We start from the raw sequence: 288,358 nt of genomic DNA, 5'->3' as shown, positions 1-288,358 counted from the left end.
CATCCCATCGACAGGCATCCGGAACCAGTACAACACGACACATGCACGTTTGTTTGCTGGCGTTCCACATTCTGGTGGCTAAACCGGTTACTGAAATGAAATGAAATGTCGTGTGACGAGGGGCTCCCGTCGGGTAGACCGTTCGCCTGGTGCAAGTCTTTCGATTTGACGCCACTTCGGCGACCTGCGCGTCGATGGGGATGAAATGATGATTAGGACAACACAACACCCAGTCCCTGAGTGGAGAAAATCTCCGACCCAGCCGGGAATCGAACCCGGGCCCTTTGGATTGACAGTCTGTCGCGCTGACTACTCAGCTACCGGGGCGGATTAATGAACAAGCATTTCACATTTTCGGTGGCTTATCTCGCGTTTACATTAACCTGTGATTTTGGAATGTTAATCACTTGAAAATATTTCCTGGACAAATGTTTTCCATATATTTCATTTCTCTATATTAATTATTTTTTTGCTCCTGAGATTTTTCCCCGCCAGTGTATGTGCACAAGCTGTACGTACGTGTAACATTTGTGTATCTATGGCAGGCTTTCATGTATATAGAAGAATAAATTCGCTACTCTGTTTGAACGTCCGATTGTATGATGCTGAGAAATACACTTACTTACAGAAATTGCGCAAGAGTCCGCTGCTGTATCACCTACTCTTTACACTGTCTTTATTGCGTAACACTGTGTAACCATTGCTGCTCGTCCTACGCTCTGGAATATGTCGTGTCTAGTTAACGTGAAGTTACATCTCTCTACTCCTGTAATGCTCGTATGGTTGGAGAGACCACTGAGGTAAAATTAGTTCATTCATATTTACCGATGGAACGAAGTAGCTCCTGCACGCCAAGGCACGGGGCGGAGCAGAGCCGGTTAATTCCGCGCGCTGCGCCTCGCCCCGGCCGGGAGGGAAACGGGCTGCCGACACGCACGGCGGTGTGTCCGGCCGCCCGCCACTGGGTACACCGCGTCCTGGTCTCCGCTACTGACGTTCGGGCTGTGCGGCTGTCACGTTACTGGTAACGGATGTGCCTTGCAGCTGGCTGCCGTTTAAATAAGCTAACTGAGGAACCTTCTTAACCAAATTTCTTCTGTGTCATTGTAGATTTTAACGTTCACTTGTTTCGCACTACCGCCATTACAGCTTTGTAGCCATTGTGAAGTGCAAGGGCGAAATATCACAATATGTCCGGTGAATGACGTGACATTGTCGAAATTTTACTAGACATATGTGGGCTTATAAACAAGTAGACGCACTACAAAATATGAGATCAAACATACATAGTATGGGTGGCATCAATATTGTATTGTACTGTATGTTAACCGGGGACCTAGAAACGACGGAGACGCTCCGTCTCCGCCGCAATGGCCACAACCGCACGAAGACTATCGCAGTCCACTTCACACCTCCGCTGCCCCACACCGAACCCCGGGTTACTGTGCAGTTCGGCCCCCGGTGGACACCCCCCCTCCCCCCTCCCCCAAGGGAACGTCTCACACCAGACGAGTGTAGCCCCTACGTTTGCGTGGTACAGTAATGGTGGTGTACGCGTACGTGGAGAACTTGTTTTGCACAGCAACCGCCGACATAGTGTAACTGAGGCGGAATAAGGGGAACCAGCCCGCATTCGCCGAGGCAGATGGAAAACCGCCTAAAAACCATCCACAGACTGGCCGGTTCACCGAACCTCGACACAAATCCGCCGGGCGGATTCGTGCCGGGGACCAGGCGCTCCTTCCCGCTCGGAAGGCATTTATATTACTAAGCGACCATCTCGGTATGTCGAACCGAGCCACTGTTGCAGTTTGCCTATTTAGTGGATTCCAGGGGAATCAAAAATTTTCTTTTCTGTCTCATATGAAGGATTTTGCAGCTGTCCCTGCCCAAGGCAACCCGAAATGCTTTCGAACACCAAGCGCACGATTTTCATATTCTCTCGCTCGCTAGTACTACGTAAAAAACTTGCAAAATCTTTTTGTAGGAACTTTAATGTAGTTCAGTTTTGTACTGGGATATGTTTCCGCTAGAGGCCGCAGTTTTCGAATTGTTGAAGAAAAACACAAAAATGTGTGATTCAAACTGATTTTTCTTGAATAACTTGAGAACGTTAGCTTGCCCCAAAAATGTATCCCAGTACAAAAGTTAACTACATTAAATTTCCTACAAAAAAAATCATATTCACTGTTTCTGTAGGACTAATATTTTGAATGTAGCGGGCGGTAGAATATGAAAATATTGCGCATACTTTTCGAAGGTATTGTACGTTGCATGAAACGTATCGGAAGGGGCAGCTGAATCGAAGTATATGATAAATAGTGAAAAATTTAAAAATTGACGGTGCTGACATACTCTTCTGATTAATATGTATAATATAATGTAGAAAGTACAACACAACAAGATAAATATAACTGTTATAAACTATACATATGCCATAGGCAGTATTACTTACCATGTGCAAATATCGAAACCATATTCGTCCAGAATTTGAAAATGAGAGAACTTACTGACTTGCAACAGACTTTGTCCGTAATTTAAACCTTTTAGAAACCTTTTCTCCCTAACTTCACCCACAAAATGATGAAAGTAGAAAATTTAGCAATTACTACATTTTCATTATTCATGCAGTCAAACTATATGCGCGACGTTTTGATTTATGTTTTCTTTACTACTAACTGCATACGAATCAAATTTTGCAGACTGCATCTACATCTTCCTCTGACGTAGCTGCCTAACTATGTCACTGTGTGACACAGAGTTCAGGAGATACGGCGACGTAAACAGTGAGATGAGTGAAAAACTAGCTTTCGCTTAAAACAGAGCTCAGATTAACCAAAATATACTCAACCATTGTTTGATAATCACAGCGCTCAGTGACATCCAACAAACGTTAATCATAACTGCAAACCTTTTCTGAAAACGTCTTCTCAGTTACACACTTAACCTCAAATATTTAACACGTTAACTCATTTGTAATTCTAGGCTGTTTTATAGATGGAAGTTCAATCCTTTAATGGATCGCTGGTTAATTGGTACTACATGACACATGTACACAATTATATATTTTTGATCTGTACTCATATCCTGTTATGCTATGCCTGGTTTATAAGACTAAATGTACCTAATAATATTTCGATGGTGTCATGTCTTTGAGGTATGTCAGACGTTTTGGGATATTTCTCTTTTTCACGTGATGTTGGTCACAAAGCTAAAATCTCGATAGTGTGAAATAAATGAATATTAATATATACTGTCAAACGGCGAAATTTCATTCAAAAATTTTTCCATACTTGTGGTCCGCAACGAACATAAATTCAAAATTAAGGAATGTTCCACCTAATATTGTTGAAGTAGCGAAGAGCACAGTTTTTAAAGAGGACTGCAGAATTCGTCATCATCGTGACCCTGTTACTCCTTGAATGGCTGTCCTCCCACCTAATGAGGATCTTCGACTTATTGGGCTATACTTCGAAAAAATCTTTGGAATTGCGTTGTTTTCCATCTAGATAATTTTTCCTTTTTTTGTTTTGTTATGGTTTTATGGCGCAAAACTGCTACGGTCATTAGCGCCCGATCTGTGACTTAGGAAAAGGTAAAAAAAAAAAAAAACGAAACTGGAAACCAGCAGCAATGGCAACAAAACTCTTACAGTCCAGAGCAGTGGGGACAGAGCGGGGGAGGATCGCCACTTAAAAGGTGTCGATGGCTAAAAAGACAGTGCCCTATCCGGAGTCTAGTTAAAATTACCACCTCCCGACGACGCGTTCGGGAGGAAGAGGTGCAAGCACAGGGAAGAGCTTTCACGTCCCGCAATTTATTATTGGGAAGTGTCGACCAATGTGCGTGCCATAAAAGAACAACACGACCACATAAAACACTCCGTAGATCGGCGAATAGCTGGCCGAAGAAAAGAGACTTCAGCCTTGGCCGCTATATCGGCCGCCTAATTTCCACAGATACCAACGTGTCCTGGGATCCAGAGGAACGCCACAGAGACGCCCCCCCTCCCCCCTCCCCCCCTCCCTCCCCCCCCCCCCCAGTGGAGCAAGCGTAGGCAGTTCTGAATCCGGTGGACCAAAGGGTGGACAGGGTAGAGAGCTTGGAGACTGAGGAGAGAGCTGAGATAATCTGAACAGATAACATACTGTATCCGCTGATGGCGACGGATGTATTGGACAGCCTGGAGAACAGCGTAAAGCTCCGCAGTATAAACCGAACATTGGTGGGGAGCCGACATCTATTTGGGGTGTCGCCAACAGTATAGCCACTCCCTACACCAAACGATGTTTTTAGCCATCAGTGTAAATAAATGTGGCTTCCTTCATTTGTGCAGCTGTACCAACATTCATTCTCTACAAACCGTTCTAATGCGCCTGGCAGTGGGTACTTGGTATGGTAGCAGATGTTAGGGTTCCTTGCCGTTCAAGTCGTTGGAAGAATGATTGTTTAAATGCTTCTCTGCGTGTGTCTAATCTCGTCTTCACATTCCTTTTGGGAGCGATACACAGAGGAACGGACCATATCTCTACATACTTAGTACTAAGTACTTAATACTAAGTACTAAGTACTTATTACTTAGTACTATTTGCTACGGGCCCTAAAAGCTACAGGAGACTTAAGATGAACGCACTACCAGTCTGTGGACTGTATGAATTTCCGCAATATCCTGTCAAAAGACCGAAATGTTCCACCTGCCATACTTACACTATGTGATCAAAACTAACCGGACACCTGGCTGAAAATGACAAGTTCATGGCGCCCTCCATCGGTAATGCTGGAACTCAGTATTGTGTTGTCCCACCCTCAGGCTTTATGACAGCTTCCACTCTCGCAGCCATACGTTCAGTCAGGTGCTGGAAGGTTTCTTGGGCAATGGCAGCCCATTCTTCACGGAGAGCTGCAGTCAGGAGAGGTATCGATATCGGTCGGCGAGGCTCGGCACTAGTTCGTCGTTCCAAACATCCAAAAGGTGTTCTATAGGATTCAGGTCAGGACTCTATGCAGGTCAGTTCATTACAGAGATGTTATTGTCGTGTAACCACTCAGCCACAGGACGTGCATTATGAACAGGTGCTGGATCGTTTTGAAAGATGCAATCGCCAACCAGAATTGCTCTTCAACAGGGGGAAGCAAGGTGCTTAAAACATCAATGTAGGCCCGTGCTATGACAGTGCCACGAGAAACAACCAGCGGTGCAAGCCCTCTCCATGAAAAACACGACCGCATCATAACACCACCGCCTCCGAATTTTACTGTTGGCACTACACACGCTGGCAGATGATGTTCTCTGGGCATTTGCCATACTCACACCCTGCTATCCGATCGCCACACTGTGCACCGTGAACGTCACTCGACACAACGTTTTTGCACTGTCCAATCGTCCAATGTTCACACTCCTTACACCAAGCGAGGCGTCGTTTGGTATTTACCGGCGTGACGTGTGGCTCATAAGCAGCCGCTCGACCATGACATGCATGTTTCCTGACCTCCCGCGAAACGGCCATAGCACTTGCAGTGGATGATGACGCAGTCTGGAATTCCTGTGTGATGATCTGGATAACTGTCTGCCTATTACATATTACGACCGTCTTGAACTATCGGCAGTGTCTGTCAGTCAACAGATGAGTTCGGACTGTACGCTTTTATGCTGTATGTGTCCCTTCACGTTTCAACATGACTATCACATCGGAAACAGTGGAGCTAGGGATATTTAGAAGTATGGAAATCTCGCGTACAGACGTATGACACAAGTGACACCGAATCAGCTGACCACATTCCAAGGCCGTGAGTTCCACGGAACGTCCCATTCTGCTCTCTCACGATGTCTACTGAGTACTGAGGTCACTGATATGGAAAACCTGGCAGTAGGTGGCAGCACAATGCACCTAATGTGAAAAACGTATGTTTTGGGGGGTGACCGTATACTTTTGTACGATCAAAATCCTAAATCATCACTCCAGTTCGTATTCTTGCAAAGAGCTACATGCAGGCATTTGGAATGAGCTGCATGATTACAATTGTGTGAATTGTGTGATTACAATTTTAGTCAGAGTTTTGTGACGGCCACAGTTTCACGGTTTCGAACGTATGACACAAATACAATTTCTCAGTTAGTACTGTAATGTAGACAACTGCGTTTGGCCAAACACAAAAATTCTGAGGTTACCATTAATGATGTCTGACGGATCGCTAGCATAGGATGTTTCACAATTCCTATGATAGGATTTTACATGCTGTAAACGGGACTTGGTAGATGAAGTTTTAATAAGGACCCTTGTCCTGAAATCTACCGTTTAGACGTGAAAGTAATTTGAAGGTGGAATTACTTTCAAATCTGCCGCTTCACGGCGCTCACACAGAGCAAGCAGTGGCCTCTGACTTTTGCTGCCCACGGGGCCCCGTGAAGTGGGCAGTATTCCGAGTGCTGGTCGTGGGGTTCTCTTCCACGTGGTGAAGGACGCGGGGGGCGCGTCGACGGCGTCGACGGCCGCCTGCGAGCCGAGCTCACCGGCCGTCGTCGTAGTCGGACGAAAGTTGTATGTGACTTCATAATTACAACAGGGTGTGGCGACGGTGCCCTCGTCTCAGTTTGTGTGCGTGCTGTGGAACGGGAAATTTGAAAGTGATCCCACCTTCAAACTTATTTTACATCCAAATGGCACGTGGGCAATGGTTACTAGTCAATATTTTTAACTACTAAGTCACCTCTGCAACACGTAAAAGTCTGTAACATGAATTGTGAAACAAAGTGTGTGCAACGTGAATAAGCATTAGAGTGGTTCCATGTCATACGCTTTTCGGAAGTCAGGATATTGTGTATCCCCCCCTGATTGCTTTGATCAATGCTTCGAAATGTCATTCGAGGAAAGTGTCATTTGGGATTCGCATGAACGATATTTTCTGAAACCACGCTGTTTGGCATGTATGAGGTAATTCTATTAGAGATAAATCATTTCGTTTCAGCTCACAGTTGTCCACTGCTTCATTGTGATCTTCTCATTTTACTTTTTGGTCCTGCTGTGTATTATTGTCATCCAAAATCTCCAATTTTTCTTCACTTTTTAAATCAAGGATATGGGCGCAAGTCTTAAAAATCTCGTCTCCGTAGCTTCTAATTCCCTTTAGTCTCCTTTCTTTCGTTGTACAGTTCTCGCGGCCTTAATTAACAGGGACGGCTACTTTCAGCTTATAGAGCTGTGTTGATTTGTGTGTTTTTCCCATTAACTCCGCGTTAGTTGCTCAAATTTGCATATTTGTTCATTTTATTTGTAATCTCCATTCTCTCCACGTACCATAGTAAGTACGCTAAGTAATTTAAACTGCGTACGTTTTCCACGAATTTATCATTTACACCTAATTTCGTCCTCAACATTCTCGCTGCTAGCTTGTACGGTGTGAAAATTTTACTAGCATATTATCCGTAGATTTTGAATTACTTTAATAAGAAGCTTTGAATATCATTTATTTTAAATGATTTTCTATAGTTTTCCCTTGAACATACAATAACGTATTTCCTCACAATCTTTACACAAGAAAATAGTTGACAGTATAGCGCATCTGAGCTTAATGTTCTGCGACAACAAAATTGGTTGTTGTGGGAGCCTGCACCTAAAATGTAATTTAAAACTGTCAACCAAAATGAGGCTACTTCCTGCATGTACAATAGTTTTCGCACAGTCGTCTTCCGAAACCTCAGAATATTCTGGTACAAAATATTTCATCAAAATTGACAGATAAGCGTTTATTGGGTGTTTATATTGCAATCAACTTCCATGTAGAACAACTGCATCTCTATCGATGAAGCAATGTCTTGGAAATGTACGCTGGAGAAGTATTAAATACGCTACTGGAAAGACATCAAACTGATTTTACTATCGAGTTTTCCATCTATTGCACCGTCAGTGATCTGTCAAGTATTGCCACTATGGTTACCATATAATTTGTATGGAGGCCGCTTGAATGTTCAAGGTGAATACGAAACATACAGTGGTCCTAAACTGACGTAATAAACATGGCATCAGCCTTCGCAGCGGACAACCTAGGCAAAAGAATTCAGAGTGAGAAGCTTCTTTGCAGCAAATGAAGTACCGATGCGTACGACCAAGGGCCGTTCTTGCGGCTGCCCTTCTTATGGCAACGTGGAGATGCGAGCCGTCTGTGTAGCATACAACGGCAACACTACGCACAAGAGTGGCATCACATCATATTTTAAAAAGAATCCCAATTCTGCGTACGGCAACACAATGGGCGTAACAATGAGTGGAGCCTCCAAGGACAACGAGTATTTCCAGACAGCGATTTCTCATCGTCACATTGGCGCAGCACCTAGCGTCATGGCATGAGGTTCTATGGGGTACGTAACACAGTCACTTGCGGTCCGTTTAACGTGGTAGCCGGTAATTTCAACAACATGCGCTCCATTTTATACTGTTTAGTCTGATGACTGAACCCTATTTTCAATGCCTTCGTGCTGTTATATTTAAAAAGATAATGCAAGACCGTACGATGCTCGTACTGATCTGACCTACTTCGATACAGAGCGTGCTAGACTGCTAGCCTAGTCGGTGAGCCCTTCAGATCTCGCCCTCTCAAATCATATGATCGTGGCCTTCCGAATGCTGACAGACCAACACTCGCCAGCACGTACGACTGGTCAACTCTTGCATAATGTTGAAGCAGCATGGAATGACGTACCCGTGTCCGTCATCCGAGTTCATTTCGACTATGTGCAGCAGATTTAGAGCCTTTCTCGCTCTCAGAGATGCCATTATGTCTACTAACCCTCACCGTCTGTATACCTCCAAAATCACCTACAAATTTAATCATGTGTTGCTCCTACTGCACTGGCTCGCTGGACAAGATATTAACTCCTTCTCAGAAGAGTACTCTGGTCGCTTCACAGCGCTGTAGAGCAGGTACCCGACGGTCGTGTAAGCTGTCACTACTGACGTCTCATTGCAGTGAAATGGTGTGCATATGCCTATCGTATTTGGCGTGTTCATAGCTAAAAAGTGAGTAAAATTGCCCGATTTGTTGGTGCATCAACGCAGAATGTCTAATGAGTCTACAAAGTAGTGAACGACTCGCATTCGCGCAACACAGGTTAAGAGCAGTGATGGTAGAAAGATCCAAACCACCAGGAAATGGGGACGTGTGTCAAGACTTGTCAACGAAAATCTGTTTCAAGTAAGACAGGAACCCTCTCTGATGATGCAGGCACGTCAATTTCAACCATTTTCCGAGTGAACACTGGGCATAAAACTCAATCCAAAGGCCATCTGGTGCCAGGTACTTGACGGAAGGCTATTCCTCACACCGTTACACAAATGTGTAAGCCTTCAATGGCCCACACAACACATATAATTGACAGTAGTTGTCTTATTCGAGATTTTGTCAGTTTTCACTTCGTACACGGCGACGAGTGCAAAAGCGTCCAATGAGGTTTTTACTTCTCAGTGTGTGAAGAGTATGATTGCGGCTTTAGGTGAAATTTATCGTTGCTGCTGTGGGTCCACTCATTCAGGTTACCGTGAACACGGATCAGAACGTGTACTTCACAATCTCGGTGCTCCAGTGTTGCCGATTCTTCTGCCGTCTCTTTTGCAACAGCATTAAACTAAAATTATAGCTGTTCAGAAAGCCTCAATGGTGAACATTGGTTTGGCGTGCGTAAATAACGCTCAATACATTATATCTTACATTGGATGCTGACGATGCCTCGCTGTCACTATACTGTGTCGCTATTTCAACAACTCTCTATGTTATTTGGACGTCTGATGTTACAATTACAGAATATATTGCCAACTCTTATGCCGAACAATGTCTCTAAATTTTGGTCTTATGTCAAAGCGGTAGGTGGATCAAAACAAAATGTCCAGACTCTCTGTGACCAAAATGGTACTGAAACAGAGGGTGACAGACTAAAGGCCGAAATACTAAATGTCTTCTTCCAGAGCTCTTTCACAGAGGAAGACTGCACTGTAGTTCCTTCTCTAGATTGTCGCACAGATGAAAAAATGGTAGGCATCGAAATAGACGACAGTGGGACATAGAAACAATTAAAACGCTCAAAAGAGAAAAGGCCGCTGGACCTGATGGGATACTAGTTCGATTTTACACAGTGTACGCGAAGGAACTTGCCACAGGTCACAGGGCACAGGTCATCCCCGTTTTTAAGAAGGGACGTCGAACAGATGTGCAGAACTATAGACCTATATCTCTAACGTCAATCAGTTGTAGAATTTTGGAAAACGTATTATGTTCGAGTATAATGACTTTTCTGGAGGCTGGAAATCTACTCTGTCGGAATCAGCATGGGTTTCGAAAAAGACGATCGTGTGAAACCCAGCTCGCGCTATTCGTCCACGAGACTCAGTGGGCCATAGACACGGGTTCCCAGGTAAATGCCGTGTTTCTTGACTTCCGCAAGGCGTTCGATACAGTTCCCCACAGTCGTTTAATGAACAAAGTAAGACTATATGGACTATCAGACCAATTGTATGATTGGATTGAAGAGTTCCTAGATAACAGAACGCAGCATGTCATTCTCAATGGAGAGAAGTCTTCCGAAGTAAGAGTGATTTCAGGTGTGCCGCAGGGGAGTGTCGTAGGACCGTTGCCATTCACAATATACATAAATGGCCTTGTGGATAACATCGGAAGATCACTGAGGCTTTTTGAGGATGATGCTGTGGTATATCGAGAGGTTGTAACAATGGAAAATAGTACTGAAATGCAGGAGGATCTGCAACGAATTGAAGCATGGTGCAGGGAATGGCAATTGAATCGCAATGTAGACAAGCGTAATGTGCTGTGAATACATAGAAAGAAAGATCCTTTATCATTTGGCTATAATATAGCAGATCAGCAACTGGAAGCAGTTAATTCCATAAATTATCTGGGAGTACGCATTAGGAGTGATTTAAAATGGAATGATCATATAAAGTTGATCGTTTGTAAAGGTGATGACAGACTGAGATTAATTGGAAGAATCCTAAGGAAATGCAATCCGAAAACAAAGGATTCGCCCACTGCTTAAACATTGCTCACCGGTGTGGGATCCGTACCAGATAGGGTTGATAGGAGAGATAGAGAAGATCCAACGGAGAGCAGCGCGCTTCGTTACAGGATCATTTAGTAATCGCGAAAGCGTTACGGAGATGATAGACAAACTCCAGTGGAAGACTCTGCAGGGTAGACAGTCAGTAGCTAGGTACGGGCTTTTGTTGAAGTTACGAGAACATGACTTCACCGAGGAGTCAAGCAGTATATTGCTCCCACTTACGTATATCTCGCGAAGAGACCATGAGGATAAAATCAGAGAGATTAGAGTCCACACAGAGGCATACCGACAATATTTCTTTCCACGAACATTACGAGACTGGAATAGAAGGGAGAACCGATAGAGGTACTCAAGGTATCTGCAGCTGAAACGTCAGTTGAAGACCTGGTAAAGCAAAGATTGCAGGAAACAAGAAACCAGGAGAGAAGCCATGAAGGGAAATATTACCCTGAGTACAAATTTGGAGCCTTCTGAATAGATGACATAAGAAAAAAACGTTGAACTTCAAACTGTATTTCCTGAAAATAATTTTTTTATGTTTTGTAGTTTTCAGTCCGAATCTATGGAGGCTATAATTATGAAATTTAGTATATTTACTTCTATAAATGTAATAAATGTTCTATCGAGGGTAAATTTTGAGATTGTGAGTGTAGCTGAGATATATAGTAAAGTGCATGGAATTTTGCATGAAATTTTAATGATACCTACATAATTATAATTTAAAAAATTTAAATTCCCTTATTCGGTATATTCAATAACCTCATGAGAGAAGCTTACTACATACAAAGAGAAAATTTTGTAGAATTCGCTTGAATATATTTTGAGATAAAGGTACATACATTATTTTTTGAAAGTAAAGTTGTAAATTTCATAGAAAGCTAAGTATGCATAGTCCAAGGAACTTAACAGTAAATGTGTTAATTTCATTTACATACACACATCATGGTAAAAGGACATCGCGTAGAGCTGTATAATAATCTTCAGTGGGACACTAGAAGTTTCGTGGCCTGTAACCACATCCTCTGGTGTACAGCTAAAAATAAAAATACTGAATGATTACCCATATGTTCCAGCCGATCAACGTCGTAATAGTACAATCACAAAATTTTTATAATAACAATCACCAAACATAAAATATGAAATTTCCTGGCAGATTAATATCAGCGGACACTCTGCTGCAGAGTGAAAATCTCATACTGGAAACATAAAATACTTCGTCACTAAAGGCAGCCCACTGGATAGCCTGTGAAAAACTGAAAACAGGTCAAGCTTTGAAACAGGAAGAATGTGTGCTGAACTATGAAAGAAGAAGTAAAATAGAAACAGTGAACGGTCGGAGCTCAAAATATTTTATGTCAAGGTAATTGGAAGAGCCAAGGAATCGTAGGCATCGTGGTTATGTGGTCACCGTGTTGGACTGGAAATCGGGGAAGCTTTGTTCCAACCTCCGTCATGCCGACTTTTTTTCAGAAAATTATGAACTGTGCGCCTAGTCATTGATATGTCTGTTGGCAGTATTCTCATTTGTATCTGTGCCCAATTCCCAGACGGACAGTTAATAATTTTGTGGAAAAATATTGGCACGGGAGAGATTAGAACACGGATACCCCCGTTTCGCCGTCCAACACCGTGACCACATAACCACAACTCCTTATTTCTGCCGTCTCGCTTGATGTTGCATGTCTTGAGCGTGGACCGTTCACTATTTTGCTTATTTTTTCACAATTCGGCACACCTTCTTCCTGTTTTCGTGTTTGATCAGTATTCAGTTTTTGACGGGCTTTCCATTGGACCAGCTTACCATTAAATGTGACGGGCGTGCAATGGGGAGTTTCCCTTGTGAGGTTACATCCAGCGGTTAGTCCGCGTTCGAAGTCGCTGAGGTGTTCGGACTGAACCTTTCTGCTGTCACAGCATCCCCCACCTCCTTCTACACTGGCAGGTGCGCCTCTCGTGACGTCTAGTGATCAACTCCACGTTCCCGACACTTTTAATCAGCTAGCGTTGGTGACTTTCTTGGCCACTGTCCGTTCGCACAGCATGGCAGCTAGTTGATATTTAGAAACCTGACTGTGAAAGCTGCCTGCACCTATCGAGTGCTGTGTGTTGCAACGCAAACAGAGGTCGTGGCGGGGGCTCGTTCTTCTGCAGGACGAGGTCTTCGAGGTGCAGACGATGACGGCCGCTCCTGGATAAACTGATAGCCAACTGGCCGCTCACGTTAGCGGCGCCTGCCGCGCTCTCAAAGTTTGCTCATTTACCGCAGCGCCGGTAACTGTGGTCGCTCCTCCCCTGTCCCTCCCCCCCCCCCCCCCCCCCCACTACACTATCCCCTCCCTCACCCTCCAGCCCAGCAACCAGCACGGTCAAGTCCGCCTCGCGCAACTCCCTTCGCAGCCCTAACCTCCGCTCTGATTAATTCGCCACGTCCGCAACTCCGTCTCCACATTGTAACGGACGCGGTGTGCGCCGTAACGAGCTGCACATTGTCATACTATCCGCTGTTGCGCTTTCCAAACCAAATACTGTCGTTCGACGTTCCCGCACACGATTAGTGGCATCAAACGTCTACAAATATGTTTTGCACCATCTTCAAACTTGCATACTTAATTAAGACACAAAGGAATTAATGTAATTTGCGGGTCATCGGGCACTGATTTCAATCAACAGAGAAAGATGAAAAATCTGTGTCGGCCCGGGTCTCCTGCTGAGTACGCAAATGCGCCGATGACTGCGCCATCCGGGCACAGTGGTCATCGCAGCTGTGCGGACTGCCCTGGCACGCCTACCGTCAGACTCTAATCCACACACTACTGATTTAGTGCCCCTTGCCCATAACACTCATTACTCGCGGTATTTCGACAAATCCCGTAAGAGTTCGCGTTCGATATGCATCCTAGGTACTGGAGGTATCTTTGCCCGTCCTCGCCTTAATTGTGTATAAGTATGTCTCTACTCTGGGACAGGCCTGAAATAACAGAGACCACAAACACACGGAACAGCGCAGGACACTGGTACACCTGCCTAATATCGTCTAGGGTTCCGCGCGCACGTAGAAGTGCTGCAACACGACGTGGCATGGACTAGACTACTGTCTGAAGTGGTGTTGTAGCGAATTGACAACATAAATCATCCAGGCCTGTCCATAAATACGCAAGAGTATGCGGGAGGAGATATCTCTTCTGAACAGTAAGTTTCAAGGCATCCCAGATATTATCATTAATTTTCATGGTTCAAAAATGGTTCAAATGGCTCTGAGCACTATGGGACTTAACATCTGTGGTCATCAGTCCACTAGAACTTAGAGCTACTTAAACCTAACTAACCTAAGGACATCACACACGTCCATGCCCGAGGCAGGTTTCGAACCTGCGACCGTAGCAGTCCCGCGGTTCCGGACTGACCGCCTATAACCGCGAGACCACCGCGGCCGGCTAATGTTCATGTCTGGGGAGTTTGGTGCCCAGTGGAAGTGCTTAATCTCAGAAGAGTGTTCCTGGAGCCATTCTGCAGCAATTATCGACTTCTGGGGTGTCGCATTGTCCTGCTGAAATTGCCCCAGTCCGTTGGAATGCATGACGGACGTGAATGGATGAAGGTGATCAGACACAATGCTTACGTACGTGTCACTTGTCAGAGTCGTATCTAGACGTATCAGGGGTCCCATATAACAACAACTACACACGCCCCACACCATTACAGAGCCTCCACCAGCTTCAACAGTACTATGCTGAGACACAGGGTCCACGGATTCGCGAGGTTGCCTCCGGACCCGTAGACATCCATCCGCTCGATACAATTTGAAACGAGACTCGCACAACCAGGTAACATGTTTCCAGTCATTAACACTCCAGTGACGGTGTTTATGTGCCCAGGAGAGGCATACAGGCTTGTTTCGGGCGGTCATCACCAAGCCTACACGAGTGGGCCTTCGCCTCCAAAAGCCAATGTCGATGATGTTTATCTAACGGTTCGCACGCTGGCACACGTTGATAGCCCAGCCTTGATATCTGCAGCAATTTGAGGAAGGGTTGCACTACTGTCACACTGAGCGATTCTCTTTAGTCGTTGTTAATCCGTTCTTACAGGATCTTTTTCCGGCCGCACCGAAGTGGGAAATTTGATGTTTTACCGGAGACCTGATATTCACGGTACACTCGTCAAATTGTCGTACGAGAAAATTCCCACTTCATCGCTATCTCGAAGATGCTGTGTCACATGGCTCGTGCGCCGATAGTAACTCCACATTCAAACTCACTTAAATCTTGATAACCTGCCATTGTAAGTGCAGTAACCGATCTAACAACAGCGGCAGACACTTCTTGTGTCATATAGGCTTGCCGACCGTAGCGTCGTGTTCTGCCTGTTTACATATCTCTGTATTTGAATACGCACGCTTATACCAGTTTCTTTGGCGCTTCAATGTATAATTTTTATGTTGTTGTTTTATGATGTTTTGTGCTATTCGGCCCACTGATTTGTTTGGGGCAGCTCTATACGCTAGTCTACTGTGTGGAAGCATCTTCATGTGTGTATCGTATTGACCGAAAATAAACCTCTCTTTTTATCCAGATTTGTCCCACGAAAAGTTATGGTGATGCCTATATCCGTCACTTTGTCTTTTTACAAACAATTCCTGTACAAAAATTAAACTCACTTGTAACAATACTGTAATACAGCTAATGTCTGTAAACGGGCCACAAGGCATTTCACTACGGAACAACGCAAACTTTTACCAGTGTTTTCTATTGGCTTGCCGGCCGGGGTGGCCGAGCGGTTGTAGGCGCTACAGTCTGGAACCGTGTGATCCCTACGGTCGCAGGTTCGAATCCTGCCTCGGGCATAGATGTGTGTGATGTCCTTAGGTTAGTTAGGTTTAAGTAGTTCTAAGTCTATGGGACTGTTGGCCTCAGATGTTTACCATGTTATTGGCGTTAACATTGTGTAAGTCTACCAGCACTGTACCGTGTGTTTATAATTCAGTTTCAGTTGGATACTGGTAATAAGCCGATCGGTCTAAGGCGCTGCAGTCAAGGACTGTGCGGCTGATCTCGGTGGAGGTTCGAGCCCTCCCTCCGGCATGGGTGTGTGTGTTTGGCCTTAGGATAATTTAAGTTAAGTGGTGTGTAAGCTTAGGGACGTATGACCTTAGCAATTACGTCCCATAAGATTTGACACGCATATGAACATTTGAACTGCTAATAAAGCCTGATTTATGACGATATGAACGACCATTTACAGGGAAAAGCGTCATCAGGCTAAGGAATTCCGAGCATTTACAATGCAAGCTGCAAACCTGTGATTTCAGAGTCAATGCAAAATCATAACCAACAGAGAGGAAGGAAGGAAGTATGGACTGAACGAATCTACTGAGCTTCTGTAGAAAGTGAAAGGAGGCAGTTTCAACCAGAAAATCGTTCAGGTGCAGACATGTGGCAAATATTTGTAATTTGAAGCTAAGATTCTTTTCTATGTACAAGATTGGAAGAAAGATGGCATGCCTGTGTTACGTGCATCCCACTGCACGACTTCAAAATCGTAAAACTCTCACTCGTGCCACAACGAGAATGTCGTCAGAATATTGGTTACTGTCGTCGGTTTACGCAAAGAAATGGCCTTGTTCTCCAGCGGACAACTACACTAGTACAGAAAACGCCACCAGACTGCGGGAAGCAGTTAAGCTCCCAGCATTACGTCAGTCAGTTGGAAGTCTCACGCATACCTTTTCCATCAGACTGACAATGCCGAGATATAGGACAATAGTCATGAAAGGCGCAAAAAGTATCTCGGTTAGAGGAACTTGGAATGGAAAAAAAAACTGAAGATGTTAGCTGTTACTGCTGATGGTGGAAAGTTATCCAGTTACATCGTTCTAAAGAGAAAAACCTTGCCTAAAGGAAACTTCCTATGGATTTAGTGATTCGCTGTCAAGGAAAGGGCTGGATGACAACGCAACTGATAGTTGACAGGCTGTCTACGGTTTGGAATTGCAGACCTGAGGCAGTGATTGCTACGAAAGCCATTCTAGTTTTGGATGCTTTTAAGGGACGTCTAACTGCTGACTAACTTGCTGCTCAAAAGACAGATTTTGTAGTAATACCTGTAGGAATGACTTCAAAACTACAGGTATTAGATGGAGCCATGAATAATTTGTTCAAGAACAACTCCCGGAAAATGAATTCAGCTTGGCCTGTGGAAGAAGACCAAGTGCTTGCACCATGTGGTAAGATTGAGAGGCAACCATAGTCAGCCTGTGTTTGCTTTATGGCCATCAGTATCATCGGAGTCCATCATCAAGGTGTCCCTGAAACGCCACATATCGAATGTTCTGGATGGCAGTGCGGATGACGAAGAGAATGAAGAAAACGACGCGAGTAAGAGTGCTTAAGTGAGCACTGGTACCCTCAGTGATGAGAGTAAGTAATACAAAGTATGCAGCAGCAAATGTTAGAACCAATGTTTACGGTACACGAATACGTCTTACACGTAAGTACAAATACATTTCTGGCAATTTTCCTCCTCTCAATCAGTATGCGGTTGTTTTCAAGCTTTCTTAAAAAAAATTCTTCGCTATTTAGGGGTCTGTCTTACATTCGGTGGCGGCTTATTTTCTGGCCAAAACAGTTTCACTCTGGAAGGTTTTCCCCGTTTGTATTGGAGACTCACTTTTTCGCGTACGTACATCGAATCACGTTCCAGTTCAAAGCAGCGTGCGTTGTTACATCACAGTGCAAGCGCGGAAAGTGATCGTGTAAAATATCTTCGTGGGAAATATCTTCGCGGAAAGCTGTGACAACTACTCGTTAAATTCATTAACACTACTGTCAATGAGAACGAGAAGGTGTTACTATGCCGACAGAGAAAGAGCCAAACGATGCAAGCAAATGTTGACAAGCAAAAATTAAGTAAATCGGTGGTGTGCAAAATACGAAATATGGGGCGTGTTGCCGAGTGGAGCAACATTCATGTGCCTGCCCAGAAGCACAGTAAGTAAAACGCGAAACAGAAATTATAGTGAACAATATGATTAAACAGAAATTATTGTGGACAATTCGAGGAAATACCATCTTTCTAAAACTTTAGAGCTTTTGCCGTACGGGATTGGACTTCAAGCATAGGAAAGAAACTCTCAGGAAATCTGTCCCATCTAGGGAATTTGATCATGTCTGCGGATTTGCATAGATAAGAGTCAGAATAAAAGCGGCCAGTGCTTATTTAGACGAAACGTGGACAACAAACACTACACTATAAACGTTGCAAAGTGACAGTTGTGTGGAAAGTGTTGTCATACAACGCTGTCAGACAACGTTTCATTCTTGTGCTTACAGAGTTTCGTTTCGTCTTGACTTCTTTTCTACGATTACAGTAAGAAAATTTTAAAATATCATGTATAAATGGACCGAAAATTTTAAAACGCGTACGAACAAATAAACAACTCTCTGCATTAATTAAGGATCATCGGCCTTCTCCTCTTTACTCAACTGACAAACTTTTGCAAGGAAATGGTTCCCTCCGTATTGTTGCGGTACCATCTACGAGAGGATGGTTCAAATGGCTCTGAGCACTATGGGACTTTACACCTGAGGTCATCAGTCCCCTGGAACTTAAAACTACTTAAACCTAACTAACCTAAGGACATCACACACATCCATGCCCGAGGCAGGATTCGAACCTGCGACCGTAGCGGTAGCTAGGTTCCAGACTGAAGCGCCTAGAACCGCTCGCCCACACTGGCCGGCTCTACGAGAGGACTTGGAAAACTTTTTTACACTTTTCTGAGGCAAGTCAAGTAATTTCTATAGATTGCTCCACAGCACATCAAAGGGATGCAATTACACGACACTACTTTTTAACATAGTCACCAAGTTCCTGTAAACAAAGATCGGGCACGTTCTGTCAATCACTGAATTACGCGACGATGGAAATCGCTCCGTGGTCACGAAACGATTCGAGAACCGCTGTGTGAACATCTTCATCATTGGAAAATCTCTTTCCCCCCAGACGTTCTTTCAGCTTGCCGAGAAACTGGAAATCACACGGTGCAAAATCTTCCTTCCTTCCTTCCTTCCCGGCCAGCATCGGCCGCGTCCGTGTGGTCTTGATCAAACTGTTGGCAGAATTTCACCACAGATGGACGTTAAACACCGTCTGGTCCAGGTGCCACCGGACGTTTACCGTGAACAGTGAGCAATGTAGGCTTCTGAGGACAAAAGTCGTATTGTCCAAACTAGGAGTACCTTTCCAGTTGCCTCGCCATTCCTCTCACACACCGTAATGCACCTTACTCGTGCACCTTATGGCAGCAGAATTGTGTCTGCGGAACTGTGTCTCTCTTGACAACCCGCCAGTCTTATTTCTCAGTGGTCTTAACATGGAACAACATGTGTAATTTACTTCCTGAATTCTATACATAAATCTAAATCCTATGGAACTGGTCTCCAGTCTTAATAAGGATAAGTTCTATAGTCGTAACATGTATAGCACCTATGTCTCAAAACCAAAAAATTAACGGCTTACCCTGCTGCTGCTGCTGCAAGTAAATAATTGTTGTGTATCAAGTAGCCTGTTTCACGCTTTTCGAGGTAACGCTGATTCGGCATCTACGTGATTACTTTGCTATTCAGAATGAAGTGCCTGGCAGAGGGTGACTTAAGCGTTAATTTCGCTGCAATTACGTTCAAGATGCATTTCAGTTGGCCACACAGATTGAGTGGACTTTCCCACAACAGAAAAATTTGAGGTCGTCACTGGCAATTAAAACTGGGGCTCGACTTTACTAACAAATAACGCTAGCCGCTAGACCACACGGTCAGTTTGGTGGTGTTGTATCAACAATTTTCACTGCCATGACATTAGGCGACTAGAAAGGCCTTGTTGTGGTGTCACCGCCAGACACCACACTTGCTAGGTGGTAGCCTTTAAATCAGCCGCGGTCCGGTAGTATACGTCGGACCCGCGTGTCGCCACTATCAGTGATTGCAGACCGAGCGCCGCCACACGAAAGGCCTAGAGAGACTTCCTAGCACTCGCTCCAGTTGTGCAGCCGACTTTGCTAGCGATGGTTCACTGACTTCTACGCTCTCATCTGCCGAGACGATAGTTAGCATAGCCTTCAGCTACGTTATTTGCTACGACCTATCAAGGCGCCAGTATCCGTACAACTGATATTGTGAATCATGTACCATAAAGAGCGATGTTCGTCATTAATCGATTAAAGTTAAGTATTCCACCAGCTCCGTCCGTTTTTCTCAATTCTAATTCCCTTGTCTTGTTTCAGACCTCACGTAGGCCTGGGTGAACTAAAACGCGTGCATTTCGGGTTTCTTTAACCATACGGTTGACTCTCCTGCCAACCACAACACTTGTATCATGCCAGAAAGGTTTTGATTATTACTGGTTGAGAAATAAATTGAAAAAGGGAATCGAAAATACTCTGGCGTGCAAATCTTATCGATGAAAGTAACTTGCGCACGATGCGTCACTACCAAGTGACTTAGCTCTATGAAACTTGGACCGTACATAGAAAGTACGACAGAAGGGAATTGAAAGAAATACCCAATGAGACGAACAGAAATTACACTTTTATTCAAAGGCAATAGTCATACTAAATTATTTTTTATTACTGGGTGTAGGTTCTTCTTCGCTTTTCTGGAGGACGATATACGCACCATTCGCCCCTTTTCTGACTGACTATCTGTATTTGGCAGTGAATGCCGTTTTTACAGTGAAGGTTAGGGCTCCCTTCTCTCTCACATCGATTCTTTGACGACAAAGTATTGTATGTTTACTGATTGTTACTATAAAGGTTTTGTAATTGTAAGGTTATCGCGTGGGTCCGCTGGATCGTGTTGGTAGTCATTCGGTATTTTTAATTTTAGCTATACACCTACGAATGTGGTTAGAGGCCACGAAAACGGTCGTGTCCCATTAAAGATTATTATGCAGCTGTGCGGAGTGACCTTTTTGCAGAATCTATGTACTAGAGCTGTGGAGTTGTTTGTAATCAGACTGCAGTCAAGGTTGGTAAGGAGGTGTTGTTCCAGGGCCTGTCGTTCCTCCACCAGCGACCATGTTCGACAACGTTCCTGCGTGCATAACTTGTTCCCGCCTCCCGCCTTGTGAAGGTACGTTCAACAGTGTTGAACATGATCGTTTTGGCGGTCTAGGTACTACGCTGTCAGGAGGCATGATTTTTGCATGGAAATAATGACTCTGAAATCTTTGCACACTGTGCTGTCACCGGCCAATGTTACTTGCCACTGTACTGCTTCCCCACGCACGTCGTTTCAGGGGTGCATTCGGGTCTGACTGCATTTTTATGGGTGCCAATGCGCGACCGCAGCGAACATCGTACGCAGAGGAGCTCTCTCAGCGAGAGCACCGAATGGATTGGGCGGCCCGTTTCCGTCGAATTCGTGCACAATGCACTGGGAAGGCATACCGCAGCACCGCCACGTGCACCAGCTACCAGGCAGCAGTTGTCAGGACTGAAAGAACTTACCACAAGATGTTCTACTTGTGATCAGCACTGTAGTAGAGAATGCATTATCATCCACGGTGATCCATCCATAAAAAGAACCACACAATACGTGAAATAAGCGCTAAATTTACAGTTTTTACGATACGGCAATAATATTTAATACCATGCTTTACATTAAATTAAGACATTTACAGTTAAGTTACTTGGATTATACATATTTAGCTTCTTGTGGAATTTGAAAGTTTATGTATAAAAAATTATATACTTTTTCCTTTCTCAGAAACTATTCAAAAGATTTCTACAAAATGTTCTCTGTTTAATCTCTTCCTATACAGTAAGCTTTTTTCATGATGTTCTTAAATACATGGAATACGAGAATTTAAAATTTTTTTAATTATAATTCTGTGGGTATTGTAAAAATTTTATGCAAAATTCCAGGCACTTTCCCCTATATCTCAGCTACACTCAATTGCATTTATAGAAATACGTATACTAAATTGCGCATTTCTACCCTTCGTAGATTCTGAATAAAAGGTACAAAGATTTAAAAGAATAAATTTCAGGAAATTTGAAGTTTAACCTAACGTGTTTTATTTTTTTTTTATGTCACATCTTAGACGGCTCAAGGTTCCTCTTTTCCTTCATGGCTTCTCTCCTGGTTTGTTGTTTCGTGCCATCTTTTTCTTTACCAGGTCTTCAACTAACTGTTCAGGTGAAGATCGGAGCTATAAATATATTTTCTCGATGCCTCGTGAGTGACATTTCCTATATAAAAACCCATTCTCTCTATCATTTTCATCCTCCCTACGTTCCCATAATTAAATCAAAGAATTGCATCATAAGTTCCAATTCTGACAAATGAAGCAGATGAAATATTTGGTTTTAGGACATCGTTTTCGCACGAGTGAATTTAGAGACATCAGTCGGCATAGGTTCGAAAGAAGAGTTGGTACTACATTCTCTAAGTGTAACATCAGACATAAAAAGAACAGCGACAATTGTTGAAATAGCGACACAGTATACTCACAGGATGGCATCGTCAGCAACCCTGTCATATACACTGTATTTAATGTTTCTGTTATTGTCGTAAAAAGGCACTTCGTTCAATGCACGTGCACAGATGTAGCGCGTAACAGCAGTCCGCTTACTGGAGTACCGGAGTCCTGGAGTGTCGAGGACCCCCTTCCTGCTTGTACAGCGTAAACACGACGGTGCTGCCACCGCAGCCAGGTAATCGGTTCGCCTTGCCGACTGATATACCTTCTGAAACGTAAAGCTACATCCAATTAATACTCCGCATGCGACTGCAAACTACATGTCGCCCGCATCTTTTGGTAGCGTTCTCGGTTCCCACGCCCGGGTTCCAGGGTTCGATTCCCGTCGGGGTCAGGCATTTTCTCTGCCTCGTGATGGCTGGGTGTTGTGTGCTGTCCTTAGGTTAGTTAGGTTTAAGTAGTTCTAAGTTCTAAGGGACTGATGACCATAGATGTTAAGTCCCATAGTGCTCAGAGCCATTTTTGAAATTACAAGTCGGAGTGTACCAATACCGAAGTATTCGGAATACTTGGAAATTGCTAAATATTTATGGGAATAGTATGTACACTCGACAGCAAAAAAAGTGGGTCACCCCTGAATTCCAACGTGTAGGCTGCACCTGAATGTATGTAATCAACATAGCATATCTATGTTGCACATAGGCGCACCCCTCCACAGTACAGTCGTTGTAAGATACACAATGGGTACCGCTAGAGACTATTAGAGAACACCGGTCTTTATGACAGTCCGTCCAGATGTAAAGTAACACCATAATAGTACAAAAGACATCAGACAATCCTTAACGTTTGTAAATTAAACTTAATTACAATAAGTGACATTTCAAATGTTTGGGACAACTAGTTTTGTCACATAAATCGTTCAGTAAACCTTAGGCACAATTAAATATTTGAGACAGTATATGGGTTTATAAAGTTGTATGGCAATTGGAAACAAGTTCTTTGCTGTCTAAAAGGTTTACCCAACACATGCTGAAGGTCGTTCAACGTTCAACGGGGAGCGGTTTCCCATGAACTTTATGTAATACTAAGCAGTTAAAAGAAAACGTGATTAACGGCGGCAACCACTCTACGAAAATCCCAACATTAACAGCGAATCACAAGTAATATAATTGTTCACATTACTCATCAACAGTTACTTGTACACGAAGTTGTACTTTAAATGACATGACCAACATCTTCGTTCTGGATCCGGATGCAAACCCAGAACGTGAAGCCATTGTTAACCAAGCAAAGCTTTGTGCCTTATTGAGATTGGATCACTAGGCAGAAAGAGACGTCAAATATTGACGTTTGCACCAGTATCAGTTATTAATTCTGAACTTGAACGTAAATGACGATAATGTTTGTACGAAACCAGGAATCCTAACATGACAATTACCTTCTTGGTAATTAACCTCGAGAGACGTTGTATAGTGCTGCATTATCAAGGAATAAAGGATGCACATGTTTAAAATGTTTAAAATTGAAATGCCATCATGTAATGCTGGGGACAAGGACGCGAACCCAGCACTTAATCGGATTGTTGAATAAGTACGTAAAATCAGAATGTAGATATCACAGTTTGTCACCAGTAGTGCAGCTGGAATCTTAAATGAGTGAAGTTGTATTGCCTGACCGGGATTCGAACCCGGCGCCTACCGCCGTCGTTGTCTAACCAGGAGCATACGAGAAATGTCCAATGTTTGTCTACCATCAGCGAGATGTGCACACGTTTAACTAGAAATAAGGTGACGAAAACGTCTATGCTGACTGAGAGTCGAACGCCGCACACATGGTTATGAAGACTCGTTAATAATCAACTTCATATTGAGTAATAGCTAGGAGTAGAATGTTTAGTTGCAAACCTTAAGGCCTTACTCATCCCTTGTAACGTGATGCCTAAGATCTGCGATATCATGATGTTAATTTACAAGTGGATTGACTGCCATAAAGAGCAATGTTCTCTAGTAGTCGTGTATCATTGAGATGTAAATGAAGTGCCTCAGCAGAAAGTAATTTCCGTCGTGCAGCACGTATTGTTTCAGAGACACTGAGTACATGTTATAAGTGCACAAAACGTGTATTATATACTAAGTATGTACTACTATTTGGAGAAGCTGCCGCCAAACCTGTTTACTTTTACATTCCGCTTAATTAAAAAAAAAATGGTTCAAATGGCTATGAGCACTATGGGACTTAACTGCTGTGGTCATCAGTCCCCTAGAACTGAGAACTACTTAAACCTAACTAACCTAAGGACATCACACACACCCATGCCCGAGGCAGGATTCGAACCTGCGACCGTAGCGGTCGCGCGGCTCCAGACTGAAGCGCCTGGAAGAGCTCGGCCACTCCGGCCGGCCGAGGTAGAGTCGTCGCTCTCATTGAGGATGTTCCGTAAGAGAAGCTGGCAGACGGTATTGCGTACCACATACAACTGCAACGAGATGGTGGAGGATCTGCTTTGAAAGAGGCACCAGCAACAGGGATCCTGGCTCTGGCAGGAAGAGAGTGATCTCACAGCAGGAAGACTGGGACTTAGTGTCTAGGAGCAGAGAAAATCCCATTCTGAATGCGAAGCAGTTGCTGCGGGAGACCAAATTCCCCGGCTCCAGTGACGCGATTCGCCGAAGGCTGAGGGACGCTGGACTGCATGGACGATGATCCGCCGTGAAACAAGAGCTCAGTGAAGACAACGTTTTATACTGGCTAGCATTTGCACAGCTCCATCTGAGGGCGTCGTGGGACAACGTCATATTCACTGATCAGAAGGTGTTTTCCACCAATAACGATGGTCCACGAATCGTTTACAGGCCGCAAGGGACTCGCCATCGACGCGAATATGTAACCACGACGAGAAGAGGTGGCCGGCTATCTGTTACCTGCTGGGGTTGAAATTCTGCGAGAGGGGCGGGAATTCTTCACAGGATAGAAGGAACTGTGGACAGCGCGCAGTATTCCCACATATTGGAAAATATGATGCTTCCGTCTGTGCGAATGCTGTACGGAGAAGGGGACGTCACATTGCAAGAAGACCATTCTCCCTTTCACAAGTCTGCAATTGTTCAGCAGCTGCTCTCCACGAATGGCGTCAACGTTATGGACTGGCCGCCACGGGCGGCTGATATGAACTCCATGGGAAACATGTGGGCTGAGAACATTAACAGAGAACTGGCCACGAAACCAACCAACTACTGCGGACGCTCTTTGGGACTGCGTCCTAGAAGCCTGGGAGGAAGTTGCTTCTTCAGGCTGTTACGTCCGATGGCTTATACATTCTATGCCAAGACGCGTGATAGAAGTACAAAATAATGAAGGATTCTGGATAAAATATTAGAGTTCTTAAAATGTTTTGTTATGTCTTCTTTTTCGTCATTTTTCCTCATTGGGAGCTAGTGGAAGATAGCGTGGCAACAGAAAAGATACAATATGAGTTAGCTTTCCTTTCGTTGCCCTTTTAATTCAAGTGGGTTTCTTTTGAATATACAGTTTGTTAAGTATTCTATTTTGATTTCATTTATACCCTGTCTACATACTTACGAACTAATCAGCGTACATGGACTCTGTCATAGTAGTTTCTGTTATGTCAGATACGCCTCTCTCTTCCCCTCCATCCGTGAATACACCCTCCGACCTCCACACAATACGCCAACGATTACAAATTATGTTTACTCGCCGTGCGGGGTTAGCCGAGCGCTCTCAGCCACTGCAATCATGGACTGTGAGGCTGGCCCCGGCGGAGGTTCGAGACCTCCCTCGGGCATGGGTGTGTATGTTTGTCCCTAGGATAATTTAGGTTAAGTAGAGTGTAAGATTAGGGACTGATGACCTTAGCAGTTAAGTCCCATAAGATTTCACACACATTTGAACATTTATGTTTAGTCGTTGTTAATATCTCTTCTACTCTCTCTCACACTCTCTCTGTCTGACACTATCGCCGCAACTGCCCTTCTATTGCACTCCCCCAAAACTTTGTAAACATCTAGCGGTTTCCCATGACGCTACATTTTCTCTTTTAATTGCTGCTGTCTTTACTCTCTGGCATTCATCTCACCACCTATGAAACCGTATTCTTTCATCTCCCCTTCCCTATAACCCAGTCTTCGTTCTGAGAACAGTCCTTCCTTATCTCTCGCTGCTAAGATAAAGCGAACTGTGGCACACATCTAAGTAAGCAATACTTTGCAAGCATTTCACGCTTATATTTTGCACTTCTGCACTTCTATTCATTCCCAGATCCCGCCTTCTTTCCTGTTACGCGTCCCTTGACATCTGAATCTACATCTAAATGAATACTCTGCAATTCATAATTATGTGCTTGGCAGGGGGTTCTGTGGTCTGGTGGATTAATCTTGTATTGATGTGTAAAACGTGTAGGTTCACATCTCACGTCAGGCGTAAATTTTTAACACACACAAGTAGCTCTCCTTCACTCGTAGTAACGCCAAGTGCAGAACGCCAGTAAGCTCCGTAGTTCAATATCCGCAGTAAAGATAACATCCCTTCGCTGCCGACTGGGCATTCGTTTGAGCTGTGGCAGATGGAAGATGGAGAAACCCCATAAGGCAGAGACTCTGTCACCAGCAAGCCGTCGTAAACTAGAAAACGTATTTCATTTAATGAACCAATGGCCATGTAAGTTCAAAAGGATCTTACTTTATTTGAAACTGAGACGTTGAAAATTGTGGTGCTGGACTGTGATAGATTTCGATTTCACTGTGTTCCCGAAGTTTGCGAACTCTTCTAGGCGTCCTCGAAAGGCACCTATCTGGTTTCGAATCCTAATCAGCACAAAATATTCAGTATTTCATTTCAAGCCCTAGCAGGTGCACACCGAACTACTGGTGAAAAATAGTTGCATTTTCAACGTCTCTTCGTGCGCTGTCAGCTATGAAGTATTCGTTTCAACTCACAGCCACATGATGAGCTTTTTATCACAACATTACAATATCAAACGTTTACTTACATCTTTTCAAGTTCAAACATTCCTCTCAATCCTACTGGTGAAAACGGATTTGGGTTTGACGTTGTTTTCGTTGTAATCAGCAACGAAGACATGTTGTATTTTCCATCACATCATTGAAAGTACAAACATGCCATTCCTAGCTATTATTGGAAAAGAATTTGATAGTTAAAGTTTCTTCATGACCACGTGTGCGGGGTTTGAATTCCATACAGCACAGAACTTTTCGTCGCCTGATGTCTAGCTAAACATGCGCCCATCTCGCTACTGGTCAACCAACAATAGTTATTTATCGTCTATTCCTGGCTAGAAAACGACGGTGCTAGATGCTGGGTTCGAATCCCAGTCAGGAAAAAACAATTCTATCGTCAATTAAGGTTCAGGCATTTCGCTATTGGTGAAAACATTTGATATTTAAATTCTGATTTTATGAACAGAAGTGCTGAAAAGTATCCGAACGACCTGAATTACATTTCACCTGATTCCCATGCGACCCACATAACGCAGCTATCTAGCAGGTCCTCTAATCGCTCCTTGGTACAGTCGTTTGACTATTGAAAATGGTTCCAACAAATCACCACTATAAAACACTGCTCTGTATCGTAATAACTCAAGATGTAAAGTAATACCACGATACTACAAATATCAGGTAACACCTCATCACAGATAAGACTGTCCTAAAGGCTTGTAAGCTCGCATTTATTGCAATAACTGTCATACCTGTAATGGTAGCACTCTCATTATTACGTCAGATAGGTAATGCACGTAGTAAGTTCGTTGTATTCATTATTTCCTCTTCAAAGTAACATACCATACTTGTTATTTAACACAAAATGTCAGTAAAAATTTACGTTATTCACGAGCAGCTAGTTGAGAATATATATGAACTTCAAATGACACGACGAACCGCCTCGTTCTGCATATGGATTCTAACCCAGGTCATGCAGGCAAGGCCGTGGTGGCAGTTGGTTCTAGGCACTTCAGTCCGAGACCGCATGACTGCTACGGTCGCAGGTTCGAATCCTGCCTCGGGCATGGATGTGTGTGATGTCCTTAGGTTAGTTAGGTTTAAGTAGTTCTAGGTTCTAGGGGACTGATGACCTCAGATTTTGAGTCCCATAGTGCTCACAGCCATTTGAACCAATCATGCAGGTTAAGATTTCGTGGATGACGGAAATTAACGGTCATTCCTGACTAGGCATGAAGAGAATGATATACCTCATTTTTGGACAGTATCAGTTAGCAAATATCAACTTTAAATTACATAACATAAAATTTTTAACGCACGCGAATTCCTACTCAGCATCTGTTGTCCCTGTTAACGAACTACTAGACATATTAAATATAGCTAATTCACAAGTAACTTACTTGAAATGCAGTGACGTAAAACTTTGTGTTGGACAGGGATTCGAACCCAGAATCTAATCTGATTGTTACCGAAGCACAATCAACTTTGACATATCGGATTTTCTCGGTAGTATCTAGATGTATTAAATGAAATGACGAGCCGAAACATTAATTTTTCCTTCCCAGGACACCAACCCGGCATGTATCGCTGTTATACTCTAAAGAAAAGGAAGGTTAAGTATGGGTTTGTTGATCAGCAGCGACATGGGATCATGTTTGAACTAGAATTAATATGACGAAGTGTTCAGTGCTGACTGAGAATCGAAAACCCCAAACATATCGTTATTGAGTACACACGAAGAGACGAAACTTACCGAATTTTTCTCCACCCGCAGGTCGGAATAACATCCTTGAACTTACAGTGATCTCGCAAATAGTTCTGTCTCTCACTGGGAGTCGAAATCGTCAGATATCGTTAGTGTTGGCAACGAATGAAAATGCATTAAAAATAAACATTATTATCCACCAGCAGATAGGTGTTCTCATGCTAGAGCTCGATAATACATTGTGAAAAGTTTAGTGCTGGGCCAGGATTCCAATCCATTCATGCGCAATATGAGGAGATGTTGAGGAATCTGCAGTTTTGAACAAACGACAAGTTGCAGCCGAGCTGTATTGTCACGAAGGGATCAAATTCCGCGTTCAGGGCGGTCTGAGTTGCATTCTCAGTTCATAACCAATTTTATAGACATACAGAAGCTCTGATAAAAGATGAAATAAGTGTCCTGTGACCATACACAGGGTTTGTTTCGTCACTAGAAATAAATGACTAGTATAAGAAAGGTTTCTGGTGACAGAGTTTCTACATGTCGCCATTCCTTACTTTATTCTTGTTCCACCTAACGTCTACTTGGTAGAGAAGGAATATCATGTTTAATGTGATTTTCAGGCCACAATGTCATTATACCTTCTTCACTTGGCGTATCCAGAAGAGAATAGAATCTGCCTCTCCCTATCAAAAATCATCGGCAGAAGTTGGAATCGAACCAAGACCAACATCATATGAAACTATCATGAGTCCAACAGACCACCAAAGCCTCTTTTCCCCGACTCATTTCTCTATCATAACAGCGTTGCGGCACACAAGATGAGAATTCTGACACACAGGCTCCCTGTAGTGGTTTGCAGGATGTTCAGTACATTCATTTACTTGGTTGACCGAATCGCCATGAACTTGCTGCCTTGGCTACCCAGTGCATACATCAGACTCTATTTTGTAATCACCGAAACAAAATAACGTACCTGCCACCTACACAGAACTGACAACAGTATAGGATGTAGAAATTTAAATAGGAATTGTTCCTTTCCATTTCAGCTACTCTATTGCGCTATCTGTTTGTTGAAACCATCGTGCAGTGCAAAAGAAATGCTGTAACTGTCTATCTCTCAGAAGTCTAGATCCGGCCATATACATTATCTCACAGCACTGTGGAATGCCAAAGTTCTGGAGGAACAGTTCTTCACTTCCAGTTGTGCTGCAGCTACGACACAGCTAGTAGCGTAACGGTAAGCATCGCGCACTGTTGATAAGACGTCGCGTGTTCTAATACATTCGCTACTACATTCCTTTTTTTTAAAAAAAAACAACACAGTTCTGCTGTTTGTTGAACTTGTTCTTTTCAGGTTTAATTGACGGCCAGGCAACAGATGCGTATCGAAGCTTCTGTATTATATATGGGGAGAGCGCATCGTGCCAAAATAGATATATTATTTTCTACATTAGCTGTCGTCTGGTAGCGGCATATTATTTTTCTTCAAACCTTGTTTGACAGCTTTAACTCAGAACAAGTTTCCTACATGCGTGTAATCAATAAACTGCATGTGCATTGTCAGACTGTTATAGATAACATCAGAGAATTCGCATATATCGTTGATGATTAATTTCTCTCTCATCTTTAGTATTGTTTAAACAACACTGAAAGAAACCTTACGAAAACTGTGCACTGTATTGTAACAAATGAAATAAAACTACCCACGATAACCTTACGACGAAAGGTTAGTAAAACACTACTGACTTATATTTCGATTGGGTCTGTGTTTAAATGGTATGCTGTGTCATACTCAACACGTATGGAAACGTGGCATTTCATAAATAAAGTTACGTATTCCTAGAAACCCAACATTTGCTTGTCAGCAGCGGAAATAGGCTTTACCTGTTGTGCAGCATTGTAAGTTTTTCACCACTGCACTTTGAGCTGAAAGTATTTTCTTACGATTTGCTTATCGATGTGTGATCTGACAGCTTGGAGCTCTTACACAGGAGGGTTAAACACGTTACACTCAGCGAGGCTGGAACCGCGAACCATAGCAGCCACTTTTCCACAGGTCAGCACGTCAATTCAGAGCTAGCGGATAGGTATTGTTTGCGCCTTCCTCTTACGAGACCAATTGTGGCTAGAGCTTGTAAACTGCTATTTAAAGGACGAGATAATGCATTCGGCCGGATCTAGAGTTCTGAGAGATAGACAGTTACAGCATTTCTTTTGCACTGCACGATGGTTTCAACAAACAGATAGCGCAATAGAGTAGCTCAACTGGAAAGGAACACTTCATACTTAAATTTCTGCATCCTGCACTGTTGGCAGATCTGTGTAGGTGGCAGGTACGTTATTTTATTTCGGTGATTACAAAATAGAGTCAAATGTATGCACTGGGTAGCCAAGGCAACAAGTTCATGACGATTCGGTCAACCAAGAAAATGAATGTACTGAACATGCTGCAAACCACTACAGGGAGCCTGTGTGTCAGAATTCTCATCTTGTGTGCCGCAACGCTGTTATGATAGAGAAATGAGTCGGGGAAAAGAGGCTTTGGTGGTCTGTTGGACTCATGATAGTTTCATATGATGTTGGTCTTGGTTCGATTCCAACTTCTGCCGATGATTTTTGATAGGGAGAGGCAGATTCTATTCTCTTCTGGATACGCCAAGTGAAGAAGGTATAATGACATTGTGGCCTGAAAATCACATTAAACATGATATTCCTTCTCTACCAAGTAGACGTTAGGTGGAACAAGAATAAAGTAAGGAATGGCGACATGTAGAAACTCTGTCACCAGAAACCTTTCTTATACTAGTCATTTATTTCTAGTGACGAAACAAACCCTGTGTATGGTCACAGGACACTTATTTCATCTTTTATCAGAGCTTCTGTATGTCTATAAAATTGGTTATGAACTGAGAATGCAACTCAGACCGCCCTAAACGCGGAATTTGATCCCTTCGTGACAATACAGCTCGGCTGCAACTTGTCGTTTGTTCAAAACTGCAGATTCCTCAACATCTCCACATATTGCGCATGAATGGACTGGAATCCTGGCCCAGCACTAAACTTTTCATTATGTATTATCAAGCTCTAGCATGAGAACACCTATCTGCTGGTGGATAATAATATTTGTTTTTAATGCATTTTCATTCGTTGCCAACACTAACGATATCTGACGATTTTGACTCCCAGTGAGAGACAGAACTATTTGCGAGATCACGGTAAGTTCAAGAATGTTATTCCGAGCTGGTGTTGGAGAAAAATTCGGTAAGTGTCGTCTCTTTGTGTGTAGTCAACAACGATACGTGTGGGGTTCGATTCCCAGTCAGCACTGAACTCTCCGTCATATTATTTCTAGTTCAAACATGCTCCCATGTCGCTGCTGGTGTAACAAACCCATTCTGGACGTTCCTTTTCTCTAGAATATAACAGCGATATGTGCCGGGTTGGAGTTCTAGGAAGGAAAAAACTAATGTTTCGGCTCGTCATTTCATTTAATACATCTACCTACTACCGAGAAAATCCGATATGTCAAAGTTGATTGTGCTTCGATAACAATCCGATTAGGTTCTGGGTTCGAATCCCTGTCCAACACTAAGCTTTACCTCACTGCATTTCAAGTAAGTTACTCGTGAAGAAGCAGTATTTAACATCTCTCGTAATTCTTCAACAGGGACAATAGATGTTTGGTCGGAATTCGCGACCGTTAAAAATGCTTACGTTATGTAATTTAAAGTTGACATTTGTTAACTGATACTGTCTGAAATCGAGGTATATCATTCTCTTTATGCCTAGTCAGGAATGACTGCTAATTTCCGTCTGTCACGAAATCTTAGTTTGCATAACCTGAGTTTGAATCCATATGCAGATCGAGTCGGTTCGTCGTGTCATTTGAAGTTCATACATATTCTCAACTAGCTGCTCGTGAATAACGTAAATTTTTACTGACATTTTGTGTTAAATAACAAGTATGGTATGTTACTTTGAAGAGGAAATCATGAATACGACGAACATACTACATGCATTACCTATCTGACGTAATAATGAGAGTGCTAACATTACAGGTATGTCAGTTATTGCAATAAATGCAAGCTTACAAGCCTTTAGGACAGTCTTCTCTGTGATGAGGTGTTCCCTGATAGTTTTAGTATCGTGGTATTACTTTACATCCTGAGTTACTGCGATACAGAGCAGTGTTTTCTAGTGACTTGTTGGAACGATTTTCAATAGTCGAACGACTGTATCAAGGAGCGATTAGACGACCTGCTAGACAGCTTCGTTATGTAGGATGCATAGGAATCAGGCGAAATGCAATCCAGGTCGTTCGAATACTTTTCAGCATGACTGTACTTCGTTAACAATCCGATTATGTGCTGGGTTCGCATCCCTGTCACAAGCTTTATATGATGTCATTTTAATTTTAAACATGAGCATACCTTGTTCCTTGTGAATGACACCATATTAAAGGTCGTTGGGGGTACTTTTCAGGATGGTAACTATTATGACAGGATTTCCAGTTCAGTACAAACATTTTCGTCATTTATTTTCAGGATCTGAATTGATAACTGATACTGGTGCAAACGTCTATACTTCACGTCTCTCTATGCCTAGTGATCCGGTCTCAATAAGGCACAAACAAAGCTTAGCTTAGTTAGCAATGGCTGTAGGTCCTGGGTTTGAACCCAGGTCCAGAACGACGACGACGTTGGTCATGTCATTTAAAGTTCAAATTTGTGTACATATAGCTGTTGATGTTACTGGCAAATCGCTGTTAATGTTGAGATTTCCTTAGAGTGCTTGTCGCCATTAATCGCGTTTTTCTACTTGTTCTTCCCATATCCCGTTTCCAGAGCCACTCGCCGTTGAGCGACCTTCAGCACGTGGATGGAAAACCTTTTAGGGAGCGAATAACTTTTTTCAATTGCCGTACAGCTTTGTAACTCGATATATATTGTCTGAAGTATTTAACTTTGACTAAGGATAACTGTCGATATATGTAAACTAATCCGTTTTCTCAGAACTTTTGGAATGTCACTTGTTGTAATTAGGGTTAGTTTGTAAGTGTTATGGGGTGTCTCATCGCTAAGAATGTGTTTTTAATGACGATATTAGTTGATGGACTGATAGCCATAAAGACCTTTGGTCTCTTAGTGGCCTCTTGCTGTGCCCATTGTGTGTAGTCAAACGACTGTATCCCACAGGGTTTTGGTGTTTAGAGGACCTGCAACACAGCTACGTTATGCTGGTTGTATTCGGCAGGGACCCATTTTTTTGCTGTCAAGTGTACATCCTAATCTCCTTCGCGGGAGTTTTGCTTACCTTTTCCCTTCACATATATAATACACATCTACATATTACACAGATTTAAAAAATATACAGCCAATACTGTGGGGTGTTCATTAGAGCATCGTATAAAAATTTGTAATTAACTGGTCAAGAGCTTTTAGAGGTTTCTTCTAACAATGTTTTCCCCATTATTCATTATACATATTCTTATTTACCACGTACATATTGAATCAAAAAGAATCTAGTTATTAGATATATGTGCGTGAACAACATACTGTTGGAAAGAGCAAACTCTCGAGTTTTACATGGTTCCCGCTATGCAGCAACAATCTGTGGCCACTTCAGTTATATTAAAAATGGTGGCGGGACAACAAAAAGCGTTTTGTGTTCTACGTTTCCCGCAGTGCCGGTCAGTAATAACTGTTCAGCGTGATTTTCGTACTAGGTATGGTGTGGATCCTGCTACAGCACAGAACATTAGATGATGGCATGAAAGATTCCGAGAAACAGGCTGTCTGTGTAAAGGCAAATCACTGGCCGTGCCCGAGTGTCTGACACAGACGTCGAAAGCATCCGCCACAGTTTGACAAGAAGTCAGCTGAAATCCGTTCGTCGTGCTGTTCAGCAGCTCGCCATGGCCCCGATGCCCGTCTGGCGAGTGTTGCATCTACGTTTACAAATGAAACCATACAAAATTCAGCTACTGCAAGCTCTCCGTGAAGGTGTGGAGTTCTGTAATTCCGTCCTTGGCAAGCTAGAGGATGACAGTTTACTTCCACGCTTAGTGTTTAGTGATGAAGCAACATTCCATTTAAATGGAAAGGTGAACAGTCATGATGGAGAATATGGGTTATGGAACAACCACATGAAGTTGCACACCGTGGGAGGAACTCTCCAAAATTTAATGTGTTTTGTGTAGTTTCACGGAGAAATGTGTACGGTTCATTTTTCTTTGCCGAGAACACGTTTTCAAGAAGCACATAACTCGATATGCTTGAGAACTTTCTTTTCCCGCAGTTGGAGACTGATTCGAACGATTTCATTTACAAACAGGAAGGGGCATCGCCATGCTGGCATATGTATGTGTGGGGATCTTTAAATCAAAGGAATACTGAACGATGGATTGATCTCACTGGACCAAATGATTCAGCCTTACGTTATTAGCCTCCAAGATCTCTGAGCCTGATTTTATGTGATTATTCCACGTTTATAAAAGACTGTTTATGTTTCTCCATTGTCAACAACAATGAATGAACCCAGACATCGCATATAAGCAGTTGTGGTAGCCGTAACTCAAGACATGCTCGCTGCAGTGTGGGAACAATTTGAATACAGAAGTGACATATGCCGTGCATCTCAAGGGGCGCATATTGAACACGTATGCAAAGGTATGAAACAATTTTCTTGAGATTCCTGTTAATCAAAAAACAAAATTCATTGAATATGTTTATTAGTTTTAGCAATACATACATGGAACATTGGATGATTCTTTTTGATACACCCTGTACATTTAGAAACTAAGTAGCCAATGTCTGTCCGAAAGCTTACTGTAGTAAAATTTCGAAAAAAAGGAAAACTGGGTCAATAATTTTTCGATATATTTACTAACAATGTTTCCCCATTATGTGTTACACATACATTTATGCACAATATATATTAAAATATGCAGAGTCTGTTCGCCGAAAGGTTTATTAGAGTATTGAGTAAAAATCTGAGGTAAATCGCTCAAGAACTTATGGAGAATTTAATTAAAACTTTTCCCATTTATATAATGCATATATGCTTATAAGAAATATCTCTAAAAATGAGTGTGCTCTATCCGTTCGAACATTTATTAGAGTATCTTGTAACAGTTTGAAGTAAATCACTGAATAACTTTTTTTAGATTTTTGATAGCAATGTTACACTACAAACTGTCTTTATATTGCAGTACGGAAATAGATTATCACCTTTCTTACATATTCCGTTCGCGTATTGAACAAAGGAAGTATGACTGTATGCCCCTGGATGCGCCACGATTCTCTCTTGTCTCCTTCTCACGACGCCTACTCGACATGCACGTTGGGGCCAGCACAGTTCTCACATACTTTCCTGCAAATATACCTTCTCTACATTTATCCAATGGTGACTCGCGAGTACTCTGTTGTCTTCCTCCCAAGCATGCCCATTTAAGTCTCCAGCACCTCTGTTGCAATTTCGCGTAGCCCGTACGTGCCTGTTGCGTTTCTATCAGTGCGTCTATGGGTTCAGGTGAATGACTTTTGTTATGGATGCTTGATAATCACAGAAAACACTGGAACAATGCTCAGGAGTTGATAGCACTAGTGTCTTGTATACGATTTCCTTTACAGATGCTTCCCTTCACAACTTTTACCACCGCCACTCATTGTTCATTACCAGACTGACGTTTCCTTGGTGCTTCAGAACTTATCGGATTAATCTGTCCTTTCTTTTACTTAGGTTTCTCCATATTGTATTTTCTCTCTGGTTTAATTCTGTACGTCTTCATTAACTATCCTGCTACACATTCAATTTTCACTATTCTTGTGTTTTAGCACATTTCGTATTCGTTATTGTCTTCTTGTCTGAACTATAAGTCGTGGATGTTTCTTTCCCGTTCAAGACTACTTTAGACATATACAGGGTGGTCCATTGATCGTGACCGGGCCAAATATCTCACGAAATAAGCGTCAAACGGAAAAACTACAAAGAACGAAACTTGTCTAGCTTGAAGGGGGAAACCAGATGGCGCTATGGTTGGCCCTCTTGACGGCGCTGCCATAAGTCAAACGGATATCAACTGCATTTTTTAAAAATAGTAACGCCCATTTTTATTACATATTGGTGTAGTAGAAATATGAATGTTTTGGTTGGACCACTTTTTTCGCGTTGTGATAGATGGCGCTGTAATAGTCACAAACGTATAAGTACGTGGTATCACGTAACATTCCGCCAGTGCGGACGGTATTTGCTTCGTGATACATTACCCGTGTTAAAATGGACCAATTGCGGAAAATGTCGATATCGCGTTGATGTATGGCTATTGTGATCAAAATGCCCATCGGGTGTGTGTTATGTATGCTGCCCGGTATCCTGGACATCATCATCTAAGTTTCCGGAGCGTTCGATTGCTACATAGATTGCACCCGTACCATATTTCTATGCACCAGGGATTGCGTAGAGACGACTTTTAACGTCATGTACAGCTCTGTCACTGGGCATAAGGGTTACGGGACGATTACAGACTTTTTACGCGCGTTCTATTTAGCGACGAAGCGTCATTCACCACCAGCGGCAAGGTAAACCGGCATAAGATGCACTATTGGGCAACGGAAGATCCACGATGGCTGCGACAAGTGGAACATCAGAGACCTTGGCGGGTTAATGTATGGTGCGGGATCATGAGAGGAAGCATAATTGGCCCCGATGTTATCGATGGTAATCTAAATGTTCTACCGATGTAGCTGCAAGATGGTTCACTGCATGACAGAATGGTGATGTACTTCCAACATGATGGATGTCCGGCACATGGCTTGCGTGCGGTTGAAGCAGTATTGAATAGAATATTTCATGACAGATGGATTGGTCGTCGACGCACCATACTATGGCCCGCACGTTCGCCGGATCTGACGTCCCCGGATTTCTTTCTATGGGAAAGTTGAGCGAGATTTGCTATCGTGATCCACCGACAACGCCTGACAATATGCGTCAACGCATTGTCAATGCATGTGTGGGCATTACGAAAGGCGAACTACTCGCTGTAAGTGGAATGTCGTTACACGTATTCCCAAATGCACTGAGGTTGACGGACATCATTTAGAGCATTCATTGCATTAATGTGGTATTTACAGGTAATCACACTGTAACAGCATGCGTTCTCAGAAATTATAAGTTGACATAGGTACGTGTATCACATTGGAACAACCGAAATAAAATGTTCAAACTTACCTATGTTCTGTATTTTAATTTAAAAAACCTACCTGTTAGCAGCTGTTCGTCTAAAATTGTGAACCTAATGTTTGTGACTATTACAGCACCATCTGTCACATAGTGAAAAAAGTGGTCGAACTAAAACATTCATGTTTCTTTACATACTACACGAATATGTAATAAAAAATGGGGGTTCCTGTGTTAAAAAAACGCAGTTGATATCCGTTCGACCTATGGCAGCGCCATCTAGCGGGCCACCTATAGAGCCATCTGGTTTTCCCCTTCAAGTTAGACAAGTTGCGTTATTTGCAGTTTTTTTTGGTTTGACGCTTATTTCGTGAGATATTTGGCCCGGTCACGACCAGTGGACCAATCTGTATACTTGCAGAAAAGATTTTCTAACACTTCAATTTATATTCGATCTTAGCAAATCTGTCTTTGTTAGAAATCTTTTTCTTGCTCTTCCTAACATGAAGGTGTTAGAAACGTACTGAGTAGATCGATAAGAACTCGAGTATTAATTTCCTGTTATAATCCCTGTTACAGAGAGAGTAAGTCTGGAATTATGAAATCAGTCGTTTTGTGAGATTGCTCTACCAGCAGAATACAAAAACATACCAGTTACTTGTGCAAGGACACAAGAGTGCACCACGTCGTCGTATCAGACAAGGCCAACCTCGGCGCACAGTATCCCAATGGACGTGTCCGTGTATGGAGGCTCGCAGGGTAACCAATGCTGTCACACTGATTTTAGACTTAATTTGGACAGCAGCTGTTACGTTGCTGACGTATTAAGGCCGGTGGCTGCGACCTATCCATCTTCGAGGTCACCGTGACGTTATCTTTGAACATGATAACGCAAGATCGCATGCAGTTCATATAATTACTTGTCTCAATAAAGAGGGTGTTTCATTAATACCCTCCAGGTCGGTCACCCATTGAAAATATCTGCTCGAGTTGCCAAGAGAGTTGTATGCCACCATTCACAAGCGCTTACGGCTGATAAATTATCGCATTGAGTTGAAGCAGCATGTGACAACAAATCCCTATCCGTGGTCTCAGTTCAACTCTCTTCTCGCCCGGGGTTAAAACCGTTCCAATAGGTGGCAGGCCTGCGTAATTAGTTTCGCACTCTGTGTAGCCCCCCCCCCCCTTTCCCAAACCACCTACAAATTTTGCCAAGTTTTCTTTCTGGGATAACGTATACGTACAGTAAGTAAATTTTAATAATTCTATTTGCGAAATAATTAATCTGAGCTGCCCAGTCAGATAGAAGGATCCACCCAATCCGAATTTTCAGGGCGCTAGGAGAAAAAGTCGCCCTAGTGAGTTCCTAAGAGAGCTTCCGCTACTGGGATGTGTGACGTTTGACTGCAGCCCTCAGGTCGCCGAGTGCTTCGGTCAGCGAGTCGCAGCCAGTGGACGTTAAACCATACCCAGCCTGGGGACGCCGGCCAGACTCCTGCATGCTGTTAGCCAATGCTCTCTGTGGACGCATAATCGCCTGGCAATGACAAGCACTAAAACAAGCAAGTAAACGTGCTGCCAATGTTATGACTATCTTTCTTAGAGCATTACGTAAATACCATGAAAATAACTCTGACTATAATGGATGTGCTTCAGGGACGTCACCGGTGTAATAAGGCGCCTGTCCCCCTGAAACACGCGCTATTAAACCCACCGTTATTGATTAGTGGTTTATAGAATAACAGTTTAAAATAGTTTGACCGAGTGCAACTGATAAAGGCTGATCGGTTAATATTTGCAAGGGAGTTGTTTCGTATCAAATCCAACGAAGCTAATTAAGATGTCAGGTAGCAATAACCGGGACATGCTTTGTTTTTAATGTTCTATATCTTTTGCCGAAACAGCACGAATGAGGCAGTTAGTCCCTGACTCTGACCAAGTAACAACGGTTAACTCATGACAGGTTGCCCATTAATGTCGTCACGCGCCAATATTCCCCATGTTGCACGGAATGCACAATCCTCACTGCAATCCAAATCGTGGGTGTCCGGCGCTGTTGTCGCGCAATCACGGTGGACAAACGACCACTTAAACACGTCAAACAAATCCCTCAATTAACGCCATTAACGTATTTGCCGGGGGTCAGCCCCAAGGTTGTGGGTGACTCACAGAGCCGTTAAACAACTGTAAACGCAGTCGGCCATCCTGACGAAATCCGCGCTGCTCTCTTATCAGCCAACAACGGAGTCTCAACACTCACCACTCTCTGGCGGTCTGGGCGTTCGACTGCCGATAGTACCTACTGTGACTTGCGTGAGGCAAAGATGTGTTGTTCTCAATACGTAAGGGGCGGTTAACCCCTTACACGCCCCAGACCAAAGATACGCCGCACAACAGTGAGACCGGCTGCTGTGGTTCCGAGAACTGCTGGCCGCAGTATCGGCACCAGGCAGGTGGTCTGCCAGTATCTAACACGCCGTCAACAGTCGCTAATACCCGTATCACTTACAGTGTGTGCAGCCCGCATTACCCACACACTTGCTTCTGCGATGACGGTTTTCTCTCTCGTTCGCCGCACAGTGCTGCGGTATCTGTCATCCATCTATTCACTGATGAGGCTGCCTTGGCGCCGGGCGCTGTCGTCAACCTTCACAACACCCACCTGTGGGGTATTAATAACCCCCTTCATATGGTGGCGACGAAAAATCAACAACAATCCATCGTCAGTGTATGGGCTGGGATTACTGGCAATTGCCTACTGAGCCTGGAGCTTAGGCACTAGGGTACAGCCGGCCGCGGTGGTCTCGCGGTTCTAGGCGCGCAGTCCGGAACCGTGCGACTGCTACGGTCGCAGGTTCGAATCCTGCCTCGGGCATGGATGTGTGTGATGTCCTTAGGTTAGTTAGGTTTAAGTAGTTCTAAGTTCTAGGGGACTAATGACCACAGCAGTTGAGTCCCATAGTGCTCAGAGCCATTTGAACCATTTGAACTAGGGTACAAAACGCACATTTCCACAGCTGTATTATCATTTGCACTTTCAATCATTGAAATCCTACGTCAAAGATCTTTAATCTCCACTTTCAAGTGCGTGTACATCCCTTGGAACGCATTTCCGGCCACATGCCCATGTGAAATTTTTTACTCTTTGTCTTCTCAGAGATGGTTCTCCGAACAATATCCCTGTTTAGCAAAATCCCCCTCTATACGGCTTTAGGGTCTACTTTACTACGAAGTTCACACCGATACTGCATTGAGAAAAATGTATACAGATAGTGAAGGAATTAGCACGCGCACACACGTGAGTCGAATGAAGCGACAAGCATGTGGAAAACATGAAGTGCTAAAAACTAGGTCTGCTACCAACCCCAAAGAATCACTCGTTGCTGACTGACCGCCCTCCCATCCTTTCCTGTGTCGCATCACTTGAATGCAACGCTCCTGCTTTCCCATGACACTGGCACATCCAAAGTCAGCGTTCACGCATGATGAGAAGGCTAAAAGTCGTTTGGTACACTTTAACGGAAATAATCAGCAGCAGGTAGACGACCAAACTACTAGACACAGTTCGGCTCACGGAGGGTGAACGCACTGGAAGCTGTTGCTCCTAGTCGCAACGGAAGTGTAATTGCGGCGAATGTTTAATCATCTGAAATCAAATATACATCGTCTTTCTTAATCCTCGAAGATTATTTTCACACCATTTTCACAATCATACAACAGAAAAAGAAAAATGGGAGAGGGGACGTTTACACGTAATGCAACAGACTTTTTACTGCAAGCAGTTTGATTTCCAAGACAATATATGATTCACCTGTTTCCTGACTGGGAGGGCCTCTAATGTGCGCATGTGTCACTACGCTGGCCAACCTCGGAGCTCACGCCTTGCCCCGTCAACAACCTCCCGAATCGCACTGCTTCCCGCGGAATCCATTCTTCATCGGCCTAGAGACGCGGAAATCGGAAAGTGCGAGATGTGGCCTGTAGGGGCGACGAGGAAGAACCATCGGATGAAGTATTGTGAACTCACAGATTAGAGTGAGGACTTGCCGTTGTCATGGATAACGAGAATTTCGTTTGCATTTTTGTGGCGACGTACGCGCTGAAGCCGTTCCTTCAATTTCCTAATATAGCACAATACACTTCTGGGTTGACAGTTGCACCGTTAGGAAGGACATCAAACAGAATAATCCTATCAGTGTCCCAGAAAAATGTCGCCACGACGTTACAGGGCCAGGATGCGGATTTGGACTTTTTCTTCGAAGGAGAGGCTGTGTGGCAACAGTCCATGCATTGCCGTTTTGTTTGCGGTTCGATGTGATGAACCCATGTTTCATCGTCAGTGACGATGTTCGACAAAATATTGTGACGATCAGTCTCGTAAAACGCATGCAATCCGCACATACGATCCTCCGCTGCTCCTTATGTTCTTCTGTCAGGCGGCGGAATCCACTGGTCACACACCTTCGAATACCCCAGTTCGTGGACTACAGTTGCGGTACGATGTGTTTGATTCTGATGGTCAGCCCTTAGAGGGCTCCGCCTCCGCCTCCGCCTCCTCCTCCGTGGTGTCTATTCCACGCAGCGGCTCTCGCGCAGCGAGGGCGCCACCTCTAAGCCACGTGCAGACAGCGGCCAATAGCCGCTCCCTCTGGTTTCGTATATAGGGACCCGCCTGCCCTAGTCCAGCCCCCATCCTCCATGACGACCGACCCTTTCCTGACAACCTCAGTAAGGCTAACCATTTTGCCTCCCACCTATCCAAGTTCTTCTCCATTCCTGACGATCCCCATTGTGATTACTCTCTCTTCCCCACCGTCCTTGACCGCAATGACACCTCTGTCCCCCCGCTCGCACCTAGCTTCCAGTACTTTGATCGGTTGCCCCCCTCAGACATCAACACTCCCATCACCGCACAAGACACCACACTTGTCCTCCGCTCCGAACGCACCACCACCCCTGGTCATGATGGTGTCACCCACCGTCACCTCAAAGAATCCCCTCCATCCTTCCTATCTGTCCTTGCAACCTTGTACAATGTCCTCCTTTCCACTGGATTTTACCCCGACCTGTGGAAGACTTCCCGTGTCCTGCTGTTCCCTAAACCTAACAAACCCCCCTCTGATACCTCTTCCTATCGTCCAATCTGCCTCACCTCCGTGTTCAGTAAGGTTTCGAAGCCATCCTCTCTCGCCGTATTCACCGCCATCTTAACCAGCACCGCCTCCTTCCTCTTACCCAACGTGGCTTCCGGCCTTCTTTCTCCACTCATGACCAGCTCCTTAACCTTACCAATCTTCTTTCCCTCCAACTTAACTCCCGTCGCTCCGCTATCTTTGTTTCCCTTGATCTCCAGAACGCCTATGACCATGTCTGGCATCCCGGGCTCCTCTTCAAACTTCAGGCCTATGCTCTCCCTATCAACTTCGTCCGTCTCGTTGCTTCCTTCCTCTCCAATCGTCCCTCCTATGTGACTATCCACAATTCCAACTCCTGTACTTTCTACCCTTCTGCCGGCGTGCCCCAAGGTTCTGTCCTTTCCTCTCTCCTCTGTCTCTTGTGCACTTCTGATATGCCCAAACCTCCCCCTCCTGTTCATCTTCTCCAGTTCGCTGATGACACTGCCTTCCTAGCCCTTTATCCTACCCTTCAACTGTTCCAACGTACCCTCGAAACCCACCTTGACCAATTCACCCCTTGGTGCAACCAGTGGTTCCTCTGTGTCAATTCCTCCAAGACCCAGGCGATCATCATAGGCCGCATCACCTGCTCCTTCCGCCTCCATGATTTCCACCTCAGTCCTACCCTCAAATACCTTGGCCTCACCCTCAACCGCCATCTCACCTGGACTCCCCATCTCCTTACCATACAAAACAACGCTCACAACCGCCTCCACCTCCTGAAACTCCTGTCCGGCCAGACGTGGGGTCTGCATCATTCCACCATCCTTCACACCTACAAATCCTTGATCCGCCCCATCCTCTGTTATGCCAGCGTCGCTTGGATTTCCGCCCCTCCCCGGTTCTATCAAGCCCTCCAAATCCTTGAACGCCATGCGCTCCACCTCGCCTTCTGCATCCGCCTTCCGCCCCCAACGCACATCCTCTATGACCTCATCCCCTTCCCCCACCTTCTCCTTTTCCTTGAACACATCCGCACACTCTATATTGTCCGCCGCCTTGATCCCCCTCACCCCCTGGTTTCTCCCATCCTCTCAACCCCCAACCAGTTGCTGCACCTTTACCGTTGTGTCCCACCCTCTCTCCATCTCCACACCCTCCATCTCCTTTCCCAACACATCTTCCACCATCTACCATTCCCAGATGATGAGCTTCACCCTGACATCTACCCTTCCTACCAACTATAACCCCTTCTTCCTGCCTCCTTCTCTGGGCTCCTTTTCCTCCTCCTTCCTCCTCCTGAGCTGCTTCCCCTCCTACTCCCCCTCCTACTCCCCCTCCTACTCCCCCTCCTACTCCCCCTCCTACTCCCCCTCCATCGCTTGTGCCTCCTTCCAGTGTCTCTGCGCTCCGTCCTCTTTCCCTCTTCCTCTGCCGCCCCATGTGTCTCTTGCCTCTTCGTGCACCCACTGATGCCCCTCCTCTCTTCATCCCGCCGCTTCCCCAGCTGACCCTTGCTCTCCCCTCCTTTTCCGTACTCTCTGACCTTTTCCCTCAGCATGTCCCACCTGGCAGTTTTATTGTTCGTCGTGTGTGCTCCAAGTGGCTTATACGTGTGTTTTTCTGGAGTGTTTTTACTACTGTGGCCGACTCCACACTACCTAATGTAGTCTTATTACAAGTGCCACTTCAAAGGAACGATAGGACAATAGTGCCAGTTAAATAACTTAAGGTAGTTAAGTGTTGAACTGATGACCATATTGGCAATTTCCATCTAACTTCCTTGCATGTACAATGAGGTGACAAGAGTCAAGGGACACCTCCCAGTATCATGCCGGACCTCCTCTTTCCCGACACAGTGCAGGAACTGGACGTGGCGTGCGTCCGGCAAGGCGTTAGGAGTCCGCTGTACGAATATTGAGCCATGCTGCCTCTATAGCAGTCCATAATTGCGGAAGTGTTTCCTGTGCAGGATTTTATAGACAAATCGACCTCACGATTATATCCTAGACCCGTACCCGTGGTCTAGGGGTAGCGTCTTTGATTCATAATCAAAACGTCTTCGGTCCCGGGTTCGATCCCCACCACTGCCTAAATTTTTATAAATAATCAGCATTGGCGGCCGAAGACTTCCGGCATAAGAAGTCAGCCTCATTCTGCCAACGGCCTTGTCAAAGAGGGCGGACGAGCGGATAGAGGTCCAGGACACTCTCTTGTCCTAGGGGTGGGAAATTGCCCCTAAAGGCGGAAGAATCAGCAATGATCAACGACATGAGGATGCAGAAGGCAATGGAAATCACTGCATTAAAGACACGTAACGTGTATCCACAGGACATGTGGCCTGTAGTTGAAGAAGTGTCATGATGATCCCTCCATTGGCAAAAGATTCCAGAACAGTCCCCCATTTGGATCTCTGGGAGGGGACTGCCAGGGGGGAAGTTACCATGAGAAAAAGATTGAATAATCAACGAAAGGATAATATTCTACGAGTCGGGATGTGGAATGTCAGAAGCTTGAACATGGTAGGGAAACTTGAAAGTCTGAAAAGGGATATGCAAAGGCTCAATCTAGATATAGTAGGAGTCAGTGAAGTAAAGTGGAAGAAAGACAAGGATGTCTGGTCAGATGAGTATCGGGTAATATGGTATAACAGGTGTATGATTCGTTATGAATAGGAAGGTAGGACAGAGGGTGTGTTACTGTGAACAGTTCAGTGACCGAGTTGTTCTAATCAAAATCGACAGCAGACCAACACCGACAACGATAGTTCAGGTATACATGCCGACGTCGCAAGATGAAGATGAACAGATAGAGAAAGTATATGAGGATATTGAAAGGGTAATGGAGTATGTAATGGTTGGACAAAAATCTAATAGTCATGGGCGACTGGAATGCAGTTGTAGGGGAAGGAGTAGAAGAAAAGGTTACAGGAGAATATGGGCTTGGGACAAGGAATGAAAGAGGAGAAAGACTAATTGAGTTCTGTAACAAGTTTCAGCTAGTAATAGCGAATACCCTGTTCAAGAGTCACAAGAGGAGGATGTATACTTGGAAAAGGCCGGGAGATACGGGAAGATTTCAATTAGATTACATCATGGTCAGACAGAGATTCCGCAATCAGATACTGGATTGTAAGGCGTACCCAGGAGCAGATATAGACTCAGATCACAATATAGTAGTGATGAAGAGTAGGCTGAAGTTCAAGACATTAGTCAGGAAGAATCAATACGCTAAGAAGTAGTATACGGTAGTTCTAAGGAATGACGAGATACGTTTGAAGTTCTCTAACGCTATAGATACAGCAATAAGGAATAGCGCAGTAGGCAACACAGTTGAAGAGGAATGGACGTCTTTAAAAAGTGCCATCACAGAATTTGGGAAGGAAAACATAGGTACAAAGAAGGTAGCTGCGAAGAAACCATGGGTAACAGAAGAAATACTTCAGTTGATTGATGAAAGGATGAAGAACAAACATGTTCCGGGAAAATCAGGAATACAGAAATACAAGTCGCTGAGGAATGAAATAAATAGGAAGTGCAGGGAAGCTAAGACGAAATGGCTGTGAAGACATCGAAAAAGATGATTGTCGGAAGGACAGACTCAGCACACAGGAAAGTCAAAACAACCTTTGGTGACATTAAAAGCAACAGTGACAATATTAAGAGTGCAACGGGAATTCCACTGTCAAATGCACAGGAGAGAGCAGATAGGTGGAAAGAATACATTGAAAGCCTCTATGAGGGTGAAGATTTGTCTGATGTGATAGAAGAAGAAACAGGAGTCGATTTAGAAGAGATAGGGTATCCAGTATTAGAATCGGAATTTAAAAGAGTTTTGGAGGTCAAATAAGGCAGAAGGGATAGACAACATTCCATCAGAATTTCTAAAATCTTTATGGGAAGTGGCAACAAAACGACTATTCAAATTGGTGTGTAGAATATATGAGTCTGGCGACATACCATCTGACTTTCGGAAAAACATCATCCACACAATTCCGAAGACGGCAAGAGCTGACAAGTGCGAGAATTATCGCACAAGCAGCTTCACAGCTCATACATCGAAGCTGCTTACAAGAATAATATACACAAGAATGGAAAAGAAAATTGAGAATGCGCTAGGCTACGATCAGTTTGGCTTTAGGAAAAGTAAAGGCACGAGAGAGGCAATTCTGACGTTACGGCTAATAACGGAAGCAAGGCTAAAGAAAAATCAAGACACGTTCATAGGATTTGTCGACCTGGAAAAAGCGTTCGACAATATAAAATGGTGCAAGCTGTTCAAGATTCTGAAAAAAGTAGGGTAAGCTATAGGGAGAGGCGGGTCATATACAATATGTACAACAACCAAGAGGGAATAATAAGAGTGGACGATCAAGAACAAAGTGCTCGTATTAAGAAGGGAGTAAGACAAGGCTGTAGCCTTTCGCCCCTACTCTTCAACCTGTACATCGAGGAAGCAATGATGGAAATAAAAGAAAGGTTCAGGAGTGGAATTAAAATACAAGGTGAAAGGATATCAATGATACGATTCGCTGATGACATTGCTATCCTGAGTGAAAGTGAAGAAGAATTAAATGATCTGCTGAACGGAATGAACAGTCTAATGAGTACACAGTATGGTTTGAGAGTAAATCGGAGAAAGACGAAGGCAATGAGAAGTAGTAGAAATGAGAACAGCGAGAAACTTAACATCAGGATTGATGGTCACGAAGTCAATGAAGTTAAGGCATTCTGCTACCTAGGCAGTAAAATAACCAATGACGGACGGAGCAAGGAGGACACCAAAAGCAGACTCGCTATGGCAAAAAAGGCATTTCTGGCCAAGAGAAGTCTACTAATATCAAATACCGGCCTTAATTTGAGGAAGAAATTTCTGGGGACGTACGTCTGGAGTACAGCATTGTATGGTAGTGAAACATGGACCGTGGGAAAACCGGAACAGAAGAGAATCGAAGCATTTGAGGTGTGGTGCTATAGAGGAATGTTGAAAATTAGGTGGACTGATGAGGTAAGAAATGAGGAGGTTCTACGAAGAATCGGAGAGGAAAGGAATATGTGGAAAACACTGATAAGGAGAAGGGACAGGATGATAGGACATCTGCTAAGACATGAGGGAATGACTTCCATGGCACTAGAGGGAGCTGTAGAGGGCAAAAACTGTAGAGGAAGACAGAGATTGGAATACGTCAAGCAAATAATTGAGGACGGAGGTTGCAAGTGCTACTCTGAGATGAAGAGGTTAGCGATGAGGGTGGCTCGTGAATCCTGCTTGGGTAGCGTAAATTAAAGCAGGAGTTCCATCGAACGAAGGTATAAAGACTCTAACTGGCACAAAATCTGGAAGAATATACACAACCCGCTATTACCTGCCAAAGCAAGGACAATGTGTTAATATGTTGTCAACAGAAAGTTGTACCGAAATCAACACTGCAGTCAATTTATCTATACATTCTCCACTGTTTATCACGTCAAATCCAATTGACTCAGAACAGCATCAATTTGTCTGAGGCAATGCAAACAATGTGTGGTTGTGCACCAGGAAAACATTAGGAAGTATTGGAAGAACGCCATCTAAAACAATAACAGCAACGAGCCTTCTACATCCACATGAAGAAACTTACACAAAAAAGAGAAGAAACGCCGTCAACAGACTAAAGGGACATATGGTAGTTCACACATTCTCAAAAAGGGACACAAGTGATTAGGATTTATGGTTCTATATTACTAAAAACCCCACAAACTGCAACAAATTAACTATTATTATTAGAAATATGCATTCTTCCTCAAAAGAACTAGATTCTGTTTTATCAAAGGCTGGTGTATGCATGTAAATAAATGAACGTAATTATACCTATAGCTCAAAATAATTGTTACCATGCCTCTTTGATAAACATCCTATTTGAAGAAAACCGAAGTAAACTCAAGCAACGGCCGTCACCATTATAAACGAACAAAGAAATTCCAAAATTTGTCTGTCTTCCATTCCTTGGCAAAGTGTCAAATAAACTTACAAATCTTTTCAGACCACAACATAAAAATATATTTCCACACTGACAATAAACTACAACACAAAATTTTTCAAAATAATAAATCCATTAGATATTTGCATAAAAATTCTGGCATACACGAACTCACATGCTCCTGTTCTTCCTTCTACAGAGGCCAAACAGGCATAAATTTTGCAACCCGCTACAAACAGCATAAGGATTCCCTTTGACTCAAAAACTTAAGTAAGTCCAGTTTGCATCACATGTTGCTCATAATGAACACACTGTTCATGATATCAATGAGAGTCCTTCTGTGCTACTCATTGCAGAGAAAGGACTACTGATGGACCTCCTTGAACAATTAGAAATTTTCATCCACAAACTAAATTCATCCGATGAACAGAGTGACTCAACGCAAAGACCTCCTTGAACAATTAGAAATTTTCATCCACAAACTAAATTCATCCGATGAACAGAGTGACTCAACGCAAAGACCTCCTTGAACAATTAGAAATTTTCATCCACAAACTAAATTCATCCGATGAACAGAGTGACTCAACGCAAAGACCTCCTTGAACAATTAGAAATTTTCATCCACAAACTAAATTCATCCGATGAACAGAGTGACTCAACGCAAAACCTTTTCTTCCAGAATTTCCAGGAATTCCTGGCATCAAAAAAACAACAAAAATGACAATAATTCATCTTACAGCATGAATCTTGTTCTTCTTGGTGTGTAATGAATGGTTCAAATGGCTCTGAGCACTATGTGACTTAACTGCTGAGGTCATGAGTCCCCTAGAACTTAGAACTACTTAAACCTAAGTAACCTAAGGACATCACACACACCCATGCTCAAGGCAGGATTCGAACGTGCGACCGTAGCGGTGGCGCGGTTCCAGACTGAAGCGCCAGAACCATTTGCGAACTACGGTGGCTAGGTGACATGGCGCACTGCCATTAATAAAAATTCCATAGTCGTCTGCGGACATCATGTCCAAGAATGGCCGCATATTGCCTCCAAGCACATGAAAATCCTGTGAAACCAGTCAATTCCGTGTAAACACGGAACACAGTGTTGTGGAGCCACGACTGCCTCTTTGAGAACTTGTGTCCGTGGCTGCGTGGAGTCTGCGCCACATTCGAAACCTACCGCCAGCTCTGACCAACTGGACTCGTGACTCACCTGACGTGGGCACGGTTTTGCAGTCGTCTTGGAGCCAACCGACAACTGACGTGGTGGAGTGGTCGCTAGAGACGCTGCAGGCGGCGTCGCGCTGCTGGGGAAGGCAGGGCTCGCCTCGGTCGTGTGCCGCCGCAGGCCATCGTCACCGTACCTCGCTGCACTGTCCTGACGGACACACTCGTCCTGGGTCCCACACTGATTTCATCTATAGCTACTTCTGCTACGTGGACACTCAGCAATTCACACTTCAGTACCTGGCAGAGCGTTTATCAAACTACCTTCACAATAACGCCCTATTATCCACTCTCTAACAGTTCATGGGAAAAATGAACACTTATACCTTTCCGATCGAGCTCTGATTTTCCTTAGTTTATTATGATAATGGTTTCTCGCTATGTAGGTCGGCGTCAACAAAACATTTTCGAATTCGGAGGAGAAAGTTGGTGATTGAAATTTCGTGAGAAGATTCCGCCTCAAAGAGAAACGCCTTTCTTTTACTGATCTCCACCCCAAATCCTGTCATGTCAGGATTCAGTGACCATCTCTCCCCTATTCCTCGATAACACAAAACGTGCTGTTCTTCTTTGGACTTTCTCTACGTAATCCCTTATTCCTATCTGGTAAAGATTCCACATCGCGCAGCAGTACTCCAAATGAGAACGGGCAAGCCAAGTGTAGGCAGTCTCTTTAGTAGATCTGTTCCGCCAATAAATCGTCATCTTTGATTCGCCTTCCCACAACATTTTCTATGTCGTCTTTCAGTTACAGTGCCTCGTAATAGTAATTCCTAGGTATTTAATTGAATTTGAGGGCTTTATATTTCACTGATTTAACGTGTAATCGATGTTATTTCATTCAGTGTTGCTTCTTCATTAGCACCGACAACTCTATGCATGTGCCGCTGCACTCGGTCGCTAAGTAAATGCCGTGGTGAGAGGTAGTGCCTGATATTAGGTATTCCCGGTGCACTCTTGCCATTGTGGGTCACGAAATATTTTTGCACTCTTGCCATTGTTGGTCGCGAAATATTTAGTTCCCTAACGATTCCGGAAATGGAATGTCCCATGCGTCTACCTCCAACTAACATTCCGCGTTCAAAGTCTTCATTCCCGTCGAGCGGGCAAAATCACGTCGAAAACCTTCTCATGTGAATCACTTATGTACAAATGACGGCTCCACCATTGCACTGCCCTTTCATAACTTGGGCACACCGTACTACGGTCACCTGTACATGTTATATCCTTATACTATCACTTTTGTCACCTCAGTGTAAGTGACTCATCCTATATTACCCTACCTGCTACTTCACATGGCCCTGTTACCTATTCTTCACCCGCACACCCCCGCCCTTCCCCTTATGTAACGTTTCCTCCCAGCCCATTCCAACTTAGTTTACAAATTCTCGTGCATTATGAATTTTGCAGCCAGTAAGCCACATCTGCACCAAGCAATAAGTCGCGTATGTATCAAATTTAGCTACAACTATCCACGGCGTTGACGTGTCTGAAAATTACCGAACTCTCACCCCATTAACTCATGTTTACAAAATGCTGACACAAATTATTTACCGACGACTGAAAAAATTGGTAGAAACAGATCTCGGGGAACACCACTTTCGATTCCAGAGAAATACAGGAACACAAGAGGCGGATCTAGGCGTACGTATTGTTTTAGAAGAAAGACAAAAAAAAGTCGTGACGTTTGTAGCTTTTGTGGATGCACAGAAAACTTTTTACAATGTTGATTAGAATATGGTACTTGAAATACTAGAGGGAACCCGGTACAAATTACGGTGGTGAAACCTTATTTATAGCTACTACAGAAACCTCACTGGGGTTGTAAGAGTTGAACGACTTGAAAACGAAGCAGTAGTTGAAAACAGAGTGTGGCAGGTTTCTAGACTAACCCTAATGTTATTCAATATATACATTTAACAAGAAGTAAAGGGCACCAAAAATAAATTTAGTTAATTTCAGATAAATGAAAACTTTAAGATTCGTCAAATGTGGCAAAAAACTTGTAAGAGTAGTTGAACGGATTACGTAGTGTCTTGAACTGAAATGATGAAATCAACAACAGTGAAAGTAAAATATGGTAAAAGGATGTATTTGAATTAAAAATGGCTATCCTGTGGGAATTATACTCGAAAATTACATATTAGAAGCTGTAGATGAGTTGGTCTATTTGGCCAAAAAGATAACTGGCGATGGCCGGAGTAGAGGAGATATAAAATGCAGACTGGCAATCGCAAGAAAACCGTTTCTCAGAAAGAGGAATTTGTTTACGTATAATATAAAATATACTGCTGGCAAATCTTTTGTGAAGGTATTTGTGCGGAGTGCACCCTTTTACTGGAATGAAAGGTGGACGATAAATATTTCAGACCAGAAGAGAATAGAACGTTTTGAAATGTGGAGCTACGGTAGGATGTCGAAGATTAGAAAGGTGAATCGAGTTACTGAATCGAACTGGGGAAAAATGAAATTTCTGATATAGACTGTCGAAAATAATGCCTCTATCAGTATGACACGTTCTGCAGTCGGACAGTTTAGAGTATTATGTGTGTAGTATGAGAAAACAGAGGAGTGCAGTATGGTAAAAGTATTACTATAGTTAATGGATTCCGGATAGGACTGCCAGGATTAATATACCAGCTTTCAGTAATTTTTCTGTATCTGTGCTGGAACAGATTCTCCTTCACTATGAAAACAATCAATCCTTTTTTCTTGACGTTTTCGTAGTACCGTATTTAACGTCAATACGGTTGTTGAAGTATTAAAGCTTTCAGAACATAACAGATCACAATGTTAACCGACAGTAATGGTGAGCCCAACTTCTTGCACGCCAACGGGATGCGATTCTGGCACCTGAGTTGGCTGAATGACGGCCACTGATGGAAATGGGTAATGTTACACCATGGCGCACCAGTCCGATATTTGTCAAACTTACAAGAGGGCCTGACGGTTTCAATAACCCATTTCTGGATGAGGCTTCGCATATTAGTAGCATAGACGAAAGGTGCCTAATATGAGACACACTTTTGTAAACCCATCTGAAAGACCTAAAAGTAAGTGCAATAGTATTTCTTGTGATGGTAATAATATCTTGCATTATTTAATTTTATCATACAATTATCGTATTTGCAATAATAAACAAACTTTCAGAGTAGTTATTAAATCTTCACAAACACGTGATTTCGTAGGAATGAGACCAAGGTTTCCTAATATGAAATAGTAATAATATTCTGCTTTAATTATTTTATTACATAATAATGACACATGAATAAACGATTTTTACATTCATTTCTGTCATCTTTCACTCATTTCACACTACTTAGGTTTATATTTACGTCATCTGGGGCAAACTAAATTGTCTTCTGTGACACCGCAATCTTAATGAGCCCAGCGATAACATTTCATGCACTGTGCCCATTTCTCCCCGTGTTCGTCTTCAGAAAATCGCCCAGTACAGAACAGACACTCTGCGTCATCGTCATCACGGCTGTCTGAATCCCCACTGTCACCAAGATTGACATCGGATGCGGAGTCACTAGACGATTCTTCTGCTTTAGGCCTACAATTTGAAGGTTTTCCACTCTTCTCCCCGAATAACTTTCTGGCTGTTTGCTTAGCTTCAGCCTCTGATTTCTCCTGTTTAGATTCTTGCAACTGCTTCACATAAGGAGTTGAAGGAGTTGACGTTAGTAACGCAGCAGAGCAATAACGCGATGTTTGACCTATTTGATTATTTCCAGGTGGTTTTGCGATGTGTGGGAGAGGTCTGATGCCTGCCGGGCTGACAGTTTGACCATCACCATCAGTAGTTTCAATTTCGTTTTTGGCATATCTTTCTTGAAGAACGTCAGCATGGCGATGAATTGAAAATTCATGTTCCCTAAAGATGTTTCTGTTGCATGGGATGAGACCTGTTTTTCTGAAGGCATTCACAGATGCTTCCATTGTTGCTACTCGGTTGTAATCTGTCTCAAATAACATGGATATTAATAATGAGGTGATAACAGGACCTGGGTTACTTGCCAACCACGTTTCTATCTCTTGGGGGTAGTAGGTTTTCAAATGCCCCATAAATCCGACGTCAAGTGGCTGTATTTTATGCGTTGAGTAAAATGGCAAACATGCAATATGATCATTGTTTTCACGTGTTTTATCTAACACGTCGAGATTCTTTGTTTGGGAATAATGCCCATCAAAAATCAAAATGATAGTGTCATTTGAAGATGGCTTCACATGACTCACAAAATGATCAAACCACTGAGTAAAAATGTGAGTTTGTATCCAGCCACTTGGATGACAAGCTGATATTCATCCTGCAAGTGCACCGTCCATCAGTTCCTGCTTCATATTCTTCCTCGGGAAGACGATTAGTGGTGGAACGTAAGTGCCAGCTGAGTTCACACACGTTACAATTGTGATGAGACTTCCCCTTTCTGCTGAAGCCAAGGCAGCAACTTGTCTCTTCCCTTTCGTAGCAATAATGTTACTGTGTTTGTGCTGCACAGACGTCACCCCAGTTTCGTCAACACTGAAGACTCGATGCGGGTTATGGATGACTTTCGATAGCACAGATTTGTAAATATCAAAAACTCACCCCACATTTTCTGGAGTCAAAGCTTTCACTTTTGCTGCTCCAAGACCCTGAGGAGTTCTCATTGATAAAATGTGATCTATCTTAAGGAAAGCTCGGAGCCATTTCTTTCCTGCTGAAGCATTTTCTGAATTGAAGGGATTCTTCAGCCTATTCCTGACAGCTAACTGGAATGCCATGCTTCGTATGTCCTTACATTTAAGAGCATAAGGTCGCTCTTCCTCTGCAAGGCAGTATTTCACTAGTTCCTCTTCCAGTTGAGATGAGAGAACAGGCCTTCTTCCAAGATTAACACCAACCAGCTTCTCCGGTGTACGAGTTTTATCCTTCAAATACCTTTCCAAACTACATTTTGGTACAGCAAAAACTTTTGAGGCTTGTATGCACCCCATCTCGCCATTTCTCACACATGTAGTGGCACGAACCATGGCGTATTTATCCCACGTTTTCCTTTTAGGTGCCAATGGCATCTACAAAGAACAAATACAATAATCAGACATACTTCTTGAATGACTTCAACTTCCATGATTTTTTTGTTGATTAGTTTTTATAAGTACTGTGAAGGAGTACTTTGAATTTGGAGTAATATTGATCAACTTCTGAGCAAAATACTGCCTTGAAAGAAAGTTCCAGAAAACATTCCAATCTCTGATCAAAAGACTAGTCAAAGTAAAACCTGTTTATGATAATTTAATCGAATTAAAATAAACGCAGTTGCCAAAATTTTAATACAATAAATGATAAAATATTCTTATCTCATGATAGTATTGCGTAAATTACATATAACAAATCGTGAGAGAACGAGTTCCCTCAATATGCGATATCGTAATATGCGACACTGTCGCGTATTTGGATCCCCATACTATCGCACATTAGGAATTTTGCCATCTTACACGAAGAATCACGCACTTGCTAACAACATTCGTTGGAAAATGAACCTAATTGTCAATAATTATAGATAATGCAGTCACAAATAACAACAATTAAAGAGTGCAGTAATATCCACTCACCTTTAAGCTGAAATATTCTCTTAACACCGATGTCGCAAAAACTCAAATTTTGTATCAACCTCTACGTACTGTGTCCGGCTCAGCTATGACGTCCTACTCGCTGTGTCGTCGTCTGGCACGCGTTTGAGAAACTCTCCATCAGAGTGCAACCCCTAACATGAGCACAGTTTGGGTGTCTCATATTAGGGAACTATCTCTTAATAGGTACATTTCCTCTACCTCAAGGGCGTCCACCCATAAAAGTTGTAAAGCGCAAAAGTAGAAGATACCGAGGGAAGGTACTCTAAGGTTTTACGCGTAGCTTATATACTGGCCAATTTGTGAACTACGGAAGCAGAGCGAAATTTGGCTGCGCATGTAGCGGACTCGTTTGCCGTGCAGTCGATCCAGGCCCAATCCTACCTTCCGGGAATTTTTTCTTTTTTACTTGTATAGAAATTATAATGACTTTTAAAATAAAGTTAATAACCTAAATTACTACGAGTTACCTCATAAAGAATTTTATTCTATTACTGTAATGACTATTACATCTCATTAATGTAAAATTTCGATTACAATTAGTATTTTCTTTTTAAGAATTTGAATAATTTAAAATTCATTTTTAATGAACGCACATTTTGGCTCTAATCAACATTATAACAAAATTTTGTGTAGGATTTTATTTATATAGCTTTGACAATATTGTCTTTTTCAGTTTCGTATCTTACATACAAGCACCAGAATGATAATTAACATAAACATTAATACAAAAAAATATTTTCACATCTTGCGCAATTTGTGAAGGACGATTGCTTACACGAACGACCTTGTTTGAAAGATGTGCTGGGAAACATACTGAGTTAAAATTCATGAGAACTTCACTTCATCAGAAAGCATGGAAGCACACCAAGCGTAACGGATCACTTCATCAATAACTGGCGATGACAGTTGACGATGACCTATTTTTTTTTAATTCGCATTTTATGATTATTGGCTATAACAGTCATTTCAGAAATAAATAAAATTTTGATGATGTAATTGATCATATTTTAGTTCACTGACTATATTTAGACGTTTTTATTATTATGTTCATTTAACAGTTTTATAAGTGACCTGGAGGTACGATCGAGCCTGGATCGCCCACGTCGCAAGAGAGACTGGTAGAGGAGTTGCTGCTGGTGCTGCTGTAGTGTACAAATTGGCCACTGTATTGTATTCCTTGTGGAATGGAAGAAAAGAGCCTCCAGTGTCATCTTGACCAACTCCTTGCCAAGCCTGGAACGTGTGCTGTGTTGTTTCGTGGAGATTGTTAGCTGGACACTGGTGTGAAAGCAGGAGTCTCCCCATTTCATCCCAGACACGCTGGATGGTTGACAAATAGGGGACCGAACACGTCACTCAAAGATCAAGGTGTTTGTAAAGTGCAGTATGACGCACTGCATTATCCTGTGAAACGGGTTCCAACCTTTGTGTATTTGGCGAACCGTTATTTAAAACTACATTTTATGCTCTCTACATATGTTATCACAGCATATACCCGAGTTTTGGTCGACTCCACGCTGTCCCATGGTTGTTCTGACGTCTACATTTTTTTTATTTTTTTTTATAAAGAACGAAATAACATAATTTTAATTTGAGAATATGAACAATTTATCACATCGAACGTATTATCATACATCATTCAGCGATCTTATTTATGTTTTTCTTCACGTACACCAAACATCAACCTTCCAGAGACTCCACTATTTTGATAAATTCGCAGCAAGTAATTAGCATATATCAGCTGCAAGAGTGTGTATCCAATACTAAATTGAATCCAACTGGACTCCAATTGATCCCTCGAGTTATTGCTAGTTATAATCTCTCCAGAGATCCTAATATTAACTGATGTTTTGGAATAGTCAGATAATTAACATTCCAGTTCTGGTCTCTATCTGTGCTAGTACTAATAAAATCAAATACGTTGTTGTGAAGTAACAAGGCAATAGATACTTTAAATCATGAGATGCACGTAGTTTGCTAAAATACATTCAAAGTCAATCGCTCTTTTGGTTTAATGTTTTTGTGTACACTTTGCATAATACCGAACTTAAAGAACAACGCATCGATTTAAGTGCACCAAAGAAACCGGGATAAGTATGCATATTCAAACACACAGATCTGTAAACGGACAGAAAACGGCGCTGCGGTCATCAACGCCTATAGAAGACAACAAGTATCTGGCGGTGTTGTTAGATCGGTTACTGCTGTTACAATGGCAGGTTATTATCATTTAAGTGAGTTTGAGCGTAGTGTTACAGTCGGTGCACGAGCGATGGGACACAGCATCTCCGAGGTAGCGAAGAAGTGAGGACTTTCCCATACGACCATTTCGCGTGTGTGACGTGAATATTAGGAATCCGGTAAAACATCAAATCTCCGGCATCGCTGCGGCCGGAAAAAGATCCTGAAAGAACGGGATCAACGACAACCGAAGACAATCGTTCAACGTGACAAGAACGCTACCCTTCCGCAAATTATTGCTTATTTCAAGTGTCAGTGTGCGAACCATTTAACAAAACATCATCAATGTGGACTTTTGGAGCGGAAGGCCCATTCGTATACCCATAACGAGTGCGCGACACAAAGCTTTACGCAGCGCCTGGGCCCGTCAACACCGACATTCGGCTGTTGATGACTGGAAGCATGTTGCCCAGTCGGATGAGTCTGTAATGGTGTGGGGCGTGTGCAGTTACAGTGATATGAGATCGCTGATACGTCTACATACGACTCCGACATGTGACACGTTCGTAAACATCCTGTCTGATCATCTGCTTGCATTCATGTCCATTCTGCATTCCGACGGAGTTTGGTAATTCCAGAAGGACAATTCGACACCCCACACATCCACAATTGCTACATAGTGGGTCCAGGAACACTCTTCTGAGTTTAAATACTTCCGCTGGCCACCAAACTCCCCAGACATGAACATTATTGAGCATATCTGGGATGCCTTGCAACGTGGTGTTCGGAAGAGGTCTCCACCCTGTCGTATTGTTACGGATTTACGGACAGCCCTGGATGATTCATGTTGTCAATTACCTCCAGCACTTCTTCAGACATTAGTCGAGTCCATGTCACCTCGTGTTGCGGCACTTCTGGGTGCTCGCAGGGGCCCTGCACGATATCAGGTAGGTGTACCAGTCTCTTTAGGTTTTCAATCTCTTTAGCTTTTCAGTGCACATGTCTTCTACACTGTTGTGTACATAGTTCCGCGCAGTCTGCGCGTACACAACTTTCCCACTTGAGTCCACTAAGCACAACAGCGCAGGCGCAGCGCTCGTCCGTCTCTGCTCTACGAGACGGCGCTGTCTTAGAGACGGACCAAATTCTACTTCCGCCGATCCGCGTATTAATATGTAACGCGGCCAATGAGATTGCTGCTAATGTAGAACCTTTTCTCCTCGCGGATCACACTCTCGCAGTGATACCCGAACGTTCAAGGTATTATAACGAGTTTACATACCTCCGATTAGTCAGTCTGCATTAGTCTGCATTAGTTAAGTTTCAGTCTGCGCCTAATACAGGGTGTTTCAAAAATGACCGGTATATTTGAAACGGCAACACAACACTGTGTTCTAGGCGGTGGAATTCCAACACCAAAAACATCCTCTGTTCTAAGGAATAAACCATGTTGTCCACAGCACACTTGCACGTTGTGAAGAGCACACTCTTACAGCAGAAAGTCGACGTACAGAATGGCGCACCCACAGACTGCGTTGTCTTCTATATCTTTCACATCACTTGTAGCGCCATCTGTTATTGAAAATTGTAACTACTGTAATTTCGAAAGTTTGTCTGCCTGAAAATGTACTGTTGTCCCAAGCATAATGCAACAAACGGTGTATTTCTATCGCTGCTCGTTTAGTTTTTATTGCCGTTTCAAATATACCGGTCATTTTTGAAACACCCTGTAAGATTACCATATTCCTGTACATAGCCATGAAGATAAGTGAATAGACACTATGAAAGTATCAGAGATATGTGAGAGTAAGATTAACGTACCAAGACCAAAGGAACTTCAGATTGTCGATTGAAAAAAAGTTAAGTAATGTTTATGCTTATTATTATTTTAATAAATGTGTGTGAAAATTAATCAAGTTCTGTTTAAAATTGGTCGCCGTCAATCTGCTACACTAAGCGTGCAAGTGGCATTTCTATAGTCTGACCTAACGGCAGAAGATAAACACGCCACGATAAGACCATGAGACATATTGCTGACACTCACCTACTTCGTTAGAGCGACAAGTCAAATAATCTGTTGATGTGTGTACCGAAGGTCTTACAGTACGCACACCACATATACCAACTCTACAAGTACTGTGCCTAAAACGTAGCCAGGTACGCGAGCGACTAGATGGACGGTGCATCCGGAAGTCAAGGTTAGAACCACAATGTAAAGAGTAATTCGTGAAATGTTTGTTGCGTCCCGTACTGCTCTCTCCTGTGTACCTCTATGACGATAATGTGAATTAAAAAGGCCATCTTGCCCACTGGGATCGCCTTTTCGAATCGGCTGACAAGCAAGAGGCGGTCGTCATTGCTATGGGCACCACCAGTCATTAACTGTCGGAGTGGCTGGCGCCGCTGAACAGTCAGAAGCTGTTTCTGTTCCCGTACAGGAATCGTGGAAACATCACGTCAGCAAGTCAACTTCTTCTCACACCCGTCACACACCAGCTGGGCAGTGGGTCCGTAAATGAAGAGCCAAATAGTAAGCAAAAGGTTCCGGTATTGCTTTCTGTTTGTTAAGACCAGGAATTCGTCGATCATGTATTGCCACAACTCGAGGACTTCCTTTTCGCCGTCGCGGTACATGTATTGTATCGCTACTCATTGTACCCAGTTGACCGCATTCATCCGAGTCATAGGGAAATAGACGGCGTCGGGATGAAAGAGGGCCAGGGACACAATCGAAACATAGGGGTGGCGTAGAAGGAACGCCAGTATCTGGCAGATCAGTTTCCAGCTCTGGCGTGCGGGACCACAGTTCAGCCTGTGTTCGTCCGTACCTAACGTCGCGCAACGGTCGCAGATGGGGTCGTCAGTTAGGTGAATGGCCTGAAATTCCTCGTTAGTGACCACACACCACGTTGAGAGCACTAAAGTGGACAGGAAGGGCGCGTGAATGGTTCGCCCAACACGTGTCCAGTCGACCGCTGGATGGCGTCTTACAATGTCATTAGCCGAATTCCAGCATTGGAGAACACTGTAATAAATCTTTGCTGTCGGATTCCCTGTCTCCGGTAGAACCTCCAACATACAGCTGTGCTCCACGAAAAACGTCCTAATATGTGATAGCGGGGGCGATAAATGTCCAACGGGTGGCGGTGGGCACAACGGACGTGGGGTCACCTCTGCTATCAGGACGCCAGGAAGATTGTCTGTTGGTGAAGGCCAGAGTCGCCGCACTGAGTGAAGTTACAGCGCCAACGCTCTGCGCTTGACCTGAGTGAGTCCAAAACCTCCTCTGTGGAAGGGTAAAGTAAGGGTAGCAACACGGATCTTAAAAACTGCACTAGGGTTCACCACGCGTCCGAACATTGCCTGTATCCTGGAAGCCACCGTGTCTGCCATCGGTAATACGTTAGCGTATTGGTTAAGTTGAGAGGCCATGTACACACTGACGTACTGAGCGCGTTGCAAAATGTCCAACGATCTACATTTGTTGGGACGAGCCTCTATGCGCAGTCGTCGTAAGACCTTACGATATGTAAAGGCCGCCGTACGTTGTTTTTGTCGGTGTGGAATGAAATCCCTAAACATTTGTGCATTGAGACTTCTGTCAGGGGTACATCCAGTTCTGCAGGCATCCCTCGCCCCACCTCCATGTAGCGTGATTTCCCGAGGTTGATCACAATGCATGCCACCGCCCCATACTGTTGCAGCAAGGAAAGCGCCGTTCGTATTTCGTCACCAGTCCGTCATAAGAACATCACGTCATCGACGTAGGCACCACATCGAAAGGTCACAGAGCGGAGGCCAAGATCTACCAAACGTCTCCGCAGTCCGTGAAGAGCTGATTCGAGGGCAATGGCGAATAAGACGGCAGAAAGTGGACAACCCTGTCTGGCGGACCTGTTGACACGGACGGGAGCGGACAAATAGCCGTTTACCATAATTCGCTTTACCGCCCCAAGGATCAAACGAAGCACAACGGATGTCATCATGCGTGGGATAGTGATGTGTTCCATAAATGCACGCAGAGAACCATGTTCGACGCAATTAAAAGCGTGGTCAACATCCAGCGCAACAAGAGTGCCACGGAGACGGCATGTTTGCATGAGCGCCGCCACGTCTCTATACGGGCTCAAAGTGTTGCCTCCGAGACAGGTTAGATCAGTTTAAATAGCCGGCATTATCGTAGATCTGAGCCTCTCACGGAGGATGCGTGTCAACAGTTTGTAGTCGGTGTTTATCATTTCAAAAAAATGGTTCAAATGGCTCTGAGCACTATGGGACTTAACTGCTGTGGTCATCAGTCCCCTAGAACTTAGAACTACTTAAACCTAACTAACCTAAGGACATCACACACATCCATGCCCGAGGCATGATTCGAACCTGTTTATCATTGTCAATGGTCGAAAATCAAGTGGGTGACAGCCTCCTCCGGGTTTGGGACCCGGTATCAAGATGACCTCAATGAATTCAGGTGGCACTTGAAAACCGGGATTCAGGAGTTCTCTACACATCCTGACCCACACTGGGCCCATAAGATCGAAAAACCTTTTACAGAATTCAGGAGGGAGACCGCCAGAGCCTGGCGTTTAGTTGGGAGCACCGCGCAACATAGCCTCTCGTAGTTGTTATTAAGTCACCTCCGACAAGGGCGTAGCATAATCTTGCGGGTTCTGTGAGACGCCTAGGTCGTATAGGACTTCCCTGACTCCTACATCCGTGTTTACTCTCGCTCGTAGAGAAGTGTCTATGACTGTGTGAACGCTCGAACGATGTCTGTCAGCTCGTCGGCCGTCCCCCGTCTCGCCATCCGTAATGAGCTGCCTCCTGCGTCTTCTCCTATCTCGAGTGGTGGAGGGAAGGTCGTTCTCCTCTGACGTCATCAGTTGTCCTCGCCCGGTCCCGCACCCCCGCGAGACGTACGGCGGTGATACGTAGCAACTGTGCCTTGGACGTGGAGCTCTGCCTATTGTCGCTCCGGCGATGGAGGTTGCACAGCCAGTTTGCGGAGTGTTGTGTAAAAGAAATCAGTTGTCGCAGTATACCAGCGCGCTCCACCTCGTCCATAGCTGGCTAATGTTCGGCACGAGGCGGGTTTGACACATCGTAACCACCACTGAAGTACGGAGTCGTAGGCGGGTAATCGACGGTGGCATCTGCTCCATGTGGACTCAACTTCGCGTCTGCAACTTACCTCATCGAGAAGGGCCACACTGAGGCGCCACGGACCTCTACTTCGTCGGACGCGTTGGCGGCGATGGGTGAGAGTACACACATACGCTAGGTGGTTCGTGAACGCTGCCGGCCACATCTCAACGTCGACAACTGCCGATCGCCGGCCGCGTGTGACGTAAAGTCAATCTAAACGGACCGAGCGAGGTGGCGCAGTGGTTAGACACTGGACTCGCATTCGGGAGGACGACGGTTCGATCCCGTGTCCGGCCATCCTGATTTAGGTTTTCCGTGATATCCCTAAATCGCTCCAAGCAAATGCCGTCTTCCTTCCCCGTCCTTCCCCAATCCGATGAGACCGATGACCTCGCTGTCTGGTCTCCTTCCCCAAACCAACCAACCAACCAATCTAAACGGCTCGCGGAATGACTGGTAAAGTAGGTGTATGCCTTTAGGCCGCCGTGTTGTGCTCTGTCTTCGGCAAAAGGGTGCGGCGTTCTGTCCTTCTGTTGGTGCCGGAAGGAGCAGGCATGTTGTCAGACGAACTGTACCAACCACGAGTGCGACCTCCCGGGCCGACGGTAAATAGGATACATGAGTTGCCGTAGCTGCTCCACCCACATCTGAAGGCATAGCGTAGGCGTCATATCCGAGGTGTCGATACGGAGTCCTCAGCGAACTTCTTGAACTTCTTGAAGGAAAACAACATCCAGATCCGCAGCTCGTAACGTATCGTGCAACATGCCGGCTTTGAGAGCAGAAGTAGCGCCGTTGACATTGGTCGTGGCGAGGCGCTATGCCTGTTCTATCAACTCGTGGGGGCTGTCCTCGGTACTGCAGGTCGATGGTAGTCGTCTTCAGGCGTAGAGACACGAAGTGACGGGTGTGGGTCATGCCGGCCTAGGCGTCTGTCGCCGTCAACCTAGATGCTGCCAACGTCATCGGTGTGTCGTCAGGGTCCCGAAAAACATCCTGCATCTCCATCTCCTATGCTCGGTCCCCCACGGAGTTCGATACCACTGTATCTAGAGAGACAGACGTAGTCGTGGGTGCATTCCCGGGGGCGGGGTTTCTGTGATCCCCAGGGTGCGTGTACCCACTGGTAGCAGGAGAAGACAGCGAACCACGTGATGCGTTAGTGTCGGCAGTGTCTGATCGGTTTATCGACCGACGCACCTCATCATCCATCGTTGCTTCCTCGGGCCTTTCTACTGCGTATGTCGTTATGCGCCGCTTCGTGTGGCGCTTCGGTGATTTCTGTGTACGGTGTCTCGCCTCTGTGTCCGGCGCAGGGCAGGGGGTGCACGCGCCATCCTGTTCTTCAGCTTCCTCAGCACCGTTGGCTCGTCGTAGCGGCGGTGCGCCTGGGCTCGACGACAGAGCAACGGAGGCATCGGCGCTGGGAGGCGCCGAATCCGTTGCGGGGGCCTCCAATATAGAAGAGTCGTCATAAACAGCTGGCGTCTCCCGTCTCGCCGCCAGCACAGAGACACAGGCCTACCGGCCACTGACCCTTCTTAATTTCGACTACAAGATCTACACGAGAATAGCTGCAGCACGCTTCAAACGCGTTCTACTCCAAGTGGTTTCACTCGACCAAACCCAACTAGGAGGGGATAGCAATATACAAGCGACGCTCAGCGACTACCGCGATGTTACCGCACTGGCAACCACATATCGTCTCCGGTGTGCACTGGTATCCACAGATTTCGATCGCGCCTTTGACAGGGTGCACCACGTCTATCTCGTGGAAGTGATGCCGCAAATGAACTTTCCAGAGAGTTTTGTCGCCGTCGCTATGCGACTACTCCACGGCACCTCATCGAGAGTGCTCATCAATGGACACATGGCGGGGCCCATCGTTATCTCACGATCGGTCAGACAAGGGTTCCCGCTGCGACGATACTGTATGCCACCGTTGTCGAGCCGCTGCTCTGCGGGCTCCGGAAACGACTCAAACGACTGACGATAAGGCTCAAGAAGTTTATTTGCAGGACATACGCGTATGACCTAGTGTTTCTAGCGCGTCGGGCGACGAAGCAAGAGCGGCTTTGCATTGGATTAATCAATATGGTGTAACTTCGGGAAGTCGCATGAACATGGCAAAGTCGGGAGCGATGAACATCGGAAGAGGACTCCCGACGGGAAGTGTCGTACCATTACAGCCCAAAAACAAGATGAAATGCTTGGGAATTATCTTCACTGCAGACGATCGACGCACGGCGGTACTGAGCTACAGACTGCAAACAATTCGTGCGAGTGTCCGAAGTGACAGGTAAACGGCTCTGGACATGATACAACGGGTCACCTTTGCCAACATTTATCTAGTCTCTCGCATCCTCCACGTGACCCAAGTTCTTCCTATGCCACTGGTGTTGGCGCGCCGAATCTCGGAGCATTAGGATATTTTGTGACCGCATGGTTGCTTTTTAAGGTCGGATACGAAACTCTTACCCTTTCTAGAAGCCGTGGAGGTCTTGGACTAATCCACGTCCGCGACCGACGAGTGGCTATTTACGTAAGAAAGATGATAAACATGTGGACACGACACAAGTCTGACGGGCACCTTGAGAAACGAACCGGCTCCACCTCGTCTAGCACCGGTAGCGGTGGCTCACATCTCGCCATCGCTTGCCCACATACGAATCTTTTTTGTAGAACACAGCTATGTACAAATGGAACTGCCGACTACCAGGACGGCAATGGCATGACATATATCGCCTCTTGACTCGATGACAGCCGAATAATGGCGTAGACAGGCGACGACCAACAGTGACATGGTCAGTGGTATGGTGTACTGTGCACCACGTACACACTGATACGAAGACGCGCGCCCTATGGTATCGGGTTCTAAATGGGAAATACGTGACTAGTTCCAGATTACACACAATTCATACGGCGGTTGCGCCATTGCGCCCACAGTGAAATGTTAGACACAGAGGAACATGGCCCGATATGCGCGCCTTCGGCGGACATGTGGTATTCAGTGCAAAAAATGATCGCCTTCCTCCTTTGTATGGTGCCGCAAGCAATAGAACAACGAATACTACTTCTCCCACATATGACATATTACTGCCGAACGAAGACCAACGTAGTGATTTGGATTCGGGTTCTGACTGTATTTTACCTTTCCCGAGAGGGAAGTAAGAATGTACTAGAATTTTGGGCCTTACTACAACATCAGTCAATGATAGTGAGAAAGCCGAGATGTCGAACATATTGCTCTCATTTTTAGGTTGTGCCTTGCTTTATCCCCCACTTAGTTGGGGTGTACCAGGTAGGAGAATGTAATTAATGCATGTACTTATACAAACAAGAAAGGACCAGGACAGTGGAGAGCATCGACCACCATACGTGAACACGTACCCGGCATCAACTAGAGGTACAACGGGATTAGCGAGGAACGCGTCCAAGAAGAAGGACGTGGTCCGTTATTGTTTTGTCCTCAAAGAAGCAGTTTATGTTCGTTGTTGTTACACCATTTATGTAACAAAAGTCCACTTATTTACGCTTTCCAGGAATATTTTATTGAAAAAAAAAAAAAGCGCTCAGCGCGACTGAATGCCAGTTGAGGGCACGGGGGGGGGGGGGGGGGGGTCCTATCCTTTCTTCCAGGAGTGCTAGTTCTGCAAACTTTGCATAAGAGCTACTGTGAAGTTTGGAAGGTAGGAGACAAGGTAATGGCAGAATTGAAGCTGTAAGGACGGGTTGTGTGTCGTGCTTGTGTAGTTCGGTTGGTAGAGCACTTGTCCGCGAAAGGAAAAATTCCCGAGTTCCTATCTCGGTCGCGACACAGTTTTAATCTACCAGGAAGTTTCATACCAGCGCACACTCCGCCACAGAGTGAAAATCTCATTCTGAAAACATCCCCCAGTCGGCCTTTGGCTGTAGAACGGTGCGGCACGTCGCGGCCGCTCCGTGTCATGTTTCCGGGTGTGGTGTTTACTGGGCCACCGCGCTACTGTTGAGTCTTATACAGTAGTTACGTTAATGACATCCGAGACTCTTTCGTATCGGAGAGCCACGATCAAGCTGCAGTTTGACACTACGTAGTCTAGACTCAAGAGCCACGAAGTAGAGAGATTTTTAGGCGACGTGATAGATGTTGACCTGAAAGAGGTGCTAGGTATCCACTGATCTATCATGTCCATCGGTGTCTACCTTAAATTCACTGGCGATGAGGTCTGCGACAAACTTCTCAGACGCTCGACGGAAGGTTGTAGGTGCCGCCACTCAGACAGAAGCGTGGGTGTGCGAACGCTCGAACGTGCTGGACTGGGAACACAAAATTTGCGCGTGTTTGAGCTACTATTTGAAGTTCCAGCAGATTTCGTCACCCTTGCTCTTCGACCCTATGGCACAGTCCTCGCTCATACGGCCGACAAAAGGGAATACTCTCGAAACTTCCGCTGTCCTTAACGGGCTGCGACAGGTCCGGCTGGTTGCCGAGCGATATTATTTACGACCGTCAGCCGAGGATCTGCTCCGGATGCGGACAGGTAAGACATGTTTGTACCGAATACTTGCAACGCCCTCTCGTGCTGACGCCGTCGGCCGATCAGATTCGACCGTCGGTAGCGACCTCTATGCGGATTAGGAATGGTTTGTGGATAGGGATGATCATTCCCTCCATGAAGGCAGGTGGAAGAGGCACGTCGGGAGACATTAATTCCCGGTACATGGCAGCCCACAGGGGAGTCATGAGATGTTTAAATGTACGATAAAACTCTAATGGAAGCCCGTCGGGCCCCGTCGACCTGTTCGACGCTCCCTTATCGAGCGCTTCTATTACGTCGGCGTCTGTGACTTCCGCCGTTAAGTCTCGGCCGGCCGTCGCGTCGAGGCACGCGGATAGCGTTCGCGGGACATCGTGGAAGGTTGCCTGGTTGTGTACCGCTTCTTCATAGAGACGCCCGTATTGTTCTACAAAGGCGTTGGCAATGTCTTCTGGCGTTGCCGTACGGCGACCGTCCGGCAGTACAACCGTCTGTATTGAAGTTCGGGGTCTACGTCGTTTCTCTCTGATAACATGATTCCCCACAGACTCCAGAGGGCGTCGCGTTATGGAAATTATGTGGGCCTGTGTTCGTTTTATTGCAGCGGTCCGACCTTGTGAAGGCGATCGTAAAGAAAGTTTGCTGAACATCGTGAAATAAAATTTCATCGCGTGGCGCCTCCACATCATCCGCATCCTTCCATGTGCAATTAACGGTCGGCGCAATGCAGGTTTAACGTATTCCGGCCACCATTGAAACGTCGTCGTATACGTACGTCGGGAGGTGTCGCTCACGTATGTGTCACGTGTCTCCGATTAAGCGTCTATATTCAGATTCCCTGAGGTGCACTGTATTCAAATTCCAAACACGACGACTCCTCCACATTCGTTGACGACTTAGGAAGACAGTGCATATGTATGGTATGTGATCTGAAAAGGCGACGGGCCACAATTCCGCGTCAAGTATCGCAAATTCGAGACCCCGTGTCCCGGTTCAGTTACCGCAGTTCCTCGCATGAATTATAGCGTGGGTGCTGATCCTTTAGCGCGAGCACGCATTTGAAGTCGCCTCCAAATAAGACATGTTCATACCGGCGTAAGAAAAGTGGCGCTATCTCGTCTGCGTAGAATCGGGATCGATCGCGCCTTCCGTAGGACCCAGACCGTGCGTAGATGTTAACGATCCGTGCTCCTAGCACTGTGAGCGCCAGTCCTCGCACTGACGGCAGGTACGCCACGTTCCCGGCTACTATGCCGTCACGGAGAAGTATCGCTGTTCCGCTGCCGCCGCCTGTAGTGGGTGTAATGTATGTATCGTACTCATAGAGATCGTGGAAGCTCTCTGTGGTGTCACCACCAGACACCACACTTGCTAGGTGGTAGCCTTTAAATCGGCCGCGGTCCGGTAGTATACGTCGGATCCGCGTGTCACCACTATCAGTGATTGCAGACCGAGCGCCGCCACACGGCAGGTCTAGAGAGACTTCCTAGCACTCGCCTCAGTTGTACAACCGACTTTGCTAGCGATGGTTCACTGCCTACTTACGTTCTCATTTGCCGAGACGATAGTTTAGCATAGCCTTCAGCTACGTCATTTGCTACGATCTAGCAAGGCGCCGTTATCAGTTACTACTGATATTGTGAATCATGTACCGTCAAGACCGACGTTCGTCATTAATGGATTAAAGTTAAGCATTTCAGCAGCTACGTCCGTTTTTCTGAAGTCTAATTTCCTTGTCCTGTTCCAGACCTCACGCCAGCCTGCGTGAGCTAAAACGCGTGTCTTTCGGCCTCCTCTAGTAACACGGTGCTGGCTCTCCTGCCATCCACAACGCTCTCGACACATACTTCGTGCAGAAGGACGACGACGACGTCTGACGCATGCAACATGTCTCGCAATAACTGCAATGTGACCGTCGTTCTGATGGTGTTAATGTTACTAGGGGCTGTACCTGAGTGCCTAAGGTCGCACATGAGCGCTTGTGTTTACCTGTGTGCTGCTGCTCGGCGACATGGCGTCTGTGCCACAGTCTGCATCTCCTGCGAGGTGGACGCCGCACCAGCCATTGTGGCTGCGTCGTTGATCTGCGGACCAGTATCGGATTGATCGACCCAGTTCCTGTGCTGGAGGTCCACCTCTCGTCGTGTTTCTCCCACCGTGGCGATCGAAGGTGAAGGTGATGCTGCGGTGGATGGAGGGACTCCTAGTTGGGGCTCTGCGTCCAGTGGGTCCGTGTTCAATCCCTGTCCCGTGTCATTCTCGTCGTGCTGCTGTGTGTGGAAGATAGAACCTCCCGTTGCACATCCAGCTTCACTGCATCGTCGTTACACGCAACTCCGTCTGCCGTGGAATGCGTTAAGCAGGTGTCCGACGGCGCTAGCCGTCATTTCTTGAGGCGTTCCGGAGATCGTCGTCTCCGCGTGTGCGTCTCCGTGTCCGAGTGCGGAAGTGACTCTCGGTGCCCAGGGACGAAAGCGGCTGTCGGCACAATCGTTTAATCAATTTGCATCCCACCTACCGACCCTTTCCGGTCGGTTAACGGCGCCGTCGACGCCAGAGCGGCAGATGTGTGCGTCGTTTCTTCACAGGTGGCGGTCTCTGCTGCAGTCGGTTGCCGTAAGCTGTGAGGATGTTGGAGCTGGTCATTCTTCGGGATGGAAACTGTTCAAATCGCATCCGCATACGTTAGTGTCAGCGGCGTCAGCGTGGACGTAGACACGGGTTCGCCAATTGTAACTTGCACAATCCCCCGCTGCATACATTCGGAACGGACGTGGCTCTCTTGCCCACATCCTCAGCACGTTTTGGGTTGTTCATCGTAGATGACTATTGTTCTGCATCCGCCGATGAACAAGTATGAGGGTACGTGTTGCGTCAGTTCTGTTCTGATTTGTCGCACTCCATTGAGAACGGGGTAGGTCATGAAGTGGAACATTTTTCTTCCACGTGGGCGTAAGGCGTCAATAACCAAGTCAGGCGGGACCTCCAAGGGAAGTTCGGAGATACGTATGCTTCGTAATCCTAGTCCTGCATGATCACTAGGTACCTCTCCAAAATGTCCAACAGAGTGGCGAAATTTGAGTCCATGTTTAGTATCTCGAATGATTTTGACGCACACTGCATCGTTAATCAGTTTAATGTAGACGACACTGCTCACTATGGAGAGGTGTATTCCAATAAGTTCGTTGTAGTTTAACTTCGTCCCGTAGGGACCTTTAAAATTTCATAGGATTTCAGTCTCGCATATTCATTCGAAAAACAAATCTTGAGAGTCGACTTGTGGTATGCATGTGCCATTCTACAAAGGTATTTTCGAAACTTGCGAGTACGCCGGACGCCGGATACGTAAACAACCGCGCGCGCTCCAACTGCCACGGCACGGACGTAAACACCCGAAGGCAGACTGAAATGCGCTACCCAAGCCCGACTCACGACCCGTCCTCACAGCTTCGATTCTGCCAGTACCTCGTCTCCTATCTTCCAAACTTCACAGAAGCTCTGCTGCGAACAACTAGGTTGGGAACTTGCCCTCAAAAGGAAAAGGTCCCGAGTTCGACTCGGTCAGGCACACCGTTTCTTATCAAGGCACACTTACCTCCAGAGTGAAAATCTCACTCTGGAAACATTCCACAGGCTGTGGCTGAGCCATATCTCCGGAAAACCCCTTCTTCCAGAACTGCTAGTTCACAATGTTTCGAATGGCTCTGAGCTCTATGGGCCTTAACATCCGAGGTCATCAGTCCCCTACAACTTAGAACTACTTAAACCTAAGTAGGCTAAGGACATCACACACATCCATGCCCGAGGCGGATTCGAACCTGCGACCGTAGCGGTCGCGCGGTTCCGGACTGAAGCGCCTAGAACCACTTGGCCACCGCGTCCGGCGAGTGCTAGTTCTGCAGGTTCGCAGAAGAGCTTCTGTCAAGTTTGGAAGGTAGGAGAGAGGTACTGGCGGAAGTAAAGCTGTGAGGATGGGTCGTGAGTCGTGCTTGGGTAGCTCAGTTCGTAGAACACTTGCCCACGAAAGGCAAAGGTCCTGAGCTCGAGTCTCGGTCCGGCGCACAGTTTTACTCTACCAGGAAGTTTCGTATCAGCGCACATTCCGCTGCAGAGTGAAAATGCCGGACAGTAACTTTCAATCAAATCAGTATAGTCATTTTATTTATGTTACTTTAACAGCATTTGTGACAAGTATAATGTGTAACCCATGGAACACTGCACGAATCAGGATGATGCTGATCACAGAAATAAGGTAAACTATAATTATTGTGACATAAAGCACTCCTCTGCGTCGAGTTTTGCATCCGCAAAATCTTTTTTTCAGTTTGTCTACTGCAAACAATGTGCGTTCACGTTCATCGACGGTTCTCGGTTATCACAGTATTTCGGGGTCATACCACGCGTACCTGTTGTTAGAATGAGTGCAGGTACCAGCAGCAAGAGTCGATACACAGACCTCGCGCTTATGCACTAGGAGCTTACTCTCTCAGATAGGGAATTCTCGAATGCTGGCAACCATATGCCGTATGTAAACACGTCTAAAACATCCAAACTCTATTTTCTCGAAAACGGATAAGAGCTGCGTCTTCCTATTTACATATGTTGATGTCATAGTCATGCCCTGCCAACCCTGCCAATACGAATTAAATCCATGAAGGAATGTTCATACTATATCCTTCTGTGTGTGGGGAACGGGCGAATGGTCCTGCTACACGGGTAAGAAAATATCGACTCGATAGAGCGTCGTTATGGCGTAGCGGCAGTAATGGAACCGCGCAGCGTTGGAATTGTAACTTATTTCTAGCTGTTGACTGTCCATGTTTTCTGTGGGGAATTCAACAAGTATTGCCACACAGCTGGGTACGATTATGTACAATGAGAAAAAAAGTGATAAGCGAATACTGAGTCTTATTAAAACTTACTGATTCTGTTGTGCAATCGCAAATTTACGTGAATGACTAGCTCATGAAATAACGCCCGCAGGCAGTCTGCAGCTAAAACCTCACTGGCAACGGGGCCTATTTTGGACAGAACAAATGGCAAACTGAGGAACGGGATGACTCATTATAACAGTCAACTTTTTTTATGATTAAGCAACCCGGCAATGTTCCGCAATTGCTAAGTATATACGAGCATTGTATATACACACTTATCTCCTCCTCCCCCTCTCTCTGTCCATCACCTCCTCCGCCGTCCCCCCACCATGTGTGTCCTCCTGCCGCCGCCTCTATCCATCTCATCCTTCCACTCCCTTTTGCCCACCTCGCCCCCCCTCCCCCCCCCCCCCCCAGCTTCGTTCGTTTATTATTATTGCATGTACGTACGCCATATCACTAGTATATCCATAAACTCGTAACACATACAACTTTTCTGTTTCCTGTAGAAACCGATTGTGCGTAGAAAACAAAATTACACATTATTGTGCATTCAACTTTTCAAAATTGTATATAATGAGAAAGAATGTAAATGGGAGACACAATATGTCTGACTACGAGGAAGAAAACAAAACCGCATATTTTCGCAACAGAGCACAGCACAGAATTTTCTTTCTTTGGGTCAGTTTTAACAGAAAACCTGTACATTGTTGTTTAAAATATATGTAGTCCATGTCCCTGCGATTGTCCATTAAAGTATCGAGTAAGAGATCAAAGCAAATTGGTAAAGAAGTTGTAGAGAATTATGGCAACAACGTTCCCAGGGTGATTAAGAAAAACGTTTACGAACTGACATGTCACATTGGACATATTCGAGTACCACTAATCACATAGCATCGAGGTGTCGCAAACGCCACGAAAGGGCGTTACGGTGTGTCTGTTTAACTGGGCCGTATGTTCTCCCGGACCGACGCGACGGTCGCGCGTACTTTGTATTCTGACGAGAGATTCTGCTGCACGTGCCGAACGATGTCCCCGTGCCCGTTCGTCGCCGCATTCGGTTCCAGCGAGACGCGGCGCCCGCGCATTTCGGCGGCAAAGTGAGGCAGGCGGCGCCTGCGGGCAGCTGCTCCCGGTCGCGGGCCCAGGCGCGCGGCCTCCACGGTCGCCACGTCTGTCGGCAGTCGGCTCTTTCCTGTGACGATATCTGAAGGCTCTCGTGTAAGAAATACCTGCTGTGTCACCGGGAGACCTGGTGGGCAGAATTGTGGTGGCAGCAGGATGTCTTCGAGATGTACCAGGCACCCTTGAGAGGTGCACCGCTCAACGCAGCGCTTGGCTCGATGCATCTGGACGAAACTTCGGGTATCTCCTGTAGGGAGTGTCCATTTGTAGCACGTGACTAAATAATGCCAACGTCTTTTAGTAATCGTTGATGGCCTTTGCGACCCGCGGTACCTATGCGGTTGCTGATCCTCGCATGCCCGACGTGCCGTGTCAAATTGTAAACCATTTTGTGGATCACCCTGTGATATAATGTCTGTCGGAATGTTCACTGGAGTATCGTATAAAAATTTCAAGTAAATCGGTCAAGAACTTCCCAAGATTTATGGTAACAACATTAAACTGTAAATAGTCTTTGTATAGAAGAAAAAATTACGCAAAAATCTTCATTCCAGCTGCACATTCGGCTATCGTCAGTAAATAGTGCAAAAGGCCTAACAGAAATCGTTACAGTTAATAACGTGAACTGTACTGACAGGAAAAAGGAAGGAATCGCTATGTGTAGTGGTAAGCGACGCGCATCGCACATGCGCACACTGCAGATTTGCAACCTGTGTGGGCGACACTCACTCGGCTGTGACATTAAGCGAGGCAGCATCGGCCATGTTCGACAACTTCCGTCGAGGTATGTGAAGCGTATTCACTTTCTCCCGCACACAGCTGCTGCTCGCGCACCAGTCGGATGGACCACACGCCTCACGCCTGCTCACCTCAATTGTGCTACACTTTCCACTGTCGTTGTAATTCCACATGCTTTTTCTAATTTGTATATACCATTTATCCTATTTGATATATCACTGTGATAACGTTCTCTTGATTTCGAGCCAAGGTGGATACGTCCCCGTTTTAATACCTGGAAAACGAAACCGTGCAGATGGAATGACACAGCTCTATGGCTCGCGTAATACGTACAGCAGCAGTAGACGTGAGCAATTTTGAAAGTTGCTCGGCACGGGAGGGGGGTGCGGTATCAGGGAGGGGTTAGGGGTTTGTGGGGGGGGGGGGGGGTAGGGGGGAGGTGAATGCTGGGTCTGTGGCAAGAGCCCAGGTCCGATAAGCCGGAGTCCGATAACTGTCGCGACGCGGGCCGCGGCCACGTGTGGGCCGAGCTGCGGGCGCCACAGCCGGTAGGCGAGCAGAGCGCACGGCCGGTCGGCAGTACTTTATCGGAGGAGCAGCTACTGGCGCCCCCTCCCGGAGAAGGGCAGCGAGTGCCTGAAATATGGACCGGCATCGACGCGGCGCTCGCGGATAACGGGATCAATAGCAGGCTCAGGCAGCGGCAGCGGCGGCGGCGGCCGAGGCTGTGCCGTGCCGTCTGCGAGTCGGCCCAGGGACACGTGTGCCCGAGGCCGGCAGGCGTGCGCGCACGTGCTCCACCAGAAGACACGTGCGTGTCAGTCAGCTGCTCAGTGGCTCTACGCTTATTTCGAGTGTACCCAGACGGCGACAGCGGCTAACCGGCTGTGACGGTGCGGAGCTTACGTGACACTTGGCACCTGGCCGACAGATGACGTGGAAGGGTGAACGCAGCCAGGCGGAGGCTGGGGGCTGGGGGCTGCCGGCAGCTTCCACTGTGACGGCACGCTGTCGGTGTCGTGGGGAAAAGCCGGCGCGGATAGTCAGGCAGCAGAGGGCTTCACATCTATCCGGCAACCGTCGTCAACCCGCCAACGTTTCGCTTTGGTGCTTCCGTCTGTTCTCGATAGTTCTATTGTATCGTGGCGGAAACTGATATCGAAATCCTCGTGACATAATTCAGTAAATCGCTCACAGAAAGTGGTGACATTATGGAAAAACCACTCTCTGATGACACTTTTACCCGTTTGAAAATGTCTCAGTCAAGGAAACGGATTGATTGATCACTGTAAAACAAATTTTCGAAGGTGTAACGAGGAACATCGTCCGGTTACTCCCGCTGACTGAGATCCTGGACCAGTAGGTGCGATATACACTGAAGCGCCAAAGAAACTGGTATAGGCATGCGTATTCAAATATAGAGATACGTAAACAGGCACAATACGTCGCTGCGGTCGGCAACACCTGTATGGCACAACAAGTGCCCGGCGCAGTTGTTAGATCGTTCACTGGCAGTTTATCAAGATTTAAGTGAGTCTGAACACCGTTCTATAGTCGGCGAACGAGCGCTGGGACACGGCATCTCCGACGTAGCGATGAAGTGGGGATTTCCTCGTACAACCTTCACGAGTGTACCGTCAATATCAAGAGTCCGGTAAAACATCAAATCTCCGACATCGCTGCGGCCGGGGAAAACATCCAGCAAGATCGCTACCAACGACGACTGCAGGCAATCGTTCAACGCGACAGAAGTGCAACCGTTCCGCAAATTGCTGCAGATTTTAATGCTGGGCCACAAACGGTGTCAGCGTGCGAACCATTCAACGAAACATCATCGAGATGGGCTTTCTGAGCCGAAGGGCAACTAGTGTACCCTTGGTGACAAAAAGCTTTACGCCTCGCCTGGCCCCGTCTCCACCTTCATTGGACTACTGATGACTGGAAACATGTTGCCTGGTCGGACCTTTCTCGTTTCAAATTGTATCGAGCTTATGGACGTGTACGGGTATGGAGACAACCTCATGAATCCACGGATCCTGCATGTCAGCAGTGGACTGTTCAAGCTCGTGGTCCGGGGCGTGTGCAGTTGGAGTGATGTGGGGCCCCTGATACGTCTAGATACGACTCTGACAGGTGCTCGCGGGGGTCCTACACGATATTACGCAGGTGTACTACGTTCTTTGTCTCTTCACTTTATATGCCGATAGTATATGTGGGTGTGATATACAGGGTGATTGAGAAGTCGTATTACGGACTTACAGCGATTTTAGTAGATGAAGTTTTGGTTAGAAACCCACGTCTCGAAAGGTATCATTCGGATGTATAACGTAAAATCAGGGAATGAGCTCTGACCTGCGCACTATGGAAGAACGTGGCATGGACAATGTTTCGAGTACTTGTCCTCAGGTTCTCTTGTGCATCACGAAACCACGCCCTGTTCAAAGCGGAAAATGCAGCGCGTTGGTGGTGCACCACAGCCAACTCTCCTGGTTTCCGACGTACCAGCTTCTCGGAGCCACTGTTCTGTAGACGGTCAAAGGTGTTATTTGATGTCACAGTTACAGCAGGGACTGACGACGGCGCTCTCTTCTCCGTTTATGCGCGTGCCGTGAAGATGGAAATCTGAAAGTGACCCGATCTTCAAACTTATTTTATATCCAAACGGTACATTTCTGGACATGGCTTCCGAAATATCACTTCATATACTAAGTCCTCTGTACAAGTTTTTGAAGCTTGTAATATGAATTTCTGGTCAGCATGTACACACTGGTCGTTCCGTGCCTCCACTGACCCGTGTATGGAGCGCGCTATATATCGTCCGCGGTGGTGAGGGTAGCTCGCGCTCCAGTTACTGTCCTCAGTGTGCGCTCCGCCTTCGCCGTGTTCCATGTTCCGTTTCCGCTGCATTTGCTCAATTTTTAGTGCCGGAGATTACGCCCGACTAGGTTAAAATCCATTGACCTTGTAGACGAGATACTCATGTAGTCGGACATCGGTAACCTCTTTCTGTCGCCAGCAGGGGATTCATTGTGCGCAACTTTTGTATCTTCGTATTTCGGTTTGTGGTTGCTTTCGTGGTAACGTTCAGCAATTGATGATTTTGTGTGTTGCTGGCGATCGATGTGCCGTTTGCGTTCCGTACACCTTTCTTCAATTGCGGAACGGTTTCTCCGACATAGGCATTCCCCCCCCCCCCCCCCCCCCCCTGGAATACTGAGTAATACACTCCAAATTTCTGGAGTCTCAGATCGTCCTTTATGTTCCTAAGAGGGATGGGACCTTTGCCAGCGGGCAGGAGACACATTTGATATTTTGTGGTCGTAAAATTCTACCGATTTTTCCAGATATGTTGCATGGAATGTTGGTTTCTTAATGGCGTGCTGGCTGTCGTGCGGTCTTTTGCTTCAAAGCCTGTCGAATTTCGCGATCGCTACAGCGGTTTTTCTCAAATACGTCCTTGACGTGTCCAGTTCCGGTCATATGCCTTCTTCGTCGGAGACACGATGACGTGTTTAACGCTATTCACTTTGTGACGGATGATGATAGCGAGAGTGTAAAGCTACTGATCCGTGTGGTTTTTCTTCCAAAAGACGTGTGTCTCTGTATTTCGTAACGTTTTCTCCGCACCAGAACATCTAAGAATAGTAGCTGACCGTTTTGCTCCACCTCCACGATGAATTTAATTTGCTTGTGGACAGAATTCAGATGTTGCAACAAAACGTGAAGGTCGTCTTTCCCATGAGGCGAAGTCACGAACGCATCGTTAACATATCTGTAAAACAATGTCCGTTCTAATGCTGCTGAGTCCAGTGCCTTGTTCTCAGAGTCTTCCATCAGCATACTAGCCACCACACTTGTTCGCGAAATTCGACGCAGGTTCATACCACAGGCAACAAGCGATAAAGATCGACCGAAAAAGATAGCCTACATTCCGTACTCCTGAAACATAGGTAGAATTTTACGATGACAAAGTATCAAATGTCTGTACTGCCCGCCGGCAAAGATAACATTTCTTTTAGGGACAGTGAAAGACGACCTGCGATCCCGGAAATCTGGATTGTATTACATACCATGCAAGTGCGGTAATGAATATGTTGGACCAACTATTCGCATAACTGAAGGAAGGTGTACGGAACACAAGCCATTCAACACCTCCAGCAGTCCATAAAATCAGCAACTGCTGAATGTTACCTTGAAAGCCACCATAAAATGAAATACGAAAGCACAAAATTTCTGCACAATACATCTCAGTATTGGAACTGTGTATACACTCAGGTTACCTAAATCCGGCATCAAAAAGAACAATACATTTGAACTTATTGAAGTGCGCGCTCCGACAATGAAAACTCTTCAGACGCAGCGGAAACGAAACACGGAACACGGCGAAGGCGGAGCGGAGTTTGAGAGCCGCAGCTTAACCCCGGAGGGCGAGCTGCCCCGGGCTCCAGGAGTGGCGCGTCGCAGTGTCCACACACGGGGTGAGTGGAGGGGGAGGCGACCGGGACGTACATCGCAGCCACTGCTCCAGCGTGTCAGAGAGCAGCAATAACCCAATGAAAATACATTGCACAACGTTCGATCAGCCCATCTGCACGTAAAAGAGACTTTCCAGCAACATAGTCGTCTGAAAAACCTACGGACACACACATCTTCAATTACTGACGATGTTTAGGAGATAGAAAATTGTGGTAACGATACGCTCACACATAAAGTACGTAGCTTTAAAAAAACCAGAATCATGCAGTAATAAGAAAAGGAAGCCTGGCCTTATAGAGGTGGAGCTGATTCATGCGCTGTACAAAAATCTAGTCGGCGTATCTCTTTTTTCAAAGTAATCGTTCCAGCTCTTGATTCATTAACGAAGATGAGACAGTGGAGTTTGTTAAGCATTACGCAGCTTGTTTCCGTAATTGTTGTCCTTGTGGACTGGTTTGATGCAGCTCTCCATGCTACTGTATCCTGTGCGAGCTTCATCATCTCCAAGTAACTACTGCATCCCACATCCTTCTGACTCTGCTTAGTGTATTCATCTATTGGTCTCCCTCTACGATTTCTACCCTGCGGGCTTCCTTACATCTAAATTGGTGATCCCTTGATGCCTCAGATGATGTCCTACCAACCGATCCCTTCTCCCAGTTCTATTCACCACCTCCTCACTAGTTACGCTGTGTGCCCATCTAATCTTCAGCATTCTTCTGTAGCACCACATTTCGAAAGCTTCTATTCTCTTCTTGTCTAAACTATTTATTGTCCACAATTGGCTCTGAGCACTATGGGACTTAACATCTATGGTCATCAGTCCCCTAGAACTTAGAACTACTTAAACCTAACTAACCTAAGGACATCACACACATCCATGCCATTCGAACCTGCGACCGTAGCAGTCACGCGGAGCCGGACTGAGCACCTAGTACCGCTAGACCACCGCGGCCGGCTATCCACATTTCACTTTCACATTTATCAAATTTCGTTGGTAAACATTAATACAGCTGCTCACCCTAGTACATCATGTGCCTGTGTTTACCCCTGTATCAGAAACAAATACTTGCAAATGTAGCAATAAACAGTCAGCCATCCATTACCGACACGCAGTATTATAGAAAAGCAGTGGAATGGTTTTCAGGGACACGTTACACACATCCCACGCCTTCAAGAATCTCAGAAAATTCGTCTGTTGGATTGTTCAATCTTTGACCAATGCTTTCATGTATCGAGATTGTAAGCGTATTGTCAAATCGCTGGCTTAGTTGTGGAGTTTCTTTGCGGGCAGCCGCGTCTGTAGAGTCTGGAGCGGGACACGGAACTGTTATGTTGTGTGGTGTATCGCTCACACCGATACAGGAAGAACAGTGATCAAAGTTTACAGAAGTATATTGACCGAGGAGAGAAACATCTGCTTCTACGATAATAACAAAATCACAATTACTGTGTCTCACAGGTATGAAGACTTGACAGTATGGTGACTCCAGAGACTGACAAAGTACGAAAATTAGGATCTTCGAAGAGAGACACACTTCCATAGAAAATATTCTGTCCTGAATAGTACCAGCGTAGGAACAGAAAAGTCTGTCCTGGATATAATGTGATTCCACCAAGGGGACGACGACGAATGCTGAAGACACCAGCCTCGGTCCTTATAATGGGCTTCGAGAGAACAGGGCGAGCAGCATCGGCCTGGAGGCTCGGAGAGGCTCTCGAAGCCGGAAGAACTGATCTATGCAGGTGGAATGCTGACAGCACTGTTTTGTGGTAACGTGCGTGGCGGTCTGGGATGGGCCCCTCGGAAGCAGCGGCTGGTACCGCCGCACGGTGTCCCTCCTGCGGTGCGACACGCAGGTCCGGCTGGGGCCATGTAGGCTGCGCGCTTGTCCGAGGGTCCCGGAGGGTTGCCGGTCACACCTCCTGCATACCAGGACGAAATTCTTCATTCGCGCCTCTAGTCCGTCGTAAACTCGTCCACTAATACTTAAAATCTGATCTCCATCTCCTCTTAATTACTCAAAGAACAAAAAATGCACCCACTTCAACTCTTCTCATAGTGAGTGGATGGGCCCAGTGCACTCTTCTTCTTCGATTTTTCAAACGTCTCTACAACACAAGCCACGCTAATAACCGACCGTGCTCCATTTGTAGTCTGAGAACAACTGATGATACGCGTGTCAGGGAAGGACGACACGGCAAGCCGAGCAGGTGTCGGGTAGGTGTGACGAGGCGCGGCTCTCGTGTCGTGTCGGCCTGCCGAGACTGCCTGCCGGCTCCTCCGCCGACGGGGGACGTGAGACAGGCCTCAGGAGGAAAGCGAGCTCACCCACAGGCCAGCGACGAGTCGGCGTCCATTACGAGTGTATGTTTAAGTATTTAGCTCCCTCAACAGCGGGGCTAATAACTTCCTTGCTAAAATACTCACAGAAGGATATGAATTAAAGAGTTGAAACTAAAAATACCTAAAGTATAATTTCACTTACTGTCACAATCTCTCTCTCTCCCTCATTTTCACTAGTATTCATCTGTCCAGTCGTATCCAGTTACGAAAACTGGAACATTTTTAACTTAAGCTCCATGAGATTGTTCGCGGGCGTTGCAGCAGCCTACACAAAGAGAGCATCGCCAGCAGATTGTACGAAACTGCTGGAACACCTTCCAAGGGTCGATTACTTGTGTAAAGACTGGCAGTTGAACCTGAGCGTAACTAAATGTTACGTACTGCTTATAAACTGGCGAAGAAATCCATTACTGTACAATTACACTGTTCGGGTCTTCAGTCCGAAGAGTGGTTTGACACAGCTCTCCATGCTACTTTGTTCTGTGCAGGGTTCTTCATCTCTGGAACTACTTCAGCTTTCATCTGAAACTACTTACTGTATTTAAGGCTTAATCTCCCTTTCCAAGTTTTGCCCCCTCTACTCCACCCCCTAACACACACTTCCTTGCATCGCCAAACAAACGATTTTTCATGTGTCCCACAATCGACATCTACTTTCAATCAGGTTGTGCCGCAAATTCTTTTTTATCCTAGTTCGATTCAGCATCTCCTCACCGGTCTTTCGAGCTGCCCATCTGTTCTCCAGCATTCGTCTGCAGTACCTCAAGCAACAGCTTCTACGAGTTTCTTCTTTTCTGAACTTCTTAATCTCCCCTTTTCACTTTTTTCACAAAAAATTTTAACACTTACATTCATATTAGACGTAACCAAGCCCTTTTTTCAGAAATGCTTTTTTACTGTTGTCAGTCTTCATTTTTTATCTTTTCTATTTCTGTCAACGTCAGTTATTTTGCTGCCCAAATAGCAATACTGATCATTGGTTACAAATCAAAGGAAGCAGTATCTCCCGTTAACCACGTAAGACTAAATCACTCAGAGACATAAACTGGAACGACTACATAAGACAGACTAAAGGAAAGCAGGCGCTAAACTGGTATTCGTAAGAACTGCCCTAAGAAAATGTAATTAATCCACGAAAGAACTGACAGATCTGTGCGTCTAGTCTAGGGACCAGTTAGTCGGTGCGAGAGCCTTACGCATAAAGTCAACAGAAGTCAACAAACTCCAGTGGAAAACGCTAAAACAGAGGCTTTGTGCATCACGGAGACATTTACTTTTTAAACTGCGAGGAACTAGGTTCCAGAAAAAGGCGGCGTCGTGTTACTGCCTCTTACATACTTCTCGTGAAGTGACCTCAAGGCAGGAATCCGAAAAACCAGAGCTAAAACGGAGACTTGTCGGCAGTCTTTCCTTCCAAGAGCCGTTCGCGGAAAGGACAGGAGAATGGGAACGAATAGTGGTCACAGAATTACCCCCGCCATGCAGCTTAAGGTGGCTTTCAGAGTGAAGCTATAGGTTTAGAAGTTAAATTTGTTGTTATTAAAATCCTAACTGGCCTACAGGAGAAAGGATAAGAAAATAAGAAACATATGACTGGTTGATAATTTACAAAAAAGGATACGTCAGCCACCATTATAACACATTAAACCTCCTTCCTAATATTTTAGAGAGCATGTCAGACTTGACACTAAATCTTAAAAGTCGGAAAGTTGTACCACATTCGTCTCGTTCTCAGCTGAAATACAGGGCGGATCACATGGTGAACTAAACTCCGCCCTCTTGTCTGAATATAAAATACAAGTACAGCGTACTCTCATCTGACTGTGGAGCCACAAGTGCTTGATCGCGCCCCAGTGGCCAGAAGAGGTAGCAAGGCCGAGTAGCTGGCTTCACCAACCGCAACTTACTATCAGGCTTTTCAGCCATTCTTCTTACCACTGATGGTTGACAGCATAATTTTAAAGGCAGGACACATAGAGAACAGTACATTGTGGGACCTGAATTAGAGAACACACTTCTAGAAAACGTGCTTCCCTGGCTGTCGCACCCGCTAATTAATTCCCATGTGTTTCCTTGAGCTTATTATCTTCCTCAATGTTTGCAGGCAGAGAAAGCCGTCCCGGATGTTCTGCTTATATTTGTTTGCTGTTCCGTAGATTTAAGGGCACATAAGGAGTCGGAGGAGGGTGTAATGTCTCAGCACAGCCACTCATTTCGAGGAGATGACAGAACTTGAGTGACGGTAAAGTACGAGCGGAGCATTTCCACGTATCAGACCAGCCAGCACACAACGAACTACACTCCTAGAAATGGAAAAAAGAACACATTGACACCGGTGTGTCAGACCCACCATACTTGCTCCGGACACTGCGAGAGGGCTGTACAAGCAATGATCACACGCACGGCACAGCGGACACACCAGGAACCGCGGTGTTGGCCGTCGAATGGCGCTAGCTGCGCAGCATTTGTGCACCGCCGCCGTCAGTGTCAGCCAGTTTGCCGTGGCATACGGAGCTCCATCGCAGTCTTTAACACTGGTAGCATGCCGCGACAGCGTGAACGTGAACTGTATGTGCAGTTGACGGACTTTGAGCGAGGGCGTATAGTGGGCATGCGGGAGGCCGGGTGGACGTACCGCCGAATTGCTCAACACGTGGGGCGTGAGATCTCCACAGTACATCGATGTTGTCGCCAGTGGTCGGCGGAAGGTGCACGTGCCCGTCGACCTGGGACCGGACCGCAGCGACGCACAGATGCACGCCAGGACCGTAGGATCCTACGCAGTGCCGTAGGGGACCGCACCGCCACTTCCCAGCAAATTAGGGACACTGTTGCTCCTGGGGTATCGGCGAGGACCATTCGAAACCGTCTCCATGAAGCTGGGCTACGGTCCCGCCCACCGTTAGGCCGTCTTCCGCTCACGCCCCAACATCGTGCAGCCCGCCTCCAGTGGTGTCGCGACAGGCGTGAACGGAGGGACGAATGGAGACGTGTCGTCTTCAGCGATGAGAGTCGCTTCTGCCTTCGTGCCAATGATGGTCGTATGCGTGTTTGGCGCCGTGCAGGTGAGCGCCACAATCAGGACTGCATACGACCGAGGCACACAGGGCCAACACCCGACATCATGGTGTGGGGAGCGATCTCCTACACTGGCCGTACACCTCTGGTGATCGTCGAGGGGACACTGAATAGTGCACGGTACATCCACACCGTTATCGAACCCATCGTTCTACCATTCCTAGACCGGCAAGGGAACTTGCTGTTCCAACAGGACAATGCACGTCCGCATGTATCCCGTGCCACCCAACGTGCTCTAGAAGGTGTAAGTCAACTACCCTGGCCAGCAAGATCTCCGGATCTGTTCCCCATTGAGCATGTTTGGGACTGGATGAAGCGTCGTCTCACGCGGTCTGCACGTCCAGCACGAACGCTGGTTTAACTGAGGCGCCAGGTGGAAATGGCATGGCAAGCCGTTCCACAGGACTACATCCAGCATCTCTACGATCGTCTCCATGGGAGAATAGCAGCCTGCATTGCTGCGAAAGGTGGATATACACTGTACTAGTGCCGACATTGTGCATGCTCTGTTGCCTGTGTCTATGTGCCTGTGGTTCTGTCAGTGTGATCATGTGATGTATCTGACCCCAGGAATGTGTCAATAAAGTTTCCCCTTCCTGGGACAATGAATTCACGGTGTTCTTATTTCAATTTCCAGGAGTGTATATCAACACCGAAATGAAACGGTACTCCACTACTTCCCGATCTTCTCTCTCTCTCTCTCTCTCTCTCTCTCTCTCTCTCTCTCTCTCTCTCTCTCCTTTTTTTCCTTTTTTTCAGAGAGTAACTTTTTCAAACAGCAACTCCACGGCAGATGAAATTCTTTTCGGAGACAATTCTACAACAGCTACATTTATTTATTTATTTATTCGGCTGCTGCTACATTGCGACACTATAGAGGCGGTGTGTAACAAACGTCAAAGTGTCACGAAGTGTAAACTGTATGCTTGGAGACACACACGATAAGCATTTCAGAGCAGCCACACAAGGTGGGTAGCATTTAGTCCATCAGCATTCCCTACTCATAGTGTCCCCGGAGGAATAGTCAGTATTCAGGGATATGACGGGAACGATCAATCGAAGTGAAGTGTAGAAAATATGGTTCTAAAATGCATACCTTACGAGCTGTGAGCACTTCTTCATCTTCAATACTGTGAAACAAATCTCTTCCACTACAAGCTCTTTGCTTTCCCCGTTTTGGTAGGTGAGGCTTTCTGAGTAATGGAGCTATGTTCACGAAAACTAGAAAATATTATACTGCTCAGCAAGCATGGTTATCTCTGGACCATTATGTTACAGGGCCCTTGAGAGACAAGACGTGCACAAGTGGCAAGAAGTTTTTCCCAGAAACATTTAATCTAGACAGCAATTACCTAGAACGAAATAGAAAAGGTACAACAGTATTGCTTATAACAATTCGTTTGTTTAAATAAGGTTTATTGTTGAAAGATACGAATGCTAGTTAAAAATCTTTCCGACACCTGTTGCGTAGCATTGAGCAGTTCGGTCAACAGAACGATTAGCGATATTGTTATGAATTTGAGCAGCTGCTTACTTTTTAAAAAATGATATTGGAATCGGCCATGTGAATCAGTCTTCGACGGGCTTGCTGAATCGGAATATAACATGTATTGCTTCTTTTTTTAAAGGTATTTATGTGGCCTAATTATACACTGTAATCACTCAGTCTCCGTTACAAGATTTGTTTTGGGTAAAATTTTCTACATCGGTTCGAGACTTGGAGGTATGTGGGAAATGCTACGAAGGAATTTGAACACAAATTTTCCTCTTCAGTCCCAACGTAACACCACCACACAAATTCCTTGCTTCGTACACACTGCTGAATGATGAGCCCAGTTCTGTTACCATAGATCGAGAAGTAAAACCAGGCCTTGTAACTCCTAATCCTCAAAGAAATTCGGAAGGTCAGAGCTTATCATCATCATTATCAACATTTGAATTTTGTTTCGCCAGTCCCAACGAAAACTACCACGTGCCACACGTGTGCAAGGAGAGAGAGGTATTCTGCTCGCCATCTGACGTCACCAGTTTAGCTGAGTCTTACAAGAGGATACAGAAAACTGTATTTCGAACATTCCTAAACAAAAAGGTCAAGGTTGTAGATATGAGCTAGATGTTCCAGAGAAACCTTCGTCCACAAGATAATTCAACTTCATCATAATCTGAAGCTGACTCGGTAGAATAATAGATACTTTGTGGTTTTTGCAGCATCAAATATTACGAGCCTAGATCTGTGAAGAAAGGAGAATGGATCACCTGTGGCAAGTGCAAGGAGGGATTTGACGGAATTTACGAGTGGAAGTCAAGTATTACCCGCAATTTTTTTATATTTTTGTTTATTTTGGTAGCACTGTCGTTTTACGTTGGTGGCGCATGCTTTGTTTATTTGTTGTTATATCTTTGCAATTTTCAAGCTGCTAAGTTGGTTTCGTTACCTCTGCCGTGCTGTTAATCATGGCTGCTCCGTTGTCTATTTGCACCGAAGAAGAGCAACGTTCAGTGATCCGTTTTTTATGGTCCAACGGCTTATCAGGGGCCGAAATTCATCGAAGACTTTCGGTACAGTACGGGAACTTTGTTTTGACATAACGGAGTGTCCACGAATGGACTGAAAAATTCCAAAATGGTCGCACAAGTGTTACGCATGATAAAGGAGCCGGACGAGCGTTTACCGCCACAAATGAAGAAACCATTGAGCGTTCACGTGAAATGATTCTCTTAGACAGACGATTAACTATTGACGAAGTGGCACAACGTCTGCAAATTAGTCACGATTCTGCTTACTGAATCATTTACAACAGACTTGAGTTTCATAAAGTTTGTACAAGATGGGTTCCAAAACAACTTACACAGTTGCATAAACAAACGCGATTGGACATCTGCAAAAAACATTCGGATCGCTATGGTAACGAAGTGGACAACTTCTTAGACAGGATCATTATTGGTGACGAAACATGGATCCATCATTACGAGCCGGAGAGTAAACTGGAGAGTATGGAATGGAAACGTCCAAATTCGCCGTGCAAGAAAAAGTTCAAGACCCAACCGTCCGCAGGAAAACTGGTGCTTACGGTCTGTTGGGACGTGCGAGGACCAGTACTGGAACATTATGGGGAAATAGGCACAACAATAAACAGTGTACGTTACAGACAGTGAGATGCTTCCTGCCAGACTAAAGGCTGCAATTCGAAGCAAACGCCGAGGATTGCTGTCCAAAGTGTTGTGTTGTTGCACGACAATTCCCGTCCGCATACTGCTGCCCACACTGCTGAAACGCTCCAGGAACTTAAATTTTAAGTACTGGATCATCCTCCATATAGTCGCCACCTTGCCCCTTCTGGCTATCACTTGTTCTATCCACTCAAACAGGGATTAATGGGCCGTCGATTTGCCTCGGACGAAGCAGTGAAAGAAGCGGTGCATTCCTGGCTCCCAGCTCAACCGAGAAACTTCTTTTATGAGGGCATCAGAAAGCTTGAAACGTAAGGACACTATGTCGAAAAATATTGTTCTTGTAGGTTTCCTATTTGATCACAATACAATTTTATAGCTACTTTGTGGATGGTAATTGACTTACCCTCACGTACGAGGAGTCTGCTGGTCGTAACCAATTCCGCTGTGGGAAATGCCAGTAACAATTACTGGAACAGTTGAAAAGCGTAATTCCCAGTACTGTTTATAACTGTATGACAGTTTACAATGAGTCAAGTAGCCACACAAATTTTTAATTTTTCCATTATTTCAGCATTGTAGATTTTGCAGTTTACAATTAATAATTAGGAAGAGTAGATCTTGATGCACTGTATGTTTACTATACAAAACTTGTAGCTATGATCTATTCACCATTAAAATTTGACATGAGTAATTAAAGAGATGTGTTCCGCACTAGCGAAGATGGGCAAGTGTTCATAGTCATTACCGTATGCACGTTACATCCCAGGTTTACTACACATTTTTTTCTTCTCTTGGTCCATAATACCATCTCTCAAAATATGGGAAGCAACGAGCGTGCAGCAGAAGAAATTTGTTTCACAATATCGAAGATGATGCTGATAGCTTTTGAGGTGTACATTTGAGTACGTGTTTACTATAAATTTTTGCTTCAAATGATCGTTCCTTTCAACTTCCTGAACACTGACCATTCCTCCTCGGGCACCCCACACCAGAAAAATTAGCGTAAGGGGTTTCTTTTTTGGAAGTTGCATTTTTTTTTATTAAGAAGGTCGTATTAGCCTCAAGAAAGGAAAGCATCTGTCAGCACGTGCAGACACTGAGAGCAGCGTGGCCTCCAGAGACTGCACTGCATCGCTCCCGGTACTGCTGTTCGAGAAGGTCGGTATCCCACGACTGTCAAGCGGAATGTGGACTTCGTGGATTGGAGTGGGGCATACCCAACGACCTAGAATACCTCGACGGCTACATGTGACTAGCGCGCAAGGGGGGGGGGGGTGTATATGTATCGTTCGCTTCGCCCTGAAGCATTGTACAGTCCCGCCACGTGCCTTGAATCAAGAAATGAGCTTGTTTGCACAAGTATCCACATGACAGTGTGACGGCACCTGGAGCTCCACGGACATTCAGCACACCGACCAAGGTTACGCAGATAGAGGCGCGCCGGTAGTGGCGTGCTCAGCCAGAAGAATGAACACAGGAGTGGCGCCACGCTGTCTTTCCAGACGAGTGCCGGTTTCTTGTACAGCATTATGACGGGGTATCCTCGAATGGAGGCTCCAAACAGAATAAACCTTGCCGGACTGCATTCGTCGGCCCCATGCGGTTCCAGCACATTGTGCAATGGTACGGTATACCAATGGGTACAAAACACGATCGCTTCTGGTTCGCATGGATGGTAATTTGGACAGCGGCCACTACATTTCTGATGTTTTAATGGCGGTGACTGGGCCCTATTTTCGAGGTCTCCGTAATGTTATCTTTCAACAAGATAACGGAAGACCGTACGGTTATGTCGGGTAAGAATAGGCATCTGGTACGAGTCCGCAGTGCCATTTTCTTTTCTCTACACCGGCAACACTGACCGACAACGAGAAATTACATTCAGTTGTTGCTTCTACAGCGACGACATCACACATTTAACCTTGAAGAGGCCACGAGATTTAGTAGTTATAGTGCGGAAACTTACGTTTCGGTTTCAAATTATGTAATATTTAGGTTGTATACCGTAAGCGATAAGCTCTGTCTAGGTGTGCACTAGAAAAAAAATATTTGCCAAAAGAATCACTGTTCTGAAAGAAACAAACTGTGACACGACAAACAGCAGAACCAAGCAGCGACTGCCATTTGTGATATTTTTTTCACTGTGTGGTGCGTCGGTTATGACTACGCTGTAAGACAGCGGGGAAGACTGCGTACGTACCCTTAACCCTCAACCCTCCCTCTTTGTTTCTAACGGTGAGTTCCTATGTGAGCTAACTGATGAGGTCATCGGTCCCTAGGCTTACACATTACTTAATCTAAGTTAAACTAGCTTACGAGAAGAACAACACACACACACACACACTCATGCCCGAGGGAGCACTCGAACCTCCGACGGGGGATGCCGCGCAACCCATGGCAAGACGCCCAAGACCGCGCAGTTACCCCGTGCGGCTCCAAACAGCTGAGAAATCCTTCGAGTCAACGGGAATATTCCCGTTCGATCCGATTGTCTTCAAAGCAGAAGATTTTGCTCCTCAGATATCGCTGGAAGAGCCGAATTCCCTACAACTGAAGAAGACAAATAAGGTACACGGGAGCCCACGGGCAGATACTGCTCCTCAGTGACAGCCGATTTGTCTGTGCAGTTGCCAGTAAAAAAGAAGGCCATGACACAAGTTTAGTTCAGCCTGCTGATTTACGAACAAGTGTAGGCCTATCCAGTATTCATCCACCGCCAGATTACGATAGACCCACAACAAAGAACAAAATCGCAAAAAAATTCTAAATTTTGTCTGGTCTCCGTACAAAAACTCATTGTTAGAAAAACAAACCAAATAGAGACAAAATACCAGCAACGAACAACGCAGAATCCCTTGGCTAATGCGACATAAACCGTGCCTCTATCTTCAGGAACGAGCAGGTCCAAATTCAAGAAGGGATCTCTTAGTCTGCACAGCCCATGGTGTGGTGAAGTCTACAAGGAGCCTATTACTGAAGACTGGACAAAGTGTGATAATTGCTCACAATGGCGGCATGAAGAATGCACGGATTATGATGACATGGTTAGTTTTCTTGTGATCTGTGTTAGTGTTTGGTTACCAGACGATGCGGCTAAGAGTACGCACGAGCAATGACTTCCGTATGCTGACATTTAACATTTGTGATAAAATTTAGGTAGCTGTAATTGATATGTGAGTTCCTAAATAAACCAGCAATAATTCGTTATAAGAAAAGTTGGTTTTAACCTTATAATCTACTAGTCACGACCAGTTAAATACTAAGTGCGTACTTTTACTCCACTTTCCCCTATGTTACCTATACTGTGCTGGTCTACCTCCATACAGAGGGTGTTTTGCTTTTGCCCTGTCCAGATCGTTCCCCTACACCTATCGCCTATTAAATGCCAACTTGCTGCACAGACAGCTCAGAGCCATTGCCAGTGTCACAGATGGCAGTCATGTGAATTAAATTTCACACCGTGTGTACCCACAATTTAGTTACAAGTGTAATAATACATTCTTCTTACCATACTGTAAAAGCACAATAAGCAGAATTTCGTTATTTGCAGTACACCCTGGTGACTCAATTTTAATAGTCATCTGGAAGTTTGGACAGCTGTCCTTAAACTTTCTGACATGTTAAGTGCTGTGCCTTGCCTTTCTTTCGAGCCCTCGTAAACGTTGTCGTTCAATAAGATGGTGCAAGACAACGTATTATCGTTGGCGTCGTGACATACCTCACTCAATACACAAGGTCGTTCAGGCCTAGGTCAGCCGATGCTCAACCACGTCAGAGTGATGGCTGCTGCAAGAAGTAGGGGACATGGGCACAGACTTTCTCAACCTGTGTACCAGCAACTCACCCACAAATTTGATCGTGTGTTGTTTCTACTATACACAACAGCTAAAACACGGTTATTTGCTATCTTTTATGCTGTTTCATGGGCAGTAGCATAGTTTGAAAGCTGAAGCACAAAAATCAGGCGTCCATAATCACTGAATTCAGACAAACTATCACACCCACGAGTCAGTTTGTATGGAACACGCGGCTTCTCACTGGCCTAATAGATACAGAAATTATGTAACCGTGGGAGAGTTACTCCCATAAGATCCATTAATTTTGCGTTACATTATTTGTTAACAATCGATGGAAATCCCAATCACATGGTGACCTAATAGAAAGTTTCGAACACATTTGTTCTAGCTAGTCCAATATTTCATACCTATGTCAGTGGTGGTTTCCAACCACAAATTTGTAATTTCTTGCAAACACCTTGTTTACAGACCCTTATCTACCAGCCTATGTTTCCTTCTACTTTTAAAAGAAACACGACGCAGTACGAAGCACACATGCGAGATATCGAATACTACGGTGATCGGTAGTACATGTAACAAAGAAGATCACAATTTCAGAAGAAATGGATGATTTGTCCTAGAGAAAGAACTTTACAAGCTGAGGAAGTCGAGAACACTTTGGCCAAAGTCTGGCCCTTAAGGAAGCACTTATTGGCACTGAAAGACAGAATTTTTGGATGTCCTCTTGAGAGATATTGTGCCTAATTGTGTCCAGTTGGGGAGTTAAATCATCGAAATCTCGAGCTGGTTTGAGTGCCCTTTCCATAACGCTCCAGACGTACTTAATCGGGGATGGGTCCAACGACTCTGTTAACCAAGGTAGGGTTTTACAAACACGAAGACAAGCAGTAGAAACTATCGCCGTATGCAGGCGGGCAGAAGTGTAACCCAAAGATGGCTTCCACGAAACGGTGGGTAGAATGTCGCAGACGTACCCCCGTGCTGTGAGGGTGCCGCGTAAGACTGCCAAAGGGCTTTCCGCTGTGAGAAGATGTAGGTTTTCTGGCGGGGGACAGCCAGGTTGACATTCCGCCCCAGGCAACAGTAACCAGTGGTTGTGGTATGGGGTGTCATTTCCTTTCATCGCAGGAGCCCTTACAGCTCTTACACCACAGTAGAACATCGACGATGCTCTACGCTCCATTTCGTTGCCTTTGAGGCAAGCCATTCTGGGTTCACATTTAAGTAATACAATGCACGCCCACACACGGTGAGAGTTTCTAAGGCTCGTCTTCGCGCTTCCAAACACCTACCGTGGTCAGCAAGGTCACCGGACCCACGTGACAACGTTTGGAACACTACGACCAGAGCCCGCCAACCATCTCGGGGTTCTGACAGTCTGGTGCGCCAATTGGACGGAATTTTGCACGAGAGTCATCAAGAAGACATCCAGACACTTCATGAATCAATGAAAAGTGGAATAACTGCTTGTATGAGGACCAAAGCTGGACTAACGCGTTATTGTCATGCTCAATTTCTGAAGCTCTTTCTCTCGAATAAATCATCCAACTTTTCTGAAATTGTGATCATTTGTTCGTTTGTGCATGTACATCACATCTACTGATTTCCGCCCCATTTGGAGAAATCCTGCGTAGTTAAAAAAATGGCTCTGAGCACTATGGGACTCAACATCAGAGGTCATCAGTCCCCTAGAACTTAGAACTACTTAAACCTAACTAACAAATCCATGCCCGAAGCAGGATTCGAACCTGCGACCGTAGCGCTCGCGCGGTTCCAGACTGAAGCGCGTAGAACCGCTTGGCCACACCGGCCGGCTCTATCGTAGTGTATCATTTCTTTTCGAGTGTGTTATCGTACATTTTCACAAGTGACAATTTTCGGTAGTAATTATGATATACGTCCTGTGTAATACGACTTCAACTTCGGCTGTTGATATCCAATACGCTTAGGACAGTGTCACTTTACTGAGTGATACAGCGGAGTCGTTAAAGCGCGGTTCACACGGTTGAAATCCGAGTCCAGCCATTATTATTTACGTTATCTGTTGTTCCCCTAAATCATGTAAGTGGAATGTCAGAATGATTCCCGCATTTGAGCTTCTGCTCCGTCACGAAAGTCCTCAATGTCGACGAGACGTTAAACCCAAATCTTCCTTTCATCTACAATCTTGTTTTGGCAGATTCGTAAGATGTTCTGCAGGCTATTCTAAACGCGCATGAGTAAGCAATGGCGTTGGACTCTACACCGAAAACACGCACATGCTACTCTGTCCGTTAGTACATTTCGAGGAATACCTTCAGCCATAATTATCATGGCGAATCTAGAGCAGCTCATTTTCCACTTTTCGGCAGTCACCTAATGCCATTCACAAGCATAGATGCTGAATGTAAGACAGTTTCCAATGTGTCAGCATATCTTTTAGTCACCACGGGAGAGAATTTCTATAACACGATCATCAGCACTCCGGGTGTTGTAGGTGTACCAGTGTATTTTAACATCGAGCGTAATCTACAGTTATGAATCATGGTTCAACTAAAGTAGGGCTCGCTTGTCTACCAACGCAAGTGCCGTTGGATAAGCTACCGTAGAGACAACAATAATCAAATAACAGTTTCAATGGACTGGTCGTCCAGTCCGTATGCCGCATTTAAATGTCCCTAAGAAAATCGTGTACACCAGCTTAAGGGAAGACAATGTAAGCAGGAAGAACAGCATAATAGGCATAGATGACGTGAATTGCAACATGAAAAAATGCGGTGCATATCTAGCCTAGAAAACTGCAGCGAGAAACAGGATTGCCTGCAGAGGATTGATGGTGAGCGTAAGGACTGGCAGTGGACCTCCAAAATAAGGAAATGCAACGCATCGCTCGTAAATAGCAAGACAGACTCATTATTTTAGACGTGACTGAAAGCCGTAATAGTGATGTGCGACCATTATAATCAGGATGATGAAATGGTGTAAAATACCGGGTTGGTCGTCAAATAATAGTCACAGGATGTTTCTGGACCCGTTTATTATTGACTGCGAGGCAGAGAGAAAAAGGCGGGGTCTAAAGTGTCAGTGCCTAGAAACCGCTGAACGAAGTGGAAGACAAGTGTCTCTCTGTTCTGTGATGTTATGAGACTAACTTCTACAATATTGTTCTATTTAACATGAGGTCTGTTCAACCAAAATTTACAAAGGTTACATGAAGGCAACAAAATACAGAAGAGTTCTTTATAGAGCAGTTATGTCATTTCATAGCCTGAAGGCTACAGACTCTCTCAAGGCCTTCGATCCTCTGTAAACGGAAACAGAGTCGGACGGCGAGACTTGGTGGCGCTGTATAACAGGTGCACAGCACCAGGAAACTAGGAGAAGGCGACCGTAAGAAAACAGTCAAGGTAAAATTTGACAGACGTACTAGAAACTGGTCGTATAAGGGTGCCGTTTTTACCGAGTGAGGTAAGGAACGAAACAATGAGGGGACAAAAGTCACGGCATACCTCCAATAAAAAAAAAGTATCGTGTCGGGCCCCCTTTTGCACGGCGTGGAGCAGAAATTCTTAGTGGTAAGCACTCAACAAGTAACTGGAAGTCGCCTGTAGAAACATTGAGTTATGCCTCTACATCCACCCATAAATGTAAAAGTTTGATGGTGCAGGATTTTGTGCACGAACCGACCTCACGATTATGTCCCATAAATGTTCCATGGCATTTATGGCGGGCGACCGGGCTGGCCAAATTATTCGTTCGAGCTGTTCAGAATGTTCTGCAAACCAGTCACGAACAACTGTGACCCAGTGGCATGACTTCGAAGTTTGGGAACATGAAGTCCACGAATGACTCAAAATGGTTCCAAGTAGACGAACATAGCCAAAGGGCGGTTCAGTTGGTCCAGAGGATCCTCCACCAGCTTGTACAGTGCCTTGTTGACAACTTGGGCCCACTGTTTAGCGGCGTCTGCGTCACACTCGAACACTACCATCACTTACCAAGTGACATCGGGACTCATCAGACCAGGCCACGGTTTTCACGTCTTCTAGGACACCAGGTGCAGCAGACGACGTGCTCCTAGCAAAGGCACTTGCTTGTCGTACGCTGCCGTAGCGCATTAACAGCAAATTTCGCCGCACTGACCTAACGGATACGTTCCTCGTACGATCCACGATTTCTGTGTTATTTCACGCAGTGTTGCTTGTCTGTTAGCACTAACTATACGCGACGCTGCTGCTAAAAAAAATAGCTCTGAGCACTGTGGGACTTAACATTTGAGGTCATCAGTCCCCTTGAACTTAGAACTGTTTAAACCTAACTAACCTAAGGACATCACACACATCCATGCCCGAGGCAGGATTCGAACCTGCGATCGTTGCGGGCGCGCGGAGCCAGACTGAAGCGCCTAGAACCGCTCGGCCACACTGGCCAGCCTAACGCTGCTGCTGTCGGCCGTTAAGTGAAGGGTGTCGGCCACTGCGTCGACTGTGGTCAGAGGTAATGCCTGAAACCTGCTATTCCCGGCGGCTTCTCGACACTGTGGATCTCGGAACATTGAATTCCCTAACGATTTCCGAAGTGGCCTGTCCCATACGTCTAGTGCCAACTACCATTCCGCGTCCAAAGTATGTTTTTAATCCCGTCGTGCCGTCATACTCGCGTCGCTCACCTTTCCACAGGAATCACCGGAGTACAAATGACAGCTACGCCAACGCACTGCCCTGCTGGACTTTGTGTACACGATAACACCGTCATATGTACATGTGCATACCATGACTTTTGTCAAGTCAGAGTAAAAAAAGACATTGTACGAAAATTTTATTGGATCTTGGCGTGTATTAAAGGATTGTATGGGTTCTGTATTAAACTACGAGAGTGCATTGTAATCTAGAATACTACTTAAGAAGCAACGGACACAGAGGAGTGGTGACAATGCAGTATCCCCTCGGAATATTCCGTCGGCGCCAAAGTTTCCAGGCGGGCAGCGTTCCCACTTTCATCAGAGTCGGCCCCGCGGTTTCTAATCTGGGAGCGTGCGCGGGGAAGACGCGGCCAGATTCTGGGTCACGCACGGACACGGCAGGCCCGGGATGAAAGAGCGCCTCGAGATTAAGTCCGGCTGCTCGTTATGCGGCATTCCGACCCACATCCCGGCAGTCTCATTAGCGCCGTAACGAGCCATTCTCCGCGAATCTCATTACGGCCGCACGCACGGCCGCCCGCTGCCCAGCTCAGTCCGCGCGGCGACGCGACGGGGGCGCATCGCGTTCGGCGTCCCGGCTGAATCCTCCGCACTTTATCGATTAGGCCTCAGAGTACTGCCGAGGCAGCCGACAAACTCCAGAGACAGGCGAGCCGTTGTGTAACACAGAGTGCACTTCGCACGAAGAGAAGGACAATGTGTTGCTTCGTTCCAAATGCGACTCGAGAAATAATCGCGACGAGAAAATGAGCTCATACTGAGGTTTAGCGACAATCATTCTTTGCAGTGTACATCACGTAGATACTATCTTCTTACATTTCTGTAATGCGTTCCACACTATGCAACATTCGTCTAACCTATATCATACGGACTATCCTTGCTAATATATAAGTGGCTCAAGGCATCATTATTGTCGAACGGCTAAAATGGGCACCCGCTCTCTCAGTTGCAAGTTGCCTTGTGATGGCTTCCAGGGGGCGACCAAATTTTGATTTACGGTACTTAGTATAATTATTGAACAAATTTGAAAATTTAGAATCCACCACTGAACGTACCTCCATAGTTACGTTGTCGAACGGCAGATAGTTCAGGGCGTATGAAGTCATGAACAACAACATGAGTGAAAACTATTTGTTTTTATAGATGGAAATATGATTTTTTGAATGGTCGTGAGACGGGGCAGGGTTTACAGATTTGCATCGAAACAAGATAGATATTGCGTACCGCCGACATTAGCACTGTTGTGCAGATATTTTCAGCGCAGTGCCACGAACTTAACATGTGGTCTAGCCCACACGAAAGCATGTGTTTCTTCCCAATGAACCTTATAAACATTCTAAATTTGACATACTGCTTGTCAGCTTCCGTCTCAGGATCTTTGGCCGAAATTTGTTTAACGCTTCTTGTGATGTTTCGTGACCACGAGACGCTGGTGTTGTCAAAGGTTTATCCTCATTGCTGGCGGCGAAGGGTAACTTTTGAGAATGCCAGCCACTCGTGCTGAGGAAAATGTTAGAAAAACCGTCAAAAGTTTCGAGGACGGAAGCCAGAAGCCATTACGTCAACAAGTGGCTACAGACGCCTCAACATTTTCATTCTGGCCTTCTTTCATTTTGGCATTTACCCCGCCTGATAAAGAAGAAAAACCACGCAGAGCAAATAGTCGGGTTTCAATGTAACTTATTACACATACACATTACCGGCAGATATGTAAATGATTGGAGCTGCAATTCTCTGTGTCAGGTAGAATGGCCAACAAACTGTGTCGGTGTTGTTACCTGGACTGGTATCGTACGTAAGGGACGTAAACACCATCAGATGTTGGGTGGTCACTAAAGGACACGTACTCGTGTGACAAAGTTATCATCTCGTATCATACTTTGACTTTGATATCATTTGTTTTGCTGGCGAGTCATGCAATGTCCAGACTTTGGAAAATTCGGATGTGACGGCGGTCCCGCACTGGGCAGCGTGGGAGAAGTGGGGAGTGGGGGGGGGGGGGGGGGGGGGGACGCACACTCGTCGTCAGACTCCCTGCAGGCAACATTTGGCCATCAAAATGGAGTGGTGCGGTGCTACAGTGCCTGTGTTGTCCAGCAGCATGTGAACGGCTGCGTCTGGAGTGGTACCGTGAGTGCGGAGCATGGACTGTTGATTAATGGTGTCGCATCCTGTTCAGCGTTGAGTCACGGTTTGGACTGCCACTAACGATCATCGTTGGCGAATATAGTGGTGACCTGGAGACGCATCCCATTCCTACAGTGTTTTGGAGAGACACTGCCGTGTCACTCCTGACGTCACAGTGGGGGAAGCCACCTAGTATAACTTCGGGTAACACGTGTAGTGATTAATGGAAGTCTGATTTTCACCATGTGTTACCTTGTGCTACCTTCCACGCGCCACAAAGTATCGTGATATCATTTTCCAACAGGACAATGCTCGTCCACGCACGGCTGGTGTCTCCATGAGGTGTGTGATGCTGAGGTACTTCGGTGGGCGACGAGATCCTCAGATCTGTACCCTACAGAGCAAGTATGGGACGACTGCCACTTTCCAGGATATCAAGGACGAGATAGAACCGATTCGGGCCAGCTTACCTCAGGAGTGTATACAACGGCTTTATGACACCCCTCGCAAACAGACCAGCGCATACATTCATTCCAGAGGGTTTGGGCTCACAGTGCTAATTTCTTGGTAAATTTGAGTCGATTATGCAATCACTGAAATAACATTACATACTCTCTTAACCGGCAAAGTTATATTCTCTTTCTTCCTCTCCTTCTTAGTGCTTCACTTTTATTGTCAGGTAGTGTACATGATTCGGTACTGTTTATATAAGTGCTGCAGCAACGTAAAGGAATCACTGCATATGAATAAAATGTAAAGAATTGGAGACAGTATGCTGCTTGATATTTTATTTTAGTATATACGGCTTTATTTCCTTCATCAGTACATCTGCAAACAATCGTATTTATTTATAATTTACGTAATATGTAATTTATAACTGTTTTTCACATTTGATATTGTACTCACGTCCTGGTGTTGTAGGTGGGAAAACTATCCTATAAACTAAACGCCCTACCAGAAATAGAAACCTTAAAGTTGTCTTCAAAACGATAAACAATGTTAGCACAAAAGTACGTTCAGGAAAAGTTATACCTTCGAAACACTTTAACCCTGGAACCTACAAAATTATTGCAATACCTGCACAAAATTTTATATAGGACAGACGGGACGTAATTTCACCGTTAGGCTCAGAGAACGCAAGAGAGAAACAAATAACAACTACTCCACCTTCTTCATATATCTCAAAAATGAAAACCACCAAGTTGACAACATTGAAAAGGCACAAAAAATTCTGCACAAGATCGCAAAATGTTCAGTAATGAATATTTTGGGGTAATTTGAAATATACATGCCTACGAAGGATTATCCGTAAGATATACTAAATGAACAAACGGATTCCAGGCGCACACCATTTTTAAAGAAAATTATTGAAATCGTTTGTTAGTAACAGGTAACCAAAACACCAGAGATTACAAACACATCAATAAGAGTTCCATACATACGTGCCCCAAAATAATATAAATATCTTTCAGCAAACAACTAGCTGTGAAACTTGAATTTCTACAATCGTCAGACAATAGAAAATATATTATGAGTATAACAGCAAATTATCGAAAAACTTTAAAACGCTGGTGAAAATAAAATTTCAACCAACATCTACTTTGCTCAAAGTTGACATACGTCTACAACGTTAGGGCACGAGTACAACTTTAAACGTAAAAAAATCTTTATAAGTTATATAATATGTAAATTATAAATAAATGCGATTGTTTGCAGATGTGCTGATGAAGGCAATAAAGCCGAAATGAACTTATATACTAAAATAAAATATGAAACAGCGTAATGTTGTGTAATTCTCTGCATAATGTCCTACTGTGACTTGATACATGCTGCAGGTCTCACAATAAATAAAATTATGAATAAAATGTACTGTGCATATAATCCATGTTTATGTAAATAAGACTAAAACGTACCGGTCAGTAAATCAATATTAGTGGTGTCTTTAAGCTTACATTAATGGCGATAGATGCCTTTACATGTCATGAAAGCGAATGAAGAAGGAAATATTATTGGTACTGGTTAGCGCCATTTATTGCGAAGATCGTAGCAATGAATTGCAACTATAATTCGTGGCTTTTGTTTTTATCTGAGATGACAAGTTTCGCTTCCTTTTACAGCATACGGAAATATCGTGTCATGAGTGCTTAAGTCACATATAGCTAATTAGTGCACATAATTCTTGGGAACGGGCAAGACAGGAAGCCAGCTGTGCGAAATGAACATACAACCATCCTAGAATCTACTTGTTACGATTTTCAGCACCAAACAGGATTACAGTGTGTTTGGTTTACAGTTGACGACTATGCGATGACAAAGCTGAGACAAATTACCCATGGAAGTAGAGTTATATAGATAGAATATAACGTTTACCCTCTAGGTGACATGTGAGCAGAATGGATGGAAGGTGGCCGGGCCAGTTTTGAAACTGTACCTTTCAGAGAGAGAAAATTTCCATGCACCAACATTTATTTTGGGACTGTACTTGAGAAACAGCTCGCACAGAGGGAAGTCTTCCACAACTTCCCTGGTGGAGAGGTTCTGGTGAGAGGGTTCGTAGTGTCGTCCATCGTACTGAATGCAGCTGCAGCGAGGGCCGACACGTTACGGGCTGGGAGCCCGGTAGCAGCACAGAGCAAGCGGGAATTATTGTAGGCACCTGCCCGCTCCACTTTCTGCGTCGCGTTCTTCTGACGCCTCGGAGAGGAATAAAAGCGAGCTTCAGCACAAAAAGGCACTTCACCGACTTCGTACCGCCACAGTGTGGCAGCGCAGAGAAATATCGCTACTACAATGCTGAACAACCTAGGAACGTTGCGGCCGTTGTAAGCGTCCAAATATAAACTCTGGTATCGACAGCTACGATGCCACGCCGTAGGTGCAAGTTCTTAGGTTGGCACTACGACACCGACACCGACGACAGCGCCCCCTAGCCGACGCTGTGCGGCTCTACGATTGCCGCTCCGGATTCACCCATCTGTTCGCGAGCTGGCGACCAACCAACATAGTTTCATCTTCATAGTGGGCAAGCCACTACAGATTTTGCCTGTATTCGCTTTGATACATCCGGCTTCGCACTTACGTGCTCATCTTTACCAAAAGTTACGTATATGTCATAGACTAATATTCTCTGTTAAACGTACTTTTACATTAAAACCAGTACCGAAATTTTTACCTCAACTGCTTCTACTCGCTGCCTACATTCGGCCTACCCTTCAGTATACAGGAGCAGACCCCCGCACCGCCTTCCAGGCGGGATACAAAATAAAAGACGCAACAGTATTTCAGTAAGTTATAATGGTAACCAATGTATCTTCTACTTCATGGGGAGCTTTCCTCTATTAATTTCTTAAAAAGAAAAGCTTACTCGTACTTGTTGTTTCTCAACTATAGAAATTTAGACATGAAAAGTTTGTGATTACAGTTAATACTTTCAGCTACTGAGTCTGAATTATAGGTAACAAAAACGTGACACTAGATTCTATTTATTTTCCTTTACGTCTGTAAGACACATATTATAACGAACGATATAATATTTTTATATCAGGAACGTAAATGTCTTAAAGCTACAAGCTTCTGAAGTTTTAACACTGCACTGAGAAACCATGCGGCTTTTAGGTACGAAGCAGATTGTGCGTCTTCCACAAACCTACTAATCCGGACAGTGCTGAGGAGTTACGATGTTAGACGTGACGGTGTTATCGAGGTCTGGATCTACCTTTAACGATTACATTACTTTCGCAACAGCGTTTTATTATTATTATGGTTTAACAAAGTCAGAAGTCGAATGCAAGACATAAACGTGGATTACATGTGTATGCATTATACTGGACTTTAGACAAGAAATGTATCTACTACTGAAAACCATAAAACGTGCCACACCGTATGTGCAAATGACTTTAATAGAAAAAGATGGGAATTTGGTAAAGGAGTTGACAAGGCGTAATGTTGGGTAATTACATGAAACGGCATTACTAATAAAAGAACCGCGGCCGATGAACATTATCGTGACCGTTACCTGTGGGAAGACACAAGGTTGAATAGTGGAATATAAATGTTTACTGTATAATAAAGAGTAGAAAGAGCTGCATGCCCATGAATGCATAAAGAGCAGAAAATTTTATTAAATTTAAGATGTTCTGGCAGATCCCAAGTTGGGCAATACATCGAAATTCGTGACCTACGCCGAAAGAACCGCGAAAGTGGTTGACAAATAAGATGGTAAAAGTTATTCCTGTTAGTTTCATTCGCTGCAATTTAAGCTGTCCTAGTATGTCCAAGCGTAAATACTACCGCTGAAATCATTACACGTTCTGATGAAAATTCGTACTCCATACGTCACTAATGAAGTCTCACTGTCTTTCACAGTTATTCAGTTTTTTTGCTACAAAATATCACAACGTACATCATTTAGTTTGTATTTTCCGCAAGAGACGTCACATCCGCGAGGATTAGAACGTAGGTTATCTGAAACAGTCGCTGACACAATTCCAGTCTAATTCTGGCAATTTGCCATCTATCAGAGTTAATACTGAAATTTATCCCGTTTCTTTAACATTCCACTGGATTCATAACGTTATTTTATTATTTGCTAAAAGAAATACAGCACACGTGTGAGAAACATTAAGCAACAGAATTAGGCTGATCTTATGAAGTGACGTGTTTTCAAGAGTAAACAGATGGTGCTTAATGTATAAAACGAGCCATACCTCGTAAAGAAATGCACGGTGCCAAAATCAGGGCCGGAGAAAGACAACGACGTTCACACGCGTTTCACGAGAGGCGCAGAGTACTAACGACAGAAGCCTAGCAACGATCCGAGCCGCCTGTTTATCTTGCATTGTTAGAATCCGGAAGAGAGATGGGTAAGTTCAGAGGTAGTGTGCCCTCAGAACGGAAACTGAAGGCACTTTTAGACACTGCCGAACGTATGTTTTGCTATGTCACATACGTCATTCACTTGTTTATAATAATCGTCTCCCGCATGACAATATTTTGACCGAAGTCCAAATCTATCTACAGACACTTCCGAAATAACTGCAATTTAACGAGGAAACTATTATTTTGTTACAATTTTTATTTTCGAGGATCTTGAACGTAAAAACAAATTGCTATCAGAAGTTCCATCACGCGTGGCTAAAGACGTCAGAGGATGTAGCTGATGTGGAGATTCCGTGAGTTTTAACGGCGAGCGAATAGATCGATTCACAACATGTCCATCTTTCTTACTAATATTTTCATCATCTCCTTTTTGAATAGAAGTTAAGAGAACGGTTACTGATGTGATACAACTTGTGAATTTGTGAAACTTTGAGCATCCGCTTATAATTCCAGCAACAGTTTTGCAAGACGCCGTCATAGTAGCAATAGCAATTTCAACTTCGTAAACAAATGTTTTTTAGTGTTTTCTACAGAAAACGGTAAGTAAGTGAAATATAACGGTCACGTAGATCTAATGAAATGTTCATTTACTGTCTCGCAAAAAACGGCTATCAATATGACGGTTTGAAACTACATATGAAATAAGGGAATGCAACCCTTTATTTCAGATCTTCTTATGTATATACACTCCTGGAAATTGAAATAAGAACACCGTGAATTCATTGTCCCAGGAAGGGGAAACTTTATTGACACATTCCTGGGGTCAGATACATCACATGATCACACTGACAGAACCACAGGCACATAGACACAGGCAACAGAGCTTGCACAATGTCGGCACTAGTACAGTGTATATCCACCTTTCGCAGCAATGCAGGCTGCTATTCTCCCATGGAGACGATCGTAGAGATGCTGGATGTAGTCCTGTGGAACGGCTTGCCATGCCATTTCCACCTGGCGCCTCAGTTGGACCAGCGTTCGTGCTGGACGTGCAGACCGCGTGAGACGACGCTTCATCCAGTCCCAAACATGCTCAATGGGGAACAGATCCGGAGATCTTGCTGGCCAGGGTAGTTGACTTACACCTTCTAGAGCACGTTGGGTGGCACGGGATACATGCGGACGTGCATTGTCCTGTTGGAACAGCAAGTTCCCTTGCCGATCTAGGAATGGTAGAACGATGGGTTCGATGACGGTTTGGATGTACCGTGCACTATTCAGTGTCCCCTCGACGATCACCAGAGGTGTACGGCCAGTGTAGGAGATAGCTCGCCAAACCATGATGCCGGGTGTTGGCCCTGTGTGCCTCGGTCGTATGCAGTCCTGATTGTGGCGCTCACCTGCACGGCGTCAAACACGCATACGACCATCATTGGCACGAAGGCAGAAGCGACTCTCATCGCTGAAGACGACACGTCTCCATTCGTCCCTCCATTCACGCCTGTCGCGACACCACTGGAGGCGGGCTGCACGATGTTGGGGCGTGAGCGGAAGACGGCCTAACGGTGTGCGGGACCGTAGCCCAGCTTCATGGAGACGGTTGCGAATGGTCCTCGCCGATACCCCAGGAGCAACAGTGTCCCTAATTTGCTGGGAAGTGGCGGTGCGGTCCCGTACGGCACTGCGTAGGATCCTACGGTCTTGGCGTGCATCCGTGCGTCGCTGCGGTCCGGTCCCAGGTCGACGGGCACGTGCACCTTCCGCCGACCACTGGCGACAACATCGATGTACTGTGGAGACCTCACGCCCCACGTGTTGAGCAATTCGGCGGTACGTCCACCCGGCCTCTCGCATGCCCACTATACGCCCTCGCTCAAAGTCCGTCAACTGCACATACGGTTCACGTCCACGCTGTCGCGGCATGCTACCAGTGTTAAAGATTGCGATGGAGCTCCGTATGCCACGGCAAACTGGCTGACACTGACGGCGGCGGTGCACAAATGCTGCGCAGCTAGCGCCATTCGACGGCCAACACCGCGGTTCCTGGTGTGTCCGCTGTGCCGTGCGTGTGATCATTGCTTGTACAGCCCTCTTGCAGTGTCCGGAGCAAGTATGGTGGGTCTGACACACCGGTGTCAAAGTGTTCTTTTTTCCATTTCCAGGAGTGTATTAGAATGAAGGAATAACAAGGACAACGGATCTCTGTATTTATGCCCATGTAACATTTGGTGATCCTCAACAACGTGGCAGTGGATGACTACTAGTAGCTCATAAATCTTCAGTGATGTAACTACTTCGTCTCTCTTTCATTAAATGCTAAATACATAGGTAACCCTAAATTCATAAAAAAGTTCTGAGCCAAACAGAAACGATTCGAATTCATTATAACACTTTTGAAAAGCCTGTTCCCCAGCAACGGTAACCTGTTTCAAAGAGAATACGTTTCCTGCTTTAGCAGTATTCTTGATATGCAACCTGCCTTTGCAGTTAACTAATTTCAAAGTCACTGGCCACAATCAAGCACCTGTCACCAAAAACAGCTATGTACACTGTTTAACAAATATTACAAACGTTTGTATTTGGGCAACACGTAAAGCATGCGTGAAATCTGTAGTTGTAATATTCATCGGATGATAGGACATCGAACAGAGCAATCACGCACAATCCGTAGTAATACGGTTATATAATGCGGTACTCGTCGTTAGCGATGTGTGCCCTATAATGACCAATGAAGCTGAAACTAACTAGTTCAAAGTGTACCTACAAACAAATAATGTTATCTATGGCATTTGGCTCCTCGTGGCACATCTCTTAAAGTCGTTAACGTTCTAGAAATATCTGCCGTGGTTTCTACATCCGACTAAAGAGGAAGAATTCACTGGGAGCCATGTCAACAAAATCGGGGGAAGGCGGAGGAGAGCAAGGAAGTAGAGGAAGGGGAGTCAACGAGGCAAAATTAGGTAGCCGAAAGAGACGGAGAAACGGTATGTGTGGCTGGGCTTCCGCAGAAAGAGGTGAGGTGTCGTGGAGCAAACATGCTGTTTCCCTCTACGCTTCGTCTTAACAGTTTCCGGCAATGTGCTTTTGTACTCCATAGAAGCACAATCTGTTGCATCTCATCGTTGCAGTCCCAAGACACACTCAGGACCACTTTGCTCGTTGACGTTAGGGTTTTTGCCTTTCTTGGTGAAGCGAAACAATATGTTTCTAATGTTCGCTTTATTCCTTTATCTCTGGGCCATAGTGCTACAACCTCTCGTCCACGGGTATTAGACGGCTAAACAAGTCATCTGGACTAGTTTGACACAACTGCAACATATCCGTCGCTGCCCCAGTTCGGCGGGCTTTCTGAATGCATTTGAGTTGTCGCAGAGCCCTGAGGGTGGCAACCTTTATCATGTTTCAAATGTCGTTAAAGCTCTTGAGATCAGTAGATTACTTCCAGTTTTTCCTATCTTCGAGCACTAGGGCCTTCTCGTCTTTGCGTTTACCCGTACTTCACAGGAAATGGTCTGTCATTTCGTCCTTCGTCACTCATACTTGTTTGTCCGCACTGAAAGTGTGTACGTCATATTGTCACTGTTTATATAATGATGCAATGTTTTCGTACACTTCCATCGACTCAGTTTTAATTGTTGTAGAGTTTCCTTTCAAATTTAGAAAAATGAACTACCGCACGATGTTCCACTGCACCAGTCGGCTGCACCATGTTGTTTTGGCTCTACTACAGACCCGATGTGTCACATAGATTTCAGTGTGTCCAAGGACTGCAGATATGTGCTTCTAAAAAACAAAACAATTTTTATTTCATGAAGTTTCGGAATTGCGGCCGAGTGACGTCGACGTCTTGCCACGATATTCCGGCTAACAACCATTCAGTGATCTTCAGGTGAGAGTTTTGCAATAGAGGTTGCTAGTTTCGAATATTGCTCCATCTACAGCGAGCAGGCCCTTGCAATATGACACTACATGTTCTCTCTCTTCGGAATACGGGATGTCGGAGCTAAAATTCAGATGTCGAATCAATAAAATTTACTGTCGTTAGACCAGTCATTAGTCATAAAATGTTTCCTTACTGAAAATATGTTGGAAGAGTACAGCTCTAAGGAGGAATAAGCGTGACCACCCACACGATCAGGAGGAGAAGGGGCGCTTCAAGCCCACGGCGCCCCTCCCATGTGCCAGCAATATTTCGTCGAACTTAAGACACCATTTTAAGGAAACACCATGTCGAAGTAATCTTCTGCCCATCTACAAATACTTGTACTCTTCTTGGTACGGCAAACGACGGTCTAGGGTTGTGGAGGGCTGGACTCTACAGAATACTTTGCCAGTGTGAGAAAGCCTATATTGGCCAGACAACGCACACAGTGCGTGATTAAAGTGCGTAGAACATGATCGCCACACTCGCCTTTCGCAGCCCAGTAAGTCAACAATAGCTGACCACTTTATCTCCACAGGACATTCCGTGGATTATTTTCTGAAGGAAATATTGACTCGGCGAGAAGGAGTTTTTAAGGAATTGGTTAAAACACGTCTGGCGTAAGTCTTTATTGATGGTAATGGTGGCTTTCAACTGGAGAAGGCGTGGGGCCCGGTAATTTATTAAATATCTTCAGTAAGGAAGCATTTTATGAGTAAGGGCACGTCCAAAGACAGTTACGGCTATTAATTTGAGATCTGAATTTTAGCTCCACGAGCCCGCATTCAGAGAGAGAGCACACATGCAGTGCGACAATAACGCATGTGCCCACGTTCCACAGATGAAGCAATATTCCAAGACGGCGCGAATCTCAAAGAGGTCGCTTATGTCATTTTTGGTTTAAAGTTAGTGATGTGAACTAGCAACCTCCAGTGCAAAGTACTCATCTGAAGATGCATGAATCGTTGTCAGCTGAAATGTGGCAATAAATGGACGTCACCCGGCTGCAATCTCGAAACTTCATGGAGTACTACTAACTCCGAGAAAATTTCAAGGCTTTGGTGATGATAATTAAAACTTTATGACAACCTCTCTTACGAACAGGATTCACCTTTCTCCCCTTTCACGAGATGAATGCTGGAGGAGTTGTTTCACGGAAAGGTGCAGTCGTCTTTGCGAAATATTCCCACAAACTTTGTTCAGATCCGACCACGGATCATTTATGTCAGTAACATGCGTCACCCACTATAGCAACCACCTCCGCTTTGACAGACTCCATTTGCTCTCTGGTAATGGCTACGTGCTGCGAGGTACACCTACGAACCGGGTGGAGACTTCTTTGCTGAACTGGAATCTGAACTCGGACAGGGGTAGCTTTTCACCACAGCGAGTACATTTCGAAAACCGCAAGAACAAATGGTAGTCAAGGAACAGGCGGAAAGTGGAAGCGAGTGCGTCGCTGCTTTGAACGGGAGCGCCAGAAATCGCATTAGGTGGTACGAAGTCGGCAGAAGCGGTGGGCGACACAGGATTATACAGGCGAGGGCAGCGGCGGCTGCGCACCACCTGTTGTGCACAAATGTCAAGGGTCGCCGGCGCGCTCAGCTGTCTGCCCGGCGTCAGACCCGGCAAAGGAGGCGCCGACAGTGCCTTGCTGGGCTACTCGACCAGAGGGGTGGCCGTGCTGCAGAGCCGTGGGACAGCGATGGGCGCATACGCAGGCGGCGGCAGGACCGCCCACACGAGGTGTTGAAGGGCAGAGCATTGGCGGAAATGTCATTTATACTCAGATGATATGGTTATTACCGTACGACGGAAATTAGCAGACTCTGAGCGCGAAATGATAGTTGCACCCATACGCATGAGACATTCCATTTCAGAAATCGTTATGCAATTCAGTATTCCGAGATCCACAGTGTCAAGGGTCAAGTGACAGTACCAAATTTCAGACATAACCTCTCACCACAGACGACGCAGTGTCCGACGGCCTTCACTTAACGACCGAGAGCAGTGGCGCCTGCCCAGAGTTGTTTGTGCTATTAGACAAGAAACACTGCTTGAACGACCGAGAGCAATGGCGTCTGCCCAGAGTTGATGGTGCTATTAGACAAGCAACACTGCTTGATACAACCGCAGAAATCAACGTGGAGCCTCTGGGAAGATATTTGAACAAGATATTATTTGAGGCGTACTCGAGTGCAACTGACTGCGAGAAAGCAACATTATCGCTGACGCTCTCTTTATTCCTTAAACTAAGATAGCTTTGGTTCAATGTTAGCTATTGTGAAAAGACATAGTCTAGCTTCTGATCTTAATGAGTATGGACGAATGTATTACGGCTTAAGAGAGAAGGCATTGTTGCGAGACTGCAATCTTTAATTGAAAGACATTTTCTGATTTTGTGCGTGAATAATAAGACAATAAGCCAATTTCTCGTCAGCATAAACAAGGTGTGTATTGCGTAAATTATTCTCCATCTTATGGTTTAAGATTTTCAAATATTTGTGCATGCCTACGATACATTTCTTTGGCATGTGGAAGCTCGAACCTGCAATTTCTATAGGTCATAAATTTAAAGAGTTAAAAAAAAATCCAAATCGACGGACAGGCTTCCATAGAAAGGAGAATTGGACTGTAGTTAACGTAGACTAAGATTCCTACAGATTGAGCACGCAGTTCGAAGACCGGCGGAGACATCGAGTACAGCTTGCAGTCAGCGTGCGGCAGCAGATCTCAGGTCTACCATGCACAATTCCCTAAACATATACATCGTCTAGTGAGGTCTGTTTGGTTGTATATTCATTTAAAAGATCTAAACTCTCTTCTTAGAGAGACTGAATACTAAAGAACTAAATCCTTGAATCAGTAATAATAATAATAATAATAATAATAATAATAATAAAATCAAAGCAGTAATTAAATGAATAATAATAATAAAAGCAGTTCATCGATGTTACTTTTTGTCTCTTAAAGAAAATTTTCAACACTGATCTCCATACAATATCTGGGTTCATTAGATCTCAGTAAAATTGTAACAATTTACCTTTCACGTGAGAGGGAGTTAACAACGGCTACAGAGGCAGCATGGCTAAATATTTCTGCAGGCGACTTCCAGCGACCAGCGACTTGTTGAGTTCATGTCACGTCGAGCTGCTGCGGAGCAAAAGGAGTTCTACAAGATATTACCCCATGACTTTTTTGTCACCTCGGTGTGTTACGTTGATTCACAATGCCGAGGAATCAGTCGCCTTCACTGAGCAGTGATGTGTGTCGGCAGCACACGCGGCAGCCCAACCTGCGTTGTTGCTGCCTCCTGTTCCAAGACTAGCCTCATGCACCTCTCATCACAAGCTCATACTGTGCAAGAATCGTCCTCCCCGTAGAATACTGCACCCTATATCCAGCTGTAACAGTCAAGTATCGCTTTCCCTCCAACTTTTTTGCAATCTGCACCTCCGCCAGTTACACACTTAAATATTTCTTAATGACTCAGAATATGTCCTATCGACCTATCCCTTCTTTTATTCGAGGTGAGCCGTAAATTTCTATTTCTCCAAATTCGATTCTGTACCTCTTCATTAATCATTCTTTCTAGCCATGTGAACTTCAGTATCAGTCTGTAGTACTACATTTCAAAATACTGTACTTACATCTTCTCTATACATCCACATTACAGTTATGTATAAGACTACATTCGTGACACACATTTTCAGACAATACACCCTAATACATTTATATTACATGTTAACTTATTTGCCTTTTCTAGAAAAACATTCTCTTGCTGTTTCGAGCCTGCATTTTCGCTCCTCTTCATTTTTGCAATCGTTAGTTACCTTATTGCCCAAATAGCAAAATTCATCTACAGGTTTTAGTACCTCCTTTTCTAATCCATATCCCTCAGCATAGCCTGATTTAATTCGACAATATTCGAATAGTCCTGTTTTAATTTTGTCGAAGTTTATCCGGTAACCTGTTTTCAAGACGTTACCCGTTCCCTTCACCTTATCTTCCATGTCTTTCGTTGTCTCTGACCGAATCAGAAGTTATCGACAAAACTCTACGTCTTCATTTTTTCTCAGTGAATTTTATTTAGCCTCTTCTTGGTTTCTTTTACTGCCTGCTCAGTTGACCCCACTGGGTAGACTAAAACATTTCTTTAATTTAATCAAACGATTTGCAGTAGTTGTATTATTTGTGTTATTTGTTTATTGGGAATTAGGCCATAGTCCGAGGAATAATTCTCTGTTTAGCGTTTCGGCTTCCAACGTTAGGCTTAGAATTACGCCTAGGGCTACGGCATAATGCCCCTAAAACCAGTATCACCAATAACATTAATTTACTTTGTTTCCCATTACTTCACAGTTTCGGCTATAAAAACATTTCCAAACGTTTGGCTGGAATATAAACAGCAATACGTATTTAAAATAGAACATTACCGCATGCTGTACTATCGAAAGAACTGACGAAAGCGAACTCATATGTAATCCTCCATCGCCGGAAACCAAACACTGGGAAACCCCACAACGGCACATAATTGCCGACTGTGGTTTGTTTTCAGAGGTAGTGGCGTAGCCACCGGCGCAACAGCTTGCTTTTTACTTTATTACTAAGTATAAACGGGTTACAGGCAGTTGTAACAACTAGATGGTTCACTGAAGACATTGTTCTACCTGATCGTATGTAAAAAGTCTCTTTAGTTCTTCTTGTCTACTGTGCTTTTTGCGTGTTCAGCTAGCTGCGGGTAAATAACTTCAGCAGAGAGAGCGATGAAGGATAATCTCAATATAAGGTAGGCTATGCAGTTACTCGTATTTGAAGAACTCACCATATATGCGTACAAATTTTTTAGAAAATAAGGCGAACTTATCAGTTTGTGTCCGATCGATACTACTGCCACTGAACAAGAGACAGTAATTTATTGTTTTCGATCGTGACAAGTGAACATGATCCGGCAAACGAGGATATATTCTGGTTTGGGAGCGCCCTGTATACTGTTAAAATATGTGATGTTGGCGACGACAGTTACACACACCTCAGCCAGTATTCCTATAAGGTCTAGGGTGTGAAATGCCATCTTTCACACCGCCGTATTGCATATTATGTTACTTTCCGAGTGCTGCCGCTGACAGTATTTTCATATTTAGGGGCGACGGTGTCAACACAGGGCAGGCTGCGGGAATTTACACTGCAAGCCAAGGTGTAATTTACACCCTACCGAGTCGTCTCCCTACAGTGTTTACGCATTTGCTAGCACGGTGAGGCAACAGGTGTCCACACACCGCGAGGGGTTTTTTCCGTCAAAAGCTCAGTGGGAGGAACGACCGCCTGGAGATACATTTGTCGTGCTGGCTCTCCGTTAAGGTGTGGAAAGAACTCCGCACTGAAATGTTGGATGGTTGCTACCAATATCTAGCTGAGGTTGCATAACGACAAGTGGAATTGTAATTATTATTTACTTTTATTCCCTTATAGCCATCGAAGGACGGCGATAACCTTACAATCAGTTCTGGAATTGTTCTCTTTTATTATTTGTTTATTTATCTATTTATTGTGCCAGACATTTCTGATGAGTTCTCTGTATCTGACACGTCGTTCATCTTACCGTTTGGCGCCTCTGAAAGCCCGAAAGGACTCGATAGCACCTCCGAACGAGATTCGGTTTCAGGCTTATCTTGCTTGTATGACCTCTTCCTCAAGATATTTGTTGACGTTTATACACCGCCGTATTATTTTGGTTACTAGGCAAATACGTCGAGGTTCGTTTTTTTTTTTTTTTTGCGTCGTTCTTCGTGTGGGACTATGAAATCGAACTTCGCGTTTGCGCATTGTATCTGTAGTTTTTTTTAAAATTTTAGAATATATTTTTTGTTTCCATCTCCCCTTTTTTTAAGTTCACCCAATATATTGTATAAGATGTATCTTGTTTACTATGGCAATCTGGAGGGAAGACTAGTAAGATCCATTTATTTCGAAAATACAAAGACTAATACTAAAGAAAGAGACTTGTTCCTTCTTTTTCAGTAAGTGTACGCTACGGATTAATAACACGAGAATGTGAGAGTGGAGGAAACTTCACTAAACACTGAATACCTGCCGAGCGGTTCTAGGCGCTCAGTCCAGCACCGCGTAACTGTTACGGTCGCAGGTTCGAATCCTGCTTCGGGCATGGATGTGTGTGATGTCCTTATGTTAGGCTTAAGCAGTTCAAAGTTCTATGGGACTGATGACCTCATATGTTAAGTCCCATAGTGCTCAGAGCCATTTTTTGAACTGAATACCTAGCTGACTCATTGTTTTCGTCGTGCATATGTCACACTGGATCAAATTCTCTCGGCTTTTGCTGCCACGTCAGGTTTCAATAACATCTGAAACGTCAAAGAATAGCTCCATCCTCATTCTCGATACATTCGCTGCAAATCATTGTTTACCAAACTTTCACCATTTACATCTTTATGTTGACAGTGTCTAACAGGGGTGGGAAATGAGAGGTCATATCTCGAGAAGCTCGAGAATATTTGAACGCCATTCCCGCAAGGCTGTCGGTAATTCAAGCACAGTTCTTACTTCTTGCTCAACTCGACCATACGTTGAGTAGTGAACGTAAATTTTTACTTCTATTCGCACTCAATAACAAACCTGCAGTCTCTTTGCTAACATTCTACAAAGCAATATGAATAAATTATGTGACATGGTCTCGAGATATTGTGGAGAGACCAATATACGGTAGGATCTGTTCCCATAGTTTATGATCTTATGATTCTTGCAGCACACAAAAACGACCCTCTTACTAAATGCACGAAATTTATTCGCAGCTGAGAATGTGGACGACCTGCAGCTGTGTAATGAGAGCCGACGAGGAGAACGTGTGCCGCACCGGGGCTCGGACGGGACCCCGCCTCGGTGAGAGGCGCCCCTCCCATCACGACCACGGCTGGCGACATCTGGAACTTCTGGTCCAGCGCGAGCCCTACGTGTACAACCTAAAGGTAATACGCCCGCCCACGATCCAGCAGGAAATCCGGGTTCAAGTCCCGGTCCATTGTAGTCATTCCATTATACAGATCATGGTTGTCCATATTTGCAACTGCGAATTAATTTCATGTATTGCATAACGGCTGTAGTCGTCGCAGTGTCTCCTTGACGGAAGAAACTTTGCTTTGAATTTCTAAACAACACTGCAATAATGCTGTTATTAAATAGTTAAAAGAAACGGACAAAAATATAACAATGTGGAACTACCATTGCAGCTTGAAAGAACTCCAGCCCATTTCTCACTGCTGTCATCATCTCACATATTCTTACAATATGCGCGTATTGATGTTTGATCGATTTCATCCTCGCTAAGCTATGTGTCCAATACACTGAAGCGCCAAAGAAATTGGTGTAGGCGTGTGTATTCAAATACAGCTATATGTAAATAGGCAGAATATGGCGTTGCGGTAGGCAACGGCTACGTAAGACAACTGTCTGGCGCAGTTGTTACATCGGTTACTGCTACTACAAAGACAGATTACCAAGAATTTAAGTGAGTTTAAACATGGTGTTATAGTTCGGCGCACAAGCGATGAGACACAACATCTCCGAGGTAGCAATGAAGCAGGGATTTTCCCGTATGACCATCTCACGAGCGATCCGTGAATATCAGGACACCGGTAAAATATCAAATCTCCGACATCGCTGCGGCCGGAAAAGATCCCGCAAGAACGGGACCAACGACGACTGAAGAGATTCGTTCAACGTGACACAAGTGCAACTCCCCCGCAGATCGCTACATATTTCAATGCTGAGCCATCAACAAGTGTCAGCGAGCGACCCATTCGACGAAATATCATAGATATGCGCTTTGAGCTGAAGGCCTACTCGTGTACCCTTGATGACTGCTCGACACAAAGCTTTATGCCTCGCCTGCGCCCGTCAACACCGACATTGGACTCTTGATGACTGGAAACATGTTGCTTGGTCGCACAAGTCTCGTTTCAAATTGTGTAGAGCGTATGGACGTGTACGGGTATGCAGACAACCTCACGAATCCATGGACCGTGCGTGTCAGCAGGGGACTGTTCAAGCTGGTGGATGCTCTGCAATGGTGTGAGGCGTGTGCAGTTGGAGACATATGGAGTCCCAAAAATGGTTCAAATGGCTCTGAGCACTATGGAACTAAACGTCTGAGGTCATCAGTTCCTTGAACTTAGAACTACTTAAACCTAACTAATCTAACGACATCACACACATCTATGCCCGAGGTATGCCCGAGGCAGGATTCGGACCTGCGAGCGTAGCGGTCGCGCGGATGGAATCCCAGATACACCTAAATACTACTGTGACTCGTGACACGTACGTAAGCACCCTGTCTGCTGACCTGCGTTCATTTATGTCCATTGTGCATTTCGACCGTTAGGGCAAGTCCGGCAGTACAATGCGACTCCCCACACGTCCAGAATCGTTACAGAGTGGCTCCAGAACACTCTTCTGAGTTTAAACAGTTAAGCTGGCCACCAAACTCCCCAGACATGATCATTATTGAGCATATCTGACATGCCTTGCAACGTACTGTTCAGAAGATATCTGCAGCCCCCCCCCCCCCCCCGCACTTATACTCATTTATGGACAACCCTGCAGGATTCATGGTATCAGTTCCACGCAGCAGTACTTCAGACATTATTGGACTCCATTCCACGTCGTGTTGCGGCACTTCTGCGTGCTCGCGGGAGCCCTATACGATATTAGGTAGGTGTACCAGTTTCTTTGGCTCTTCAGTGTATAGCATTGGTCGTTCTGGTGTTCGGAATTCTTTGAGATGCGGCACATCATCATTCTCTGTGGTGGCAGCTAAGAGTGTAAGTCGTACGTTTGCTCATTTGTCAAGTCTGGATCCAAGAAGGTGCTTTTTGCCGGCCCAAGTTCCGGTTTAGAGAAAGACGACGGCGTTGATTCTTCTCTTGGAATTGCGCCGCTCATCTCAAGTATTTACACAATATTCATTGACATCGGCTTGTAGTAGGATTTAGGATCAGATAATGCATTTCAACATTATGATATACCTAAAAAACGATTTATGGACACGTAACTAGCACGGATACAGACAACATCAATTTAGTTACACCCAAGTGGCCCTAATTCACTCGAAGCAGTCAGTGCTACCTATAGGCGTTTTCAAGCTGATTGTATAACTCTGCAATTCACGGAAGCTCTGAAAGCCACACAGGCGGCTTCTTATCGAACCAGTAAACGTCAGACTGGTTAAGGAATCGAACTCCTATGCACAAAACAACTTCAAACGTCTGATTGCTTTACAGATCAGATAACGTGTTAAACATTTGGCATTAAGCATGTAATCGAGAATAAGTTTAGAAAATGTTAGCAATTATGTTTAAAGATTATGTGTCCTCGATTCTTTCTCGATGGCATACACGAACAAAACGCTCTTGGTTTTCATCCCGCGTCTATTCGAATAAAATCCTCGATCTTTCCATATCTGCCACTGTCGTCAGGAGTTCACGACTGCCGAGGCTGCTACGGTTTCTTGCTTATATAGGCATGATGACATCAGCAACAGCCAATCAGTGAACTCCTGACGACGACGGCGGAGATGGTCATGGAAAGCTCGAGGATTTTATTCGAATTGACGCGGCTTGAAAACGGAGTACGTTTTATTCATGTTTAAAAACTGCTCGTCACTAAGTGCTCTCATTATGAAACACTGGGTGATTATTGTCTGAGTAATTTCTCTCCGTTTTTGGGGAAAGTCAGTTTTCCACATATTTATATGTTTATCATATCGTACTCGTAAATTATGTACCTTACAATGCTATAATTTCGCAAGTAGATTCGGTGGTATATGTGGATAAAGTATGAGAAACATGTTGCGAACAGAACTAGTAGCACAGAAATAATAAATGAAAACGTCGCGTCTGATGCTGAAGTTTTAGTGCATGAACATCGAAAACGTGGTTAAGGATGTGTTTTTTTCTTTCGTCGTTTTGCAGGGGGTGTCAGCGAGAAAAAGTTTCGTGAAGTTTTGTAATTATGTGTAACGTTTGTTGGAAGCCGCCAAGTGTCTCCATTCTCAATCACTGGATGAATATAATCTGGGTAATTTGCGCGCCGTGAGTTATGCTGCCTCAAAAACTCTTATACGCAGAGTTGACTTACTGTGTTAAACTTTTACTGCTTGATTATACACTACGTGATCAAAAGTATCCGGACACCTCCAAACATACGTTTTTCATATTAGGTGCATTGTGCTGCAAACTGCCGCCAGGTACTCCATATCAGCGACCTCAGTAGTAATTAGACGCCGTAATAGAGCAGGATGGCGCGCTCCGCGGGACTCACGGGCTTCGAGCGTGGTCACGTGATCGGGTGTCACTTGTGTCAGACGTCTGTACGCGAGACTTCCGCACTCCTAAACATCCCTACGTCAAGTGTTTCCGATGTGACAGTGAAGCGGGAAAGGCCGCCTCGTCTGTTGACTGACAGAGGCCACAGACAGTTGAAGACGGTCGTAATGTGTAATAGGCAGACAGTTATCCAGATCATCACACAGGAATTCCAGACTGCATCAGGATCCACTGCAGGCGGGAGGTAAGAAAACTTGTATTTCATGGTCGAGCGGCTGCTCATAAGCCACTCATCACGCTGGTAAATGCCAAACGAGGCCTCGCTTGGTGTAAGGAGCGTAAACACTGGGCGATTGAACAGCGGAAAAACGTTATGTGGAGTGACGAATCACGGTGCACAATGTGGCGATCGGATAGCAGGGGTGAGTATGGCGAATACCCGGTGAACGTCATCTACCAGCTTGTGTAGTGCCAATAGTAAAATTCGTAGGCGGTGGTGTTATGGTGTGGTCGTGTTTTTCATGGAGGGCCCTTGCACCCCATGTTGTTTTGCGTGGCATTATCACAGCACAGGTCTACAAAAATGGTTCAAATGGGTCTGAGCACTATGGGACTCAACTGCTGTGGTTATCAGTCCCCTAGAACTTAGAACTAATTAAACCTCACTAACCTAAGGACATCACACACATCCATTCCCGAGGCAGGATTCGAACCTGCGACCGTAGCAGCAGCGCTGCTCCGGACTGGAGCGCCTAGAACCGCACGACCACCGCGGCCGGCAGCACAGGTCTACCTACATTCATGCTTTAAGCACCTTCTTGCTTCCCACTGTTGAAGAGCAATTTGGGGATGGCTATTGCATTTCTCAACATGATCGAACACCTGTTCATAATGCACGTCCTGTGGTGGAGTGGTTACGCGACAGTCACAGCCCTGTAATGGACGGACCTGCGCAGAGTCCTGAGCTGAATCCTATAGAGCACATTTGGGATTTCTTTTGGAACGCCGACTTCGTGCCAGGTCTCACCGACCGGCATCGATACCTCTCCTGAGAGCAGCACTCCATGAAGAATGGGCTGCCATTTCCCAAGAAATCTTCCAGCGCCTGATTAAACGTATCGTTGCGAGAGTGGAAGCTGTCATCAAGGTTAAGAGTGAGTGAATTCAGGCATTGCCGATGGAGGGCGCCACGAACCTGTAAGTCATTTTCAGCCAGGTGTCCGGAAACTTTTGATCACATAGTATCCCTCTTAATAAGTACATTATGAAAGCATTTGACAGTTTAAAATTCTCTAAATAATTTTATGACATATTGAAAATGAAAATTTGTATTCCCTGGGAAACACGTTATATAGACAATTTGGAATTGGATCATGGAACCATGTGCCTGTTCAGCCGTTTGGTAATATACACTCCTGGAAATGGAAAAAAGAACACATTGACACCGGTGTGTCAGACCCACCATACTTGCTCCGGACACTGCGAGAGGGCTGTACAAGCAATGATCACACGCACGGCACAGCGGACACACCAGGAACCGCGGTGTTGGCCGTCGAATGGCGCTAGCTGCGTAGCATTTGTGCACCGCCGCCGTCAGTGTCAGCCAGTTTGCCGTGGCATACGGAGCTCCATCGCAGTCTTTAACACTGGTAGCATGCCGCGACAGCGTGGACGTGAACCGTATATGCAGTTGACGGACTTTGAGCCAGGGCGTATAGTGGGCATGCGGGAGGCCGGGTGGACGTACCGCCGAATTGCTCAACACGTGGGGCGTGAGGTCTCCACAGTACATCGATGTTGTCGCCAGTGGTCGGCGGAAGGTGCACGTGCCCGTCGACCTGGGACCGGACCGCAGCGACGCACGGATGCATGCCAAGACCGTAGGATCCTACGCAGTGCCGTAGGGGACCGCACCGCCACTTCCCAGCAAATTATGGACACTGTTGCTCCTGGGGTATCGGCGAGGACCATTCGGAACCGTCTCCATGAAGCTGGGCTACGGTCCCGCACACCGTTAGGCCGTCTTCCGCTCACGCCCCAACATCGTGCAGCCCGCCTCCAGTGGTGTCGCGACAGGCGTGAATGGAGGGACGAATGGAGACGTGTCGTCTTCAGCAATGAGAGTCGCTTCTGCCTTGGTGCCAATGATGGTCGTATGCGTGTTTGGCACCGTGCAGGTGAGCGCCACAATCAGGACTGCATACGACCGAGGCACACAGGGCCAACACCCGGCATCATGGTGTGGGGAGCGATCTCCTACACTGGCCGTACACCTCTGGTGATCGTCGAGGGGACATTGAATAGTGCACGGTACATCCAAACCGTCATCGAACCCATCGTTCTACCATTCCTAGACCGGCAAGGGAACTTGCTGTTCCAACAGGACAATGCACGTCCGCATGTATCCCTTGCCACCCAACGTGCTCTAGAAGGTGTAAGTCAACTACCGTGGCCAGCAAGATCTCCTGATCTGTCCCCCATTGAGCATGTTTGGGACTGGATGAAGCGTCGTCTCACGCGGTCTGCACGCCCAGCACGAACGCTGGTCCAACTGAGGCGCCAGGTGTAAATGGCATGGCAAGCCGTTCCACAGGACTACAACCAGCATCTCTACGATCGTCTCCATGGGAGAATAGCAGCCTGCATTGCTGCGAAAGGTGGATATACACTGTACTAGTGCCGACATTGTGCATGCTCTGTTGCCTGTGTCTATGTGCCTGTGGTTCTGTCAGTGTGATCATGTGATGTATCTGACCCCAGGAATGTGTCAATAAAGTTTCCCCTTCCTGGGACAATGAATTCACGGTGTTCTTATTTCAATTTCCAGGAGTGTAGATTGTGTGCATGTGGAGCGCTGTTGCAGATGTGCGAATGGATTTGTTATTTCCTGTTGCAAAGATCATAATTCGTAGTTCTTGAATAGAAACTATATAGTGGAACCGAAGTTACATCTAGGGTTACCCAAAGAACCTTTATATGCCCTCTGCCGTTCTTTATATATATATATATATATATATATATATATATATATATATATATATATATATATATGGTTTACGAGACAATATGGGCAGTCTTCTTGGATTTTTTTGCAGATGAGGATGTAGTTTACTGTCTTTTAAAAGCATCAGAATATCACAACGAATTAGAGAATAATTCAGACTTTATATCTGCAAGGTGAACATTGACCATGAACAATAAAAAGAGCAAGGTCCCTCATATGAGTGCTAAAAACACACGATGCAATACACAAATTTAACGGTTGCTCGTTTCAACTATTGAAACATCACGTACAAAATGTTTGGGGGACCAAATACTGCGTTTTATTGACAAAATACTTTGAAGGTGCAACCAATATACTAAAGAGACTGCCAGCACTACGCTTGTACCTCCTCTTCTAGATATTACCCGATGGTAGAGGATCCTTTCCAGATATAATTGACAGTGGAAAGTCAAAGAAAGGCAGATCATTTTGTATTATTACGAAATAGAGGAGAGAGCGTCTCGAACACAAGGTCGTGTTCCAGTCATTAATTCATTCGTTCTGCTGAGAGCTTTTCACAGATTCTCGATCACTAGCTTACTACAACGATAAAAATAGGAGAAATCGGACGTTGTGCGGAAAGGCTTAAGTGTTCATTTCTCCGCGTGCTATTCGCTAGCGGAAGTGTAAATCAATATTCAAAGTGTTTCTATAAAAACTTTAAGAAACACTTTGATCGCAGAATAATGGTGTAGATGTAGAAGCGTCCTTATCAGTAATATCGTTTGTGTGTTATCTGAGAATGCTTCACTGCTACGTGGTTAACGAGCACGCACGTACCGTAGGCGTAGCGGGCTGGCTACAACGACGCCCACCACTCGCTCCGCGCACAACGACCATAAATCGCAAGATTTTTTATCACGACAAGAGAAACTCTCATCGGCAGTATTTTATAAGATTAAAGATGTGTGCCGACTGTAGCTCCAAAATCGTAACACTTTTCTTGTATTTCATTGTTCTAGTAGCCTATTACTATAGCTCTAAGAGATGCAAGGAATAGTCTGTACTGTGCCTTATTGAAATTGAATGATGATTCATTTGCTTTGAACGGATGTGATCGTAATTACAAATGTTCAGTTAGTTGCCTTTTGATAATAGAAATGCTAATACTCGTTACTCCTGTTCTTATATCACGTGCAAAAGCAACGGATTTTGCACATTTCAGCCACAAAGTAGATGACAATTAATGCACAACAGAAACAATAGAATATCCAAGATACGACTCTACAATATTGCCTAACTACTCCAGAGTCGGAGTGCCTATTGCTAGGGAACTAATGCTTTCTGCTTTCTATCTTGCACATTACGCGAATACAATGAATCTTTTGCATCTACTTTCTTATAATTAATACACCGACAGAGAAAGTCACAACACCAAAAACTATTTAATGTAGGGTAACGCTGTTTAGAGAATACATTTGTCTAGGTAACGTATTTAAGTGATGAACATTGGAAGATCACAGGATAACCCAAGCGCGAGATAACGCTGGTGCGGTAATGACCGGTGAAACGGCCGGAATGTTGAATGCAAGCCTACAAACGTCCACACGTTGTGCTGGACGTCAGTTTGTGGATTGGTGACCCACGGGTATCGCACTTGGTCGGTCAATTAAAGGGACAGTTAATGCTGTTTGTAGATGACGCTGGAGTTATCATCCGATGATGACCCATATGTGCTGGATTGGATGCAGATCTGTTGAGCGAGCATGCCAAAGCAACATTTCGACACTCTGTGAAGCACACTGGGTTACGGCAGCGGTATGTGGGCGAGCGTTATCGTGTTAGAAAGGATCTCCTGCAATGCTGTTCGTGAATGACAGCAAAACCGGCCAAACAACTATATTGACGTAGAAATTTGCAGTCACCGTGCGTGGGATAGCCACGAGAGTGCTCCTGCCTCAAACCCAACTCCAGGTGTAGGTCGAAAGTGTGTAGCGCGCAGACAGGCTGGTAGCAGGTTCTTAGCTTACACCCTCCCAACAAACACTCTGCGATCGCTGACACCGACGAACAACTAGATTTCATTAGAAAACACAACACAGCTCCAACCTGCCCTCCAACGAGCTCTCGCCTAACACCAGTGAAGCCTGAGATGGGGTTGGTTTGGCTCGTAGCAGTCCGATTTTTAACAGTTCCTTGTGTCACCCTGATGCCAACTCCTGCTCAAATGGCTGCTTCAGATGCCCAGAGCCATACGCCGAACTCTATGGTCTTCCTTCTCAATAGTACCACGTGGCTGTCCGAAGCCCAGTCATGTTGAGAATGTACATTCTCGTGACCACCGCTGCCGGCAATGATGTACAGCGGCTACATCCCTGACAAGTCTTTCTGCAATATAGTAGAAGGAACATCCAGATTCTTGTACCCCTATTATATGACCTCGTTCAAACTCAGTGAGATGTTGATAATGGTGCCTTTGTCGTCTCGAAAGCATTCTTGACTGACATCAACTCACTACGTCCACGCTCACGACCTTTATATTGTGTATTTAGAGCAAACCTGACTTGCATCCTCATAGAGGCGCTACTAAAAGTATTCTTCTGCGCCTGCCGTCAGGATTGGAATACACATCTTCTTTCAGATGTAGAAACACGTCTACCAAATATATTTTATGTCGCACAACTCCTTCTTGGTGTTGTGACTTTATTCCAACAGTGAACTTAAACTCTGGCATGAGGACACGCAATCAAGTCCGAAAATGCTCTGAAATGATTTCTCAGTTATCAATTGTATTATATAATCAATCGAGGTAATTGTAGCCTGAACCTGAACACAACCGGAAAAATGTCAGAGGTTTTCCAGTGATATTTTTGGAGTATTTTTGTGTAAGGAGCTAGTGGTTTGCTACAGAATTACTGCGTTTGTTTATTTTGTATTTCACTGCAATGAAAACGTCAGTCAAACAATGCAAAAGTCGACGGCAAGTGCAGTGTGTCCTTTTTTTGAAACAAATTCTTTCCTTCCACACACGCCACTTTCTCCTGACAGAAGAAACGCCCACTCAACCCTTTGCTCCCAAGCTAGCACTCAGTACTGTCTTGCTTTAGCGTTAACAGTGATGCACAACAGCAAGGATAAGTTTGGTGATAAAGAGTTGGCCGATACGCCCCTCGTTTAAGGGTAACTGTTTTATGCTACATACGGACATAACAAACTGGACGCACTGTTATTTCGTAGGGTTGTTATAATGCTCTCTGGTTTGTGTTGTACAGAATTTACAGCTGTAGATTTCTAACAATGATTTTCATAATGGTTGACATAACATGCTAGTAGCATACAGCAATAGAACAATATCGACAGCTGATCACCACCGTTCAGGATTGACTGCAAACAAGTGACTTGTGTTTCAAAGGTCTAGTATTACGAAGATCTAAACGCGTAGAATAATATGAAGGCGATAATCCGACGATGACCAAAATTGACTGTCAGAATGCATTGAGTCCAATTATACATAATAGTGCCATATCTTAACTTCTTGTTCATTATGACATAAAATGTGTTTCTTCGCTTCTTGAAACATGTCATCTTCATTCAGTGCATTATAATCATGCGCAATGAACATTTTAGTAGTATCTCAAGTTTTGTTTTAAGTATTACGGTGAGATATGCTACTGCAGACCCAGAACATTCACACACAAGGTGCCCTCTGCTTTCGTCCATAAACGATCTGTAACAATGCGACGAATACTCACTTAGACGGCAACCTGAATCTGGGAGAAAGTTATGCGATGCTCACCTGCAACAGAAGAAATGGGTGTGGGATTAGCAATTGATCTTCCAAAACAACATGATAGTGAAGAGAACTTCACACCATAGGTTGTTCAACGTGCAATTCTCGTTATGCTGCAAGCTAATTACAGAAATAACTTTATGATGTATTTGATCGACGAGTACGATGTGTCACCAGAAGGGTCACACCGCCACGACTGCAATATCAGGTACGGATAACCGATATGTACTTAGTAGAGGCACGGCAGAAGGCTGAAAACAAGAATGGGAAGAAATAAGATAAGATGAAAAGTTTGAAACATTCCCATAGAAAAATTATACATGACTGTGCTTAAACTGACACACAATATTTTTTTTTTTTAGCGCAACGCAATCTGACTTTCAATAATCCCTACAAAAGAATGGCCCTGATTAACATTAACCTATACCTTTCACATATCACTTACCTCACAAAAATCTTCGTTACTCGAACTACTGCAATACAGCGAGCGCCACTACTGGCAGCTAAATAAAAGATTCACACTACTGAAGGCACTAACTACTGATAGGCATAGTTAGCAAATGAAAGATTTTAATAGAGAACAAACAATGTATTTACCTCAATAGTCATAATATATATAGCAGTTCATGACATCCATTATTACAAATGTACTGTTTCTGATGGACACACCTCCAGATTATCCATTCTCAAAAATCCGCCATCTCACTTCCCCACATCCACCACTGCCGGCGGCTCACCTCCAACTGCGCAATGCTATGCGCTGTTAACATCCAGCTTCCCAACACTACAATGGCAGACAACAATGCAGACTAGCCACAGACTGCACACAGCACAGCCAGTGCTGCTACGGGGCGTTACCAATAAGAAAACCTAAACAGCCTACTTACATAGTAAGATAACCTCAACAGCCTACTTACATAGCCCCCATGCTCCCCACAAAAAATTTTGCAAATTGTTTTGGGCACTGACCAATAGAGATTTGAAAAAAATTTTCATAATTACAGTAAGAAAGATATCAAATGCACACACTTATTAATACAATGTTGGTCAAAAGCTAAAATTTTCTCACAGTCCATAAAGACAGTCCTGATCATTCATCACAGTAAAACTGCCGTTTGTTTTCTCAAAGTCTGAGCAGTAAAAGAAAATGCCCACAGATTTCCATGCAGTCTTGAAGAAGTAGTGTTGTCCTTCCAACGGTTAGACAGTGCTGACTCTTGACATGCAGACAGGTAATGGGCCACAACAGAGCAAACCCACAGCAGAGTCATTCGAAGTTTTGAAGAATATTGGTAGGTAGGTCATCACAGAGCAGACCCACTATAGTCTTGGTAGACAGTATGGTATTGGTGGGCCACCAGAGGTGCAGACCCACTGCAGTCATTGTAGAAATAATGGTATTGGTGGGACATCAAAGATGCAGAACCACTGTAGTCCTTGTAGAGATGGCCAGCAACCATCTGTTGCGACTTTGCATGTGCACAATCACCATCGAAGAGTCTTGTGGAGTATATAGCAAGTCCATAAACCACTCACAAAGTTTTTGGAATTCTCTTTAGAACCAGCAATGCTGTTAATCAGTCCCTTGCTGAATTATTAACACACATCCAAACACTAACAGTCCTCTTTTTTTCACGTATTGTGCATGTACTATGACCAACAGAAATATGTGCAGTGAAATGAATGCTTACAAGTAACTTAATTTAATGAACTGGCGTCAATTACAATTTTATAACATAAGAATACAATAACAAAGGTACAAAATACATCATTAAAGAACATAACAATACAGATAACATTTGTAGTAACACAGGCTTTACAAAAGAATAGAAATAAGCATATGCATCAGTGTTACAGGAATTATGACGTAAGTAAATTCATAAAATAATGAGAATAGTTTTCGAAACATTAATTTCACACATGAGCATTAAAACAAAACAGAATAAATAATGTCTAAGCATCTTTACAAGGTAAATAACATATTATCAGAAAAATTCTACAACATAAATCTTATTGGCTAAACGCATACAGACAGGAAAAATACATAGTGTAATAACACAAAAATACAGGACAGGGTTTGTTTTCAGTGTAACATTTGGTACTGCAGTCCAACCCAGAACTTCATTCTATAGATTTTTCGTCTTATTTCAACATTTGTTTCCACCAATCATATCCAAGCATGCTTTCTGTATTTATATGTTCACATATTTCTTACCTCATTATTTATTTTCCATTATCTTATCTCATCATTTATTTCCAAGAAAATCCTAGCTAAATCTGTTGTCCCTAAACCCTACTTTTTTGTTCATATCCTCTTTCAAAATACTTTTTTGGCCAAACCATTTTCTTATAGCTTCTCAATGCATTTATTTCCATTCATCACAACTCGTTCTCTTATATAACCTACCCCATCTTAAGCTAACTTAAATCTACTGAGCTCAGATGCTAAACTAAGGGACGAGGTAATGCAGCAGCACAAAACAACAAACACAAACAGCAATTGGAAAAGCAAGCAGCATAAATTAGCAAAGCAAATGCAATATTACAACTAATATAAGGCAATGTGCAGCAAACAAGAAAAATAAATAAATAAGTAGTAAAACTGGCTTAACAGAGTAATATAGAGTCAAATCCAGTAACATTATGCCTGGCAAAAAAACAGCAGCAAACGCTATGACCTATATCTAAACATGACAAAGCTCAAGCAGAAAAAATATTACAGTAAAAATGGTCATGTTTAATACCTATGTCACATCTTAACACTATCACGATAACTTACTCTACCAAAAAAAAAAAAAAAAATAAAAATAGCAAGTAGTTGAAAAGAAAATTGTGTATGGAGTTACTGTTATTAATCCCTTCTTATTGTTATTTCCGTTCCAGGTGCTCCTTTTTCAAAGAATGTGGATCATAAAATTATTATTTAATAGATCTGTTGATAGAAAGTTTTCACATTAGCAAATGTATTTAATTTTATTTTATAAAACAAATGCTCCAACACAGCTGGAAAACAGATATCAAATGAAATAAGCAACTATGTACAAAGCATAAAAATATCATTCAATAGTCATGTGGCATTTCATAAGTTAGTAGAAATTCTCTCAATTCTCATAGAAAGAAGCTTGTCATAATCAGGTGTGCAGATGTAAGTATCTTTCCAAGTAATGAGCGTGTCGTATTGGCGATGCTTTCTACAAAGGAATGTCAATAGCGAAGGTAATGGCCTCTTTTTTTCTCCACCTAATGGCTTTCTTTTGTCAGACGACTATCTCTCAGCTGGCACCCAAAACACATTACGTCAAGGTCATTTACCTTTCTTACTGAAATATTTACGACGGCAGTTTCCGCTACAGTGGCAGTCTCATATAAAAAATTTCACAGGTCAAGAATATGCGTTACAAATCTGTAGAAACAAAATCCTATTGATATAACAGTGTCCAAAACATTTTCGTCGGCATTGTAATACATTCACACATTTACATACATTTCATAACTTATAAAGCACGATTCTTGGTTTCCAACAACCTTTTTCACAAACCAGAGTCCCTAACCACTACTCATTATTCCTTACCTTATTCGTCGACACTTCTTCAATATTTCATCATAACAGATACATAGCATAATCAAATTCCTCATATAGCATCAGCTTATTGATAATAAACATACCGCAAAAGCGTAATACACATAGTCATCATAATATCATAAAATCTCAGCCAAATCTCAAAATCGTCGTAGCTTCCTCCAATAATTTCAAAACCTAAAAAAATTCTCTGCTCATGTCAAAAGTGCCATCTACCTCAAACGTACTTTAAAAATCATGATCCCATACCAAATACATAATTCAAAGCTCCCATAGTATCACAATGGTTCCGGAAAATATGAACAGTTCACAAAGTACAGACAAATACAATTTCATAAGTGTGAAGTTATCCAACAGTATAATTACGTAAACATCTGTCACTGATGTAGTAAAATAAATGTCTCTCTCAGTTAAATAATCAGATAGCTGTGTAATTCTGTGTTAGAGAAACATGGTACCGATGTGTAAAATTGTATAAGCAAATAACATATTAGCTAGGGCTCCTTGAGCTTGCCAAACACATGGTACACAAAGTAAGCCTGTACCCCCCTGTGGATTAATGTAATAATACACTCAGGTGTTACAGATTACAGCAATGGAATGAAATGTATCACGGAAAACCTTTGTATCATTGTACTTCAAATATCTTTAAAAATAAATGTTTTGAGCACAAAATTAATCACTCAAATACGTGTACTGGAGCGCTAAACTGTGCGTCTTGTTGTAAGATAATCTCTGTGGAAGTGTCGTAGTTATTGTCCTCCGAAAGCTAAGCTCTGCAGAAGTCAATGGACTTACATGATACACAAAAGTGAAATGCTTTGTGTATAGATATCTAAGTTATTACGCTTATTGCCGTGATGAAGAAAGTACTGTGCTATAACGTATTGTTGTGCTACGGAAAAGGCTGTCTCATTGTAGCTATACCACAAAAGTTACTACTAAAACATGTTTTACTTTCCAGAATAATTCAGAAAAACTATGCAGATATAAAACAAAAACACCACAAAGGCAACATTGTAAATTGTCACTCATTAGTAGCGTTGTAATAAAATCGTTTAGCTGTCACATAAACCAACCACAGTGTCATCTGATATCTCACAGAAAGTACTTTAAATCCAGAATGTCTTTTCAACTAAACCAAAATGTTGCATTAAAATCTCATTAGCAGTACTGGTAAATGTTCTAAGTATGTGAGCCTTATAGTCGTTACGTAATCGTGCAACTAACAAGCAAGAATGTAGACACAACAACACTGTGTCGTCTGTTCACTATAAAAATGCATTCGTAATTACTGTCTAAATAAGGTGCCTAGGTTCTTGACTGGATAGTTAACTTCTAACATTGTTGCATGTTAACAGTTTCTAAGTGTGACAAAGAGTACTAGTAACGTGAAGTGAAAGATTTTGTGGCAAAGACTAAGTTAAAAGATAGATTATCTCTCAGTAAATGGTTTTACGCGTGAAATATAGTGTAAACCTCTACTCTTCCTGGTATGCAGAGTTTAAGTTTCAAATCAATTATCATGTGGTATACGTCGGTAAGGAATACTGGAATTTCAAGGTTAGCTTATGTTATTTTTCTGAACCCCAGCCGGCGCACGTGGCTGCCTGCGGTGCGAGTCATTGTCTGTTTCTTTGTTGGCGCGCGTCGTTATTGGGATTTGGAGATGTAACTTCTACAAATTCACCTTGTCGAGAGGGGCCTTCCCTGTTTGAATCTCGCCAGTTCTGATGAAATTCAGATCTGTCGTTATGATTATATCGTCTGTCGTCATGTCGGTAGATTCCACAGTTCCTTTCTTGTCGGTCACGTGGTGGAGAATTTCTCCCTGGATCGTAACTCCACGCTAAACTCTTGCGTCTGAAGGTATTCAGCCTCCAGTGATAATAATAGTTATGGCTGCCATATTGTCTGTTTCTATGATTGTCTCTGTCATATTCATTACTACGGAAATGGGATCTTTCTCTGTAATTGTTACTACTCTTCCAACGGTTGTCATACGGCTGGTGTCTGTTTTGGTCATGATTTTTGTTGTGAGAATAGCCTTGTCATGTCCAGTTATTATTTCTTTCATCGCGGAATTGCAACGGATGTGACTTGTAATTGTTGTGTTCCTGTTTTCGCGTTCCGCGATTGTCAGTGTCATTTCTAATTCTTGTAAGAGTCCCTGAAAAGCTTCAATGTCGTCTTTGCAACGTCCTGCCATACTAATATATCATAAATGTTCATGTAGTATGATTAAGCAAATGGGGATGAGTTCTGAGGGGCTGTATGGGTTTGACAGGTACTGATTCTTGTGAAACATGTCTGGAAAATTCAGATTGTTCGAAATGTTTCATCATTATGATGCTGTGTTTTACTCGGTCTTGTGTAGCTTGAGACCAATATGCTGAGAGGAAGGCATGATAAAATTCTCATTCACTGTGACAACCGTGAATGACCGATCGCATTCTTTCAGCTGGTTCATTCTCTAAGTAGCCACACATAAATTCTAATCTGTGCTCTAATGACCAGTTGGGAGGAAAACAATGAGAGAATTGATGGAGCCACGCTTGTGGATGAATGTCGTTGCCAGAATTCTTAAATGTTTTGAATTGACGTGTAGTAATGAACAGCTTGTAGTCAAAATCATCGTGTCGTCGAGACGTACATCGCTCATTGTTACGTCGTTTCGGCGGTTCCATCTCAAAATTCAATGCGCCTTGCCAATTTATTTCATAATTTCCGAAGTGTCCTGTGTTATTATTTTGTGGTTGTTCCGTATTTCTATGTACCTCTTCCCGTACTGGAGTGCGAGTGTCCTCTGAAATATGCAATTCTTGTATTACTTGTGCCAAATGATCTTGTACTTCCCGGATTTCTCTTTTGTGTTGTGTATTAACTTGAGTCTGATTTTCTTTGAATTTCTTAATTTGTTCATACTCTTCTGTGTCAGTGATGGCTACAGATCTTGTGTCATTCAGAGCAGCATCTACCTTTGCAGATAAGTTAGTGAACTGATCCGAAAGTTCGGCTACTTTCTCCGATAGTGTTCTTATTTCCTCAGTGTGTTTTCCTTAACTTAGTTTCCGAGTGTCCATTTGTGTTGAAATCGTATCTACTGTGTTCTTTAAGTTTTCCTGAGTTTTTGCAAGTAGCGTAACCGAATCGGTAGATGAAGCTGAGTCAATTTTAGCCCACAAGGTCTCATGATTTTCATGAACAATGGCTTGTAGTTCGTTTATGGCTACTTCATGATTCTGTAATGCATTTTCATGCCGCGAAAAAATAGGTTGAAAATGCTCACAAATTTGTATTTTTACGTCATTACAGACTTTTTGACATTTCGATTCAATGTTATGTCGCCCAGTAGTTAAATCTTCACGTGTTTGTTCAAGTGTGGTGTCTAACTTTTGAAGCTTTTGCTGGGTTTGTCTCTGATTTTGTTCCATTGTGTCTAACTGTTGCTGTGTTTGTCTCTGGTTTTGTTCCATTGTATCTAACTTTTGAAGATTTTGTTCCATTGTGTCTAACTTTTGAAGCTTTTGCTGTGTTTGTCTCTGATTTTGTTTCATTTGTTGCATTAATTACAATAATAATGTATTAGTGTCTGGACTCTTTTCCTCTATGCTTTTAGGCAGTGCATTTGCACCGGCAACATTCACATTTTGACAAGCAGAAAATGTGTCTTGACTTATTTCAGAAAACGGTGAGGACGCAAAACATGAACCTACAGTAGTTGCGATATTGTCTTCTGTTATTTCGGATTCCTGAGGCGGGCTGTTGCCGACCGATCGATCGATAATGCTTCCCTGTTCACTACTTGTTTCACTGCCTACACCATTATTTGCAGCCCACTCCATTTCCCTATGCACAATTACCAAATTACTACTTCGAATGTCTGTTAATTCACTACACAGTGGTGCTGATAAGCTACGCTCGTTGTCACTATTATTTCTCAGTTTACTTTGGAGCCTAGTGTTACGTTTTTCACACGCCATTATTGTCACAATATTTCACACGACGACACAGAAAACCACAATTTGAAGAGCAAAATAAGAGAACACATTAACATAGCACTGAAAATAATATCTCGTTAATTGCAAGCGCAGCTGCGAAATACTTGGTGCAAATCTACATGCATTCCACAACTGTTTTACTGTACAACAATAAAAGACTGCAACTACAAAGGAGATTCTCTCTACAATTACGTGCTAGCAATAAACAAAAGCTACGCTAATTACACAAACTACAAGAAAAAATCAGAAGATTCCAGTGAGGTATCCTCGGCTAAGGGTCGACATATGAAACCTCCCCTTTGAACAATTATACATGACTGTGCTTAAACTGACACACAATATTTTTTTTGCGCAACGCAATCTGACTTTCAAAAATCCCTACAAAAGAATGGCCCTGACTAACTTTAACCTATACGTTTCACAAATCACTTCCCTCACAAAAATCTTCGTTACTCGAACTACTGCAAACAGCGAGCGCCACTACTGCCAGCTAAATAAAAAATTCAAACTACTGAAGGCACTAAATACTGATAGGCATAGTTGGCAAATGAAAGATTTTAATAGAGATCAAACAATGTATTTACCTTAATAGTCATAATATATATAGCAGTTCATGACATCCATTATTACAAATGTACTGTTTCTGATGGACGCACCTCCAGATTATCCATTCTCAAAAATCCGCCATCTCACTTCCCAACATCCACCACTGCTGGCGGCTCACCTCCAACTGCGCAACGCTACGCGCTGTTAACATCCAGCTGCCCAACACTACACTGGCAGACAACAATGCAGACTAGCCACAGACTGCACACAGCACAGTCAGTGATTTTGATACAGAGCGCTACGTGGCGTTATCAATAAGAAAACCTAAACAGCCTACTTACAAGTTGCACGCAATAATTCAGTCGTCGGTTCGTTATTCCACGAATAAAGAAAAGAAGGAAGATTAATGTCCTGTCGATAGCACGGTCATTAGAGACTCATTAGTGACCTAAGCCACAAGCTCGGATTACGAAACTATGGGCAAGGAAATTGGCCGTGTCTTCTTTAAAGGAAGCATCCTCGTGTCCGCCTGGGACGATTTAGGGAAATCACATGAAAACTAATCTGCAAGGCGAGACGGGGATTTGAACCGTCATCCTGACCAATACGAGTCCAGTGGGATAACTACTGACTACACCACGAAATCCCTTACAAATTCAATGCCCAGGCACATCTGTTCTCTAATAAGCAGACTCAAGTTTAACCGTATTCATCTTCACTGGTTGCACATCGTAGACAACATTTCTGTTCGCTGGAAAGGAGAAGACACAGATTTTTTTTTCTTTGGGTGCACCAGACTATACATGCGAGTACCGCAAACCGTCGTATTAACTTGTGAAGCTTGGTTATCCGTTGCGTACCTGCGTGATGGCTCTTTTCGTGACTGAGGATCACAGCCTTTTCAATGCGACGTACACACCCACTGTCGTCGAAGCTATCTGTTCCTCGGGCCAACAAATGACAGACAATGGGCTCTACAGATGTGTCCTATAACATTTCAATTTGCAATGATTATATTGTTTTGGTCTACCTGTAATTATGGTTCAGATGGTTCAAATGGCTCTGAGCACTATGCGACTTAACATCTGTGGTCATCAGTCGCCTAGAACTTAGAACTAATTAAACCTAACTAACATAAGGACATCACACACATCCATGCCCGAGGCAGGATTCTAACCTGCGACCGTAGCAGTCGCGCGGTCCCGGACTGAGCGCCTAGAACCGCGAGACCACCGCGGCCGGCTGTAATCCTGAATATTCTGTGACCAACCTAACATTTATCCCACTGTGAGACACTTCAGTCAGTAGATTCGTGGAAAAATGTTCACGGTTCCCCTCGGAAACATGATTGTACCAACGCGTGCACCTCTTCGTCCAAAGCAAATCGACGGCCACGAATGTTTCTTCATGGCTCCAAATATATGGTAATTGTATGGAGAGAAGTCTGCAATGTATGGGGGACGTGTAATGGTTCGCAGCGAAACTCATGCAGCGCAGTCGAAACAATCTTGCCAACATGTGCGCCCACCTCACGTAGTCCCATACAGTCCCGATTTCTTCCCATGCGATATCCATATTTTTGGAGACGCGACGAAAGACATTCGTCGCCGTCGATTCGTTTCGGACGAAGAGTTGCACACCTGGGTAAAATTATGGTTTCGTAGATGATGAAAAATGGTTTTAAATGGCTCTAAGCACTATGGACTTAACATCTGAGGTCATCAGTCCCCTACACTTAGAACTACATAAACCTAACTAACCTAAGAACATCACACACATTCATGCCCGGCGCAGGATTCGAACCTGTGACCGTAGCAGCAGCGCGATTGCGGACAGAAGTGCCTAGAACCGCTCGGTCACAGCGGCCGGCCGTAGATGATGGCAAACATTTTTTTTTTCTCCTCCACGAGCGACTTGACCACGGTTGCTCACAATAGGATAAATGTAGTGACAGTTACATCAATTCCTTTTGATATCATAAACAGTTTACTTACTTTTACCCATCCGCCTCGTTTTAATTTGACTGCGCCTTAAAAATGTAACATATTGCCCACATCCGCGCGGGTTGGAGCGTCATGTCACGGACTGCGCGGCCCCTCCCGCCGGAGGTTCGAGTCCTCCCTCGGGCATGGGTGTGTGTGTTGTCCTTAGTATGAGTCAGTTTAAGTAGTGTGTAAGGCTAGGGACAGGTGACGTCTGTAGTTTTGTCCCTTAGGAATTCACACACATTTGAACATTTGAACATATTCCCCACAACATATGTGAAAACAGTTAACCCTCAGAAAATATAGAAAGGGTGTTGGGCGCAATTTTATGAGGGGGGAAAGTAGTTATAGAGGCTGAGATACGACGCAAGAATGCTTGAGGAATGTCATTCATCTATAAATCGAGTTGCTTACAAAAACCTCATCATGGTGAGTGTCACGTTTTGAAGCTATTACATTGGTTGTTTCCTCTTTGGACGAGTTAAAATCAGTTTCTAAATGAGTGTGTAACATTACTTAAGCAAGAAAATGTATTTCAAAATAACCACTGGACGTCTCTTTGAAGAATTTATTTCACGAACATGCATATGAAGTTCGTCATTGTTGCTGTTCGCTCACGACAAGAACAGTATCGTCCCTACTCGGTAACAGAGGGTATTGTACAGAGTTGCACCCACGTGAAAGCTGATACAATTAAGTAACGACAATGAAGGTTGCATGTAGGGCGTACCCGAAGTTCACCGACAAAATTCCGGAGGATGTTCTGGGATACATTTAGAGAATTTTTGAGTAAGGGACATGTGGCTACTGCAGCTAGTTTCGGAATAATTGCATTTCGTTGTTATTTTTACCTTAGTTTTTCTTTGTATCTGCATTGCATTGGACATTTGTGCACAGCTGTGCAAATTAGTGTCGTCGGTATACACTGTGCCTGTTGTTCGGAAACAAAACTGCTTCATTTACTCACGCTGCTGGCAATAATGGCTACTTCTTTCTTCGTCCTCGAGTTTGCGATCAGTACTGCTCGGTGCTGTCACGGGACTGTTTTTCCCGCAGTACTAGTTGTACGTCAACATCGATACACAGCAGTATGCCTAGGTTTACTGACGAGGCGTTGGGTGCAAGGCACGTAAGGTGTGGATTCGCCGAAGCAGTGGAACAGTTGCACAACGACGCTGTTCTGGGCTATTCTCGCAGCGACAGCGACAACGGCCACGCCAAAGTACTTCCGCACCTGTGGGTTGTTGCGTTACTCTATGTCTCGAGCTGTACGTGTTGGCGACCACATATTACAGACTTCTGCACTGTTTCTCAGAAACAAAGGTAAGTAAGTTAGGTCCATCGGCATGGCTGGCTGAGAGACCCCAAGGGTAGATTCAACCGCCCAATTAAAAAGTTTATTCTACCTTCGCGCGCAGTGGCACCTCCTTTCGTGAAGCGTAAGCGTGGAGTATTAATTGTATCTGTTGAGTGCAGATGACTGTAATGGCTGTTTGTATGTAGTGTGGTGCCATCTTTGTGTCATAAGAGAAGGCGAAACCGGTGCCAGCACACAGCCTATTCCTGATGAACAGCATCTCTAGGGCAGCCGAGATCAACGCTCCAGCCGACGCGTCGATCTCCATCAACAGCGTCACACGGCCTCAGTTTATGAAATACTTAGGAGGTGCGAAGTTTGACGGTCAGGAAATCTACACTACCACTTGTTCTCCCGCTGTCGGCTGAATACTGCCGGCGAAAATTTCTGCCCCCACTACGATTCAAACTGTCTTTTCTCCTGGCCGTGGGCCCTCGCACGTGCCTGAATTTGCTACCTCGCTTACGAAGGCTGTTAGAAACAAAGATAATTCGGGAAACAAACAGAATAAATCATAATTATATTGTCACTCTGTACGGAGCTGCTTGTACCAAAATATTAAAAAAATGTACCTGAACAACGACCGAAATTTTCACTGTGGAGTTCTGATTAATCCTGTATAAGCTGTTCAGATGAGGTGTGAACTACAGATACGATCTGTAGATGGTTAGTGGAGCCTATGCTGCCAAATCTCAAAAATAAGCTTGGTTTATTGGAAACGGTTATTACAGCCATGAGGTGCAAACTGTTATAATGTACGACAAGGGAAAAACTCAGCTTGGCGACGCATATACACTACTGCTACACTACGAAGATGACGTGCTACAGACGCGAAATTTAACCGACAGGAAGAAGATGCTGAGATATGCAAATGATTAGTTTTTCAGAGCATTCACACAAGGTTGGCGTCGGTGGCGACACCTACAACGTGCTGGCATGAGGAAAGTTTCCAACCCATTTCTCAGACACAAACAGCAATTGACCGACATTGCCTGGTGAAACGATGTTGTGATGCCTCGTGTAAGGAGGAGAAATGCATACCATCACGTTTGCGACTTTGATAAAAGTCGGATTGTAACCTATCGAGATTGTGGTTTATCGTACCGCGACACTACTGCTCGCGTTGGTCGAGAGCCAATGACTGTTAGCTGAATACGGAATCGGTGCGTTCAGGAGGGTAATATGGAACGCCGTGCTGGATCCCAACAGCCTCGCATCACTAGCAGTCGAGATGACAGGCATCTTATCCGCGTGGCCGTAACGGATCGTGCAGCCACGTCTCGATCCCTGAGTCAACAGATGGGGACGCTTGCAAGACGTCAACCATCTACACGAACAGTTCAAAGACGTTTGCAGCAGCATGGACTATCCCCTCGCAGACCATGGCTGCGGTTACCCTTGCCGCTGCATCACAGGCAGGTGCGCCTGCGATGGTGTACTCAACGACGAACCTGGGTGCACGAGTGGCAAAACGTCCTTTTCTCGGATGAATCTAGGTTCTGTTTACAGCACCATGATGGTCTTATCCGTGTTTCGCGATATCACGGTGAACGCACATTGGAAGCGTGTATCTGTCATTGCCACGCTGGCGTATGACCCGGCTTGATGGTATGGGGTGCCATTGGTTAGACGTCACCTCTTGTTCGCATTGACGGCACTTTGAACAGTGGACATTACATTTTAGATGTGTTACGACCCGTGGCTCTACCCTTCATTCGATCCATGCGAAACCCTACATTTCAGCAGGATAATGCACGACCGCATGTTGCAGGTCCTGTACGGGCCTTTGTGGATACAGAAAATGTTCGACGGCAGTCCTGGCCAGCACATTCTCTAGATCTCTCACCAATTGAAAACGTCTGGTCAATGGTGGTCGAGCAACTGCCTCGTCACAATACGCCAGTCACTACTCCTGATGAACTGTAGTATCGCGTTGAAACTGCATGGACAGCTGTACCTGTACACGCCATCCAAGCTCTGTTTGACTCAATGCCCAGGCGTATCAAGGCCGTTATTAAGGCCAGAGGTGGTTGCTCTGGGTACTGATTCTATGCACCCAAACTGCGTGAAAATGTAATCACATGTCAGTTCCAATATAATATATTTGTCCAATGAATACCCGTTTATCATCTGCATTCCTTCTTCGTGTAGCAATTTTAATGGCCAGTAGTGTAGTATGGTGTTCATGCACTGGGTGCATCGTCGATCATGTAAACGAAGGAGAAATACCATTTCTCCTGTCCCATTGCTGTCCGGAGCACGTCCTTACGCGGAAGCATTGTCTTTTCTAGATTCTAATTTCATAGAAAAAGCACAATGGTCTAACATGAGGAACCGCGTCAGTATGAAAGTGATCGTAATGTGCATCTGGAAAGACATACAGAGTGTAATAGTGTGTTACATTTTACTCCAGTTGTGTGTCATTATTTTGAAGTTTCTGTGATGTAAAGTGTCAGGGCAGTTGTTAATGGACGTTAATACAATGGGTGTGCGCAGGCATCATGCCGTGAAGCCTGCAACTCTGCTGGGAAGGTAGTAATACTGGACGCTGGAGTCTCGAGCCAAGTCTACGTACTAGCGCATCTCAAAGGTGCTCCGTAAGGTGTAGATAGGCGCTCTGGGGCAGTGCAGCTCATTTGAGGAATGTCATCGTCCACGCACCGTTCTCTCACAGATACCGTTATATGACAGGGTGTGTCGTCGTCTTAGAACTGCTCCGCCACAGTACGCAGTGCACAGTGCTGTAAAGTGTGCTCATGATCTTCCCTATTTAGCATTTTCTTAAACACCGCCAGGGGACAACACCCTGACCACGAAATACACTCCCATATCGTAACAGCACCTCTTCCACATTCCACTGTGAGCACCATAGCACCCCACTGTTTTCAACTCCGTAGGTTCAGTCACTGTGCTGGCTGGACTGGTGTTAGGAATTTGGAACTCACGAGTGATTCATTTCGCTGATTTCCAGCAAATTTTTGAAGCCACCCTCCGCAATGTGCTACACAGTGAGTTTTGGCTGGTGTTGGTATGTCTGTGGCTGTTCCTTGACTATCAAGTTAACACCAGTGGGTCTGGCCAACTTTAGAAAGGCTGAAATTTTCCTTGCGGATCTGTTACTCATACGACATGTAGTCCACTTTCCACTTTGGAGGACGCCGAGCTGTCCTGGCCGACCCACTCAGCTGCTGTTTCTCTACTGCCGACACGGTACTCCTCGCCACCTTCTAAGCTGGCGAGTCCGTGTATCCTGACATCTAACGCTCAGTTCCGCATTACATAGGGGTGTCCGTAAACTTTTGATCGGATAGTGCAGAAAGTATCACGGCATCCCTAGAAACTTATTGCGATACAACCCGTTGTGGTTTTGCGTGCAAGGGGAACAAAAATAGAAGACGTGTCCCCGAAGCGTGTCTCCTGAGGCGAGGAATGTCTCGGCACACCTCCTAGCATCGTGCCGGAGCTCCTCTTGCCCAGCGTAGTGCGGGAAGGCCCCTGCAGAGGTACTGAGCCGTGCTGCCTTCGTAGCTGTCCATAATTGCGAAAGAGTTGCCAGGGCGAGTTTTTTTCTTTTTTTTATTATACGGACTGACCTCCCGATTACGTTACATTAATGATCGATGAGTGGCAAAAATCATTCAACGAATTTTCCAAAATGCTCTTCAAACCAATTGTGAACAATTGTAGCCCAGTGAAACGCACATCGTCATCCGTAAAAATTCCACCAATTTCCAGTCCGCGATCGGTTCAGTTCGACAGAAGAACCCAGTCCATACCATGTAAACACAGCCCACAACGATTATGGAGCCACCACTACCTCGCACAGTGCCGTGTTGATAACTTGGGTCCACGGTTTCGTGAGATCTGCGCCACCCACATTCGGACCCTACCGTCAGCTCTTATCTACTGAAATCGGGACTCATCGGACCGGGCCCCGGTCTCCCAGTGGTCCAGGATCACGAACCCCACGAGAGGCGCTGCAGACGATGTCGTGCTATTAGCAAAGGCACTCGCGTCGGATGTCTGCTGCCGTAGCCCATTAGCAATTTCGTCCCACTGTCCTAACGGATATGTCAGTCGTAGGTCCCGTACTGATTTCTGCGATTACTTCACGCACTACTGCTTGTCTGTTAGCACTGACAACTCTACGCAAACGCCACTGCTCCCTGTCGTGAAGTCAAATTGGTAGATGACTCCGTTGTCAGTGGTGGTAGTTAATGCCTGAAAACTAGAATTCTCGGCGCACTCTCGACAATGTGGATTGCGGGATATTAAATTCTCTAAAGATTTCATAAATGGAATGTCCCACGAGTCTGACTATAACTACCATTCCGCGTTCAGAGTGTGTCATTTCACACCGTGCAGCCATAATCACGTAGGAAACTGTTTCACGCGAATCACCTCAGTACAAATGACATCTCCGCCAACCGACTGCTCTCTTATAGCTCGTGTACGCGATAATATCGCCATCTGTATATGTTCACATTTCTATCGGATAACTTTTGTCATCTCATTGTATGTCCACCTGCAACACCGGACGAAATTCCTTGCTATTACAACCAGCCACAATCATCGTGTCTTCGTCAGTTGCACGCGCCTCTGAGGTGCAGATGGTCGGCGAATGCGAGCAGACCACACTCGCGGCTGCCACCGGTTCGGCCGCAGCCTCCGCCCCCACCCCCGCCGCCACCAGTGGCAGACGCCGCGGCGCCGCGACGGCTGGCGTCGCTGCCGGCGCCGCCTGCGGTGCCTCCGGCCGCCGCCCACGCTACGTCGCTCTGCGGAACAGTTGCAAGTTATTGGACCACGAGAAAGAAAACGCGCTGCGCAATTACAGTCACTTTCAGACCGCATCGTCCGGACAAACGAGGACTCGGTGTAATTGGACCGTCCATCAGGCTAGACAGACTGGAAAAGTTACGTCGTGTATATCACTTCCTATGTTGAATGAGACCCGTATGCAACCGTAATGCAACCAACAATCTTACCCATCTAGAATTTCTGAACGCTGTGTATGCCAACATGTAACGATGTTGATATTTTTTGAGAATGGCTGTTGTATAATACCTTTTATTTTCTTCTCGTTATTAATAACAAATTTGTACACTGCCGCAGAAGACAGGATTTTAAAATTATCTTTGTAAGGAAATAACATTGTCTAGAGAACAATCAATTTTTATAACTTGTTTCAGTTTCGCTTGAGAGTACTTACGTTTTAGATCTCACACAAAAAGGACGTGTAATTTTTACTCCTGCACAAGCATGACTTCCCCCTGCAGTCATAAGAAGAGGCAGTAATTTCTTCCATCCTGCAAGATCGGCAACCGCAAAAAATTGGAGGTAAATTAATGTCAGCGAAACTGTACATATATAAACCTGTGTGTGTGTGTGTGTGTGTGTGTGTGTAATAATTGAACAAGTGACTTTTGTTAAGCACCAAGTTTGCTGCAAAATACTGTTCGTGTGACTTCACGATTGGTACATTGCATTATATTTTTCTTACGTTGCGAGAAAGATTGTCCATGTCACCAATTTAGTTTCAACAAGAATTCATACCTTACATCCAGTACTGCAAGTAGCAATTCTGTCTCATTACGTAAATTTCATGCCGATTCATGCTCTTTGTGTTAGCTGTTGGGCTGCGTCCCAGCACGGTTATTCCAAAATCGACCAACAGACCTGACACAATTTGAATTATTTCATATCATTACACTCATGTTCAGCTCCGTCATTAAGGTCAAAGTAACATACGCTTTCTCATCAGCTCAAACTAATACGGCGAATGTCCAGTCTTCGCCAATACGATGGTTTGAATTCTATTGATAAGCGAACATTCCCAAGGGTCAATATCCGATCCTGATGAAACTTGGCAGTAGTGTAGAGCGGGCAAAATAATGCAATACATATCCTTTGTCTGTGTCCAATTTTATTTTTAATGGGTAAACTACACCATGTAAAGTAATTTGGTATATTAGGTCTGTAGAGAGTATCTTCGACACGATGGTGCATGAATTTTTTGTCACATAAAAATTTGTATGTAATTAAAGTTATTGAAAACAGTATAACTGAATTTTGTAATAATTTCAGATTTTTCAGAATACCTCACCACGATTAATTAATTTTGAAAAATGAAAACTTTTCTTATAACATAAAGAAGTTTGCAAACTACATACATCATTATGCCACAAAGCTGGTTTCTGTAACATAATTCTAGCAAAATAAACTGTACACAATTTGCTGTCAAAGTATTTTCAACATATTTAGACAAAATATCAGACATTCCTTTTTAGACTTGTTACTGATTTTGGTTTCATTTGTTCTATGTTTTTAATTGTTGTTTTCTTTTTCTTCCTCCTTACTGTTTCACATACGTGTATTTTGTTAAATTAAACTAATAAGTAAATCATTATTATGATGTAAAATCATCAAAATAATGATAATCTGTAAGTAACGCTTAAAACAACGTTTTCCTGCACCATGTAGACAAAATGAAAATATTCTGATAGGAAATTGTGTATAGATGATTTCCCAAAAACTATATTTCAGAAATCAGCTTCAATAAACATGGATGTATGTAACTTGAAAGCATCTTTATATTGTAACAGAAATTTTCATCTGAATCTACATGGTTACTCTGCAAATCACGAATAAGTGCCTGGCAGCGGATTCATCGAACCATCTTTACAATTCTCTATTATTCCAATCTCATACAGGGCGGGGAAAAAAGAACACCTATAGCTTTGCGTGCGAGCTCTGATTTCCCTTATTTTACTATGGTGATCGTTCTCCCTATGTTGGTCGGTGTCAACAGAATATTTTCGCAGTTGGAGGAGAAAGTTGGTGAAGATTCCGCCGCAATGAAAAACACCTTCGTTTTAATGATTTTAGGAGGAGGAGGAGGAGGAGGAGATTAGAGTTTAACGTCCCGTCGACAACGAGGTCATTAGAGACGGAGCGCAAGCTCGGGTGAGGGAAGGATGGGGAAAGAAATCGGCCGTGCCCTTTCAAAGGAACCATCCCGGCATTTGCCTGAAACGATTTAGGGAAATCACGGAAAACCTAAATCAGGATGGCCGGAGACGGGATTGAACCGTCGTCCTCCCGAATGCGAGTGCAGTGTGCTAACCACTGCGCCACCTCGCTCGGTTAATGATTTTACTCCAAATCCTGTATCATTTCAGTGACAATCTGTTCCCTATTTCGCGATACTCGAAACGTGCTGCTATTCTATGAACATTCACGGTCTACTTCGTCAATCCTATCTGGTAAGTATCCCATGCAGTTCAGCATAATTCTAAAATAGGACGGACAAACATAGTGTAGGCCGCCTCCGTAGTAGGTCTGATACAGTTTCTAAGTGTCCTGCCAATAAAATGTAGTCTTCGGTTATCCTGCCCCACAACATTTTTCTGTGTTCCCTATAATTTACGTTGTTCGTAATTGTAATTCATAGCTATTTACTTGAATTTACAGCCTTTAGATTTGACAAATTTATCGTGTTACCGAAATTTAACGGATTCCTTTTAGGACTCGTGTGGCTGACCACACACTTTTCGTTATTTAGGGTCAATTTCTAATTCTCCCACCACACAGATAACTTTTTTAAATTGTTTTGCAATTTTTTTAATCTTCTGATGACTTTACTAGTGGATAAACGACGGCGTCATCTACAAACAACCTAAGACGTCTGCTCAGATGTATCCAAATCGTTGCTACAAATAAGGAACAGCAAAGGGACTATAACATTACCTCGAGGAATGCTAGAAATCCTTTCTGCTTTGCTCGATTACTTTCCGCCAGTTACTAAGAACGGTGAGCTCTTTTAGAGGAAACCACGAATAGAGTCACTTTTCAAAATTTATGAATGGTGGTGAGGTGTTTTGCAAAATTTCAAATTATTATTATTGTTGTTATTATTATTGTTAATTATACAGTTGTCAAGAACGTTAACTACATATCAACTTTTATGTGAGAAACTCCTTTATACAGAATGGGTTACTAACTATAGCCGCAAAGAATAACTCAAAGTATGATAGGAGCTGAAAAGTTTGTGGGACAAAAGTTGGATGGGGGCAACAGAGGCCATAATATGACGTTGGTTTTATGGTTCTAGGTGGCGTCGCGTCAGAGAAATGAAAGTGAACTTTGTTTTTCTTTAAATGGGATGCTATAGTTTGGTACTTACTTTCTGATAGCGGCTCTCGAGACGAATCGAATAATGTATGACAGTAAGGTCTTTGAAAGTCACAAAGGTGGCATAAACGTCCATTGACAGAAGGTTTTCGAAGTGATGACAATTGGTATCAATGCAGTGCTGCAATCTTCTTATCATGCATTAAGTGGTATTCCTTATCCCATCGGCACTTATTGAAGCACATGCTATGACATTTGTCTCTCGCGTATCTTCAGGTGTAGTTGGAGCGTCTTTATAAAACAATGTCTTTGCGAATCCCCAGGAGAAAAAAAATCCAGATGCTTCAAGTCTGGCGAACGAGCCGGCCACGACACATCTCCTCAGGGTCCAATCCAACGATATGGGAATTGACTCTACAACTCATTTATAGCCATCAGCGAAAAATGTGCCGGACACCCATCGTCTTGATATCACATTCTGTTCCTTGTTCCTAAAGTTATTACTTCCAATAACAGACCTAATGTTTCTTGCAGGAATGTTGTATACTTCCTTCCAGTAAGATTTCCTTCGATGAAATAGTTGCCTATAATTCTGTCTACAAGAATCCCACACCACACACTCACCGACCACGGTTTTTGGTGTGCAACTTGCCGCAGCCAACATGGATTTTCATTTGCTCAATACTGCATGTTATGCAAGTTACCATTTGTATGGTTAGTGAATGTAGCTTCGTCAGTAAATAAAATCAAATTAATAAATGAGTCATCCCTCTGAATCTAAAGTTGAGCCCATCGGCAGAATTCAATGTGACGCATACAATTCGTTCCAGGATGATATGGTAAGGATGATATGTATGGATATGCAGAACACGAACAGTACTACTCTGGCTCATGCCAGATCCCCTTGCGATTTTACGCGAACTGTCGCAGGGATCTCGAACCACAGTAGCAAGAGAAACAATTTCCGTTTCCTTGTTAGTAACTTTCCTTTACCGGATATGTTTCCAATGTTATAAAGATCCAGTTGCTATCAATTTATCATACACGTATTTAAATGTAGAACGTAGGGTGAGTACGTTAATGATATCTTTCAAGTGTAAGTTTCTAGTTCTCACTGAACTTCGTTGGCATTCTTCATAAATGAGAAGCATAACGACTTGTTATTCGAAGGAATACGTCATTCACATTCGCTTGATTCGACGATACTACTCTTATCGCTCCTATTAGTGTTGTATTGCGAAATCGTCGAATGGTGTTTACATGTCAATGGCACGTTAGATGGATACGCCGTATTCGGCGAATATTTACTATTTGCACGATATACGAGAGAGAATTGTCAGAGCATGTGCTTCGATAAGTGTCGATGTGATAAGGAATACCGCTGAATCCGTAAGAAGAAGATTGCTGCACTGCATTGATACCAATGGTCATCACTTCGAACACCTTCTGTAAACGGACTTTCATGCTATCTTTTGGAACTTCGTTGACCTTCAAAGACCTTACTGTTACACCACATTGGATTTGTCTCGATAGCCGCTATCAGAAACTAAGTACTGAATTATAGCACCCCATTAAAAAAAACGTGACCTTCATATCTCTGACGCGACCCCACCTAGCAACAAAAAACTAACGTAGCCCTCGTTGTCCCACGCAACATTTGTCCCACAAACGTCTGAGCTACTATCATACTTACGGAGTTATCTTAGGTAGCAGTAGCTAGTGACCCAACCTGTATATTATAATTTTGAAGATATTCCCTCCAATCCGAATAAGCGAAATTTCTTTTCGGGTTTTGTTTTACCGCTTAAAATTGCACACAAACAAAAAGAACATCTATTACTTTATTTTGCTCCCTTTACACACCTTGGAGTGTTTCCTTGGGAGTACATTTTCAGTGATGTGTCTGAACCTGTTTTAAGCAATCCTCAGGTGCCGAAACATGAGTAGGTAGCGACATTGAGCGCTGGCGTCTAGAGAGGTGTTCCATTGTGCTCTGGTTCGGGCGCTGAGCAAGGTAGCCCACTCCAGCAATGTTACAGTCCAGAAACCATTGCCTCGCAGATCTGCATTACGACACAGTGTATTGTGTTGCTGATACATACTGTCATAGTATCCCAAGTGTTCCCCTACTATATGCATTGCTGAAGTCTGTAAAATGTGTTCGTATGGTTCGCTTTTTCTTAACTGCGATTAAGGGACCACCCCCTCGCCACGCAAAACACCCCCAAACCACAACACTGCCTTCCCCGTACTTCACCTCTGGCATGTAATGTTATTCATGCATTTAGCGTTTTCTTAAGCGCAATTTTGGGGTCACACCCTAACCACGAAAAACGCCCTCAACCGTAACGCTACCTTCTCTGTAGTCACTGTTATTCATACACATAACGGCAGGTAACATTCTCCAGGTATTCACCAAACCCGAATTCTTCCATCGGACTGCCACAGTATATAGCGTGATTCGTTACGCCACATCACTCGTTTCCAGTCATCCACTGTCCAGGGGCGTCGCACTTCACATCACCTCAAGCATCGCTTAGCAGTGAGTACATAAATTTCTGGCTTCTGTCCGCAGCTCGTGGGCTTACGGTAGCGTTCCCGCTTCCCGCGCACGGGATCCTGGGTTCGGTTCCCGGCAAGGTCAGAGGATTTTCTCTGTCTCGTGATGGCTGGGTGTTGTACGTTCATCATTTTATAATCATTGACTCGCAAGTCGCCTTAGTGGCGTCAACTAAAAAGGACTTGCAATACGGCGGCCGAACGTCCTTGCATGGGGCCTCCCGGCCAACAATACCATACGATCATTTCACTTGTGGCTTGTAAAGAGGTGCTCGACCGTTTCATCCAATTCGTTTAACTTCATATGCACAGTCCCTGTGTTAGTTGCATTGCTGTGCTGTATTTTATAGCCTTTGAAAATGACAGAATGTGGAAAAGCGTAAGTTGATTTTAGAAGTAGTAAGAAGAGTGGTCAAGACACCAGAAAAGTAGTTAACTCACTAGTGACTCCATCACCTACATCGGTATCTACGTCGATACAGTGCAGATCACACTTAAGCCCCTGGGGAAGGGTTCATCGAACCACTTTCATAATAATTCTCTATTATCCCACTCTCGAAAAGCGCGCGCAGAAGAGTAACACCTGTATCTCTCCATGCCAGATGTGATTTCCCTTATTTTATTATTTCCCTCTATAAAAGCCGGCGTCAACAGAAAATTTTCCCATTCGGAGGAAAAAGTTGGTGATTGAGACTTTATGAGAAGATTCCACAGCAACGAAAAACGCCTTTGTTTTAATTATGTCCACCCCAAATCCTGTATCATGTTAGTGTCACTCTCTCTCCTACTTCCTGATAGTAAAAAATTTGATGCTCTCCTTTGAACTTTCTCTATGTACTCAATTAATCTTATCTGGTACGGATCCCACACAGCGCAGCATTACTCCAAAAGAGGACGGACAAGCTTAGTATAGACAGCGTCTCTAGTAGATCTGTTGTCACTTCTAACTGTTCTTCTAATAAATCGCAATATTTGGTTCGTCTTCTCCACAACATTTTGTATGTGTTGTTTCCAATTTACGTTGTTCCTAATTATAATTCCCAGGTATTCAATTGAATTTACGGCCTTTAGATTTGAAGATTTATCGTGTTACAGTAGTTTACCGGATTTCTTTTAGCACTCATGTGGATGACGTTACACTTTTCATGATTTAGGGTCAACTGCCAATTTTCGCACCACACAGATATGTTTTCAAAATCATTTTGCAGTTTGCTTTAACCTTCTGATTACTTTACTAGACGAGAAACGACAGCATAGTCTACAAATAAGACGACTCCTGAGACGGTCTCCTCAATCAATTATACAGATAACGAACAGTACGGGCCTATAATCCTACCTTCAGGATCTCCACAAATCACTTCTCTTCCACTCGATGACTTGCCATCAATTGCTGCCAACTGTGGCCTGTCTGACAGGAAGTGACGAATCCAGTCACGCGTTGAAGACTGCTGTTACCGCTTCTCTAGTGCCAACGCAATATTCCCGATTACTTTCATGTGGGTGGGCTAGCCTCTCGTCACATTTAGCGGTCAGTTTCAAAATACAAATAGCCGTCTCTGGATACTTTTGTTTACACAGAGTAATAACGAGAAGTGTTATAAATGGCGTGTAGTTATAAATAGCGAAAACCAGTTTGGGCGAACCTACAAGAGAATATAAACATGATTATGCATAGCAGCCAAATAAAAACAACGAGTTTCCATGAAATATGATTATGCATAGGAGCCATGTGGGAGAAAAATGGTTCAAATGGCTCTGAGCACTGTGGGACTCAACATCTTAGGTCATAAGTCCCCTAGAACTTAGAACTAATTAAAACTATCTAACCTAAGGACATCACACACACCCATGCCCGAGGCAGGATTCGAACCTGCGACCGTAGCGGTCCCGCGGTTCCGGACTGCAGCGCCAGAACCGCACGGCCACCGCGGCCGGCCATGTGGAAGATAATTGTCAATGTGGTGCTGAAGTCTGTGAAGACATTGTTAATTCTGTGTGGTCTTTTTTTTGTTTTCTCTTTTTGTATCACTGCAGTACGAAAACACTCTACTTATCTTTGGAGATTCACGCGTTTGCTCTACAGCGGAATATATAACGGTGTAGTCTGTTTATTATTTTCTGCTACATATTTATCCTCAACATGTTCAAGTTTGGACGGGCAGTTCAAAGATTTCTGTAAATTTGTGTGATAAGTTTTGCATTGTTTCAATTTCACGTCATTTTCTGAAATAACTTTGCTGAATCTTACGAGTATAATGATCTGCTACACGAGAGGAAGGGCGAGTGATAAATCGATAGTGGGAAAGTGAGAGAGTTCACGAGAACAAAGAGATACTGGCGGATGGAGTTCGTGTCGGAATGCAAAGAATGCCGAGTACTACTGCACACTGAAATTTCGAATACGATATCGATTAGTATTGCCCCTAACATTATGTAGAAAACATCTGACTCTTTCAAACAGTGTATGCCCTGTCAAATGCTCCAGGCCACCTTCACAATTTAAACATGGGTAAGTCGTGATAGCGGTTTGGCTGTACTTACTTTGCTGCTTTGACGCAGGCGCCAAAAACTGCTGAAATTTATATTTTTCATCTGCAAGCTAATATGGTTTCGCACCCGTTAAGAAACTGGAAGGGTTATACAAGGTGAGTCACTAACTACTGACACCTGGAACTCCGAAAATATGATAGTAGCTCAGACGTTTGTGGGACAAATATTGCTTGGGGCAACGGGGACCATAATATGACGTTAGTTTTTTGATGCTAGGTGGGGTCGCGTCAGAGACATGAACGTAAACATATTTTTTAATGGGATGCTACAGTTCAGTACTTAGTTTCTGACAGCGCCTATCGAGACAAATCCTTTGCCGAGGCAAAGGGTCCCGAGTTCGAGTCTCGGCCCGGCACACAGTTTTAATCTGCCAGGAAGTTTTATATCATTTTAATTGACTTCATCGATACGTTTTGCTTTCCAATATATGTTATTCCGGAATGACATAATTCAGGTACCCACGTCCACATTGTTATTATATCAATTTCCTCAGTTATGTACTTATTTATGTAGTTGTGTACTTAGTTTTGATTGTTATTTTGTGTGTTTTGCGGAGTTGTAATGCAACATACGTGTGTTCAGTAATATTGTTGGAGAATATTACGTGCTTGCATTTTGTGAAGCTGTGGCACACAGTGAAGCTGTGGCATCTCACTGTTCTAAGATGACAGGCAATTACGGCTATGTTCTGGAACTTGTCAAATTGCAATATTCGCAATGTCGTGGGTGAGCTTCCTCATTCTTTCAGTTACTTTCGGCCAATATTATGATTTGTTTGAGTTATTATATAAAGGCATTCTAATGGATTTCGTAATTTTTTTTTTAATGTTTTGTTTGCAAATTGAGAAAGCGCCCCTTACAGTAACTTGATAACAAAATGGGTTTTTTCAGCTCTTTTGTGATTAAATGTTACTTTATTATCCGCCTGAGTTAAATATTTAGGCTTGCTTACCGTCAAAATTAGACACTTAATGTAGCAAATAGAATTCTACAGACAGATTCCAACTACGGGTACTTTTGTCCTGTAAATTAAAAAATAACAATTTATATCTCAACAAAACTTACACATAAGTTTCATTTATAGTCTCTTTCGTCACAGGCTGCCACTGAATTTTGTATGAAACACCGTCCTAGATAGTATAGGCCTAAATGTTTCTAAATGTAAAGTTATAGCAGCGGGTGTTTACAATTAAAGTGCAGCTACTCACCTAAGTCCAGTATAAGCTACAATTATCTTGTAGCAGAGAAGCTTTGTAGATATTGCAAGGCGTTAATGCGGAACCTATTTACGATGGAAAAAGTAGTTACTGTTTTGGTCACCAAGTACAAATATGGCGCTGTAGAAGATCTCGCCGACGTCCTAATGCTCATATTGAACAAATTGTGTAAGTGGCAGATATTGATAAAATTAACATTGCCCCTTTCTCAATCGTTTGAATTTTTCTGCCCATGTCCCGTTCCGAATTATACTAGGAAACGTTTCAACAAATCTATTTGCATTCAAAGTGCCAGAGTTACAACTGGTGGTCACAACTGGAATCAATTTTTGCAGCTTGATTCGATTCTGCATTAATGCATTAGAATATGTAGGCAGTTTAGCTACCATACGATGGTTAAAGCGTACGCCGGACCTCTGTGAGTAGCTGCACTCTTGTACAATCATCCGGTAAAGAAAGAAAACGGAGACCATCATGAAGTTTTTAGGTGGTGTTTTTCTATTTCCAGTAGGTGAACACGGCGACCTGAGGTGGCTCTGACGTCACAGTGTGTTTACCATGAGCAGCGTTGCACTTGCGAGACAGCGCCAATGGCAGCGCGGGAGCACTAGCGGTAGGTGGATAGGGGTGGGGGGTGGGGGGGGGGGTAGTGTCGGGGTTGGGTATGTAGGTGGTGGTGGTGGAGGCAAAGGGCAGGCGTGACGCGCGGCCTGCTAAATGATTCAGCCGGGCATTGATTCCGGACCGCCAGTTAGCGCTGTTGCCACCGCGCCCCGGGGACCCGCCCGTCCAAGTTCGGAGAGCGCCAGCACCGAGGCGGACAGGAGCAGGCCCAGGGCGGCGCATAACCTGGTGTAAACACCTCAGTCTCGGTGCCCGTTTCCTGAATTTACCAAACTGTCGTAGGATTTCTTTTTCTTTCCCGCCCTGTAGTAATGTTTGAGACTGCCAGTACGTCTCTCATCTTGACAGCCTCAGGAGACATCACGCCAACGTCGTGCAACACCGCCTCTGGCCTCGATGCTGGGCTCAGTTCGGCGGCCGCGCCGGTTTAGCCGAGTGGTTTAAGGCGCTGCAGTCATAGACTGTGCGGCTGGTCCCGGCGGGGGTTACAGTCCTCCCTTGGGCATGCGTGTGTGTGTGTGTGTGTGTGTGTGTGTGTGTGTGTGTGTCCTTCGGATAATTTGGGTTCAGTAGTGTGTAAGCTTAGAGACTCATGACCTTAGCAGTTAAGTCCCATAAGATTTCACACACATTTGAACATTTTTTCTTTTCAGTTCGGCGAAGAACATATTCTACAAGTTTCTCCAGCGAAGCGTGTCCACTGAAGCCACTTATTGATGATTAAATCCCAGTTACCAACTTCCGGCGATGTGGATCACTTGGTTTCTCCCAGTGTTCCAAATAGTCCCAGACATTGTCTACGACATTACGATGGCCTGGTTTACCGGGTCAGTCGGGTTCGCCAGACCAGCAATGTACGCATGCAGCTCTGTGAACACGGATGTTGTCACCTTGATAAGCGCAGCATGTACATCATGCAGGTGTAGAGCAAGGAGAAACACTTGGTCACCTAGAAAGCGCAAATAAACGTCCAAGTAAATTTTCACGGTGACTCGAATGAGTGAAACCAGGTCACGGTAAGAAAAATACCCCTAGAACATCGCAGAACAATCTCCGGCTCAAACTACACTGTCACACTGACGAACGTTCGATTGGACCGTCAATGTACTTGTTGAATTACAGCGTTTGAAAAGAGGGAAAACAGTTGATCTACGGGACCACACAACTCGCATCTAATCGGCTACTGTCCGAGTATCTACGATTTTTGACCCACTTACTTATAGGATGTTCGGCTTTATGTGTCGCTGTGAACTACGGCCATCTGCGAGGTAATCGACACCAAATGTCTACTGTACGTAGTTCCCTTCGCTATACTCGCTCGGAAACTGACTGAGGTGGATTTGTATTCACTAACAGAAGAACTTCGTGTCAGTGTCAAAGCATGACCCTTGGCACTGGCCCCTTGGGATTACGATCACAGGCCCTAAGCTTACACGCTACTTAACCTAAATTATCCTAAGGACATACACACACACCCATGCCCGAGGGAGGACTGGAACCTCCGCCGGGACGAGCCGCACAGTCCATGACTGCAGCACCTCAGACCGCTCGGCTAATCCCACGCGGCACACACACTTTACGTTACACTACACTACACTGCCGCGACCTGTGACAGCTGTGGAAGATCATCTGAATGACTGGTCCGACTTGTACACCATATAAAGCGCTCCAATGCTTCGTGTGTGCTCGTCCGTTGAGTTAATTAACTTAATAGCATTCGGACCTTACAGACTTACAACGTTGGAAAATTGTCATTGTCTCACTGTCGTGGCAGCTGGGACGTATGCCCTTTTCTAGAAAAATAAACGGAATAAAGATTGTAATCCGGGATCTAAGTTCAAGTTTTATGTTTATGACCTTTATGTGGGTTGACCGTTATTAGTGGCCTAAAATAAAAATTTCATGGAAACATTAATTCTTCAGAATAAAAATTATGATCGGGGATCTAGTAGACACATCTTAATCTAAATAATAACCTTCCGCCGTCCCGGGCGCCGCTCAGCCAGTGTCGTGGAATGAACACTCCTACGCCATCTGTTGCTGTACTGTTAAGTCTTGTACATTGTGCTGCCCTCTGGAGCGGATATATTTCGAGTAACTGTAAAATGGACGTGTGAGAATAAAGGTGTGTGAGAGCAGAAGTTTTACTGTGTCCTTGATTTCACTAGTGTGTAGCAACACAGAGGTTAGAAATTCCCCTCCAGCCTGCTTGCACGTATGTCCACCGCAACCATTCAAGGAGATCAACTTGCAGCAACGAAGACACAGGTCACGTGCGTAGTGGTCCAAGCAGGCCGGCTCGGTTTCCCTCTAGCCTGGGGAGCTTCAAGGGGCCCGTTCAGCCAGCTGCACCCGACAACAAGCTGCGCTGCCTGTCGAGAGTGAGTAGCCAGGTATACGTGCAACTCATTTGCAACTACGGTGGACACAGCAAAGTCAACTAACCAAAATCAAAGGAGACTGAGGATAAATTAAGGACTGAGGCATATGTACGAGTCACGAGAAAGAGCACGGATCCAGCAGGGAAAAAGTTGTCGTGTACATATGAGGCAGCTTCAAATAAATCGATAAGCGTCTCGCAATCTCGGAATCTTGTATCATTCTTTCTGCAAAGCGGTGACAGGTTCAGGTAACGATTGTAGAGATGGTTAGCTATCACCGAAATCATAACGTTGAATTCTGGTGATTGTCGTGGCCAGAAGGATGCAACAATTCATCCTCGTGTTGCTAAAACCAGTCCTGTATGATGCGAGATGCACAAAGACGGGACTGTCGTCTTGTGACACAGCATCATCATCCGGAAAGAAAAGTCGTACCGAGCTACGGATCCAGTCAGCCAAAATCATGATGTGAGCCTGCAGAGTAGTCACGAGGCCCGTCCAATACCACGATCCGGCTGCCCATTTCATCAGTGTAACTCGTCCGTGTTTCATCTTTGTACTTAAAGTGGGCCACAAGTTGGATAGGGCGTGAAACAAAACTCATCCGTCCAGTTAAATTTCTTCCACCGCTCCGTTGTCCAGATTTTATCTCTTCGGTACCACGTTTTCCTTCTACAGGCAACTGCAACACTGACCAGTGGTTCTGGAGTTCCAGCTCGCCGTGCAATTCCCGGCTTGTTGTTTTGCTGCTAGTAGCGGTTGCGTGTTGCGACATTCATTTCTGTAGTCACTCTGCCAACTATCGTCCTCTTATTTTTCGTTGCAATCATCTTCCCTGGCCGTCTGTCTCGATCACGCGGCACACACATTTTTCCGCGTTGTGACTCTGCGGGTAAAGTTTTTCGGCTCTCCCCGTACACGGTACAAACCTTCCACTGGCGGCTCCTGAATTACCAAACACTTCGGCTACGAATGCGCCCACCATACAAGCAGCAGCAGTTTGGCCACTTAACTCCCACATGCTGGATTCACAACTACGTAGAACGCTGCTGCAGCATAAATTAAGAACAAGGCGTTGAAACAGAAAATCTCTCCTTCATACACGACGCCCTACGTCACTACCACCTTCGTGGCGCTCTTGCTCTACTAACTGATTTCGTAAGGAAACGCGCTCCACTGCATCGTTTCTTCTCTGTCTCGTCTGTTATTCCCATCTGATGAGGCTCCGACAATTGCGAACAATATTCGAGAATAGGAATAGCGACGGTTTCGTGGTTAGATGGACAGCACGACCTCTTTCGTGTGGACAATACCAGAGACAGCATGAAATCTAAAATCGTCTGTGTGTGTTGCATAGCAAAGGTTCCGTACCACTTGGGGCAGGCATATAGGCTGGCCGCTTCCTTTGACACCGCAGGAGTGTCCAAGTTTGATGTGATGAGCGTGACGATGACAAACCACAGTCGACTCTTTCACAGCACCCACGTTTTCCAGACTAATAAACTCGAATCTGCTCTTACTAGCTTCCCTCGAGGAACTGAAATCCTTTCTTCGCACAGAATGACAAGAAGACTCATTGACACCGAGTAATAATTTTGTGTGCAACGAGCCGCAAAAGGCTTCGGCCTGGTTTTCAGTTCAATGGACAGTAACCCAATATTTATTCCACGTTCTCGGCATTTTGTCTTGTTTATGCAAGTAGCTTCGAGGGGCTAACTCGTTCCGAACGGTAGCCGTTTCTGACTCGACTGATGTTTATAATTTCTTCTACCACTTAATCTCTTTGATTTGTGGTTCCATTTTATTGTTACAGACAACACAGAAATCTAGTACATCAACGCTACTGAAGGGTTACAGGTGTTTGTTGAAGTTGGATATGTATCTCTGCAAGGAGACTGTATTTGCAGGGCACATCGGGAGGTTTTTGAGCCAGCTTTCTTAACGGATTCAACACACTGACTAAACTTTAAGAAATCAATTAAAAGGACTGCCGTAATCTCAGGTGGTGTCTTGTCGTCTGCTTTCTCCTCCTCAAGAACAGAAACTAGTATCTATGTTGCTCAGCCTGTGCAGCCGTAAGCAAATAGTGTTGTTTACTAGTTAAACGAGCCGGTACCGAAAGACGGTATGGATGGAATTTTCTAGACTGAGGATTCGTCATGTGAATTATTGCACGTATCCTTGCTGTTGTCTCTTCTTACTGCTCCGTTTCACGTTTCCAGTATTCTGTCAAGCACTTTAGCAGATCAAGTCTGCCATCTGTAACTGCGATTTCATTGTAAATTATGTCTCCAGCCGCAGAAAACTATTCAGCTATGTGAGCTAGAAGTTCACTACTGACAATTTCACTAAATGATTTCACCCAAGTCAACCCAATAGATTTTATTTGTTCGCTCATTGACTCTTTATGGAATATAATTCCCGATCTCGATGAAAAGATAATCACTGAATATGATATACGAGTCTGTTGCTACACGCTGGATAAATGCAGTGCTTGTAATATGATCGCCAATTTTGAAGTCAAAGTGCTTGAATCTGTTATTACTTTAAATCAAACCTGTAGACTTGAAATGAATTTGAAGCCGGCAATATCGAGAGTCCTAAAAACTAATTTCAGTTGTTATAAATTCGAATAATTTTTGGCGTGTTTGGTCACTGTGTTGCGTCACTTTAGTTATTCCAAGTTCAACAGATGAGACAGAATTGCATTTGAAGTATTAGGGTGGTACATATGTTCGTAACGTTTTTGTTTTGCGTGATGGTATTCTGGTTGCTGTGAGTTTATTTACCGTTTGTCATTTTTTATTTGTAATTCTCTGTTGCTATTTGAGTTAGCATATTGTCATTTTGTTATTTGAAGATAGTGGTTGGAGCTATGGACGCTACAAAATGGAGCGCCAAGTCGAGAGTTCGGAAAATTTCCGACGAATAGTTTTGTCTGAGTTCAAAAGATGGGTGACAGCAGCGGAGGCAGCAACGAACGTTTGCGCCGTGTGTGGCTACCGAGCCGTTAGAAAGAGCACGGCAAGGAACTTGTTTCCTCGTTTTAAGGATGATCGTTTTGATTTTTGTGACCGCTCCCTTCCGAAAGACCTTCAGGGTTTGATGCAGATCGTTTAAACGGATTAATTCACAATGATCTACGTCAGTGTAGTAGAGAATTGGCAGACGTGATGAACTCTGATCATTCCACCATCGTCGACATTTACATGCATTTCAAAAATTGGATGGATGGGTACCGCAAGCTCTAAGCCAAAATCAGAAAAGTCAGCGGATGATCATATGTCCATGTCTGCTTGATCATCACCAATTGGCTCGTGAATAACACCGACCATTCCTATCCTGTACTGTTACCGGTGAGGGGAAGTAGTGCCTGTATGGCAACATAAGGAAAAGAAAGGAGTGGTTGAACCCAATCAAAGCAGCAACTCGCCTTGCAAACACCTGCACATATTCACTAAAGGTAATGTTGTACATCTGTTGGAAGAGCAATGGTGTGCTGTACTACGAATTGCTTTGCCCAAATCTAACCATCACTACTGACACTTTTTGTCAACAACTGAGACGTCTTGCAGACGCGGTCCGAGAACAGCAACCAGGAAGACTGCGTGAAGTGAAGCTTCTCCACTGTAACTACCGCCAGCATTCAGCTAGACTGACAAAAAGCACTTCACAGGAGTTGGGTTGTGAAGTCATTCCACGACGACCTTATTCGTTTCACCTTTTTCTGTCTCTATCGAACAACCTTCAAGGAAACTCCTTTCCGGATGAAAATGCCCTCTGAAACGTGTTTTCTATAGTAGCGGAATCGAACAGCTACTCCAGCATGGGAAGAATGTTCAAAATACTGAAGAACAATACGTTATTGATGACTAATGTCTCTGTTATTTGTATGTGCTGTGTTTATTAAACTAATGCAAAAAGATAGGAACTTAAGCACCAACCCAGTACTAAGTAGTACCAGCAACAACCAATAACGTTCTCGAGAGGGACGCTGCTCTCATTAAAGGTGCGCTACCGCCCAGATGTAGTGTATTAAGGCCACACAAATACACTGAATAAACGTTACTGTGGCACAAAAGTATTTCATAATACTTTTGGTCAGTTGTAAGATATCCTATGCACGGTTTGAGTGGACAGAGGCTTTTAATCAATGATTCTTTCATATGTGAATGAAACGGGAAGAAGGTTCAAATGGCTCTGAGCACTATGGGACTTAAGTTGGAACTACTGAAACCTATCTAACCTAAGGACATCACACACACATCCATGCCCGCGGCAGGATTCGAACCTGCGACCGTAGCCGTCGCGCGGCTCCAGACTGCAGCGCCTAGAACTGCTCGGCCACCCCGTCCGGCGGGGAAGAAAGCCTCGAAACTGGTACAAATGTAGTTACCCTGGCCCACACACTTCCCAATGGGTCGCAGAATATGTATCTAGATGCAACTGTAGACGAAATGAACGCGCGGGCGCGTAAATTAATCCCAGAGAAAGTATTCCGCCGCTGAAATGCGGGCCAGCGTAAAGCTGCACAGTAATTACGAGAGAGGGAGCCGACCGGCACGCCGCACTGCCTGCTGCTGGCGGACCGCAGCCGGCCGCTGGCGCTCCGTGCGGCTCGTCCAGCTGCCGGCGCGACGCCGGCTCGTGTACGTTTGTCAGTGCGAGCCGGGACAGAGCCGCCACTGCGGAAAGCGCCTCTGTCATCACACAGTACAGTGTCTTGTGACGCAACGTCGTTATAATTACGCCAACCGCTGCGTGACGTACGGCGTCCGTAAGCCGTAATTCATACTAATGCTAAATGGTTTTGAGATTATTATTGTCCGTAGTTACACTATGTTAATGAGGTCCTGAAACTTGTTGCTTATGCTGTGGAGACTAGACGCTATTGTTCTCACTACACTTAACGTACTGGCAGTCTTCCACCTTACAATACCCTGTAAACCGGCGATCTGTCAACGTCAGTATCTCTTACTTCAGCTCGTTATTCTCGTAACTTAACGAAAAAATAACTAAACGCCTTTTCTATCAGGAAGAACCTTCCATCAATACAACAACATATGCCAGTCGCACCTTAAAATTACTAAAGTCCACAATACTTGCGTTTGTCTTCCATTACCTCCGTCGCTCTCTAGATTTTCTCACATCGCTTGTACGAATAGTTTACGGCTCTGACATGTACGGGCAAGAGTCTCCTATTGATACCTTTTCCTTGAAAGACACTTAGATAAAAACAGTGTACATCTGAAACCATCTCTCTTTTACTCCTTATCAAAAGTATTACAAAGTGCTGTAATCCGAATGTGTTATATATTTTGTACAGTGCTTCTGTGGAACAAAAATAGGAAATACTCTACTAGGAACGATGCTAGTCTTTTACCGAATAAAATTATTGTGTTTATTTCTCGAACACTAAATCAGAATTTTTCAAATGATGTAACTATGCTGTAACTTCCGATACACCAATTATAGCTGACGCAACATGGAGGATTTATCCAAATGAGACGGAAATTGGTGAATGTGATACTCTTTTACAAACAAAACCGACGTCAGAAAATTTGAATGATTTCTTCAAGAGAAAGAGCTTCAAAACTTGAATAAGTCATCCTCAGGCATGTCGTACCGAATTCTGTTCTCGTTAAAATTCGGAAATCCTGAGCTGTTTGGAGCGCCCTTCCCGTAATGTTCCAAAGTTCTCGACTGACGACAGATCTGGAGACCTCGCTAGCTAAGGTACGGCCGTCTCAAGAGGCATCTTCGGCTTGCAATCTCGTTGGCTGCAGTAGAATTGTCTTCAGTGCTGAGTCCCGCTTCGAATGAAGCACCGGTGACCAGCCACGGGTCGGACAGCGGTGCGGTGCCCACCTGCGGTGACCCAGCCAGCGGCCCCTCAGTCGGCAGTCGGCAGTGGCCAGTGGCGGTCTGCGCGGCCACTCGCTTCCGCAGCAGGACTCCACGGGAGGCCACCTGCGGTGTCCTCGCAACACAGTGGCAAGCCGGTAAGGTCGCCGGAACTCTCCCAATTGAGAATGTCTGGAGCATTACGGTTAGGAACTTCGAACCACCTAGGGATTATGACGATCTAAAGCGGCAGTTGTACAGCATTTGGCACGAAATTCCTGAAAATAACTGCTTGCCTAAGTACCAGAAGTGGACCTACGTGTTGTTGACTTGTTCAAGTTTTGAAGCTCTTTCTCTTGGGTAAATCATCCAGTTTTTCTGAGATTGTAAATGTTTATCTGTGTGTACATCACGTCTACAGATTTCCCTCCCATTTGGATAATTGCTTCGCTCTCTCTCTCTCTCTCTCTCTCTCTCTCTCTCTCTCTCTCTGTGTGTGTGTGTGTGTCTCCCCTTTTTCTTTTTCCTGAGAGTGTAATAGGATGATGTAAATTGACTGCACCCATCTATACAGTCTACTGTCCGTGAGCAGACACGTTTCCTTGTGGCCAGCAAGTGCAGGAAACAATCGGCTCTGCGTCCACGTTATACCCGTCTTATTTTGGTAGCGCTGCTATCTTTTTGTATTGTAAATACCAGAAAGAGTCTGAAGGTGTTTGGGATGAACAAATCAACGTTAAGGAACGAAATGGGAAAGTAAATTATCTTAATATTCGCTCGCTTATGCTTTGCTCCGAGTAAGAGTTATACACTCCCGGAAATGGAAAAAAGAACACATTGACACCGGTGTGTCAGACGAACCATACTTGCTCCGGAAACTGCGAGAGGGTTGTACAAGCAATGATCACACACACGGTACAGCGGACACACCAGGAACCGCGGTGTTGGCCGTCGAATGGCGCTAGCTGCGCAGCATTTGTGCACCGCCGCCGCCAGTGTCAGCCAGTTTGCCGTGGCATACGGAGCTCCATCGCAGTCTTTAACACTGGTAGCATGCCGCGACAGCGTGGACGTGAACCGTATGTGCAGTTGACGGACTTTGAGCGAGGGCGTATAGTGGGCATGCGGGAGGCCGGGTGGACGTACCGCCGAATTGCTCAACACGTGGGGCGTGAGGTCTCCACAGTACATCGATGTTGTCGCCAGTGGTCGGCGGAAGGTGCACGTGCCCGTCGACCTGGGACCGGACCGCAGCGACGCACGGATGCACGCCAAGACCGTAGGATCCTGCGCAGTGCCGTAGGGGACCGCACCGCCACTTCCCAGCAAATTATGGACACTGTTGCTCCTGGGGTATCGGCGAGGACCATTTGCAACCGTCTCCATGAAGCTGGGCTACGGTCCCGCACACCGTTAGGCCGTCTTCTGCTCACGCCCCAACATCGTGCAGCCCGCCTCCAGTGGTGTCGCGACAGGCGTGGATGGAGGGACGAATGGAGACGTGTCGTCTTCAGCGATGAGAGTCGCTTCTGCCTTGGTGCCAGTGATGGTCGTATGCGTGTTTGGCGCCGTGCAGGTGAGCGCCACAATCAGAACTGCATACGACCGAGGCACACAGGGCCAACACCCAGCATCATGGTGTGGGGAGCGATCTCCTACACTGGCCGTACACCTCTGGTGATCGTCGAGGGGACACTGAATAGTGCACGGTACATCCAAACCGTCATCGAACCCATCGTTCTACCATTCCTAGACCGGCAAGGGAACTTGCTGTTCCAACAGGACAATGAACGTCCGTATGTATCCCGTGCCACCCAACGTGCTCTAGAAGGTGTAAGTCAACTACCCTGGCCAGCAAGATCTCCGGATCTGTCCGCCATTGAGCATGTTTGAGACTGGATGAAGCGTCGTCTCACGCTGTCTGCACGTCCAGCACGAACGTTGGTTCAACTGAGGCGCCAGGTGGAAATGGCATGGCAAGCCGTTCCACAGGACTACATCCAGCATCTCTACGATCGTCTCCATGGGGGAATAGCAGCCTGCATTGCTGCGAAAGGTGGGTATACACTGTACTAGTGCCGACATTGTGCATGCTCTGTTGCCTGTGTCTATGTGCCTGTGGTTCTGTCAGTGTGATCATGTGATGTATCTGACCCCAGGAATGTGTCAATAAAGTTTCCCCTTCCTGGGAGAATGAATTCACGGTGCTTATTTCAATTTCCAGGAGTGTAGTTTCGAGCCAATAGCAGAGCGACTTAACTTGTTAAGAAGACGTACGTATTTTGCAGTGTAAATATATCTGTGAGTATTATTGACACTCAAACAAGTATTTCAGTTGAAATTAATACAACGTAAACAGTGAGTGACGATTATTATACTGCAACGGAAGCGGCTGTGAAACACAACGGACACAAAATATGTGCAGCATATATCTAGCTTTCAGTTAAAGTCGGTAGTAGAGTAATTAATCTCAAGTCTGTTACTCGGAATAGATAGTACGGTTGGTTTTGGTGCATGGTCAGATGTGGTACGTTCATCAAAGCGAAATAGCAATAAAAGGAATGTCAGTTACATCTGTCGACAGTTATGTGTATAGCATACGTTGTTAAAAAGTATCGTACCAGTTTGATAGAATGACTACAAGGGGAGGTCCCGACGTTCGGATCACGGATCACGGATCACGGTCAGCGTCCCAGCTCCGTGTAATTCGGTTGAGTGGTGCATCCAGTCCCGCTCGAGCTCCTGTTTATTCTATTTTTATTTTATATATTTTTCCACACTAGTCATCATTTCGTATACATTACATTTGAAAGGTAACACGATGAAAAGACACTTCTATTTGCATGAACGTCTACTAAACTTCCAGTGTTACATGGTTGTTTGCTGATTTTCATTGTAACAACCAATGTATTTATAATATTATCGACAAATAAACGACCAAATCCCTAACGTTTTCCTGAAAATGTATGCCTGTCGTGACTTCAGAAATACATTACACGTACAACCGGATAAGAGCACGCGAAGTCCCGAAGATTGGCTAAAATTTACAGACGCGCCATATTTGGCACGGACTTCGATGCGAGATGCCTTTAATAGGTTCCACAACGAAACATTGTATCGAAATTTGGTAGAAAATCCGAAAAAATTCTGGTCGTGTGTAAAGTACACAAGCGGCAAGACGCAGTCAATACCTTCGCTGCGCAGTGCCGATGGTACTGTTACCGACGACTGTGCCGCTAATCCGGAGTTATTGAACGCAGTTTTCCGAAATTCCTTCACCAGGGAAGACGAATGGAATAATCCAGAATTTGAAACACGAACATCTGCTAGCATGAGTTTCTTAGAAGTAGATACCTTAGGGGTTGCGAAGCAACTCAAATCGCTTGATACGGGCAAGTCTTCAGGTCCAGATTGTATACCGATTAGGTTCCTTTCAGATTACGCTGATACAATAGCTCCCTACTTAGCACTCATATACAACCGCTCGCTCACCGATAGATCTGTACCTACAGATTGGAAAATTGCGCAGGTCGCACCAGTGTTCAAGAAGGATAGTAGGAGTAATCCATCTAACTACAGACCTATATCATTGACGTCGGTTTGCAGTAGGGTTTTGGAGCATATACTGTATTCAAACATTATGAATCACCTCGGAGGGAACGATCTATTGACACGTAATCAGCATGGCTTCAGAAAACATCGCTCTTGTGCAACGCAGCTAGCTATTCGCACGAAGTAATGGCCGCTATCGACAGGGGATCTCAAGTTGATTCCGTATTTATAGATTTCCGGAAAGCTTTTGACACCGTTCCTCACAAGCGACTTCTAATCAAGCTGCGGACCTATGGGGTATCGTCTCAGTTGTGCGACTGGATTCGTGATTTCCTGTCAGGAAGGTCGCAGTTCGTAGTAATAGACGGCAAATCATCGAGTAAAACTGAAGTGATATCAGGTGTTCCCCAGGGAAGCGTCCTGGGCCCTCTGCTGTTCCTGATCTATATAAATGACCTGGGTGACAAGCTGAGCAGTTCTCTTAGGTTGTTCGCAGATGATGCTGTAATTTACCGTCTAGTAAGGTCATCCGAAGGCCAGTATCAGTTGCAAAGCGATTTAGAAAAGATTGCTGTATGCTATGGCAGGTGGCAGTTGACGCTAAATAACGAAAAGTGTGAGGTGGTCCACATGAGTTCCAAAAGAAATCCGTTGGAATTCGATTACTCGATAAATAGTACAATTCTCAAGCTGTCAATTCAACTAAGTACCTGGGTGTTAAAATTACGAACAACTTCAGTTGGAAGGACCATATAGATAATATTGTGGGGAAGGCGAGCCAAAGGTTGCGTTTCATTGGCAGGATACTTAGAAGATGCAACAAGTCCATTAACGAGACAGCTTACAGTACACTCGTTCGTCCTCTGTTAGAATATTGCTGCGCGGTGTGGGATCCTTACCAGGTGGGATTGACGGAGGACATCGAAAGGGTGCAAAAAAGGACAGCTCGTTTTGTATTATCACGTAATAGGGGAGAGAGTGTGGCAGATGTGATACGCGAGTTGGGATGGAAGTCATTACAGCAAAGACGTTTTTCGTCTCGGCGAGACGTTTTTACGAAATTTCAGTCACCAACTTTCTCTTCTGAATGCGAAAATATTTTGTTGAGCCCAACCTACATAGGTAGGAATGATCATCAAAATAAAATAAGAGAAATCAGAGCTCGAACAGAAAGATTTAGGTTTTCGTTTTTCCCGCGCGCTGTTCGGGAGTGGAGTAGTAGAGAGATAGTATGATTGTGGTTCGATGAACCCTCTGCCAAGCACTTAAATGTGAATTGCAGAGTAGTCATGTAGATGTAGATGTAGATGTAGTAGATGTAGAACTGCTTCGCACCTCGACTCTACGATCTGCAGACAAACGTTTCGCGGAATACGGAGAGGCTTGCAAAGCCCAAGTCAAACATCGATATATAAAGGTCTACATAACTGAATACAGTGAGTTTCGGTGTGCCAGAACACGACGGTAAAGTACAATTAACCATCGGATGAGCTTTCGACATTACAATTTGCAGGATGATATTTCTCATGCAAACACAAAAAACATAAATTAAAACGTCTTCTACTACATCGAATAAATGCAATTTTGCTGCATGCACAAGGGATCTTCAGACCTCCTTAGAAAAAGTAAAGCTCGCTTGTATTTTGAAAAATTTCTCTTTCTTCCCACAATTTGGATGCAAATCATTTTCGTTAATATCGGTGTCGACAATTGGCGGCATACGATTGAATCTGTTTTAATGGCGCCTCCGCGGGAAGCAAGTTCTCTTTCGCTGTCAGTCAAATACGAATAAGTTTCAAGTCGCATGATAAAGTTTCTAGATTGCCTGTCGAAATGAAAGTCACATAAGATTCAAAAATGTTCAAATGTGCGTGAAATCTTATGGGACTTAACTGCTAAAGTCTAAAGTCATTAGTCCTTAACTTACACACTACTTAACCTAAACTACCCTAAGGGCAAACACACACACACACACACACACACACACACACACACACACACACCCATGCCCGAGGGAGGACTCCAACCTCCGCCGGGACCAGCCGCACAGGCCATGACTGCAGCGCCTGAGACCGCTCGGCACATAATATTAGGTGCAATAATAAAACTTAGCGAACAGCCAACGTTAGAAATTCAATAAAAGTTCATGTAGACATACATCTCTTTTCATTATATTACCTTTCTAATGTAATATGTACGAAATAACATTACTAGTGCTGAAAAATACAAATTAAAGGGACGATGAGCAGGCTGCATCTAGCGAGCGCGGAGCTTGATTCCTAACCACGAGAGCGCCGCTAGCTCGCAACACACTGGCACATTGCTGACCCTCTCTCACAATTTTCTCGACCTCGACTAAGCAGTACGCCTTACTACTTGCACATTTTGTTGTCCTGGTGAACTACTAAAAGTGTACAAAGATTCAAATAAATCCGTGATCCGAACGCCGTGGCCTCCCCTTGTTCAGTTATAAGCTTTGTTGAACGTGGCCTCCAATATGACATTCACATAATTGAATACCATCTTACATTTCCTCACACAGATGTTGTAATATTAACGTAATTGTCCATCTGTTCTGGCGGAGAATGACAATAACACTGAATAAGAAACACTTCTCTAATGTTCTGCAAAACTGTTTTTATTATCGACCTGTCCCGGATTCGCAGGGGTAGCACTAAGTACATACTGGAGGTAACTGACACCATAAATCCCGCAGGGTTGTCCATAAATCCGTAAGACTACGAGGGGGTGGAGATCTCTTCTGAACAGGATGTTCCAAGGCATCCCAGGTATGCTCAATAACGTCATGTCTGGGGAGTTTGGTGACCAGCTGTGTGTGGTGTCGCATTCTCCTCCTGGATTTGCCCAATTCATTTGGAATGCACAATGCACATGACTGGAGGCAAGTGATCCGACAGGATGCTTATGTACGTGTCACCTGTCAGAGCGGTATCGAGATTTTGGAATCGGAAGTCCCATATCAACCGAACTGCACACGCCGCTCCCCATTACAGAGCCTCCATCAGATGGAACAATTCCCTGCTGATATGCACGATCCATGGATTCATGAAGACCATACTCGTACACGTCCATCGGCTCGATAGAATTTGAAACGAGACCCGTCCGACCACGCTATATGTTCCCAGTTACCAACAGTCCAATGTCGGTGCTGACGGGCCCAGGCGAGGCGTAAAGCTGTGTGCAATGCAGTCATCAAGGGTACACGAGTGAGTCTCCGACTCCGGAAGCCCATTTCGATGAAGTTTCATTGAATGGTTCGCACGCTCGCACTTGTTGACGGCACAGCACTGAAACTTGCAGCAATTTGCAAAATGGCTATCACGCTGAACGATTCTCTTTAATCATCGTTGGTGCTGTTCTTGCACGATATTTTTCCGATCGCAGCGTTGTAGGTGACATGATGTTTTCCGGATTCCTAACATTTACGATACACTCGTGAAATGGTCGTAAGGAAAAATCCCCACTTCATCGTTACCTCGGAGACGCTGTGGCCTATCGCTCGTGTGCCAACTATAACACGACCATCAAACTCAATTCTTCATAACCTGCCACTGTAGCAGCAGTAACCGATCTAACAACTGCGACAGACATTTGTTGTCTCATATAGACGTTGCCGACGGCAGTGCCGTATTCTGGCTGTTTACATACCTTTGTATTTGAATACGCATGCCTATACAATTTTCTTTGGCGCTACAGTGTATCTTCCTCGTGCACCTGTTAGTGAAAACCGTATCAAAATCCCTACAGTAGTGGTATAGACTTGCCTTCACAAAAAAGACAAACGCGGCTGAGGTCTGTAATTTATAATATGTAGTGGTGTGGTCACGCACCGGTTTTCGGTTCTATAATTAAATGTTTCCCTGAGACATTGAAGTACCTTTTTATTATCTACGGTAATGACCGAAGCAAACGAAAGCAATTAGAAGTTGTGCTGCACCAGGGACTCGAACACGGGTTGTCTTTCTTGCTTGCTAGGCAGAAATGCTAACCATTACACTAACACAGCACGATGGTCGACATTCCTGCGCAAACTATCTAAGCCGAGTGCCCTCCCCCACACAAACTTCAGTTCATTTTTCCCTTACCATTGGTACAAGGATGTCCCATTACGTCCAATGCTGGGGTGCTTGCCAATGTCGCAGAGCCCTGGCAGTATTGACAATATGTAAGGGAAAAATGAACTGGAGTTTGTGTTGGGGAGGGCACTCAGCTTAGGTAGTTCGTGCAGGAAGGTTGACAATCGTGCTGTGGTAGTGTAATGGTTAGCAATTCTGCCTACGAAGCAAAAAGACAAGTTCCGGCCGCAGCAAAAATTTTAATTCATTTCGTCTGCTTTGATCATTATTGTAGGTTTTTGGTTTCTTAGGCTATCGACAGTTGATAACTGAATTTCGCGAATACTATAAAAAAAAAAGAGCGACCTACACACATATTACTAATGCGGAAGATACAAAAGATACAGACATGATGACATGGAGAGTGTTTACAAAGTAAAGTATTACATTTGTATCTAACGCAGAAATACGGTGACGGAAAAAAAGTAGCTGCAACAAGCAAGGGTTGTGCGACATAAGTGAAAGTTGGTAGGCGTGTTTCTACAACTGATATCTATTCACCTTTCGCGCCAGCGGCATAAGAAGGGCGCTGATAGCAGCACAATGAGGATGCAAATCAGGTTTGCTTAAAAACACGCTGTAGCTGTCGTGAGCATTATTTACCTTTGAGATGGGACCTGCTGAGTTAGTCAAGAATGACTTTAAGATTACAAAGAGGCCATTATCAACATCTCGTTGAATTTAAGCGAGATCGTTCAACAGGGCTACGAAAAGCTGTGAGATTGCAGAAAGACTTGGCAGGAATGTAGCCGCTATACATGGCTGCTGGCAGCGGTGGTCACGTGACTGCACGATCGCAAGAAGACCGGGCTCCGGACGTTCACGTGCCACTAATGAGAGGGGAGGACGATCGCGTTCGGCTTGTGGCCGTGGCGCATCGCACTGCGTCTGCAGCAGCAGCTTGAGCACCACACAGACACAGCGAACTGCCGCAAATCGGTTACTTCAAGGACAGCTCCGAGCCAGACGGCCTGTGAAGTGCCTTCCACTGGCCCCAAACCACCGCCATTTGCGACTTCAGTGGGATCAAGTGAGAACTGTCGAGGCAAGAAGAGAAGTTATTGAATTTGGGCTCTACAGAAGAATCCTGAACATTTGGTTTCAACGAATAACTAATTACTAGCTACCGAATGGACTCAAATGGCTCAAATGGCTCTGAGCACTATGGCACTTAACATCTATGGTCACCAGTCCCCTAGAACTTGGAACTACTTAAACCTAACTAACCTAACGACAGCACACAACACCCAGTAGCTAAAAAAGAACAAAAGGAAGTTGTGTTTCCTGACGGAAGCCGGTTCCGCCTCGGTGCTAGCGAAGGCCGTGTGTTGGCGCAACCAACCTGTCTGCTTGCTAGACACACTGGAAATACAGCTGGATCCATGGCGTGGGGTGCAGGGGTACTCGGGTGTTTATTCCACGCACCACGATTGTAAATTTGTGCGTCAATCTGATGATTCGACCTGTTGCGCTGCGAGCAATCCAATGGGTGGTTTTCACCACAATAACGCTCGCCCACATACTGCCGTTTCAGCCCAACACTCTCTATTGAGAATGTTGGCCTGCTCGATCAGCAGGTCTGTCTCCAATCGAGCACATGTGGTCATCATCGGACGACAACTCCAACGTCATCTACAGACATCACTAAACGTCCCTGTGTAGTGGCGACCAAGTGCAACAGGCATGGAACTACATCCCACAAACTGACATCTGGTACCGGTACAACGGAATGCATGTGGTACATCATCGGACGACAACTCCAACGTCATCTACAGACATCACTAAACGTCCCTGTGTAGTGGCGACCAAGTGCAACAGGCATGGAACTACATCCCACAAACTGACATCTGGTACCGGTACAACGGAATGCATGTGGTACATCATCGGACGACAACTCCAACGTCATCTACAGACATCACTAAACGTCCCTGTGTAGTGGCGACCAAGTGCAACAGGCATGGAACTACATCCCACAAACTGACATCTGGTACCGGTACAACGGAATGCATGTGGTACATCATCGGACGATAACTCCAACGTCATCTACAGACATCACTAAACGTCCCTGTGTAGTGGCGACCAAGTGCAACAGGCATGGAACTACATCCCACAAACTGACATCTGGTACCGGTACAACGGAATGCATGTGGTACATCATCGGACGACAACTCCAACGTCATCTACAGACATCACTAAACGTCCCTGTGTAGTGGCGACCAAGTGCAACAGGCATGGAACTACATCCCACAAACTGACATCTGGTACCGGTACAACGGAATGCATGTGGTACATCATCGGACGACAACTCCAACGTCATCTACAGACATCACTAAACGTCCCTGTGTAGTGGCGACCAAGTGCAACAGGCATGGAACTACATCCCACAAACTGACATCTGGTACCGGTACAACGGAATGCATGTGCTTTCGCATTCTGGTGGCTACACCGGTTACTAATGTGCCAGCATTTCAAATTTGCAATTCCTTGCCTCGTGCTTACACGAAACTGTGCTCTTGCAATGTTAATCATTTAAATATATTACCTAGACAATTGTATTTCCAGAATTTCGTTACTGTATAAGTATTATCTTTTGGTGTTTGGATATTTTCCGTCAGAGTAGTTGCCATTAATTACAATAAAAACTTTAGTTTTTTATGAGTATCGTTATATCTTCTCACGTAAAATATAGCAAGATCTGACCATTTTCCATGATTCTTACTTTTTTTAACATGATACAGTGATTTGTGGTTAACTGTGCCAGTCATTAATTCTTGTATTGCATAATAGTTGTCCATCATATACAATCTCTGTATTTGTAGTACGTTATATTTATATTAAGTTTTTTGTATCACTGGGTAGGTGGTCAAATATTTTTGCGGTTCAATACGTAATTGCTTTCTGTGCCAGTCCAAGGCAGGATGGCGGACTGCGCCAATCATTTTCCCTTCTACCATTACATTTCTGTCTGTGAGTGTTCCTTTCTGGCTGTGGCTCATTGTTAGAAACAGAGGTCATAAGTAGAAAATGCACTGCAAGGCTGTTTTCAGTATGCGTAGAAAAAATGGTTCAAATAGTTCTGAGCACTATGGGACTTAACTGGTGAGGACATGAGTCCCCTAGAACTTAGAACTACTTAAACATAGCTAACCGAAGGACATCACCCACATCCATGCCCGAGGCAGGATTCCAACCTGCGACAGTAACAGTCGCGCGGTTCCAGACTGCAGCGCCTAGAACCGCTCGGCCACTCCGGCCGGCAGTATCCATAGAGATGTCCATAGGAGATTCTTGGGTGCACACTACACACTGTGCTCATCAAATGCTTCTGTCCAACGAACACCTATTTCCTTAGTGATAAGTGCTGATAATATGAAGCCATAAAATATTAGCGACTGAAAATAAGAAATTTATCTAATTGTTGCCATTTTCATCTCCAGAACCTGGTCTTATCCGTAATACAGAAGTTGCTGAGCTAATACATTTAACAACAACCGTAACAAAGGATGTGTACGTTACCTATCGAACAAATTTTCTGGCGTTAGCACATTGAAAAGTCTACATTGCCGGCATTCAACTGCCACATTTACCGTCTTCTGTACCTTATCGTGCTGCAGCTTTATGGTGGACTTGGTGCAGCTTAACCGTACATATCCTTGAAACCATTCTGAGGCTCTGCGTAACGGGGCTTGTGATGTACTGGGAGACTTCAAATACTCTCTGCACTAAAGTGTAACATACTGCTAGCCCAATTAAACACGAACTAGACCTGCAACTAATTTCCGGAATTTTTGAACGCCCAGTAGAAAGATGCTGTCCTCAGCTGGAAATACCAACATTAATCTCTGTATGACGTCACGTCCACCACCTCAACTGTAGCATTACAAGCTCAACACCTTCGACGCCTCTAGGAATCTGACACACAGTTGTAGAAACTCGATGGTTTTCTCTACCACTTCATTCTCTCAGCAATCTTCTTGCAATACACTAAGCACTGTACTCCCTTCAATTTTCACCCTCTGTGGATCTACTCCCCTGTGATCTTCACCGCAAAAATTCGCATTCTTCTTGAAAGCGTGGTAACATCGTTACAGAACGACGCAAGTCATGGCTTTGTTCGTGTGTAACGGGGTTGAACACAACGAAACTCGCACAAGCCGCACGAAGCTCTTGCTTGACTGTAGTGCGGCTCTTGAAATAAAGTATACGAATAAATGCAGTATATAAATTACGAAATTTGTAAAGCTGAGGCGACGAAAAGCATGAGGTACCGAAATAGCGATACGCACACATACAGATGGTGGTAGGAATGGAGGGCAACGCACTGGAGGAGAAGCCGTTACCGTGAGAAGGTTCGCAGCGTGGTCGTGACCGCACGACGGAAGTTACCAGACTCTGAACGCGAAATGGTGGCCGGAGCTAGATGCATGTAACTCCGAGAATACCAAACTTCAGGCATTACCTCCAACCGAGCACAGCACAGTGGCCGACGGCCTTCACGTAACGACCGAGATCACCAGTGTTTGCGTATAGTTGTCAGTGCTAACAAACAAGCAACAACCGAACAAAATTAACGTCAGATACACGACGAAAGTATCTATTAGGACAGTGCGGCGAAATCTGGCGTCAATGCTTTATGGCAGCAAACCATGAACGAGAGTGTCTCTGCTAACAGCGTGATATAGGCGGCAGCGCTGTACTGGTTTCGCGACCGTGTCAATCGGACCCTAGACGACTGAAAACCGTGGCCTGGTCACATCAGTCACGATCTCTGTTCCTAAGAGCTCACGGTAACATTCGAGGGAGGCGCGGACCCCGCGCGAGTTATCAACGAGGCACTGTGCAAGCTGTTGATGGTTCCGTAACGATATGGGCTGTGTGTACCTGAAGTTTAGTGGGTCCTCTAATCCGACCGATGCTTGATTGGAACTAGTTATGTTCGGCTACGTGGAGACCACTGGCAGCCATTCGTGGACTTCAAAAACAACAACGGAATTTTATGGATGGCACTGCACCATGTCACCAGCCGTGACTGTACGCGACTGTTTTGAATAACCTTCTGGCCAATTAGAGCAAAGGATTTGTCCACCCAGATCGCACGACACGAATCCCACCGAACATCTATCGGAGATAATCGAGAAGTTAATTCGTGAGCAAAAACCTACAACGGCAACACTTTCGCGATTATGGACGGCTATAGAGAAAGCGTGGCAGCGGACTTCCAACGGCCTGTTGAACCTGCGACACGTGGAGCTATTAGGAGATGTTCCACGACTCACCTCCTTACGCTGGACGCGCAGCGGCGCGCTCTTAAAACGCGTGGCGCAGAGCGACGCAAACGGTGCACGCCAGCGCACCTTGGAGCAGAGAGTTCGCGGGTACGCAGCCGCGCTCCATTAAAAATGGGAAACGAGAAAAGCCGTCCAAACAGTGCCGCGCACGAATCGACCACTTCCTTTGATGTACGGATACCGTGTGGAACTTGCTCGTTGCTGCGCAGAGCGGCGGGGTTTGCCGTCCACACCCGACGCACTGCGCTTCGCCGAACCTCTTTTGTCGGTTTTGCCCGGCGCGGCGCGCCGGGTGTGGGCGTGACTTAATACGAAAAGAACTGCTTCCTCAAACTCTCGACTATGCAATCTTCTTGCCTATGTGACGATGCTACACCGCGCCGTGCCGGACATATAGCGTCACAAAACCAGTGTAGCGGTCAGTGCCCGGTCACATTCTTAACTAATAACGTGGGTAGTTTTCCCCATGCAGTGACATTTTTTAAGTAATCTTACGATTATTACTGGTGTCCTGACAGTTACAATGTCATTTATGAAGCGTAAACACGAAAAAGATAACAGTATTTAATAAGGAGTGAAAGGAGGAATTGCTTTCTGTAGAGAGAAACGGTAAACCGATGTATCTTTTGAGACAAATGACATCATCCAAGTACGAAACCAGTAATCTCAAACATCATGATGAAAGGCTTTCCTCTAGGTTCTCAGTTAAGGAAAGTAAACTGTCGTTATTAAATGGGATATTTGAAGAGCAGAGAAGGGTTATAACCATTACCAGGCAAGCAGATTTAACAACTGAAGTTGGATTCATCTTGGCTTTTACTGTTGAAAAACTGAACGAACCTTACAGAGTGGAAATTTGTAAACATCAATATTGCAAATGTTGTTTCTATTTTAGATCCCGAAAATGAGAGGCTACAAAACTTGGTTCATAAAATGCCCGGTTCTACACAAATAATAGATTGATGAGTTTCTGATATAAGTGATTACATCGTAATTTGTAAAAAAAAGTAGAGTGACTGCTCGGCAATGAGTCTGACGTAGGATGAGTCTAACAGATATCGAAGTAGATCCACAACTTTTCATGTTTGTAAGGATATGCATCAAATGAGTTGGAGGTGATGGAAGAGCTTTCAGACCTTGTTATCCTGAAGGATACTACTCGATGCTGTGACATTAAAAAAGCCCTGGATGGTGTGTTAGATACATATTCAGTCCCTGCTGGGAAGACTGTTTTGTTACCGATGGTAAACCGTCGATTACAAGCAAACACAAAGGCCTTATGGTGCTTTTTAATGCTGACATTTTACACCCTGAATTTTTATCTGCTCACTGCATTATTCACAGAAAACATTTAGCATTTAAATATTTTCAATATCAGGATGTTAAGTAGGTGCCGATTTCAATGATGACCTACATTCAATGAAATGCTGGAAAACAACCGACAGAGAAGAAACCAGCGATGGCGGCCATACTGATGATGTGTCTTTGTATTGTTTAGTGAGATGGCTATCAGTACGTAATATTCTAGACAGATTTTTTCCAATCACTGTATCCGATCAAGCAATTTCTTCAAAGGAAAAAGGAAAATCTTCCCCTCAGCTTGACGAGACCCAGTGACTGTTAGATAAGGTCTTTTTCAATGATGATGTTCACAAGGAAGAGATAAAGTTATTTGTGATTTAGCGTAGTGGTCAGTTTTCATAACAAATTAAAACAGTTTCGGAGAGGCCTTGAGACTAAAACATTTCCACATTTCATTTTCCTTGAGGAAAATTACTGAAAGCCTTCTCTAGTTCAAGGTGCTTGATTGAGCAGTCTCGTAAGCTGACATACGGCCGGGAGAGCGTTGTGCTGACCACATGCCCCTCCATATCCGCATCCAGCGACGCCTGAGGGCTCAGGATGACACGGCGGCCGGTCGGTTCCATTGGAACTTCATGGCCTGTTCGGGCGGAGATAAGTTTTTCTCTAGTTCAGGTGCAAATACAAGATCGTTTAAGTAGAATGTCTGATCTTGCTGAAGAAATAAATGTCAGATTTTGTGATTTGAAGGTATTTAATCCTCCATCTTCAATCATGGAAAATCTTTACCTTGTTGATGTTGTGAAGGATGGCTGTCCAGCTTGACCGTCAATTATTAAGGATCTAGCAGCTGTACGGTTGGAGCTGCTGGAACTCCAAGACGACGAAGGACTAAAGGGTGCAAAACGGAGCAAATGGTGAACTGTTCGATTTTGGAAAAGGGTTCCAGGAGATAAGTATCCACTAAAAAGATGGTGTGAACGAGGTTTATCTCTGGTTTTGGGACCATTTGTATGTGCGAGTCACTGTGCTCTATACTCAAGTTTATCAAATACAGATACCAGTGTTTTCTACCTGACGAACATTTACAGGAACTTGTGAAACTGCGCTCACCAATTATCGTCCAGATTTCAAGTAGCTTACAGCAAAAGTAAACACTCAAAAAAGGACATCTCGATTGTAACTTACAGTTTCTTGTTGCCTAGTACGAGGGTGAGTCAAATGAAAACCTTAAATATTTTTTAAATATTATTTGTTGTGCAGAAGTGGTACAAAACTGTATCACTTTCCAACATAATTTCCCCCACGCTCAATGCAAGTCCTCCAACGCATACAAAGTGCATAAATTCCTTTACAAAAAAATTCTTCTGGTAGTCCGCGCAACCATTCATGTACCGCGTGGCGTACCTCTTCATCAGAACGGAACTGACCCGTGACTAATTTCTAAACACGCTGAAATGTCATTCAGTGTCATTCGGCGGTTTTCCTTCAGTAAGGCTTCAACTGCTGGAATGTTCTGTGGAGTCACAAATCGTTGTGCCTGACCTGCACGAGGAGCATATTCCACTGAAATCACACCACCTGCGAACTTCCTACTAGACTCGTAGACTTGCTGCTGTGACAAACATGCATCACCGTACTGAACCATCATTCGTCGATGAATTTCAATAGGTTTCACAGCTTCACTACGCAAAAACCGAATAACAGAACGCTGTTCTTCTCTGGTGCAAGTCGCAAGTGGGGCGGCCATCTTTATACTGAGACTGCGACGGTGTGTGTGCATCTGCACTATACTGCCACCTACACGCCATTCTGCACGCTGTTTGTAGGACGCTTACCAACTTACAGGGTAACGGCGCGAAATTTCGCTTTGTTATTGCAAATTTAAGGTTTTCATGCCTCACCCTCGTAAAATAGTTCAGTAACGTTGTTTTTGAAATAGTGTTTTTTCACTGACATTAATTATTAGTCCCTAAAAATGCGAATCGCATCGGAACAGCTCCATAAGTTTGCAGCTCCCAAAGGTGAGCTAAGTGGCCACCCCTAGCTTACAGGATCACTTCAGTACTTTGTGTCCGTGGATTATTCCCCTGGAAATAGAGAAGAAGAAGAAGAATAGGATTAGCAAATGTTTTACAGTTTAACGAAGAGGCAAATGTGGCACCGCCAGAAGCGATGGCGTCGAAGTGGCAGTTGCGTCGTCGGCTGCAAACGCCGGTCCACGCAACCAGGACCCGTGAAATCTGCCTGCAGTTCTGGTAGGGGTGCGGGCTGATGTTGCCACCGTGCAAACTGACCTGGCCGATTATTGCAGCGCCAACAACAGCATCATTACCGTCTCACTGGTTATTTTAATTAGACTGTGATGTCAGCGTGGCGGGCCGATATCGGCCGGCGAGTGCAGCCTCGGTTTGCCCACGCAACGAGGTTACACCTACCTGGTCCGTCTCCCTCCGTGACGCGTTCCATCCTCCTCTGCTAGTCAACTACCCGTTTCCGTTTCTCTTACGAAGTCTTCAGAGCAGCGTGTCACACGATCGCGACATTTCCCAATAAATTTATTCAGTTCAGCATATCGAAATTTCCGTCTCCTCTGTAATACGGCATTGTTCCATTTGAGATTTTCATCAAATTCGCATATCAAAATATTTTCAAAATAATAGGACTACAAGCAGATACAACAGAAACTTTCTGTTGACTTGATGTTTCATGTGTGGACCTAGCACTTCACGCAGTAGTTGACGAACAGGAAATTCAACAAGCATTCCCAGTTTTCGTTTGAGTGTTGCTGAGCAGTGGTACAAAATATGAATCAGAAAGTGTAACACAGTTAACGATAAATACAGGGTGTTTCACAATTCCCATTGCAGGCTTCCAGCTGTTGTAGAGAGGAATTCGTAGATAAAGGTTTGATGAGGAACCCATAATGTAATATGTACGGTTTGTACATAATTTAAATTTGACGATCGGGTCAGTTTCGAATCTTTCGCTTCACATTGAAGAGTACGTCCTTCATCGCGTTAGAAGAGAATCTGCTGCGACCACGGACTCCTGTGGAGCGCACAGGACTCAGCGCACTGTCTGCGCTGTGCGCGTATAGCGAAGCGCGAGGTTTGAAAGAGAACCGATCTTCTAACTTATTTTACAACGAAACGGTACATTTCCGGACGCGTGACCCGTGTCGAAACATTACGTACCAAGTGCCCTCTGCAAGTCTGTAATACGAATTGTGAAACAACCCTACATTCCGAATTAGGTGTATACGACAGGTATTCAGTAGGTAAAGGAGCACCTTTTCCTCTGAAAGCAAGTTGGTTTTATTCAGGATTGCAATGCACCCTTTTATACCCCACTCTTTTGCCTACAAGACCCTATTTTTCAACATTATCTCCGTTCTATGCCATAGCCTCGTGACAGTTTACTGGTAGGGCCTGTACTCCTGTACTGTACCACTCTACTGGTCGATGTCTGAGCCATCGTGAATAACCTCTCCATTAGCTACGCACTGCTTCCCGCGGCGTGCATCCTTCATTGGGCCAAACACGTGGAGGTGGGAAGGTGCGAGATGCAGGCTTTGGTGTGGATGAGCAGGAACAGACCAATAAAGTTTTGTGGACTCCTCGCGGATGCGCACTCTTGTGTGAGGCCTTGCATTGTCCTGGAGAAGGAGAAGTCCGTTTGCATTTTTGTGGTCAAGAACACGCTGAAGTCGTATCTTCAGTTTCCAAAAGAAACCCAGTGGCGGCTCTCTGTTTGGAACGAACCTCCGGTACACGCACCGTTTTGAAGGCTACGTATAGCGCCGCCACCTATCGGAACTTCATGGAACTATAGTGGTTCAAGTGGTAACATACCACGATGTCCCGCAACAAATTCTGCATTTTTTCAACTTAAATTGTCAGAGGAAAAAAAATGTTGCATTGCATTTGAACGTCTCTAGTAAATCCATTATAGATGTATGCAAAACAAACACCTTAAGGCGATTATAGTTTTGCAAAAGAATTTAGTAGATCTGGAGAAGAAAAGTAATGTAAAAGTAGTTCGCGAAGTTGACTACGAAATATCTAAGCGGAAGACAACTCTCAAGAACGGAACTCTGCACAAGAAAGGACATGACAAGCAGTAATAAGAGACCCTAATCGGCCAAAGAAACATATAACATACACATTTAAAATGTGATAGAACAGCTGTTTTGTCTGAAATTTATGTATTTATAGAATGTCCTTTGCAAAGTTTCACTACTGACAGTGCTTGAAACAAGAATGTAATCTAAGAGAGTCCATAATCCTTCACCAAGAATGCTAGAAATTGAGAGAAGACGAAACAGATCAAGGAGATAGGATATCACCAAAACTGTTCTTAGCAACTCTTTAATGAATCTTCACACCAATAAACGTTGAGATTCTTGTATTGACTGCGTCTTAAGCAGGAAATCATTCTTTCAACTAGTTTAAGGGTGTCCTGCATATTTTTCTGTCTTCTGACCTTTTACTCGAGTCTTTTTGTGACCCTTCTGTTTTCCCCTCTGCTGCTCCTTCCGGTCTCTAGCTGGTGGAGCACACAACTCCGGCGCTGGTGTCCTGGGTTCGATTCCGGATAACGGCAGGGAGTTTTCCTCGTCAAGTCCCTCCAGAGCGGACAACCTGCTATCAAATGAGTACGGGGGATTTTCCCCAGGGGTTGACGGCAGCCGGGCCAATGTGGCTGCCACTCTCCCCTCCTAGCGTCGTGGCAAAGAAAAGTTGCACTCTGCCAGCAGGCACGCCAGTAGACCCGTCATGGGCTTGTGCCACATACGCCTCTTCACTTTCCATTGGTGCTGTAGCAGACCTCCGTTCAAAAAGCCCCCTCCTTTCCTGTACTATCATTTACAGCATTTTTGTTTCAGATGACGTCTGTCCATTTCACTTTTAACAATCTCAGATACCGCTTTTCAAATATTGCTCTTTCTGCTACACTGGACTTCACACGTATCACATTTCACTACCGTAATGTTCTGCGCTACAGACACAAACACTTTTAGCAACGTATTCCTCATTTCCATATCAACGTCTCAGAAAAGCAGAGCTCTTATTTTATTGAAGGCCATATTCGCCTGTGTCAGTTCGCTTTTGTTATTTTTCTGGCCTAGGCAGTGCTGTGTAATCACATGTTCCACATAGGACTTCTTCCGCTAATGGTTATTACTTGTTTTTAGATCAATCTCGTCGTTACGCACCTTCCTGCTACTCATCATAATCGTCTTCTTGTTTGTGTCGTCTGTCTGTAAGCTGTGCGTACTCTTCCGTTCTTTCATCACTTCTTCCCCTGCATTCAACGACTCATCATACCGTCAGCGCTACGTCGTCTGCAAATCTTACGTATGGAATCTATTTGTGTTGTATTCACCAAATGCACTTGGTGGCAAACATATAGACGTGACAGGAAGAGAACCTATTAGCACCAAATTAGATGATGTTACGAAATAGCTCGCTTGCAGAAGCAGCAACTATGCAGATTCGTAACAGAATGAAACAGAGTCAGGCAAAAATATAGGCAGATCCGTACATCGCTTCACCCAAACGCCGGCATGATTCCTTTGAAAGGGCACGGTCGACTTCCTTCTCCAACCTTCTCCAATCCCATGGATCCGAAGACTTCGCTGTTTGGTCCCCTCCCCCAGATCAATCAATCCAGCAACCAACGAACGCTCACGTGCCCCGTCCTTTCTTTGACCACTGGTACAGTCCCAATCTTATGAGCGACGACTAACATCACTTCCATAATGTCCAAATTGGCAGTTCTTGGCAGTAACTCAGCGTGAACAATGACCGTCCTTATACTGCCTGACAAAGGTCTTCAAGTACAACGACTGAGTGGAGTCGAGAGTCCCTCATATCCACGTTTGACGGATGGATGTTCACCTGAGAGCTATTTTTCTAACGTAATACGGATGCGTAACGTTGTTCTTACATATCTCTCTCTCTCTCTCTCTCTCTCTCTCGTGCGACGTAACTATGGTGCGCCTGAGCCACAGACAGCTCGGCACGCTTCTACGTAGGCTGTGTCCCGTATCTTCTGCACATAGCAATATCAAAAATGGTTCAAATGGCTCTAAGCACTATGGGACTTAACATATGAGGTCATCAGTCCCCTACACTTAAAACTACTTAAACCTAACTAAACTTACGAGATAACACACATCCATGCCCGAGGCAGGATTCGAACCTGCGACCGTAGCTGTCGCTCGGATCCAGACTGTAGCGCCTATAACCGCACGGCCAGTCAGGCCGGCGGCCTTTATGTCACATACCAAGATTAAGAGTCTTCACTTTGCGGCAGTTGAAGGTAACGAATGGCTGGACAGTGAAAATAATGGAACTGGAGGGTAAAAACGGTTTAGAATGTTTTTTGTAAACTAAAACTTTTATCACTGCGGCTTTCAACGAGACACAGTAGAGCAGTTTTGCCTTTATCAACCTTCACTGTTAAATTCATCCAAAAGTTACAATTTCTCACAGTGTTCTCTAGCATGAGTGGGCGAAAGTACCGGTGGTTATAAGTACAGTATAGGCTGTATTTAATGTACGGCAGCGAAACTTCGTAGATATTGTAACGTGTAACTGGGGAGCCGATATACGCCGGAAAGAATTTAGTTCCAGTTTTGGGTACCAGGTGCAAATCTGGCACTGTACACTGTTTGTATGACGGTACGACATCCACGCTGTCATCTGATAAGCCGCAGCGCGAGAGAAAAGTATGGTTATCGAGAAGAGAGACCGTGCGGTAGTAGTGAAACTGTTTTACGTGGATAGCAGCAGTTACGGAATTGCAGTGCTTCACTGAGATAGTGTCAGGCCCGATGACGTTAAATGGTTTAACGAAGATTAAAATGAAAGAGCGGTCAATATAGAAGAGATAGGGGACGGGTATAATAATCAGAATTTAAAAGAGCTTTGTAAGGCTTAAGATCGAGTGAGGCAGAAGGGATAAATAATATTCCATCAGAGTTTCTGAAGTCACTGGGGAAGGTGACAACAAAACAACTATTCCGGTTGTTATGTAGAATGTTTGAGACAGGCGACATATCATCCGACTTTCGTAAAAACATCATCCACACAATTTCGAAGATAGCAAAAGCCGACAAGTGCGAGTATCATCGTACAATCAGCTTCACAGCTCATGCATCCAAGATGCTTACAAGAAAAGAAAATTGAAGATCTGTTAGATGACGATCAGTTTGGCATTATGAAAGGTAAAGGTACGAGAGAGGCAGTTCTGACGTTGCGGTTGTTAACAGAAGCAAGACTAAAGAAAAATCAAGGCATGTTTATAGAATTTGTTGTTCTGGGTAAAGCGTTCGACAATGTTAAATAGGGAAAGTCGCGTAATGTACACACATGCAAGAATCAAGAGGGAATAATAAAAAGAGCGGATGACCAAGAACGAAGTGCTCGGATTAAGAATGGTGCAAGACTGGGATGTAGTCTTTCGCCCCTACTCTTCAATCTACACATCGAAGAAACAATGAAAGAAATAAAAGAAAGTTTCACGAGTGAAATTAAAATTCAATGCGAAATAATACCAATGATAATATTCGCCGATGACATCGCTATCCTCACTGAAAGTGAAGCTTTATAAGTTGGAGTGAGTGAACTGAACTGTCAAAAGAGTGTAGAATATGGACTGAGAGTAAACCGCAGAAAGACGAAGGTAATGACAGGTATCAGAAATAATAACAGCGAGAAGCTTAACATCAGAACTGGTAATCACGGAGTAGATGAAGTTAAGGCATTCAGCTAATCCTTCAACACAATAACACAAGACGGAGGAGCAAGAAGGACATAAGAAGCAGAGCAGCACTGGAGGAATGGGCGTTCCTGGTCAACAGGAGTCTGCTAGTATCAATCATAGATCCTAATTTGACGAAGAAATTTCTGAGAAAGTACGTTTGGAGCAGGACTTGTATCGTAGTGAAACATGGTTTGTGGGGAAACAGAAGAGAATTGATGGTGTGGTGCTGTAGACAAATGTTGAAAATTAGGTGGGCTGGTAAGGTAAGGAATGAGGAGGTTCTCCGGAGAATCGTCTAGGAACACTGACAAGTAGAAGGGACAGGATGATTGGATATTTGTTGCGACATAACGGAACAACTTCCAGCAAATAATTACGAACGTAGGTTGCAAGTGCTACTCTCAAATGACGCCCTTGGAAGTTACTGACAAGGTTGCTCTTGCTCAAACTGCCTGTGCAGCATATGCATCGGATACTGCTTTTGAAGTGTCACGAGAATTGTCCATTCCGTGGTCAACAGTACAGAAAGTTTTGGGGTGTACATTACACTGGCATCAGTGCAAAATCCAGACAGTCCAACATAGGAAACCTCATGTGCGCAGCAAAGTTCTGAATTTCAGTTTCGAAGTTGATAACGTGTGCCCGGACAATATTCTACGAAACGACGAGGCGCACTTTCCACTACAGGATGCAGTGAACACACACAACTGCCGAATTCTGGGTACTGTTAAGCCGCGTGTTGCGCACGAAGAGCCATTGCACACGCCTTGCGTGGCTGGTGGTGTGGATTCAAAAGAAGTTATATTCTAGGTCCGCTCTTGTTTGAGAGGATACACACAGAGGGTCTCTAGCGTGCCGTCACATCTGCACCCTATCGATACGTCCCTGTAGAGTATGTGATTCCTGCTTCGGAAAAGCGTAGCCAATTTCCTGAATATATATTGCCCCGTTATTGACAGCTTCTATAAAACATGTTCTGACCTTGTAAGTAATCCACGTTGCGTCTATGGCAAACCAGAGAACTTGGTAGTTTCCTGTATTCTAACTTTTGCCAGCTCACGGTACAGAACGTAACTCTGTGGTTGATGTGGAAGCACCGTCCCCTCTAACTATTTTAGGATTTCATTAAATCTAAAGACCTATCTTCAGTCTTTCACTGATAACAACTCAGATTAAAATCTCTGACATGCAAAGACATACGTCCTTTTAATGCCGAAGCATACCAGTTCTTCTAATTTATCAAAACGTACAGTTTTTATAATTATGAAATGCCTACTTTTGCCACTATGTTTTTGCACATTCGTCATTTGATTCCCTAATCATTGGATTTTCGCCGGCCGGAGTGACCGAGCGGAGCGGTTCTAGGCGCTACAGTCTGGAAGAGTGCGACCCCTAAGGTCGCAGGTTCGAATCCTGCCTGGGGCATGGATGTGTGTCATGTCCTTAGGTTAGTTAGGTTTAAGTAGTTCTAAGTTCTAGGGGCGTGATGACCTCAGAAGTTAAATCCCACAGTGTTCAGAGCCATTTGAACCATAGGATTTTCTTCACTGTAGCACAATGTAAGATACTTTTCTTTCTCTCTGTAGTTTTACTGTACATGTATAAACTTCAAGATTTTTCTTGTCGGTAGTCCTTTACTTATTATGTCAAGTATTTAAATATCTATAATACCGTTATAGGCAACGTTTGGTTGCATTTACAATGTCAGTCTCATATTCCACTAGGAAATGGCTTCAATACAAAACGGGAACCGTTCGCGGAGTAAAATAAGAAATTTATTTGTAAATTCCTCAGTGCAGTACACAGCTGCTTAGCAGCTGCGCTTCCCAGACATGGATAAGCTTGTAGTGTTGCAAATCACTATCAATGCTAGGAATGTGAACAAGTAGGACACATTCCTGTCGAATGGGAAACTGTACGTCTAATACAAATGAAACAGATATTGACAGGGCATGAAGTCTGTCGAATGGGTATTATATGGAGCAAGGACTTTATTGCTGGATTCTAATACATGGCTAATGAACTACATCCATATCTATACCACCTTGCAGTGTGTTGAGGAGGGTACTCTGTGTACCACTGCTATTTCCCCCTTCTCGGTTCCAGCCGCAAATGGTTCGCGAGAACATATATTGTATTCTATGAACATCATGATGTACTCACTATACACCTAGAAGCATTTTGCAGATATAAAACGATCTCCGTCGCTTGGTGGGATGTGTATGTAAGACGTTAGATTTTGTTAATTTTTTTAGCAAAATTCATACCAAGCACTAACGACGTAATTGGTTACTTTAGAGGACGAAGTATTAGGACCCGAATGCCTGGGAGGTAGGCAACCCACTGGCAAGGCGTGCCGTGCGGGTGGAGTAGCGCAGCATCGCCAGGAGCACCGACTCTCGCGCCCTTGTAGTTGTCTCCAGAAATAATTGGATTGCACCTTGTCTTGCCTCGTCTTGTCTTGTGGGCGGCGCCACCGGTGCGCAAAAACCGGACTCTGCAAGGCGGCGTAATTAGTGCTGCTGGGGACGAGGCGAGGCGAGGAGAGAGGAGAGCTACGGCCACGTTGAGGGCCCGCCTCGCCAGTTCCTCCCCACAGGGGCACGGGGGCGACAAGTGGACACAGGCGGAGAATGACGGCGGAAGTTGCGAAAATATGCGTATTTGAGGAAAATGTTTGTCAACATGAGGAGGTGTCGTGTTAATACCGTGTATTAGTGCCTCTATCTTTGATAACGGCCTCAATTCGTCGAGGTCCGCCGCAGCTCGCGGTCTTGTTCTCTCTTCGCGAGCATGGAGCATCGGGTCCGGTTCCCGGCGAGGTCAGGGATTTCCACCTGCCTCGAGATGACTGGGCGTTCGTGTTGTCCTCATCATTTCATCATTATTCACGGAAGTGGCGAGATTGAACTGAGAAAAAAGGTTGGGAATTTGTACGGGCGCTGATAACCGCGCAGTTGAGCGCCCCACAAACCAAACATCATCATCATCAATTCGTCGACGAAGACAGTCCTCATATATTTTTCAGGTATGCCATATACAGGTTGAGACACTCGTTGATTATCACATACTGCAGGAATACTAACTAAAGGTTTAACTTGCTGTTCCATATAGAATCTGGAATATGCTACGGCCGTGACATTGGTGGCTTAAGCGAGCCACTCGAAGTGCAATAGGGTGCCTGACGGTTCGTCTAGCCATGAAAAAAAAAACTGGCGTCTTGTAGGACGGTAGTGTCCACAACATACTCGTTACGAAAAGGTAGAACAGAGGAAACACATGGTACCCAGATATCGAAATAAATACCACGGCTAACGTAAATGAGTAGGACTAGAGTTGCGTGCTACCAAAATTACGGTTCGGTGCCTTTGGTATACTACATAAATGACGTAGCAAATAGTAGTATTACCGGTAATACCGGTTGCCTTGGTAGGGAAAGAAACATAGATAAACGTGTGAGAGAGAAAGTGGGAGCCGACGACTTCTCTTGTTCGTCCGGTTGATTGTTCTCCACAAAATTAAAATTGCACTTTGTTCAGTATTAGTCCACCGTATACTTTATATTCTTACGGAACATAAATTCCAATAAATAATAAAAAACTAGTTGTTCGCGTAATTTGTTCCCTTTTATGTAAGCACACCAAATACTTTTGAAGGAACTACAGTTAAGCACAAACATAAAAGGTATAGAATTACTGCTATTTTGTACTGACCAGTACGCACTTCACCACGATTAAAGACTAGAAAATGTTCAAATGTGTGTGAAATCTTATGGGGCTTAACTGCTAAGGTCATCAGTCCCTAAGCTTACACACTACGTAACCTAAATTATCCTAAGGACAAACACACACACACACACACACACACACCCATGCCCGAGGGAGGACTCGAACCTCCGACGGGACCAGCCGTAAAGACTAGAGTTTCCCGTTATTATTGATACATGTGGAAGTTCTTTATGAATAACAGAAACATTTTTATATAAGCTCGACAAAGTATTGAAGCGACGTTCGATATAGTCTTGTTTTGTATTTATTTTATTTTACTTTTTTTTAGGAAATTCATGTTCTAGCGCTATGTAATAAATCTCTATTGTTTTCATTATTTTTTCCACAACATTCTTCTGTTTCACGCTAAAAATCAACAATTTTTAATAGAACCGTATCAAACACTTACCGTTACAATTTTGTTAAAAATACTGTTTACTTTTAAGCAACAGTAGGATGATAACTATGCAAAACAAAAATATTTCTTAGGTTACCTGCCTGCCATATATCCTCACTAAGTTTGTAAACGATTCACTGTTTCTGTTTGTAGGAGAATCTAGTAAGAGACTGATCGCTAAAGTAAAGAAAGCGATCTTGATGACGTGACGCCAGAGAGGTATGCAATACACCTATTGTACAGGTAACACGGATGCGACCGTAAGTGACCATACCTAATTGCAAAGCTACTGTACTCTACGATTGCTGATGGTAGTGTACGATAGCCTACAGTAGTATTTCAACTCTAAGCAAGACGGTTTATGACTTGGAAAACACCTCGAAAAACTCTGCAGAACCACATACAGCCTAAACCACACACTCCGTACACTGCATGTTACACGCGTCACTGCACTGTCTGTTCGCTCGGGGACTCAGAGCCAAATTGCGGCTCGTTGGACTACACGCTTCCGCTTAGAAACTGTTCACTTTCTGCGTTGTTTGTCCCATTGAATGCGTGTAGCTGTGTATGCTGCTGTAAGTTATGGCGTTTGTGAGATAACGAACTCAAAATGGCCATACAGTTCCGTTCGCAATATTAGTTCGAAAACTGATTGAGATACACCTGCATTCACTGACAGTAGCAATTTATGCCGGATGTGAAACCAACTGTTGTTGGCAGGGTGTGATAGTCGTCTGCGGTCCCCGTCTCATCAGATCCAAGTCATCGGGCGACTTCATTCATGGTGTCGCTATTGGCACCTCCAAAACAACAGATTCTCTCTGTTATTCCTTCACATTTTAACGTGCTGGTTTCATACAACCGACTGGCACTCTGTTACTCACGTCAGCAGTACAGACTCACATTGTGACCTGGGCCAATTTCTATGCCAACTATAACGTTTCAAAGGGTCCCATGTCGCCGTTTATGTGTTGAGCATAACGTTTTACCCGGTGAGTATAATGTGCCTCTGCCACCCCATCACACATCGCGCTAAAACAGCCTCGACAGCCCAGTCATCACTTCAGATGTGTCACTCACTTAAAACCACTCATTGATGTTGAGATACCGTACATATATCAAACTGCGGGCATGTTGATTGCTATGTTTCACCCGCTGGTTCAAATTATTCCAGACTTACGGGATTAACTTCAGGTGATTTAGAGGGCCCGCCGAGGTTCGGCAGAATCCTGAGTGTTTGTGAAACTAGGAAGTGTGCGTGCAGACCTGTGAACCATGCAGGTTTTCCTCTGACGCCTGAACACGAGTCCTATCAACTTGCTTCTTCTTCATGTCAGTGCTTTCCACATGTTCTTTTCTTCACCGATTTTGCAGAGAAACACCTTATTACGTTCAACTTTCTTCTGTATCACCGCATCTAAAACGCTTCGATCTTATTATTTTCTGGATTTGCCATAGTCATTATTGACTAACACGCAATGCTGTGCTCATTCCCACTGGTTTCTTCCCCAGATTACGGCCTATGTTTGATCCTAGGAGACTTCTTTTCCCCAGGAATGCCCCCTTTGCTTGTGCTAGTCTACTTTTTTCGTCCTTCTTCGTCAATCATGGGTTATTCTGTTTCCAAGGTAGCAGTGCTTAATTCTGCCTGCTGCGTGACCAATTTTGATTCCACGCTTCTCGCTATTCTCATTTTTGCTACTTCTCATTACTTTCGCCCTTCTTCGGTTTATTCCAGTTTCCTCCGTATTTCCTCATTTACGTTTGTTACCATTGCTTCCTTTTATGCTGCCAACATCGTTTCCCAAATCCATTGCCGCATTTTCTCCCACTACAAGATACTCAGTTTCTGCAAGATATATTTCTTTTTACCTATATTGTTCTGTGGGTTCCTGGAAGATATATTCCATATCCTCAACATTTGTTGCTGGATCACTCGGTCGTCCGCAAAAAGTAGTACACAGAACGTTCTGATCCAACTAGAATTCCCATATCGTTTTCATTCTAGTAAAGCTTCCTGTAAAAAGAGCATGAACACAGGTGTATCCATGTCAGATTTCGTTTGTGATTCTTAATTTAATGGGGTGATTCTATCGATCAGATAATGTATCTTTTCACTTGCGTCAACTCTTGCAATATGTCTTTGCAACATGTCATGTCCGTATTTGTTATCTTCGGGAAAGTTCCCGTTATTTTTCTTCCAATCATTCAAAAACAGCAGTACGGCCATCTCTGTCACTCTGCAAATAACGTTTTATTATTGTAAAAAAGACACGCGCTTATGTTCCATGATTATTACAGCATTCATACGAAGGTAACAAATCACTCACAGTACTGTAAACAAAAAATACTAATGGTGCTTCCCTCATGTCTTTTACTTCACCTAAAAATTAGTAATTAAATGCGATTTACAAGAAAATATTTCGTCATTTTATTTAACACCACTCACGAGGTCTGCACTGTGTGGCCGGCTGGACCTGCCGTGCGGTTCTAGGCGCTTCAGTTTGGAACCGCGTGACCGCTACGTTCACAGGTTCTAATCCTGCCTCGGGCATGGATGTGTGTGATGTCCTTAGGTTAGTTAGGTTTAAGTACTTCAAAGTTCTAGGGCACTGATGACCTCAGATGTTAAGTCCCATAGTGCTCAGAGCCATTTTTTGCACTGTGTGGCCGTTGGAATGGATACTTCCTCTGTTTCGTTTCCACTGTGTACACTACCTCCATCGACAAAATTTTGGAAGTTGTTTAGGGACATTTTCCGCGTGTTTCGATGCAAGGGAACCCGTGGTCTCCAGTGGCTCGTTTCTCACTAATCACGTAATTATGTTTTATTAGGTTTGTGACCAAAATTTTGTTTCTGTCAAAATGCCGTAGCAGCAGTAAAAAATCCTGTCATATCCAAACACAAAAACGTACACCACAAAACGCAGAGAGCGCAATAACATGTGCAGATACAAAAGTGCTGTGATGTGGTTACCGTCGTTGTGGGAACGGCAGTGGCTTGCCTCGTTGTGCTGCATTCAGTGCACTCACACAACAGGGGCAAATCGGCCCACTCTTCATCACTAAACGTATTCAAGTTACTGTTAACGCACAGCCAACACTGCTGGACAAACAAACGCGAGAGAAAGCAGAGCAGTACTGAATGCAAGCTGGAGTGGGACACTAAAGAGGGCACAGCTTTTGTTTGCAGCTAGTAGCGAGACTGAATGGAACAAGTTTGTTTCCAAACAAGACACTTTCACTGTTGTACAGATATTTATCGAATCAATACATTTACAAAGATAAACGGTGGCAATAAATAAAAAACGAAATGCAATTACTCTGTAACGAGCAACCGATGACCGTGGATCCCTTTTACCAGAATACTAAGAAAACAGTTGAGAACGTCTCTTCAATTTTTTTGAGTTTTGTTTCACATCCTTGCCCCCCGCCCTTTGCCCTTCCCCCCCCCCCCCCCCCCCCACACACACACTCACAAACACACGTCGTACGTAAACTCTAGCGCTATGTCAATTACCAACGTGTGAGGTAGCAGTTACTTTTTCCCTGCGTTGTGTGGCCACGAACAGAACTGTATTCCAAGCAGAACTGAAGCAAAATCTCAGTGTATGCTTATACGGTCAGTTGCTAGTGTAATTTGAACAACTTCCTTTATAGCAGTTTCCCAATAGCTGGAAAAGAATACCTTATACTTCATAGGAAGACTGGTACCGAAACAACACTTTGTAATAGCAGAATTATTCGGCTGCTGTAAGAGAGTGTGACGCTTATGCTCAATAGACTATGGTCTCGCCCGTGTACGACATGCCACAACTGCAAGGGAAACGGAAACCATTATCATCCTTTACAGACCCTAGAATTTCCCTAACCTTTGATCGTGTTCGAAAGTCACATTTCGCATCATTGAGAGTTGGCAACACTCAAAAGCTCTGGAATCTAAGATATTGTTGTCGTGCTTCGCAGCGCGCAGATTAATTAGTGGCAGTTTGGAAGCCAGTGTAGGAGCCCTCCTGCTGTGATGCGCACGTGTGTTGGGCGAGGGGTCGTCGCCGAGCTGCCGTACTGCCGCGTCCGCCAGCAGTGACACAGGATTTGGCATTGAGTTGATATTTTTTATAATTTGCATAGCGCTTATTAATTTAAAGAAAAGGGTTTGTGTATGTACGCAGCAGCAGACGGTACTTTTGATAACGATAGGAGTTGAATTCTTAAGGGAAACCATTGTTAGGCTAATAGTTGAAGTATTGATTTTTGTCATTGATTTCTTTTCTAATTGTCAGGGAATTGTTTCACTATGTATTTAATTGAGAAGTAATTCAGTCTGTCTCAAGAGTTTGATTAATTTGTAATATTGCTTTAATGCCACTGGAGGCAGATTTGCATACGAAGCGATTGTTCAAAGATCTTCTGGCGTTTTGTTAATTGAATGAGAAACAATCGCTTTCAGAACATAGTTTTCGGAAAAGGAAATTTCTTGTTTGGGTTATCATTTATCGAGTTTAGATTTGACCAAACCCTTTCTCTTGAATCATATGTAGTTGTAGTAAGCAGCAGCCACCATACAGAACAAGCATTGCACTCAGCATGAATAATAGGTTTTTTATGGTTTTGTTAAATATTGGAATGCAGCAGGTCAAGCAGAGGCAGCAGAAAGACCGAGTAAGTTATTTGTTGCGCACAGGACCTAATAAAAAAACAAAAAAGTTTTGGTGATCTCTGTAATAGTAAAGTTAACACGAGAACAAGCACGAGGTTTTCAGTAGAAAACACAAGATAACAAGATAGAGCTAGGACTTTCATCATGTTTCCGAATAATACGTCCAGTTTTGTATGAAACGGTACGCGTAAAAGGCAAAAAGACCGTAGACTTTGTTGTCACCTTGTCACGTTCCTAATTCACGGCTAATCTTTCTTCCATTACAACTATTGTGACGAAATGTGACTTCGAGATGCGCTAAATCAGTTGATATACTTTCAGTATCTGAGATGACGTAAACTTTGTGAACCAAGGTGCGGAGCACCCCTCCAAGTTGAGCCACATGGCAACCACTGTCAGCCAGAAGACACATATCACTGACAGCTGGCTACAAACCGAATGTCCCTTTTCCCTGAGCAGCACTCCAAGTACAGGAAGGTATCCATCTTTCACCATCTCTTTCGTGAAGCGAATATTCCAATGGACCGTACTCAGATGTTCTAAAAAGCCGTTAAAATTCTCACTGGCATGAGGCCAAACAACAAAAGTATCGTCTACATATATGAATAAACAGTGCTGGCGACTCCAGCGAGCGGTCTGCGAAATGTTCCTCAAACAAATTTGCAATAATAAGAAACGAATGGTCCCCCATTGCAACTCCATCTGCTCATAGATCTGTCTGATGAATGAAAAATCAGTGGAAGTCATTACGTGTCGAAATAGGTTCGTTAATTCAGTACCAAACCTAACTTGGATTAACCGAGATGAAACGGAAAGAGCAACGCAATTAAAGCGGGAAAGACCACGTCAAAATTTACTAAATCATCAAAGGCAATCTCTGTGACCGACGTAATAAATCCGCCGAGTTCTTAATGCACTTTTCTCCGAAGACGTTTAGATGCTTTCAACCACACTGAGTAAGATTCTTAATTTCGGTGATTTAGGCATACAAGACAATTTAAGCTCTTAATTACAAGAATTAACGGAAGATTTACGTGTTCCAGTTACTTGAGTGTACGGTACCCGTTGTCATAGTCAATTCAGAGAAGCCCAATTTCTAATTTCACACGACACGACACACACACACAGGTACAAATTCCGCGAGGATTTGTGCGTGTATATTGCCGCTGCTGTAGAGCGGAATGCCGTGTCCGCACACCTAGTTAACACGGGCATCCGTTTCCAGCAAGGGCGGGATCGAGGAGAGTCGCTGACAGTGAACAGGCAAGCCTCGCACGTACACCGCGTATCGGCGACCTCGACGGTCACCGGCAAGGACTGCTGCGTGGCACAGCTCGGTTTCTAAATGCGTCGCCGCCCGTAAATCCGGCGTGTGATAAGATAATAGCAGGCCATTAGCCGCGTGTCGAACGGCGTTAGCCTTCTGTTCGCCATTTATAGCAGCGTAATCTGGGCACCTGTTTAAAAATAGTGCCGTGTCAACTGCTAAGGCCAGGATAAAATGTAAAGTTGTGTCACGTTGTTGGCCGGGAGACCGCAAGGGGTAGGTTTAGCGGCGTCTGTTAGAATCCTTTCGTTCTTGGCGCGCATTGGCAGTGTGAACTGCATGTTTAACAGGATTATTGTAAGCAGCGGAGATGGGCGGATGTAGTGTGTAGCGTCATGTTTTTGTTGCGATTACTGTGAGAGGTAGAACGCAGAGAGCGAAACTATGTGGGCCGCAGCTTTACAATATATCAGTGTGAATCTAATGTTGTTACTACAGAACTGCCTGACTCTATAAGCATCTTTCATTACTTTTCGTCTGTGCTTAATTGGACACGATGAAAACCACTTTTGGAGTTTGTACGAGTAATTGGCTGTATTGTAATTGAAGCCAACCGTTAGGCATAAATTTCCATTTCCCATCAACTCTGAGAATCAACAGTAGCTACAACGCACTCACGCCTTCTAGCGTAGTAATACACGATGGCGTTGATCAGCGTCGGTGGTAACGAGAAAACACAGTTCATTTCAGTATTGCACACCCTAAAGGATTCTCTAGGTCTCCGACAGGAAGGATAACACGTAGGCGACCCACTGCTAATGTATTCCTCCTCCGTACGCTGTCTTAGCGAGCTCAGATGTTGTTGAATCGCTGGCCTAACAGTGCTCCAGTATCAGATTCCATACGATGCACGGTGTCGATATGTCTAAAGGCGCATCGACAGGAGATTCGCATTTAAAATAATTTAAGTAGTAAATGTTAGACCAATACATAAGAAAGGAAAAAGAAGGAAATAATAGAATTATAGGCCCCTGTAATAGACGTCGACGTAGTGTTCTGGAACACACACAGAGCTTTCCAGAATGAGATTTTCACTCTGCAGCGGAGTGTGCGCTGATATGAAACTTCCTGACAGATTAAAACTGTGTGCCCGACCGAGACTCGAACTCGGGACCTTTGCCTTTCGCGGGCAAGTGCTCTACCAACTGAGCTACCGAAGCACGACTCACGTCCGGTACTCACAGCTTTACTTCTCCCAGTATCCGTCTCCTACCTTCCAAACTCATTCTGGAAACATCCCCCAGGCTGTGGCTAAGCCATGTCTCCGCAATATCCTTTCTTTCAGGAGTGCTAGTTCTGCAAGTTTCGCAGAAGAGCTTCTGTAAGTTTGGAAGGTAGGAGACGGATACTGGGAGAAGTAAAGCTGTGAGTACCGGACGTGAGTCGTGCTTCGGTAGCTCAGTTGGTAGAGCACTTGCCCGCGAAAGGCAAAGGTCCCGAGTTCGAGTCTCGGTCGGGCACACAGTTTTAATCTGTCAGGAAGTTTCACACACAGAGCTGTTAAAGGTCCTGTGGTGGCTACTAGTACTGTGTCGGGCCTCGTCTCACCAACCATAATGGAGCAACTCGATGCGACACGGCCTCACCAAGCAGTTGGAAGAGGAATGAGCCATTCTGCCCCTGCAGCCGTCCATAACTGTGAAAATGTTGCTGGTGCAGGATTTCGTGCACACAGTGACCTCTAGATTACGTCCATAAATGTTCAATGGGATTCACGTAGGGGGATTTAGGTATCCAAATCATTTGCTGTCCGGAATGTTCTTCAAACCAGTTGAGAACAGATGTGGCCCGGTGATATGGCACATTATCATCCATAAATATTCAGTGCTTGTTTGGGGAGATAAGCATCATTAATGGCTGAAAATGGTCTCCAAATAGCAGAACATAAACATTTGTAGACAACGATCGGTTCAATTGGACCAGAGGACCCGGTCCATTCCATGTAAACGCAGTCCACAGTGGTATGGTGCCATCACCAACTTGCCACACTCTAAACCCACCATCAGCTCTTGCTAACTGATATCGGGACTCATCTTGTGACGCCGGAAATGCATATCCTCCTATTTCCGTCTATTGCACTGCATTTTTTTCCTTATTTTGTTACCTGAAGATATGACATTTCTGTGTCTTTGTATATTGTAATTCGTTTACTATTTGTATATATATGCATTTATGTCGATGTATAATTGGTTTGATTTGTGAATATTATTTGTATTTTACGCGAAGTCTGGCCTAGTTAAAACTATGCTATCGAACGAATACATCGATAGGTCGTGTGGAGAACCAAAGTGTTTAGGATCTTTCGTAGTGTGAACTTGGTCGCGTGGAGCGCGGGCAGAGGAGAGTCTGGTGGGAGTAGGGCGATGAAGCAGGTGTGTTGTGTGACCCTCCCGCGAGTTGCCGCGCTTTCGGGGTTGGGTAGCATGTAATTGCGCTCGACTTGCTATGATAGTTTCTGACACGGTGTCGCGGACGGGAAGCATTAGCTGGCGCACGTCAAGAGCCCGTTACGCCTGGTGACCGTGTCGAGAAGAAAGCGCGCCAACATCCAGCTTCTGCAACAGCGACGGCCGACAATGAGTGACTGTCGCCACCTCCTCGATCGACGGCTTCAAATCTTCAATCAACCGACAAGGAAGACTGGAAGCACGTAAAGTTTTAGAACTGTATGGCAGACCTCAGCTTTTCAAACTGTTCCATTTTCGTAACTATAATTATAGCAACTTAGCATGAACATTTGTTGCTCATTGTCCCAATTGCATTACCAAGCAGTGTCCCTTCCTTTTCCGGAATGAACCCGAGTGTCGTTGAAATTCAAACCCCAGCGTTGAAGTAATATTATTCCATTTCACTGCTTTAATTTCAAAGTTCAGTAAAGTATTCATAGCTGGCTACCATATTTAGATTACGCAAGCACAAATTATGAGTGCGAGTTTTGTTACCATATTTTAGCTTACCTGTGACTACAGCTCAGCTTGGTACGTACTAAATTTTACTATTGTCAATTGTTCAGAATCATTTAATTCAAGTTTAAAGTTAAAACTGTTATTTCTCAATTGCGTAGATTCAAGTAGCTTTTGAAATGATTGTTGAGGTAGCCCAAGACTAACCGTATTTGACTGAATTTCGATGTGCTTCAGAAACAAAGCTCACTAAATTAACTTTCAAAAAATGGTTCAAATGGCTCTGAGCATTATGGGACTTAACATCTGTGGTCATCAGTCCCCTAGAACTTATAACTACTTAAACCTAACTAACCTAACAACATCACACACATCCATGCCCGAGGCAGGATTCGAACCTGCGACCGTAGCAGTCGCGCGTTTCCGAACTGAGCGCCTAGAACCGCTAGACCACCGCGCCCGGCAATTAACTTTCAATTTTCCGGTTTTATTAATTCTTTTGCTAAATTAAGTCAGAGTGTAGCGAAATTTATTACTTCTGACAAACTTTCAGTTTTCTCACTACACGTGTCAACCGTCACTTGGCACGCTTCTAGTGCTAATTATATGTGTAATAACCTTTCTTTTTCAGTTACTATAGTAATTGTTGATAGGACCGGGGACCGTAATTTCCCCCAAATCTCAAATATCTCATTACCGCTAGTTGATTGTTAACGTAACGGCTGCACATTTACTTTCTTTATAACTTTACCCCTTTTCAAAATTAATTTCCACCAGTTTCATTTGCATTTTTCATTTAGATGTAACCCTTTCCTCCGTCTTTACCGACAGATTAACTTCGGTGACGATTGCTTTTCCCAAATTTCCATTAGGTACACGCGGTTTAATGTTTCACTGTCATTAAGGTCGATGAGTGAGGGGGAGGTTACAATCTGACCAAGCTGCAGTTTTCTAGGTTTCTAGGGTCCAACCGAAATGGCCAGCACCGCAGGGGAGATGCTGCAGCTGAAGTCGTGCTGCTAGTGGAGGCACTCGCGTCGCTCGTCTGCTGCCACAGCCCATCAACGATGCATATCGCCACACTGTCCTAACATACGTCTCACACTGGTTTGTGCCGTCATTTCAAGCAGTGTTGTTCGCCTTTACCACCGACATCTAGATTACTAGAGACGAAGGACAAGCTGGGGTTGTGTCAAGCGAAGCGAAGGAAATCGGCTGTTCCTTTCGAAGGAACCATCCCGGCATTTGCCTGGAGCGATTTAGGGAAATCACGGAAAACCTGACTCTGGATCAAGTGGAGTACGATAACCACTGCGCCAGCTCGGTGTAACTCGCAAGGAGTGCAGCCCACCCACAAAGAAGGTAACATACAGAGCCCTTGTTTCACGAGTACTTGAATATTGCTCGTCCTTGATCCATACCAGATAGGATTGGTAGAGGAAACGGAGACTCCCCAAAGGAGAGGAGCGTGTTTGATCAGCGGCTCATTTAGAAACAGAGAAAGCGTTACGGAGATAGACAACTCCAGAGTCAAGAGAGGCGTCCTCCACCATAATGTGGTTTACTATTAAAATTCCGAGGGCGTACGTTTCCAGCAGAGTCAATCAGTGTGTTGCTTTCTTCTACGTATAACTAGCGGAAAGACCGTGTAGGTGAGGTATTCGAGCCCACACAGTGGCTTACCAGTTAATCGTTCTTCCCGCGAACCATTCGCAACAGGAACTGGAAACGGGGGAACTGACAGAAGTACCCAAAATAACCTCCAGAATACTGATTTAGAGATAGCTTTAAGTAAAGGAGACAATCCGACCAGTGCTCTTTGTTTCCCGATGATGCCGTCGTTTATCGTCTAGTAAAGTCATCAGGTGATCAAAATTATACATTAAATTACTTAGACAATGTATCTGCATGGTGAGAAAAGTGGAAACATCCTCAACAATAAAAATGTGTAGTTTTTCGCATCAGGGATACAGAAGTTCTGTTATATTCCTGTTACCCTTCAAAGCACACCAATTTCAATGTTGTCGACCCAACTAAATGCCTTTAATTCACAGTTACGTCCGCCCGCGGTAACTGAGTGGTCAGCGCGACAGAATGTGAGTCCTGGGGCCAGGATTCGGTTCCCGGCCAGGTCGCAGAGTTTCTCCGCTCAGGGACTGGTGTTGTCATAATCATCATCATTTCATGCCCATCGACGCGCAAGTCGCCGGAGTGGCGTCGAACCGAAAGACTTGCACCAGGCGAACGGTCTACCCGACTGGAGGCCCTAGTCACACGACATTTACATTTTTATTCACAGTGACGAACAGGGCAATTTGAAAGTAGCTGACATAAAATTTTGTGTGGAATCTGAACCAAAAAATAACGTTTAATGGCAGATCAATTATAAGGCGCAACAAGTCAACAAAAAGTACTGCCTGCAATACGCTTGTCCGTTCCGTTCTGGAATACTGTTAGGAGAGTGTGGGATCCTTACCAGGTGGTATTGGCGGAAGACATGAGAAAGTTCAAACAAGACAGATCTTTTCTGTGCTATGGCCAAATAAGAAAGAGTGTGTCAGTGATATAATAAGCGGGTCTTCATAAAATGACGATCACCAACTTCCTCATACGAGTGCCAAAATATTTTGTTGACTCCCACCGACAGAGTAGTAACGACCATCTTGTTGGAATAAAAGAAATCGCACAAAGATTTAGGCGTTCAATTGTCCCATGTGGTATTCGAGAGTAGAGAGAAGTAGCCTGAAGGTGTAGTATGCACCCTGTGCCAAACACATAAGTATGACGATAATGATCGAAGCAGAAGAAATGAATTAAAATTTGTGCACCGGCTGGGAATCGAACCCGGATCTTCTTGCGTGCTTTGCAGAAGAAGATATGAACTAAAATTTGTGTCGGGGAGGGCACTCAACTTGGGTGGTTCGTGCAGCAATGTTGACCGTCGTCCTGTGTTCGGCACAAATTTTAATTCATTTCTTCTGCTTCGATCATTATCGTAGATAATGAAGAGACTTAAATGTCTCAGGGTAACATTTAATTATAAAAACGTATGTACGAATTGCAGACTAATCATGTAGATGTACATATAGGTGTAGAAACAGTGATAACATCAGAAGAAAAGCATTGATGCTGACAACACCACAAGGCACAGTCAGTATGCTCAGTGAGCGGTGATCAGGCGGGCCCCCTCTCTCTCTCTCTGCCTTGTCACAACGACCACCCACATTCTGTTTCACAAGCTTATACGGTCCCGACCCTTTCGCAACTCGCGTTTTAAATCATTGAGGGCGATGTGCATAGACGTGCCCGGGGATGTCTTTATTTTTCATTAACAGCGTCGAGACTATGCTGGAATACAGATATCAATAATTAATGTAAGTAGTGTAATAATAATCACGAGCACAATCTACGTATCATGGCACGCCAGACCGTTACATCAGGAAACTAATTTTTAACCGTTCTGTATGGCGGCTGTACCGTTCTTCGGACAACGTAACTTACCCAGGGCTGGTTCGTGAACGTTTTCCTACGCAAGCGCCACCCCCTCATCCGCCACTCTTCCACACAGGTGGCACAGCATCTGGCGTCCCTCTCCCATTCCCATCCTCCCTCATACATTAATTAACTTAGGTTCTTAGAAAGATAAGAATAAATCAAGTAACTATAGAAATGGATTGTCTATCCCTCTAATTATGATACGGCCCAGTGAAGCAGTTTTGTAATACGGGCTCCTCCAGCTCTCCTCTCAGCTTGCCGCCCTCGAGACTCTTGGGCCTCAAACCAGCAATGGAACTGCATCACCACAAGTGCTCTACAGATTATTAATTTTTGAACTTTTCTTGAACACAAAATCGTTTTTTAGTCATCATTACGAAATATGGGAATTATATTTGAATCAGTTAGATCATAATTGAAAAAAATGTAAGGAGTACAGGACAACTGTTGCAACTAGGTTTACTTTTCGGTACGTGAAAGAAATTTTAAGTTACCTGTACATTTCATTATAACATTTACAAAATCACAAGCTTTTTAAAGAAAAAACATTCCTTCACAATAATCTTTTTTTTAAAAACAAAAGTAATCATTTTGAATACAAGGAAAAAACCTAGCAATTACAGCACATTTGCGAGAACTAATTCGAATATGAAATTAATACGATAATTTTTCCAAGTCTGTGGTTATGAACTTTATATCAGCGTCAGGTGTAGCTGACATCTGATACCGTTATTACAGACTGCACATGGCTCATATTTCTGACTGTTGCAATTATATTTCCTGTATGTTGCACAGATACTACATACATTCTGATTCTCCCTGAACTTGTAAGGAAACCTTATTACTCCCTTTAACATAAATCCGTGCTTCCGTAATCGATACTGTGATACTTCAACTGTGTCTGATAACAGTAAAATTGTAGTTTGGATTGACATCGATTTTCGCACTTGTCAACAGTATCACAATGTGCCTACTCCGCTCTCTGGCCGCTAGTTTTTACCATTAAAAGTGGCTCTCCTAACAATAACTGCTCCTAGAATCCCTCTTCTGCTATCTACAGGCAATTTTATTTATAGTATTTTTAAAAAAAAATTTATTCCTTTTACACTGAATTCCACATAGGTATTTATTGCTTTGTTCGTTATACTCACCCACTATGTTAAAATATTAAATAATATATTCACGTAGACTAATTCATTTGTAACATTTGGTCTGTTTTAGTTTCTAGAGAACAGACTAGAATAGAATAGCAGTTACATAAATAATAGAATGGACAACAAACTAAACGCTTACTGTGCTCAGTGTAAGTGGTAATTTAATAAACGTTTACCAGTCTCAAAAACTGATTCCTAAAAGCTAATCGCGTTTACAACCCAAGGAATTTTTTCTCCAGTTTCTCGTGGCGTTACAATTTAGACTCTCCTACCCTCAAACTTTGCCGTGATGCCAGAAAATAAATATGGAAAAGGTCTTATACATACGTAAGATTTTGGTGCATATAAGCAGAGTACTTCCTTCCACTCCTTCTTTCCCTCCTAATACTTTACTCATATTTCTTTGACTAAAGAAAAGAAAGAAAGTTTTAGTCATCCGCAACAGTCAGTCTGACTGCCTGAGCAAAGCCGATTACTTATCACTCTCCGACTCTTCACGGATTCTCAAGAAATCCTCTACCCTCTACAGTCCACAAATGTACTGATGTCACTGTCCCACTCATGGCGCCCAGCTTTCACTACTTGGAGAATATATATTATGAACGGAGCTAAGCATACCGTTCATAGCACCGACGTACGACAAGTGTCACATAAAAAACCCAACACTTCCTCTGGTCGCGCGTCTATTACCTATCGAACCTACAAGAATACCTCTCTTTTTTTTCCTAAACACACTTTAAGCTCTTTAGAACTCCATACTCTCCACAGGTTACTATGCTGAACGGCAAAAACCTCTAAAATGCAACTTTTTCTCAAACTAAACTAATCCCCTAGGTATACTTCCTTCCACTGACCCACCTGCCTCATGTCAGTTAGTAAGGTCGCTGATTTCTCTCCCCATGATCTATCAACATCTGAACAAGTACCTACATCTTCCTGCTAACCAGTGTGCCTTCCTTTCCAAACTTTCATCTGATGATCAACTCCTGTTATCTCATCAGCCAATGAGCGCATATGGTCTCCTTTTCATACTGAAGTCTTAGGAAGAGTTTTTGTTTTTAAATTAAAGTTAACAGTTTAACTTTATTGGCAACGGTATTCTATTAATGTTTTAATTTTTTAAAATTTTTCTTAATTTATAGAACTGTATGTCAATATTTCGCATTTAAGTGTATTTTTTAAATTGTATGTATCTTTTAAATCTTTTGGCTGTAGGATGGGATGTGTCTACCGCTGACATCCCACCCCCACCCGTTAAGGGTCAGGGTATGAAACAAAAACAAAAACAGTATTCAGAGAACTAGAAAATATTTATATCAGTATGTAGAGATTTTTATAAGTAAATGTATTGCTTTGTTTTTGGCAAAATTTTGTGTATATGGGAGAGATTTGAACGTGCAAGGATCACCAGAAACATCACGATTAATTGTCGACGTTTGGCCGCCAAGACAAGTGCAGCAGCCTACGGTACGAATTCTAAAAGTCTTTGGTACGTAGCAATAGCAGATGGTATCAGGGGCTTCTTTTTGAGACTACATTAGGAAATGTAGGACATACCGGAAGAGTTAAATGTGTGTTAAGTTACTTTATAGTCCTTCCTTCTCGTCATCGCTTTCATATATGAATTTGTTTATTTTTAATCCTAATTCTGATCCAATTATTGCATTAGTACCCTTTAATTTTAGACAGAATGTGTAATCTTCTTCGGAATCGCAAGCACTGGTCTCCGTTGCCCTTGTTCTGAAAAAGCGCCTTTCCTTCGCTACCTAGTAGACGTATCAGTTAAAGAGGAACGTCGAAATAATGGAATACTATAATGTAAACATTTATTTATGATCGCTTTCATTAATAACACTTATTATTTCTAGGTGCTGTAGATTACTCGTCTCTCTCTGTTCGTTACTTCTATTTTCTCAGGATAAATTAATGAAAGTGCCCTGACGGAAATGGAAAAAAGTGCTATCCCACGAAGCACCAGTTCGACTTTAATAAAATTCATCACTTAAAGGATTACACTTCCGTTTCATCAGTAAAAGGCATGATCCCTACAGGCAGGAATACATTCCTGTTTCTGTTGTGTAATCTAATGGAATATTGTAATTTTACGCCACTTTTTCCCTCGAAGCTGTCTACAAACACAATGAGGATAACTGGCCTCCATTTACAACAGTTTCGGCAGATAATAGTAGATACTACACCGAATACACTTCGATGCCTGTCTTATAGTTTTATCCTCACCACAGTAGCGAACGGATTGCAGGCTGGTATAATTTTATCGTGCGACCGTCCCTCTAAAAATCATACTAATTCTACGAAGATTCGTGGTCGCCAGCTCTGAAGTAGAAATTTGACTGTATTCTTTCAGAAGTTATTTAACTGTTACTGAAAAGGATTTACTTTATTACGATTAATTTTCAATGTTCTACTTGAACTCAAGATGGATGCAAGCTGTGAGATTCGTGTGTAATTCAGTGGCTACCATCTTTACAGTTTTCAATTGCGTATTAAAGAAAATTCAATAGCTGAAAATTAAATGAAAGTAATTCCAAAATTTGAAACGGTAATTAAATGAACAATGCGATCAGATAATATTATATCCACACAAATAAAATTAAACCTGTACTTGCGAGAATCTTCTATTACCGTAATTCTGATATCGTTTTAGGTGATCTTTTCACCGTTTACATTTACTCAAAATTATTCAGACACATTTAAAATGGAAAAGGATTCAGTTTGTGACTTTGAAAGATAATTTTAAAAATGACAGTTTTCAGTAATTCTATAGGAAATTTGTGTCTGTAATATTCATTGCAGTCCTGTTTTACAAGATTTAATAACATTTCTTGCTCTGTTTGTCGTTGCTATTATGGTGCTATAGTTAAAATCTGCAGAATGATAGCAGCCTCCAGTTTGTTACTCGTTACTACCCTACTGCCTGCTGTAGCCGCTTTTCTTGGAGTTGCGTTGGTTCCAAATTTCATGTTGGATATTCTTGTTTTCGTAAACTCACGGTATTTTGCTGTCGCCAGACATAGCACAGCTACGGACGTATACCAGGTCGCTGCTGTCTTTTCGTTTCGTTGTGTCGTTTCCGCGCCAAAGTGGACATCCGACTTTCTTATTTGAATTGTCAAAAGTATTATACATATTCTTATATCTTACGAATATTACAGTTGTTATAATTATAGAAAACATTCATTTTTATGCTTTTCCTTTCTTTCAGCAATTTCCGTCACCTAGGTTCCTTATAACAGATTGTCAAGGACATTTCACATCATTAGAAAACATCGATATATTCAACATAATTTGGAAAGAACGACACTTTTGTGTATCAGTTTTTACACTTACAGTTCAGTCGAAAAATTTTAATAAACTTTTTCGTCATATTTAAGCTATAACGTTGAATTTTCTAACAATAGTTCAATGCATAAAAGTACAGTGGTCGACCGTGATGACACATTCCTCGATCGCAACCTCTTTGCTCTCTTCTACTACCAGACACGCTTTGTTCACTATATTCGCATCACTTAGCTGCATCGCTGTTAAACCATTCGTGAATGTTTTGGCCATCTACGTATTCAAAACCAGAATTTTTTTTACTAAAAGTAAATATTCGTTTTAGTTGTAGCTGTGTGCTTTAGGCTTCGTTTTTTATGTATACTTTTATCGGAAATCGACTATTCAAGGATAGTGTGCAAGCCAGATAGTCCGCGTCCATAATGGGAAGCGTGCGGTACCTCACCGTATACAGTAGAGGAAAAATGTTAGTCTGGTGATCTGGTTAACTGAACAGAGCGTGAGAAAAATGGATTGCGTAATACGGCCGTGCATTTGCATCAGTGTCGCACATGTGATTTAGGATATCAGTGTGAAATGTTGTAGTAGTAATTCGTGGCACATAGTCCATTGTGATTTTTGTGAAAATTGGTCGGTCGTTGCATGACAAACGAACAAATAAAATACTGTTCGTGGTACTAGTATCACTGTCTTCATATTGTAACTTTCATTATCCTATTTATTATGGAGTCGTCACTGATTTGAAGAGGAGCAGAAGGGGTAATAAACATTACTGATTTATTCAGCACAAAAGATATCGTAACGCTTTCAATCGACATGCTGATTGCTTTCGGTTCCTTGAGGGCTTTCGGTCTATAACTCCAGTTACATACGTACACAGTGCACCACTGTAAACTGCACGCCGGAGGGTACTTCGAATGGAAACACCCATTACAGCTTTTTACCATTCCAATCATTTATAGAGTACATAAACAAAAATTGCTGAAATGTTTATATACGTGTTGTAATTAGTGCAGTTTTATGAGACCTGTGTTTCTCCTGGTTTAGACAATGTCTATATGACTTACGGGAATGCGGCCGGCCGACGCCGACAACTGCTGACATTTCGACTGGTGTACACACTGTTATTTTCAGGGAAAAACTGCATCAAGTAAGCGCTGTGCAAGAGAACTTAAAACCTCGGTTTTCAGTGTAGTTCGGGAAAGATAAAACACACACACACACACACACACACACACACACACACATACACACACACACACACACTAGCTCTATCATACAACCAAAGATCGACGACAGAAATTATCGACAGTGAAAATTAGTGACCAATGAGTGAGGCAGCATTAACTCTGACCCTCTGTTTTTTTGACAAGGAAAGGAGCATGATTCCAAGCAGAATTTAAGCAAAAAAATAAACACCACATCTATTTATAAGGTTGCTTCCTAATTTAATTTGAACTGCTTCATTTGAACACTATCTCGGTAGCTGGAAGAGCATGCCAAAATCTCCGTTTTGTAGGTCTCCATGGGGATGACGGGTGCCAAGACAGTGTTCTGCAGTGTAAGGTTTGCTCCGCTCTTAAGGACGTGTGTTAGGTTTGCACTCAGAACACCGGTCTTTCACAGTCCAGACGTTCTGCCCAATATATACAACAACCACAAGAAATGCGCTAGACCCCTTATTACGCAAACCAAGATCATCCATTACGGAATCCAATGTTACAATGATCTAAGGAGAATCCCTTCCTTCGGAATGCCATATAACCTAGCGTTAAGAGTTAAGACTGTTGACAGTCTCCTGCAACAAGGAACCATTCTCTTTCAACACAATTTGTGGGATCAGCATCAATTCTGCGGTATACTGAATCAAACAGCAAACAGTGAATTTCTGAACGTAACCCTCTTGTCTAAAACAACTGCAGGGTTGCCCCTTTTGGAGGAAAAATGGAAAATCTGTATCAACTCGAAAGGGAACGTAAAGCAGTTCCCTCTGCTGCTGTTATATTACTCTTGGACGTGCATCAGTTAAAACACAACATGCCTCCCTCCTGACCTCCTCCGCAACATCAGGAAATGTTAAAACATCCTATTCAACAAAGCCAATAAAATCATCTACTGGCAAACGCCTTGGCATCGGTGCAAAGTTTAAACCTTTCCTTAGCAGGGATAGAGAGATGAAATTCCTAATCAGTCTGCTATCATGAAGTACCGCCCAAGCAATCCGAAATTTTTGAAGTTATCATTAAATAAATCCGAAACAAAATGCAACTGTCGACGAGTGTAAAGGATCCTTGAACGAACGAGAGCACGTTCGTTGATGCGGCTGGTGGCAGATGAATTAATATGACTCACAACTTTGGCAATTAGTGTAGCAATATTTTTATTACGTCATTTCAACAAAAAGGGGAAAAGCATATTGAAATCTTACTATACTGGTGCTACCTCACCCGCTGGTTATTAATTTTCGCTGCCGATGACTTCTACGTCGGTTCATCTTTCGTTGTGCCCGCCTCGATAGCTGGGCGGTCAGTGTGACAGAATACCATGGAAAGGGGCTCGGGTTCTGTACCCGGCCGGGTCGGAGATTTTCTCCGCTCAGGGACTGCGGGTTGTGTTGTCTTCATCATCGTATCATCATCCCCATCATCGCGCAAGTCGCCGAAGTGGCGTCAACAAAAGAGACTTGCTGCCGGCCACCGGTCTACCCGACGGGACGCCCGATCCAAACGACATTTCATTTCATCTTTCGTTGTGTGTATGTGGTTTATCTTCCTCGAATTCCTGTGAAAACTGAAGTTTTAAATTCCCTTGCACAGAGCTTACTCGCTGCAGTTTGGTTTGAAAATAACAGGGTGAGCACCTGTCGAAATATCGACGGTTGTCTACGACGTCTTCCGGTTACATTGCGGTGAGGTATTTGAAGAGTATAATTTGGTCTTCATAATCCCAATGGAAGTGTTACGTTGGAAGCTGGAGAATGTTTACACGTAGAATCCATACGTTGCCTCACATTGTACAGAACGTAATATTTTACTATTATTTGTAGAGGTGATGCGTTCAGTTATTAGGATTTGCATGAGCAGCCTATAAGATATACAAATTAGTACTACAACCATATGCGTTCTACTGTGGTTAATGTTGGTAATGTCGTACTACAGGACCACTGTTAGCCTTTGCAGAAAGACCCATAAACTCTGGCTTTCAGTTACGTGGAAATGCCTGTTACGGAGGATATGACGCTCTATGTTATGCACACAGATTAATCAACGCCATGACAGTAGAGAAGATGGATGACAGGACACACGTAATCACTTTACGAAGTTGGTGAGTTCCGACCTCACTACACAGACGCCAGGTGGCAATAGCTTCTCCATCACGGGAAAGTTTCTCGTCGTCCACGTTAGCCACTGAGATCCAGTCCTGGTGCGTTAGGAACTTTCTATGTCTTTAATGTACACTGATGAAAATGAAATTGTTACAACACGGACAACGTGACCGTATGTTACTAAACTGATAATTAAGTGTTTCCATTCCTGTGAGATACGTCGATTTAAATTTCATTCGTATGAGAGCTTACTTTCACTATTTTCAGCATAGAAATCAGCAATTCATACAGCTGAAGAATGGATGTAAGTACCTGATGGCTAATGAGTGTGTTATTGAAAGTGTCAGCTGGAGATCGTAACGAAGTATGCTCACAGAACTGGACATCTAGCATTTCCCTATCTTTCAGACATTGACAAAGGTCTAATCATTGGTATGAGGGACGTGAGAGTATCATACCAACAGATCGCACACACGTTCGGACGAATCCTACCAAAAGACTAAACCACGTGAAGGTGGCAAGGTCGTTCGGCTGGTATTAGTAACCGACATGCACATTAGTTATACATGCACATTAAACGCCAGTGCTCACACGAGTCAAGAAGTGGCTTCAGTTTTCTGGGAAGAGAAACGGCGAGTCCAGTGACGACATTTTTTGCGAGGGTGCGCGCATCAGCGGCTGAGTCGAGGGCTGCGTTGCAGCGAAACCAGGCGGGAAAGCGACCTGTTTCTCCGTAGGCGTCGAAGCATTTTATTTCCAATATCTTAAAGCATTATTCTGTGTCATATGAAACGTCATACAAATCACAGCTATTACAATAGCTACAAACTGACAATTTCCTGGTCAAAAACAAATACTTTCCTTGCTACGACAACATTCAAAAAGTTTGATTACACGCGATTATTGTACTTTAAAAATAAAAGATGAATCGGTCAAACGTGGAATCGATGACTTCCGTTACAGAATGTAGCACAAAATATGTTTCTATATCCATGTATTGAGTCTCCGGAAAATTAGAACCGCGTTCAGGCGAATGAAAAAGAGAAACAGAAGAAATTGACAATTGTTTTCCGTGTTTTAAGTGCAATTCTGTAAATATTTTGTCAGTTTCCACTGAGTAATACGTAAGCAGCAGTGCAGTGGGTATTCGGATGTGACATGTAGAATGTTTTAAAGCGTTTTTAACTTCAGTACATACCATCAGAAATGTACTGAGATTATCGTGCACCCCTGTGCGCATTTAGAATTTTTTTTAAATTTTAAATGGCGATTTCAAAAATGTATTACTAAATAATATTATTAAATAAAGTAATAAAATAACGTAAACTAGGCTATAATTAACAACTGAAAAGTATCCATTCAGTGAGGTATGTTTTTATTATGATTGTAGTTCGCACTTCCTTGGTATGAGGTAAGCAAATTCATTTACCGCATCACCGCCGTCACGCATGTCTGTTTGTGGTCAGCGTCTGTGGTCGCTGCTCTCAAGAATCGAACTTAGTTGTAGCTTTTCAGTTCGTGCTTCCAAATCCTCTGTTTTCGGCTCTTAGTTTTCAGTTGTCAGTTTCCATCTCTCACTTCGCCTCTTAGTTTTACTTTCTTAGTTCATGCTTCCCAGTTCTCAAACGTGTATTCGTTTCCGTTGACCAAAACAAGGTACAATCCACGGTTCTTGAACTTTTCTTTTTTTCTGTTTTGTGTCTGCTGCATGTTACTCTAGGAATTCGAGCGTACTTAATTTGGAGATTTATTAAAAAAAATTTGAATGTTGCGTTGAAACCTATATTAAACCATTCAGTGAATTATATATCTGCAACAACAAATACACCAAATTATACCCCGAAATGATCTATCAAATTTCAAAAATTGTTGTGGAAATACAAAAGGGTAATATATTTTGTAAACAAGGTCTGATGAAAGTACTCACGTTCTTTTCATCACAGTTTAACCACGGTTTCTGTGTTCGGCGCGAAAAGACGACTACACGCGAGTGGGGCAGCTGGTGGCGGCTGGGTCGCGGCCTGTCCAGGCGTCATGGAGCGCCGGCCGTGCGGCACCTCGAACCGACGTCGTCGCCTGCCGCGGCAGAGCCAGTGCACTCGAGTCCTGGTTGGCGTTTCATACGTTCCGTTCCTGGGCACGTCCTTTGTGCGTATCAAAATGATAGCACTGGCCAACACACAGATTACAATTCGATGTGTCGTTCGTACATCAAAGCAACTCCTGAAGGAAACGAAGCATAACGCGCGATCTGTAGTTCCGCATTGATGAACACATTCAAATGTATCTATGGATGTATTAGTTCAAAATGGCTCTGAGCATTATGGGACTTAACATCTGAAGTCATCAATCCGCTAGACAGTTTTAAACCTAACTAACCTAAGGACATTACACACATCCATGCCCGAGGCAGGATTCCAACCTGCGACCGCTGCTGTAGCGCGGTTCCAGACTGAAGCGCCCGGAACCGCTCGGACACAAGGGCCGGCGATGTGCTTATCTCTGGAAGGCTTGGAGCAATATTCGCCAGACTATTTACTAATCTGAACAAAAATATCATGCGGATGAATACTTAGAGGTTGCAGTAGCGAAAGGGCTGCGTGTACAGAAAATGAACGATGCTAGTGTGAAAGCCACGCCTTTGTGTTGCTAGGTCGAGTGATAGAATCCCTTACATTTAACCCGAAGTTTACTGAATTAGAGATGAACAAACCTCTTTAGAATCTTCTAGAACGAACTCAAATACAAGGCATTTTTTCACCTCATTCTCTTCTGAGAAATCATTCATCTTTCTAAACACTTATCAGTACAAGTAAATCTAATATTTATTAACTAGAGCCGAATTCCATGCAAATTCCTCGAATACTATATTCAACTTGTCCAGGAATGCCTCATGTATTATCTTCAGTATGCTGAGTGAGAGTGACTACAGAATATGAGCTTCAGTTTACTAACAGTATGCTTCCAAATTTTGAATAACAGCAGCGAAAACACATAATTTTGAATTTTGAATTGCTTTTGACAGTAATTTTAATTGTAAAACGTATCGAAAACAACGGAGACTAATTTTAGTAGCACTGATACAAACAAATTATAATTTATCTTTCGCAGTACACTCTTGCTAATGTAGTACGAGTGTTAACATCACTATAGCAATAACACTATAGCATCTCGAAACTACACGTCCATCTTTCGACAACATAAATGGGCAGGATAAAATTCTTCCATCTCGGATGTGTATTGGATTCCTTTTGGTTCTCGAGAACTGAGTTGTAACTTCCTTAGACATCTCCACCCTGAACACCAGTACTTCGAACGCATGCAGCTCTAAGACTGCTTCCCTATAGCCCATTGGAGCTGGTCAGCGATCACTTTGCTATCGCGTACCTACCATCGACAGCCAGACAGATACCTTGTGAAAGAATAAGAAATACTATCACAAGTAATAACAAATAGAACTATTGCGTGTGAACATGCATGACCGTTATGGCGTACCACGTAGAGAGTACAAAACGGACCTGAGTGGTACGATTCTGTATCTACAAAACCGAAGATGACAGAGACGAGGAAAGAGGAGATGCCGTTCTGACCTGTCTCTATCAATATCTCATGTCTCGAACAGGAACGCTGGTCAGAAACTGACAGAGGGGAAGCGTGAGTGGCGGTGCTCCTGTTTAAGAACCTCAAGCAAACTGGGAGACAGGTCAGAGCGCACGTGGCCCACGCAACCGCCCCTCGCTTCGGCGGCAAGAAAGCGTGGGTCGCGACGCTGGTAAGCCCTCCAGCAGCCTGGAGCTGGACGTATTTCCGCTCCCCCGTGGCCTGGCAGGCGGCCAGCACTGAAGGACACCGTCCTCCCGAGTTTCAAACGTGCGCAGGCTGCCGTGACGTACACAGTCCGGAACAACTCCCGTTTCAACAGTTCACAGTTGACTCGAGCACGAGCCCGGAACGCTGGGAAACACGTGTTGGCGCCGATGCAACAATTGTTAAGTGAACGTAAAACATGAAAATTATTGTAATAAGTATCTGTATTGTGTACTCTGCAGTTTGTACACTTGTAATCTGTTTTCTCGAGAGTGCCGTCAGACTTGTTAATCACGGATTATGATAAGTCTCAGGTATATAGCAGAGGAACCTGCACTGAATACCTGGTTAGCGGCTTGTCATGTGACGGTACACAGTTCCAGAGGAAAATCGAGGTTTAAGGTTTGACATATCTTCAGTATCTGTAACATTTAGACAAAGCGAGCGTGTAGAAGCGGCTAAGGTTCTTGGTTGCCACGATTGAGGTAATCTCTTTTTTTTTCAGTTTCACAGTACAGAACATAATTAAATAGTATACGCAGCTGCGGGAGAACCCTTACTTTTCACCTCGGTTATGCAATTTATACCGAGCAATCCTGCTGCCAGTACCAACAGAACAACGAGGGAAAGCCGTCCTATGCAAAAAAAAAAAAAAAAAAAAAAAAAAAATGAACAAGATTAGCTATCCCTTCAAGCACAGTATACTGTAACTCTCAGGATAGGTGTTCCCTTACGTTTTCTTATGCATGCAAGAACCATCCGGGAAATTTGTTCAAAAAAGGGTTGAGTTGATTCTAAATTTAAAAAAGTAATTGTGACCAACACGAAATCAGGAAATTTCATGAAAGCGCTGTGCGAAGAGTTATTAAAATCAGTCATTCTTCCATACGCGGGACAAGAACTTTCTTTACATTTTACATGCATCGATGGAGCAGGCTAATAAGACACTTTACGACCAAATCTCTGCACCGTAAATGTTTGCTTTTACAGGCAGGTTAAAATTTTCAAGGGAAAAAATCAAAATTGCTAAAGACTATTAGAGAAATAGCTTCAACAGATTTTGTACAGCTGCTTTCTCAGGAATGATGAAATGCTAGTGATTCGTATCGAAGTTAACAGGAGAAACAACAGTCTTTTTGAATTTAAAGGACTGTGTTTTCCCTTATCGCTTTTCAAATCTCTGTGTCCCTTCAAGGCACTAACTTTCATGAAATGTTCTTGGTGCTCTAAAAATTTGTGTTTCGGCTGCTTCTACGACAAAAGTCATTCTGAATTCCGTTATAGCTCGGAAAACGATGCAAGAGATACCGAACAAAACGGTCTTGTACTTTGAAGAAAATGTGCTGTAATGATTGATTTATTAAAGAAATTACCACTGCGCAAATGATTATTTTTGAGTAATTTTGCACGAAATGTACTGTACGATATGGAAAAAAGAAATGCACGGAGACAGGTTGGAACCATACCACAAACGAGGTAACCGCGTGCCGTACCCACGGCGTAACACTCACTCGGTCGGTATATGATTAACGTTACGTGGGAGACACGCATAAAACTTCAACCTCTATTTTCTAGGAAACTATGGGCTGTTGCATGAAAAGTTGCTGCCCAGGTACTCAGAACAGATCCCTCTACAACATAACTAAAACTCAACAAAATCCGTGATTAACAGATCTGATGATCCCCTTGTTAAATTATAGTATCATTCAAGTAATAAAAGCTGAAAGGATGTAGTCACATAACTTTAACTGTGATGCACTAACTGATAATCTTAGATTGCAGGAAACTTTATGGCAGAATTTTACATATTTAATTTCACTAATTTCAGCAAGCAGATGAATAACATTCACAGTCACAGGGGTCACCGGACCCGAAGTAACTGTTTGATGGTATTAGCCGTTAATTCAGTAATTAAAGTCGACAAGATGGCAGTCAACGAGACGCAGTCGTTGCTCGTTCGAATGCGGCCATTTTATTGAGGCTTCCATGACGCATGCGCAAGGAGGTGCCAACCAGGTGCAGTTCGAACGATCATTCCCGGGCCCGGTTGGTAGCTGCAGCTGCTATCGCCATCGGCTCTAGAGGGAGTTTTCTGTTTTTCTGGAAACCGAGCTAATAAAACTGCCTGTGCACCACGCATCATTCTCAGTCCGTGCTGCGCTTCCGATTAGATCTTGGTGAAGACGAGTCGTCCCTTATAGGACGAGATGGACTGTGAGTAAATGAGCCGCCAGCGTAGCGCGTCCAGCTTAGCTTGTTTTCGATAAGGTCTCGTGCGCATTTTTAGCAAGTGATGGCCACCAAATGAAAGCAGCCATAAGCTACGATTTACGAAACATAAATTCTACCAACGGCGTCGCGTTTTTATCAGTAATTCACCGCCGCCCTAGATGGTGCCGCCTATTCTTCAGAATTCACAGCCAAGCCAGCTGAAGAAACTATGTCGGGAGTCGAGGTCGCCATATGAATTTTCATTCTCGCTAGGTGTACTCTTGATCTTTTCTTCATTTATCAATACTGGAAACAACATTTTCTGCCAATAAATAAAACTATGCAATAAATTACCCTAGGAGATTAAAGGAATTGCCAAAACAACTTTATTTAAAAGGCAGTTAAGAAGTACTTGTTAACTGAAATATTCTAAGCTTCGAAGGGTTACTTGGATAACACAGAGTAAGAATTTTGAGAAGAATGTGACTAACACAAATAATAGCAACGATTGTAAAACATGTAACATCCCATATAACACTTTCACATTACATTTTTTTCCTTCTCTTCTTCCCTTAGGAAAACATTACCCCCCGAGCTATGCTTAATCTCTTCCTGAGTTCAACATGCCACTAGTTATAGGGGAAGCAGATGAAGTTTTTCAGGCTAGCAAATGGGAAACTGCGATGCACAAAATGATCCTGACATCAGCTGACAGAGTCTGTCTCAGTGACAGCTCTCTGCTTGCAAAGCACTTCCGTTACAGACGTCATTCTGAACACTACGTGTAGCACCGCCACTTCATGGAACTATAGGGGCTGGAGCTGGAATATTCCGCTATCTCCCACAACGAATTCCACATTTTTCCAGTCGAAGACGGTCGAGAAAAAAAAGTGTTGCGTTATTTGCTGAGCGCCCCTCGCACATACCTGTTTTGTGTAGCGCGTGGTGCTGCACTTTATCAGCATCACTCTCTCTGGAGCAGTCTTGTATCTGTTCAAGAGTGTCACCGTGTTGCATTACATATGTTGGCTGCTTATTATACTGGTTTGTGGAACTCGCTATCTTTGTCCTCCGCTGTGCATTTGTTCCAGCCACGGTCATGTTCTTGAACAAAATCCTCATATCTGTAAGTGGTGGATCCGACTGCGGGCAGCAATTCCTCAGAAGAGGCAAAGTCGTTGCTTCCATGACCCCCCCCCCCCCCCATCCCCTCGACTCACGCCGAAGAAGCACTAATAATAATAATAACAACACACGTTACATCACCCAATCTTAATCCCACAGAAATATCTCGGACTAATTGGAACAATAAGTGAAAGACAGCAATTAATTATATCTCTCTACACATATATAATTTAGGGTTCTTTTATCGCTTCCATCTTTATGTTCGGAATAAACCCCGGAATTACCGTAGGGATTTTAATCCAGGTTCGACTCTTAGATATGCTAATTCAAGAATTTTCACAAATATTTCGTGAAAATTACATGAATTCTGATGAGTAATGGCATTTACCACTGTGGAAACTATGGCGCTGCCATTTAGCGACACAGCCGCCACAAAAGCAGAAAGCAGCGAAACTTGAGTGGATTACGAGCCGGATCAGATGATATAGCGGGAAAGCGCGTGCCCGAAACCCGAAAGCAGGAGAATGGAATTCCTGTTGGACCGCTGATTTTTCACTCTGTATTTTACCCTAGCATTGATCTCCCAATGATCCACATCATTCACCGGAAGCGAGACCTTCGGACCTGTGACGAGGTTCAGACCTCCTTTACGCTGAGGCGCATCGAATTCGGGCGTGCAGTCTAGTGGTAAGGCACGTATCTGATAAAAGAAAGGTAGTGGGCTGGAAGACGCGTCGGACCACTCTCTTTTTCCCCTTTTCTTTTAACTTAGAAATCACCTCACCTAGATGTGGAGATTCGTCACAAATTAAATGTATTTCCCATTTCGTATTAAAATGCAGGACTCCTCTTCCGGTTGGATAATTGGCTAGGGACACGCAATTCACCCATAACAGTTTTAACATTTACAACAGGAAATGAGTCAAAGCTGGAATTGGCCAACACGTACAAATACATTGGTGTTTCACTTCGGAAGGATTTGAACTGGAATCATCGCGTTGGCTCAGTGGTGAGTAAAGCAGGTAATAGGCTTTGGCTTATTCTGGAATACTGGGAAGTTTCTGAATATATGCGTATAACTAGACACTGTTCGCCCGTTTTCGACAGGGTCTACAGTAGATTTTCGTAGAGCGAGTCGATAGTCGTTTGTTTGCTTGTTTTGAAAACTAGTGACCGCTTGTTAGCGTTAGTTAGCCAGTCAGTCAGGCAGCAACAGGGAAGTAACCGCGTTTGTTACATTTACGAGTTCCTAACGAGGAGTGAATTTTATTGTATCATCTGTGTGCTTTAATACTTTAGTTTCTAGAGTTTCTTAATATCTAATAGCCAGGTGTCCACTATACGCAGGAGGCGGCAACACGGCTAGCAGGGGCTGTGTGGCGTGGACTGCGCGGTTTTTTAGGTTAGGGAGTCTCAGTAAAACACAAGAAGGGCTTCAGTAACAAAGGGTGCAGGCTGAATACAGGAAGAACGTAGATAAAGGAACCATTGGTATAACAGGTGTAAATTGTCGTAGCTGTGTTGCGAAAGTACCAGAGGTCCAAGCGCTAATACGAGGGCTATCCACAAAGTACATTACGTTTTGGAGTTAAAAATAAATAAAGTATTGGAAATTTTTTAAAATTATATACAGATGAAAGCCACACTTAAATACCACTTTTCTACATAGTTGCCATTTAAATTAAGGCATTTATCGTAGCGGTGGACGAGCTTGGAAATTCCTTCGTCGTAAAATTCGGCCGCATTGTTCTCCCAAAATACAAAAATATGTCCGATCACATCAGAATCAAGCTTACTACGACTTCACTAAGTGGGAATAACAATATTCCGAACGGTTTACACCTTTTCTGGACAGAGAAATAGAATTTCATAAATGAATCTCGAAATAAACATAGTAGTTTTAAGTGGGCCAAATAATTCGTAAAATCAAATCTTTCTAAAAAAAAAAATTTTAACGGTATAGTCAGAGCTAGTCATTGTCGATTGTAACATCGAAAATATGGTAATTCCTTTTCATAAATTTAGGTAGAAATATAACATACTATATATAAAATTATATGAAAGTTTTCCGAAAAGCAGCTCAGGTAATATTGACCTGACCGAAATTTGAAAAATAATACTATTACCAACTACTACGTTGAGGAATAGTAATGCTAGAGGAGGATATCCCGTTACGACGCCCACAGATCTTTTTCTTCTGGGGACACCTGAAATCTGTTGTCTATGAAACACCCATTGTGACTAATGAAGAGTTGATTATGGCAGCCTCCGATGCAATTTCTATTTTCCCACTAGTGTCTGCAAGAATGCGACAGTCACTCCGGCGCCACTGCACGGTGTACATTCAGGCAGGAAGGCGTAATTGCGAGTAGTTTTTGTAAATGTTTTCAAATACACGTTATAAAACTTCACATTTACCTCGGTGTCACAAACACATTGGAAACGTTGCTCTGCACACCTACCACCAAGGCGGCTGGGATGGCACGCTGTGAGCCCGCCGTCCTGGTGGCGGGGGACGCCGTTCGACGACGCCCGGCGCCGTATGACGCTGAGGAACGCGGACGTGGGTTGCTGCGTGCACGCGCTCCTTATGACCTACTCTGCCCGCAATCTCGTTCCTTACATTCATTTCAGATACACCCGGCATACATTACATAAACTGAAGTCCTCCACCACCTTTTCCTGACTATACGTGAAGGCGGTTGCCATCAACTACTGGTGGTATTTTGATAAGGTTTTCAATGATAGGTGTATTAAGACACGATGATGGTTTGTGTAAATAATTTACAAACATTCGATGGTAGTTTATTGAAATGTGAGGAATTACAGTCTCCCGTCACCTTTTTTTGTCTATATGTGAAACCGATCCTGAGGAACTGTGTGTATTTTGGCACTGGCGGTGCACGGGCGCCGTTGCTCCGTCGACAAAGGAGCGTCCGCGGCGCCTCCGATGCGCCGTTCGCGTTGTCAGCGAGTTGCGCTCAGGCCTCAGAGGCTGCCGTGATCGATGTGGGGCGTGCTTGCTTACATCGTTTAAATTATATTTAAGTCATGATATTCAATTATATAACTTGTCCTCTAACACTACGCTGTGCCCCGTAAACAAAATTATCGCCACGCGCCCGGCCACAGATAACACTGTCACCTATGCGAAGCTGGATCGTATCCCCAGTGTCAGTGTGTGGTTTCAGCTGGACATCCTACAGCTTGTGTATCTTGTGTATTCTCTTCAAAGACGAGATGCTACGCATGCTGTTACACGTAGGAAGCTATTTGGTGACACCTCTGCATTGTTTTCTAGTACTAACATGAAATACGAGGGCTGTTAGGAAAGTAAAGTCCGATGGGATGCGAAATTGAAACCGCAGAGAAAATCGTACGAAGCTTCGCACAGATGTATTGCAGAATGTGTTTCTAGTACTCGTGTCGGTCGCGTCACGCCAATCTGTGCAGTTCTGAGCGGACAGTGTGCACGTAAACATGCCCAGAAGGCAGTGTCTGCTCCCTAGTATGAAGACGTGCTGAGATTCCACCCGAAGTCGTGCAACCCACATAACGTAGCTGTCACGCGTGACATTTTCAGCCGCACCCCGAAAGGACAATGAAGATCCTACTTCAGCGTTTTCGATAGGAAACACACTGGACTCGCATTCGGGAGGACGACGGTTCAATCCCGTGTCCGGCCATCCTGATTTGGGTATTCTGTGATTTCCCTAAATCGCTCCAGGCAAATGCCGGGATGGTTCCTCTGAAAGGGCACGGCCGACTTCCTTCCCCGTCCTTTCCTAGTCCGATGAGACCGATGACCTCGCTGTCTGGTCTCCTCCCTCCAAAAACAGCAACAACACCCACAATACAACCCGTGATAGGCTCTCCCTGAGTTTCATCTCTACCCACACGAAAGCTGCCTACGGAGACGACATTGTGGCGCAGACGAGCTGCAGAATGCACGTGCGGCTGTTTTTTATGACGAAGATATCGGTAAGTTGGTATAACGCTACGATTAATGTCCAAGTCGGAGCGGCGACTATGTAGATAAGTAGCTGGAAGGTGTTGATGACTGTTGCAAAAAAAACACTTTGCATTTTCACAGGTTGCCATTTCGCGACCTCACTTTCCAAACAGCCATCGTGTATACTACTTATCACAGACTTCTGCATTATGAAATACAGGGTGACTGTAATTTTTTCCTCACAGCATTATACTTTCTGTAACGTCGTATTGAGGGCTGCTCTGCTAGGTATTTCTTTTAACCTGGTATTAAGTGATTTAATTCCTTCAATAGTTTCTTCAATTGGGAATTCTATTACTTTACATCATAGCTGATAGCTAAAAGTTATTGCATGTCTGTGTGATATCTTTAGGATTTTAGGAAACATCATGTGCTTCTAAAGAAGATATTCATAGAAGCATCGAAACCATGGTCAAGTTTTAAATAAATGAAACTTACGGCAGGTGGCTGGCTGCTCAGTTTATCAGCTGCAGGTACTCAGTGTTGCTGTCAACAGCCGTGTTCAAGATGTGTTTTTTTTTCGTGTTATTAAAGTGAAAAGCAGTAAAGATAATTAATGGGCACTCCGTGTCCCTGCAAGTTGAATTTTCTCTGAAAGCTACTCCGTGACCCATTTGCGACTGTAGATATGAAGAATAAACCAGTTTCTTCACTTGTCGGCGGTAGCCACGCGTTCTGCAAACGCAGCTGAACAAAGGCGCTTCATTAATTCCACGCCTCGGACGCCGACCGGGCGTGGGCGGCGGGCCGCGCCTGGCCAGACACTGGGCGGCTAATTGCCGCCCCGGGGGCGCGCGGGGGCGGCGGGGGCGGCGGGGGCGGCGGGCGGCCGCGCTAATTGATGCTCCGCTCCCCGCCGTTACCCACACCGGCGCCGGATTGATTGGAGACGCGCCGTAATCCGATTCACGTCCCGGCCCGGCTGCTCGGCTCATCATCTTGAGAGCTGCTCCCTCACTGGATGGGCCGACTGTGGCACAGTGTCGACACGGTCCACAATTGAGAGCATTTCAAGCCAAGTAAGGCGATTCCGTTCCCACAACACACCTCTATATTTAGACTCTACCAGGCACCTTAGGGTCGTCAGGAAGGGGTGTATCTGTGGTGTCACCGCCAGACACCACACTTGCCAGGCGGTAGCCTTTAAATCGGCCGCGGTCCGTTAGTATACGTCGGACCCCCGTGTCGCCACTATCAGTGATTGCAGACCGAGCGCCGCCACACGGCAGGTCTAGTCTAGAGAGACTCCCTAGCTCTCGCCCAGTTGTACAGCCGACTTTGCTAGCGATGGTTCACTGACTACATACGCTCTCATTTGCAGAGACGACAGTTTAGCATAGCCTTCAGCTACGTCATTTGCTACAACCTAGCAAGCGCCATATTCAGTTACTATATGTCTTCTGAACAGATAATATTGTGAATCATGTACCGTCAAGAGCGAGTCAAGAGCGACGTTCACCATTAATGGATTAAAGTTAAGTATCAAACTGCCTACGTCCGCTTTATGAATTCTAATTAATGGTCATGTTCCAGACCTCACGTCAGTATAGTTCTTCCCTCCTCACGCCAGCCTGCGTGAGCTAAAACGCGTGCATTTCGGTCTCCTCTAGTAACACGATGTTGGCTCTTCTGCCGACACAAGAGTATCATGTGTGAACATCATTTAGTCTCCTTCCTCTGCCACCTCTGAGGTGCTGCAATCTACAGCAGTTAGTAAACTGTCTGATAGTTACGGTATTTACTGGCTATTAAGTATTAATACAGCTTAAATCGTCGGGTCCTTGTATCTGGAAAAAAAATTGAACGACACAAGAAAATAAAAGCAGACCTGGAACAGAGACGTGAACTTTCGAGAAATCAGCGTCTATTACAGGGTGCAGTTCGTGACATATGATGATAACGTGAGCAAGTTAAAAGTTTTCCACACATCAGAGGCCTCCGTAGCACAGACAGCTAGAGGGACATGTATCAGTTACGACTACTCGACCACTGTTGAGGGCGTGCGAGTTCCCTCACAGCTATAGCGTCCCCAGTAGTATATTACGAAAAGATTTAAAAAACAGTATTTATAAAGAAGAGACATTCAAAAATTGAATAATATATTTTTATCATGTAGCCGTAAAATAATAATTTCTCTATGTAAGCTTCGATTGCAAAGAAATAATTTATGACAAAATGATCTAAAGAGGTGACAACTTACGCTCATTTCTCAATTTTTTAGTCGTCTTCACTTATTCTCTTGTCTTGGTTGTATGTAGACGGACATCTTCCGTTTGCTGGCAAATGTAAGCATAATTGTATGAATTGAGCATATAATATATTCATTTAATATTATTGTGCACTTTAATTTGTAAGAGGTGATCCCGATTTCATGTCCGCCTTCCTTGAAATAACCTGCATTCAAGTAATTTACAGTTCAACAATCGCAGCGGACGATGCAGCCAACGACGCCATTACGTGGCGATATTAACTTATGAAAAATTAGCGGAAGAAAAAAAAACTCGCCCGCTATTAACATGATATTAATTTTTCTCCACAGCCGCCCGACGCTGCAGAAAATACGTAGCTTTAAGGTTCTTATTTTCAGTACCATAGCCGAGAACCAGAGCCAGGACTCCGACTATAATACAATGGTTAACGGAGGTAAGAAAAAAATACTCTCGCGCGTGTGTGGGCCGCAGTTGTAATTAATAGCTAAAGATCTTTTGCTTTAAAGTGAACTGACTAGCCGAGGAAATTAATATGAGAAGTTTATTCCAATGTTCATGCTTTAAGATTCAGAGAGTCTAACGTTCATTAACGTAACAAAAAATTTGAGATTAATATTGTTAAAAAGGAGAACTTCAGGAAAGCATTTAATAGTAAATAAAAATTGAATGAAATATCGTTTTTATTAAGGCCCACCACGTAAGTCGGCAACAATTAAAAAAATAATAACGACAATAATAATATATTAAATTACGACGGCCGACGGAGGCGAGACTGGCACCGCAACTTTGGGGCCCGATCAATATGATTCTATTGTAATGAATGTAATTATGTATGTGTCTAATTGTTGTAAAATATTAATGCATATATGAATTCTTTTACATGTACAACAACAAAACCACACCCTGAGGAGGTCTGGAGAAGAAAAAGTGTAGAAAAGAAAAAGGATTGCGAGAAAGAAAAATAAGTAAGATAAGGCCTATTGTGCAAGCATCCTATGTAGCTCTGTGCGGAATATTGAACCCACATGCACATGAGATACCTTCGGCGAAGAAAAAAAAAAGTAAGTAAAGTGGAAAGTAAATTCTGTGTGTATTTATGTGTTTATGTGTTTATTTTTGGAGAGGATAATTATTCGTGTGTGTATCAGTGTTAAAGCTTCGTCAGTGGCTTAAAGTGAATTTATTATGGGTAAGATAGGACAAGCTAAAGCATCCGACCAGACAAACAAAATTTTGTTGATATGGAAAGTGAGGGTCATTTGCAATACGCAAACGAATCCCAAGCCAGGGCCTCGGATAGCATAATTTCCGGAGCGGGGGGGCGAGGATCTGTGGACGGTGAATGACGCTCCACGGCAGAATGGGAATAGAAGAACAACAACTCCACTGCCTGGGCAGGGGGGCCAATCGAGTGCTAGATTAAGCGGGGCACCAGTATGCTCACCAATTGCAGACCCTTTTACTGAATTTCTGCGTAGACTCGAAGAAAGAGATAGGGAAAGAGACGAAAAACTGGCTCAGATGCTCTATGGGCAAGAGCAGCAAAGAGAACAGAAAGAAATGGAAAATGAAAGAATGTCAGGGAAAAACAAAGAAACGAAAAACTGGCTCAGATGCTATATGAGCAGGAGAACAAATTAACGCAAATGCTACATGGCCAAGGGAAAGAATTTACTCAGAAGTTCAATGAGCAAGAGCAGCGCAATGAAGCGAAGCTAGACAGTATCCAAAGCGAACTTGCCGAGATGCGGGAAGCGTGCAAAGAAATACCCGATCTTGTGCAAAGTTAGGCCAGCGAGATGCAAAAACTACAGATACAGGAGGCTAGGCTTGAAGACAATGTCCAAACTTTAATCAATCGCGTGGATAATGTGGAGATAGATGCACGGAAAAGTATTGATACATATTTGGAAGTGCAAGCTCAAAAAGTCGACAGAGAATTCAATGAATGGCTAGAAGTAAAGGATCGCGAGATATTTGCAAAGATTGAAAGCGATGTAAAAACAGCTGTAGAACAAGCGACTGCGTCCGCGAGTGTAAATATTGACACTAGCACTGCCGCACTACAGGCCGAATTAACACAGATCAAATCCCGTGTGACTGCGGAGTTGCCAAATTGGCAACAGGAGGTCGCGCGGAGACTGTCTACGTTGGAAAGCAAAGTAAGCAGTGGCGGACAGATGAATCCGACTCCGCGTACTGAAGACTACAATAACGCAGACTGTATGCAGGGCGCGAGTGCGCAACCGCAACCTAACGTGAGTTACGGGCACGAACAACATGCGATACCGTGCAGCGCACATCACGAAGTAATGAATGTCCCAGAATGTAGCAATCAGATGCGCAAAAAAGAGGACAATGTAATAAAACACAGGACATTCCAACCCTTCAATAGCGAAAAACGAAGTGTCCACCCTGTGGTATTTATTAAGAGCTTCAGGAATGTGTTTCCCAGGACATGGACGGAAAGACAAACAATACAGTTCGTGGTCTCCTTTATTGAAATGGTTCAAATGGCTCTGAGCATTACGGGACTTAACATCTGAGCTCATCAGTCCCCTAGACTTAGAACTACTTAAACCTAACTAACGTAAGGACATCACACACATCCATGCCCGAGGCAGGATTCGAACCTGCGACCGCAGCACTCGCGCGGTTCCGGACTGAGCGCCTAGAACCGCTAGACCACCGCGCCCGGGGTCTCCTTTATTCAAGGTGACGCGGCACTGTGGGCCACCGCCGTGTCCGAAAAATGTCTAACGATGCAACAGTCTGAAGGTGCATTCTTGCAAAAATTCTGGTCCGATAGCGTCCAAGAAAGACTACGCAAAGAGTTGTACAGTCCAGAAATGTACAATCCTAAGATGGGAACGTTAGGCAAATATTTCGAAAAGTATATAAACAGAACCAGGAACTAGGACGAGCCAATGTCCGATCGTGACATAACCAGATTAATAAAAATGAAGTTGCCCAGTGAAATTAAAAGATATTTCATCAATGTGCCGGAATACGATATAGAACAATTCAGGGAAATAGTGCATTCTATTGACTTATTGATCGAAGATATGCAAACCGAAAACAAGTGGAACCATGCAGGCTATAATCAACAAAAAGCCGATTACAATATCAGCCACAGTAACGGTAGTAACTTACTACCAAATGGTAACGGGAATAGGCAAGAGCACCGGCAACACAATCGAGGCACAAACAATGGCAATGGTTATAACGGCAACGGTTATAATTGTCAAAATCGAAAGAGACATCATGATGGACGCATGAGTAATGGGTATAATGGTAACGGCAATTCGCAATAACAGAACAACCGAAACCAGTGTCGTGGCTGTAATGAACCGAGACCACAGTGGCAACAAAACACAGCGCCACAATTGAACGCCAACCCAGGTCCGTCACAGAACATGTCTGGAAGTTACAACCGACCACGGCAAAATCAAAGCCATACACAGTATCAAAATATGCCATCGGGGAGGCAGGGCGGCCAACCCAACAGTAGCAACAACAACAACCAGAATCACAATGTGAGGTTAGTGGAAGTGACAGACAACTGTCAACCCACTAATGCTCATTCGTTGACAGCCACAATACGCTCTTCGTTGTTGGCTGCAGGATAGTGTAGTGAGAGCACATTTACGGATGACAGCCATAAACTTTGTATGCTGAAATACAATGAGGGAATAAAAATAGAAAAGGAGCTTGTAGACATACCGCAGAAATGTAACCGAACCGACAAAAGTGTTGTGCAGGCTATATTGCAAGCAGATATGTACGGAGCACCAATAGAGATAATAGTCGATACTGGTGCGTCAACCAATGCCATGAGTGCAAATTTTTACAAGTACTTGAGTCAAAAAATAGAGTACCAGTATTGCCAGTGAAGAATTGTCATGTAACAGGTGCAATAGGTGCACAATCTCATATCATAAAGCACCAGATGCAAGTTGCGTTTACGGTAGGAAATGAAGCAATGAAAAGCTCGTTCCTAGTAGTTAAGGGATTAGGTGTTGCTTGCATCCTGGGGACGGAAATTTTATGCCAGAGGGACGCAGAAATCGGCCTCTTGTACGGTGAGGTAAGCCTTATGAATGAGGGTAGACGTGTAATTTTGCCATTGTTGAGGTCACGGGAAGTGCACGGCAAATATTGCCAGAATTTTGTCTAGATTCGAAGGAATACAGGTAATGAATTTATATTCTGACTTAAGTACAAGACAGGCATATTGTAAAGATTTTATTACTGAAGACAAAGAGGAAAAAAGGAAACTGATAGCCATGAAAGTCAGGGAGTCAGAACATTTGACTGAAGCACAACAAAACGAACTGACTCAGCTACTTACAGATTATGAGAATGTGTTTTCGGAAAAACCCGGTGTTATCGAGGGCTACACCTATAACATCGAAGTGGTACCTCACGATACTTTCTGTCACGCAAACTACACCATTTTGAGGAAAAAATGAACGTAGGTTTAAGAATAATTTACAAATTTCACTTGTAAAAATGCTTTAAAAATATTATTTTTTAAATTCAGCCGCATGTAATGATGAAGGAATTTTTCATTAGTGTGTCATGAATGTTTTTGAACTGTAGTAGTAATGAAACTTATGAAATTCAGTATTATAGTGTATATGTTGTTCCATGTATTTATGTCCATACCGATCTTGAAATATGCTCAATCATAATTTATTAAACAACATGAGTGCAGGGTGTACATCACCCAAGGTACCTCATGTGTTGTGGACAAGGTACAAAGCAAATCAGTAAACGCGACTACCGCTAAGCACTGTTAAAATATATTTCCATCTGCTAAGGCAAAGATTTGCACGAATTTATCGTGTAAACAAAAGTCACAAATCTAACACTAATCTAGGAACTTGCATGCTAGGCCTAGATTATAAAATGTGTACAATAATGCGAGAAGCAAAGTTTTGTAAAGTCGAGCCTGGCTCTGGAGTGCAAGAATGCAATGAATGGGCAGACATGACGTGGGGACTTACCTCAGATGAGACGGAAATACAATTGTATAGTCAAAAAATCTGAAGGCAAGTACGACTCTAAGTGGAAAATGAAAAGTGATCATTAGTGCGAGAGACTGGTAAAATCCAGCACGAGTCAAAATCCAGTTCAGAGTGAATGAAATACGTTAGTGTTTGTGAACTAATCGAAAGTTACTTTAAACAGTGTGAAAAACTGTGAAGGTGAAACTGTGATACGGACAGTGAACGTTCAACAGCGCTGAAGACGCCAAACGCCAATATTACCCAAGAAAAACTGTGAATTTGCTTATAAATGTGAACTATTAACGTTAAGTGAACCCACAGTCAATATTTTTGGGACAGACTGTAATTTCAGTGAGTACAATAATGCGAGATTGGAATGCGATGCGTGGACTGTTGCAAAACAGCGACCGCCGAAACGGCGAACGTTGGTGCTAAGCTCGTATTGGGACACTCACCAGTGCCTGCGAGTGCGGCGAAAACAGAAATAAAATATCAAGACAAAAACTGACGTGTAATGAAACAGTGGCGCATCAAAACTTCATTCACGGGAGAAGATCCGTGGTGGCATGTATTCTGCAAGACAGTGCTAGCTTGACACTCGGAAACTGGCGAAAACTTAACAACTGCGTAACCATCTGCAGCGGGAAACAAATATTACGTTGGTTGTGTGTATGTTTCATGTACTACGTCGGAGATGCGTAGCAGAGCTGACTCCTACAACAAGCGCGGGGGGCCGACATCATCCCACTCCGCCACGCCCGGCCGAGACAGAAACGCATCGCCAACCGTGCAGCCTATCAGCTGATCCTGACGTCCCGCGACGGCGAGAGACACGCTGGCGTCGAGCGGCCGTTGACCTCTCCGCAGCCGCCGCTAACGCCGAGCACCCAACACATCATCCGACGCCGTCGCGAGTTAAACGTCGCGGCGTAGACCATCAACGACACCGCAATCAATTGTTATTATGACCTCATTTCTTTGCATAGTGCAACAAAACATTATTCGTAATTTATGCACATCCTGTACGCCAATGACATCCCAGAAACATTTAAGTGAAAGTAACCAAAGCAGTTAGTCTGTTGCTCCTCCGAGGTTTTCCCCAGGGTTTCCCTACGGCCGCGCCAAATGGGGAGCGAACAGTTGACACCCCTGGGACTTCAAATATTCCGGACTAACTCGTGATTGTATACCTTGAGCACTGCAATAGTTGCAACCCTGAGAAGAAGCAGCCAAAATGAAAGTAACTGTATTCTATGTCCTTTTCTTTTGCACATGACTGTATACGTAACCAATTGTATATTATATTGTTATGCAAATAACTTCATCTGTATTACACTGTGTGTGCAACAAACCTCAGTAATTGCAACGGTTTAAACATACGATGTGACATATGTAGACTCTGAAAGAAAAATCTGCGTGTGGACACTGTGGACATGAAAGAGGATATATTTATGTCAAAAAATACGAACATTTTTTTTATGACATAAACATTTCGGGGGGCAATATAGCGTCCCCAGTGCTATATTACGAAAAGACTTGAAAAGCAGTATTTATAAAGAAGAGACATTCAAAAATTGAATAAAATATTTTTATCATGCAGCCGAAAATTAATAATTTCTCTACGTAAGTTTCGATTGCAAAGAAATAATTTATGACAAAATGATCTAAAGAGGTGACAAGATACGCTCATTTCTCAATTTTTTAGTCGTCTTCACTTATTCTCTTGTCTTGGTTGTATGTAGAAGGACATCTTGCGTTTGCTGGCAAATGTAAGCATAATTGTATGAATTGAGCATATAATACATTCATCCCGATTTCATGTCCGCCTTCCTTAAAATAACCTGCATTCAAGTAATTTACAGTTCAACAATCGCAGCGGCCGATGCAGCCAACGACGCCATTACGTGGCGATATTAACTTATGAAAAATTAGCGGAAGAAAAAAAAACTCGCCCGCTATTAACATGATATTAATTTTTCTCCACAACCGCCCGACGTTGCAGAAAAGACGTAGCTTTAAGGTTCGTATTTTCAGTACCATAGCCGAGAGCCAGAGCCAGGACTCCTACTATAGTACAATGGTTAACGGAGGTAAGAAAAAAAATACTCTCGCGCGTGTGTGGGCCGCAAATGTAATTAATAGCTAAAGATCTTTTGCTTTAAAGTGAACTGACTAGCCGAGGAAATTAATATGAGAAGTTTATGCCAATGTTCAACTTGTATGCTCATGTTTTAAGATTCAGCGAGTCTAACGTTCATTAACGTAACAAATAATTTGAGGTTAATATTGTTAAAAAGGAGAACTTCGGGAAAGCATTTAATCGTAAATAAAAATTGAATGAAATATCATGTTTATTAAGGCCTACCACGTAAGTCGGCAACAATCAGAAAATATTAATAACAATAATAATATATTAAATTACGACGGCCGACGGACGAGAGACAGCACAGCTTAGCTATATCACGAAATCGGCAGAGACCAGCAGAGCAGAGCCACGACGCAGCTCCCAGCTTCAGTTGCAGCGGCAGCGACGAGGTGGTGGCTTAGCGTACGTAGCTGACGGTGATTGCCTGTCGCTACCCGCCAACTCTGTGACCGATTATATCGCCATGTTCGTAGTTCTCCAGGAGGCCGACTTGCATAGGCAGGGGACACGTGGTATAGCTACCGTCGCTTGTCGCATAGTCCGTGGATGTACGAGGTCCGTAGTCTCTGCCACCCCTCGTCTTCGTCCATCCGTGGCAAGGAAATAAGAGCTCTCTTCCGTTTGCTAATGAACTCTCGGTAAGCTCTGCGTATTTTCTTTTTATATTTCCATTTTTATCTTGCCGTGATATGCAGCGTGTCCCCGAAACGCTGCGCCAAAGTTCGGGCGGTTGCAGAGCGAGTCGTGAGGACCAAAACGAAGATATGAGGCCGTGTCTGGAAAAGCCATCCAACGACGCTACACAGCGTATACGTTACAGGCGTCGGCGCCTGAAGCCAGCTCACCGCTTTCACACTGACGCTGACGGACCGTAGGAGGAACGTCTCATCGTGTTGTCTGTTATTCCGTGATCGCGACTGATAGCCACGATCGCCAGTGGAGCAGAGGAGCCACCTGCTGTGCAGGGAGGCTTTGTCCCTTCTTATGCGATGCTCTGTTGCCTCGTAGGATGATGGTTTCAGGCACGGGTTTACGTCCGCAGTTTACCCATTCTATGGAACCATCTAAAGTCTCCAGTATACAGGAAAAACTGCAGATGGAACAGAGCACGACACCTGTCTACGCAACAGCTAGCTCACCCTTCTCCAAAAAAAAATTGTTCAAACGTGTGTGAAATCTTATGGGACTTCATCATCATCAGTAATCTGCTATATCAGCAGGTCCTTTGCCTCTCCATTTTCTGCGATCCATTGATTCTTCTTAAGGCTGCTGTATGTTGTACCGTCCATCATGTCATCCAGTATCTGGAGTTTCTTCCTTCCTCGCTTCCTTTTCCCTTCTACATAACCTTCTAAAACTGTTTATATCAGTCCGTCATCTTTCTTAATATATGCCCAATCAAATTTCTTTTTCTTCTCATTATTACATCTAGTAACTGTCTTTTCTCTCCCACTCTTCTCAGTACCTCTCCATTTTTTACTCTGTCCATCCAACTTATTCTTCCGCCATCTCCAGATCTCAAAAGCCTCCAGCCTTTCTCTGTCTTTTTTCCTCATAGTCCATGTTTCAGCGCCATATAGAAGAACACTCCATACAAGACATTTTGTGAGTCTCTTTCTGAGTTCTCTGTCCAGACCGTTGCAGAAGATTCTCCTTTTCTTATAAAACGCCTCTTTTGCCATTGCTATCCTTGTTTCAAATTCTGTGGTGTACTTCCAGTCAGTGTCTATCCTGCTTCCAAAATACTTAAAATTTTGCACCTGTTCTAGTGTTTCTCTATTCAGCATAATTTTTATTTCCTTATTTTCTCCTAGTGCCAATACTTTTGTTTTATTTGTGTTAATTTTCATTCCATATTTTTTTCGTTAGTTGCAATGGTGTCCACGAAATCCTGTAATTCTTTTTCCCCTGTGGCTAGAAGGACCATGTCTTCAGCAAATCTCAAGCACCCTACTCTTCTTCCTCCAATTTCTACTCCTTTGTCATCTAATGAGCACTGGTCAATCATATTTTCCAAGTAGACGTTGAAAAGAGTAGGTGATAAACAGCATCCTTCTCTTACTTCTTTTCCTAGTCTGATCCAGTTTGTACTTTCTCCTCTCACTTTAACTGAAACGTTTTGATTAAGATATAATGAGTTTATAAGTCTTCTGGTTTTCAAGTCCACTCTCTTTTCCCTCATTATAGTCGCCAGCTTGTCCCAAACCATATTGTCAAATGCCTTTTATAGATCGATGAAGCACATATTGCATCTCTGGTGCCCGTATTCCGTCTAAAGCCAAACTGCTCCTCGCCAAGATTCTCCTACATTACTTGTTCAAGTCTTTTATTAATTATTCTTAACATCACTTTGGCTGCATGTGAAATGACGCTGATTGTCCTGTGCTCGCTGCATTTCTTGGTTCCTTGTTTTTTCGGTAATGGAATCATTACTATTGTCAGAAAGTCCTCAGGCCATTCACCACTGTCACATATTTTATTACATAACCTCAATATTTCTCTTATTCCATCGTTGTTGTAGCACTTTAGTATTTCTCCCGGTATTGTATCTGTACCTACCGCTTTGCCACTTTTCATTGCAGCTATTACAGACTTTACTTCTTCCATTATGGTGGTCGGTCATTTCTCGTCATCACTTACACTGTTGTGTGATTCAAGTTCAAGAGTTTCTGGTTTGCTATTTGTGTCATATAGCTCTTTTATATATTTTTCCCATCTCTGGAGGACATCGTCACGATCTTTGTACACTACCTCTTCGTCTTTACTAAAAATTTCCATAGTAGCCCTTCCTGCTCTGGTTTGTTCCCATGTCACAGTCTTTACTCAGTTGTATAGTAAGTCGCATCTTCCCTTCCTGTCCAGTTCTCCAATTTCATCACATTCCTCTTCTAGCCATTTTTTCCTAGCCTGCTCTGTTTCTCTTCGCAGTTCATTATTTAACCTTCGGTATATCTTTCTTACATCTTCTGTGTTCTTGTTTTTCAATTTTCTTCTCTCCTCCATCTCGGAAATCATTTCTTGTGTGACCCATGGTTTTTTTTTATCTTTTCCCTTTTACATATCCTATATTTTGCTGTCCTGCTTTAATGATTCCTTCTTTCAGCATATTCCAGTACTTGTCTGCATTATCAGGTGCTTCTTTGTCTTGTAATGTGTTTATAAAGTCCCGAGACAGCATTTATCTAATTTTTTCTTTGTTGGATCTTATCTTCTTCAAATCCCAGTTCTTCACCATGGTCGCCTTCTACAGTTTTTTCATTCTTATTTCTATTTCTGCCATAAGTAAGTTGTGGTCACTATTAATATCTGCACCTTGTAATGAGACTGGTTTGATGCAGCTCTCCAGTGTAAAATCAATTTGTTTTCTGTATTTACCCCTGGTGATTTCCAAGTGTAGAGCCTCCTCTTGTGGTTCTTGAACCATGTGTTTGCATCGTTCAGCTGCCTTTCCCTGCAGAAGTCAATTAACCATTCACCTCTGTCATTTCTCTTTCCAAGACCATGACTGCCAACTATGTTTCCCTCTTTCCCTTCTCCCACAATGGCGTTGCAGTCTCACATTACTATTTTGTAGCATTTTTTTATTTTCGTCCATTATTCTCTCTATATGGGACTTATGGGACCTAAATTATCCTAAGGACAAAAACACACCACACACACCCACTCCCGAGGGAGGACTCGAACCTCCGCGGGGTCCAGCCGCACAGTCCATGATTGCAGCGCCTAAGACCGCTCGGCTAATCCCGCGCGGCTTCACCTTGTCCACTGGCGATCGTGGCAAACTGTTGCGATCACCGAATAACAAGCAATATTGACGCGCGGGGTAGCCGTGTGGTCTTTGGCGCCTTTCCAGCTTCGCGCACCTCCCTCCGCCGGAGGTTCGAGTCCTCCCTCGGGCATATATATATATATATATATATATATATATATATATATATATATATGTGTGTGTGTGTGTGTGTGTGTGTGTGTGTGTGTGTGTGTGTGTGTGTATGAGTATCGTTACGATCAGCCAGTTACATCGGTACGAAATATTTTACTAGTTCATTCAAAAGTATTTTAAATGTACATCTTCCAGTTAAGTTCTTATTAGGCACAAATCTTATCCATGACCCATAGCCGGCGAATATGGTACACGAATGTGGCGGACCGGCACATTTTGATGCTCAAATAAGACGACATTTCAAACAGTGCACAATATACGAGTACATGAAAATCGTGTCAACATTACTTCGATAACTGGCATCGCCCGCATCTCGTGGTCGTGCGGTAGCGTTCTCGTTTCCCGCGCCCGGGTTCCCGGTTTCGATTCCCGGCGGGGTCAGGGATTTTCTCTGCCTCGTGATGGCTGGGTGTTGTGTGTTGTCCTTCTGTTAGTTAGGTTTAAGTAGTTCTAGGGGACTGATGACCATAGATGTTAAGTCCCATAGTGCTCAGAGCCATTTGAACCATTTTTGATAACTGGCATCCAATCTCTCTCCATTTATGCATCCGACTTAAGATGAAAGACATGAGTCGTTCGAATTCTGTGTATAAAATCTGAATCTTCATCTAATCATGAAGTCAGTTGGACACCACTAGTGACTAATGCTGCAATTGGAAATCGAATTAAAACAGAATCTTACTTTCACTGTTTCAGTGTATTTTGAATACTCTTTAGAATTCTGAAGTCATCAGGCATAAAACGCAGCGATGACGGACTACAGTTCGAGAGTGAAAGGTCATGAGTAGGAGGCAGCAGTCAGGAATAATGGGCACATGTCAGTAGTCCATTCTCCATGTTATAGAGACAGGAATGAATGAGAAATCTGGCAAAGGAAGGGAAAAAATAAATGCTTAACTTGCGAGATCAGCTGAACGTAATGGAGGTTATAAGATGAATTTGAAAAAGATAATAATGCAACGGTCACGATGTGCAGTAGAAATAAGTTAGACGATCCTGAAAGAATTAGATATCGGAATAAATTAATGTGAGTATTAAATGAGTTTTCCTGTTGGGAACAGCAAGACAGATGACAAAATCAGTAGCAAAAGCACACAAAATCATGCCTGACAGTAGTAAGAAAGGCGTTATGAAAAAAAGACAGAATTTATATAAATTTTTGAGCACTATGAAATCTTGCCAAAAAATTTGTGTGGAGTTCACCTTAATGGGTGAATGTGGTGAATTAAAGTCATATGGTTGCGAACGTAAAAGTTGTGTAAATTTAAAAGTGATGCGCCCACAAGTTTAGAAGGAAAAACGGCCGTGTCATAAATATGAAAACCACGTTGCACATTAAAAGTATTTTAGATTTCACTAAATCTACTCTACTGCCTTTAGCTTTACGTTGATAAAGCACTTGATTTAAAATTTCTAACATGTCAAAACAACATCCCTTTTAAGGATAAATTTTAAATTACCAAAACGTCCATCTTTTTATAATCATAAGGTGCCTAATTACCCAGCGGTATTAGTGGGTACATCAGTTATAAATCTTAGTTCTTTGACTTTGCTTCACCACACCACATTGTAGGCTGTGCATTCTTTGTTTTCCATTTTCTGTACTTCATACGTACATGTGTAATATTAAAATTTTCGTATCGTAGCTCCTACATGACTTACGTAATTATTTAAACAGATTAATATTAACATTTGGTGGGGACTATCGTCATAACATACGAGGTGGCGTTCAGTTGGCAATTAAACTCTTTTTTCTATGTCAATTTCAGTCTCTTTGTGAGATGTCGTGGAATTTTCCCATCTCAGACCCTATAGTTTCATAAAATTCCGATAGCTGGCGGTGTTACATGTTGCCTTCAAAATGGTGACTGTAAAGGAGGTGAGCTGCAAGCAGAATGTGTATGGAGACCTGGGGGTGGACAGTGCACTGTGAGTCACTGTATGAAGCGTCTGTCAACATGGCAACAAGGTCGCGCAAATCTGTCGTATCTGCCGCGTGGCGGCCGGCCGTACAAAGAAATGCTGGAACGTGCGGACCTCTCATTCGAGGTGATCGACGGACCACAGACAAACGCCTAACTGCACAACTCGATGTCTCTGTTGGTACTGCTGACACGCTCGTTCACCGGTTGAGATACTCCTACACCTTACTGTCCGACTTCCATCTGTTTGGTCCAACGAAGGATGCACTCCGCGGGAAGCAGAACATGGATGATGGGCAGGTTACCGATGCAGCAAGACGTTGGCTCTGAAGACGACCAGTAAGGTTCTGCTGTGAGGGTGTAAGGCCGTCGAATTCAACGGAAATCACGTTAAAAAATAGGGTTTTGTAGCGTTAAGAGTGGGGTATAATATGTTGTATTGGAATCCTGAATAAAACTAACCTGCTATCAGGAAAAAAATATGTCTCACTATTTCCTGAACAGCCCTAGTATTTTTTGGATAAACTCATTAATACCATTTGACTTTAACTTTTTCATTACTTATTTATTTCACTGTCTCGATAAGTCGCTGTATGAGTTACATAACGTTTGTCAATCGACGCATAAGCTTCATTGTGCCAGCGTCGTGCTGACGAAGGAGAACAGGATGTTTTTGCGCCTGGCGCCCGACATATTCGTATGGATTCATAATCACACCAGCACCTTACAGAAGCTCAACCCATAAGAGACGTCCTTAACGGTTAACATGCACCTAAAATTGCCTTTATTCATCTACATCGCTACTCTGCAGATCATACTTAACTGCCTGGCAGAGGCTTCATCGAAGCACTTTCACAATAATTCCAATCTCTAGCAATGCGCGGAACAAACGAACAACTGTATCTTTCCTTGCAAGTTCTGATTTCCGTTATTTTATTATGGTGATCGTTTCTTTCTTTGTAGGTCGGCTTCAAAAGAATATTTTCGCAATCGGAGGAGAAAATTGGTGATTGAAATTTCGTGAGAAGATTCCGCTGCAACGAAAAATGCCTTTGTTTCGTCCACCTCAAATCTTGTATCCTGCTAGTGATACTGTCTTATCTCTTTCTCGATAATACAAAACGTGCTCCTCTGCTTTCAACTTTCTCGATGTACTCTTGTCTGGTAAGGATTCCACACCGCGCAGCACTGGTTCGCCTCCCCACAACATTTTCTGTGCGTTATTTCCAATTCAAGTTGTTCGTAATTGTAATTCCTAGGTATTTAGTTGAATTAACGGCCCTCTGCTTTGACTCTGTTACGGAGAACAGAAGTTTAACTGGTTCTTGTAGCAGTCATGTGACGACCTCACACTTTTCATTATTAAGGGCCAATTGCGAATTTCCGCACCATACAGATATCTTTTCTAAGTCATGCTGCAATTTGTTTTGGTCTTTTGCTGACTATACTAGACGATAAAAGACAGCATCATCTGCAAACAACTTAGGACGGCTTCTCAGATTTTCTCCTAAATCGTTTATTTAGATAAGGAACAGCAGATGGCCTGTAACACTATGTCGGGGAACGCCAGAAATCACTTCTGTTTCGCCGTCAGTTACTACGAACTGTGACCTCTCTGACATTAAATCACAAATCCAGTCACATTACTGAGATGATATTCCGTGAGCACACAATTCTATATTAAATGAAATAACATTATACTTTGCATTTTACTAGCCATACCTTTTACTAGTTTTAGGTTTCACCACTGCACTCTCCGTACGGCCGAAATGATCAAATAAATAATTAATAGAAAACTTACAGCCAAATTAATTTTTAAACCTAGAAGTGTGAGATGGAAACATACTTAGTACTTAATGCCGTACTGGTGGCAGTGTTTGTGACGTTCCGGTCTGAAAATATAACAGAGTAGGGCTCCAAAGAGCTGAACCAATGCAGCTAATGAACACATACCACAAGCGGAGAAAAAACTTAAAACAGGTTAACAGCGAACAGTTTAGGGACTTGCCTAACAGATTCATTACTTTTTTTCCTTTCTTTATCAGAGAGCGGAGTTGTGGAACTTTGCGCAGTAAGTAAGGAACGAGCAAAAGCAAACTGCGCCGTCTTTAGAGTTGCGTGTGGACGTGCACGAAATCAGTCTTCTCGATAATCGCGCGCAGCCGCTGAAGTGTGTACTGTGCGCGACGACGGCCGAGAGCCAGAGGTGCGTAGTCAGTGGCGCTTCGGCGGCGGGCCTGCCGGCCGGCAACGCCAACGAGTCCCCACGCTGCGTACCGCCTCCCCACCCCCGCAGCCTCTCTGGCCGTTCCTCTCCGGCCCACAGCCCACTTACCGTAACAGCTATGCACCCGTCCGTGCACTGTGTAACGTTACGAGTACGTGGGCGACTTACTCGTCTACCTAGGCCTGCCTGGTACTGAGGAGAGCTGCATTTGTTGCGCTGCGCGGTCTTAGGCGCTGCAGTCAAGTTCCGGCGAGGGTTCGAGTCCTCCTTCGGGCATGGGTGTGTGTGTTTGTCCTTAGGATAATTTAGGTTAAGTAGTGTGGAAGTTTAGGGACTGTTGACCTTAGCAGTTAAGTCCCATAAGATTTCACACACATTTGAACTTAGCATTTGTTGCACGTAGCAGTCCCAGGGCACAGGCCGCGTCGTAGGCAGCCTGGCTGGTTGACCGTTCCCCCCCCCCCCCCCCCCCCCCCCACACACACACACACACAATGAGCGCATCGCGGGAAACGTCTAAATCCGAGACCTGGGAGTTTGATGCTCTCATTGCCTTTGTGCACAATATGCTCCAGGAAATGGTTCTGTGTCAGGCAATCGTAAAGGTGGCCAAGTTATAGCTCTTTGAGATTCGACGATAACTAACATTAAATATTAAAGCAAATCTCAATACATTGGTGTTCTGACGTGCATCCAGTGACAACAGTATCTCAGTATCTTTAAAACTACGGAAGTTAATGGAAGTTTATATCTCACAGCGAATAAACATTTTCACAATCACACTCTGAATTAACAACTTTCAATCGCTTCATGCGTTTTCAACAAACGTTGTCGCAAATGATAACATTACACTACAGCTAACATCCCTGAAAGCTCCGTTCTGTATCTATTTTGTTTATTGATTTACGATGTCTTACACACCTTATTCATTATGCAAATATTTGTCAGAACATCCTGTTTTCCACATTTACACATCAAATGAACGCAGCATGACTACCTCATATTTTGTCATGCTTGTGTTTTCATTTAATGAAGTTTCTTATTTTTCCAGTAACTTCATTTAAATGTTGACTGCAAGTGATGTTAAAAAGTGTGCTAATCGGAACGTGGTCAAGGCCTAAAGAATTGTTTAAATTATATTTAACGACAATTCGCTGTCATTTAAAGTGAGCTCACTAGCGCATGAACGCTGGCTTTTTTATTTATTTATGAACCAACTATCACTTATTCATTGTAGCAGATGTTGAAAATACGGATTCAGTTGTAAATTACTTTAAGAACAGGGAGTTCTACTCTCATAGGCAGCGCACCGCGCCTGGTACACGCGGTGCTCGGGGACCACAGCGCAGCTACGACACCTGAGGATGGGCTTATAACAGTGCGAAACCGGTCCCGTGAAAAAAAAGGAATTTACAACTGAAACGGTATTTTCAGCCTCTGCTATAATGCTCAGTTGCGGATGTTCTTCCAACAGGATTGTTTGTTATTTATTGTAAGTGGTCTGAATGTAACAGAATGTTTATACCAGTTCTTTTATTTAAATATTGATATAATACATCAGTTTAGTGCGGGAAAGCGGTCGAGCGAGTGAAATCATGTCTGTATTTTTGGCGGGGATGGCCTTACGCCAATGAGAGTTGGACAATGGCGGAACGCTGCTGAAGTCAAGTGGACACTGGGACTTTTCGAGCGAAGAGCTGAAGGGAGCGATCCTGGACGCTTTATGCCGAGTACTGGAGGAAGATAGACCTGCCTGTGGTAACGAGCGTGATTCGATGATGAAGGTGTTTGATTGTGGCCGGTGGACCATCGCTATCGTACCTATGAAGGGACTTTGTAATTGGAAAGGTCTGAATGTGCTTTTTCCGTTTGCAATACGCAGCTGCGCATAGACAGAGTATGAGTTAACATTCTTTGTGTCGCCTATGTTGAATTTGTGAATCATCATGTTGAACTCTGGACTATTATGAATAGGTGAATCTTTCGTGTATCGTGGACACGAAATCGACTTAGTTTTCGCGTGTCTTCCATGACTGTTTAGTTTGTGATTTTTGCTACCTTTCTCTTAACACTCTAAATGTAACTTCACTGCATTTGATAGGGGTATTTTTCGTCCGTATCTTAACTGAGTATTTCAGGACCACTTTCTGTTTATTAATTCGCAACTCTAGCCAATGCACAGCCTATTTCACTGCAGGTTATTATCTGCAGAGGTTAACTATCGACAGTGAAGCCACACGTGCGCTGCTCGAGCCTGTGACTGCACCGAGCTATTCTTCTCAAACAGAACCGTGCACAGCACGATTAACTACAGGTAAAGACGCAACTTGTTGGCTCGTATGAGATGTATGCTGTTTAGAAGAGCAACTACACATTAGTAACGGTTAGGGCCCGCAGTAACTACCTGATCAAAAGTATGGGGACAACTGTTAGTTGACATTAATATGGGTTGTGTCCACGCTTTGGTGGTGAACTCTGCTGGGAACCCGTTCAATGAGGTATCTGAATGTTTCTGGATCAATGGCAGCCAGTTCTTCCTGAAGAGGCCAAGTCAGAAAAGGTCTGATGCTGAAGTCGACATTCTAACTCTTCCCAGAGGTGTTCTAAGAGTTTCAGGTCGTGATTCTGGGAAGTCCAGGAAATGTTATTGTCCACAAACCATTGCCTGACAGATGCTCCTTCATGCCAGAGTGGCATTCTCACGCTGATGCGAGCAGTCATCGTCTCTAAGCTATTCCTCTGCTGCACACAGCACACAGTATTGTAAAATGTATTACGCATTTAGCTTTATCTCCCCCGCAATAAGGTGGCCAGACTGTAATCACGCAAAACCCTCAAAGTGTAACACCATCTTCTATGTATTTCGTGATTGGCACTATATATGAGGGTGTGGTATCGTAGATCGATACCACCCACACCGGCGTTTCATTGTTGGCAACAGAAAAGCACGTCTCCAATCGACGCTCGGGTACCCGGCGGATCCAATGATGGCCGCTCGCCGCGCCATGCCTTCAGTGGGTCCGACTACGAGAGCGCCCTCTGCCGCTGCGACATCAGATGCTAGGCAGCTCCTCGACCCAGTCTCAGTCACGGTCTTCAGTCTCGGTCAGCCCTCAACAGTTAGCTCGTGGTCTTTTGTAATGGCTGGAGTTAAGTGCTGTTTGTTCTTGTGTAAAGTTTCTTCGCGAGGCTTGGAAAAAGCGATAAGTAGAACTTGTTCGCTAATCATTTCTGCTCCTGTCCAGCTTCCCTACGAAGGCAGCTGCTGCGCCACTCTGTAGCCCACCGTCGTGTACGATGCAGTACACAACAGATCTCACGTATCTTTCTTCACGAATTCTCCTAACCCGAACAAGCCCATTAAACAGCAACTGGGTCTAATGTGATTCATCACTCCAAATCACTCTTTTCCAGTCACTCACTGTCCTGGGGCCACTAATGCTGCGAGATATTGAAGGACAGCAGGAATAGAAACCCGTCAACGAAATTAAAACTTAATAGAGCAACGGTACAACTCTCCCTGCTGTACGTCTCGACATCTCGGGGGAAAATATGTAATAATACACGCAGTTTGCAACCACTACAAAACAGATACTCGAAGTGGAGCTTACACGCCCCAAGGTGGGCCAGGACGAGAGAAATATTTGGAGTATTGGTGACTTTTATTTTGCGGACATTAGTCCAGTCCAAAGTATATTTATCTACCTAATGTTTCCTCTTCCAATTCGGGAGACATCATCGGAAGTTCTGAGAGCAGTTACAATCTCAAACAAGCGCAGCATGCCGAACTGATTAGACGTATCCACGCAATGGTCGGTTAGTGGAGCCATGAGACCACAACCAAAGATCGCAGAATTTTGATGTGTCCAAAGAGTGATCATCTTTGGCGATTTTTTCTTCTGGAGTGGCAAGATGTGAGAAATAGTTTCACTTTATCATGTATTCGCTTGCAAAGGGCCTTAGGCTTTCTGTGGGTCCTTGAGTCCTTTGAGGGTGTTGGTTACGTAGTTGCACGAGTGATTGACAGTAACTATTTACATGTAAAATACCGAATAATCGAAGGTTACATCTTTTATGGTCCTGTGAGGGGGCAATAATGGCTCGGGGCCAATGTCGTGGTAGGAAGTGGCCTATATTCGCAAGTTGGCAGACATTTCCCCGATACCCGTCTATTTTGTGAAAACGAAGAAGTGCCTGGTCTTTTATCTTCTCAGCGACGTATTTTTCTGCAGTCAGCTCGTGCTTTTCCTTTCGTTCTGGCCCGCATTGGGAGTCCTAGGCTCCACTTCAAACACCTGTTTTGTAGTGGCTGCAAACTGCGTATATTGTCACATTTGTTCCCCGAGATGTCGAGCCGTACAGCAGGGAGGATTGTACCATTGCTCTATAAAGTTTTAATTTCGTTGACGGGTTCAGATTGCTGCTCGTGAAAAACAGCGTCAGTGCCCGGATCATCTTCATAGTATTCAATTTTCTATCTCGTATGTGTGGGGTAAAAGTCATCCCTTTATCCAGTATCACTCCCAGGTATTACGTCGTCGTAGTCCAGGGTATTGGCTGTCAACTGATGCCAAGTAGCGTCCTTAGTTCCGGCCATTTCTTCGTAAACAGTATTGCTGCAATTTTCGTAGGGTTTAGGGTGATTTTATTGCTCTTTGTCCATTTGTTCGGTGACGACAAGTTGTCGTTGCGTCATGTCGACAAGTTGTTCGATGTTTTCTCCAGAGGCTAGGAAGGTCCTGTCATCGGCATAAAAGATTGACGGTGACATGTTGAACGCTGGGAATGTCGTTGATATACAAATTAAACAGGCACGGCGATATCATCGCTCCCTGTGGGATGCCAGCTAAGACAGTTTTCAGTGATGATTTCTTTCCATCTATTTGTACAAACAGACGCCTGTCCTGTAGAAACCTATCAGTGAGCTTGGTGTAACAGTCGCGGAGACGGGTTTGCTCGACTAATTTGGCTATAAGCTGGTCTCACCACACCCGATCATATGCCTTTCCGATATCTAGGAAAACTCCAACTGTGGAGTTCCGTCTATTCACGTTGAGTTGTATGGACTCTATGATCCGAAGCAGCTGAAACTTCGCCGATAACCGTGGCTGGAAGCCAAACTGTTGGTGACGGATTATGTTCTTTTCTTCCAGATAGTCTCTCAGACCCTGTAGCAGCATTCGTTCCAATATTTTGCCGAGTGTGGACAACACACTAATCGGGCGGTACCTGTCTGGCAACGTTGGTGTTTTTCCTCTTTTGGGAATAGGGGTCGTCTTCACCGTCTTCCAGTCTGCAGGAAAGTAAGCAGCTGCTTACAATTCGAGTTAAGAGAACGATGGCCTATCTCGGAAGATGCTTAAGATTGGCGTTGGTCGCAGGGTCCTTGCGAGGCGCCGTGTCGTTCGTCTTGCTGATGAGTTTTCTAACTTCAGTGGGAGTGCTAAGAAAAGCCCTCTGTTGTTTCGGGAGTTGGTGGAAGTCGGCGATACGGTCCTCTTCCCTTGCGTCCTCTGCATCCTGTGGGTGCGGAGCTGCCATGTGGTATTCATACACGTCAGCATAAAATTCAACTTGGTCAAGAGAGTCGTATACGAGGCCATAGGCGACGCGTATTACTCTCTCTGCTGGCCTCGGTTGGCGTGGTGGCCTCACAAGTTGCCACTCCTCCCTAGTCTGGAGAACATTTCGTCCATATTTGTTTTCCAGAGGTCTTGCCATTCTTCAGCTCGGCGGCGTAGCTCGCGGGACGAACGATGCATCAGCCGTCTATCTTCTGGATGTCTGTATTGTTGCCATCGTTTTCTGTGAGTATTCCGGCGATGCTTGATGTCGGTGAGATGAGGAGGGAATGTTTCAAATTGATGCTCATGACGGAAGATATCAGTCGCTGCAGTTCTCATTGCCCGTTGGATTTTAGTTGTCAAAGTTGCCACAGCGATGTCAATTTCCGGAATTGTGGAGACTGCTTGGGTCGGTCGGACATTATTGTTAAGGTATGTCGCAAAGACATCCCAATTAACAGCTCTGGAGCTTGGAGGTGGTACTGGCAGACCGCCACCCTCGAGAAGTCTGAGAACTGGTAGATGATCAGAGAACAGGCCTTATATGATCTTGAGCTGTAGATTTGCAGCGATATTTTTAACAGTCGCTATATCAAGAACGTCAGCCTCCTAGACGGAAAACTTAGGGATGCGTGTTGTCTCCCGTGGCCCAGAGATGGTGACTTGAAGATCGTTCTCTAGATTGTAGAATAGCTGTCCCTCTGGTTTGGCTCTCCTTGAATGCCAGAGAGATGTTTAAAGTTAAGGTCTCCTCCCAGCAAGACCTTATTGAACCGGTCGAAGACAGTATGAGGATCTCTGGCCACCTATTGTTTCTTGAGGCTAAGATACATCGCCACCAGAGTTGTGTTTCCTATTAGCGTGAAGATTGTAACAGCTGTGACTTCCGGTGATTCCAGGGGCAGTAGATCCTCCTTATGATGTCGTATAGTGTTTCTAACGATCACTGCAGTTCCGCCACCCCGTTGTCCAACCCGGTCCTTCCTATAACCAGGCATGTTGCGTAATTTGGAGCTAGCCATGTCCGTCAGGTGCGTTTTCGATATCATAAATATGTCCAACTTGTGCTGACTAAAACATTCTTTCGGTCCAGTTTGTTTATGTCTTGCTCCATTGGCATTCCAAATGTTGAGTCGGAGGTGTCTTGTTCTGCGGCCGTTATCCATTACTTAAGGAGCGGTAAACTCCTTGATTATTCCCTCCACCACTGTGAGGATCCCTGTCAGTTTTTGATGAAGTTGTACAAGGCGGGCTGCGATGTCCGATGTGGACGGTGCCAATGTGCCTAGGGTGGCTGGTGGACGCAGATGTTGCACGTTGGTCTCTCCTAGGCGAGAGTGTGTCTGCATAGGATCGTGAAATGTGTCGTCTTGGAGTCCGCTGTAGGGTAGCTGATATTTGGGGCTGTCGGATGGCTGTTTTTCTGATGCCTCATAGTCCATCTTAGTAGTCGCCACTGGCGTTGTCGATTGTTGAACCAACTTCACGATCGGGTTCTTGGCCTTCTGTTGCGGCTGGATTTTATATTTTCGAAGGAGTCCCTGGTATTTTTCACAGCCGCGTCATGAGGCGCAGTGGTCTTTGTCACAGTTAGCACATTTTGCTTTGGAGGTGCACGGCAGACTGCAGTCTTTGGTTCGATGGTCTCCAGCGCACTTTACACAGAGGGGTGACATCAGGAGTAATTTGCAGTATACTCGAAGCGTTCACAGCTTTTGCTCTGTGTCGGCCCACCTCCAATGCGCACCCTCGTGTAGCAAAAATTCAGAGCCTTTCCTTGATCCTCGAAGGATTCGAAATGGTATTTAATCCAGTCCTTCTCGAAGATGGTTCAAATGGCTCTAGGCACTATGGGACTTAACATCGGAGGTCATCAGTCCCCTAGACTTAGAACTACTTAAACCTAAGGACAGCACACACATCCATGCCCGAGGCAGGATTCGAACCAGCGACCGCAGCAGCCGCGCGGTTCCAGACTGAAGCGTCTAGAACCGCTCGGCTACCGCGGCTGGCTCTCGAAGGTGGCCTTCAGGTTTCCTTAGAGTTGTTGTTGTAGCGTGTTGTTCAGTTGCACATACTAGCCAGTATAATAAATCGTCAGATACAGCAGCGGCTTGCTTTTCCGACATTCCTAGTTCGAGGTTTCGTGTTTGCTTGGAGTCGTCCTTGTTATCGTCTCTGGGGGGAAATAGGTGTGAACCTACTGACAGTCTCAGCTCGTTTCTGAGGCTTCGCGTCTTCTTTCGAGTGCCGTTTCTGTCGCACTAGGACGGTATCATCCGTATCTGCAAAGCTATTTTCCCAGTGGTTCAAGGTCCATCAATTCCATGTTCTCGCCGAATTCCAGCGATGTTGTCCAGTCCAGTTCCACATTAGGTGCATCGTGAAGGACGCTACCCCGTGGAGGGTACGAGTTTTCTTCGTCCGTGAAGGTTTTAGCTTTGCGCGGAGCCGACAGCTCCTGCGAACGCTCTTGTTTACTGGTAGAAGGGTCTGTTGGTGTCAGTTGTGTGTGTTGTTCTGTCGCCGCTGCGGCGCCAGGCTGTTGCACAGCTCGGTCCGAGTGAAACGTTGAACTCTTATACATCGTCCCCCTCCGATGTCCATCTGCTGCCCGTGGGGCCTCCAGCGGGTCAGACCCCGCCGACTGCGCTGCACAGTTTGCTCGCTTTGACACCGCGCTCTCGACTGTCCAGATCACAGAATGGCACCGGCGTGTATCAAGGAGCTTTGTAGTGGGGCGTCACTAACAGAACCGCTATAGTATCTATCATGGCTAGACGAAACACAGAGTATGGAACAATGGACTGCCCACAATAAATACTAAACTACAAATATACGACGCCTGTCTTATCAGCACCCTTGTTTATAGCTGTGAGATACGGACAATTCTTACTAAGCACGAATCTCGACTGAACAGCATTCGTCTCCTCTATCTCCGGAGAATTCTTCAGTTCTCTTAGAGAGGTAAAGTACGCAGCAGCGGAGTCCCTCATCTACCTTGAAGAACTAGCTTTCATGCACTCCTGAGTCACCGACGTTTAAGATAGTTGGGACATGTCAGGCGCTTGGATTCTGTGTGAATACCGAAAAAATATCTGTGTGGAGGACTTCGGGAGGGTGTGAGACCAGTGGGAAGACTGCACCTTCGCTTCAAGGCTGTCTGCAAGCGAGATCTGTCTAAGGCTGGAATTAATCAAAGTCGAGGAAGTACTTCTGATTATAATGGCAAGTGGTGACTAACTGTATGAAATGGGGTGAAGTTAGGAGAGGACGAACGCACACAAGAACGAATCGGGAAGAGGCCAAGACGGCTTCTGTTCGAAGTGTCTCACGTGTCACATGCCTAAACTGCAGTCGGGTGTGCCACTGTCGAATAGGACTTTTCAGCCACAGCGGACACTGCAGACTCTGAACCAAGCATGCTGCACCATCATCGAGAATGGACGGATGTCACATTACAGTGGCGGATAAACACTATAGTTTTAACACAAAGACGACCACGCATCTAATTTCTATCCTTTATCTTGAAGTTGTTTTTATGTTGTTTTTTTTTAATTTCTATGACCTCTATGAACACCCTAGCATATTAATGATCGGACCCTGATGGAACTGCAGTATCCCAGAATCCGTGGCTCTCTGGTGCCAGAACATAATCTCCTGCTGACTATTTATCCGTACAGCCTAGACAACAATTGCTCATGTGTTTCTTAAGGCGGGTCTCAACCCTCCTTTTCGTAGTTTGTAATATGACTGGAACAAATCGCTTCTAGATCCTGTATCAATACACTTACGTATCACTTCGTGTATTAAGCGGGCAGTGCTGACCGTTGAGTAGTGGCTGAAGGGCTCTCATGCGAAGTTGCAGATTCTGGGACGTTCCATGTCTGCTGTCGAATTGCAGTTCGATAGTTTCGCTCCAGATGGTTAGCATGCTGGGTTGATTCCCAAAGACTGCTTGTCATATTCTGAACATTTTATTTCCAAGAGTTAATTCGTAACACACGACTGCAACAGTGTATTAGCCCCCAAGTGCTCATTTGAGATGTAACAAATATGTTTCCAGCACGGATATCAACAAGAATGCTGTCTTAACTCCTATTAAACGTGAGAAATTTAGTACGTTTTCAACTGTGCTTTCTGTTGAGTCATACCTGTTTCTTGCCTACCCCTTCTACGCCCTATGCGTGTACCAACAGTGAAAGACCGTTCGAAGTCTGCGCCAACCTTAGAAATTTTCTGAGCGTATCTGTGCGTAGTGTCAGGAAAATGTTTGCAGCCATCCTCTGTACTCTGATGCCTTGTGGCTCGTACCACTGGCTATAGGCTTGCCGCCGTCCCTCCAAAGAGAGTTGAGTCTGGGCTGAGTACAGACAACTTGGCATTCTTCTTGTTCAGTTCGTGGGAGTAGTCTTTTGCCGACTATCTTTAGTTTTGTGGCTGTTATTTCGCACTGACGGTGCTTTTTGCTATAGCGTGAGGTGTTATTTTCATACTAGAGACCGTACTTTGAGCAATTTACCTCGTCCCTTATGCATCTTGGATGTGAAGTTTATTGGGTTATGTGTTGTATTTCAAAATGCGAGTTGTGCAGATGAAGAAATCTGATTATGTCCTTATTTAAGTCTGTCTAACGATGTCAATCAAAGTTCCCCGTAATTAACTGAGAATTTCATGTTCGTTCTCTGAGTTTTTGTTTTCGTGAATCTCATTGTAATATCACTCCATCATGGTTCTGAATATGTATAAAAGCTGTAATTGTGAAATCTATTTCCATTTACGAAGTGCGTTCAATACACGTTGCAAGACATTTCTTTCTCGCCTATTTCGGTTGATAAAATACTGAATTTGTTATGGGACATAGTGGAATATTCGAGCTTCAGCCCCTATAGATTCATGAAGTTCCCAAGGTGCAGGTGCTATATGTAGCGTTCAAAATGGTGTCGGTAAATGGTGTCTTCTTGCAGAGAGATGTCATCGACTTTCATTCGTCGGAAAACCAGAGCATCGCCGACATTCATAGGCGACTGCAGAATGTCTGCGGAGAGCTGACAGCGAACAGGAGCACGGTGACTTGCTGGGCGACGCATCCGTCGTCAGCTCATCAAGGGCGCGCAGACCTGTCCTGCCGGGAGGTGTGGCTGAGTGGTTCTAGGCGCTTCGGCCTGGAACCGCGCGACTGCTACGGTCGCAGGCTCGAACCCTGCCTCAGGCCTGGAAGTGTATGATGTCCTTAGTTAGGTTTAAGTAGTTCTAAGTTTTAGGGGACTGATGACCTCAGATGTTAAGTCCCATAGTGCTCAGCGCCATTTGAACCATTTTCAACCATCTCCCGCACGCCAGCCAGCCTCACACTGTGGTGACTCCTCCAACGTCGGAACGTGCGACACTTTCATCGGATGTGATCGACGGATCACAATCGAACATCTTGCTGCACAGCTTGCTGTGTCTGTGGGTGGTGCTGACAGACTGCCCCACCAGTCGGGGACTCAGAGCTGAGTGCATGCAGGGTTCCTCGCTGCCTAAGGGGAGACCGTAAAGAGCAACTGAGGACCTTCTTCGCTGTACTGCTTGCGTGTTACGAGGCTGATCGTGACAATTTTTTTATCGAAAAGTGGTTCATCACTTTGAACCGGAAACAAAACAGCAGCCCATGGAGCGGCGCCGCGCCAACTGTCCTTCGAAGAAAACATACAGAGCCGCACACTCAGCCGGTAAAGGCACGGCGACGGTTTTCTGGGACACTGAAGCACTTAGTCTGTGTGATTTCCTCCATCAAGGCGCAACGGTCAACTCTAAAGCGCACTACCCTCACGAAATTAAAAAAAAAAAAAAGATTAGTGAGTTCGTCGGCACAAAAGTAGAAATAAACTTCTCTTTCTGCATGACAACTAAAGCCCTCACACACGTCTGACCACACGAAAGGAGGTCAGAACAGGGTTGGACTGGCAGTACGTGGATGATTGGTAGATTGTTGATGCAGCAATAAGTTGTCTCCGACGTCGCTCAGTAGAGTAACATCATGTGGGCATGTAGGCCCTACCAGTAATATGGTGTGAGGCCGTAGAACTGAAAGAAGGTTATGTTGAAAAATACGGTTCTATAACCAAAAGAGTGGGGAATAGTTTGGTGCGTTGGGAAACCTTCAGGCTTTCAGAGGAAAAAAAGCGTTGCGTTACTCACTGAAAGTCCCTCGTACTACCTCCACATCCTATAGCATCTCCTATGGATGGGCGAGCCTTATTAATAACAAATAACAAACGTGGGGAATACAGTGAGGTGTTACTCCAATATGGTGGTGTTCTCATTGTGAACAGTCGCCAAATTATTAATGGAATGTTGGATATCATGCAAAGCTGTTTAGTGTGGCGACGGATGGGTAGCACTTGCATGGTTTGCTTTCGGAGCTAAAATCGTTACTAAGCAGATTAGTCTGAAGTTTCTACGTACAGCTGACTGAATATGGAATGTGTTTTATATCCTACCGTTGTGGCAAGTAGCGGGCGTCGTTAATTTGCTGTATTAAAATATCATCTCACCGCAAATGTTAGTTTAAATATTGTGTTAATATCGTGTCTTCAGAGTGATCTGGTAGTACGATCTGTGGCTGCTTTTACAAGTGAAAGGGAACCATACTTATTCTTGGTTCTTTTTCACTGAAGGCTTCATATTTATGGTATGTATTGCTCTACTTATGCCTTCGTCAAAGTAGCCATTTCTTATGAAGGTAGTTCTTAAATCATGAGCCCGTTCTCCAAGTACTGTGGTTCACAGTTACTTTAAGCGCGGTTCAACAATGTTTCGAATTCTTCCCTTTTCTGCTCGGGACGGTGATTGCAATTACTGTGTAGGTAACAATGCTTGTGACTGAGCTCCCTCTATAGACTTATTAGTTATAAGGGCACTCAAAAAGAGACGCTACAAACCGGGAAGAGGAAAAGAAGGCAAGAATACTTTAGACTGCTGTCAGTGAAAACCGATAGGGTACTTGAAAAATCCAAATGAAAACCGTCTTTCAACCATTGTCGAAGACGACGAAAGAATGGCTCGGTTCTGTGAAAGATACGCTACAAATTAACATACCTGCAATATGCAGCATCACCTTGCGGTTTGAGATGCCATGTCACGGATTGCGCGGCCCCTCCCGCTGGAGGTTCGAGTCCCTCGGGTATGGGTGTATGTTAGTTTAAATTAGTTTGAGTTGTGTGCAAGTCTAGGCACCGATGGCGTCAGCAGTTTGGTCCCTTTGAAATAATAATAATAATAATAAAAAGAAACAGCGGCATCACCTACGCATGTTGCAAACAGTACAGTAGTCAAACGTTGCGTTGTTATTACAAAACGTGTGAGGAGCACACCAGGAGTATGCGACTTCGACAGACAGTGAAGTCAGCCATGGAAGAGAACAACAATAAGAAGGAAGACCACACCTTTGGCTTTCAGGGCACCACGGTACTTTGCCGAGCAAATGGCCAATGGGACAGCGTCCAAAGGAAACAATTGAAATACGAGTTCACGAAAACCTGATCAACATAGACGTAGGACATCAACTAAGTGCAGCATGAAACGAGAAGAGGGTGGGCAGCATCATCCATCTAGCAAGACGTGGACGGAATGCCCGCACAGAGACGAGAACGGCACACCTGCTACCCCCAACACTGCAGCCCCCACCACTTGCTGAACAGCACCCAGCCGTCAGTTTCCAGGTCGCAGGGGTCACACCGCTCGTATAAATGCTACAGCATGCACATATCTCGATACCTCACCAGAAGATGATGAGTATGACACTCTTCGAAACGTCGCTGTATTTTAACACTGCCTTCCAGCTGGTGACACAACAGTGTACGCCGGGTGAGTGTACATTCACATATTCTGAAAGTTCTTTTCCTTCATGATACCATTTAAGGAAAGTATCACCAGTTTACCGGACCGGGATCAATATCGCCTCTGATGATGTTTGCAGCACTGAAAGACGAAACGTTAGGCAGAGACGTACGACTTGGACCACAGTCTAATGCCCATAAATCTAAAATCACCAAAAAGAATTTTTACTTATTATGTGTTTACACTGAGGTCACAAAAGTCATGGGATAGCGATATGCACACATGCAGATGATGACGGTATTGCGTACACAATGTGTGAGAGGGTAGTGCTGTGGCGAAGCTTTCATTTATACTCAGGTGATTCGTGTGAAAATATTTCCGACGTGCGACGTGATTATGGCCACACGGCAGTTATTAACGGACTTTGAACGAGTTTGCTTAGAGTTGTTAGTGATAACACACAAGCAACGGACTTTGAACGAGTTTGCTTAGAGTTGTTAGTGATAACACACAAGCAACACTGAGTGAAATAACCGCAGAAATTAATGTGGGACGAACGACGAACGTATCTGTTAGGAGAGTGCCGCGAAATTTGGCCTTAATAGGCCACGGCAGCTACGGCCGACGCGAATGCGTTCGCTAACAGCACGACATCGGCCATATGCGTTAGACCCTAGACGGCTGCAATCCGTGGCACGGTCAGATGTATCCCGATTTCAGCAGATGGTAGAATTCGAGTGTGGCGCAGGCCCCACGGATGCATGAGCCCAAGTAGTCAACAAGGTACTGTGCTAGCCGCTGGTATCTGCATAGTGCTGTGGGCCGTGTTTACACGAAACCGTGTGGGTCCTCCAGTCCAACTGCACCGATCATTGATTGGAAATGATTACGTTGGGCTACTTTGAAACAATTTGCAGCCATTCACGGCTATGTTCACGAACAACGATCCGCCATATGACCGGGACATGTTGTTTGAAGAAAGTAAATAATACATAATCGAAAGTTCAATTGGTGCACAAAATTATGCCCCAGCAACTATGGGCGGCTATGGAGGCAGCATGACTCAGTATTTGTGCAGGGACTTCCAACGACTTATGGAGCCCGGGCCACGTCGAGTTGTTGCACCACGCTACCCCGTGTTTCCTCACCTCAGTGTTCAGCGTACTGGAAAAAATACGTAATTAAATTTTTTGGCTGTTCAGGTGTCATCTGTATACAGAGTGCAAATTTGGAGACACAGAGATGGCACCTCTGGCACCAACAATTTCTCTACCCCATATGCGCATAGAGTCGAAACGACCCGTGGATGACAGAGAGGGGTACGTCATTCCATACTGCTACGTCTCTGCGACAGAGTTCATCAGTTGTAGCAACTGGCGAGAGGGGTGCGCCGTATTCTAAGCAACAAAGTGTTTTAAGACGATGGGAGGTCTTGAGAAAGCGCTAGCCAGTTAGAAAGGCCAACACACACTGTACTGAGGTAGTTAGGGACAGCACATCCAACATGCGATGTTGCTTTATCCTGTTGAATTATAACATAACGGAAACCACAAAATAGGGCATAATCGCTGGCACTAAAACGAAAGAAATGAATACTTGCTGTACAGACTACCGGCGACACAAACCAGAGGTGTTAGTATTGGTACCCCATATCATCACTCAAGAAGCTTGACAAAGACAAGTATTGTGGCAACCCACATTCTCCTCAGAGACTCACCACAAAGTGACGTCCTTCGTGGAGAAATGGAACTCATCTGAAAATACGACGTGGTGCAAATCGTGCGTCCAGTGTGTTACCGCTTCAACGGAAGCAGCAACTATGGTCGTGGTACTGCACGCATCGTCGCACTATGTGCACGTCTGTCTTGTAGCCAGTCCCTCAGTCAAGGTATGTAGTGTGGTACCGTCCAGAGGTGGCGGTGCCAGACCAAGGTCGCAACGCGACTTGATACTACAAGTACCAGCGACGGCTCGCTGCAGTCCTCAACAGCCAGTGGGAGACACGACTTCTCTGTCAATAGCGCAGTGCCCTCACGGGAGGTCAATACAGTGTCGCGCATGCAGATGCTCAGCCCAGTTCGTGTCCTCAGCTTGCAATACCTTGCGGTGTGGGTGACTGTGACACCTATCAGACTAATGGACCAACCCAGACTCTGTCACACTGTTGTTAGCACTCCATGTTAACTGCAAATTATCAAACAGGATCGCCGTTTTCAAATGCCAAAACATACAAGGTGTACAACTTTGCTTCCGCCGTTTATTGATAGGTGGCGACAACGGTACGTAGCGGTCGAAAGAAACAGATCACAGACGACAGGCAGTTAGCTTGGACCTCGGTCAACATAACCTCATTCAAACATTACTCGATTTGTGTCTGCATCGTAAAATTGTTATTGATTGAAAATGTCAGTTTACCAACCTAATTCTCGTCACTTGCAGGCGGTGTTCCAGTTTTGTTTCAATATCAAGAAAACAGCGGCTGAGTGTCATCGAATTGAAGCCTCAAACGTTGGGGAAAAATGGCGGAAGCAAAGTTGTATACCTTGTAGAACCGTAAGGTGGAAAATTGCAACAATCGTACTATGTAACTATTCATTCAATCAATAGAATAAATCAGTGAATAGAAAGGTACTATGTGCTCCTTCAAATAATAATTTAAATGAAATATAAACCCATTATTTATTATATTAACCAATTACAAAGTGTTTACGTCAACATTCGACGAAAAAATAAAGTTAACTGCTAACGACAACTAACAAGATAGGCAACCAGACGCATCGCTACCGTATCCCAGCTGTACAATAAATCATTAACCCAATACAACCCAACGATTAATTTAGAACCTCCAGTGGTCGATTGAACACTACAACAAACGATTCTTAGGCACGAATCGTGTTTAACGGAGCGGTGCAAACGGTACGCTTCTTATATAACATTAAAACCCAACTAATAAGCAGTACTGATGTATGCTCTCAGCAATTTGTTGTGGCGGTAAGTCGGAGGACCGTGGTGGTAGTGAAGAATCAGAATCTCGCTCGTCAGGACTCTGACACCTCCAAGCGTCGCGACATTTCGAACCAGCGACCTGTCCCCATCCACCAACAAATCAAGCGGCAGTTTGCGCTAATCTCTCCGCAAATGCTAATCAGGAAAAATGTAGTTCTTCTTCCGCCAATAGCTTGTCAACGCCACGTTTAACAAATCCCCACCCCGGAATGTCGTCAGCCACGAGCCAATTAGAACGCATCTTTCTCTCTAATTGTTCCCTATGATGTCAGCCGACGATGGGCGGATCAGAGCGTAATTTAACGTTTCTGAACATTCCGAGGCCAAACCACTTTCTAAGACTTTTACTTTTCCTCCATAAATTGTGGGGTCCCAGCAAGCACTCGAAATTGTTGCCCGCGGCTACTTCAGGAGGGGGACTCATGTCACCGGCCGCTGACCCCGACTTAGTGGAAGGGACCAGCAGGTTCCGTGAGCTTCTGTCGGTGGCCACTTGACAGGCGCAAGCCAGCACGAGGCTCTGAGCAGAGTGCGAGGAATGCATTTCTCACGTACTCACAGATTGGAACTATTAGCCCCTTTACTGATTTTATGAAATACATTCTCCTGTAATAATTCACCGCAATGAGACCTTAAGTAGACGCAGCTAAGTGTCCTGCCTACCGCCAGTCGTGACAAGCAAATAAATTTAGCATAAACTGAAGGAGGCAAGCCAAACGGCTCATAAGTTCACACGTTATAACAGTCAACATCATCGTCTAGGACAATGGCGTTTGGTAAAGTTTCAGATGACATTCCTCTAGTAAAAGTTGAAAATTGTACCTCAGGAAAATTGTGTTGATCTAGGAATCGAGTGACGCCTTCATAGTCAACGACAGTAGTAAATTATCCAACAATCCTGTGCCAAAGTAAAGTAAATCTTTCATTAATTTATGTTTATTTATTTTATTTTTTATTTATTTAATTATTGTTACGTGGGACCAAATTAAGGAGAAGTCTCCATGGTCATGGAACGAGTCAATACATAAAATTAGATATTAGAAACAGATAAAATGAAATTAAAGAAAACATATTCAGGTGACAAGTCGAAGGTTTAAATAAAGAAAATCAGCAATGAAATACTGGAATTAGTTTAATTTTTTAGCTCTTCCAGGAACTCCTCGACAGAATAGAAGGAGTGAGCCATGAGGAAACTCTTCAGTTTAGACTTAAAAGAGTTTGGGCTACTGCTAAGACTTTTGAGTTCTCGTGGTAGCTTATTGAAAATGAATGCAGCAGAATACTGCACTCCTTTCTGCACAAGAGTCAAGGAAGTGCATTCCACATGCGGATTGGATTTCTGCCTAGTATTAACTGAGTGAAAGCTGCTAACTCTTGGGAGTAGGCTAATATTGCTAACAACAAACGACATTAAAGAAAATATATATTGCAATGTCAGAATTCCCAGACTATTGAATAGGGGTCGACAAGAGGTTCTCGAACTTATACCACATATAGCTCGAACAGCCCGTTTTTGAGCCAAAAATACCCTTTTTGAATCCGAAGAATTACCCCCCAAAAATAATACCATACGACATAAGCGTATGAAAATATGCAAAGTAAACTACTTTTTGTGTTGAAGTGTCACTTATTTCAGATACTGTTCTAATGGTAAATAAAGCAGCATTTAGTTTCTGAACAATATCCTGGACATGGGCTTTCTACAACAGCTTACTATCTATCCGAACGCCTAGGAACTTGAACTGTTCCGTCTCGCTTATAATACGCCCATTCTGTCCCATCAAAATATCGGTTCTTGTTGAATTGTGAGTTAGAAACTGTAAAAACTGAGTCTTACTGTGTTTTAGCATCAAATTATTTTCCACAAGCCACGAACTTATTTCATGAACTACATTATTTGATACTGTTTCAATATTACACACAAGATCCTTCACTACCAAACTGGTGTCATCAGCAAACAGAAATATTTTTGAATCACCTGTAACACTAGAAGGCATATCATTTATATAAATAAGAAACAGCAGTGGCCCCAGCACCGACCCTTGGGGAACGCCCCACTTAACAGTGCCCCATTGGGACTGAACATCACTACCACTCTCAATATTGCGGAGAATTACCTTCTGCTTTCTGTTCTTAAAGTAAGAGGCGAACCAATTGTAAGCTACTCCCCGTACTCCATAATGGTCCAACTTCTGCAGTAATATTTTGTGGTCAACACAGTCAAAAGCCTTCGTTAAATCAAAGAAAACACCTAGCGTTAGCAACCTTTTATTTAATCCGTCCAAAACCTCACAGAGAAAAGAAAATATAGCATTTTCAATTGTTAAACCATTTCTAAAACCAAACTGAACATTTGACAGCAAATTATGTGAATTTAAGTGCTCCAGTAACCTTGTATATACAACTTTCTCGATAACTTTAGCAAACACCGATGGCATAGAAATAGGTCTATAATTGTCAATATTATCCCTGTCTTCCTTTTTATAAAGTGGCTTCACTACCGAGTACTTTAATCGGTCAGGAAACCGACCACTCCTAAAGGAAAAGTTACAGATATGGCTAAGTACTGGGCTAACATACATAGAACAATACTCAGTATTCTGCTAGATACCCCGTCATATCCATGAGAGTTCTTGGTCTTTAGTGATTTAATTATTATCTCAATCTCCCTCTTGTCAGTATCATGGAGAAGCATTTCAGGTAACAGTCTCGGAACACTTTTTTCTAAGAACGCTATATGATTCCCTGTTGGGACTAGGTTTCCATTTAGTTCACTTGCTATATTCAGAAAGTGATTAATAAATACTGTACATATATGCGACCTATCAGTAACACGGACATTCCCACTACGCACTGATTCTATATCCTCGACCTGTCTCTGCAGACCAGCCACTTCCTTTACGACTGACCATATGGTTTTAATTTTATCCTGAGACTTAACTATTCTATCTGCATACCACATACTTTTTGCCTTCCTAATAACAGTTTTAAGCACCATACAATACTGTTTGTAATGGGCTGCTGCATTTACATTCTGACTATTTCTAACGTTTTGATATCATTGCCACTTTGTTTTACAAGATATTCTTATCCCTCTAATCAGCCACCCAGGCTGCCTGTTTGTGCTAGTACCCTGTTTTGAACGTTCTAACGGAAAGCAGCTTTCAAAGAGCACGAGAAAAGTCTTGAGAAAAGCATTATATTTATCGTCTACTGTATCAGCGCTATAAACATCTTGCCACTCTTGTTCCTTGATAAGGTTTACAAAGGTCTCTACAGCAGTTGGATCAGCTTTCCTAAACAGCTGATGACTATATTTAACACTTGTTGCAGCACAAAAATCTTTTAGAGTTAAAATTTGTACAGCATGATCTGAAAGGCCATTCACCTTTTTGCTAACAGAATGCCCTTCTAGTAATGAGGAATGAACAAAAATGTTGTCTATGGTTGTTCTACTGTTCCCTTGCACTCTCGTAGGAAAGAATACGGTTTGAATAAGATTATATGAATTAAGGAGGTGTACCAGCATCCTCTTCCTTGCACAATCACTTATACAATTAATATTGAAGTCACCGCATATAACTAACTTTTTGTATTTCTTATAAAGTGAACCAACAACCTCCTCTAGCTTTAGCAAAAATGTTGTGAAATCGGAGTCTGGGGATCTATAAATAACAACAGTTAGAAGTTTAGCTCCATTAAATTTAACCACACCTGCACAACATTCAAACACCTTTTCAGTGCAGTACTTTGAAACATCAATTGACTCAAATGGGATGCCGTTTTTCACATACATGTCTACTCCCCCACACCCCAAAGACCTCCTAGCCAGCTGGCAGCCAACCTGTATCCTGGTAAAGGAAGCCTCTGAATTATATCCTTATTTAAGAAGTGTTCAGATATACCAATAATTTCAGAGTCAACATCTATAAGCAATTCACTAACTTTATCTCTAATACCTTGTATATTTTGATGAAATATACTAATTCCCTGATTACTCGGTTACCTAAGCTTTGTCAAAAGTGGTTCCTTTGTTAGAGAGACTTCCCTTAAGCAGGAATACCTATCAGCTGACTTCAATCCAAAAAAGGTGCAGCTCTAACTCCCACTACTGCAGAAATTTTGCCATGAGTAATCCCACCACCCCGACCTATGCTGTCACCTATAAGCTTTGCTAACCTCCCCTTCCCATACCTGTTGAGGTGCAGGCCATGTCTAGTGAAACCCGTCCTGCTGATAGACTCCACCGACATCACTGAAATGTGACCCACGCTTTATGTCATCAGCGCACCCCCAAGTCTCATGTTATTACGCCTGACGGCTGTATTAAGATGAGGCCGATCGTGACGCTGAAACAGTTCCACGAAATGCACATTCGTGTTGCCAGTCTGAGTGGCTATCTTTTCCAGGTCACCATCTATGTCATACTGCCCATCCCTATCAATACTATTACCAGCCCCACCCACTATCACTACCTGATCCTCTTTAGTAAAATCCCTACGTAGTCCCCCTACGTTAACAGTCACCTGAGCCAATCCTGCATTAGGCTTCACAATGCTGGTGACCTGGTACTCACTCCCCAGCACTTCCTGCAACTGCTGGCCTACACGTCTGCCATGAGAACTACCTAACAGCAGAACCTTCTTCTTCCTCTTCGACTTTGCAACTGTTCTAGCCACCGTAACTACTGAGGTCTGCTGCACACTTCCTACATCTACAGCTAGTAGAGATTCCTCTCCACTAGACTCTGACAGTTGGTCATATCTATTGTAAACATCAATAGTAAAACTATCTGAAAATCTACTAGCAGATCTCTTGCCAACAGCCAGGTCCCATTCCCCAACCCTCTTCTCCCTCCTCATCCTATTTAACTCCTCCTGTGCGTTTTTCAACTGCACCTGAAGGGCACAGATCCCTTACGCTCCTGCTCCTCTATTAACTTACTCTTGCTACATAACCTGCAGTTCCAGGAGAGGATCTCACCAGAATGCCCACTGGCTTGCCCACTGCATTCCCCCCAGTGAAAATACTTCGAACAAGTCTCACACCGCAATCCACTACTCACGAACCTACGGCAAAGCCCACACTTCTCACTCATGGTAAAATTTTACTTTTTCTAAGTTCCGCTACTACAATAAGAAGATGTTAAAAAAAACTGACTACAATAGTCACAAACGTACTCTACAAGGGAAGTAACTACTATTATTAACAGTATTAATAAACAACAAAAGTGAATATAACAAAAGACTAATACACAAAAGAGAATCAAACGTCTAATTACACAGTAAGGAAGCTGAAAACAGATCCCAAAAGGTTCTTCTGAAATTATTTCACCAGAAAACACAAAAAACACCGGTTGAAGACTACTAAAGTTCCTAAATAAACCACTATACACAAACAATTAATTAGTGCTTAGCTTTTGATGCGCCGCTACGGCTGCAACTGGTCAGTGCGGAATGTAAACACAGGTACGAGGTGTAATAAAGTGAACTGATATTTTATGTGTTCCAGTTTCAAGAGCCTCCTGCCAGAGCAAACAACGAACCCACAGTTATGGCCGGACATAAGTAGTTTCGTCTGGTCCCAACACGCAGCATGGCTGTACGACCCGGCACGTGAAACGAGTAGTATGTCTGTGTGACTCGCGTGCCGCTCTCTCGGAGAAGCTGAGATCCTGCACGATTATGGCGCTCCTAAATCCATCAAGTCTATATCCACATGCCAGTTGCGATGTCGTCATCAATTCTGGGAGTAATATTGCCGAACGGTAGCCGTGGGCTGGTCAGGCCTGTTGCTGCCGATACCCGACACCAGCGGTCAGGCGTTTCTCCTTCTTACACGAGGCATTACACGATCTTGTTATAAACACCCAGCTTTAAGAAGCAACTTCTGACTGACAAACGCAGCTGTGAATTTTCCTTACATGCCGGTAGAGATAACTGAGGAGTGTGCCAGCAGAAATGGGATTTCCTGATCACATTATATCTCTTACCAGCAATCTTTTATCTCATGGCAAGGAAGTAATCAGACTAGGTAGGACAAATGGAAATGAGCGTATAGCATAGTTGGCCGGGAGGCACCATCTCGGGAAGTTTGGCCGCCAAGTGCAAGTCTTATTTCAGTGGACGCCACGTTGGGTGAGTTGTGCGCCGGTGACGAGGATGAGATGATCGTGAGGATAACACAACACCCAGTCCCTGAGCGGAGGAAATCTCCAATCCGTCAGGGAATCGAACCCGAGCCCGCTTGCATCGGAGGCGAGTACATTACCACCCAGCTAAACAGGCGGACTACACAGGAAAATTTTATATCGTTTTAAAAGATGTAAAGAAATTATACAGCTATTCGTTCTGTTATCAGTTCTATTTAACATCTGTGGAAAACACATGATGAGAAAACGTGTTCACGGCTCCACTGGTAGAACGAAGGCTAAGAGAAAAAGAGAGAAACTTGGGTCATCACTGAATGAAAAAGACCAAGATCATGATGACTGACAAAGGTCTGTCAACACCAGATACTAAATTCTTAAGTGAATATGAAGAAGTTGATCACCCTTCATGGGCTTAATGTTTAAGAAAGATAGTGGCTCTTCACAATAAATACGGCGTATAATTGTTCTGTGAGGTGATACTGCATCGAAGCTGAAACTAATCTGAAACGACCGAACTCTAACCAGACTTACTAAACAGGAAGTGCTAAAATCTCTAGTGTCTTTAGTTTTCGTTTATGTAGCTGAAACGTGAACCGCAAAATAATAGATGCTCTTGAGGTGTGAAGTTATAGGCGGTTGCTGACAATATCACGGATGGACAAACGAACCAACAAATCAGTTGTTGAATTTGTGAGAAAATAAACAGAGATCTATTGTGAAATTAGTACAGGACAAGGTACTCTTAACAGGGGACAGCCTTCAGTGATATAAAACAGTCACAAAACGACATACAGAAAAAGCTTTGACAATAACTACACAAGTTTAACTTGAGAACAGTTTTGAAAGATAGTACTGAACCACGAAAATTACACCGAAGACCCAAAGAAACTGGAACACCTGCCTAATATCACGTAGGGCCCCCGTTAGGACGCAGAAGTGTCGCAACACGACGTGGCACGGACTCGACTCTTACCTGGAGTAGTGCTGGAGGAAACACGGCAGAATCGTGTAGCGTTGTCCATAAGCCCGTAGGACTACGAGGGCGTGGAGATCTCTTCAGAACAGCACGTTTCAAGGCATCCCGGACATTCTCAATAATTTTCATGACTGAGATGTTCGGTGGGCAGCGGAAGTGTTTAAGCTCAGAAAGAGTTTTCCTGGAGCCACTCTGTAGCAATTCTGGACGAGTGTCCCTCGGAATGCACAATGGACATGAATGGATGCAGTTGCTCAGACACGATGCTTATGTACGTGACACTTGTCTTATCTAGACATATAAGTGGTCCCATATCACTCCAACTGCATATGCCTCACACCATTACAATGCCTCCACCAGCTTGAACAGTCCGCTGCTGACATGTAGGGTCCATGCATTCATCAAGTTTTCTCCATACCCGTGCACGTCCATCCGCTTGATACCATTTGAAACGAGACTCGTCCGATCAGGCAACATGTTTCCAGTCATCAACAATCCAATGTCGATGTTGACGGGCTCAGGCTAGGCGTAAAGGTTTATGCAGCGCAACCACCAAGGGTACACAAGTGGGCCTTCAGCACCCAAAGCCCATATCCATGATGTTTCGTTGAATGGTTTTTACGCTGACACTTGTTGTGGGCCCAGCACTGAAATCTGCAGCAGTTTGCGAAAGGGTTGCACTTCAGTCACGTTGCACGATTCTATTCAGTCCTAGTTGGTCCCGTTCATACAGGACCTTTTTCAGGCCACACAGATATCTGAACTTGATGTTTTACCAGATTTCTCATATTCGCAGTTGTTGTTGTAGTGGTGTTCAGTCCAGAGACTGGTTTGATGCAGCTCTCCATGCTACTCTATCCTGTCCAAGCTTCTTCATCTCCCAGTACCTACTGCAACCTACATGCTTCTGAATCTGCTTAGTGTATTCATCTCTTGGTCTCCCTCTACGATTTTTACCCTCCACGCTGCCCTCCAATACTAAATTGGTGATCGCCTGATTCCTCGGAACATGTCCTACCAACCGATCCCTTCTTCTACCCAAGTTGTGCCACAAATTACTTTTCTCCCCAATTCTATTCATTAGTTATGTTATGTGGTCTACCCATCTAATCTTCAGCATTCTTCTGTAGCACCACATTTCGAAAGCTTCTATTCTCTTCTTGTCTAAGCTATTTAGCGTCCATGTTTCATTTCCATACATGGCTACAGTCCACACAAATACTTTCAGAAAAGACTTCGTGACACTTAAATCTATACTCGATGTTAACAAATTTCTCTTCTTAAGAAACGCTTTGCTAGTCATTGCCAGTCTACATTTTACATCCTCCCTACTTCTACCATCATGAGTTATTTTGCTCCCCAAATAGCAAAACTCCTTTACTACTTTAAGTGTCTCATTTACTAATCCAATTCCCTTAGCATCACCCGACTTAATTCATTCCATTATCATTGTTTTGCTTTTGTTGATGTTCATCTCATATCCTTCTTTCAAAACACTGTCCATTCCGTTCAACAGCTCTTCCAGGTCCTTTGCTCTCTTTGACAGAATTACAATGTCATCGGCGAACCTCGAAGCTTTTTTTTCTTCTCCATTGATTTTAATCCTTAATCCGAATTTTTCTTTTGTTTCCTTTACTGCTTGCTCAATATACAGATTGAATTACATCGGGACCGCGCGAGCGCTACGGTCGCAGGTTCGAATCCTGCCTCGGTCACAGATGTGTGTGATGTCCTTGGGTTAGTTAGGTTTAAGTAGTTCTAAGTTGTAGGGGACTGATGACCTCTTAAGTTAGGTCCCATAGTGCTCAGAGCCATTTGAACCATATTTTAACATCGGGGATAGGCCCTGTCTCACCCCCTTCCCAACCACTACTTCATGTCCCTAAATTCTTATAACTGCTATCTGGTTTCTGTACAAGTTGTAAATAACCTTTCGCTGCGTGTATTTTACCCCAGCCACCCTCAGAATTTGAAAGAGAGTATTCCAGTCAACATTGTCAAAAGCTTTCTCTAAGCCTACAAATGGTAGAAACGTAGGTTTGCCTTTCCTTAATCTATCTTCTAAGATAAGTCGCAGGGTCAGTATTGCCTCACGTGTTCCAATATTTCTACGGAATCCAAACTAATTTTCTCCGAGGTCGGCTTCCACCAGTTTTCCCATTCGTGTGTAAAGAATGTGTGTTTGTATTTTGCAGCCGTGACTTATTAAACTGATAGTTCGGTAATTTTCACATCTGTCAACACCTGCTTTCTTTGGGATCTGAATTATTATATTCTTCTTGAAGTCTGAGGGTGTGTCACCTGTCTCATACAGCCTGCTCACCACATGCTCGTGTTTCACTCGTGAAATTGTCGTATGGGAAAATCCCGACTTCATCGCTGTCTAGGAGATGCTGTGTCCGATCGCTCGTATTCCGACTATACTACCACGTTCAAACCAACTTAAATCTTGATAACCTGCCATTGTAGCAGCATAGCCGATGCAACAACGGCGCCAGACACTTGATGTTTTACACAGGCGTTGCCGACTGCAGCGCCGTATTCTGCCTGTTTACATATCTGTGTACTTGAGCACGCAAGTCCGTATCAGTTCCCTTGGTACTTCAGTGTAGGTTTCGGCAACGGAGAGGAGGGGGGCAGGCGTCGGTGAACAGTACCGCATGGCTGATGCGGCTGCTCTAAGACAGTCTCGCGAAAAACTCTCGATCTCCAAACGAACGAAACGGCGAGCGGATCCGTGCGTCATTACCATATTCTGCCAGCAGTAACGAACGGCAGCACGGTGGAGCGTACCCATTTGCAGGGCATTGTCACTGGCGAGGCGGCATTTGGTCGATGTTCCAAGAAGATGTTATAGAATGTTCCGGACTGGCGATGCTCAGGGCTTTTGTTAGCTGGCTGGCACGTCACACTAGGGTGGGTAAGACTGAAAAAAGTAGTTCTGGTGCCAACCTGCTACATGCTCAAGCGATCAGCCGTTGCTTGTTGGACCACAGACCTAGCCGTTCCTTTTAGTCCCAGATGCTTCCTAACCTGGCGCAGCTTCGGCCGTTTTAAAGGCGGGCTTTTCTGTATTTGTTCACGCCTGAAGACCAAGAAGACGCCCCGTTATTAACAGCCGCCGCCATATTGAACAAATTATTATTTCCTCTCCAAATTAATTTTCCTCTGTGCTGACAATTATTATTATAAGCTTATTTCCCTTTCTTTAATTATTTTGATGCTTTAATTCTAGGTGGAACTTTCATGTAAGTCGAAATAAAATTGATAAGAAAATTATGGATAGAGCAGCGGTTTGTTCCTCACCAAAAGGTACAGAATTTATCATCTGATTCCACATTAATTAATTTATTCTCGACTCATCCTTTGTTTCTGGCCTTTGTTTCGGTCATCCACGCACTCGTCACGGCGTTGTTAGGAAGGTCCGTAACGTGATGAGTTACAAACTCTGGTTGGAAAAGTTGTCTAGTATTTGTTTCCAGCTAATTCTGTAGTTCTTTGGTCACAGGAGTATAAATTGTAAAACATTATCATTGAAGGCAAAGTGAGAGCGGAAAGGTGGCAGGGAAGAGCCCCGAGGAGGTGGATGGACCAGATGAAGGAGGAAATGAACCAAACAAGGAGCCAACGACTCCGAGAAACGGAAGGTCGGGAACAATGTAGACACACTCTTTACAGATAGTATGAGCGGTCAACGACTTTCACGTATGAAAGACGGAGTATTGATGATATAGTGCAGATCGTGGATGATTACCTACTTTGTGTAGTTACGCTTAAATGATAATCATTTACGAATCTTACCAAGTTGTACAATTCGTGTCAATTTGACGTTTGTTGCACGGTGCCTCCTCTGCAATGCAACCTCGACAGCCGGCTGGGTGCGTCTGCACATGTCTGCACTCAGCCAATGGCGCACACGGCAGAGTGAGTTAGAGGTCGTGTTTCCTTTCGCGTTCCGACACTGGAAACTCGATTGTGTAATACAATTTCAGGCGGCGCTCCGAGAGGCACGGAGTAAGTGGATTATTGGTGTATGTTCTGTTACTAATGTGATTGCTGGCCTATCTGAAGCGAGGGAACGGGAGGGGCGCCTGCATGCGGGACACGCCGCCGAGCGGTACGTGGCAGTCCTTTAGAGTTCATTCCTACCGACCGCGTCAGAACGGCTCTAGTCCAACCCCACGGGCTGTAACAATTCGCTCTCAGTGTGCTAAATGAGCTACATGTCTAATTTTAATCAGATTCGATCACAGCGTACATGCGAAAGCATTTGCCTAAGTTGCAAAGTCAGTGAGTCTACTTTCAATATTACAACGACATACTACGTCTACATCTAAGTCTGTACACCTCAAGACACTTTACGGTGCGTGGTGGAGTGTACCTAGGGTAGTACTATCATTTTGCCCCCTCCCTGTTTCACTTGCGAGTGGTAAGTGGAACGAGTGAGCTCTAAGTACTCGGTTTTTGTCGATGTACTCATCTCAGGAGCCATATGGGAGAGGAAGTAATATGCTGCCACACACTCCTTCTGATGAAAGTTCTCGACATTTCAGGAATAAAAGTTTCTGTAACGTACAAGCTCTCTTTGTAGCAGAAACCACCGCAGTTTGTCGCTCATCCCCGCAACGCTCTAGCACCTACGAAACAATCCCGTGACGAAACGTGTCGCTCTTTGTTCGATCTCCTCTGCTAATCGAGCATTGAAGGGTCCCAGGCTTATGAACACCGCTCGGGTTTCGGGAAAGCAACGTCTGTAAATAAGGTACTTCTCTCTTAGATGAATGACATTTCCTTTTGTTCACGTGAATCTCAGACTGCACCTACGTTTCGTGCATAATTCTAAGTGGCCATCCCACGTCAGGTTGCTCCCGACGGTTACTCGTAGGGACTGTACGGCTGTTACTGCTTTCAGTGATTTTCTACCAATGCTTAATCGAACAGTAATATAACTTCTCCTGTTTACACAAAATATGTTACATTTATTCAGATTAGAAGCAAACTGAGAGGCCCTGCAGCAATAACAGATTCTCCGAAGGCGTTTTTGTGTTCCGCTACAGTCTTCTATTGTTGCGACCTTCACGTAGGGAACAGCATCGTCTACGAGAAGCCTCGTGAAGCTTCCGACGTCACTGAGCCGTGGCGGGGCCGGCGCCACTGGTATCTGTGGCACGAGTACGATCGGCTCCTAGTACAGCGGGCTTGGGCCGGCTCGGGCTGTTAGGCAGTGCCGACCGCGGGCAGGGAAACAACGCTTTGAGAACGGAAGGCGCCGGTGCACGAGTCGACGATTGGCTGGCGGGCAGAAGCGAAGACGGCGTGTCTGAGGCCGGGCGGCGGTGGTTACACTGGAGGGGGCTGGAGTCGGCCGGCGCTGTGCGTTCTCCGGCAACCTCGTGAGCTGTGGATGTGTCCGCTTCCTTGGAGGGACAACCTCTTAAGGTCTTGCGAAGTGATGGTCTGACAATTTGACGTTTTGTATTATAATTACTAATAGCGGTTAGTTAACTGTGATTGTGATCGCTATTAGTTTAGTAAGACGTTGCCGGACGCGTGATGTTATGTGTGTTCGATTTCATTTGATGCCTCTTACTAAGGGTGTGCTCTGCTTCCGCATAATATTGATGTATTTCCAGAAGTTAGTTCATTAGCTATTATTAGCAAGTGCTTAATTTGAGCCGGCCGCTGTGGGCGAGCGTTTCTAGGCGCTTCAGTCCGGAACCGTGCGACCGCTACAGTCGCAGGTTCGAATCCTGTCTCGGGCATGGCTGTGTGTGATGTCCTTAGGTTAGTTAGGTTTAAGTCGTTCTACGTTCTAGGGGACCGATGACATCAGATGTTAAGTCCCATAGTACTCAGAGCCACTTGAACCATTTTGTTTTATTTGCCTACAATACCGGTTAATCCATGCTAATATGTCCTCTGCAGGAAATCTGAGTTTTTATTTCTAAAAGTGACCGTGTTGAGCTTTGCAGCCCCACTTAAGGTGGCCCATATGTTTGTCATTAAGTTCTAGTGACTGTCGGTTCACGTGAGCCAGTTCATTTCCCACTCATAGCGTTTGTCATCAGGTACTGTATCGCTTAAGCAAAGGACTTGAGAGTGAAAATAGGTGTTGTTGAGCCTTGATCTTATAGTGTTAGTTTACTGGTCAATCTTGAATGTTAAAGTTAAGAAAGGTGTTTTTGGCTTCCCGTTTCCGGGTGTAGCTTGCGTTTCAGTGAGCTGAGGCAGCGGGCAACCGAAGCGCAGGGCTTCTCTTTAGATTACAAGTTTGGCTTACGGGCGGTGGACTTGGCCTGAGCTCGTGTGTTCCCCTTGGGTAGCGTTTGCTGGGTTCACATTTCGGTGGCCTAATCGACGGGGCGTTGCTAACGGAGCCCCGTCTTGGTTCGACGTTCACTATTTCTTTCCTCAGTAGGTTTCACCGTTCGTGGTTTAACTTCGGTTTTACAAGCTTGGGCCTTACTTCTGTTAGTAAACATTTATGATGGTAGAAATTTGTAACTTTCTGTGCCCTAAAAACCCATCTTAGAAGCCAATGGGCATTTGAATAATTTTGGGGTTCGCTCTGCAAGGTTCTCTAGTAATTTGAAAGATTGCCTAAGTTAAGTTCTAATAAATATCTTCTAAGTATTCGTGTTAAAATTGAGGCGTTGTGTCCACTGTTATTTTACACGTAATGTTAAAGTATCGGAATTGAAAGGGTCTTAAATAACGTGTCTTAACTAGAGTTGTTTTGTTGCAGTTATGGTCAAATTCAGCCTTAGTGGCTTCTGTCAGTTTTTATACGAGATCGTTGGTAATGGTTTATTAGTTTATTAATGATTTTTACGATGAGAGAGGTTCTTAAATATTTTGCCTGAGTAGCGCTTCTCAATCATTATGCGAGAGAGTTGGCTAATGATTTATTAACTTGGTCATGATTTTATGTAATGAAGGTTTCATAAATAATATTGCTTGACCGACGTCTGTCAATTTTTATGTGAGATTGTTTTTGATAATTAATGAACAAATTCAAATTGCAATGTTAACTTTATTGGGTTAGCCCTTCCACTCCCTTTAGATTTAAAGGTTAAACAAAGCAGGCATTAAAGAAAAACGTTCCAATTATAAACTACATTATCTGTATATACTTAAAACATTTACCTTCGTACAACATTCTTTAACGTACTCGTTAAATTACTTTTTCATACAATACCTGATAAAAGAAGAGATGGAACCAGAAGCCATACGAGACGTCAATGTAACTTCCAACACGTGCACCCTAAAGGGTGGATACGTAAACGATTAGTTCTGCAATTCTCTGACAGGTAGAACGGCCACAAGAGGGCATTTTTTACTCTCGTGTATAGAGTTGTTGGCAGGCGTAGTAAGGTGCATGAAGGGCACAAACAACGTCAGATGTCGAGTGATTACGGATGTGCGGCGCACGTGTGAAACAGCGTTGTCAGCGCCGGATAGGGCCTCACTGTGCGTCTCCACTTGGCAGTCTGGCCGAGTCGTGGGATACCCAGAGTTGAGGGGTACTGGGCTCTGACAGCACCCCGACGGTGTAGCGCTCGGGAACGTGAGCGCAAGCAAAAGCCCGGTCGAGCAACTCTGACCTTCGAACTGCGCACCTAGTGTGTAGCAAGCCCTTCGCGTCTGCGCCTGCCATCCGAGAACAAGTGGTGGAATGGGCACAGCAATCTCTGTCATCGTTCACTGTCGGTCGGAATATAGGCTGCCATTAACGCCGTACCACAAATGGCTGAGTCTCGAGTGATGTCGTGACCGGGAAGCACGAACCAGTGACAGGTGGCGCGGCCCTGTGTTCAGCGGTGAATCGCGGTTCTGCACTACCCCCAGCCGCGACGATACGGGGACCGATTGGCTATGACGTCGGGTCGTGGTTCCTAGTGTTTGAGGGACGTTACGTTACAGTGTGTCACAGACATCATGTTATCTCTCATCCGCAGTATCGTTATGCCATTTTTCAATAAAAGTGGTTCAAATGGCTCTAAGCGCTATAGGACAACATCGGAGGTCATCAGTCCCCTAGACTTAGAACTACTTAAACCTAACTAACCTAAGGACATGACACACATCCATGTGCGAGGCAGGATTCGAACCTGCGACAGTAGCAGCAGCGCGGTTCCGACCTGAAGCGCCTAGAACCGCTCGGTCACAGCGGCCGGCTCTTTCAATAAAGCTCGTCCACACGTGGCACGGGTCTCCACGAACTGCGTAAGTGTTGCCCAGTTACTCCCTTGGCGCCGACACAGCATTCTTGGAACCATCTTCAAATCCGCCTCAGTGCCTGTATACTGGATACTAAAGAGCAGTTTTAAGAGTGTCCAAGTTCTCCCTTTGCTTCTGTTAATGTTTATTGTTGTACATTTCGGCCAATCGGCGCGGCAATTTTGAAACAAAGCTTTCCGACAAATTTTGTAATAAATTACGTCGTAAAGCGGCGGTTCGATTAAGAGATGAAGCAAAAGTTACTAAAATATGGCACCGGACTGGTTGTAAGAATAAGAGAGAACGTACATTCACGATAAAATGAGACCACAAATAAAAAATAATCCTATGTTTGTGGAATATTTATACTGGTGAAACTCGCGAACATACACATCGTTCAGATGATGTTTGCTTTGTGGAGCGCTCAACTGCGCCGTCATCAGCGCATGATCATTAAAGAAATAGACTGAATTGGACTTCGTGAAAGGAAAATAGTTACAGGCTCTTGGTCAAGGCTTACGATTACCTAAGAACAAAATTAAATATGGTGGCCACAAAAGGAAGTAGATAAGTGCATTCACGTACCTCAGTTACTACGCAGCGTCATATCGAAAATCGGCGCCCAATCTTATGAAATTTTGAAAAGAAAATTTCCAAGAAATAACTTCACGGGTTTCCAAGCTTGTGGATTCGTTGGAGCGTCAATGAAAAGCACTATTGATCCGCTTTTATATGGTAATTACCCAGTATTTGCCACAAAATACATTTTCGTACGTCTTTACAATTCGACTCACAGATATCGAAAGACGGCTTTTCGTCGAGAAAACAACTAAAGGTGAAAGGGTTATTTGTTTTTCCGCGTTATCCCTTCCTACGGCTTACGTACATCTTTGAAAATAAATCTGTTTGAAAATTATTACAATATTTACAGAAATGAGAAAACACAATAAATAATAATAACAAATGAATATTTAAATAGTTGTTCAAGTTGCGGCGAGCTTTTCTGAGGAGGAGTTCACGGCCGTACAAGATCTGCCTGATCAAAGGTAACACATGACCGGAAGTTTGCCACGGCTGCGCTATCACGTGCTTCAGAGACTTCAGCAAAGCCTTTTACACTGTCGGCTTCGATATTTTACTTTCTAAACTTAGCAGTCTAACTTTCTCTTCGAGGGCAGTGCAATGGTTTCATTTATACTTAACGTCTCGCCAGCAACGTGTTATGCCCAGCATCATAAAGCCACAACTCAGGCAAGCAGTTTCAGGCATCTCCCAAGGTTCGTTATTAGGTCCCATACTACATCAATGATGTGTCATCAGTTTTGTTCTGCTCCAAATACTGAATGTATGCTGAAGACCTTCATCTATATCCAAGCGCAAAACCGATAAACCTGAAGACAGCTATGGATAATCTCAATATTGACCCGCGTGCACTATCACAAAATTCACAGGATATAGGATTCAATCTCGACCCACCCAAAACTCAAGCGATACTGGTTCTAGGCTCATTAGCCCGAAATATCGTAAATTACTGCAATCTTCAGCTCCAAATGGGGCATGTATCAACTTCTCTCCCTTAGCAAAACTTCTAAGACTGATAACAAAGGAAAAATCTAAATTGGACTGAACACGTAACTTCGGAATTTGACATCTCTCGATGCCCTACGAAAATGTAAAAAGCTCTTCCCTCTTGACCCGGAAAAGAAACTAGTACAGACACTGATACTTCTGATATTGATTACAGCGATGTCTTTCTGCAACGTCTTTCTCAGCAGAGCTCACGGCGCTTGGAACTATTTGTGAGTGTCTGCGTCCGATATCTCACCACCATATGCCCGGATATCCAGGTTGCGTGCAGACAAGTGCAGAGATTTCCATACTGTCTGTCTTCTCTACTGTCTTATCAACTTAAGCTGTTGCTCATATCTCGACCTTATCTGAAAACAACATGTCAGAAACACGCTTTCTCATCAGAGAGAAATCCTTTCTGTCCCAGTCCATCGTTCAGCCCCTTTCTCAAAGTTCTTCTCTGTAGCTGGAACCATATTGTCTCTATAGTCACGCAAATCATTTAAATATTTAACTTCAATTGGTTGTTCCAGTTTATTTAAATTAGTGGGAGGTATCGTACTGCTAATCAAGTATTCCAGAGTCCAAGAACCAACTTATGTTGTTCACTGATTTATCTTCACTTGATGCTGCAAAACAAAAACCATCTTCCTCTTTGACAGTAGCCACGACCTATGAATTACTGGTTTAAAAATTGTTATTTCTTAGGTAACTGTGATGTAAGGAAGATACTGTATGTGTAAAACGTGGGTCTGGTGTAAAAGAGGGCCTGAGGATACCAATCATACCACAATAAATGAATAGATAAATACGACTGCCTTATGACATCCTTCTCAACCGAATCAGTGCATAGCTCTAGACCAGCTGAGGTGCAACGTTACAGTGACAAATGGACCCATAGTGCCAAGTTCTTTGTAACTGAACTTCTTTTTGTAATCACTGAAATAGCATCACATACCCTGTTAACCCGTGTATTTTCATTTCGTTTCCCCTCCTTTCTGCGTACTTCACTTTTCTGAGGCAACGTAGATTCCTTAAAATTACGCAATAGTGTTTCACGATAACTATCTCATCTTTATTCCAAATTTGTCCATGTAAGTTACGCGAGTACCTCTGTTTCACTTTGGTCGTGCTATGACTCTAACAGCGCCTCTCTGAAATCTCCCGATACTTGCTGTCATTGGTACTTGGTACGGAGCAGTACTCTGTAACTGGTAGCACGAGCGTCTCCTAAGCATTTCCCCATTATAAACACATTTGCAGTTTCCCAGAACGCTACAAAGAAATCCAAGTCTTCCTTTCGCTCTCCCTAAAACTAATTCTATAAGTTAGTCCCATTTCATACGTCACCTTAGTATTAAATTAAAAACCGCAATCCGCGACGTCGACCGCCCGCCGTGGCATTCTCTGCCAAATGGCGTTATGCGGTTGGGGCGTGGGCGCAGCAAAGAGCTCGCCAGGCCGTTGTCGACTTTCAGAAGTTGGAACCACAGCTACTCGATCAAGCAGCTCCTTATCCGGCACCGTGAGTCTGAGTACACCACGGTCGAGTCCTCTCGCCATCGAGAAATCCCTGGCAGTACTGAGAATCGAACCCGCTTCCTCCGCATCAGTGTCAGACGCGCTGATCGCTAGACTATGCAGACGAACCACTTTCGCCTCGTATTATAAATCGTTTATTTATACAGAGAATATTATTACATCTGTTGCTTTTTCGAGGGGCAGGTGCGAGGTTGCTTTCATATCAGTTGAATATTTATGATACCATATTGAATGCGTCATAGCACAATCCTCAAAAATCAAGTGGCATGTGTGATAATATCTCTTGTGATCAATTACTTGAATGCTAATTTTCGTCGTTTTACCGCAAATGGATCCAGCTTATCGTTTGGTTAACACATTGCAAGTAACCAACAGTGTGCTTTGTTTCCTTGACGGCACTGTAAACCCATTTTCTATACACATTTCCCTATTTATTTGTCCCAATGAATCTTCTGATGGCCGGTTAGGAATTTACAACAAAGGATGGCGTATATAAGGTGGCCAAAATTACAAATGTCCATAAAGTGCGTTAAGGTAAGTAATCATTAGGAAATAATCCGAAACGACTGCGAACGCCAGAAACACAGCTCCGGTGAAAGACAGCCTGAAATAAAGTCCGCGAACGTCGTAGTACCTGTTAACTGCCGAGAAGATTCTATCAGAACTTTATCCAACTATCTGCAAATTTATCTTCGAAGAATTTCTTTTATACGAGACAAAGTTGATTTCTGCCAGTAGTTAAAGTTTGACAACGTGTGGGCACAACTACATCCTAAAGTTTTCACTTATGCAGAGGAGGAGAGGTTCAGCTTGCCCAGGTATGTAAATTCACAGAAACAGCGTCATCATTCATGTCGAACAGACGTTGCATAGTTATAATGTTGTGACTGGTGCACAATAACAGATTTTAAAACATAAACCAATAATTCTTGATGCACCTCAGTTACAATTTCCGGCCTGAGAGGCAGTGTCTATGTATAAAGCTATTCACTAATTTTTCGTCCACATCTGTAGGAGATATCTTCAGAAATAAACTGTCACCAGATTAGAAAGCCCTCGCAGCTCTCACGCACCAGAGAACACTACTAATCGCCACCTGGTGCCGAACGCACGTTTACCTCTGACCCGTTACACCAGTCTCCCATAGTGCAAAGCCAGTATCAGTATTTAAGCTTGTTTTACTAACCTGTTACAATGATATTCTTGAATCTCTATCGTCTATAGCGTTATACGTCGACCGAAGTCTCTCATGAGGAAACTTTCAGCTGAAATCAATAACAGCCGTGAAAGTATTTATTGAATTGCCTGTCCTTCATACATGTTAATTGATTTTTGTTGACTAACTGTATCTCCTTCACAGCCATGGATGACAAACTATTCTTCGCTGCCAGTATCCACTTCACAAATCAAATTCTGGAGTAGAAAGCTGCCTCATGGTGTCGTCTCCAGAAATATTGTTTTCGACAGCACGAGTGTTGGCGTGTATAAATTCACTTACGTCCCAATGTGGACCATAAGGTTTGTGGAAATTATAAGAAGCTCAATATCACAGAAATGGTCATGTTAATCAGTAGAAGAATTTATTTGACTAGAAGCTAAAACACGCACTTCCATCATACACAAAAAAACAGTTACAATTAATAATATGTCCAGTCACCTGTAGCGCCTATAACTTCCTGTCGTGTCAGAGGCCTGAAACCAGATTTTCCGCATATTCACGTGTGGGAGACCTCCAAATGCGTCGAATTTGCGTTGACAGCTGTATCAAAGTGATTCTTTGCAACTTCTTATATTAAAAAGAACATACACTTTGAATACGGTTACCGTCAGGCGACTCTGAGGGCGAATCCCATAACTACAAATATTCCTCCTTGTCCCACTCGTTTGCAAAGCCTGCTATGGTGCTTGGGAGCGTTCTCCTCCTGCAGCATCCAGTCTTCATTTTTCTCGATGAACCAACCTTTTACAATGGGCATCAAACATTTTTGATGAACACGACGCGTAAGCTGCACTCGTGACTCCTCTCGTGAATCTCAGTCACGAATCCTAAGTAAGGTAGTGCTTCATAGATGTTGTATGAGAGACAAGGTTCCTTCTGTTGGAATGTGAAGGTACTAAGGCGATATCTTTTACCATGTTTGTGTAATGCCGACTACGCTCTTACTTAATAGACTGTGAAATTCGCAGTTAGACTGAGATATCTGCCAATACGTCACGCCAAGGAAACACGGATAAAGCCAAGGAAACACTCGACACTTCACCGATACGGCGGTTACATGGCGGCGTCACAACTTCTCCTGGAGTGCGACAGTAAACAGCTTTGTTACGTTGCTTCACAGTTTGGCAAACTGGAGTGCGGGTCTCAAGTTAGGCCGCCTTGTCGCCTCTGCGTAAATGTAGGCGCCTCCGCGCGCTCCGCCGTGCCTCGGCTTCCGAAACTGGGACGAGTCCCTCGCACTGTACTCCCCGCAGGCTGAGGGATAATCGCCATAATCCTGATGAAGCCACCCTCTCGCATAAACTTTCCGCAGCCGCTTCACGATCTCGGTTCTGTTTACACTAAGTGATGTCACTGTATTCACTCGATACGGGATACGTCAACTCGCCATCTACTCGTCTAAGCAACATCCAAAACAGTTTTGTTTTAATTGTAGGAGAATATACAGAGTACAAGAAATTAATTTCACATGCCAGGCCCCTTGTAGCTTAGCTCTTCTCAGAAGATCAGAAACAAAGCAGGGGAGAGGTTCATTTGGGATTCAGGCAAGGAAAACTGTAACGAGATGCTCTTAAATGTTTCAAGATGACAGGACAAAGGATGCTAGAAGCTGACTGGGATATGTACAAGTGTTACGATGACCCATAAAAACGTTTGACCGATTGAACTGGAGCATCCTTCTAAAGGCCTTACGAGGGTACTTGTATTTTTTGCCTTAATATGATCTGTGGCTGTCTACTTTACTGTAGTGTTCATCCGAAGTTCACCAGAAACTCCGATTTCGCGTTACAAGGCGACTTGTGTAAAAAGTATCTCCGAAAACCAATCACAGCAGGAAAAATAGTCTATTATTTAAACTACTGTGAGACAGGCATTATGGAACCTACAAACATTCTCGACCTCGAGATCCGAGCAGCCTGTTACAACTTCTGCACAAAATCAGACGAAAAGCGTATCGAGCGAGCAGAGCAGAGGATGACAGGAGCTACCAAACAGCCCGAAGGACCACCGTGGCCACGAAGAGGATGGAGGAGGACCCCCTTTTGCGTCTGGAAGGACTCCTGTATGGTCCAGAGGTCGATGACTAAACGTATGTTTCTGAACCACAAAAAACGTAACCGAAAACTTTAAAGGCGTATTTCCCGAAACCTCTACTAACAAATTGGCGTGAAAGTTAACTTCAGAATTGTACATACGATTTTAATCGGAATTTAATGCCTGCATTTTAAATTGAATTCGTTGTGTGCGCACGTATACGTTTTGTGACATCTTCAATAGTCTGTTTTCGATACAAGCTTTTGTCTCGATTTTGTGGGCGGGGAAAGTGACATTTCTTTGAACACGTCACCGTTTTGTTAGAACTTAATATTTTCTCAATTATCCTACGTATTTTGATAGAAAATATATTGAAAATGACTTTACAAAATTACTTTATTTTGTTTATAGTCAAATAGGCGAGCTTAGAAAATTCTAGCAGACGCATGGCGTCCTTCTACCTGGTGCAACAGTTACACGGAGCGTCCGATGCGGACACAAAAATTATTTATTAAAGATAAAAGTGCAAGGAACGAATCATCAGGTTAGGTATTACTTTTTATTCTTCTTGGAAAAAAATCATGAAAATCATCTATTTTTGATGTGCTTAAAGAGGGCTACCCCCTTAAAGAGATGTTCTCGCTGACTGGAAGGACAAAAGACTTAAGGACATTACACGACGCAGACAGGCAAACAGATGAGACGAGTACTGGAAGAGACGTTGGACGAGGATGTCTTCTGTCACTAATTCTATTCAGTATTTATGCTGAGAAACTAACAGACATAGCATCAGAAACAGCAAGAGGTATAAGAGTGGTATCGAAGAGAATAAATGCAATTCAGTATGCAAGTGGTCGAGCTGAAATGGTGCAGCGATGCAGCAGTTAACACCTACACCAGGGCTAGACAGCGAAAGGGGTCTCGCTACTTACTCAGTATGAGCTTCTCTTGTAGCTGTGATACACCGACGGCAGTCGCGCTTTCTCGGTTTCTCAGACAGCGCGCAGTTCCCTGTACGGCACTGCGGGTCTGCAGCTAACCTCTCTGCGCTGTCCGTTCCTCAGAGACGCTGGTCGCAGGGGCACGCAGTCCGCAGCGTGTAAGCCTCGGCCGATGAAGCGGCATCGCAAGAATGACGAAACCTTGTGTTTATTGAGGAAACTGATTTTGTAATACGGTTCTTAAAAAGTTTACTGCGAGAGATGAATGTTTTTTGATTCATTTGGACTTCTCAATACGGCAATAATTAATTTTCATTTCCTTTATAATTGCGCACGACTTGCACAAACTTTATCGCTCTTCTTAATTAGGAAAAATTATCGACAAGATTAACGCAATGTAACCTCTTGTAATCTACCATGAACATGTACAGGACGAACTTAATGAAATTGGCAAACTACAGGGACGGATTCCTGACTGGTAATGGACGAATAGAGGTCCTACGAATATGTGTCCGGAAATGCATCGTTACCACGGTGGATGGCGCTGACGAATCACATTTCCTCTGACCGAGTGCCGTGCGTTCCTCGTGTGTTGCAGGCTGTGTGACTGACGTAGCGTACTGTAAGCAGCAGAATAGTCCGGTATTTATGCCGGGAACAAGACGAGATGGTGTCTGTGTACCGTCAGGTAGATGGAAGCGGTCAGGAGACAGCACGGCTAAACGAAAGCAAGTGCCCTCACAGACGCCGGCCACGCCATACCACATTCCGAACCTTTTTGGCGTCTGTGTGTTCGTAGGTCCTTTCAGACTGACTGTCGTGGAGGATGGCCGCGGGCTATGCGTACACCAGATTTGGAGCACCAGGTTCTACAGGATGTCGAGAAGAACCATAGTACAGGCTCGAAGCAAGTGGCCCGCCAACAAGGTGGAATCCAAAGTACGCATACGTGTGTCCTGCCTGACAACCGTTACTATCCCCACCACCTGCAGTCCTATGGAGGCGACTTTGAACGTCTGTTCGGACGTGGATCCGATGCAACTCTGTACCGTGATCCGGGACGATTTGATTTCACTGCACACGCACCTCTAGTTTCCCTGCATTTCCAGTTAGGAACCCGTCCCTGCAGTTTCTTACTTTTATTAATGTTCCCACTGTATATCACCTAATAATTCATTGAGCATGACGCAAACAAGCTTACAGAATTTTCAGAGTTTGCCGTTTCTTTGCAATTTTTGTTTATAACGAAGAATTCTTTCGTAAAGTGAGTTAGGCACTTCTTTTCAAACGTCCAATAAGATTTTGTCAAATTTCATGTCAGAGAAGTAAAGAAGTATGAAGCAGAGTGTTACTATTTTTGAAGCGAACTCTGGTTGAACCTGGTTCTCTTTATTAGGCGACTCAGTACACTTTCATAGAAATCACGCATTCAGATTATCTTCTGTTTCGATTCACTGTTTGCAACAAATGCGGCTTCTCAAACAACCTTCCCGGCTATCCAAGCAAAGAAACTGTCAATGCAAAATGAATAAACAAAACTATAATTAAAACTAATAATTTTTCAAAAACAATATTACGGCCACAGCTGCTATAGAGTGGCATGTGAGGGAATCTTCCAGTTCTTCAGATAGGGTGGAGTCAAGACTGTTCACTGAATAACATTATTTTTTAACCCTTTGAGGACCAATGGTTTCTGCTTAAAATCATTTCATTAATTTTGTTGTGAAGTCAGAATGCTTTTCGTATGAAACCACCAAATATATTGCAAGACAGACGATTCATTTTGTGCTATGAAACCTCTGCGACAGTACGCACTATCGATATAAATTTATTAAATTTTACACTAATTTTACTTGTTATTTAGGACTATAATTTTTTTTAGGAATTAAAAATTCACGGAAGTTCCGAGATGTGGGATTGTGTCTAGGAAAAAACATGAAATTGCTGCAACTCATGACGCGAAATGGTGGGTGGTTGAGAACTGTATGCCGCAGTGACTCCAAAGTGAAGAAATTGATGGTTTACATTTGGCAATTTCTTCTTTTATTCCTGCTTACTATGATAGTAAAGGTTAATCTTGTGAATGACCGAGCAGGTGGCGCAGAGGTTAGACACTGGACTCGCATTCGGGAGGACTACGGTTCAATCCCGCGTCCGGGCATCCTGATTTAGGTTTTCCGTGATTTCCCTAAATCGCTCCAGGCAAATGCCAGGATGTTTCCTTTGAAAGGGCACGGCCGACTTCCTTCCCTAATCCGATGACACCGATGACCTCGCTGTCTGGTCTCCTTCCCCAAAAACAACTCAACAGCAACTCAACAATCTTGTGAAATATTAAAATCATTTATTTCGCACTTTGCTGGGACGTGTGGTGTGCAGTGACCATACAAGACTGGCACTAGCAATTGGGTGGCGGATACTGTCGCCGGGGAGTCGGCGTGCCCCCTCACCATGACACGGCCGGCAGCGCGCGTGTGGTTGCTGATGCGAGGCTGTCAGCTCGGCGGGCATCGCAACGCCACGTGGCCAGCAGGGGCAGAGCAAACGCCACGCTCTACCGTCAGGATGCGTAGAATCGAGCAGGGCCTCAGGCGATGACAGACAGAGGCCTTGTCTTGGAGGAACCGGTTCGAGACCCGGAATCATCAGTTCTAGCTGGCGACTGGTAGAGCAGCGGCTCCGCGTAGCTGATGACGCTGCTGGGTGAACCTGTAGCCGTTCGGCCATACACTGGGTCGACTACAGGTGTGCAGGTTGTTACTCTGTTGCTGCAAGTCGCAAGTCCCAGAAGAAGTGCAGTTCACGACTGAATGGCGAGTATTTGTAATCGCCGAGCGCGAGTGCGTTGTGACGTTGACGGCTGTGGAAGTGCATCGTTGTGCCACAGCGTGGAGCATCCTACCTAGAGTAGCGAAATGACGAAGTAAATTGTAGGCTTATTGGTAGTACGAGGTAGGGAAAGGAACATAACTGAATATGTAAGAGTGTAAGAGAGAAATATAACAATTTTTCACATAATTAGAAGCCCACATCGCTCTGTTTTACCCCACTGTTCATTTTATATCCTTAATTGTGCATCTCGTGGTCGTGCGGTAGCGTTCTCGCTTCCGACGCCCGGGTTCCCGGGTTCGATTCCCGGCGGGGTCAGGATTTTCTCTGCCTCGTGATGGCTGGGTGTTGTGTGATGTCCTTAGGTTAGTTAGGCTTAAGTAGTTCTAAGTTCTAGGGGACTGATGACCATAGATGTTAAGCCCCATAGTGCTCAGAGCCATTTGAACCATTTTTTGTACTTTTTCTCTGCACTCGCCAGGACAAGTTGTTTCTGGTACCGTGGCAATGAAACTGGTGTCAGCGCACATCTGTCCATCCATCAGCGAGCGCATTTGAACGTTCAACCTTCTCTGTCATAAGAGTGTGAACTCGTTTATTTTCAATGTTTAGCAGCATGGTACCCGGAGTGTGCTGGTTAGGTGACTCATAGGCAACACGAACGAAATAAAAAGCTTTTCTGCAGTGTTGGGTCTCTAACATAGATAATGAGTCTCCCGAAACATAAAGAGCTCTAGCGACCACTTGGTATACGTCTGTCAGAATTTGTTGTAGGAATGTCCGATGACACTGACGACGTGGCGCTCGAGAGCCTAGATTACTCAGCAGGTGAAGTCGCAGACATGGTTGACGTCAATGCTTCAGTAGTTTTTTCTGATTCGGACCTCGATATTTTGTCTCCGGAAAAGTTCCTGGGGCACACGTTTGACATATTGCGGACAGAGTTTAGATTTCTGGAGGTTACATCATAGGCGAATGGCCACTGCATTATGACTACAATACTCGTACGTACCTTCTGTCTCGTTTTCTTCGGCTCTCTTTTTGTACAGTGCCCACAGTTCCAAACAATTAGGCATGTTCAAGAACGTTGGTCGCTTACTAACGTTCTTTAGGTTATGCGGTCCTTTATATACCCTTACTCTGTTCCTACACGGTTCAACACTTCCGATTTAGAGGGCAAAATATTATGTTGGTGCATAAGGTCGCAGCGTCTTAGTTTTTCGTGTTGGTATTTTGGCTGCTATGGGCTTATTTATCAAACTTGTTCTCCTTCTTGACGTTTCGTTGCCTACTGCGGGCAACATCTACCGAGGTGAGTCGGCGACTGGCTGCTGGGCGCTGGTGGTCCCTCTTATATAGAGCGCTTAGATGGCGCCACCACTCATCACGTGGTTTTATATATGGGCCACGGCAATTCAGGCCGGAAGTTTTAATTAATGAAGATACCAGCCGTGAAAGCTTACACGTTATGATTGTTTATCAATTGTCACTTTTTATTTGTAGTTTATTGCTCCTATTTGAGTCTACACATTGTTCTTTATCATTTGTAGACAGTGAGTGGTAAAATTTTGGAAATTTGTCGCGAGTTCACCAAACGGCTCAGATCATCAGTCCCTAGGTTTACATACTATTTACACTAACTTACGTTAAGGGCAACACACACAACCAAGCCCGAGGGAGGACTCAAACTTCCGACGGGGGGAGCCGCGCTAACCGTGGCAAGGCGCCCCAGACAGCGCGTCAAACTCGCATGGGAAGTGAGTGGAACTGTGGACATTATGAGAAGGTGCGCCAAGTGGAGAAATCGCAGTATTTCTGATCATTCTTCTGTTTGAGTTCAGAGCAGCAGCGACAGCAGCGGTGGTAGCCGGAAGCATTTGCGCCTTGTTGGGTACCAATGCTATTGGGCAGAGCACGGGAAGAAAATGTTTTCCTCTTTTTAAGAAGGATCGTTTTGACATTAGTGACTTATCAAGTTCTGGAAGACCTTCGGATATTACGAAGATCGTTCAAAAGCGTGAATCCACACTCATCCACTCATCCACTCGAGAACTGGCATATATGATGAACTATGGTCAATCCACTATGGTGACACATTTGCATGCAAAGAGGAAGGTTCAAAAATCGAGGCTATGGGTACTGCAAGCTCTAAGCCAAACTCAAAAGAATCAGCGAGTGGCCACATGTTCATCTGTGCTCCCTCGTCATCAACTGGCTAGTGAGCAACACCAGCCATTCCTAAGCTCTAGCGTTACTGGTAACGAGAAAAGGTATCTTTATGCTAAAATAACGAAAGGAATGATTGAACACAAACAACTAGCAGCTCCCCGTACAAAGACTTGCGCACATCCACCAAACATAATGTTATGCATCTCGTGGAACAGTGACGGGGTGGTGTAGCACGAATTGCTTTCCCGAAACGTAGCCATCACTGCTGACATTTACTGTCGTAACTGAGACGTCCTATAACGCAATCCGAGGACAGCTACGAAGAGGATTGCGTGAAGCGATGCTACTCCACGATAACGCCCAATCGCATTCTGCTAAACTGATAAAAAGGTCGGTTCAGGAGTTGGATTGGGAAATCATTTCGCACCCACCTTATTAACATGATCTTGTGCCCTCATATTTTCACCTTTCTCCGCTCTCTATCGAACAATTTTCAAGGAACTTCCTTTCTGGATGAAAATATGCACCGAATATGGTTCGACAAAATCCGCCCGGTTGGCCGTGCGATCTAGCGCAAGGTCTGGTGAGCCGGCTAGTCTGTGGAGGGTTTTAGGCGGTTTTCCATCTGCCTCGGCGAATACGGGCTGGTTCTCCTTATTCCGCCTCAGTTACATTATGTCGGCGATTGCTGCGCAAACAAGTTCTCCACGTACGCGTACACTACCATTGCTCTACCACGCAAACATAGGGGTTACACTCGTGTGAGACGTTCTCTGGGGGGTCCATCTGGGGCCGAACCGCACAATAACCTTGGGTTCGGTGTGGGGCGGCGGAGGAGTGAAGTGGACTGGGGTAGTCGTCGTGGGGTTGCGGACCACTGCGGCAGCGGCGGGGACGGAGCCTGTCCGTCGTTTCTAGGTCCCCCGTTAACATAACATAACATGGTTCGACAAGCTCTTCGCCTCAAAACCATGTGATTTCTCTAATGGCGAAATCGGAAAGTTACCCTAACGTTGATATATTGTTGTAAATGACGAGGGAGAATACATCATTGATGACCAAATTCTCTATTATATGTGTCTGTTATCATTATTAAACATGGAACAACGTTATGAACTAACGCATCAACCCAATACTAACAGCATACATACACAGGACAGAAACGAGGTAACGCCCGATAGGTATGCGACACACCTAACGCCTAGGTAATACGGGTAGATTCTTTACTAGCTATTGGGAAAACTACCGTAGTGTATGCTTATTTATGGTAGCTACGGTAGTTTTACAACTCTACACGCAGACGTAGAACTGTAGCTTATGATGCAGCGAATCCTACAAGCTGGAAGAGTGTGCAATAAAGATGAACTTAGGAAAGATGAAAATGATGAGATTCAGCGAACATGAAGGTTCCATCAAAATATCTTTGGACGGTAAGTGTTTAGAAGAAGTAAGATCATTTAGGTACTTCGGAAGTAGTGACAGGAAATGGAAGCTTTGTAGTTGATAGAAGTATAATGCCTATGGGTAAAAGAGCTTATGAAAATTGAAATGTTCGTTGACAGCAACAAAAATTCCGAGAGAACGAAGAAAGAGATTGTAGCGATCTCGAAAAATTATTTTGTGACGTCATATACCATTGAGCGCCAGAAACGTGGTGAACTGTGAATTCTTCTCCCTACTGTCGGATATGAAATGACGTGCAGATGACTGATGAGATTGCTCCATGTTAGGAGCCAACAGTTGATTGATGTCAATGGTTAAATGAACCCAAAGGATACAAAATTAAGGTGTTCATGTCTGAATGTAAAAGATTGCTTACATGATCAAAACACGAAAGAAATGTATTTATTTTCGGGCTGTTTACACAAATCAAAATAAAATTACAAATATCAGGGCCGATTTGACTGGGCGTGGAGACGAGTCAGTTGTTAATGGGAAGGAGACGAACCATTTCGCCGTTATTCGTTATCGTTGGACATGCAGTGCATAAGCAATGAAGTTAACAGTGTGCTTATGGTGGTGAATGACTGTGATCCTTTTGCAATCATATCTAATTATTGTCTTTAAAATACTGTTTGTTACATTAATTCATGATCCAATCATATAGGTTGGTGAAGGACAAGCGTTTTAAATTTAAATCTTTGGTAATTCCATTTGTATTTTTTTTATTTTTTAAAGGAGGCACACGGTTAAGGTCAGTTGTATATTTTCTTAAGAGCACAAAGGTCCGAATTAAATATTTATATTGTCATTCTAATTCTGTAATAATGAAATTTGTTCTTTAGTTGAAATTAAAATTATGTAGCAACCACAAGTTTGTCCATCAGCAAAGATCCCTAGCTTCCTATCTCCTTTCAGTAGCTGTGGTTAAATTGCAATTTTGGTTTCTCTAGTACGTAACTTGAGCAATCACACAGCTCAGAAATGTTTGAATAAGCGTGATTCTGGAATGACACGAAAATGACAATGGGGGCAGAAAGGCGATGGCTACGTTGTTTGTCAGGCACGGTTGACCGATACGGCGGCTTAAGAGCTTGGGCTCGCTGTGTGTGGCGGCGTTCCCTCTGTGGTGCTCTTCTTAGTTTGCATTTTGCAGCTGAGATTTTAGTCTGTTCAGTTTATCTCGCCAGGCAACGGAGTCCCGCCGATTTCATGTGGAGGGATTCAGAAACTCAGATCCGAAATTACCACCAGTAAATCGTCCAAAACCACGTGCTTTGGCCTTCGAGGCTGAACATTTAAGAGAATCTGATAATTCCTCCACCACCTGTTACCAAAAAAGGAAGCCAGTCTCTTGTGGAGAAATTAGAGCTGTAGGCTTCCATCTGTCGTGTTGGTGGATACCTGGTGGTGGTGATTAAGCAGCTAGCAACTGCCTCGTCTTTTCGGGGAGGTTATAACTTAAGTGACAATGTTTTTGTAGTAGATGGGGACTCTAGACCCGCCTTCAGTAGTACCTCCGATAAATCTTTGCCTTCCTTTGTATTTCAGACAGGCTTGGGCCCTGGCAATTGGTAGTCCGGGGTCCTACTGCCACGTGACAGTTTGTCGTGTCAACTTTGGTCTGTAAATTTATTGCTATTCCTCTTCATTCTCTCTTTTATCTGTTTTTACCAATTTCTTAGGAAGCTGAATGTTCTTAAGTCGCAGAAGACTTCAGATCAAGTCAGAAAAGATCTAGCACTAAATTTCTTGCAGCCCTATTGCAGAACGTGTCCCATCTCTCTCTCAAGTGAAGTAGGAAAACGATGAAACACCAGAAGTATAAACCCGGTCGGCGATCTAAATCCTGATTCTCCTGAATTTGCGTCCATTGTCGCTAGGTAGCGTTTCAACCGGAAAGCTATACCACTCTTTCCTCATGCACGCAGTCTCACCAAGAACAGTTGCTGAGTTGTGTCTCATGCAGAAAAATTAATATATATATAAGTCGAGGTGTAGTGACGGATGAATAATACTCCACGTAAAGAACATTACAGACAATAAATGTAACTTTCATGCTCGTTTCTAATGGTGTCATACACCTGGCGGTTTTTCCTCGAATGCTGGTAGGATTACCATCATTTTGAGGAAATAAAGTATATTGGTTGTTAAAAGCAGGAAAAAAAGTATCAAAATAAAGTGTTATTTATTTTACTTAATTATTTCGTTTAAAATAGTGTTTTCTTGCTTTCAGAAATATTCGAAAATAATTGTCACTGCTTATCTTTGCAGCTTATATTTAAGTTAACATAAATAAATAATTCAGTTTTTATCAAATTCAGGGATACTGTTTCTTTCGATCCTCTCATTAATCCTCACCACAGAAAATACTCTCTCTGTGGATCCTGAAGTAGTGAGAATCCAAAATAGAAATTAAATAAATTTTTACGAACCTGGAAAATCATCTCATCCCATATTACACAGTTATTCCCATTTTTTGTGCAGTGGGTAATTCTGCAAAACATTCAGAAGTAGACATGTCATCACACATTTTTTTTAATAATATAATTTCACATGAAGACCATCGATATTTAAACTGAGTTTTTACAGGTTTAAATTTTCATCTGTGTTAGCAAAATGGTCAACCCAACATTGCTTTTTAAATTGACATGGTTTAGTATAAATAACCAGTTTGCGTCACTAAAATCAGACAATTTGCTTAAGTACTTCAAACATTCGTCGACAAATAATAAAAAGTTTCTGTTTATTTTACTAGTCAGTTTAGGTGAAGGCAATAGTTCATCTTTTTGCCTGTTTCATATTAAAAGTAGAGATCTCATTTTCTGTTTATTTGTCCGTTTTGGATATTATCCATGACATTATACGCATCGAAGAGAGTTACGCAGTCGCCTTCCAGGCATTTTACAGTTTTATTAAAAAAATTTATAATGTGGCTACAAAAATGAAAGTAAATTTCAATGACATCACTATAGTAACGATCAACATATTTTGCAAAACAATTGGACAGCTTTCTCCTACATTTCCAAAGTCGATTCTGATGGCTTACAATTTAATAATAATATATCTAACTAGGGTCAATGAGATAGCCACATAGTTTCCACATTTTTACAGCGAAGCGGGAAAAATGAGCATAAATGTTCTAAATTACAGTCTCTATGACATATGATACAAATCGTATCGCATGTGTTGTAAGTAGGCTGTTTAGGTTTTTATATTGGTAACGCCGCCGCCATGTAGCGCTCTGTATGAAAAATCACTGGCTGTGCTGTGTGCAGTCAGTGGCTGGTTCGCATTGTTGTAATACTCGCCATTGTAGTGTTGGGCAGTTGGATGTTAGCAGCGCGTAGCGTCGCGCAGTTGGAGATGAGCCACCAGCGGTGGCGGACGTGGGGAGAGAGATGGTGGAGTTTTGAAATTTGTAAGAATTGGTGTCATGAACTGATATGTATATATTATGACTATAAAGGTGAATACATTGTTTGTTCTCTATTAAAATCTTTCATTTGCTAACTGTGCCTATCAGTAGTGAGTGACTTCCGTAGTTTGAATCTTTTAGTTAGCTGGCAGTAGTGGTGCTTGTTGTATTGCAGTAGTTCTAGTAATGAAAATTTTTGTGAGGTAAGTGATTTGTGAAACATATAGGTTAATGTTAGTCAGGGCCATTCTCTTGTAGGGATTATTGAAAGTCAGATTGCGTTGCGCTAAAAATTATTGTGTGTCAGTTTAAGCACAGTCGTGTATAATTTTTCTAAGGGGACGTTTCAGTGTTACACAGCTTTGCGCTGTGTGTGCAGAACAATTTCCCATTATCTAGTCTGAAATCAATTCGATGATAACTGCGACTAATGAATGGTTAATTGCAACACAATTTGTGTTGAAAGCACTCATCTTAACAGGTATTTTGTATTTTCCATTGACTTTTCAATTTTATGAATCGTGTCATCAACAGACTCACAACTATTTTCATAAAAAACCTGATACCTTATTTTGAATGCAAATGTTTTTCTGTAAGATACTGTAACACTAATGGAAACATTTTATATTTTTCTTGTTGGTGTGTGACTCCAAGCTTTCCTCCCTAACTGCATATATGCTCGTCGTCTTCTGCTGCGACAGGAGGTGTTCACTGCACTATGTTTAGTGAAGCAAAACGCGTGCAGTTCTGTAAGTATGGTTCTGTTACAGTGCAGTAATGATTGTATCAGAAGCACGTAGCCCCGTCAGCTTGATCTGGACGTATGCGTAATCCTCAGCATAATAATTTTTCAAATGTCTCTCAATCCATGAGAATCTGATGAAGCCATAAGAGGGCCAATCCGTCGTTAATGCAATATTTTCGGAACCAGGACTGTATTATCCAAAAATAATACTTATACGGTTGCTGTACCAGTCGGCCAAATCGAGTAGGAGGTGTTTTGTTTGTATTTAGATCGTCTATTGAATTCTGAATTATGTAATGCCCCGACACTTCTGTAACTAGTGCTTCCATTTTGATTCTAGCCAGACGGATATTTAAAGCTGTACTTGAATTAACGTTAACAACTTTATACAGGTTTACAATAAAGTCCACTCTGTTGAAGGAGAAATTATGTTTCACAGTGTGATTACGTTAAAACTACTTCATGTGTAGTACCATTTTCTTGATCACTGCCAGATGAACTTCTTGATGTGGAAGCAGAGGCAGAGACCATAAACTTCTCAAGTTCAGCTCTCTCTGATAAAGGTGATTAATTTCGATTTTCAAATCTCATGAGATTATGCAGCAGTGGAATGGTCAGAAAACTCAGAGGCTAATTATTTTTCGTCCTGTCTTCCTCTTGATCCCGTCGCCTATAAGGTGCCAGTTGCCCAAAAAACGATGTAGCTCAGTGTGCTAACAGTAATCCGCTTCTCATTGAGGTCAGAGGTAGAAAAGCTTGGACTTTTTGCAAAAAAATCGCTGCTTCCTTCCTTAAACGGTAATAATTAGTTCTGCAAACCTTATTCTTATCTCATTTTTAAAAAATGTTTCTTTGAAGTTTTACTATCACGACATTTCCTACATTTAGTGACATTTAGCATTTACCAGTCTTTCACCCCCAGTTTCTTTTAATATTGCCAGAAAACACAGACAATTACCTAAGGCTTTTGTCTCGCTTGCTATCATTTCTTTCCTGCTCTCAGTTATTCGATATTGTGGGCAACAAGCCGTTATACGATAACGTGAATGATTAAGTTCAGACAACAGTATAGGGCTCGTACTCTTTTATGGTCGAATTTAATTAACGTTGGGCATCAAGCTTTTTTTGTTTCGGTGATCAATCCCCTGATATTTGATGAGCTCTGCTGTGACTTCCCCTCTTCCTCTCCTGTGCCTATTAAGGCTTATAGATATTTTCCTCTTTAGAAAATTAACAATCACTTCCGTAAAGGCAAATGTCTTAAGTGAACGAAAGAGAAAATGTCGATTGAGGGAGGAGATATCGCACAGTCACCAATATTTTCAAAAATGTGTAGTTCATTAGATGGAGAAAATACACAAGTGTGTGTATACAATTAAAATCCCAGGCTGTCACATTTTCTTCCAAAGTAAATTTTAACAAAGAGGATTAGAAGTAAATTAAACATTTGCGTCATCATTTCGGACTATTTCTTAAAATTAATCATAAACGAGACATAAAAATGAAAATATGTATAACATTATAGCTTATAGATATTTTCCTCTTTAGAAAATTAACAATCACTCTCGTAAAGGCAAATGTATTAAGTGAACGAAAGAGGAAAAGTCGATTGAGGGAGGAGATATCGCACAGTCACCAATATTTTCAAAAATTCCAATCTTTCACAGTAAATTTGGGATACCAAAACAAGATGTGCTTTAGATCAGCTTTTAACTCAGAATCATCAAGGAGAAATTACACACAGCACCTTGAATTATTTGTTGGATATATTCCAGTTTTTTCTTCCCATACAGTTTTCGCCCTCTACAACTCTTTCTAGTACCGTGGAAGTTATACCATGTCCTTGTCATCCTACCTCTCTTCATTTTCATTTCTTTCTCCGCCGAGTCTGCGGAGATCGTCCTTATTTCTCACTAGTCCACCTAGTTTTCAACATCATTCTACAATGCTCCATCTCATACATTTGATTCTGTTTTCTGGCTTTCCAGCGCTCATGACTCACTTCCATAAAATACTGTGTCCCACTCGGACATTCTCACAAATTCTTCCCCAATTAAGACAAGTCTTACTTCTTTGAGGCAGGAATTCTCCCCCCCCCCCCTTCCCCCTCTGCCTGTGCTTGTCTCCTTTTTATGTCCTCCTTTGCTTCGTCCTACATACATCATTTGGTTCCAAGGTACGAGAATTCTCTCACCATCTGCTTCATGGTCCCCAATTTTGATGTTCTCACTAATTTCTGATTCTACTCTGTACTTCCGTCTTCCTTGGGTTCTCTCAGACCATGTCAAGCTATGGGCAAAATTGAATATTTGCGTAGTGCCTACAGCAGGAGGGAGTTGTGCGAGGGGAGAGGTGTAGGCGGTTATGTTTACGGCAGCAAGGCGGCAGTCTCGTGTGAGGCTGGGTCACCGCGCCAGCACGTGACGTCACTGGCCGCCGGCGAAGCGCGAGCCACGTGGTGGGGCGGTCGATACAGCGGCGGCGGCGACACGCTCGCAGCAACACGGCCAGCCGCTCCCGGGCGAGACAAGGCCAGCGTTAGGTGCCGGCCGCCGACTACACACTGGCGACCCTGACAGGACACCGGCCAACCGCTCTTTCCTGTGATCTGCATGCTCAGTTTACAGTCGCCGTAGTCTGGAAGGTGTACCGAAACTACAGTCATGCAGGCTACTAACCATTAATGCTTCAACATTTACAAACTAGGGGAATCTTCAGTGAATTTAAAAGAAGGAAGATTCCTGCCTCTACTGAACAAAGATAATGCAGACGAAAGAGAACTACCAGCCCATTACCCTACTGTCATCTTCCACAAAAATAATACAATCAGTTATGTAAGACAGACCAACCCCCATACCTACACACATTAGCATGCCACTTCAGAGATACATAGAGATGTACCAGACCCAGACTAAACTCGCCTGGTCGCTTATCGACAAGGGTTGGTGTGACATCCAGCCTGGACAGGGTTTTTAGGTCGTTAGACACATCTGTTTTTCTTTTTTCTTTGAAGCATAATTAAAACTATGACAAACTCTTGTGAATGCAGTATATGCTACCTACATTATACAGAATCCTAGCATTTTTATATTTTCAGATATGTAGTAATTCTTAGAACCACAAAGATGACGTGCAAACAGCATTAGCTATATAACTGGAAAATTCTATGTAATTCGGAACTGAAAACTAGATGTTACGAGAGGCAGGCGGACCGCTACAACAGAGGGCGGGGAGTGTCGTGTTGTTGGCAGAGAAGCAGGAACAGCAGGGTAGACGGGCCAGGGGAGCTCACTGACTTGGATCGTATACCATTCGCTGGATATCACCTGAGTAACAAAGCCATCGGCGACATTTCAACCCTTCTAAAGCACCCCAAACTGACTTAGTGATTTGACTGTGAAGTGGAAAGGCGAAGCAAAATCACAGCTAAATCAAGGGCAACCACGTATCATGTACTGTTAGGAGAGGAACCATCGAGCGTTGCAGAGACTTTGATGCGGCCCACCATGATTTCCTCTCCTGTGCTAACCTCCTCATCTCAGAGTAGCATTTGCAACCTACATCCTCAATTATTTCCTGGATGTATTCCAATCTCTGTCTTCCTCTACAGATTTCTGCCTCTACAGCTCCCTCTAGTACCACAGAAGTCATTCCCTCATATCTTGACAGATGTCCTGTCATCCTGTTCCTTCTCCTTATCAGTGTTTACCACATATTCCTTTCCTCTCCGATTCTGTGCAGAATCACCTCATCCCTTACCTTATCAGTCCACCTAATTTTCAACATTCGTCTGTAGTAACACATATCAAATGCTTCAATTCGCTTCTGTTTCCCCACAGTGCACGTTCCACTACCATACAATACAGTACTCCAGACGTACATTCACGGAAATTTCTTCCTCAAATTAAGGCCAATATTTCATATTAGTAGACTTCTCTTGGCCAGGAATGCCCTTTTTGCCATTGCTAGTCTGCTTTTGATGTCCTCCTTGCTCCGTCCGTCATTGGTTATTTTACTGCCTAGGTAGCAGAATTCCTTAACTTCATCTACTTCTTGACCACCAATCCTGACGTTAAGTTTCTCGCTGTTCTCAGTTCTACTACTTCTCATTACCTTCGTCTTTCTTCGATTTACTCTCAATCCATATCCTGTACTCATTAGACTGTTCATTCTGTACAGCAGATAATGTAATTCTTCTTCGCTTTCTCTCATAATAGCAATGTAATCAGCCAATCGTATCATTGATATCCTTTCACTTTGAATTTTAATTCCACTCCTGAACTTTTTTTTTTCAGTAATTGCTTCCTCGATGTACAGATCAACAGTACAGCCGAGAGGCTACTTCCTTGTCTTACACCCTTCTTAATACGAGCACTTCGCTCTTGGTCGTCCACTCTTAATATTCCCTCTTGGCTGTTGCACATGTTGTATACGACCCGTCTCTCCCAAAAGCGTACCCCTGCTTTTCTCAGAATTTCGAACATCTTGCACCATTTTACATTGTCGACCG

The sequence above is a fragment of the Schistocerca gregaria genome, unplaced genomic scaffold (genome assembly GCF_023897955.1).
Source record: "Schistocerca gregaria isolate iqSchGreg1 unplaced genomic scaffold, iqSchGreg1.2 ptg000304l, whole genome shotgun sequence".
Lineage (NCBI taxonomy): Eukaryota > Metazoa > Arthropoda > Insecta > Orthoptera > Acrididae > Schistocerca > Schistocerca gregaria.
This window is presented reverse-complemented; position numbering follows the sequence as displayed.